The sequence below is a fragment of the Esox lucius genome, chromosome 12 (assembly GCF_011004845.1).
Source record: "Esox lucius isolate fEsoLuc1 chromosome 12, fEsoLuc1.pri, whole genome shotgun sequence".
NCBI lineage: Eukaryota > Metazoa > Chordata > Actinopteri > Esociformes > Esocidae > Esox > Esox lucius.
In genome coordinates this window covers 6,280,608-6,538,569 of record NC_047580.1, presented here as the reverse complement: position 1 = coordinate 6,538,569, position 257,962 = coordinate 6,280,608, and the positions used below count along the sequence as shown (strand labels likewise).

Sequence of the window (257,962 nt, the reverse complement as noted above, 5' to 3'; positions counted from 1 at the left end):
ACCCCATTCAAAACAATTAATTCTGGGAATTTTGAAGACACTTAATATGTCTATAAAACTATATTTATAACTATAGTTTTGTTTGGACAGTCAGACATTGTGTTACTTTCTGCTATGAAATGATGAGCAGCTTATTCTAAAAAGTGTGCTTATTCAGTTGAAGTCAGGGCTGCCCTTGAAGTCACCAGCCAATGTGGAGTTGATAAGCACATGCAGATTGGCCCAATGTCAGCAGACAGCATGGGGCTAATATGCTTGTTGGGTACACACTAAAAACCCACTGATATGGTATAGGCAAGTTTTGATTAAGTAAATATTTTCAAGATATCACAGCTTCCACAGATGAGGCTTCACCCTCCTGCCAAGCGATCCAAAAAAGGCTTTGCAAAATAATTGTATTTCAAGGTTGACATTTTCTGATCAACTCTTGTTTTCCAAAGCAATTGTTTATTTCGAGAAATTAGCAACCGTGTGTGGGTTTGCTTTCTGGGGCCACTCTTAATGATTTCCCCTGCCTTTAAACACAGGGAAGTCATCCCTATGAAATAACGTAGCGCAACCTGAAGTAAAATGAGTGGATATTGAAATTGAAAAGCATGAAATGAATATTTACATTGAGAAGGCAGGAGACAGGGATTTGCTCAGCGGCACAAATGAAGGGCTTTCTAGGGGAGATGGGAAATATGGAAATGTAGAGGTGGGTGGGTAGGGGTTGAGCACCTCTGAGCATAGCGAGGTCTACCATGCCACATGCTAAGGGACATAATTTCTGCTGCAGTCAGACTGGAGTGAGTGGAGAAATGGCAAAGGGGGTGGGCTTCAACAAAAGCCTTTTTTTTAACATTCTGTTTGCAGTTATGTTGCAGTTAGCAGTCATTTTTCAAAAAACAGAACCCTGCTGAAACATGTTAGTTCAAAACAACATGTTTCATTCTTGTTTGAAAACAATATTCAGTTATATCTCTCTACTGATACTCTTTGACTTTCTGTCTTCTGACAACAACACTGCAATATTCAATCAATCAATCAATCAAAATGTATTTATAAAGCGCTTTTTACAACAGCAGTTGTCACAAAGTGCTTTACAGAGACACCCGGCCTTAAACCCCAAGGAGCAAACAACAGTAGTGTTGAATTTCAGTGGCTAGGAAAAACTCCCTAAGAAGGTCGAATTTTAGGAAGAAACCTAGAGAGGACCCAGGCTCAGAGGGATGAGAATATTATTCTCATCAGTGGAGGTTTTCTTAGAGGAATGGATAAAAACACTTTCTCTTTTGTCCCCCCTGTCCGCAGCAGAATTAACATGCAAGAGGAAATTAATTATGCACTGGCATGATTACGTTTTTGCTTCTAATTACTACAATTTCAGGCTTGAGGAAGTTTAGATTGGCCAATTTGAGGGGAGGTTAATGGGTTCTTATTATGGACTAAATTTTTCATTGCTGTGGCGACTGTGACAACAACACTGTGAGGAACAGACAGACATCTTCTCTGGAGACAAAGACAAACTATTAAACAGAAAATCCCTCTGAAGATCATAGAATTATTTTCTTCAAAAATAATTCCAAAACTCAGTTCCAAAACTTGCAGCAGTGTTAAATGGACAAAATGATCCAACTAAAATGTTGTTGCCACAATCCTACTGTAGGATGTCTATACACTGGAGTCAGGACAAAACATAACCTGATAGAAAATATCATATTGGTAAGTAAATCTACAGTTCTTTATACAACATTACCAAGTATTATAAAATTATATTAATAAAAAAATTATAATAAATGCAATTAGTGTATGAACTCATCAAGTTGATTACTTCTTCTCGTTTGCCGGATGTCTACTTTTCCATTTCTACAAGCTTGGAAAGATGAGCTTACATTCAATAATATTAGTCAATATATGCTGTTCCGGAATAAAGTGTTTTTGTTTGTGTGCAAATGACTGTCCCAACACCACCCTGTGCAAAAAGGCCTTCAAATTCTCTTGGAACAAAGGGAATTTGAGGACCTTCATTGGAGCAAACATGGTGAAACAAAAGTATAGTAATTGTGCAATTCCAGTGATCACTGTGTTGTACTAAACAGCTATCACACACAAAGTTAATGTATGTCCATGTCAAAGTACTACACCAAGATAAACGCTGGCTCAGGGCTATTGCACTGATGAAGAAGGTGTCCTTCAGGCCAAGAACAGGAACCAAAGACTGAATACAACCCCTCTGGGTTTCCATGTCGGGGTAAGAGCTCCTTCGTTCTATTAGACAGAAGCCCTGTAGTGGTTTGATAGCTTAAGGTATGGTTAAAGACTTGCTGAATCTCATGGCTATCCACCCAGTTTCTGCAGGAGGCCTCCCAGCCAGGCAAAGCTCCAACATATGGTGAAACATAGAGGTCACCACTCCATGTCCGGACTTTCGGGACACCTACAAAGATTCTTAATGTGGATTTGTTCTGTGATAAAAGCCACATTTAATACATAACATATGCTGTTCAACTAGGTACTCATTGGTTAAGACATGTTGTGGGTACAGTACATAGGAAATACATCACTGGTAAGTAGATACAAGTCATGGTCTGATCCACTGTTAACAAAACTGACCTGTTCTGGCAGAGGATTTCTGTCTTATTTATTCATTTGCTGGCTTTGTTGAGTTTGGGGCTCACCAGAGCGCAAAATTGCTGTGCAAATATAAAATGTTTACAGCATGATAGAGTTATTGTCTCCATAGAAACTAGCCCACATTTTTGTTAGTTAATACAGTTATGAGACAAGGTCAAGAATAAAAGGAGATAGTTAGAAAGTGAAAAGGAGAGATGTGTTTAAACAGAGAAAGCATCTGCGTAAATGCGTGAAATTAAGAAAGGCAAAAAGATAGAAAGTGTGTGTGTGATAAAGGACAGTGCAAAACCTACTAGATCTGGGGGCTAGTCCAAAATGGCTAAGGGTTGTGTGTGTTTTTTTATTAAGCACAGGAGAAGGTAGTACATTTTTCCCTTATTTACACTAACTCTTTGGCAGGTTTAACTATATAATTTATTGCACTCAAGACATATTTCTACATCTACTTGCCTCTCCTATCAAGCGCTACACTTTGCATGCAGACTATACCACAGGTCAATACCGTCTAACAGTCAACTGTCTGCCCTCTATCCACATATTAATAATAGACTAGTGTAGGTGGATCGTTTGCTCAATTTGCAGTATATTAAATAACAATCATACCACACATAAAATAATTGTAGTCTGCATGAATTTTGCTTCCAAATGCACCAGAACATGGAGGAATGGCTGGTAAGCAGAAGTGATAAGCAGCAGAAAGACAAATGTGCATGAAAGAACAATGACGTGAGACACATAGTTAAAAAAATTCCATTTCAGTTTCAGAATGTTAAAATATTCTAAAATACATGTAAATCTGTTTAATTCCCATCTATTTAAATCTCTAAAATCACATAAAAGTATTTAAGTCAAAGCGTTCTCTAAGAAGTAAACCTCAACTGGAGTTGTGGAAAAGGGTTTTAAGGTTGGGACCAGGATGGTCACAAGTAATGACTTGTCCGATGTTGACTGCTATCTGATAATATGATCAGGTGTAGCAAAAAAAGATACAGCTGCAACTAGCTCAAAATAAGCAGCACGCCTTGTCCTTAACTACTCAAACAGTTATAGTTATAACAAGAAAAGCAACCAGGAAAGCCTAGTTCATCCGGCCCACTGAAAGGGATGAATGTTGTTGCCCTCACTGAATTCGAACCAGGAACTCCCATGTGACAGGCTTTGTCTTTAACAACTACGCCACTGAGCTATACCTGTGCCGACTGTTGGTATAGCGTCTCGAACATTAGATAATTTTTTCACGCATTAACAGCACGCCAAGTTTGGATGTTTAGCTAGACACCATTAAGCATTGTGTTAAACTGACTAACGTTTCTTATTAAGTTTACTTCCACCACAAATTGCATCTATGAACTGTATGGCTTTTAAAACTGGCCACAGCAAAAAACAGCTTAACAACTTATCAGCCAGTAACAGGCTTACTAGTATCTACTAACTTACCATTTGGAATAGTCATAAGAATTGAGCAATTGCAAGTGAGACTGAAGATGAATTTTGGACTGCCAAAACCATAAACAGTTTTATTTTAGGCTTACTATAACAAACCTAGTGAAGACTGTAGCCAGCGACGTTTTCGTCTATCCGGAAACAAATCCACATTTTTTGTGACTGTGGCAAGGCTCGAACAACAGGTCTCTTGCATGGCAGTCTGCATCTCTAACCGCTACGCTCTTTAACAAGAGGCAGTCAGTCAGTCAATCATTCATTCACTAAGAGACATTCTCTCTTCTTGGCCGGCTCCAGTTACGCGGTCCGGCAAATATTTACAAAAATAACATCTTGTACAGCGCCCATAGCATCCAAATATCGTCCAAATATCTTGTTGGTGTGGTGTTTGCATGTTGTTCTAGTTTTGGAGACCCAAAAAGTCTATGGTGAATTTGTTTACCTCTTGCACCATCCTGTTGTGAGGATCTGTTTTGTTTGGTTTTGCGTTTGTTCTTGAATGTAGCCTGTTCTGTTCGTTTGTCCTCCTTCCTTGTTTTTGAACTTAGCCTATCCTTTAGTCATTATTGTTTACACCTGTGTCTTGTTAGCTCCCTATATATTAGTTCTGTGTTTGCTTTTCTCCATTGTGAGGTATTGTTTGTTTACATTACGAAACATGTGACTACATGCTGAATAGAGTAACTTGTGTTTAGACCCTTTTGTCCTCCTTGATGACTGTTTACTTCCTTGAGTACTTTTGCCTACCTGATCTCGTTAGTATTTTTGTTCAGTAGCCTTTGCCGCTTTTGGGGGGAATTCTATGTTTTTGCCTTTGTTCCTGTCATGGTTCTCATTAAATCCACATTAGCTCTGCGACTGGGAACTGAAGACAATCATTACAGATTATCTCACCGAAAAGAATGGACCCAGCGAAATTACAACTACAGCTGGCAGAACAAGAGAGGTGTATTGATGAACTCTGCCACATTCTCCACCAAGCAGCTACTCCATTGTCTGCAGGTACGCCTCCTCCACCTTTACACCAGGCCACTTCCAGATATTTCCTGATTTTGTAATTAACCGGAAAAGCCCTAGAGTGGTCCACTTCCCTATGGTCAGCCAACCCCCATGAGCTAAACTCTGAATCTCTATTTACTGACCTGTTCAAGGAAGTCCCAGTGGGGGACTTCCTGTGTGAGATCCGTCAAGGAGACCGGTCTGCTGCGGACTATGTCCTAGAGTTCCGGACCCTCGCCACTGGTTGCAGTTGGAGTGAGGCAGCCATGCTGACCATATACTGCAGAGGTTTCAACCATGAACTCAGAGCAGAATTGGCCTGCAGGGGGGGATGTTTCAATCTTTCTGACTACAAGAACACTAACCCTCCATGCCTCCGAAGGGCCCTTCCTCCAGCTCCTTCTCCTGCTCCTCCCGTAGGACCAGTGCCCATGCACATTGGCCAAGCGCCCTTGTCCTATGCTAAAAAGGAATTACGTTATAGGCAACGCCTCTACTTCTACTGTACTGGTTGAGAACACTACATCAACCACTGCCCTGTTCGTCTTCCTCCCAGACCAAGACTGAGCCCCAGGCCCAGGTAGTAGTATCTGCCAACATTACCAAGAAAATTTTTTTATGGAAGATTCTTAAGATGTCATGTCAAACAGTGACAGAAAAGGCCTTATTGGATTTGGGGGCAGTTTCATGGATGGGAGCTGGCTAAGAAGCTGGGGGTAGTATAATTCCCTGTCATCCATCCCCTAAGGGTTAGCACTCTCATTGACCAACCTTTAGGCACTGGCTATGTGATCCATCAAACGGCCAAGACAACCCTCCAACTCGGGACACTCCATACCGAAATCATCCAATTCCTTGTTCTGCCTTTCCTTGAAAATCTTGTCATCCTTGGCTCGGCATGACCCAATGCTTTCCTGCCATCAAGGGGAACTTCTGCCATTCCAAGTGTATGGAGCTACCCTGTTGTGCCATTTTCATTGAAGAGTCTACCGCCTCTATGCCAGCCCAGATACTGCCTGACTAAACCCAATACCAGGAGGTCTTTAGCAAGGAGAAGGCCACACTGTTTCCACCCCAGTGGCCATGGGACTGCACCATCGACCTCCTACCAGGGGTGGTTCTGCCCAAGGGTAGAATATACCCTCTACCCCATTCCAACTGCCCTGGAACAAGTTGGAAAAGCTCAGATCTGTACAGAACTCAATCTTCGAAGCGCGTCCAATCTGATCTGCATCCGTAAGGGTGATGAGTGGGAAACTGCGTTCATCACTCCAAGAGGGCACTATGAGTACTTAGTTATGCCTTACGGTCTGACCCACACCCCCGCCGTTTTCCAGTCATTCATGACAGACATCTTCTGGGACTTGATTGATCGCTTCGTCCCGGTGTACATAGATGTAATCCAACAACCTCCAAGAGCATGTCCAAAAATCTGTCAAGTCCAGCAATGACTCCATGAAAACTGTTATGAACCCTGTGGCTCTAGCAGTTTAGGGTGGATGGTACAGAGACCCGTAACATAAAACCCACACTGATCTCTGTCTTATCCAGATTTACTCTTTTGGTAGCCATGGATAGATTCTCCAAAATGTGTCATTTAATCCTTCTGCCTAGTCTCCCCAGTGCCATGGAAATGGCAGAATGCCTGTTCAAACAAGTTTTCAGACTGTACAGAATCCCTAAGGACACTGTGTCCAACTGCAGGCCACAGTTCATCTCCTGCGTCTGGAAATCATTTTTGACCGCCTGGGTGTAACCCTCAGCCTGTCCTCTGGATACCACCCATATAGTAAAGCCCAGAATTCACATTCGCTCACCTGACACTTTTTCAATTTGTTTAAGCAACCAGCCTCTGCTGTTTTCCCGGGGAGGTGAACCTGGGACATCCGGTTTATTCTCCCCCACAAAAAGCTCAGCCCCAGGTACATTGGTCCATTTAAAATCATAAAACAAATCAATCCTGTAACCTACCATCTGCAAATGCCACCTCAATACCAGATCCATCCTACATTTCACATGTCCTTTCTCAAGTCTGTGCATTACATCCCTCTTCTTCCTCTCATCTCACTCTGCACTTCTCCTCCTCCGTTGGACATTGGTGGGGAGCCAGCATACACAGTGCAGAGCACGCTGGACTCCTGAAGCCTTAGGAGTTGTCTCCAGTACCTCATGGAGTGGGAAGGACATGGACCTGAAGAGATCCTGGCTCCCTGCCCAGGACATCCTGGACCCCGAACTGATCCAGTCTTTCAATTTGGACCAATCTGACTGTCCCAACTCCTCGCTCCTCAGGGCGACCACCTAAACAACTTTCTGCCCTGCCTGCCTCTTCAGCTAGTTTGGATACCCGAGGTAGACCCTAGAGGTTATTGTGTAGGCCGATTGCCATGCCGGTGCCCCTGCCAAGCCAGCGCAGTCCAGCTGCTCACGGGCGCTGCTGACCTGCTCTGCGGTTTTCTTCATTCAAGACATCCAAATATCTTGTTGGTGCTACCAGCGTATGTTGTTCTAAATTCTGTGGTGTATTTGTTTACTTCTTGAACCATCCTGCTGTGAGGTTCTGTTTTGTTGTGTTTTGCATTTAGTTCTAGAATGTAACCTGTTCTGTTTGGTTTTCTTCCTTTTGTTTTGAACGTAGCCTATTCTTTTACTATTATTGTTTACACCTGCAGATTTGTATGGGTCCAAAATATACTTGGGTTCAAACTTCACAGCTCCAGTTGTTTCAAACATACCTATTGCCCTGATAGTGAATCACTTTTTTGTATACAGCCATTGCCTTTATGAATCTTTTTTCCCAATTATGTGTTCTCTGATCTTCATCATGTTGATACAGTAGATGACTAAGGCAGATTGGCATGTGTCATCTCATATTTTACCCAAGTTCAAAAAGAAGTAACTTAACAATTAAGTGGTCATAAAAACTCAAGAGAAATAAAATATACAGTGCCTTTGAAAGTATTTAGTCCTCTGTACCTTTTCCAAATTCTGCTATAAAATGTATCTATAATTGAATACATTAACATTTTCACACCAATCTACACACGATACCCCATAATGACAAAATGAAAAAACATTTTCAGAATTTTTTATGATTTACTGAAAAAAAAAAAAAAATTTAAATATAAGCATTTAAACCCTTATGTATACCTTTTTAGATCTCAGAACTCTAGAGTTCCTTGGATTTGAGCTGTTATTTTTTTCATGGGCTTGCACTGTTATGTGCAGGCTCTCATAGAGACATGTGCCTTTCAAATCAAGTTCTAGATACATTTTAAGGATGATCGAAGGACCACCAATGAACCTGAGCTCAATTTCTAGCATCATATCAAAGGGTCTGAAGGTCCTGGAACCGGCCGGTCTTCTGTGGGGTGTTGGTGCAGTGCTGATTCAGTAGGCGAGGTGCATTCACAACACAACCTACAGTATGTACATTTCAGTTTTTATTTTCAATAAATTGGCTCAAATAAAAATAATAAAACACTTGTCATTACGGGTTATTTCGTGAAGATTGATGGCAAAATAAATGTTGAGGGTGCTGTTATGTGCCTTCTGAACGTTTTAAATGAATTGTTTTGTAAACATATGAAAATTTTTATACGTGTAAACACTTCAACATTTAGTTCCATTAATTCAATTTGTCTCAGTTGTTGCTTTACTGAACAGATTATCATGTCTTGAAAAGCAGCGCATTCTTACTTATATCTGTTGTGGATCCTCATTCTCCCAAATCATTGTATATAGTGACCACATAAGCCTATGCTCAGTTATTCAGGAGCGCTGATTGGGCATTCCTCTTCCTCTTCAAACCGAGCAGTTAATCCTTGATCTTGAACCTAAAATCTTAAAATTGGCTTAATTGTTTTTAACCGTATAATTGTTAAATTTTTATGTGTGGCATATACACAACCATTCACTAGGTTTTCATTTGATTAGTTTGGTTTGAGACTAATGTAGGCTACAGGTGCAAATTGGTCACAAAACTTACTGTATATTTCCAGCACATTTCCAGCCAATGAGCCAATGATTGATTGAAAGTTACAAAACCAAAATGACATATAAACATTATCATGCTAAACCATCAATACTGGGTACAAGTTGGGGAGGAATTTATCTTCGGGGCTAGTTTCATTGTGGTGTTGAAAGCCCAAACAATGATGTTGATGCGCACAAAGTAGGCCATTCATATGCAATGAGGCATTGCTTATAGGTTTTGTGATGCATTGGCACAGAAACCTTTCGCTGAAACCATTTGCATATTTCTATGTAATTATAAATGTATGCTTAAAAACGCCAAATATCTGATGAACTCCTACCTGATCATTGTCTGCGGGTGGCTGGTTGTAGTGTAACAAGCAGGGAGAATGGGCTCAATCACTTTGGTCAGCAAACCTACAGTCTTCAGGCTGCATAGCAATGCCCCTCAACTGTGCCAAAAAAACATGCTGAAGTGGGAAATTCTACATCTTTGTTTATAAAGACAGAGTTGTTACAGTTAGTGGTAGTCATGATTATCCTTTTCGAATGACCATCTTTGATCACTTTTTGATGTTTTATGAGGTGGGAGTGTATGCAAATAATGTTACCGTACAAAGAGAGGCTCAGAAAAATACATATTGTTTAATTATACCTCTAGTTGGTCTGGCAAGGACTGTTTATGTATCCACATCCACACCTGAACAAATAGAAAAGTATTACACCAATAAAGGATATTCAAAACATATGTGCACATCTTGCTAGAGCGAGAGAAACCAAAACAAATTATTCAGATGGGACAGATTTATGGATGTCTCTCTGCCTGGCCTGGTGGAGAATTTATATTGTATGATTCAGGCGCCAGACAGTTGAAATTCTAACTTCCAGTTATGTATATCTCTCCCTCAGGGAACAAAGGTTACATAATCTACATAACTGAAAGTTTGAATTTCACTGTCTGGAGCCTGAGTCAGACAAGATAATATGTCCACCCACTGAAAGGGAACAGTGCGAGCATGCACACGCTTAGAGGATTGTCTCTGAATCACTTTCACTCCTAGAAACCAATGGCAACCATAACACTGTAAGAATGTGCAGCAGTGGTAGTTAAACAATAGTAACCATTTCAATGCAGAGGTGTAGAGAGGGGAGTAAACCTCGCTGACTTATGTCAACACTTTATTCAAAGGTATCTTTTGTGGCGACACAGGAACCACCTCTGTAAAGTAGTGATGTGTGACATCTTAGGTATAGGTTGAATATCTGATTGGAAAGTTAGCAGGTTGGTCAGACGACTGAGTTTTAATTCAAATAGTTATCAGATGGTAATAAAAGCAAAGCTTGGTTTATATGCAGGTTGTGGTAATCATACTTTGTTCCTCTCTTACTTTCTCCTCACTCTTTCCCCCCCATCTCCCCCTCTCTGGCTTACTCTCTGTAACATAGATTTCTGATGTAGGGCCTTTTAGGCCATGCATATGTTAATTCTTGTTTAAAACTTTCCTCTGCAATATTAAGTGAAGCTATTTGAATAATAAGACCATTCACATACTTTTTGCTATGATAACATTTTCAGCTGTACTCCTTACCAGTGGTAGTCGGCACAACTAACTTTGTGCTGACTATCTAGTTTCCCAGGCAACAAAGAGGACTATTATAATTGGTTGAAACTAACTGGTTGAAAAATGGCTTGCTTCACAGTCGCACATTTTGCTGAATTGGCATGTACATGTTTAGATAGACTAGCCAGCCATCTAGCTGGGCACCAATAATAGCAATCATGGCTTAATACCTACTGAACAATAGGGGAACATACCTAGAGGCACTGATTTCTAAAGGACCTCCATGGATTTAGTTGCTAATTGTGAAACATAATATCACATTAAGTCTTTGCAAAATGTGCCATTGCAGAAAAACAGTTAGTATCTCATTGCCCATTGCAAAATGAGTATAATTTCTCTTTCCCCAATTGGCAAGAAGTGGACAAACTGCAGAACACGTTCTATAAAACTGCATAATTTTCACCATGCACCATGGCAACATAATGGGAATTCTTGGATATTAAAACGTTTTCTCTCAAGAATAGGGCCACTAAAATATTTTTCCAAGAGATTCGGCCACCAAAGAAATCTCACTTAAGGCCCGTCAAAAGTCTGGAGCTGGCCCTGCCATCATTTCACCTCACAAAGCACAATTGTACTCTTTGTTCTATACTCTTTTGTGCTTCGTTGACATCAGGGAACTACATATCTCCTGCTGGATTTTCAATTCTGATAATAAAGTCCCTTGAGGTAATGGCGCTGTAGAATAAATGGAGAGTCTAATACACACTGTTTGCTTGGCATCATAGGCATCAGGGAACAGAGCATCTCCCAGCATTCTCTTTGATTGGCCTGTGCAGTCAACAACATGGACATAACAGAGGAGGATTCGAAATGGCTAGGTGCTTTTCTTGCACAAGGGAGGATTTTGGTCTCATTGGTTTACCCGGATATTGAGATGGAACTGTCTACTCTACGGGCAAAGAACTTGCCTAACTATGGCTTTTGGGAGTGACTTTGGCTGTATGGAACCAAAAGTGGCCTTAGGGAGCCATGGCTTCTTTAGGTGTGTATGTGGGCTGCACATGGGATTACCAGACCATTATTGGGGATTTCAGGGATTTAAAAAGCAACAAATGTGGAGGTATAAAAAAATGTGGTGAAAGAAATGTATATGTTTTCTCTATGACTTGGCTTTGACATGACCATAATTTATTTTAATGTATTATACTTTGTATGTATCAACAGTGTAACTAAAAAAATGTCTATTACAAATTTAACAAACAATGTTTCTATATTAGAGGGGGACAAATTACATAAAATGCATTTAAAAGTTTAAATGTTACAGCATCTGATTAATCAATGATTAACACTTGAAAAATTTGAAAAATGTATATAATCCCAAATCCTCAGACATACAAGCAGAAGTTGTACAATGTCTTTATGATTTTCAAACCAATCAACATTGTCATTCTGTCTGTGAGAATATACATTTGATTGGTCTATGATATATGATGTCAGCCATGGCCTCTCTTCCAAAGAAAGGCAGAGGACTGGACAAGTCTAGTATTGTTTTTTACTAGACTTTTTTTTACTGTTTTTGAATCTCCCCACGTCACAGCCACAAACAACACAACTACCCTTATCCATCATTTGTTTTCTCAGCTCATTGCGCAGCATTATCTGTGCTGGTCCGTCTGGTAAGCTAAGCCTTAAAGTCACGATGAGCTTGCACGATACAGACATTTCATCTAGGACTATTTTTCCATTAATGTTCCAGTGATGAGACGAAGCCATCGTTATTCCCTTCTAGAAACCTAAGCTACTTTCACTGAAACACACTACTATACTCTGAAACAAACTACAAGACAATGAAATAAGCTGCAAAACAAATAGAAACAATACAAAACACTGAAACATGGGTTAGCAAATAGCTTAGGGGTTAGAGCCTCTGCCCAGTAACCAAAAGGTTCCTAGATCAAATCATTGAGCTACAATGTTAAAATTCCTACAGGTTAACCAAAATGCTCCTATAAGTAGCTCTGCACAGTGTCTTCTAAATGATACATAGGATGATGTAAACACACTGAAATGCATTGCCCATCACTGAAACCCACTGCTGAACTCTGAAACACAAAGAATAACACTGCAAATGCAGTTAAAGCAGCTTGAAGTGAAATCTGACTTCTTGGTTAAAGCAAACTTTTCAGGATCTGACATTTGAAAGCCGATTTTAAATGTCATGTTTGACCACTGAAATTATGACATTATTAAGCTGGAACTGCACTCCATTTACTGAAAATCAAGGAATCAGTCTGAATTGTATCATCTGAACTCAACGAGGACAACATCAACAGTATACTCACTGAGGACATCAAATTATTTCTTGGTACACTACTTTGCCTCTCTCTCTACATCTGACTTACTTCACCTTCCTTTCATCCCTTACCTTCGATCAGCCCCACTATTGTATTGTTTTATCTTTAATCTAACTCCATCTTTCATTTTCTCTATCTCCCTTCCTCTCTGCTAAGCCTGGATAAGCCTGCATGACGACCAGAGAAACAGAGGGAAAGGGTTTGAGGGACTAAGAAAGAAAGATCATAAAAAAAAATCAGCAGAGCCACTCAGAAAGCAAGAGAGAAAAAGAGAGAGCCATGATAGACCTAGAATTATGGTGAATGAGGGGCAGATATCTAAGTGAAAGACAGAGGAAAGGAGACAGGGAGGGAAATGTATCTGCTCACCAACCGTTCATTTTCCAATCCCTTCCCATCACATCGGCTCAATCTCCCTCCATTATGGCTCAGATGTCTCCCCCGGCCTGTGAAGCGCTTGTATCACACCGCCATCTCCACCCGCACAGCTCTCACACACCTTAGTCACAGCAGAATCTCAGGCAAATGACAGAAACCCGAGGTAAACAGAGAACTTTCTGTTCCATCAGCACTAACCACTGCGAAAATTGCCCTCTTCCCCTCGCCCATTCTCTGAAAATCAGGGTGATAATATTTATTTGATGCTCTGACTAACAGTTTCGATCACGACTGCCGAACTTTTGACCTCTGTGAATACAGAGATATCTCACTGGGGTAGACATTGCAATTCTGATGCATTCATGAATGTGCAGTGGAAGTGATATGCTGTGAACTGAAGACAGAGGTGATGAACATGTTAAGCTCTGGATGTGCAGGCCTTTGGTCTTGTGTTATGTGTGTGTCTACGTGTATTTCAGGGTTGGGGCTGGTATCATTATGGAATTTCGAGTAACAGTTATCATCAACTGTAATTTTTGATAAATATTTGAATCCAGTAATCATTTGTTCCCTCATGTGTCTAAAAAGTAAAGGTTTTGATCACTCCTGAAATGTTCATATTCTCCTAGATCTATCCACTGCCTTCAGCACTATGAACCATCAGATCCTACTCTCTACACATCTGAGTGTCCTGGGATCAGCACACTCTTGGATATCACACTCTTGGATATTAAACTCTTAGCTGCTGCTACCTGGTGACGTGGAGAAGATCTGTGTTTCCATTGCAGCTCCTTACTACTGTTGTTCCCTAAGGCTCGCTTCGAGGTTTCTCTCCTAAAATCTCTCTATACACAGTCACTTGGCTCTGTCATATCCTCACATGATCTCTCCTATCATTGCGATGCGAATGACACATAACTGTTCTTCTCCTTCCCCTCTTATCACTCCCAGGTGGTGACACAGATCTCTTTGTGCCTTGTTGACATATCTGCATGATTGTCAGCCCACCACCTCAAGCTCAACCCTGACAAAACAGGTTCCCACGGTTACTCTTTATTGGTGGGAAGGCCTGTCCACCCCAAAACATGTCTCTCACATGTGATTACTTCTCAGTGTCCCCCTCTCAGAGTGCAAAGAACCTTGGTGTGACCTTTGACAACACCTTTTCGCTGACATCAAGATAGTGACTCACTCCTGCAGATTCTTGTGCTACATTTGTAGAGCTTGACCTTCCCTAATACAAAAACAGGTACTAATCCAGATAGGATTTGTTTTAGGCCTCCTTGTTTAGAGCGTGAACCTGCAGGAGTTCATGCAACTTTTCTGAATTGCAGTGGCCCACCTGGTGTTTAAACTTATTATTATGCCATGTCAAAATGCTTCTGTCCTTGCACCCCAATAGTGTAAACAGCTTCCCCTTGAGGCTAGGATATATTCCAGAATCTCTGCCAATTTTCAGAAAACATCTGAAACCCTACCTCTTCAAAAGAGCACTTAAAATAACTACATCCATCCCTTCTGTTGTCTTTGTGAACTAACACTTGCTATGTTTATTAGTTGTGTTTTCTTCTTAGCAATGACGATAACAAATGAATTGAGTGTACACAACTTTTTATTTATTCTCAACAGTTGTGTGACACCACAATGAACAACCAAGGGCAAAGAAAATGTATTAACAAAGTAAAAAATCTAAACTGAGTTACACATTGACATGACTCACAAAATAGGAGATACAGAACACCGGAAATATGAATTTGAATGGGAAATGAACAGAGGCTATGTAGGGGGGTTGGGAGGGTGACAGTCAACAGGGGGTTGAGATGGGGGAAAGTTATAGATGGTGTAAATATTGTTACCCCTCCTCTGTTCAAATATTTCAGTGCACCCAATCAGTCTGTAAGAAAGAAGTTAATATTTAGTGCCCTTGCCAAGTATTAGATTCCACTCCTGTACTTTTGGAAGGTACAAGCTACATTCCCATCTGTTGATAAGAATTTTGCGAGCACAGACAACTTTGGCACTGAACTGTACAAGTAAAGTACAACAAAATGCAGTTAGTATCTAACCAGAAGTGCAGCGGATGGCCCAAAAAGTTTTTTACAAGTATTAAGTATATGTGTATTACAAGTGGATTGTATAGATGTGCAATGAAGGCAAATGCAGTACAAATGGCAATACTAAATGTGCAATTAAGGCAAACAGAGGAGGGCAAAAAATATTATTAAGTACAGTTGTGCTCCTAAGTTTGCATACCGGCAGAAATTGTGACATTTGTGAATTGATTTTGAAAATATGAAAATATCTCTGATCATGCAAAATGTCTTTTATTTAAATATAGTGATCATATGAATCCATTATTATCACATAGTTGTTTGGCTTTTAAAATCATAATGATAACAGAAATCACCAAAATGGCACTGATCAAAAGTTTACATACCCTTGAGTGTTTGGCTTGGTTACAGACACACAAGGTGACACACGGTTGAAAATGTCAATTAAAGGTTAATTTCCCACACCTGTGGCTTTTTAAATTGCAGTTAGTGTCTGTGTAAATAGTCAATGGGTTTGTTAGCTCTCACATGGATGCACTGAGCCATGGGTAGCAGAACTGTCAAAAGACCTGTGTAACAAGGTAATGGAACTTTATAAAGATGGAAAAGGATATAAGATATCAAAAGCCTTGCAAATGCCAGTCAGTAATGTTCAATCACTTATTAAGAAGTGGAAAATTCAGGGTTCTCTTGATGCCAAGGTCAAGTAGGCAAAGAAAGATTTCAGCCAAAACTGCTAGGCGTTTTGGCTGAAATCTATATGTAAATGCAGGCACGATGGCAAATGTGCAAAGAGGCAAATTGAATGTATAAGGTGCATGTGCAACAGAAATGCAGGGATTGCAATGGTGAGGTTCTTGAGGTTGACCTGTATCCTTAACAACTGAAAACTTCCATTATCAGGCTTTGCAAGGCAGCGTCAGAGTAGTACAAGGGAGTGGTGCAACAAGGTCCCTGAGAGGTGGGGTAGAGGTATGGTACGTGATGGGTCACAGAGTTCACAGGGTTCTCTGGGATGCAGAGTTATGCAGGGTTACAGTAGATGGGACAAAACTGTTCCTGAGCCTGCTGGTGTGAGATCAGAGACCAGTACCACCTGCCTGATGGTAGGAGGGTGTTACGAACCCTGTGGCTCTAGCAGTCTAGGGTGGATGGTACAGAGACCCGTAACATAACTCATGCATCTTGGTGTGGTGTAAAGGCCCAGTGAGAACAAACGACACCGACAACCAAAGCTATTGTCAAACATAAAGCATTTATTATAAACACACTGTAAAAGGGGTTAGGGAAAAGGAGCTGAGCTATATTATTTCAATAAATGAAATAATATAGTTCAAATACACCTAAACTGAGCTTGCCTGCCTAAAGAACCGCTTAGCTGACTACTAACCAATACAAAAATACAGAGGGTGGTCTGCTCAGTTTTAACTAGTGTTTTTAGGCAAAGTTTTCCTATGGGTTGTGTATGCCCAGGGGCAACTTGCTAAAAAAAACGTTTCCCTGGGACAAACAAAAACACCGGTTGAACAAGGACTAAACAGTGAAACTCACATGAAACAGGACAAGGTGAGATGTATGTGCTAAACAAAGTTATGTATGAATGAACAAAGTGTCTGTCTATCAAAAAGGGTATGTATCCCATGTGGGGTAAAGCAAATGTGTCTCTCTGGGAGAACCAACTGACTGGGTTTTTAAACCAGGGATGTGTGATATGATTGGGTAATGGAAAAAGGAACAAGTGGTGCAATTAGGAGGGGTGTCCACTGATTGGTCCATCTCAGCAGTCAGGCGATGCACTCATGACTGCCAGGTGGGAAACACCAATGAGCACAATCAGGAACATAAAAGACACCTTGGTAAACGGCAGGAGGGGAAAAACACAAACGCACATACAGGGTACCTGCATGCGTAACATAGGGCAAACAGTTTGTGGCATGGGGGTGAAGGGTCCCTGATGATCCTGGACAAACACTGCTTGTATTGGAAGTCTGTGATGTCAGGAAGCTGGGCACCAGTGATGTGCTGGACGGTTTTCACCACCCGTTGCAGGGCCTTCCGGTTGGCTACGGAGCAGCTGCTAAACCACACTGTGGCGCAGTTTGTCAGAATGCTCTCCATTGTGCAGCAGTAAAAGTTCACAAGGATCTGGGAGGACAGGCAGGCTTTCTTCAGCCTCCTCAAAAAGTACAGGTGCTGCTGTGCCTTTTTGACCTGAGCTGAGGTGTTGAGGGTCCAGGAGAGGACCTCTGAGATGTGGACACCCCAAAATTTGAAGCTGGACACGCTTCACCTCAGTGACATCAATGAGAACTGAGGCGTGACTGCAGTCTTTAGACTTCCTGTAATCCACAATGAGTTCCTTGGTTTTCTTTGCGCTGAGGGCCAGGTTGTTGTAAGTGCGCCATGCCGCCTGGCACTTTACCTCCTCCCTGTAGGCTGACTCGTCGTTGTCAGTGATCAGACCTACCACCGTGGTGTCGTCTGCAAACTTGACGATGGTGTTGGAACTGTGTACAGGAACACAGTCATGGAAGAAGAGGGAGTACAGGAGAGGGCTCAACACACAGCCTTGTGGAACACCAGTGTTCAGGATCAGGATGGAGAAGAAGTTGTCTAACCTGACAGACTGGGAGTCCAGTTGCAGAGAGAGGGGCTTATCCCCAGGTCATGGAGTTTGTTGACCAGCCTAGAGGGGATGAATGCTGAGCTAGCATTCTCACATAGTTGTTGGTTTTGTCTAGGTGGGTCGAGGCAGAGTGTAAAGCTGTGAAGATGGCATCCTCTGTATACCTGTTTGACCAGTAGGCAAACTGGTAAGGATACAATGTTTGGGGGAGGCAGGACTAGTCCTTCGAAGCACTTCAGGATTGTGGGGGTGAGTACAACCAGATGGAAGTCATTCACAATGGTCTTGAAGCAGGTTGGGACAACTGCCTGGGCCAGTGACAGGTTAAAAATGTTAGTAAAGACCTCGGCCAGCTCCCCACCACATGCTCTGAGCACATACCCGGGGACGCCATCAGGACCAGCAGCCGTGCGTGCATTCACCCTGTTCAGTGCAGACGTCACTTCTGCGGTGGATAGTCTGAGAGTGGGGGGACATCTTGGGGGAGTTCAGCTTTAATGGTTGGCTCTTTGTTGTCCCTGGCGAAGTGTGCATAGAACCTGTTTAACTTGTCGGTGAAGGAGACATTGGTGGATGTGGGGGTAGGTTTCTTTGGCCGGTAGTCAGTGATGGCTTGGATGCCCTGCCACATGCATCGGGATTCAAAGTTTTAGTTAAAGTGCTCCTCCATCTGCAGTTTGTGGTCATTTTTAGGCATCTTGATGCCCCTTTTCAGGTTGGCCCTGGATGAGCTGTAGGCCTCCGCATCATCGGATTTGAAAGCATGCCTTTAGCAGTTGTCGGACATCTCTGTTCATCAATGGGGCGGATGTTGGTGCAGATGTTGATGTAATTCAGAACGGAGGAAGCATATGTTTCAATGTCCGTGTGGAAGTCAAGGGTGGCGTGAGTGGCAAACAAACTTCAGTCTCTGTGTTGAAACTGGTGCTGTAAAAGTGAGTCTGACCCTTCTGGCCAGACTTTGAATGTCCTCACTGATGGTTTCACATTTTTAATGAGGGATAAATACGTCGGAAGTAGGAATAGTGAAAGATGGTCAGACTGTCCCAGGTGGGGGAGGAGAATGGCTTTGTAAGCCCCTGGAATCTTTGTGTACACATGGTCTTGTGTATTGTCTCCTCTGGTGGGGCAGGAGACATTTTGGTGGAATTTGGGAGAAACCGTTTTCAGATTTGAATGGTTGAAATCACCTGCATATAGTATATGTTACAGATGTTGCACACTCGCTTATGTCACTAACCATCATTCCACAAGCCTAGAGATGTGAATGAATCTAGATCAGTGGAGTAGTGTGATGACACAGGGCCGTGGTGCAACCTGCATCCACTGCCCTGGGTCCCTCAGAGACCAACTCCTTGTGCCAGAGGAGTTCTTCCATGGTCTAGCCCAAAGCTCTGCTTTGTCCTAGTTTGGTGGTGGATCATTCTGTCACGATCACAGGGCAGGACACGGGGCGCAGAACGAGTGTAGGAAAGCATCCTTTTATTATTAAGCACAAAAACAACAAAAGGAGAGGCAAACCATGAACTGAGGTACAACACAACTGGCATAAACAATTATCCACAATGCAAAGATCCAAAAGGGTCACTTAAATAGGGTCCCCAATTAGAGGCAATGCGGGACAGCTGCCTCTAATTGGGGACAATGAAAATGGTATCGCAGAGGCACCTCTGTGGCCATGCACCTCTGTGGCCATGCCCTGACTGTGGCCCCCAGGCGCATATTGATGTCCAGGGCCCCCAGCCAGGACCTGATACCAGGGAATTTATAACACGTATGGTACCTGCTGTAGCAACACCAGGTAGCCAGGCTCTTTAGATGGGAAGGTTGTTTTCTTCCCATTCTCAAAAAAGAAAGAGCCAGTTCTCACGTTTGTATTACATAAATGGTCTCAACGAATTCACACACATCCTTTTGGAACAGTGACAAAACAGAATATCACCCCTATCATCTCTGTTACACTGGCTTCCTATCTCCCAACACATTGGCTACAAGATCCTCCCAACGCATTGACTACTGACATATAAAGCCCTAAACAATACCGCCCCTGCCTACTTCTCCAACCTTCTTCTTCCATATCAACCTACACACACGATTCTGGAACTGCAGGCTACCTCATAACCCAAGTTAAAGCTCAAAGGCATTGGTGACAGGGCATTCACAAGGGTTGCTCACAGGCTTTGGAACTCCCTCCCCAAAACCATCTGCAACTCTGAGACTATCCCCATCTTCCCGCAACGCCTCGAGACTCATCTGTTCAAAATCGCCTACCCCTAGCCATGCCCAATGTCATTCTCTCAAATTCCTTTGTTTTCTCATGGCATTTTTTGGTTTGTTTCTGTTTCATGTCCATTTTGTAAAGCTTATTTTTTGGACGTTGAAAAGCACTACATAAACATAATGCATTATTATTACACAGTGTAGGATACAATAAAAAGTATAGCCATGTTTAATGAAAATGTGTAAATGATCCTACAGTAGGGAGAACAAGTATTTGATACACTGCCAATTTTGCAGGTTTTCCTTACAAAACCATGTAGAAGTCTGTAATTTTTATCATAGGTACTCTTCAAATGTGAGTTACGGAATCTAAAACAAAAATCCAGAAAATCACATTGTATGCTTTTTAAGTAATTCATTTGCATTTTATTGCATGACATAAGTATTTGATACATCAGAAAAGCAGAACTTAATATTTGCTACAGAAACCTCTGTTTGCGGTTGCAGAGATCAGACGTTTCCTGTAGTTCTTGACCAGGTTTGAACACACTGCAGCAGGGATTTTGGCCCACTCCTCCATACAGACATTTTCTAGATCCTTCAGGTTTTGGGGCTGTTGCTGGGCAATACGGACTTTCAGCTCCCTCCAAAGATTTTCTATTGGGTTCAGGTCAGGAAACTGGCTAGGCCACTCCAGGACCTTGAGATGCTTCTTACGGAGCCACTCCTTAGTTGCCCTGGCTGTGTGTTTTGGGTAATTGTCATGCTGGAAGACCCAACCACGACCCATCTTCAATGCTCTCACTGAGGGAAGGAGGTTGTTGGCCAAGATCTCACGATACATGGCCTCATCCATCCTCCCCTCAATACGGTGCAGTCATCCTGTCCCTTTTGCAGAAAAGCATCCCCAAAGAATGATGTTTCCACCTCCATGCTTCACGGTTGGAATGGTGTTCTTGGGGTTGTACTCATCCTTCTTCCTCCAAACACAGCGAGTGGAGTTTAGACCAAAAAGCTCTATTTTTGTCTCATCAGACCACATGACCTTCTCCCATTCCTCCTCTGGATCATCCAGATGGTCATTGGCAAACATCAGACGGCACTGGACATGCGCTGGCATGAGCAGGGGGACCTTGCGTGCGCTGCAGGATTTTTATCCATGACGGCGTAGTGTGTTACCAATGGTTTTCTTTGAGACTGTGGTCCCAGCTCTCTTCGGGTCATTGACCAGGTCCTGCCGTGTAGTTCTGGGCTGATCCCTCACCTTCCTCATGATCATTGATGCCCCACAAGGTGAGATCTTGCATGGAGCCCCAGACCAAGGGAGATTGACCGTCATCTTGAACTTCTTCCATTTTCTAAGAATTGCGCCAACAGTTGTTCCCTTCTCACCAAGCTGCTTGCCTATTGTCCTGTAGCCCATCCCAGCCTTGTGCAGGTCTACAATTTTATCCCTGATGTCCTTACACCGCTCTCTGGTCTTGGCCATTGTGGAGAGGTTGGAGTCTGTTTGATTGTATGTGTGGACAGGTGTCTTTTATACAGGTAACGAGTTCAAACAGGTGCAGTTAATACAGGTAATGAGTGGAGAACAGGAGGGATTCTTAAAGAAAAACTAACAGGTCTGTGAGAGCCAGAATTCTTAATGGTTGGTAGGTTATCAAATACTTATGTCATGCAATAAAATGCAAATTAATAATTAGAAAATCATACAATGCGATTTTCTGGATTTCTGTTTTAGATTTAGTGTACCTATGATAAAAATTACAGACCTCTACATGCTTTGTAAGTAGGAAAACCTGCAAAATCGGCAGTGTATCAAATACTTGTTCTCCCCACTGTGTAAAGCTGGGCAGTATTGATGGGTATTGCCATCATCCATATTTTCAACAGATATGTTTTTCTCTCACTTAGACAATGAATGCAGGTCTAGGATAGAACATATACTGTACAGACTTTAAAAAGACTGGTTGAACTCACACAAGGAACATGCTTCTAATTATCTATCAATGAAGGCAACCAGCGTATTTCCTTTCCTTTAAACACAGACTACAAAAAACATAAAGCTTTTGAAAAATGCTAAAACAGACTGACATGCAGAGTAGTTTGAAGGGGAGACAGAGGCAGCTTTGCAACCTGCCATTGACCAGGTTGTCATTAAAAATGAGAACAAATTCTCAATTGACTGACCTAGTTAAATAATGGTTAAATAAATAAAATATACAACAGGAGGCATATAAGGATACAATTTACAATAGAATACATTAGAATAATAGAAACAAAACACAAGCTATCACTAGCCTAATGGTTAGCCATTAATACATTTTAGTGAAACAATGTAAGGCAGATGCATCACTACAATTTTATAGAATTTGCACATATAAGAGAACATTATTTAATGGTCCAGAAATAAAAAATATATATAAATGCAATCCATGCAATTCTATTTCATTTACATGATTGCAGACATTAGCAGAATATTTAATAACACACAAATGAGTGCCTCTTTGACACTGACAACCTGAGATGAATATAAATGACCTTGTAGTGAATGCAGCCCTGGCAAATAAAAAAGAAGACCGCTACACAGATTGTAGGCAACATTTGATGGAGGGGCAAAGTTATTTTCACATTGTGAATATATTCATGTCCTTAGATCTATTTGATTACTTTATTTGAGAAAATACCTATTATTTCCCAAATTTGAAAATGTATTTGTATAAACGCAGTATAATCCATGGTTTGACTAAGCTAGCAATCGTAACTGAGGAAGGGGGGCAGGGCATACTGTTTGAGCGGACTGTAGGTTAAAAGCAACACAGCTTGACAAGACTCTTTCCAATCTTTGACTATCCTGAGCAAGCTGGAAGTTGCTGCATATGAGCTTATCAAAAACCCAAAATGGTTACCACACAATTAAGAAAAAAGGGCATAACTGTTAAAGAAAGTAAAAAAAGCTGATATCGCATCTCCAGACCATCACTTCATCTGCAAACACAGATATGGCACAGAAGTACTGTATGTTCTAAGAAATCACCAGAAATAACCATCACCAGGGGAGTTAATAATACAGTTCTTAGAATTTTACTATACGTACGTAATGTATACAATCAATAATTTATGAAAATCACTCTAGAGAAGAGCATTAAACTAATGACTAGAATTGAAATGTTGAATGCAAGCTAACAATTTCTATATTTATAAGGTGTAACAGGCAAAGACAGTATGCTTACAGGAAACTAAAATTATCATGTTTGAAAGGCAAAACAGCATCGCCTTCTCAGGGCAACTAAACATAAAGTGCATTCCCTTATTAGTCAGTCCTCCTTTGGTTTGTAGCCACAGAAACAAAAAATAATGATTGAAATGAGTCTAGCTAGCAAGCCCACATAAAACTAATGCAACATGCTAATCATCGTTACACTAAAGCTAGCACACCATGGTTAATATATGATAGAACTCACCAGAGAAAGAAAAATACTCCTTCCAATGTAATAATGATTGAGAAGATTATACTGTTACAATATCTTTCAATCTTATTTTGAATCGTTAATCATACACTTCTCTAGCTTTTTGCTGCTCCTGAACCTGCTCCTTAAATCACACTTCTCATATCATCATCACTATTCTGGAAAATTCCCAGCAGTTCAACTTATATACCCCAAAAGCGCCCCATATCGGTGACTACAAGGCATATTAACTCTTTACTAAAGAGTAATAAAATTAACAGCTGTAACGGTCCCTGCCTGAGGGGACCGTTCCGCTTCGTGTTTTCTGTTTGTCCTTGTCTTGTCCTTGTATGGTCTTTCCTGTTCTTGTTTCAGTTGATTGGTATATTCATTTCACCTGTGTTTAGCCCCCACCTGTTTCTGTTCTCCTCGTTTGTTTGTGTATTTAGTTCGGCCATTTTCTCCCTGTCAGTGTTGGTCATTGTGCTTGTTTGCCTGTTATGTTTGTGTGCTCCTGAACCACTGACCCATTGAGTATTTTTGCAGTGCCTGCCACTCTGTTTGGTTCTTAGTTTTTTGTTAAATAAAAAGAGGAAACACCTCCACCTTCTGCACCTGCCTCCGTCTCCTACTCTACAACGGGACAACAGCATTACACATGGAATATTCTAATGCCCATTAAAAGTACCTGAAAGGACATCAGAGCATCTGGATAGGAAAAAACTGTTATTGTGTCTGGAAGTGCATGCCCTGATGCTCCGGTAGTGTCTACCAGGTGAAGAGACCATAGCCTGTGAACAGAATGTGAACACACTATAGCCTGGGTGGCTGTGATCTTTGATGATGTTCCTTGCTTTCCAAAGGTACCTTGCATAGAGTGGAGATGGCAGCCGATGAAGCGCACCACAGACTTCACCACCCTCTGGAGGGACTTGCGGTCTGCAGTGGAGCAGCTGCAGTACCAGGCAGTAATGCAGCCTGAGAGGATGCATTCAATGTAGAAGTTGGTAAGAGTTTTTACAGATATGCCAAATTTCTTGAGTCTCCTCAGGAAGTATTTGTTTTTGGGCAGTTTTCACTGCGGATTTCGCTTGTCTTGACCATTTGAAATCCTCTTTGATGAACACATCGAGAAACTGGAATTTGGAGACTCCCTCCACTTCTTCCCCATCGATGTGTATGGGGGCGTGACCCCCCCTCCCCCCTCTGTCGCTTTCTGAAGTCCACGATCATCTTATTAGTCTTGCAGACATTGAAAAAGAGGTCCCTGGCACCATGTAGCCAGGTTCTTTACCTCCTCTCTGCAAGCAGTTTCATCGTTGTCGGAGACCCAGGATGGTAGTGTCGTCCACAAATTTGAGGATGATGTTGGAGCTATGTGTGGCCACGCATTCATGTGTGAATAGGGAGTATAGGAGGGGACTGAGCACTGGAGCCCCCCAGTTGCCCATTCCAACCGCTGGGGTCTGCCCATCAGGAAGTTCAGGATCTAGTTGCAAAGGGAGGTGTTAAGTCCCAGGGTTCGGATCTTAGGAACAAGCTTGATGGGCACAAAACTGTTGAATGCAGAGCTGTAGTCCACAAAGAGCAACCTCACAAGTGTTGCCATTTTCCAGGTGGGAGAGGGTGGTGTGTGTCGTCAGGGCGATGACATCATCTGTAGATTTATTAGGGCAGTATGCAAATTGAAAGCGGTACAAGGTGTCAGGAAGGGTGGAGCAGATGTGAGTTCTCACCAGCCGTTCAAAGCACTTCATGATGGTAGAGGTCAGTACTACAGGGCGGTAGTCATTCAGGCAGGTGATGGAAGGTTTCTTCGATACAATGAAAATGATGGTCTGTTTGAAGCAGGAGGGGACTACAAACAGAGATGGGGAGTTGAATGTGGAGGTGAAAACCTCCGCTAGTTGGTCAGCACACCCCCTGAGGACATGGCCTGGAATTCCATCTGGCTCTAGCGACTTCCGAGGGTTCACTTTTAAAACTCTCCTCACGTCAGCAGTGGTTAGGGACATCCTGTTCCTCAGCAAGCCTCCCTGAAGGAACTGTGTTGGTCTACTCAAACCGTCTATAGAAGGTGTGGAGCTCATCAGGGAGTGAGGCGGCGGGATGAGAATCAATGGTATTCCTCCCTTTGTGGTCTGTGATGTGTCGCAGTCCACACCACATGCATCTGAGGTTAGAGCTGTGGGAGTTAGACTCCAACTTATCCTTGTATTCACTTTTCCCATCACTGATAGCCTTCTGCAGGTCATATCTGGGTCTCCTCAAAGCCTCCTGGTCCCCGGAGCTATGGACAATGGATAGTCCTCGGAGCTTAGCACGGACATTACCATGAACCCAGGGCTTTTGGTTGGGGAAATTCCTTACACTGACCCTCGGGACAATGTCATCAATGCATTTGGAGATACATGCTGAGACAGAGTCTGTGTATTCATCAATGTTCCCATTAGCTGCATCACAGAACACCTGCCAATACGTTGTTTCAAAGCAGTCCTGTAGAGCAGTAATGGATTCCTCATTCCAGCATTGAACTTTCTGAGAAATCGGGTTTTCCTGTTTTAGGCATTGTCTATAGGATGGGAGAAGGAACATTTTCTGTGTGATTTTATGGGGATATAGACTACTGTGATGATAGCTCTGCTGAATTCCTGCAGAAAGTAAACAGGCCGTATCATTACAGACAGTAGCTCCAGGTCTGGTGAACAGTGTGTTGAAAGTACCGAAACATCCATTCCCCAGCAAGAGTTAACCATAATGCAGATCCCTCCGCCCTTATGTTTACCTGACTCAGACCTTCTGTCCTGCTGCTAGATAGAAAAAACAGCCAAGTCTGGCACCACCGCAGTTTGCAATGTCCCACTGAAAGTTAATTAATGTGTGTAGTTCGTCCATTTTATTGTCCAGGGATTGAACATTTGCGAGTAAAAGTCTCTGTCATGGCGGATTGCAGTATCTCTGACACATTGTGAAGTTTAAATTAGTTAAAGGAGCCATTTGTGAGATTTCCACTATACAACAGCTTCATCCCAATGATTTTCTCTTGTTTATTTTTTTCCATTCATTGTGCATTGGCAGTCTCAAAGAAATTAGGATAAAGCTTTAGAGACAACATTAATCAGCATCACTTTCAAGCAATGGTTGAATACACAAGCGGAAAATCAAGCTGTGGGACATATTTCTCCAGGTAAGTTTCCATCTGGCAAGTTACTAGTAGTAAGTTATGCACATATCTCTATGGCACCAGTAATATAAAACTGTCAGGTCTTAGCTGGGGGCCTCCAGGCATTTCTATGAGCCTGGGGGTCACTGCCAGGGCCTGCCGGCAGCGGTGCCTGCTGTTTGTGGTTGTCCCCAATTAAAGGCATCTGCCCCACATTGCCTCTAATTGGGGACCCTATTTAAGTAGCTCTTGTTCTCCTGAGTTTGTGGATCATTGTTTATGCGGTTGTGCCTCTCCTTTTGTTGTTTTGTTTTACTGAGAACATTAACACTAGTACCGCCAAATGCCAATGAGAATTGACTTTTTGCCGGCCACTCACCCCAAAACAGTCATTGTCCAATCACACATCATAGCAACCGTTACTATGTGAGCAGGTCCGACAAACATTGACTCCAAGCAAGATGGTGAAGCGGTGCGCCCACAGCGTTTGTAAATCGGACAATAGATACCCCGAGAGATTGTCTGGAGGAGTTGTGTTCTTTCCATTCCCAAAGCCGAAAACACAACGTGAGTGGTGCCTACTATGGATAAAACGGTGTGGACGGCCCCACTCCCAGTTAAATGTGTCGAACATTACGAAGCATAAATATGTCTGCTCAAAGGTAAGGCTAACAGCTAACTAGTTACTGTGTTGTCTAGATCTACTAACTAGAGGCAAGAACACAAATTGGACCAAAGTTATGATTACCATGGATATCATTGCCAGAATGTTAACCTACTCTCTAAGCTAAGTTTAACGAGCCCTTTAGCTTTAGCCAACATTAGTTAACATGTTAGCTAACGCTAGCTACAATAGCTGCTGTTGTGTTGGGTCTTTGAGCTCCCCAACTTTATTTTTCATCAGTTAACAACAAAGTGGAACATAGCGCCCCAAAAAGCAACTTCAAATAATTTAGTTTTTTATCTTTCATGTAGCATTTTATGAATGGAAAACGGCTATTCTCAAAACAACAGAGAAATGTTAGTTTGCTTTGAATGGCTTTGACGCACATGTAGGTTTAGCTAGCTAACATACCTTTGTATTTTAACAAAATAGCTACTCGCAATAGACAATAATAGACCATAACAGATGAAAGAGAACTTACCCGGCAGTGCAAGAGCATGACTGGTCCACAAGGCTGTGCTGGTTGCATTTGAGGTACAGGTCATGTGGTTTCTCAGATTTCGCTTGAGACCAGTAAGCATTAGCCTCGATAGTAGTCGTGTCTCCTTCATTGCGTATTTTTATATTTTGAATATATCCCTCCACTGCATACTGTAACACCTTTTGCCTCGATCTGGAGGATATCGTGGAGGTATTGCTCCAAAAAAGGTCACTGACACGCACAGGTATACCTCTTCCCGTCATGGCAATCTGTTGCGCTGGTCGTGTTTGACCATTTGTTTGAGCCCGGGCAGGGCTCGGCGAAAGGCTAATTGGCGTTTGAGTTTGTAATTAAAATAAGACATTTTGAAAGCTATACCCTCCTTCCATGACTTTTCCTAAATAGGCGTATATTACATTGTTCTGTTGTCAATTCTAAACTCACAATTGGAAAACTATTTACTATTTTTTTTTTTTTTTTTTTTACCCTTTTTCCCGACTTAATCGGCCAGCAGCCCACAGCGTTGGTACCCAGGCAGCCCACTAATGGTACCCAGGTGCTAATCACCCCTCACTTGTTAGGTTCTGGTTTTGTTATGTTTGGGTTTTGCCATTGCCTTTGAACGTAGCCTGTTCTGTTTGGTTTTTGTCCTTTGATTTTGAATGTTGCTTGCCCTCTGTATTATCCTTTTCACCTGTGTCTTGTTTGTCCCTCGTTTTGTCCTGCATCATGACATCACTGAATGCATGACATCAATGGATTAACGCGCAATACTCCCAGATGAAGGATAGTTTTGGCTGAATTTGAATGAACTTACAAATGAAATATAAGATGTCCATGACCATTCAACAATTAAATTAGGCTATTATGGAAAAATAATAAAAATGATATTGGCTACTTGACAATTCAAAAAATGTATCACGCTATTTCTTTAAATGTAAATCTAATGATTTTTTTTAAGAAACAAAATACCATACATTCTTTACCGTTCACCAATTCAACAAAGGTATTACATGTTGCTGTTTATCTTAGGAGAGAAAGAGAAACAAAATCACATACACATCTTATCTCTCTTGGAATTTTCTAGGCTTATTTCACTGAATATTGAGTACAAATGTATCATGCTAAATAATTATTCTCGAAACAAAATACTACCAATTATCTATACAAGAAATGTATAACTTCCCGCTGAAAGAGGCCAATGCCATCAGGGAATACCGTTGCCATGAAAGGGTACAACATTGCTCAGGTAGGTGATGCGTGTCAAAGTAACATCCACATGAATGGCAGAACATTGCCCAAAGCATCACACTGCCTCTGCCGGCTTGCCTCCTTCCCATAGTACATCCTGGTGCCATGTGTTCCCCCAGATAAACGACACACACGCACCCGGCCATCCACATGATGTAGAAGAAAATGTGATTCATCAGACCAGGCCACCTCCTTCCATTGCTCCGTGGTCCAGTTCTGATGCTCACATGCCCATTGTAGGCACTTTCGGCAGTGGACAGGGGTCAGCATGGGGACCCTGACTGGTCTGCGGCTACACAGCCCCAAATGCAACAAACTGCGGGTGTGTTCTCTTCATTAGCATACACATTCTCCTCCGCAGCATCACCATCAGCCAGAGCATCAGTTCATCTACTGGGTCGTCATCAAACTATATAGAATAGTCTAAAATATAATGAATTACAGAATTTGGTTAAAAATGGTTAATGAATTCGAAAAAATACAAGAATGTGTTTGTATTTAAGGTCTTATAATATGGAGAAAATGACAAAAAAAAGAATACATAGAAAGATTATTTCTAAGATCACAGGCTATAGCACTTTCATACGTTTATTAGGCCCTGCAAATGTACAGAAGGCAGCAACAATTCGATGGACATCACTAATGCTTATTTTAGGCAGGTCTTGGAGACATCTACTAAAAACTGAAATTTTGGGCGACGCGGGTGATCGCCTTAACTAAACCGGAAAATGATATGCCGACATCTGGCTAAAGCGGAAGTTCGTCCATACACTTGTGCACATAGCCTATAGAAAGTGTTGCCCCCTCAAGATTCAAACTCTGATCATGCATTTGGAAGGCTGTGTCATTAACCACTACACCACAGAAGTGTACTTATGTTTGGTGTCAGTATAGCCTCTTGTGTCTATCCTGAACAAATCCTCTTTTGCCACTGGCCATTTTAACAACTATTTGGCCATTTGTGAATGCTATTGATACGTTTCTCACTAAGTTTACCTCCACCACAAAGCGTTTATGCACTGTATGGCATTTGCCACTGGCCCTTTTAACAGCATGTTAGCCAATAATATCTACTAACTTTCTGGAATAGTCAGAAGAATTGAGCAATTACTAGCAAGTCTGCCAAAGCTATTTCATTTCATGGCATAAGAACATATTTTTTCCTTTCATGGCAAAACAACTTACTTTTTTCTTTCATTCGTGAATGACATTGATACAATAACTATCAATAAAGGTGATAACTAACTTTTTCAGTGAAAAGACAAGAGAATCGTGGAATCTACCAGAAATAGTCGCAATACTGTATAACCATAAACAGTTTTATTGCAGCCCACAAATAAAATGTATAAATGTCATTGCTCTCAATAGATTCAAACTTAGGTCCTCCATGTGATAAGCACTGTCTTTAACCACTACGCCACAGCATTACACGTTTCAGCAGTCGCTAGAAACCATTGAGCATTGTGTTAAACTGACTAACGTTTCTTATTAAGTTTACCTCCACCATAGCGTCTATGAACTGAATGGCTTTTGACACTGGCCGTTTTAACAGCTTATCAGCCAGGTTTATTACAATCTACTAACTTCCTAGGAATTATCATAAGAATTGAGCAATTGCTAGCGAGACTAAAGATGAACATTTCCATGCCAGAAAATCGTCACAATATAACCGTATACAGTTTTAGTTAAGGCTTAACAACAGAACTACTGTATGTTGTAGCCAGCAAATGTGTTTGTCTATCCTGACCAAAAACGCATGCATGGATGCATAAAATCTACCAGAAACAGTCGCAATATAAACGTAAACTGTTTTATTTCAGGCTAACTATAATGTAGATACTGAAGGTTTTAGCCAGCAAAGTTTTAGTCTATAATAATTCATAATGCATTCATCGCTTTTCCTGTGAGGAGATACGAACGCGGGACCTATAGTTTACAGGGCCACATCTCTAACCACTGTGCTATTTTATAGGGGGAGTCACTCACTCAGTAAGAGACATTTGCTCTTCTTGTGTGTTTGTTTGCTCAGTTATTATTATACCACAAGCAGGATAAGTCATTAAAAAGTGTAAATCCAAACCTGATTTTACAGCTAGATAGTTGTTGTATAGTACTAAGGCAATGTAGAATTGTAAATACATTCTTTCTGCTAATCCCATTGTAGACACTACAGAATGGAACTTGCCACTTTGTCTTTGAAAACACTTTTTAAAGTATACTTTTGTGATTTCAATGCCCTCATTTTTATAATTAAACTATTCAAGTCAGGTGGGCCTTTGTATCTGAAAGATTTTACTTCAAACATTTGATGTACAATGTACACCTTAAAAAGTAAGGTGTTCTTTCCTAAATGCCACGGACATTAAATAAATACAATAACAAATCGAATTAGTGACAATACAGAAATTGTCTGTTTTAGAACAGAATTGTTTTTTGTGAACACGTTTAGATTTTTTTGACCAGTGGAGTTCATAGGACTCATATTCAAAATAAAACTCTAATGAAGCGACAGACTGTATTGTGATTAATACCTTCGAAAATATTGTGTCTCATAATTGCATCCAAGAGTGAATTTGCAAAGATTATTATAAAGGTTAGTTAATTATCAAAGTGAGGTCTTGCTTGTATTTTGATAGACAATGTCACCAGTGTCTTGTATCAGTAGCAACAACTGGATACATAAGGTATTTTCTGATGGATACCGTAAAATAATTCTTACATCTGTAAAATAACCCAAGCATATACAATATGCTTTCCAAAATGTAATTAAAAATCTCTATCCTCACCTTGATACAGTATTTCAAACAATCAACACTTGAATTCATTTTAGAATTGCTCCATCACTTGAATTCATTTTAGAATTGCTCCATCACTTGAATTCATTTTTAATTGACCAGCTGTGGAGTTTATTCTTTGCCATGAACCAAACAGTCATTTAAAGGACATTTTATTAAGTCTTTAAATCATCAAAATTACAAAAATGGCAAATAAGAAATCACTTAAAGAATGCAGTTCTCAACAAGTTTCAGCCATGAGTTTCTTGAAAGCATGTGTTCACCCAAACCAGAGAGGATGGAGGGAAATGGGGATGGTGGTAGATGCTGAGCGGGTCAGACAAGGGGTCACTACAGTCTAAGACCAGACATGGGGAGATGCTTTTGGACTCGTCCTTTCAGCACTCAACAGCTCACCTATCAACTGAATCACACCTGCATGCTGCACATTTAGGTGGTTCTATGCAGTGAAGTATATATTTCAGTGTTTCTCACGAACACTGAAGTTTGCATAACACACGTGTGACATGGTTAAAAACAATTGGGGATGTCTTAGTCCAATGGAGAGCGTGTGAATTGGATGAAAGACAAAAGTGGGTGAGAAAAACCTAGTGGGGGAGGAAGCGATGCTGAGATTCTCTGATGATGTGGTTGTCACGCTGATAACAGCTGTGGCTTGTATGGCTTAGATTTCTATTATCTGTAGGATCTCATGTTGAAGAAGACAAGAGTGATGAGTTTCCTTCCAGGGAGTTGACCGTGTCTCCAAATAAAACGCTACACTGATGTATGACTGGGAGTCATGGGATGGAAGACTGAAGCAGGCAACTACATAGACAAACACACCCACTGCAATTGCATGCGCACACACACACACACACACACTCTTACACACAAAAACAAATACACCGTCATAAACATACAAATTAATGCAAGTGATAAAAAAAATGCTGGAAAGTGTTGATCGTTTGAAATACTGCATCCAGGTGTGAGAAGAGATTCTGAATTACATTTTGGAAAGCATATTGTATACCTTGGGCTATTATACAGTTATTAACTGTATACACAAAGAAACTATCTGCTTGAGTTACATAGGTGTTGTTTTACAGAATCCATTGGAAGGACTTTGGTAATGCTAACTGCTGACTCCAGTCCTAAACATCATCTATCAAAACACAAGCAAACACGTCAAAACCCACATGCACATACACATACTGAAGCACTTCATAATCTCCAACCTTAGGTTTGATCGGTAAAGGCTAGGATGGGGCCTCAGGAAAAGACCAAGTAAGAGAAAAACACATTTAACATTAATGTGGAGGTGCCTTATCTTGCACAAATACAAAGACACCCCCACACACCCACATGCAGAAAAGACTGTGGCAATACAGATGGGCAGAGGGTACAACAGAAAAAAGGATGAAACAGACCACAGTTTGAAAAGGACAAATTATTCCATTGATGATCTGCCTTTCCCCTTTAAGCAAACATTTCTGACATCTCAGCCAGAGACTTTATTGTCACAGACGTGATGCATTCTAAAGTAAATGTGGGCTTGGGTTTTATGCGCACCCACAAAGTAATCATATTCATAGTTGAAGAAAACCTATGAACAACCAAACCATTTGTTGATTGCCTTGGCAAACAACCATGGCATGTTTTAGAAATATACTTTTTGTGAAACTGTTGTGGTGAATAAAAACATTGGGCCTCATTCACCAACCGTACAAAAAAACACTTCCAGTTCCTCCTTAAAAACCACTTATGTAGTTTTGACATTCACCAATGTTTTCTTATTTGGGATTTGTTCTTAGGTAAGAGCAGAATCTATGCACCCTCGAGAGCACACTTATGCACATTTGAGTGCTGACATGTTTGTGCCAAAAAATGTGTTATTGCGTTTTCTTCAGTTCTGCAGATTTATAACAAAAGTTGGGACGCCTCATAAAATAAAAAAAGAATGCAATAATGTGCAAATCATTTAAACCCTATATTCCAAGGAAAACAGTACGAAGACAACATACCAAATGATGAAACTGAGAAATTGTTTCTTGAAAAATGTATGCCCACTATATGTAACATCTGCTCTGTGTAGCACAAGCTGCTCCCCTTCCTCTCCGACACTCCACCTCGCCAGTGTACTAACCACCGGCTGGAGAGTGATGGCAGCATCGCATCCTGAGGACGCACCTGTTTCCAATCATTGTTTAGTTGTTTGTATTCTGTTGTTCGCCCACCACACACCACAGATTATTGTTTGTCAGTTTGTGACCATGCTGGTGCGCTTGCTTACATTTACAAAAGATCTTATAAAGAAAACATTTGAATCGTTAGTTTTGTTTCTTTTTCCTTTTTACCTCTCTTTTATGCACTTGTTATACTCGCACCATCACAGAATAATCCATCCACCCCAAGGCACTTTTTCTTTGCGTTTTCTTTGGCTTTTCCCATTTTGCTTTTTCTGCTCACTGCACAAGCCAGGGCGGGCACAATGGAGAGTCCAGTCCCCCAGGGAAGGCACCGGAGGTTGGGGATAGACTCTGTGCCATGGAGGGACAGATTGCCGGGTTAGTAACAGCTTTCGGCGAGATGATGTCTCACCTGGCAGCACTGTCAGATGGGGAGAGCCCTGTTGAGCCTGCCAGGAGCAGCAGCGCCTCCTCTGGTCAGTCCTGTGTCTAGTCTAGTCATGTCCAGGAGAGGGAACTCAGAGCTTTGTCAGAGAAGTATGACGGCAATCCGAAGTGTTGTCCCTGTATGTAACATTACCAGCCCTTTTTGTTGTTCTATTGTGCTGTCTGGTGGTTTTCCCTGTCACCCCTCTACAGCATTGATTGACTCCAGATCTAATTGACTACGCAGATCTAAGCAGGGTGTTCTCCACCAAAAAGGCCAGGTGTCTCCCTCCTCACCGCTCCTGGGACTGTACCATTGATCTCCTGCCAGAGGCCGTACCCCCCAAGAACAAGATCTACCTGCTCTCTGTGGCCAAAACGGACGCTATGGAGACCAACATCAAGGAGAAGCTGAGCAGGGGCACATCTGCCATTCCACCTCCCCTACTTCAGACATCTTTTTATTTGTTAAAAAGAAGGATGGGGGGCTAAAGCCGTGTATCAACTACAAGGGACTAAACGCCATCACCACTAAATAGTGGTAAACGATGCCCTTCGTCCCATCGGCCATAGAGCAGCTGAGTGGGGGACGCGTCTTTACGAAGCTGGACCTCCGGAGTGCGTACAACCTTGGTTGTATCCAGGAGGGAGATGAGTGGAAGACAGCATTCAGCATGGGCTCGGGCCACTATGAGTATTTGGTGGTGCTGTACGGGCTAGCCAATGTATCTGCGGTATTACAGGCATTCCTAAATGAGGTGTTCCAGGATATGTTGGGGAGGTACATAGTGGTGTACATTGACAATATTTTGATCTAATCCCCCTAATTCCTGGACCACGTGGCCCACGTCCATGCAGTGTTAAAGCACCTTCAACAACACCACCTGTTCGCCAAAGGGGGTAAATGCACTTCCCACACCTCCACCATCTCCTTCCTAGGATACCTCATTGCACTGGAGGGTGTGTAAATGGAAGAGATGAAAATGGACGTAGTGAGGTCATGTCCAGTCCCGAAAACCATCAAGGAGCTACCAAGCTTCATCGGATTTGCCAAATTTACCACCGATTCATCAAAGGCTTCAGCACCACCACAGCGCCGCTCATGTCATTATTGAAAGGCCAACCTCAAAAGGACGCAGAGCTTCCAAAGGACGTTCCTATTCAACCAAACCCCTTAATGTGTTGTGGGTTCCTGTCTCCTGGAACATTGACAAGGACATTCAATGATCAGGGAGACGGGAGCCCGCACCAGCAACCTGCCCCCGACACAAGACCTATGTGTCTCGGGGTGTGCGGAGGGGGTTGGTGACCTTGGTGCATACCATGCCAGCTACAGGACATTCGGGAATCCATCGGACCCTGGAGGTGCAAAGGGTGAAACACTAGTGGCCTGGTATGGGGAGGACTGTGCAACACTAAGTCATGTCATGCTCTGTGTACACGCAGTGTAAGGCGCCGTGAGCAGCTCCAGCCGGGAAATGACATCCTCTCCCAGAGCCTCAGCGGCCTTGGTCACACCAGATGGGCTTTGTTACGGACTTTCCGCCAGCAGAGTGGAAGAACACCATTGCCGTGGTAGTGGACAGGTTCTTCAAGATACTGTAGTTAGGTTCATCCCACTGCTGTACAGGTCACTGAGGTCCTGTTCCAGCAGGTGTTCCGGCTGTATGGGCTTCCGGAGGACATCGTGACAGACCTCAGCCCCCAGTTTACATCCCGTGTCTGGAAAGACCGCCACCCCCAAACTGGGGGTGGTGGTCAGCCTCACATCTGTGTATCACCCGCAGGCTAAGGGGCAGGCGGCGTTCTTCCACAGGTCTGACCCCCTTCCAGGTTGTGCTCAGGTTCCAGCCTCCCCTGTGCCACTGGGAGGGGGGTTCCAGTGACATCCAGGCTGTGGAGGAGTGGTTCAGGAAGTCAGATGATGTCTGGTCTGCTGCCCACGTCTGCCTGCAGGGGGCAGTACAATGTCAGAAGGTGCAGGCGGACCAGGGGTGGAGCGATTCCCCGGAGTACCGCCCGGGGGACAAGGTATGGCTGTCCACCAGGGATCTTCCCCTCATCTGCCCTGCCGTAAGCTTGGGCCCTGGTATGTGGGGCTGTTTCGTGTCCTCTGAAAGGTAAACAACGTCTCATATACACTCCAGCTCACTCCACCATACACAAACATCTCACCCACTTTCCATGTTTCTCTCTTCAGGTCGGTGGTTCCTGGTCTGCTGGGTGGATCCGGTCCTGAAGGGGTGCCTCCACCCACAGTGTAACGTTAGCTCCGTGTGGCACCGTGGTTCTCCTTTCTCTCCAACATTCCACCTTGCCGATGTATTAACCACCGGCTGGAGAGTGATGGCAGCAGCACATCCTGAGGACACACCTGTTTCCAGTCACTGTTTAGTTGTTTATTTTCTGTTGTTCACACACTGCACCTCACGGATTATTGTTTGTCTATTTGTGACTGTGCTGGTGGACTTGCTAACATTTACAAAAAGAAAATAACTTATAAAGAAAACATTTGAATCGTTCATTTTGTTTCTTTTTCCTTTTTGCCTCTCTTTTACGCACTTGTTATACTCGCACCATCACACTATGATTTTGATGCCAGCAACACGTTTCAAAAAAGTTGGGACAGAGGCATCAAAAGACTGGAGAAGTTGTGTAATGCTAAAAAACTTGACCTTGTGGAATATCAGACAATGAATTAGGGCAATGGGCACAGGTCAGTATCATGATTGGGTATTAAAAGAACATTCCAGAGAGGGTGGGTCTGTCAGAAGTTGTTAGGGAAATTTCATAAACTGATGTATTCTTACTGATTAAAGGACTGAGTCCCCATGTTTAGATAAGTAGAGGAATGTGGGAGAGGGGGATCTGGTATTTGTCTAAGGGGTTCATCATTGACTGGTAGCAGCAGATTATAGGGTTAATCGTAAATCTGTATAACCCATTAGTGTCTTTCTGTAGTTTGTCCAGATGCTTTAAGTCCTCCTCAAGGGTTGAGAAGGTTACCCAGGGGGGGGGGGGGGGGGGGGGGGGGGGGGGGGGGGGGGACAGGTGCCTTGTGATATGTGAAAGAACGAGGGGAATTAGTTTTATTGACATAAGACAGATGGGTAGCAGCATCTTACCACACCCCTTTGCCTCCCTTAAATACTGACGGTTGTCCTTGTTAATATAGAGATTATTCATTGTTACTTTGTAACCTGTGTATTCTCTCCTTGCAAGAATAAACTGTTTATTGTGCATTTGAGTTTCCTCTGTCTTACCTACCATTTTCGTAAATTGTTTGGACTTTAGAAATTGCCATCACAGAGTGAGGATTGGGAAGGGTTCATCCCTCTGTGAAAGACTGCACGGACAAATAGAGCAACAATTTAAGAATAACATTTCTCAACGTAGAATTGCAGAGTTTGGGCATCTACAGTACATAAAATAATTAAAAGTCTGTATGCAAGGGACAAGGCCAAAAACCAATATTGGATGGCTGTGATCTTCAGGCTCTCAGGCTGCACTGCATTAAAAACAGACATGATTCTGTAGTGGAAATCACTGCATGAACTCACTGCATGAAACCACTGTCTGTGATCCAGAAATGTATATTAAAATTCTACCATGTTAAAAAGCAACCATATATTAAAGAAATCCAAAACCACTGACACCTTTTCTGGGCCAGAGCTCATTTAAGATGGAGAGAGGCGAATTGGAAAAGTACAAGAAGTACAATAAATGTAACTGAGATATTTGTAACATTCCTTTAAGGGGACGTTATGAATGTACTTGTAATGTCCCGAAAAGACTATGACATTCTGTACCTCCGAAAGACCTCAGGGGAATGTCATGAATGTACCCAGAACGTCCGGAACAGGCTGTGACCTTCAGTACCTCTGAAAGACCTTAAGGGAATGTTATGAATGTACCTGTAACGTCCCGAAAAGGCTGTGACATTCAGTACCTCTGAAAGACCTTAAGGGAACATTATGAATGTACCTGTAATGTCCCGAAGAGGCTGTGACATTCAGTACCTCCGAAAGACCTTAAGTGAATGTTATGAATGTACCTGTAATGTCCCGAAAAGGCTGTGACATTCAGTACCTCCGAAAGACCTTAGGGGAATGTCATGAATGTACCTGTAACGTCCCGAAAAGGCTGTGACATTCAGTACCTTTGAAAGACCTTAAGGGAACGTTATGAATGTACCTGTAACGTCCCAAAAAGGCTGTGACATTCAGTACCTCTGACAGACCTTAAGAGAATGTTATGAATGTACCTGTAATACCCCGAAAAGGCTGTGACATTCAGTACCTCCGAAAGGTGACTTGCACATGCTAAACAATATATACAGGTTTCGGAGCAACATATGCTGCTATCCAATGTATTTTTCAGGGTAGGCCTTGTATATTTCAGCAGGACAATGCCAAACCACATTCTGCATGTAATACAACAGCATACAAGAGTCTGGGTGCTAAACTGACCTGCCTACAGTCCAGATCTGTCACCCATTGAAAACATTTGCCACACTATTAAAAGAAAAATACGACAAAGGAGACCATGAATTGTTGAGGAGCTCAAATCCAATATCAAGCAAGAATGGGAAAACATTTCACTTTCAAAACTACAGCAATTGGTCTCCTCAGTTCCCAAGCGCTTACAGAGAATTGTTAAAAGAAGAAAGAAAACAATACAATTTCTCAGTATCAACATTTAATGCAGTCTTTGTACTATTTCCAATTAAAAATAAGGATAAATGATTTGCACATAAATGTATTTGGTTTTTATTAGCATTTTACGCAGTGTCCCAACGTTGTAGATGGGAATTAAATTATATATCATCATTAATAATATTTGTATTATAATAATTTACATTATTCTTCTGTGTTTGGCAATAATGTTTTGGCATCAGATTTGAGATGGAACCTTTTTTTTTACTTACCCAGTTGTGCTTCCTTCAGATACAATGTTCACTGAACGAGTAATTGCATCCCATACATCTTTTTTTGTTTTTATTCCATATCCACTACTGACGCTACTGAATATGACTGAATATTCAGATTTTGGTTTGGGCATTCTTGACTTCTCTATCAACTTTTCTTTTGAATATCTTTGTGTGATTTCTGTGCATGCACACGGCCCTGCAGTCTCATGCCCTTTTATGGAGATTGGTCGGGGGAATACATATGCTAATTAGGAACAACTGGCACTCTCTTTAAATTTACAAGCACAACGGGATTCATCATTATAAGAATGTAGGTGCGAACAATTCTGCGGTTTAAGAACACGTCATGAATCTGACACATACTTTTCTTAGGACCTTTCTCAAGAACAAATGTAAGAAAAAACTTAGGAAGATGTTGGTGAATGAGGCCCATTGGACTCAGGGGCTCAAAATGAGCCGTCTGGCCTGCCACCTAGGCAGCTCACTGATTCATAATGTTCTACAGAATTCCTCTCTTTCTTAGCTTGCCAGTCAAATTCACCTGAAGTCAGTGGTGTATGCCAATCTCATATGAAATAATTGGAAACTTGTAAAATTCTATGTTTTTTTAAGACAAACAGGTAATTATAGAAGACAAACATCACACAATAGTTTCTAGAACACCAACCTCTCAAGATAGAAACCAAAATCATACCCTTGCAAAAATATAGAGTCTCGGGAACTAGAGCGTGTCTATGGTTTTTAGACATGGCTTTCATGAGTCCTCAACATCAGAATTGGGGATCAAGTGGATGGAAATACAAACTAATAATCACCTCATTAAGCTCAGTGGGCTCACAGTAACAAACAAGTGTCAATGGTTTTGGTGTACAAAACATACAAGCTTCATAATCCATCTAAAGGGATGCTAAACTAGCACTGCTGCTGTAACAACACTGAACATGCAAATGGAAGACTACTTATTCCAGAAGTAGTTAAATATATCTATAAAAAAAACTAATTTATTTATTTTCTCATACTTTCTCAGATACAGGTAATAGGATTCACATCCAAAAACAACTCCTAAAATGATTCTTTATCATCAGTGGACCAGGTTTGTATGGGTTTTCAATGCATTTCTATGCACCAAAGTCATAAAGACCTACTTCACTGTAATTTCTAATAGTATTCCCACAAAATATCGTGTACAGGTTTAAAACAGCAAATAACATTTGTAAATGATTCATATTATTATAATCTGAAGAAAAAAAATCCAAGTTAGCTCAGTGGAATCCAATCAAGGGTTTAGCGTTTCCACTGATATCTGTCTGCATCGTGAGCATAGAATCCTTAGTCGTGTCTGATACCCAAGGTTCCCCGCAGTGACCAGCAAAAAATCAGCTGGCAGGTGAAATTAAAACATCCTTTCAACACTCAGGTCGGCTAACGGTTCAGAACAATTATATTGCTGACAATTATATCGCTGGCTCGGAGTTCAGAACAATTATGTTGCTGGTCGGAAACATTTCAAATCAAGAATTTTTTATAAATGACAACCCCATGAGCTTGTTGTATTGAATGGTGTTGCCAAATCCATTATGTGAGTGTTGAGGCAGACATACAGTAATAGGCTACCCTCGGCCTAGGCTACCAGCCACATACACAGCGGGAGAATGCAGCAGGGGTCGGTTTGTTATTTACATGGTGCAGAAGTACTTCTAGCTTGTCCATTAGGAGTGCATATTACCACGCGCAAAAGGTCTATGTTACCTTTTGACTCCTTGACTGCTAGCTTTCACAAAATGTAAAATTTAACTGGTTTGTATCTTTCACCATCATTGGGGACAAGGAGGACAACAAAAATTCAGGCAGGTATTTGAAATTATTCAGATAATTCAGAGAAACATTTAATTAATTTAGGCATTTATTCATATGCATTCTATGCCTGTGCACGCAACAGAGTTAAAACCTGCACATCATGTTTTACTAGTCAATAGCCGTAATAAGTGTCTGCAATTTGTGCAGCCCATAGCTTATTTGATTTGAAATGATTTGATGATCTAAAGAATATAGAATTTAGGGTGAATGTATTTTTTGTTAAGTTGACTTGAGGTTTTAATTAGCATGGCCCCTGCTCAAGGATTATGCTCATATCAGAAGCTTTCATTAGGTAGTTTGCTACATCACACTGTAAAAATAAAATTGGCTTTGCATTCTTTATTCATGGCATGAATTCCTCACATCCAAATATTTGAATTCATGCAGGAAAAGGAATATTAATATTAAACGGTCTACTAATATTAAAAATGAATTATTTAAATAAATTTGATTATTGGCAGGTCGTGGATCTGTTTTCAAAACAGTGGGTCAGGTTGCATATGCCAAGATTTTGTCCAAATGTCTGTTATTGGACAAGGTTCGGACTGCTTGTGATTGAGCTAGAAAAAACTGAGCTGTATAGCACTCTACATTATAGGAAGTAAACATTCATGAAATGACAAAGGCACACTCACTCCCTGGCAATGCCTGTTTAAAAAGTCAAACTAACATGTAAATCAAGGCTGTGCACACCCGCCTTTCTCCTGTTTTCTAATTTATTTAGCGTTTCACTTGGTTCTCTGAACAAATTATTTGGTTTCTTCTGTCTCCTTCGCTTCCTCTGCCAATGTTTTAGTTGCACAGTTTAGATAGGATGCATCCGGGTGGAGAGGTGAACAGACATTTTGACTTGTGCACCAAATGACCACACAAATCATTACCCACTTTCTAGTAACATCCAATAATGATAGCAGTTATTTTGGCCGATGCACGGCCAAGATGAAAAGCAATCCGGTGTTGACTAGGATTGACTTTGGGCCAAAGGAATATCTTCGAAAATGCCAACAGTAGCCCATTCTGCCCATGTGTGAGGGACAGCCTGGCTAACATCACACACCTTTATGCCTCAGCCAAGACACTGCAGCACCACAACAGTAAAGCTCAGATTCTCTTCAAAAGGTATTTTTAGACCTAGTGATGAGTGCTTGTCATTTTTGCACCCAGCAGCTGTAAAAAAAGGAAAGAAATAAGTCTGTCCTGCTCCACTGCACAGTCCCCTTACTTTCCACCAATCAGCAGGCTTTGATGTACAAGTGGAGACTGCTCCCGCCCACTCTAGCTCAAAGTTCTACAGACATCATAAGTAGAGGGAAAACATTTTGGCTGGAGACAGGTTGTTTACTCTAAGAACACTGTACAATCCATTAAAGGAAAAACAAGATTTGATTCATGATTGTAACCGATGATTGAGCATGTTTGTGTGTACATGTGGGAACCTTATGTCACCAGAAAGATAGCAAAACCTGATAATCCCACAAAACAAACACAAATCAGTTGCTTCAAAGAAAATGTGGGGTTACAGGGCCTTACACACCTCTTTCATTGCCCAGTAAACTAGTCTTACTCCAGGAAGTCTTAATGGTCAGGGACTGACTACACTATCACCGAGCCTGAGTCACTGCCATGGGAGCACCGGTTGCACCACATCTCTCCAGACCATCAGACTACCAGATCTCTCCAGACCAAAATACTTCTCCAGGCAACTACATCTTTCCAGACCACCAGACCTCTCCAGACCACAATACCTCTCTAGACCAGTGGTTCCCAACCTTTTTTCTTGGGGCCCCCCCTATGTACATATTCAACAATCCTTGGACCCCCCCCCCCAGCTATATATATATATATATATATTTATATATATATATATTTTTTTTTTAATGCTATGCACATAAAACACACACACACACACACACACACACTGTATATTTTATAAGTTTATGTTTTAATGACATTTTACATGAATACAGAGGAAATGTTTCTTCAATTTCAAATGTTTCCTTTTAGCCTAATATTTTAATTTTTACACAAAGTAAAACACAGTTGTTTCTTTTTTTTCCAATATTTTGTGTATAAACATGGAATACTGAATGTTATGAACGTAATGTTAAATATGAACGGTAGAATGCTGTACTTACATGCATGCATGCACAGATCCTTTTTTTACAAGGCTAATCATAACGTCAAAGGAAACTTTAGTGGCCTTCTGTAAATCACTACCTGCTCTTTCGAATACTTTTCTGATGTCTGTCGACCTTTTTGACAGAGCCATCTCTTTTTTTCTCACTAGGAATTCCTTATCTTTGCCGATTGTCTCTGGATGCTTCGTTTCCTGATGTCTTTTCATTTTGCTTGGTTTCATGCTGTTGTTTGCGAGTTTTTCACCACAGAAGACACATTCTGGTCGTGACTTGTCTTGGCCTTCAATAAAACCAAAATATATATAGGTTTCGTCATAGTGTTTAAACTTTTTCTTTGCCTCTGATGAAGAATCACTGCATTTACGTTTCTCTGCCATTTTTCTTCAGTTTTTGCCGTTACGATGACAAGCACATTGAGCAAGTGACGGTGTGTGCGTAAAATTTAAATAATTATTTTTTATTTGAGATACTTTTTTAACTGCCTTTTCTTGGCAATGTAAACATATGATTTTTTAAAAACTTTGAAAAATATTTTTTATATAAAATTATTAGTGGGACATTTTATGCATATTTATTCACCTCAAAGCAGATACGCTCCCGCGCACCCCCTGTGAACTCTGGCGCCCCCCCGAGGGGGGCGCGGACCCCAGGTTGGGAACCAGTGCTCTAGACCACCACATCCCTCCAAATTACCAGACCTCTCCAGAACCAAAAACTTCCCCAGGCCACTACATCTCTCCAGACCAACAGACCTCTCCAGACCACCACATCTCTCCAAACCACCAGATATATCCAGACCACCACATCACAACAAACCACCAGACCTCTCCAGACCACCACATCTCAACAAACCACCAGACCTCTCCAGACCACCACATCTCTCCAAACCACCAGATCTCACCAGACCACCACATCTCAAAAAACCACCAGATCTCTCCAGACCACCACATCTCTCCAAACCACAAGACTTCTCCAGGCCACCAGATCTCTCCAAACCACTAGACCTCTCAAGACCACCACATCTCTCCAAACAACCAGACCTCTCTAGGCCACCACATCTCTCCAAATTACCAGACCTCTCCAGACCAAAATACTTCTCCAGACCACTACATCTCTCCAGACCAGCAGACCTTTCCAGACCACCACATCTCACCAGACCACCAGACCTCACCAGACCCCCACACCTCTCCAGACCATCACTCCTGTCCACACCCCCAGAACTCCACACCTCTTCAGAACACCAGACCACCACACCTCTCCAGATTTTCACACCTGTACATACCCCAGACCACCACACCTCTCCAGGCCATCATACACCTCTCCAGACCATCATACAAACACCTCTGCAAACCATCAAATCTGTCCATACCCCCAGACCACCACACATCTCCAGACCAAAACACTTCTCTACTTACCAAGGTCTGCATCCCGCTAAGCCAGAGCTTTGATAAACCACAATAAAGGAGACTACTAGTCCTGTTGATGCCATGGTGCATGTTCTGGTTTCCTGTACAGAAATGAACTCTACTATTAAGGCAACCTCTCACTTGTCAAAAACGATGCTTGGTTACCCTGAAACTTTCAGCCACAAAGTCTCCTCCCTCTCCCTTGACCCAGAGCCCAAGCCAGTGGTGGATTATTTACCATATAGGGTGGAGCAATAACCTGCAGCTACTGCAGATCTCAAGCACAGTCTTGATGTTGAGGCCCTGTCAGGCACTGCCTGATGAGATCAAATCCTTCCTGCCACTGAAGTTCAGCTTGCGGCCATAGTGACTTCCTCCCATGGGCCCAGCAACTGCAGCCCCTACCTGGTCTGCCATATTGGTCTCGTGTCCGGGGTCCCAGCATGCTCGGCTGCTAACATCCCACTAGCTCCAGCCTTCAGGACGTCAATACATCCTGACAGCCAAGTTCCTGGCCTCAGAAGACTTTAGGACATCCCCTTGGGTGACCTAATGACTTACAGTAGAGTGGGGCACAAAAGTATTTAGTCAGCAACCAATTGTGCAAGTTCTCCCACTTAAAAAGATGAGAGAGGCCAGTAATTTTCATCATAGGTACACTTCAACTATGAGAGACAAAATGAGAAAAAAAATCCAGAAAATCACATTGTAGGATTTTTAATGAATGTACTGGTAGATTCCTCAGTAAAATAAATATTTGGTCACCTACAAACAAGCAAGATTTCTGGCTCTCACAGACCTGTAACTTCTTCTTTAAGAGGCTCCTCTGTCCTCCACTTGTTACCTGTATTAATGGCACCTGTTTGAACTTGTTATCAGTATAAAAGACACCTGTCCACAACCTCAAACAGTCACACTCCAAACTCCACTATGGCCAAGACCAAAGAGCTGTCAAAGGACACCAGAAACAAAATTGTAGACCTGCACCAAGCTGGGAAGACTGAATCTGCACTAGGCAAGCAGCTTGGTGTGAAGAAATCAACTGTGGGAGCAATTATAAGAAAATGGAAGACATACAAGACCACTGATAATCTCCCTCGATCCGGGGCTCCACGCAAGATCTCACCCCGTGGGGTCAAAATTATCACAAGAACAGGTGAGCAAATATCCCAGAACCACACGGGAGGACCTAGTGAATGACCTGCAGAGAGCTGGGACCAAAGTAACAAAGGCTACAATCAGTAACACACTATGCCGCCAGGGACTCAAATCCTGCAGTGCCAGACGTGTCCCCCTGCTTGATCCAGTACATGTCCAGGCCGTCTGAGGTTTGCTAGAGAGCATTAGGATGGTCCAGAAGAGGACTGGGAGAATGTCATGTGGTCAGATGAAACCAAAATAGAACTTTTTGGTCAAAACTCAACTCGTCTTGTTTGGAGGAGAAAGAATGTTGAGTTGCATCCAAAGAACACCATACCTACTGTGAAGCATGGGGTGGAAACATCATGCTTTGGGGCTGTTTTTCAGAAAATGGACCAGGACGACTGATCCATGTAAAGGAAAGAATGAATGGGGCCATGTATCATGAGATTTTGAGTGAAAACCTCCTTCCATCAGCAAGGTCATTGAAGATGAAACGTGGCTGGGTCTTTCAGCATGACAATGATCACAAACACACCGCCGGGCAACGAAGGAGTGGCTTCGTAAGGAGCATTTCAAGGTCCTGGAGTGGCCTAGCCAGTCACCAGATTTCAACACCATAGAAAATCTTTGGAGGGAGTTGAAAGTCTGTGTTACCCAGCGACAGCCTCAAAACATCACTGCTCTAGAGGAGATCTGCATGGAGGAATGGGCCAAAATACCTGCAACAGTGTGTGAAAACCTTACAGAAAACTTACAGAAAACGTTTGACCTCTTTCATTGCCAACAAGGGTATATAACAAAGTATTGAGATTAACTTTTGTTATTGACCAAATACTTATTTTCCACCATAATCTACCAAAACATTCATAAAAAATCCTACAATGTGATTTTCTGGAATTTTTCTTCTCATTTTGTCTCTCATAGTTGAAGTGTACATATGATGAAAATTACAGGCCTCTCTCATCTTTTTAAGTGGGAGAACTTGCACAATTGGTAGCTGACTAAAAACTTTTTTGCCCCACTGTATATGCCCAGTTCACTACCGCTGTTCCCTGCCAGCACGGTAGGACCACTGTTCTCAACCACTACAGTAGTATGTTATTTTTTCTACAGCACTTAGGAAAGGTAATTCTCTTACCCATTAAATTAGCTAGAGACCTTAAAAATTGAATAAGAAAGGGGGAAGAGCTAGTAATTGCAGTACAGAAGACAGCCCAGATAACTAAACAATCCACAAAAAAATTTGTACAGCTGTAAAAGTGAGCTCTCAAAAATTAAAACCAAACTCCTGATGCCCGAATGTGTTGCACCCTGAAAGCCATTACATTAACGGATGTGACAAAAATGTGCAATCAGAATGGAAATTATCCATGGGTTATCCAGGAGCATAACAGGTAATAGTACGTGAACACACCATTAAGCTTCATTCACATAGCCGGAGGCATTAGCAGACAGCCCTTTAATTGATACATTTTCATTTGATTATTATTTGAGTATTCTTTGAGTAGTTTCAAAAAGGGTTTCATGTAAATAGATCGTGGTTACACAAACATGCACAAGTATAGGAACTGCAAAGCAGTTAATTTCAACAACATTTGTGAAAATATTTGTTAAATACCAATTTTTTTGTGGCTGTTGACGAGACAATAACTAACTAAATAGATCCAGAAAGACAGAAACTGCATGAAAACTATTTTTCATTTTTAGCTGATAACAATTACACAAGATAAAATTATCTTTGTGATGTAAGTCTTGTAAAACTACAATAAATGGATAGGAGGACTTTGGAAAGAGAGCTTCTCAGTGGGGGGGTTTTGTCCAATCGAAAGCATGAATGGGCATTAGTAGAATATATTTTCTTCTTTCACATCTCAATGTTGCAATGCTATTATTTGTGGAAAACAGATGTCATGCCCAGGTCATTCCAAAGAAAACTCCCTGACTGTTCTCTAATCTGGCGGCTAAGGATTGTTTGGGTTCACTATAGCTGCTCTCCCAGTACAGGTAGAAAACAAGAAAAGGAACAAGACAAGCCTAGGTCAGCCAGCCCACAATTAGGAATTAATGTTGGTTTTTCTTTCTTTCATTTGTGAATGACATTGATACAATAACAATTCATCCAGCTGACGATAACTGTCTTTTTCATCTAGTGAATAGACAAAAGTATCGTGGAAACCCCTCCTCTTTAACTGCGCAAGGGGTTGTGGTCTATATTACCCCAAAAAGCATGCACGGCTGCGTAGTTACCACACTATAAACATATACAGTTTTATTTTAGGCTTACTATAACATAGCTACTGAAGCTTGAAGCCATCAAAGTTGTTGTCGATCCTGAACAAATCATAATTCATACTTTGTTCTGCCCGAGGCGAGGATCGTACACCATTCGCCGACATGGCAGTCCGCGTCTCTAACCATGGCGCTATTTAACAAGGCGTAGAAAGTCAGTCAGTCACTCACTCACTAAGTAAGAGAGTCACTCTTCTGGCCGACTCTGCTTATGAGGTCTGAAAAATACTATGAATATCAACAGATTGGCAAACGTCCCAGTATATTCGCACAGGTAAAGACTGTGGTGTTGTGCCTAGAGAAGTGGTTATACACAAGTTTTTTTTAAATCTTCTGTAAACTGACATTTGCATCTTTGTCAAATTAAACTGCTCGAACGATGACGCATGTACATTATGCATAATTTTATTTAAAAATTGCCATTTGCATTTTGATCAGGTGTTTTCTGTTGCATTGATGTTCACAAATAAATAAGGTGTGTATGTGTATTCTCAGTTCTATCCTTTTTTTTGCCTTTCGCGTCTGCATTCGTAGTCAGTAAGAATAATCCAACATTAAGAACAAGGAGCTGTCTATGAATGAAAAATAAGAATTGAATTAGAACCATAGCACAAAATTCGGGCCTAGCCAACTCAAGTTTAGAATGTCCTGAAAAAGAAATTAACTATTGGAGTCTTCAGCAACTAGCCACAACGAGGTCAGCCAAAGAAAAACAACAGCATTTGATAAGAGAAAACTAACCAGAGTTGTGAGAAACTACCCTAAAATAATTGTCAGTGAAATTAACAAAATTTTGTGAAACCTTTCATAATCTACTGTTCACAGAATACTTAGAAGGGCTATATTACAAGATGTAAACCTCTGTTCAGCACCAACAGAAAGGCCAGATGTTCGATTTGCTAAAACGTTCAGGGTTAGGGTTAATTCAGGGTTAGGGTTATCATCTGTGATGCATAGTGAAGAAAGTGTAATGTGATGGCCAGCTTTATTGCCTGTGAAAGAGGCTGACTCATCTTTATTGATGATATATCAAATGATGGCAGCAACAGAATGAATTCTGAAGTGTAATTGGTATTCAACATGCTACCAGACACATTTGGTGTTGTTTCACTATGCAACAGGACAATGCAAAAAGAAATGTCAACGAAACCAAGGGGGGAAAAGTGAAAGGTTTTAGGCCAAGTCTCTCCTGAAATAAATTCAATGCATTCCACTTGCTGAAGAGGAGACTGCAGTCAGAAACTCCACAAAACAAGCAACAGCTCAAAATGGCACATATGGCATGAATGGGTCATACACTCACTGATGGTTTTGCATGCAAGGGATTTGCAACAAAATACTAGCTTTTATACTGTATAATATACGTATACTTGTCCCAATACCGTTGCCAGCATAAAATGGGGGGATGGAAATCTGAAAGTGCTTTTACTCTTAGTTGGTAAAACATACACTACTGTTCAAAAGTTTGAGGCCACTTAGAAATGTCCTTGTATTCCATGAAAACATACATACAATGAGTTTAAATAGGAAACATAGCAACATTTATTGGAAATATAGTCACTGACATATATAATGATTTTTAACTAAAATAATAATAATAATTGTGTCCTACTAACCTTCCTTTTGTCAAAGAATCCTGCATTTGTTACAGCATTACAGACCTTTGGCATTCTAGTTGTAGATTTGTTGAGGTAATCTGTAGAGATTTCACCCCATGCGTCCTGAAGCACCTCCCACAAATTGGATTGGCTTGATGGGCATGTCTTTTGGTCAAGCTGCCCTCCACAACAGCTCAGTTGGGTTGAGGCATAGACAGAATACCAGCTGACTGCTTCATCCCTAAATAGTTCTTGCATAGTTTGGAGCTGTGCTTTGGGTCATTGTCCTACTGTGGGAGGAAAGTGGCTCCAATCAAGCGCCGTCCACACGGTATGGCATGGTGTTGCAAAATAGAGCGATAGCCTTCCATCTTCAAGAACCCTTTTATCCTTTACAAATTTCCCACGTTACCACCAACAAAGCACCCCCAGACCATCACATTGCCTCCACCATGCTTGACAGATGGTGTCAAGCACTCCTCAAGCATCTTTTCATTTGGTCTGCATCTCACAAATGTTCTTTGTGATCCAAACGCCTCAAATTTGTCTGTCCATAACACTTTTTTCCAGTCTTCCTCTGTCCAGCGTCTGTGTTCTATTGTCCATCTTAATAAAAAACAAATTTTGGCCAGTCTAAGATATGGCTTTGTCTTTGCCACCCTGCCTAGAATGCAAGCATCTCAGAGTCGTCTCTTCACTGCTGATGTTGAAATTGGTGTTTTGCAGATACTATTTAATGAAGCTGCTAGTTGAGGACCTGTGAGGCGTCTGTTTCTCAAACTAGACACTAATGTATTTGTCCTCTTGCTCAGTTGTGCATTGGGGCCTCCCACTTCTCTTTCCATTCTGGTTAGAGCCAGTTTGCACTGTTCTATGAAGTGAGTAGTACAAAGTGTTGCATAAGATCTTCAGTTTCTTGGGAATTTCTCACATGGAATAGGCTTCATTTCTCAGAACAAAAATAGACTGATTGTTTCTGGACATTTGAGCATGAAATCCACAATTGCTGATGCTCCAGATATTAAATGAGTAAAAAAAAAGCCAGTTTTATTGTTTCTTTAATCAGCACCATAGTTTTCAGCCGTGCTAATATCGTTGCAAAAGGGTTTGTTAATGATGAATTAGCCTTTTATTTAGAAATTAGAAAACACAACGTGCTGTTGTAACACAAGACTGATGTTGCGGATAATGGGCCTCTGTACACCTATGTAGACATTCCATAAAAAAAATCTACCATTTACAGCTACAATAATCATTTACAACATTAACAATGTCTACGCTATTTCTGATCAATTTTATGTTATTTTATAGGATAAAAAAATTGCTTTTCTTTCAAAAACAAGGATATTTCGAAGTGACTGCCAACCTTTGATGGGTAATGTAAATGCATTGAAAAAGTCTGAAATAAAAGGTGACATTCTGTAATTTTGTGTGATATTCATCCTATAATTTCGCGTTCATATGCCTTGAGTGAACAGCAAAAATAAAAATGTTGACTTTACTGTCCCAATTCTTATGGAGGGCACTGAATATGTTTATGTAAGGTCCTCTCACAACCATCGTCCTCACCCTGCACAGCCACGTCCCCCTGCCTGCAGGTCCATTGCATGCACATTCACAACCTCCCTCTCCTGAACAAAGCTCACAGCCCAGATCCCAATCACATGAGTATTAACACCTGTTCCCCATTTACACTCCCTATTTAGTGCTCCCCTTATCACTAGTTCCTTGTGAGGTATTGTTTTGTCACAGATACATACTCAGACGTTTTTCCTACTCTAGTTGGAATATCCTTTTTGGTTCTTTGAACGCCTCACGTTTGTCGACCAACATTTTGCCTGACCCTTGCCTGTGCTTTTGCCTTCTACCAGGGTTTTTTACCTGCTTGCCTGTTACCCCTGGATTACCTGTTTCGCCTGCTGTCCTATGCCTCTGCCCAGCCGCCCAGCCTGCCTGTGTATTGACCTGTGCCTTTTACCATTTTCCCTTTTTGCCTGTTCCCTGTGTTGTAAAATAAATTGCATGCTCCCATTTGATTCATCACAACCTGTCTTAAAAATTAAGGGAACATGTAATCATCACAGTATAACATCTGGTCAGTTAAACTTCAGGGATATCAATCTGTCCATTTAAGAAGCATAAGCGATTGTGAATCAATGTCACCTGTTTTGGTGCAAAGGAAATTAAAACAGGTGCACTGGGGAGGCAACAGCAAGACAACCCTCAAAAAGGGAGTGGTTTTAGATTAGATTTGATTCAATTTTATTGTCATTGAACAGTACAAGTACAGTACAACGAAATGCCGTTAGCCTCAAATCAGAAGTGCAAATAGAGCAGGGCAGAAATGTGTTTAGAAATATTAAATGTATGTATATTACCAGTGGAATGTTTAGATGTACAATGAGGAAAATGCAGTACAAATGGCAATGCTAACAAAGGTTTTGCCACCAAGTACTAAATCATGTTTTGCTGAGGGATCAAATACTTATTTCACTCATTAAAATGCAAATCAATTTATAAAATGTTTGACATGCATTTCTTTTGGATTTTTTCTGGATTTTTTTGTTGTTATTGAGTCTCTCAGTGTTCAAATAAACCTACCAATAAAATTATAGACTGATCATCCCTCACTGGCAATACTAAATGTACAATAGAGGGGGGCAGACATTTTACAGTATTAGGTACAGTATATGTTACACTGGGATAATAGTTTTTCGGGTGCAAATGGCAATTTCAAAATGGCTGTTCGGATTCTCACAGTTTTCAGATTTGAATCACTGAAATCCCCTACAATCACCAAAACACCATCTGGGTGTTCTGTCTGCTGTTTGCTAATGGCAGCCTGCAGTTCTTTTATTGCTAGCTTAGCATTAGCATCTGGGGGTATGTGGACTGCCATAACAACAATAGATGTAAACTCCCAAGGCAAGTAAAAAGGCCTGTGTCTAATCATCATGTATTCCAGATTGGTTGAGCAGTGTCTCCCGGTTAAGTTAGTGTTTGTACACCATATGTCGTTTACATGAATGCACAGTCCACCACGTCTAATCTTACCTGAATCCATTTCAGTCCGATCCGCTCTGAAGACGTTGGCCATCCAGCTCAATTACATTGTTGGGTATGTTGTTGTTAAGCCACGCTTCTGTGAAAATCCCTAATCCATTTTTGTAAGATGATTCTCACAAAAATGGATTATTGCAGGTGGTGACCACAGATAATTGCTTTCTCCTTTTCCTTCCTGACTGATTCTTCTCTAGTTTTGCGTTTTGCTAGTGTCCTTGTTACTACAGGTAGCATGAGGTGGTACCTGCAGCCCATTCAGGTTGCACTGGCAATCCAGCTCGTCCATATGTGCTGTCACAAGGTTTGCTGTGTCTCCCAGCACAGTCTCAACAACTTGGAGGAGATACCAGGAAATGGGCCGTTACACGAGGAGAGCTGTACAGGGCCGTAGAAGGGCATAAACCCAATCTGCTCCTTATTGCGAGGAGGAACAGGAGGAGTACTGCCAGAGCCCTACAACATTATCATCAGTGGGCTACTGGTGTACATGTTTCTGACCAAACTGTCAGAAACAGACTCCATGAGGGTGGCATGAGGGCTTGACGTCCTCTAGTGGGACCTGTACTGACGGCTCATCACCATGCAGCTTGATTGGCAATCCCCAAAGAACACCAGAATTGGCAGGTCAGCTATTGGCGCCCTCTTCTCTTCACAGATGAGAGCAGGTTCACACTGAGCACATGTGACAGACATGAAAGAGTCTGGAGACACTGTGGTGAACGTTATGGTGCCTGCAACATCATCCAGCAAGGTCATCAAGCAGGTCAGTGATGGTCTGGGGAGGCGTATCCTTAGAGGGTCGCACAGACCACCACATGCTAGCCAACGGTACCCTGACTGTTGTTAGGTACTGGGATTAAATCCTCAGACCCATCGTCAAACCTTACACTGGTGCAGTGGGCCTTGGGTTCCTCCTGGTGCAGGACAATACCCGACCTCATGTGCCCAGAGTTTGTAGGCAGTTCCTTGATGACGAAGGCATTGATGCCATTGACTGGCCCTCACCTTCCCCAGACCTGAATCAAATTGAGAACCTCTGGGATGTTATGTATCTGTGTACCCAACACGGCCAAGTAGTGCCACAGACTGTCCAGGGGCTCACTGATGCCCTGAGCCAGGTCTGGGAGGAAATGCCCCAGGATACCATCCACCGTCTCATCAGGAGCATGCCCAGACATTGTCGAGTGTGCATACAAGCACGTGGGGGCCATACACACTACTGAGTCACATTATGAGTTGCCATGATGAAATTCACACAAGTAGGAAGAGCTTGTAATTTCAATTGTTTACTTAGATTTTCGGTGTGAGTTTGAATGCAGCCCTCAATCGGTTGGTGATTTTGGTTACCACTGACTGTTCTTCCGTCATTTTGTTCTCAATGAATTACACAATGTACAGTAAAGATCTTGATCTTTAATATATTTTGTTCATCAAGACGCTGTGTGATTTAAATGTTTAAATAACAAAAAATATGAAGTTTAAACATTTGAATTGAATTTGTATACTTATTAAAGCAATGCAGAATCTACATAAACATACGGTATAAAAATAAAACAGGTACTGTAAATTCAACACTACTGTTGTTTGCTCCTTGGGGTTTAAGGCCGGGTGTCTCTGTAAAGCACTTTGTGACAACTGCTGTTGTAAAAAGGGCTTTATAAATAAATTTGATTGATTGATTGATACTGTGAACAAAGTGTGATATTCTTAAATTGTTCATTTTAGAGATTCATATTAGAGCAAAATGACAAAGAAGGAATAGTATCTCTTTACTGTTTTAAGAGCTAAAATTGTGAATAATTGTCATTATTCCATTTGCAGAGGGTGGTTGAGTGCATACGTAGACGTTTCAGTGTGGAATGACTGAGCATTAATACATTTTATCTCCTCACCACAATTATTGCTCTCATTCAAACTCAGCCACCGCTGCACTTACAAAAAGTTTTGCTTAATATATTATATTTCATAAGCAGCCGAGTGTCCAACAAAAGCATCCGCTCTTTTCCCTTTTTTCCAGAAGGAAAGGGTTTCTCTGATTTGGAGCAGAAAACAATGAGACTGCCCAATGAAAGGTCTCCATTGTTGCAGATAGGCAGACTGCGTGAACAGAATAGGAAAAGTCGCTACCGTTGCCTCTGATGTAAGAAAAGGTTAGTCTCTAACTCCTATTATTCATCTTATTAAAAGCAATGAATGACGGTTCTTTACTCCTCACTGCAAGCCCCACAAAGAAAGCTGATGTGAATGTGAGTCTTGAATTCATATTCATATTTCAGAATTCTGGAGGATTCGTGAGGACCCTTTCAACAATAGTCCCCTAATTACCAGTTTAAAGCTAAAGACCAAAAAGAAAACACTCAAAAGCTGCATGGCTCTATTTCCCAGAGTGATGATGCTCCCATGCAGTGCCTCTTCGCCAGTGTTAAGATTAGTTAAAGATGTTTTGCCTAACCACCATTGCATTAAATGAACATTTAAACGAATAGCCCGACACAGGCTGCACCTTCAAATTGGTAATAAGTGTAAAATAGAAAACACTGAACTTTAACTCGATTTTATTTCAGTTTAATAGCACATTATGTACGCTATGATCTCTATTTCTAAGTAAGATTATCTACACTGTTTACACCCATGTTTGAAAATCACAAATCATAACCGTAATTGCAATATTTGTCAAAAATATCACAATTCAATATTTTATCCAAATTCTGCAGCCCTAACTTCCTACAAGGAAAAGGAAAGAGTTATGTCACAGAACACAGAGTCATCCACGTCTTAATGACACTTTAAAGCAGGAAACAAAATATTTTGTGGAAATGTTCTCCCTACAACCTCCAATTTATCCATTGAATGAAGTGAACTGTAAGGATACTTTTGGGATGGTAAAGCAAAATCAACAAATGTGCAGAGATCAGGGAAATGGCCTAATAACAGTATAAGAACTTCTTGCATCTAATAAGTAATTTCAGGGCTCGATGACTTAACAGACATGTATCTTACTTTCTTTGAAGTATTGAAGGACAATGTGTGTATGTATACACTGCTCAAAAACATTAAGGGAACACTTAAGTCACACATCGGGTCTCGATGAATGAAATATATGAAAGAAAAAACCTTTACTGTACATTGTGTAATTCGTTGAGAACAAAATTACATAAAAATGCCCAATGGGAACCAAAATCACCAACCGATTGAGGGCTGGATTCAAACTCATGCTGAAAATCAAAGTAAACAATTGAATTCACAGCCTGTTCCAACGTGCGTGAATTTCATCATAGCAACTCATAATGTGACTCAGTAGTCTGTATGGCCCCCACGAGCCTGTATGCACTCCTGACAACTTCTGGGCATGGTCCTGATGAGACGGTGGATGGTGTCCTGGGGGATCTCCTCCCAGACATGGATCAGGGCATCAGTGAGCCCCTGGACAGTCTGTGATGCTACTTGGCGGTGTTGGATGCACCGATACTGTTTTGGTCTTATAGAATGTTCATACTATTCAGCTGGCCAGCCAGCTAGACACTCCAAATAACTATCAGAGGAGCAGGACCTCGTTTACAGATTTTAAATGAAATTGTAAATTCAAATAACAAGGACATACTTGTAAATATTACATATTCGCTAAATAACAGTGCAAAATAAAAGCTTAAATGCATATACTGTTCGCATAAGAATTGTGTCAAATGAGTTGCCATACAAATGAATAGATAACATTAGTACCTACCTAGCTAAACATTACCTATATATAATAGTTTAGCATTCATGCTACCAGTATTGACAAAGTATTAATCTAAATAATGCAATTTTCCAAAAATGAGTAGAAACTAGATCTGTATAGATAACAAAAACACTTAAAGATAAACAGATGAAGCTCACTAGAGACCTACACAGAAGAGGATGTGAATGGATGTTCACCCCACATTTCACACCTGCTTTTCTTGTCCATTAAATGAAAAACTTCCTGGAATCTCAATTATTGAAACAGGAAGTTGATCACTTAGTAGTACCAGTCACCGACATGTGGTGCAAAAATATATTGTGAGTCCAGAACAGATACATAACGCCCCAGAGGTTCTCAATTGGATTCAGGTCTGGGGAACATGAGGGCCAGTCAATGGCATCAATGCCTTCATCATCCAGGAACTGCCTACACACTCTCATTGTCCTGCACCAGGAGGAACCCAGGGCCCACTGCACCAGGGTAAGCCCTGATGATGGACCTGAGGATTTCAAGCACATTAGCAAAAAGCTAGAGAAGAATCAGTCTGGAAGTTTAAGGATAAAGCAATTGTCTGTAGCCACCACCTGCAAAACCATTCCCTTTTTGGGGGTTGTCTTGCTGTTGCCTCTCCAGTGCCCCTGTTGTCACTATCATTTGCACTAAAACAGGTGATATTGATTCACAATCGCTTATGCTTCTTAACTGGACAGATTGATAATTGACTTGGTGTTATACTGTGATGATTATGTGTTTCCTTAAGTTTGTGCAGTGTATGTTAAACAAAATAATAACACATTTATTAAAAACATTGTAGTTGGTGTACTTATTTTTATCATTACTTTCACATGTTATGGGGTATATTTATGCAAAACATCACAAGGGGATGTGGTTTATGGACATGAAAACCATGGCTAAGAGCTGTTTTTACACAAGACAGAAACACATGAGTATCTAAAGACTGCTCTTAGCCATAGTATTATTATTATTTACCAATTATTTGTCAGTGGGTGGGATATATTAGGCAGCAAGTGAACATTCTGTTCTCAAAGTTGATGTGTTAGAAGCAGGAAAAATGGGCAAGCATAAGGATCTGAGCAACTTTGACAAGGGCCAAATTGTGATGGCTAGACGACTGGGTCAGAGCATCTCCAAAACTGCAGCCCTTGTGGCGTGTTCCCAGTCTGCAGTAGTCAGTACCTATCAAAAGTGGTCCAAGGAAGGAAAAGCGGTGAACCGGCAACAGGGTACTGGGCGGCAGAGGCTCATTGATCCACATGGGGAGCGAAAGCTGGCCCATGTGGTCCGAACCTACAGATGATCTACTGTAGCTCAAATTGCTGAAAAAGTAATGTTGGTACTGATAAAAAGGTGTCAGAACACACAGTGCATCGTAGTTTGTTGCGTATGAGGCTGCGTAGCCGCAGACCAGTCAGGGTGCTCATGCTGATCCCTGTCTACTGCCGAAAGCGTCTACAATGGGAAGGTGAACATCAGAACTGGACCACGGTACAATGGAAGAAGGTGGCCTGGTCTGATGAATCACATTTCCTTTCACATGACGTGGATGGCCGGGTGCGTGTGCGTCACATACCTGGAGAACACATGGCACCAGGATGCACTACAGGAAGAAGGCAAGCTGGCGGAGGCACTGTGATGCTTTGGGCAATTTCCTGCTGGGGAACCTTGGGTCCTGCCATTCAAGTGGATGTTACTTTGACACAAACCATGGCATTGGCCTATTTCAGCAGGATAATGCTCCCTGCCACAAAGCAAAAACGGTTCAGGAATGGTTTGAGAAACACAATAACAAGTTCAAGGTATTGACTTGGCCTCCAAATTCCCCACAAACAGGTCTGATCCATGGAGGCCCCACCTCGCAACTTACAGGACTTAAAGGATCTGCTGCTAACGATGTGGTGCCAGATACCACAGCACACCTTCAGAGGTCTAGTGCTTTCAGAGGTCTATGCCTCGACAGGTCAGGGCTGTTTTGGCGGCAAAAGAGGGACCTACACAATATTAGGCAGGTGGTCATAATTTTATGGCTGATCGGTGTACATACTTTCTTAACATTTCTAATTATTTGTACCTGAAGCTCACAATACAGGTGCTGGTCATATAATTAGAATATCATCAACAAGTTGATTTATTTCAGTAATTCCATTCAAAAAGTGAAACTTGTATATTATATTCATTTATTACACACAGAATGATATATATATTTTTTTTTATTGTGATGATTATAACTGACAACTAATGAAAATCCCAAATTCAGTATCTCAGAAAATTTGAATATTACTTAAGACCAGTACAAAAAAATGATTTTTAGAAATGTTGGCCAACTAAAAAGTATGAACATGAAAAGTATGAGCATGTACAGCACTCAATACTTAGTTGGGGCTCCTTTTGCCTAAATGACTGCAGCAATGCGGTGTGGCATGGAGTCTATCAGTCTGTGGCACTGCTCAGGTGTTATGAGAGCCCAGGTTGCTCTGATAGTGGCCTTCAGCTCTTCTGCATTGTTGGGTCTGGCATATCGCATCTTCCTCTTCATAATACCCCATAGACTTTCTATAGGGTTAAGGTCAGGCGAGTTTGCTGGCCAATTAAGAACAGGGATACCATTGTCCTTAAACCAGGTACTGGTAGCTTTGGCACTGTGTGCAGGTGCCAAGTCCTGTTGGAAAATGAAATCTGCATCTCCATAAAGTTGGTCAGCAGCAGGAAGCATGAAGTGCTCTAAAACTTCCTGGTAGACGGCTGCGTTGACCTTGGACCTCAGAAAACACAGTGGACCAACACCAGCAGATGACATGGCACCCCAAACCATCACTGACTGTGGAGACTTTACACTGGTCTTCAAGCAAAGTGGATTCTGTGCCTCTCCTCTCTTCCTCCAGACTCTGGGACCTTGATTTCCAAAGGAAAAGCAAAATGTACTTTCATCAGAGAACATAACTCAGCAGCAGTCCAGTACTTTTTGTCTTTAGCCCAGACGAGACGCTTCTGACGCTGTCTTGTTCAAGAGCGGCTTGACACAAGGAATGCGACAGCTGAAACCCATGTCTTGCAAACGTCTGTGCATGGTGGTTCTTGAAGCACTGACTCCAGCTGCAGTCCACTCTTTGTGAATCTCCCCCACATTTTTGAATGGGTTTTGTTTCAAAATCCTCTCTAGGGTGCGGTTATCCCTATTGCTTGTACACTTTTTTCTACCACATCTTTTCCTTCACTTCGCCTCTCTATTAATGTGTTTGGATACAGAGCTCTGTGAACAGCCAGCCTCTTTAGCAATTACCTTTTGTGTCTTGCCCTCCTTGTGCAAGGTGTCAATGGTGGTCTTTTGGACAGCCGTCAAGTCAGCAGTCTTCCCCATGATTGTGTAGCCTACAAAACTAGACTGAGAGACCATTTAAAGGCCTTTGCAGGTGTTTTGGGTTAATTAGCACCAGGTGTCTTCAATATTGATCCTTTTCACAATATTCTAATTTTCTGACATACTGAATTTGGGGTTTTCATTAGATGTCAGTTACAATCATCAAAATTAAAATAAATAAACACTGGAAATATATCAGTCTGTGTGGAATGAATGTATACATTATACAAGTTTCACTTTTTGAATGGAATGACTGAAATAAATCAACTTTTTGATGATATTCTAATTATATGACCAGCCCCTGTATGTGTAAAAAAACATTAAAATAAAAATACATTATAAAACAAAAAAAGCTTATACATCAGTGATGATAATTACTTTTCAGGGATAATGTCAGGACCATAGATAATTGAATATTCCTTTATATCTATACTCAGGTAATATAGTATATAGAAAAATCTACCTCATAATTTCCTCTATTACTCACAGTAATATGAAACAGGTCTGAACAGTGCCAAAATCCTAGTCTACAGATCTAAATACTCATACTACCCACGGTTTAGAATATAATATACATATTACATTTTGAGGATAAATGACAACATAGGCGTAGACCTTGATCTTTATCAGCGCATTCCTGCACTTATGCTTTATGAATTCAGCACTAAGGTATTCAATTCTAAAATCAAAGATTTTGTAGAATTCTGCCTGCTTGCATGATGCCTTTCCATCGTGATGGCTGTAGCATTTTGAAGTAAAGCCAGGCAAATAGAAAAGTATTTTGTTTAATAAAATGTTTCTTTTAGTAAAGAGGGTCGCCTCAGGTCCATCTATGAGAGTGTTGCTCAGGGAAATTAAAGTTATTGCGGGTGTCCAGAGAGGAGACAGAGAAAGGGACAGGTAGTTGGCAAAGACAGTATACCTTTTTGACTTGCAGGGGGGTGCAAGGAAATGTTGAGTCCCAATCAATGTTGATTCAAATCATTTATGAGTTGGCTGCAACTCATGCCTTCAACTCATGACCTCATTTATTTCTGGGGTCCTATATCAGGCCTTGTGTAGATTCTAACCCCAATCATATTCTATCACAACAAGAGAGTTAATGTTAGCTAGCTCTGGATTGGCCATGTGGCAGTTTTTTAAGCTGGAAACTAGCTAGCTAGGTTTTTTACAAGGTTGCTAGCTAGTTTTTATTTTTATTCTATTTGTTGATTCATTCAACATGAAATAGCTTGTTTGGAGAGGGTGATGATAGGTGTGGGGGTAGCTGTAATTACAAACGTCAGCAACAGTGCTGAACATACAAATTAACTATTTAATGTTAGCTAACACTAGCTATGCACAACAGAACTACACGTGGGATGGAGGATAAAGTTCAATTCTCATTTCTAACCTTTAACCAGCACTATTAGGTACAACATTATTTTAATAATTGTGTTCAACTTTGTGCCATAACTTACATAGCTAGCTAACATTTGAAAAGTGACAAATCATGTAAGCAGCTAGCTTCCTAAAAGTTAGTTTCTCTACCCTTACTAAAGCGTTAAATGTGATACCCACATACCATGAATATGAATTTACAAGTGTCCTCTGCAGAAATAAAGTATCAGCATAACAGGATGTTAAATTGGAAATTCCATGATTTGTAAGCCAAAAAGGACCATGAAAATGTATATGTCATACTTGTGCCAATTGGTGCCCCATGTCATTAAAACCACCTGTTTTCAAAATTAATTGAGGTATGATAGTTATTTTACTCATGGATTATGCACATATAGACAATCAATAGTGAGTTATTAAAATATCTACAAATATAGCACATTTGAGTATGCTTGCTACAAAATCAATATAATATGCTAGCTAAATTTTCTACCAAAATGTGATAACTTAGAAAGTTGGAAGGTTACCGCGGACATGGTCTAGCCAATCCTTGCATTTAATGGTAGCTAGCAACGCTAACATCAAGAACATTTTACCTAAATCTGGATGGATTTAAAAAATATATCATTTCAGTCATCCCACAATCTAAGTGTGTGATCCTGTGTGATCCTAAATGCACCCAACCTGCCTCAGAATAAAAATATTAAACTCTTCCACCAACGTAGTGATACACTTACGAACATGAATGTATTACAGAAATATACTGCAATGAAACATTCTTTTTTCTGTCTCAGGCAGATAGGTAAAGTGTGGCATATTTTTTTACAAAGACACCCACACATAGAGAGACAATGGGTGTGCAGCACAGCTGTCAGGTTTCCCAAGATACTTACCATAGATATTTCTATACTGAGAATGGTGAAATAGCGTATTTCTCCAGATAACACATTCTTTAATAATTAATTTGTTCCTCCCTTCCCCACCTCTCTCTCTCATTACCAGTTCAGTTGAAAAAATAAATGTTTTGTAAAAATGTGTTTGGTGTCTATAATTTTCAACATACATAAATGTTTTTGTATTTGGCAGACGTAACATTTATGCTAAAGTGGAGTGTACAATTTACTGAATAGTACATTCAGATTTATCCTAAAATGGTTAAAGCTATATGCTTGCCGAAGTCCTTCTCACACTTCACATTTTCTGAAGTTTAACCTAACTTTCTTAATCTGTCGGGTTGATGATATTGTTCATATTCGTCAGGTTTGGTGGTATGTATTCTGTGACAGGAAATAAAAACTAATTGATCAGTACTGCTAAATTACACGTGTGCTTATTGGTTGTTATTATTGTGAACTCAAGCTTTCAGTGTTACAGGCTGATAATATGGCAGATATTGAAGACTAATTGAGCTAGCCAAGACATCTCAAAACCTAGGACTCAATCTGTCACTAATTTCATGTTGGACCTGTCAGAACGTCGGATGGGACTATAATTTCCATCTTTTGCTTTATATCTATGTCAAGTACATAAAAATGTGCTCAAATCAGGAAGCAATTATTTCACTGAATTAACCCAAGTGGAAAAGGAATTGACCACCACCCTGAGAAAAACAGTAGTGGCTGATTTTATCTATATCTAGGCCGGCTTTCAGAGAGTAAGAAGTCATGTACTAGTAATTTATGTATGTTTTTAAAGTATAAATCCCGCTTACTTCAGATTATGGGCTGCAAAATTCTTTATATATAATGATTAAATGATTTCGAAGGTTGTGCATATGTATGTCACCAACTGCGGTCAATACTTTAGTTGATTATTAATGTACATGTTTACATATATCTGTTAATTAATTATTGAATTATTATGTATCTCAACTACAATGGTATACAGATACCATTCATCACATAAATAGTAAAACCATTAATTAACCATAAATGTAATACTGTATTTTATAACTGATCAGTACAGTAATTACATTAGTATCTTCATACATATTACATAATTCATTGTAAATACTGGTTAAATTATTAAGAATATATATAGAAGTGCATGACTGACTATTTAGAGTTTGATTATAAAAATTTGCAAATGTAGGAACAACAATTAATACATGTTAAGTAAAGTCTTTGCAAAAAGTTTTTTTTTTATTATTATCTTACCACCAACCCAATCCAAAACATCTTGTTCACAACTTCACAAACCTGATTCCAAAAAAGTTGGGACACTGTACAAATTTTGAGTAAAAAAGGAATGGAATAATTTACTAATCTCATAAACGTATATTTAATTCACAATAGAATATAGATAACATATCGAATGTTGAAAGTGAGACATTTTGTAATGTCATGCCAAATATTGGCTCATTTTGGATTTCATGAGACCTACACATTCCAAAAAAGTTGGGACAGGTAGCAATAAGAGACCGGAAAAGTTAAATGTACAGATAAGGAACAGCTGGAGGACCAATTTGCAACTTATTATGTCAATTGGCAACATGATTGGGTATAAAAAGAGCCTCTCAGAGTGGCAGTGTCTCTCAGAAGTCAAGATGGGCAGAGGATCATCAATTCCCCCAATGCTATGGCGAAAAATAGTGGAGCAATATCAGAAAGGAGTTTCTCAGAGAAAAATTGCAAAGAGTTTGAAGTTATCACCATCTGTGCATAATATCATCCAAAGATTCAGAGAATCTGGAACAATCTCTGTGCGTAAGGGTCAAGGCCGGAAAACCATATTGGATGCCCGTGATCTTCGGGCCCTCAGACGGCACTGCATCACATATAGGAATGATACTGTAATGGAAATCACAACATGGGCTCAGGAATACTTCCAGAAAACATTGTCGGTGAACACAATCCACCGTGCCATTCGCCGTTGCCGGCTAAAACTCTATAGGTCAAAAAAGAAGTTGTATCTACACAGGATCCAGAAGCGCAGGCGTTTTCTCTGGGCCAAGGATCATTTAAAATGGACTGTGGCAAAGTGGAAAAGAGTTCTGTGGTCAGATGAATCAAAATTTTAAGTTCATTTTGGAAAACTGGGATGCCATGTCATCCGGACTAAAGAGGACAAAGACAACCCAAGTTGTTATCAGCGCTCAGTTCAGAAGCCTGCATCTCTGATGGTATGGGGTTGCATGAGTGCGTGTGGCATGGGCAGCCTACACATCTGGAAAGGCACCATCAATGCTGACAGTTATATCCAAGTTCTAGAACAACATATGCTCCCATCAAGACGTCGTCTCTTTCAGGGAAGACCTTGCATTTTCCAACATGACAATGGCTGCATAGAAGAAGGATCCGGGTACTGAAATGGCCAGCCTGCAGTCCAGTTGGCGCATCATAAAGAGGAAGGTGCGACAAAGAAGACCTAAGACAGAAGCCTGTATTAGACAAGAATGGGACAACATTCCTATTCATAAACTTGAGCAACTTGTCTCCTCAGTCCACAGAAGTTTGCAGTCTGTTATAAAAAGAAGAGGGGATGCCACACAGTGGTAAACATGGCCTTGTCCCAACTTTTTTGAGATGTGTTGATGCCATGAAATTCAAAATCAACTTATTTTTCCCTTAAAGTGATACATTTCCTCAGTTTAAACATTTGATGTCATCTATGTTGTATTCTGAATAAAATATTGATATTTGAAACTTCCACATCATTGCATTCTGTTTTTATTCACAATTGTACAGTGTCCCAACTTTTTTGGAATCGGGTTTGTATTCGGTAAAGGGTTTATGCCAATGTATTCACTGATGTATTCATGTAAGAATTTTTCCAGTACATTTGCACTACAGTCTGACCCCTCTGCCACACGAGATTGCCTTGCATTGATTGCACTTGTGAAATGTAGGCCAAGCAGTTGTGTTTTCAACCATTTACAAGACAATTAAATATAGGCCAACCATCCTGTAGCCTAGCGTCAAGCATCAAAATCAATTATTCCATGTATCCACTTTTGGCTTGATAGAAGGGCATTTCCATGTAGAAGGACCCATGAGCACAAACATGTGAAGATCACAAGCGCATGCCAAACTGGGTGTGAAATGAAAGCTAAGAGTCTGTTTTTGCCGGACCACATAAGCGGAGCCGGCTAAGAGGAGCGAATGTCACTGCCTGCCCCGTCAACCCACCCATTGTTAAATAGCGCAGTGGTTAGAGATGCAGTCTGCCACACAGAAACCGGGTTTCAAATCCAGCCAGGGACAAAACATGGACAAACTGCAATCAACATGTCTAACATCATAAATCACTTGAAGTGTTGGACTTGTGTCTGCTCTCTCAGCAGGTTAGAGTGGGGCAACAAAACAAATTGCTCTTTCCCAACTAATGTGCTTGATAGAACATTGTGAAGAAATACATTAATTATGTGAAAAACTAATAACATATAAAAATATATTATGTTGATTGACAAACAAGTAGGTCTAGTATACTCTAAGAACACCACCAATGTCATTATAGTTTAGGCTTCTGTATAGCTACTAGCTAGCCATTTACAGTAATCAGTTTTTAATTGAACGTGTTAAATATACATTTGATTCGCAAATGGCATTCCATACACTAGGTTTCAGATTAGCACAACAAGAGTATTGGCCACTTCTCATAACAAAGCTGGCACTGGCCCATAAATAGCTCCTCTTCAAACTCCCTCCCTTGGAAAAGGGCTCTTAAACGACATCAACCAGGAAATAAAGTCTTAAAAGGGTTGAGAAATACATCAAAACAAAGACAGTTTAGTAAGAAGATAGGCAGAAACTGCTTTTCCAAAAGAAATACAACATTACAGCTTAAAGAAATGTCATGGCAACATTAGAACCCATGTGCAAAATAGACTATGCATAATATGACAAGCCAAAATGCAAATGAGCAGGCAATCAAAATAGTTTAGACAAAAACTAAAATGTTTGTCACTTCATGTGGTTGTAGATACGACAATTTGAGACATTGTCTCAAATCTAGGTTTTTTAGTAACAACTAAAGACAATTTCCATCCCAGAGGTATTGCAATAATATCTCTCGGGTTATAAAGCCTCTGTGCCCATACATTAACTAACCCTGCCAACTAATAACATCACATTAGAGAAATTATGTTGTCATTTTCTGTTTAAGAAATATTGTTTTGCAACTTGAAATATTACTATCAAAAACACACATACCTTATATTTTCTAATAACCTTTGCCCATGAGGTAAACACGCCAATCTATTTTATAGATGTTATCCCAACATTGCTCCTAGCTGAATGTGTTTGCTGTTGCATGCTGATATATTGACTGAAATTCGTACATAAAGGAAACATTATTCAACTGCAATACTTCGAACTGTGGAACTTGATCAAAATTACACAGTAATAATTGATACAGTGTTCATGTTACAAAAACTGCATGGTAGCATGGCTTACTAAACATGATCTTTAGAGAACTTGTAGTGATTTGGAAAAAATCTGTTACATGTTGGGCCATCACTGTCTCTCAATGTGGCCTTCTCAAACCCCATTAGAAGAGCTGGTCAAGTGGGAGGGACCTATGGCTTTCTCCTCCAATAGGTTGTCTAATATGTTTTAGGTGATGAGAAGGGAAGAGAGGTGTCGAGGTGAAAAGCTTACCAGGTAAAATGTTTTAGGCTCTTTGTATCTGTATATCTAAAAAAAATAATGTTTTGATGCTGACCAGTAAACATGTCCTCTACCACTCAGATGCTGAAGCAGGTCAGTGAAATGTTTGGAAGATTGAATCGCTATTACAGTATTAAATCAGCAGATGGCGGAAAGTACCCTAATCTGACCTGAATCTGTTCTCGTTTCAGGTCCCGCAACATTATCTCAATTGGATTTAGGTCTAGACTTTCACTGGGCCATTCCCAAACTTTAAACGTGTTGCTTTTCAGCCACTATCTGATGTAGACTTGCTTGTGTGTTTTGGATCATTGTCCTGCTGCCTGACCCAGCTGCCCTTCAGCTTCAGCTCATGGATGGATGACCTGACATTCTCCTTAGGAATTCTCTGATACAGAACCGCTATTAGTCTGCTTTTTTGTCACCTCAGCTAGCAGGTTTAACCGGACCGGCTTTGACATACCTCGGCTATTACACAGTTGTGTGATTGGGTGTGGAAAATAATGACCAAAGCAGTTTGTCCGGGAAAGAGCAGATTGTATTGCACTTTGATGTGCACAGGCCAATGTCAATGTCATGCATGTCAGTCTCTCCTGGCTTAGAGTGGAGGAGAAACTGACTGCATCAGTGTTGGTCTTTGTGCAGGATGTGATGAAGGTTTCAAACTGTGTTCAGGCAGTATGCACACAGGTCGCTCATTCATCTATACAATGCAACGTATTTAACCAGAGGTCTCTGTATAGTCCCAAGGTCCAGAAAATAGATAGGGAAACAGACAGTATAAACAGAGCTGTGACAGTATGACGCTGCAGACAGATAAAAGAAAACCTCACAGCATGACAGGGATTGTGACAAGACAGACATTTGTATCTATTTGTATATATTCAGCACTGTATTTTACCGTATATTTTATTGTGTATGATTATAATCCAATGAGGAAACTTCAGATGTTTGTCTCACCTGGTTATCTTGAGAAGAATTCATTAGCTCTGGGTCACTTTGGAAGGCAGCTTCTTCTAAACGGCTAAATTGTCATGTTAATATACTGCTACATCCAATATGTAGGTTACATATTTTACTTACATAATGTTGAATCGTGATTTGATCCACATTCATTCCTAATGCTAATGTAAAGTTGTGCAAGTCCTGAGGCAACAAAGCTACCCCAAAAAATAACAAGTCCCATGTCATCCAAAAACTGTTTCCCTGAAAGAACCTATATCAACAAGACTCCTGGAAGAATGTTCAGTAAATAATGTGGTTAAGAATGATGGTGGTCAGACCTAGCAGAAGACAATGACCCACAGAAGGGATTTTCTTGATGGGCTATTAATATTTTCAAATATATGCATTAGATTTACATTTCAGTTATTACACAGACACTCTTATCCAGAGTGACTTACCGTAAGTACATACATTTTACAAGAGCTACGTGAAACAACCACACAGTTTAGTAGTCAGTCCATTCTAGCAAAAGTAATGTCTGAAAGAAGACCATACAAATAAACATAAGACATACTGTACTATTTAAAGCTTACAATAAGACAACAGAGAAATCTAATGGCGGCTAATCTATGAAAAGGGGAGCTTTCAGGTTTGTTTTCTGAAGATGGGCAGAAACTCTGCTATCCTAACCTCCAGGGAAAGCTAGTACCACCATTGGGGTTTTGACTGCGGTGATCGGGAACTGACCCAAAAGGGGTGGAATGGGCAAGAGCATTGGGGTACTGAAAAAAACAGAGCATGTGTAGGTAGGTAGGGTTTCTGCGTTATCTTAATGTATAGAGGAGAGTCTCCTCTTGTTGCTCCATAGGCAGGAACCATGGCCTTGTACCAGATGCAAGCTTCAACAGGAAGCCGGTGGAGTGCTTGAAGAAGCAGGGTTATTTGGGAGAACTTGGGAAGATTTAAAACTAGATGGGCCGCTGCATTCTGAATAAGTTGCAGGGGTTTGATTGCACACACCAGGAGCCCTACTAACAGTGAGTTGCAGTAATCCAAATGTGAGATGACATGTGCCTGGATGAGTTTATGGGCTGCTTCCTGCGTGAGGTAAGGTTGTACTCTGCAAATGTTGTAGAGCATGAACCTGCTGGTGAGAATCACAGCCGTGACATTAGCAGAGAACATTATTTCCTGAGTTCTTTGACCTCTGTGAGGACGACACTGAGCAGTCAACCATGATGGATATGTCCTACAGGGCATTCTGTAAATGAAGAGCAGCTCAGTCTTGTCAAGGTTAAGCTAGAAGTGGTTTCATCTGCATAACAGTTATATGTATGAATTAGCTGTGTAACCGTGTTCCTTTACACCTGATTAATTTCCCTCTTGCCATTAATTCAGCAAACAAATATTTGTTTTAGAGTAACAAAAGTGCGGGTCTGGGGTCTCAAAGCGGTTGACATGCAAAATATTTCTTATATCAAGGAAATGGAATGAAATGTGGCTGTACCTATCTTTTAATTGTAATTTAAATTTGTATGTAATCGTGTTGACTTTGCAGACCAAATCAAGCTGTTCCATAATGATTTATGTGACATTTAAAATATGAGCAAACTAGAGAGCAAAATTATTGAGCTCTGTTTCAGTCACATTTTCAACATATAATTTGACTACAACACAATTGTCAATGTGAAATGAGGCCCAGAAACAAGCAACCAATGTCATTGAGTTGATCAGTTCTGCACAGAACTGTGGGCTAAAACACATCAACAGTCGTTCGGCTGCTGTCATTCATGGCAGTTCTGGAGTGAAGTTCTGTTTTGACACAGGGGTATTGTGTGTTGCATCATTTTGGGTTTAGGTATTACACTGAACAAAATTATAAACACATGTGTTGGTCCCATGTTTCATGACATGAAATCCCTGAAATTCTCCACACGCTGAAAAGATTATCTCTCTTAAATGCTAAAATTTTTTGTGTTAGTGTCTCTCCTTTGCCAAGATATTGCCAGATCATTATACAGGTGGGGGACCACAAAAGGCCACTCTAAATGTGCAGTTTTGTCACACAACACAATGCTATAGATGTCTCAAGTTTTGAGTAAGCGTACATGTATGCTGACTGCAGGAATGTCCACCAGAGATTTCGCCAGAGAACTGAATATTCATGTCTCAACCGTAGGCATCCTCCCACTTCATTTTAGAGAATTTGGAAGGAAGCCCAACTGACCTTACAACACGCCAGGACCTTCACATCTGGCTTCTTCAACTTCGGTATCATCTGAGACCAGCCACCCAAACTGCTGTTGCTCTATGGGTATCCTACCCAAAGAATTTCTTCACAAACTGTGAAATACGGTCTCAGGAAACACATCTGCATGCTTGCCGTCCTCACCCCGTTGTTGACTGCAGTTCAACGTAGTAACCGACTTCAGTGGGCACGTTTTCACCTGACATGGCCACTGGCACTCTGGAGTTGTGTGCTCCTCATGGACCACTCATGATTTTAAACGTTCCAGGGAGTCAATCTTTGCAATTGATGCCTGTTGCATTTATATTGTTGTTCACTTTAATATTTCTTCACGCTTGTTCCCTTTATATAAAATGGCTTGGTTGAAGACAGGAGGGTGTCAAAAACGTGCAAACATAATATTGTTTTGCAAGGCCTCTGCCATATCAAAGACCCAAATAACAGTTGGGATTTGTAGGCATTGGCTTGTTAGTATGTTTCCTCTTGGAACAATAACTGTTATATGTAGTGTTAACATTTGACGAGTAATCCTACCCTGGATGAGAAAGAACTATTTCTGTCGATAGATAAACCCCAACTCTGACAGTTGAAAGCAAATGCTTGTGATGTGTTCAAATCAACAAGCTCCTTCTTAAAATGTAATTATCATTTGATTACAGCTCTCATGGCGCATCAGTGAACACAATGCCCCACTTACAGTGATATTACCGTCAGGCTCAGTGCCTCTTCAGAGCAAGGCTATAGCAGAGCCAGTCATCTGAACACCATTCAAATATACATCTTCTGGGTGTCAGTGAGGGTGCCATGCCATCACAACTTAAATAAAGTATTTACAATCAGTTGGCAGACTCTCAGGACAGGCAACTTCAGTGTGTGAAGTGAAGACAAGAAAACTTGTTTCAAAATGGACATAGAGAGAAAAGGGGAGGGGTGAGAGGGATTGTGTCATGGCTTTGATGGATGAAGAGAGAGAAAATGAAGAGAGTTGAGAAAGGGAAGGGGAGAAGGACAAAGATGAGGAAAATGAGATAGAGGCAAAGAAAGTCTGTTAAAAAAATCTATATTCTCAGCTGTTCTATCATTTAATCCATCCATCATCTACACAAAGCTGTTGTGAACCATCTTGATTCTCATTGCACTGTGTTGTCATTCACCCCGCCTTAAATTGAATTAGTAAACCAGAAAACCTTTATTCATCAGTCAGCCCAGCAGAAGCCTTACTTTCTCTGACTATTTTTGGTATTCAGCTTGCATGTCAGATGGACTATATAAGGCATGATCCAGGTCCATAATCTTTTACCTGGAACTATTCCAAGTATGTGGGGCTTACAGAACATATTTTCCTTGCACAGAATTGAAGAAACTGATCCAAACGGGTGTTGGCCAAGACTGGTTTCCTCACTCTCCTCACTCATCTCATAATTTCTCCTTTCCACCCTTTAAAACACTTGTCGTCAACACTCCTCACCCCCCCCCCCCCCCCCTCGTCCCCCCTCGTCCCCACTCACACCCTCATCTATGAACAATGTTTCGAGGGGTTCACTGAAGATCGCGTCGAAGCGGGAAGCCACTGTTGCGTACGACGCAGTGCAGCGCTTGTGGAAATGTGGCATTTGAAAACGACAAGCTCGCGTGTTAAAAGGAGTGTGAAGGGGGGGGAGCCGAAGAGCGACATGAAGTACGACGGCAAGCTGTCTGCCAAAAAAGCATCCACTGTCTCCTTCCGAGGAGCTGTGGCGGCGCGGCGGCAGAGTACAGGAGGGAGACGCGACCTGTCAGGGAGTGAAGGTGGCTGGCTGAATGACTCCACATCACCCTTTCAGCTCCAGCGACTTCCCATTTATATTGTAATGCAAATCCAACGCGTGTCCCAGATGGTGCTTTTCCAGCATCATGGGTGCATAGAAATATGATTATTTATCCCCAGCATTCTCAAGTCTTTACTCCACTCTCCCTCCCGCCCTCCTCTCCCCCTCGCTGAGACGGAGCTGCTCTGCGTTGTGTCTCATTAACAATACAGGTAGAGGGAAACATACTAGATGTGGATGGAGGGATAAAATGAAGCAGAAAAAGGAGCGGGAGATGTAGAAATAGAGACAAAATAGACAGAGGTGAGAGTGCCGGCATAGTACAAACACACAGGTAGCTCTGTTCTGTCTGCACGTTAGCCAGAGGAGCGTGAGCAATAACTCTCTCAACTGGTTGAAGTGCTCTTTTAATCATCTCCAGTGAGCGAACGCAGCTCCCTCCCCTGCACACTCCGCTGTTAAATGTCACCTTACTGACACAACACGGCGCCAATCTGGCTGGAATTATTCAGCCCTTATCTCCGGGTGTGAGATACGTCTCACCTGCAGCATGTCGGCTGGAATTACTCACAGGGCTTGTTGGTAGTGTTACATGCAATAACACACCTTGTCACGGTACCACCACAAAAGAGCCCCAATGGTTCTGTAATCGTTGCTTCATGCAAGAACAACAAGAACCGGAACTTTAACTAAAGACAGACGTTTTTCAACGTTTAAAGCCTTCGGTCAAGGTATTGAAAGAGTGACAGGATCTCACACGAAGCACAAAGCAGTGTACAGGGGGTAGTTTTGCTGTGAGAGTGAAGCATCATGGGGAATTGAGTCATCTTTAATGTGCTCTGTATGAGTGCCTGTTGTCATATTTGTGCTTTCATCACACAACCCTTAACAGATCAGCCTGTCTGTCTAGCTCTGAGCTCTTTCTAAACATGCCTTCAGTGCTGTCAGAGCTGAGTAATCAAATCCCATTTTGGTGTCAGAGCGACTGCTGCAACCTCCTTCACCTCCTTCAATTAGGAGTGTTGACAAGGTAACTTTCACTTGAACACCACTTACTTAAAGCATAATGTTTGATTTATGCTGCAGCAAGGGGAAAAAATTAGTAAATGCGGAATATGATGAGCAGTACAATCGGGATGTGGCTGACAATACTGTCAGGATGCCTGATGGGTAAGATCTCACTGTTAAAGGGGACCATTGTTTGGTTTAATAGTTCGTTCAGCTGTCTCAGCAACAACGCTAAGACGCTACTCGTGAGGAGGGACATTTCTTTTTCTATAAGGCAGAAGAGTATTCATATAAGCAGATCATGTAGGTCTGTCCATGAGAGAGGAAGATCATACTGTCATACAGTCTCTGTCTAATCCATCATTAACCCGCTACCTAACCCTCTGGTGTGTGTGCTCCTAAACACCATTATTCTGATCACTGCTAATTAGTAGCACAGCAAAGTCACCACTGCTGCTCTGCCTTCTAGCTACTGCTGACATTTAATGTTTCCACAGATGGGTGTTTTTTGTTAACATTACTTCCCTTTTGAAGATGTCCAGTGTTGCCAAAATGGAAATGAGAGACAACATAAAGAAACTCCACCCAGTAAATCAGCAATTAAGATAAGTAGTACCTCCTTATGTATCTCATATAAATCTCATATAAACCTCAGCTTCTCCAAGTTCCTTTAGGATTATGTCTCTAATGTGCATCTTTGTCTACACACTACAACCTTACCATCGTCCACCAATAGAGCAGATTCAAGGTAATCTAATTTAGAGCAATTTAAATGGTATAATGGAATCTATCTTCAGTAATTGCCCTACTCAGTCAAGCAGTCATTAATCGCAAGGCGAGTGGAGCTGGCTGCTGTCTGCTGTACTGGAGATACAGATAGATCTCTTCCTCTTGCGATGATTCTCTCTTTGTTGCTTTTGCTGTTTTGTGGTTGCTATTGTCAACAACACAGAGTGAATGACCTCTTCAGCACGGCGATGGAGAAAAGTTAACTTGCAGTTGAAAGATGATCATGAACTTTTGTCTTCCTGATGTCTCTCCCAGGCAATGTCTCACTGCTGTGGCCGAACAAGCTCAGACAATGAGCTGTGGATATTCATGGCTGCTATGACCCTTGGAGAAACTGCATTAATTGACCATCCCAAGCATAGAGATCACTCCTTAATAGGTTCAGTTGGATCTTCTCTTTTTTTCTGGCCTTAGATACGATTTGACGAGTGATACCACAAGCAAGCAAACGATAGCTTTCCTCTGAGCAGAATCATATTCAGAGTAATCAAGCTCATTTCAGCTCCATCCCTGACCAGCTTCAGTCAGAACTAAAACATTTCAATTTGCTTGTTTATTCCCTAATAGAAGTGGGCGTTTTTCTTTATCCGATAGTAAGATCAGAATATATCTCTGTGATAATAAAAAATGTTGTTCAGTCCTCCACAAAGGATTTAAGGTTTGATTGATATTGTATTCCTGATCTCTTGCTGGTTGCCGTAGTAGCGCCATTCTCCAAATCTACCTGCTTACACAGAGAGAGGCTAGCACGCTAGCGCTTGGCTGTGAGCCTGGGAAGTCCCTGTAGCTCACCATCTGTGCTCAAAGCAAACCTTCACAATGATCAACTGAGCCAGAGACAGAAAAGAGAGAAGAGTGTGAGGTTACAGGGAGGTGAGTGTCCATGGTCTCTGCTCAACGCCAAGCTGAACAGAAAGGAGAACGGATGTAAGGAAAGGGAGAGAAAAGGAGGAAGGAGAGAAGAGGCAGGAGAGCCAGAGGGAGAGTGATAGATTGAAGAGAGAAAACTTGCACAATTAATGAGTGAAGCAAAGATAAAAGAGGGATGAAAAGACAGAGAGAGAAAGAGCAGTGGGAAAGTAAAGAGAAAAGGTGAAAAGACACAGAGAGTTATAAGACATTGGTCAAGGCAAAAATAGATACAAACTGGCATTGTTGGTCATCGACTCCCTGAACCCGGCTGCACACATTAAACTTAATCCATATATGCCCCCTACCTGCAGCTTTTGACCACCCTGTTGTCCATAAACCCTTTCCTTTGGCTGCTTTGACTGAAAACCCTGCAGCCTGAACAATGAGGTTACCAGGATTTTTAGAAAGTGGAAGAGCACCACCACCATCTACAGGTCAGATCTGTAATTACAACTACAGGTGAAGTGGCAACAACCCTCCCTCCTTCCCCTTAGAAGTGTAGGAAAACTGAAGAAAAGAAAAAGAAGGGTGTAGTGGCAAATTCCACCCTCCGCTGGCCACTTCCAGCGAGTGTGCAATGATGCAGCCGTCTAACCCCAAGTAGAATCCCATAAGGCACTATGTTATTTTACTTTACAGAACTTCAAACTAATGAATCGAGAGGTATCCATATTTATATGAGACATGAATTTGCTTATGTCGGATTTCTAAACTAACCACGCAAAATATGAATTACCTCCTAATTAGTGGAACTGTTACGGGGCTTAATGATTTGTAAAACGACAGCAGGGATTTGTTCAATTGAATTCCATGCACATTATAATAAAAGTGGAACATGAATTGTATCCCGGGTCACTATTGTGTCTGGAACTTGATGGGTTTATTGATTTCCTCTCCAATCTGGAAGTCACCCACTGGAAATGTAGTCGGCAACACGTGTCAATGCCAGGCCCTCAGAGTGAGTTGGGGAGGGCAAGGGAGTGGCTTGGGATTTACAAAGCAGCTGCCTCCTTCACAGTGTCTGCTCACCCAACCAGCAGCTAGCCACACACACTGTGCCCACAAACACAGCTATCACAATCAATTACTCACACAGCGCAGGTCTCAGAACAGTTCATTAATGTTCAATTACCAGAAAATGTTCAATAGCGAGCCTATTACTGAGTAAAAGATTCAGCTCTTTCTCTGACAAGAAGGTATTAGAGTGAGTTTGCCACTCTAACTAAATAAATCTTATGAAACAGATGAATGTACCACAGTGAATGTGGAAGGCATGTACCATCAAACACAAAGAGTGTGTTACAACAACAAATGGCAAGCTGCATTCAAAATATGACTGCGGTATATCAAAATGCATTGTTGTATAATTATAAATAAAGTCTTGTATTGGCAAATGTCATTTCCATATCCAAGTTAATAATCCCCAGAAAATATGTGGGCCATCCAACATTTTAACTCTTGCTCAGCAAAACAAAATATTTTTTTGCAAATTTGTCTGAATAGGATGTTATTTACATATGAGCCGACTCACGTGAACACAATCATAGTGCTACCCGCAATTACCTCTCCCATGCATGTTTCTTTTCCCACTTTGTCGAAATAATTTATTACTGTGACTTCCCATTCGTTTCACTGAGATTTTGCTTGTGGTCTCAAACACAGCCATTTGCAGTGCAAGCACTTTGGCATTACACTAAACCTTACTGAATGAAACAAGGGACCAAACATTACCAACTCCTCGAATCCCACTAACCATACATCAATGGTGCATTTTTAGCAGAGGAAAATGTCCCTTGCTCTCTCCTAATTCGCCCAAACTGTGGATGTTGTTTTGCAGACAATGCTGGTTTGCAGAACATTAATTGTTTTTGTTTCTGCAATTTGTCTTGCATTTAGTTGTGTTTTTCCTGTTGTTGTGTTCTAAGATTAATCATCACTCTCCACATCCCCAGAGACCAGAGATTATCAGTCCCCGGAGAGGCCAGTCCTTGCACTCGAGTTTCATCAGATGAGATTTGACTAGGTGGGACATAAAAGGGTTTACTGAAATTAGAGCATATCAAAAAGATTTCAAAAAAGAAAATGCCTTAAGTGTTGACTGAAAGAATGTGCCCGTTGAAGTGTCGCTCTCTATCTTGAACTCTTCTGTCTGCTTCAGACGCTTTCAGAGTGGGAAAGTTTCATCCAACAAAAAAACCCTTCATTTGACACAAAAGTGAGCATTCTCTCAATGGGCATGAAGGACTACTTTTATAGGGATAGACTGACGCCAAGCCTACTTCTCCATTTTGTTAAGGACATTTAGAGGCGGGGTGGAACTGTGCTGTTGCCCCACAGACTGGGCTTAAACCACTACAATCAATTGATTTGCACCTGTCTGGCACCTTCGAGGAATAAGAGAAGTGAGCTATGAAAAATAAAAAAATAGATCACAGAACCACTCTTCCACACTGAGACCTTTCTAGATGGAGACAGCAAGCACCCAGTGGCCCCCACACCCATTAACCAGCTTCATCAAAGACGGGGGCGGGCTGAGAGGGAGGGAGAGACACAGCCTGTGAGATAGCGAGATCGAGTGGCAGTAGGTGTGTCCAGGTGAGCATGTGAAGCATTCATGTCTACTTAACTGAGACATGAAGAAACTCACGCAGGGTGCCATTTTAATGTGGAAATCAGTGAATAATACAGAGATATTCTAACACAGGGCTAACCACCTCCTGGTGAGTACACTTTGTCTATGTGTGGGATGGGCTTATCTGCTACAAATTGGTTATTCGCTAGATAGATCATCCACAGTATAAGTGGAATTGTATAATGCGTCATTAACCCAGCGAAACCCAGGCATGTATCTACATGAATGAAATCTGCATTACCCTTCAGAAATAGCTGTTAGTTCTCTGACTGTGAAAATTATGTTTTTCATTTATTTTGCAGAACAATTTGCAGGAGGCATTTTTTACTATCAAAACAATGTTTGTTAACTGGAAAATTCAGACCTTTTAATCTCCCTTTATTAACGTGTTGTTTAATGTGTAGGGTTAGGGTTACCAGGGTTATTTGGGAACCAGTCTCTACCTGCTTGCATTCCCAAACTAGAGACGAAACATCAACATTACTCCTGTCATTTTTAATCGTTCATCCTTTTTTCAATTGGTAATTTACTGTATAATTTCTAGTAAAACTAAAAAGAAGGAAAACTAACATATTTATCAATATATTAGGTCTGTGACTCAATGTCTCAGTTTGGCAAACATTTAAACCCAATGTTACATTTTACAACACTAGTTAAACTACCTCTAGCTCTGGTTCAGAAAATGTGTTTCTCAATAAATATTTTCCTACTTTATCACTGCATCATAGAAAAGGCAGGTCAAGTCACCTGAATACTTCCATGAATAGCTTCCAAATATGTAAGCATGAACAAATGACCTGAGCAGTGGCCTGTTACTCACTGGCAATGCACAGTCTTGAGAGTAAAGCACTTATAAAACAGATTCCAAAATTTGTGAAAAGAAAATGTAAATACTATTTTTAGATAAATAAGATATACATTTTACAGACGCCACCCCGTCGTTCATTCTTCATTCTGCAATGCTGGCTGTTAATGATTAGCCCTTGTGTTTGCTAGCCAACTACAACTACAACTAATAGTTTACGTTATTTTAAGTTATATTCATTTAAATATATACAGCTCCGGAAACAAATTTGAGACCACTGCACCTTTTTCTTTCCTTTCCAAAAAAGTCGAGAAGGAAGGTTTTGGGTGAAGAACAGAAGCGTTCAATTTGCAGTGGTCTCTTAATTTTAACCCTTCTGTTCTTCACTCAAAACCTTCCTTTTCAACATTTTTGGAAAGGAAAGAAAAAATTGCAGTGGTCTCTTAATTTTTTCCAGAGCTGTACATACATACATACACACACACATATATATATATATATATACAGTGGTGAGAACAAGTATTTGATACACTGCCGATTTTGCAGGTTTTCCTACTTACAAAGCATGTCTGTAATATTTATCATAGGTACACTTCAACTGTGAGAGACGGAATCTAAAACAAAAATCCAGAAAATTACATTGTATGATTTTATTGCATGACATAAGTATTTGATCACCTACCAACCAGTAAGAATTCTTGCTCTCACAGACCTGTTAGTTTTTCTTTAAGAAGCCCTCCTGTTCTCCACTCATTACCTGTATTAACTGCACCTGTTTGAACTCGTTACCTGTATAAAAGACACCTGTCCACACACTTAATCAAACAGACTCCAACATCTCCACAATGGCCAAGACCAGAGAGCTGTGTAAGGACATCAGGGATAAAATTGTAGACCTGCACAAGGCTGGGATGGGCTACAGGACAATAGGCAAGCCGCTTGGTGAGAAGGCAACAACTGTTGGTGCAATTCTTAGAAAATGGAAGAAGTTCAAGATTACGGTCAATCTCTCTTGGTCTGGGGCTCCATGCAAGATCTCACCTCGTGGGGCATCAATGATCATGAGGAAGGTGAGGGATCAGCCCAGAACTACACGGCAGGACCTGGTCAATGACCTGAAGAGAGCTGGGACCACAGTCTCAAAGAAAACCATTAGTAACACTACGCCGTCATGGATTAAAATCCTGCAGCGCACGCAAGGTCTAGCCAGCGCATGTCCAGGCCCGTCTGAAGTTTGCCAATGACCATCTGGGTGATCCAGAGGAGGAATGGGAGAAGGTCATGTGGTCTGATGAGACAAAAATAGAGCTTTTTGGTCTAAACTCCACTCGCAGGGTTTGAGGAAGAAGAAGGATGAGTACAACCCCAAGATCAGCATCCCAACCATGAAGCATGGAGGTGGAAACATCATTCTTTGGGGATGCCTTTCTACAAAGGGGACAGGACGACTGCACCGTATTGAGGGGAGGATGGATGGGACCATGTATCGCCAACAACCTCCTTCCCTCAGTGAGAGCATTGAAGATGGGTCGTGGCTGGGTCTTCCAGCATGACAACGACCCGAAACACACAGCCAAGGCAACTAAGGAGTGGCTCCATAAGAAGCATCTCAAGGTCCTGGAGTGGCCTAGCCATTCTGGAGAATGTCTGTATAGAGGAGTGCAAACAAAGGTTTCTGTACCAAATATTAAGTTCTGCTTTTCTGATGTATCAAATAATTATGTCATGCAATAAAATGTAAATGAATTACTTAAAAATCATACAATGTGATTTTCTGGATTTTTGTTAAAGATTCCGTCACTCACAGTTGAAGAGTACCTATGATCAAAATTACAGACTTCCACATGCTTTGTAAGTGGGAAAACCTGCAAAATCAGCAGTGTATCAAATACTTGTTCTCCCCACTGTGTGTATATATATATATATATATATATATATATAGTTAATCCCAAAAGTATTCATACCCATGCCAAATTGTTTGTCATAGTGAATTCTTATTTGACCAATAGGTTTTTTATAGCTATAAATGACATAAACACGGTAAAACATTGTGCTGGAGATACAAATGAATAACGTAATTATTCCTATATACACTGCTCCAAAAAAATAAGGGAACACGTAATCATCACAGTATAACACCAAGTCAATTGAACATCAGGGATATCAATCTGTTCCGTTAGGAAGCATAAGTGATTGTGTACTGGGCTTGTGAGCACAAGTCGCACTAGATAACGTCAGGCTCTTTTGCCACCCTCATGGAGTCTGTTTCTAACAGTTTGGTCAGAAACATGCACACCAGTAGCCCGCTAGAGGTCATTTTGTAGGGCTCTGGCAGTACTCCTCCTGTTCCTCCCCGCATAGAAGGGCATCAACCTGTTGCTGGGTTGATGCCCTTCTATGGCCCTGTGTAGCTCTCCTTGTGTAAAGGCCCGTCTCGTTGTTTCTCCTCCATGCTCTGGAGATTGTACTGGGAGACACAGCAAACCTTGTGACGGCACATACAGTGTGGATGTGCCATCCTTGAGGAGCTGGACTACCTGTGCAACCTGAATGGGCTGCAAGTGCCACCTCATGCTATCAGTAGTGACAAGGACACTAGCAAAATGCAAAACTAGAGAATAATCAGTCAGGAAGGATAAGGAGAAAGCAATTGTCTGTGGCCACCACCTGTAAAACCATTCCTATTTTGAGGGTTGTCTTGCTGTTGCCTCTCCAGTGCACCTGTTGTCACTTTCATTTGCACCAAAACAGGTGACATTGAGCTTATGCTTCCTAAGGTAGATTGATATCCCTGAAGTTTAATTCACATCAGATTATGCTGACCAATTACGTTTTTTAACAAGAATCTTGACACTCAGAAGTAATTCATATATGTTGAAGTTTTACTAGTTTTACTAGTTTACTAATTTCTCTAAATAATTATAATAAGTGCCTAAGGTTGTTCTATTCAAAATAATAATCAAAATGACACACTACTGCCCTTAAGTTATGTTAATTTCTTTTTTTCTTTTTATTAATATTTTATTTATTAAAATAATTATATTAAGTTGCTTGACATTTTTCTAAGAATATACTTTTCAGAATTGTACACTGCCATGGCCTTTGTGTTTACTGGTTAAATTGTCCTGAAGGTCAATACTTAATATTCAATTTAGAAGTTCTAAGTAATTTTAAATTGAGTGGTTCTTTTTTTTATGGGTTGCTCAAGGGGATTAGCTAAAGTTTGTCCTTTCAAGTATGTAGCCTAATATTATTTGAGGTTTTCTTTAGCACTTCAGTAAGTATCATGATTCATTTGTAACATTGTGATGAATCGTGATGTATTGAATCATAACATGTGTATCTTAATATATATCGAATTTGACTCATCAGAGAAGATGACCTTACTCCATTCCTCTACAGTCCAATCCTTATGGCCTTTTGCAAAAGTCAGGCTGGCTCTTCATTGATGAAGGGCTTTTCTCTGGCTTTGCACAACTTCAGCCCTGCCCCTAGGAGCCTGTTTCGAACCATCGCCGTGCACTTCACCCCAGCTACTGTTTGCCATTTGTTTTGTAGATCACTTGATGTCATCCTACGGTTGTTGAGTGACATTCAAATGAGCTGACGGTCATCTCGGTCAGTGGACAGTGGTTTTTTCCCTCTGCCAGTCTGTAGCTCTGTTGTCTCCAATGTCTGTTTGCTTGACCTTGTTCTTATGAACTGCTGTCTTTGACATTTTCAGGATAGAAGCAACCTGATGCTCACTGTATCCCTGATGCCAGTAAAGCCAGAATTGAACCCTTCTTTTCCTCCCTCAAAGCTTTTCTTTTCAAATCTTTTGTCATGCTGAATATTTTTTTCATTCAAGTTACCTTTGAGGTACTACTTGCACTGTTTTTGCCATCTAGCTGTTCCTATTGCAAGAGGACAGTGATGACAACAGCAGTGGTTTTTATACTTTTCCTCGTTAAATTCTATTTGGTTCAGGTTATCACCTAATCAGTACCTCGTTAAGTAAAATGAAGTGTGCCTTTGTTGGAATTTAACAGACACTGGAATGGAATGACTGCCATACATGTAGAGATGCTGATTTAAGAAAAATTAGGAGTGGTCTCTTAATTGTTTCCTGAGCTGTATATCGAATCATACTTGCCAATACCCACCCCTAAAAGGGATCTGCCCACAGCCATTACTGCATACAGGTAGCCAGTGGAGTAATACAGTGATCTTTGACGTAAGTTGTCTTTTGTCATAGAAAGGGTTCAGTACGCGCATCACATGTTTTATCTCCCTTTACTCCCTGTCCAGCACAGTTAATGATGTAGATTTATTATGAAGGGCTGATGGATATATCCATTCTATAATCAGAATGATGACTACTGTGGTGAGAGACGCTATTAGCCATCATTATTCCAGTGAAGAGACGGGTGACAGATCAAACTCATGATAAAGCTGGTATCAGTTCTATTAATGTCGCTATTATGTAAAAGCAATAATGGCTTTCATTTGTTAGACAAGATACAGCTTCAATACACCACTGCTGGGGAACTATATAATGCAACTATCACTTTGTGGATTCCTTTTCTTTCTCAGTAGTTTCCTTTATAAAACAGTCATATCTTTGTGAGACATCAAAATGAAAATGGAATGAATACATTATCACACTGAAAGCTATAAATCAAACAGCACATGATGATAGTGTCACAATGTTGGATTGTTTCTGAGAAACACTGTGCGTTTGATCACTCCCTTCTATCTGTCCTGAAAGATCGTTTCCCTCCCCACGTGGCTCCCTACAGAGAGTAGACATAGAGAGAAAAGAAAGAACGACAGAACTTGACTGGCAAGCATTTGTTTCCCCCCTCTGTCTATCCAAGTGCCCAGCCAAGATGGCCATATTGTGTTTCTAAACAAGCCCAGTCGCTGGCACACTGACGAGCCAGGCTCTGCGTGGCCAAGTGCCAGCGCGTCAGTTCTCCCCTATTCCCTGGTCAGCACATGCAGCAGGCGGCAGGGAGCTGTTCACGGCACAGTCATGCGACAACCATTTTGATTGATTTAGTCTTTATGGATTGGGGGCAAAGGCACGTTTAGGGAAGAGTTCAAGAAACACACGAAACACTTAGTCTTGTATCTACGACCGTATGGCAATTATACATTGTGGCTGGTGGACCAACTGGGGTTGCACAGGTGTAGATTTGTGTTTTCCTTTTGGTTTTAGTAACAATTGCAGGCTAGCTAAATCTACATAGGAATGTAGCGTTCGTCCCCCATAACTGAGGAAGACCGTTATCCGTGAGAGGAAAAAATGAGCATTCATAATCCTGTTTACTGACTGGAAAGCGTTCAATCCATGGGGGCGCCATTACATTGAAGTCTTGATGTACACAGACCATGAAAATACATGCAGACACACACACACACACACATACACACACACACACAGTGGTCTAAAGCTGTTATAGCATCCCGTGGTCTGTCAGATCAACAGACGGATGCAAAAAGCCTTTTGCCATGGGAACAGAGATGGTTACTGGTCCTTGTGTCTATGCTGGAAAGAAGCACACAAACAAACACACACACACACACCACAGACACTGAGTGCATGCATGTGCAAACATACACTCACTGATTAAACACACTTCCCCACAGACAAATGCCGTAAACACACTCTCACACACGCGCGCGCGTACGCACATACACACCAACGCCCTGTGAACCCCCACACGCATAACACAATAGACCCACACTCAGACACAAATCCATTACAGTCTCAGTTACGAAAGCCCTTTACAGACAAATAAAGGGTATTAGTATCGTGGTTTAAAACCTGTCACACCTCCGGTTATGCGTGTCAGACAGTCAAAGCCCCCAAGCACTGTCCAGAGAGGATGAAGAAATCGATAAAGAAAAGAGGGAGAGAGATTAGCCATGTGGCACAGAGCACTCAGTGGAACCATAGCAGCCTAATTGCTTGGAGACCAACGTGAGGAGCAGTGATGGAGGGATGGAGGAGAAGACAGTAGCGCAAAATCGATTGCTGGAACTATGCTGGTTTTGTCTGTTGGGTCCGTCTTTCTACTGCTCTCACCAGGTGTGTGTGTGTGTCTCGTGTGCGCATGCATGCGTGTAGTCTGTATGACTCGCCGTTTGTGTTTATGTGTATGGGGGAATGTGTCTGTGCATCGTGTGTATCTGTCTCCCTGTGTGTGTGTGTGTGTCACACAGGTCAACAGTCTCAGACAAGGCTCACATTCCACTGGATCAATAGTAGGAAACAAGCCGAAGAGGAGGAAGAAGAGGATGGAGAGGATTTTGAGATCATCAAAGTGGACAGTCTTCAGACACGAAGGCGGAGCAGTGTCCGCTCTTGGAACCATTGAGACAGGCCGGATTTAGACAACATCAACTCGGAGGACCCCAAGGAGCACGGGCATACAGAGCAGAGCAGCCTACATCTCATTGGTCAGTTTTGTCAGCTTTGACAGACAGCTCTCAGGTAGTTATTGTCTCCTGCCTACTAGTGGCCAATGTTTTAATGCAGGGAACAGTATTTTTTATATTTAAGTCAAAATCAAAACAAAAACGTGACACCTCATACTACATGCCATGCTTGGAAAGAATAAAGACAAGACTTGAGTACTTACAGATGGGTAAAACATGGTAACTAAGGAATAAGGCACAGAAATTAACAGAGTAATGCTGAAAACTACCAAATGTTCTACTAAAGACAGAATCAAAGAGTGGATGCGAAACTACCAGCGGTGACAGAATACAAGATATAATAGAGCCTGTGTGGCTGACTGGTTCAACATTGCAGATTCAGACACTGGCAAGCACCTAAAACAGAACTCAGCAGCTGTAAATTATGTCAGGCTTTATGCTTCAAGGACCAGTAGGGATTTCACTGAAAGCCACTCTGAATCGGAGCACAGCGCGTGAAAATATGGTGCCACCTTCCCGCTCGCTAACTGGACGACATTTTCTAAAGGTTTTGTTGTATGAGAGGGCGGATTGCTGTAAATAATAGGATTCGGTACATCTTGAAAGAAGAGCATTATAATAAACACACCACTGATGTCATGCAGGCCAGTCAAACGCCTGTGAATCCATATGCCTACAATACAAATCACTGGTCACAGATTAAAAGTTAATGATCACTGTGTTTGTCGTACATTTACCAGATGTCATGGCGTCACACCCTGGGACGTTCTTAACAGAATTAGGCTGTTAGTCTATTGTGGGGAAAACGTGCAGCGGAACACGCATTTGATTTGCACTCAAGAAACCTTTTCATGCGCACAAATATTATCTGTTTAGAAGAATTGCCTTGTTAAAGCCTGACACTTTGAGCTTGTGTTTTATAACTTGGCTAGTCACGTTGGCAGTAGAACAAGCTTTCAAATGATGCTCACCTAACCCGTATTGTGATTTATAATGGGCCGTTTTGGGGTACAGCGTAAACAACAGCAGTAATTGTGTAATGGCGTGGATGCAGATCTGTGTTCCAAACAAAACAAAGTGTGTTGGCTCTAGTTTCTACACGGCACAGCTAGAAGAGAGAGAGAAAAAAACACTTTAAATGTAGACGGAAGACTTTTCTTCGTCATTAAAGAGTGTTTAACGTAATCATTGAATTGGCTCCTTTTTAATTGCTGCCATTAAACCCCTCACACTGCTTTTCATAGTTCTTCAGTGGGACACATTTCAAATGACCCCTTTACATACAGGCCAACTTGCATGAGCGTAAGGGGTCAAAAGATTAAAAGACAGTTTTCTCTCCGCCTTCAAAGAGCCGTTAGAATGTTGTGCTGTGACTGCCTAACCGAAAACTAGCAATGCCGCGTTTCCACTGGTGCTTTACTCCGGTACCAGGGCTAGACCAGTGATGTATGCTAATGTTGGCTCCAGACTTTTCTGTTTCCACTACACATTTGGTACCAAGGACTTAAGGAGGGGCTCACGTGGTGAGGGAGTAAACTATCAACAACTTTATCAGTAACTATTCTAGATTGGCCCTTTAAAGGTGCTGTCTGTTAATCCATTATATTGGGGCAGATTACGTAACAGGCTTGACCGGCCCTAGTGGTCAATTCTTATTATCTCTTAAGTCATTCGGAATTGGCATGATAGAACTAAAAGTTATTTTCACAATGTAATTTGTTTTTAGGTACTAATTGTACATCTTCGGACCAGGGTGCAGTGGTGCACCTGGTCTTTTATTTACACCACCCAGAGACAGGACACCGTATCTCTGGTACAGGAGCACGTGGATCATAGACTGTAGCACCAGCACCCTGGTGTCTACAGTCATCAGAGACGACTGTGGACTGGTGAATGAGGCCTTTGTTTCCTCTCCCTTCTCCTGTTCCCACTTGCTCTCAGGGCCCTCTTTGGCCTGTGGTTGGATAATGACCTCGTCCGCAAGAGTTATGACTCACTGACAGTGACTTGTTGTCCTTGTCTGAAGACGTCCTCATCAACAACCATGAGGTTTGGGCAGTTTTCTCAAGGCAGTTTACTAGGGACTACTGCTAATGTTAACACACAAGCACTGTGGAAGTGGTTTGAATTGGAACAGATTGTACCTCTCATCTGAGGATCCCAAAGTGATTTAATTCATCCTTCACCTGGTTATTGTCCATTACAAAGAGATAAGCCCCTGACTCGCCTAAAACATCTTGAGGTAACAAGGGAAACAGGAATAGACTTATACTGTCCTCTGGTGGGTAATATAACTGGTGGTAATACTGACTCATTCTCACCAGTCTTGTGTGAAATGCCAGCATCAGAATGTGGATATTTTGATTATTCCAGAAGTTTCTGCTGACAGTTAAACAATTGAGAGTACAATGTTCGATAAGCCGCTGAATGTTCACTCTTAATCAATAACAAACAATCGCAAAAGTCCCCTGGTGATAGTTGGTTTATGCCGCTAGAGGGCGCTCTAATCACAGATATATTTTATGTTTTGATTCTCTTTGTTACGGGAGCGAACCCAGAAACAGTAGAGAAACAGAGACACCCACTCAGTACCGCGGGGGTGGTGCCCTAAAACAATAATTTCAGGTGGGGTGGGGGTGCTGATGGGTCCTGGTGGGAATTGGGTTGACATTGTGTGAGATGTCTCACTCACTCCAATAAGCAGACAATAAGAGTGAGGCAATGGCTCTATGTGACTCAATTTCTCTACTGTTTCTGGCAAACTCGTTGCCAAGGGGATTATCTGTTGCCCTGATATAGAGAATCAAAGATTATTCAAAGATCAGGTGACCCCATGAGAAAGGTTTTTCTGTTACAACTGATTGGTCGTCCATGTGCCTTCTTCCAGCCATCCAGAACAGATGGCAATGCATTTCAAATCACCATTCCACACTCTGTTCATTTTCCATTTATATATAAAGTAACATTTTAATTGATCAGCAGATGGGAAGATATTATTACTTTGGGATTTTAAGTATTCTGGTCTGGTTCCAGAGTAGCTGAAGAAAATAGCTCTGAGCAGAAGAAGCATCATGCTAGCCCCTGAAGCAGGCCAAATGCCAGTACTGTGGGATTTTTAGGCCTAAACATAATTCCATCACTGCAGTAATCAACTGCATAGAACAAAAGTTGTAAAGGCAATACACAGGGCCGTCTTTCTAAAAAGCCAACTGAAAGCCCTTATAATCTCTTGTTGATACATTGCGTGAATATAAGTATTACCATTTAACTTTGCTTAAATAATGGTAGTTCGCATTAGAGCGGCAATAGATATGGTGCTTTGGACATTCACAATTTGGCCTGTGTTAGCATTTGGCCCATAGGGAACATTTGGTCCATAGATTTGCTTGTAATTTTCCAGAAGAGAGGAGGGTTTATATCTTTTTCAGTGCCCGACTCTTCTTTTCACACATATGCACCAATTACGCAAGACTATAGTTCCGTGTTAACAGAGATTAAGGCCACTGTCTTACTGAAATCCCTTACTAAGATCTCTTTCTGAGAGTCTTCCCTTTTAGTGTACTCTATGAAATCTGAGAATTAATTGCATGATCTGGTCATTGACTTTGTGCACAGTCTCTTATCCAGCACTAAGTGTTTTATCCAACACAGATGGAAAATCTATGGAAAATACATTGCCTTGTAAGTCACATCTAAATGTGCTTTACGTGCCATAATTAACTAGTCTACATTACATTGTTCGATAATTTGTGTGTGTGTGTGTTGAGATTTAACTACAGTCATGGGGACCAAATGTCCTAATGAGTATAGTAAAACCAGAAGAAATTGGACTCATGGGGACCTTTTGCCGGTCCCCATGAGGCAAAAGTCAATTTCCGGCTCAGGGTTTAGGTTTAGGGTCAAACTTACAATTCATTTTAGAGTTAGAATTTGGGTTTCTTTAAGGTCCAGGCATTGTTGTTTAATTTTAGGGTTAAGGTTAGGCGTAACATCTAGGTAAAGTTTAGGCATAAATGTTACTTTATTGAGGTCAAGGTTGGGGTTAGGGTTAGATTAGGGTTAAGATTAGGGTAAGGGAGCATGCAATTTCTGGTCCCCATGAGGATAGCCATACAAACTTGTGTGTGTGTACACTACTACGCAGGTTAAACCAGGGCTGTTTTAGCATCTGCTTACCTATTGGCATTTACTGCAGAGTGATTAGCAGGACCACCTGTAGCATGCTCTCAACAGCTGGGCTTCCAGGAGGGAGGGAAACAATAACATCCAGGAAATAGTAGAACGTTTCTAGCCCTATACCGTTTGTATTATATTAAACATGGAATTATGTAATGAGAAGACTCAAGAGGAATGTTGTGACCCAAAGATGGTCAAAACAAACAGACTGACAGCAACTGAAATATTCACTGCTCAAAACAATTAAGGGAACATGTAATCATCACAGTATAACACCAAGTCAAAGGTAAACCCCAAAAAGGGAATGGTTTTGCAGGTGGTGGCCACCAACTATTGCTCTCTCCTTATCCTTCCTGACTGATTCTCATGTAGTTTTGCCTTTTGCTAGTGTCCATGTCACATCTGGTAGCATGAGGCGGTACCTGAACCCCATTCAGGTTGCACAGGTAGTCCAGCTCCTCCAGGATGGCACATCAATATGTGCCATCGCAAGAAGGTTTGCTGTGTCTCCCAGATCAGTCTCAAGAGCATGGAGGAGACACCAGGAGACGGGCTGTTACACGAAGAGAGCTGGACAAGGCCGTAGACGGGCATCAACCCAGCAGAAGGACCAGTATCTGCTCTTATGTGTGAGGAGGAGTACTGTCAGAGCCCTACAAAATGACCTCCAGTGGGCTACTGGCGTTTGGTTTCCGTTGACTGTTGTTACATCATTTTGTTGTAACAGTAAAGATTTTAATCTTTAATATATTTCATTTATCGAGTCCCAGTGTGTGATTTCAGTGTTGGAGCAGAGTGGTGTGTGGTATAATGAGGGTTCCATCCTCATCTCAACAGTTTCTCTGTCATCAGTCTCCTCACAAACTTCTAATCTGTTTAAATAAAGCAGAATGCCAAAAAAGGATTTTAGTGTATGCATGAATATACACCAGGCAAATTGCTTCAGTGTCGGTTCTAGGAGAATGTTGTCTCCTTGTGATTACAGACAGCTAATTATAATAATTCATAATTTATTGAATGGCGTTTTCACAGAATTTTTAAGCATTCAAAGAGCAAAAAACTAACAACCAATTTATAAAGACAGGTGAACCAATAGAGACCAAGTCTTCGAATACCAACTCCTCCCCATTATACAGTATTATACAGCTATGCCATAAGACAGGTGACTGAGGCATTTGGCCTTTAAGACTGGAGGTACAACATTTTGTATTATAAGCACTGTTTTTATTTGTTAATGGTCCCCTCACCTCTTCAATATATTGTCAAAATCAGGACAGGGCATTGGTAGGTTGAGACCAAACCATATTCAAATTGCAATGAAAGCTGTGATAAAAGCAACATTTGTCTCATCAACTATAAAAAGAACATGGATTAAAGGCTTCTAGAACATGGAAATAGTCCTACAGATCTGAAAGGTCTTGCTACATACAGTATCAGGCTACATCCATTAAATGAATTAATACATAACACACATCTCAGTACCTGGAGGATGCATTGGAGCAGGGAAATGTATGCCGTTTTTTCTTTTAACATCTTCCTATAGGGACAAGTAATATTGCTATCGTAAGGTCTTCTCTGACATGACCATTTGCTTATACACTCCCTCCCAGGATAATGTTTCACAGTAACGATGACCTTCCGGATCCGGATGTCAAAATCCCCCAAAATCTGTCGCTGGCTCCCATTATTTAGACTTAAGGTTCATTTATTTAATCTGGTTTTAATCAAACAAAATACCATTACCATGTTTTCATGAGCTAGGAATGTTGTTTAAAAAGATTGAAACAACATTATTTAGTGTTATTGTTATCAACCTACTGCATACTGCATTAAAAAGGGAAAGGTGTGCTATTAACATGATAACCCTCATTACAACAAACAGGTGGAATGGCTAGTTGAAATAATGGTACTGTATCGATGTGTGTTCGTTGAACTTGACATCTTGCTTTCAGATGGCGAATAATTGCTTCTGTACCCATTCATCAGCTAGAGAGAATTGCGTTGAAAACCTACTTTTGCCACGTGGATCTTGTGTCCGTCTCATTGAAACATTATTTAATTAAAGGCATGCAATAGAGGGTACCTTCCCCATAATGAGCAGCCCCCAACATGCTGAGGACTTGACTCATTCAGTGTGTGTCTGTTTTTGTGAGTCTGTGTGTGTGTCTGTGTGGGTGTATTTGTGTGTGTTTTTACTTGTGTGTGGATATGTATCAGCAACTTTAAATAAACATTCATAACACCCCAAAATCCTTACATTTGCATCAATTTTATCACAATCCTTTTCATAATCTACTTATTAAATGTGCGTAGTTTTCCCCATGCATATCCGCACTAATTTGTTTCTTGTGTTTTTAAGAAAATGTAATGGTCACGAACTATCCAAGAAGAAAAGATATTAAGGAATAAAGAAATGACTCAAAGATTATTACAGTAGGTGAATTGATTAAGAAGATGAATCTCTGGCGGAAATAACTTAAATTCATCCTTGCAATAAATACTGCATGGTTATCCTTATAAAGGGGGAAAGAGGTTCTGAAATTCCTGTGATAAAACAGATTTCCTTGTCTCTGCCAATAGCGCTTCTATTGTGTGCTACAACATCTTGTCTCTGTAGTGTATTCAAAATAAATGTATGAAATATTGTATGAATCAGACCTCCACAAATAGACCCTGTCCCACGTGGTGCTACACTGACTTGGTCCGGGAACGGGGGTACTCCTTAAAGCTGTGCCTGAGTGAGAGCGTGCTCCCTGGGGACGAGAGTTCTGTGTTGTCCATGGGGCTGGGGGAGCGGCCCTGGATCCTGTAGGAAATGGAGTTGTAGTAGACAGAGTTAATGTGGCACTCCGGGTTCTCGCTGCAGGAAGGCAGAGGGCTGTCAGTCACCCCGAGACGGTAACACATACAGGAACACAGGGAGCCCAGGCAGGACTCGGGCCTTGGTCTGCCTGTGCCATGCAGCTGTAAGTGCAGCCTCTGCCTGCAGGGTGTGGCCCTGTCCCTTTCCTCCTGCTCCTCCGCAGGGGAGGCGATAAGGTTGGTGCGGCTGGTGCCCTCTTCCATGGGCAGGAAAAGTTTGCTGTGACTGCGGCTTTGTCCCAACCTGTCCTCCCCTCTTTCCCTGCTCCCAAGCCCTCCTCTGCTCTGCCCTGGTTCTCCTCCTCCCCCAGGGAGCCCTATTGTCAGCAGGCCCCTCTCTCTCTTGATAGAGGCCCTCTCCTGGGCGTCCCTCCTCTCATCCTCTGTGTTCATGGTGAGGAACCGCAGCACCACCAGATTGAGGAAGGCTCCGATCACTGTCAGCCCCACCAGGATGTACATGAAGCTGAAAGCCACGTAGGGTGTCTTCTCCTGGAGGTCTTCCTTCTTCTGTAGGGCCACAAAGTCCCCAAATCCGATGGTGGTGAGCGTGATGAAGCAGTAGTAGTAGGCGTGGAAGAAGGTCCAACCCTCGTAGTGGGAGAAGGCTGCTGCCCCGACACAAAGGGTGCTAATGCAGGACAGGAAGCCCACCAAGACCATGTTCTCCATGGACACCTCAGTCCTCCTCAACCCTAGGCACTGCTTGGCCCTGCGCAGGAGGTAGCGGACAAACGTGTTCATCCTCTCACCCAGGCTCTGGAACATGACCAGGGTGAGAGGGATGCCTAGCAAGGCATAGAACATGCAAAATACCTTCCCTGCATCTGTTCCTGGAGCTGCATGGCCATAACCTGTGAAGATAGATGGTCACCCAGAGGAACACTTAGTTACTGTTTTCTGTTGGTTACTGTAGAGAAATGTTCATGCATTTGAAGAGAATGGTAAAGAAATGCAGAAAATAAGGAATTAGATTTAAACACAAATCGTTAAATAGGCTTTAAAACCGGCAAATGGCTAACTGAAGTGCATTGAAAACCCTAAGCCATCTGTACAGTAGCCTATTTACCGATGCAGAACACGGCAGAGAAACTATTTTCACCAAACAATTTACTGATACGTTAACACACTCAGCCTTCACAAAAGTAAGCTTGTGAAACTTGCCAATGGTGGTGATGACCGTGATGGCAAAGTAAAAAGACCCAGCGAATTTCCACTGTCTCCCGGCGCGGTGGGGCTCCGCTTGCAGCACCACCCGCTCGATCTCCCGGTAATCGTCCTCCGAGAAGCGGTACTTCTTCTTCATCTCAGTGCGCTTCAGCTCCAATATGCGTCGGCGGGAGCTCTCGGTCTCAGATTCCAACGCGTCGAACACCGCGGCGCCCACCAGCAGGTAGGAAAACATACAGAGGATGAGAGACAGGGTCCGCACATTCTGCTTCTTCATCTTCAAGCCCTCTGAGCAAAAAAACTCAGCCGGAGCTTTGAAAGGCAGACGCCCCCTTACAGGTGGTGGTGGTTCTCACTCTGGTCCACCTACTTCCGCTTTGGCGTAGAATCCTACCACAGGTGTGGTGTGGAAGAGAAAGTGCGTGGACTGTACTTCGTGTTCTTTTATCCTTAAAAGCATGCGTTCCTGGGGGTAATTGGGTTCAATGTGGATATTAACAGACATCAATTACAAAAATGACAACAAAAAAATACACTTTCCAGCACAGTTTGTTCATTTTTCAATCAGTAGCCTATTTTTCTTCCTTGTATATTCTGGAACATATAAAGAGCTACTGTCCGCGATAGTAATGCGTGGTTTTTAACGTTAATCAACCTTTGGTTATTATAGCATGGTATATATTTATACTGTGCATACATACATAAAGTAGGCCTATCTACATATAGATTTGTTTTTGTTTTTAAGGTGGGGGGGATTCCAAACCTGGCCATATCCAACAACTTTATCTGTGTTCACACACAACCCTAGAACCCTAGAAACCCACACATGAGAAATGGTTACATAAATCCCTGAGCGCCCACGGAAAGCGAAAAGGCGACCACTTGACGATTCTCTCTCTCTCTCACTCAATATTGACTGAGTGCTGAATCTCCAACCTCAGAATGAAAACATACAGCACCGTGGACAGCGACCAGCGGAGACCGCGCATTAGCGATTTGTTGGTGGGTACGAGTTGTAACCTCTGATTTATCAGTCGATAGTCTTATCCAAAGTCGATAGGTTTTCGATAACCTCCCAAATAACACATTTCATAATATAATTTATAAACACCTATATGATACCCGCTTTCAAATGACTTCCTTTCAAATCTCAACAAATGAAAATGACTTCTATTTATTTTAGGGCAGCTAGGACACAACTATGAACCGCTTGTATTGCCTACATATATCGCCGACCGCTTCTATCAGACAGTTAAATTAATCTGTTTGGTTATAGTGGTCTAAGATATGCGTGTTAAAGTCACACGTTTTCTTGCAAACGCATATAACACCCCCCCCCCCCCCCCCCCCCCCCAAATAAGTGACCTTAATCCGTTTTGAAATGAGATTAGTACACTGAAATGTAATCTGACACACCAACGAGCTTTTTATATGTCACATTTTGCAGCTCGGCATACTTATTAGTCCAAAACACTCCTGTTTTATCCATAACATATAGATCTACACCTATAAATGCCTCACGCATAAATGAATATACGACTCTCATCTCCTGGAGATAAAGAGAGTCGCCAGAGAGGAAACAGGTGGATTTTCCGGTTGCGCTGCATTCATTGCCTTAATTGCTATGTGAAGCGTGTGCGCGCGAGAGACTGACGGGCTTCTCCGATAATGTATTATTCCAAGTGATGAACAGCGGCGCTGGCATAGATGACTCTTAACGAGGTGCACTTAATGGCCTACCACCAGGTTGATCGATGCGACGCCCGCGCTCTCTAGGAGGGAGCACTCCTCCGTACCCGCAGCTTATTACCAAGGCCCTAAATGAACTATAGCAGTCTGTAAACCAAAGGCTGTGGCCATTGTCCCACGCAGGAGGACATTGGTTAAATCCGAATGAAATGAGAATGTAGCCTTTGGTCTCTCGTTCCTGTTAGTAATGACGGTTCTATTTTTAGTCAACTCCACTAGGCCTATTAATCAAAATAGTGAAGGCTTACATGCTATTGAAGTAGGATAACTTGCTTGCTGTTGGCTATGTGGACAACTGTGTGTCTTACTTTTCTGCAGGCTCTCTATAGCTCTGCTACTGTAAAAACCTACTAAAAACCAATAGGTCTATATTGAGTATTCAGTTCAGTCAGCAGTCACCAGGGCAACAGAATGAACATCCCTGTAAGGTTCTGATCCATCCCCTCCTACGCACACCGCCCCAGTAGAGTTAAATTAAAACACATGCTGTGTTTATTCCGGGGAAAAGAAATCGTCCAAAAGGCAGGATGCTTTATCAGTTTCTAACAGGCAGCATGCTGGGTCTGTTATTGCAGTCAGAACATGCAATTTACAGAAAGGTTTAATTCCATGAGTTTAATAGGCAGTAGGCCTATAGGCCTACAGGTGACTAGCCTTTTAATTAATCGGGCTCAGTTGTTGTGGTTATGATTTTGTATAGACATGAAAAGGGGTGACTCATTATCTCATTTTGATTAAGGGTTTATTTGTCTAGAGGACATAATAAATGACAGTTTAGAGAGTCAAAGTGTTCTGCCAAACTGAAGCATGGTCAACACCACTGTCGAAATCCCTAACAAAGCCAGCCAATCATCGATTAACGACCACGTAGTAATTTCTCTCTTCTCTGTAGCTACAGGTTTCCATTCAATTGGCAATAGATTTTCATCCGTGTAGGCCTATTCTTAGATCCGCATGAACACATTTTCTGCTTTACCCACCAGTTGCGAGTTTCTATCAAACGCCTTAACCATACCATTATGGTAACAGAACCTAACAGTTCTTAAATTTTCATATTAGATTTGTTCTTATACATTTTTTCCAGGAGCCAACCCGATCGAATTGTTTTGGGCCTTTTCCTGTATGATTTTTGTAGGAACACACAATGACTGTTACCCCAGTCAAATGATCCTCTCAGATTCCAACAGAAAAGTCATTTTGTATTTTCTATCTTTTCTTGGATGTGACCTACAGATGATCGCGGTTGCTATAGTTACTATAGGAAAGACCAGCACTACAAGCTCAGGATGATGAAACTGCTGACTTGGACGTCTACAGAAAAAAAAAAAAAAATCTCCCATTTGGATGGATGTGTAATATGTTGCTAATATTGTATGAGCATATTTAATATCTTACCTCAGTTAACCATGAAATTACAAGTTTGAATGCAAATGTTTTTGATGACATGGGCACATTTTGGCATTGGCATGACATAGAGCACAATTTTACAAGATGGCTTTGGCTGGAGAGCACCACTTTTACAACCAAAGGCCAAAAATCCCAGAATGCATCTATAAGTGCAATGATCCTGACCTTTATTTATAAAGGCAACAATGATGTAATCTGACCCACAGAGCATCATAACTAGTTGAACTGCACATACATTCTTTCCCCTTGCAAAGTATTGCATTTTTCAAGGAAAAACAATATAATTATAGTAAATTGGGGAACAATTTCATGGAAGGTTCAAGTTAAAACGTTGTTTACTTAAATGGTCAAAAGGATTTGTTCTGTTTTGTGTTTGCTGCTGTTCAATGTTCTGTTTGCTGTCTGTGTTGCGTTATGTTACTCTCTGTCAGTTGTAGAAAAGGATTCAACTGCTTCTGTGCCACCACATAGTGTTCATTCTAAGCCTGCACAGTCCTTGCCCCTTGATAAAATTGTTTCTGGAAATAAATGCTGTTGGCCTGCTCAACCAATGTAGCTTTTACAGCAAACTGACACTTTCCAATGGTTTTTCCCACTAGGGGATGAGTCAGAATCATCCCAACTCAATTTCTGGTTGTTTTTTATCCCCTGCTAGAAGATAGAATTTTGTAAATAAGATGCTCTATATCTTGGATCAAAAAGGAGTCAAGACTGACCTGCTGAATAGTGCTAGACTCCATCTAAACTGGAAGGGGGCTTTTCTTCTGCTACTCTAGTAGGCGCACCATTAGATATAAGGTGTGGTCCAGAAAACAGTCTGTAACACAGCCTTCAGTTTTTTCCATTGAGAGTGTGACTGACACTTGATTTAGGTTGAACTAAGATAAAATTGGTTGTGTTCATCTTACTTGAATAGACACCTCCCCCATTTCTGTTGTTAATTAAAAATACAATTATAATACCTTACAGCTCAAAATCCTAAATTTAGGGTGATGTGGAATACATTTGGATAACCTTTTTGGCTCATGTGCCCCACTTTCACAACTACTTGTCAAAATTATACAGCAACTGAAAACTTCTCCTTAAATGTTATATCCTTTAAATTTACATTTCATTTTTGCATGTTTGACTAAATGTTCCAATTGTACTGCTGTTGCATTATCCAGACAGTTGTTTGTGAGGTTCTGATTTGTTCCGTTTTGTTTTTGCCATTGTCCCTGAATGTAGCCTGTTCTGTCTGGATTTTGTCCTTTGTTCTTGAATGTGCCTTGTCCTTCTGCCATTATTGTTTACACCCGTGTCTTGTTAGCACCCTATTTATTCAGTTCATTTTGTCAGTTTCATTGTGAGATATTGTTTGTATATTACTATTCTACTAAGCCTGGTTCTCTGTGACACCTTTGGATAGCCCTTACAGAGTTTTCTAGCCTATTTTTCCTGCCAACGATTCTGAGTATCGTCCCTGCCTGTACTTTTGCTTGATCTACTTCCCGGTTAATGACCTTGCCCTTTACTGACCATGAGTTTTTGCCTTTTCTTGTTCCTGTGAATAAACCTACACGCTCCGCACTCTGCCTGTGTTGTATTTCTTACAGTTTAGGTCAACGTTCAGGCATGTCAATGCAAAAACAAGTAGACATTTTACAATCTGTGATACTTCCTGCTTTGTTCTCATTTCTGAACAAATTTCACACTTCCAAATTGCTGGCATCAAATTCAAAATGGGCGTGTATTTTTCCTAAAACTAACATTCCTCAGTTTCAACATGTCATATGTTGTCTTTGTACTATTTTCAATTACTTTAGGGATAAATGATTTGCACATCATTGCATTCAGTTTTATTAGCATTTAATGCAGCTTTTTTGGAAATGGGGTTGTAGACCTACTTTGGTAAACATATGCTTTGGTGAAGTGGAAGTGTCTAGGAGCAACAACAGTGCAGCCACAAGTAATTTGTCTTGTTCCATTGGCAGATTATTTAGCTTATTTCAAGCAAATATCTCCTGATAAATAGTTACAAAACCATGAGCTTCATAGTATTCATCATGGTTTTGGAATGGGATGTCCAACAAGCTCATATAGGTGTGATGGACAGGTATCTATATAGTTTTGGTCATATAGTGTGCATTTTATGTGCTAAATGAAGCCACTCTTCTTGGTTATTATAATGGTGACAATTCTTATGTTAGTGATCATACAGCTGCTGGTCATAATATTTGAATATAATCAAAAAGTTTATTTATTTCAGTAATTCCATTCAAAAAGTGAAACTTGTATATTATATTTATTCATTACACACAGACTGATATTTCAAATGTTTATTTTTTTTTTATTCACTAATGAAAATCCCAAATTCAGTATCCCCGAAAATTAGAATATTACCAATACAAAGATTTTTAGAAATGTTGGCCAACTGAAAAGTATGAGCATGAACAGCACTCAATACTTAGTTGGGGCTCCTTTTGCCTGAATTACTGCAGCAATGCAGCGTGGCATGGAGTCGGTCTGTCTGTTGCACTGCTCAGGTGTTATGAGAGTCCAGGTTGCTCTGATAGTGGCCTTCAGCTCTTCTGCATTGTTGGGTCTGGCGTATCGCATCTTCCTCTTCACAATACCCCAAAGATTTTTCATAGGGTTAAGGTTAAGGTCAGGCGAGTTTGCTGGCCAATTAAGAACAGGGATACCATTGTCCTTAAACCAGGCACTGGTAGCTTTGGCACTGTGTGCAGGTGCCAAGTCCTGTTGGAAAATGAAATCTGCATCTCCATAAAGTTGGTCAGCAGCAGGAAGCATGAAGTGCTCTAAAACTTCCTGGTAGACGGCTGTGTTGGCCTTGGACCTCAGAAAACACAGTGGATCAACACTAGCAAATGACATGGCACCCCAAACCATCACTGACTGTGGAAACTTTACACTGGGCTTCAAGCAACATGGATTCTGTGCCTCTCCTCTCTTCCTCCAGACTCTGGGACCTTGATTTCCAAAAGAAATGCAAAATATACTTTCATCAGAGAACATCACTCAGCAGCAGTCCAGTCCTTTTTGTCTTTAGCCCAGGCGAGACGCTTCTGATGCTGTGTCTTGTTCAAGAGTGGCTTGACACAAGGAATGCGACAGCTAAAACCCATGTCTTGCATACGTCTGTGCATGGTGGTTCTTGAAGCACTGACTCCAGCTGCAGTCCACTCTTTGTGAATCTCCCCCACATTTTTGAATAGGTTTTGTTTCAAAATCCTCTCCAGGGTGCGTTTATCCCTATTGCTTGTACAGTTTTTTCTACCACATCTTTTCCTTCCCTTCGCCTCTCTATTTATGTGTTTGGACACAGAGCTCTGTGAAGAGCCAGCCTCTTTAGCAATGACCTTTTGCGTCTTGCCCTCCTTGTGCAAGGTGTCAATGGTTGTCTTTTGGACAGCCGTCAAGTCAGCAGTCTTCCCCATGATTGTGTAGCCTACAGAACTAGACTGAGAGACCATTTAAAGGCCTTTGCAGGTGTTTTGGGTTAATTAGCTGATTAGAGTGTGGCACCAGGTCTTCAATATTGAACCTTTTCACAATATTCTAATTTTCTGAGATATTGAATTTGGGGTTTTTATTAGTTGTCAGTTATAATCATTAAAATTTAAAGAAATAAACACTTGAAATATATCAGTCTGTGTGGAATGAATGTATACATTATACAAGTTTCCCTTTTTGAATGGTATTACTGAAATAAATCAACTTTTTGATGATATTCAAATATTATGACCAGCACCTGTATTGTCACTCTGTCTCACTTTGTACTGTACTTGATGGGCTTGCATCACTAAACACAACACAAATACAACACAAATCTGCTATATGTAAAACAAATTGCCCTGAAACAAGCTTCCAAACTCGACCAATACAGCAATGCTAGTTTTATGTCCCAAGAAATTAAAATGACTGCTGTCAGATCAGAAAGCTACCCTCCTGCGTTTGACTCTTTCTACGACGGACTGTGACAGAATAACCCACCTTAAACTGATGGAGTCAGCAGGGACACCCGAGCTCACCGCTGTCACGGGACGAGTGAAGGAACACAGGGACATGCTAGAGAGCCTAGGAACAGCAATGGACCCGGTCCTCTAAGTGGTCATCCGCCTCTACCGGGCCCAGCACAGCTAGGAGTCTGCCCAGAGTACCGCAACCGCGCCCTCACCTGCTGCTCGTCCCCTGGATGGACCCGGGGGTTTTCGTCTTGCCCTCCCACAAGTTTACGAGGGGGCCGTGTCCCGTTGCCAGGGGTTCTTGCTGCAACTGAACCTGTATTTCACCACCACCGCTCCCACGGCAACAGGGCACGAGAGAGTATCGGCTCTCATTTCCTGCTTCTCCAGCTGGGCCCTGGAATGGGCAAATTCCGTTTGACAAGGCAACTCCTCCCTCGTCGAGGAGGATGAGGCATACACCTACCTGTTCGACCATCAACCAGAGGGCAGGGACGCGGGGGAATGCCAGTTCACCTCCGGCAGGGCACCCTGACGGCGAGGGAATTTGCCCTGGAGTTCCCCACCCTGGCGGCGGGGTCGGGATGGAACGAGTATGCGCTCATAGACCACTTCCGGTGCAGCCTGCGGGAGGATGTCAGGCGGGAGCTGGTGACACTAGGCTTGGTTTCGACCAGCTGGTGGACATGGCCATCCGGCTGGACAGCCTCCTGCAGGCGAGAGGACACCCTGGGAGTGCCGCGCTCATTCCATCCCCCCCGCCAGTTGGGGTTGCGCCCATGGAAGTGTGCGGTACAGCAGTCCGGGAGACCGAGAGGGGACCTGGGAGACGTTGCAAGCAATGCACCTTCTGCCTATTGCCACCTGCGCCTCTTGGGTTAGGGTAGCAGCAGCACAGGCACTCATGAACCATCCCAGGTACAGTCCTCAACGCCTCTGTCTACCTTGCAATTGTTCATCACCATAGTTTTCCCTGGGTTTCCAGCTCCACCCCGCTTAAGGCCCTCATAGACTCTGGGGCAGCTGGGAATTTCATAGACGAGACTCTGGCACATGCATTATGAATACCCATTGCCACAACCCCTGCCCGTTTGCGCTTTGAACGGTGGACCCTGGGGTCCGGGTTAGTGCGTCTGGCCACCATCCCTGTTGCCATGACCACCCAACACACATACACAGAGCAGATCTCCCTTTATGTCATGTCCATTCCATCTAGCCACATAGTGTTAGGGCTCCACTGGTTGTCCCTGCATAACCCTTCTGTGTCTTGGTCCCGCAGGTCCATTGAGGGGTGGTCGCATGAGTGTCTGGGAAGGTGTGTTCCGGTTTCGCTGAGTGCCACCACGGTGCCAGTGCCTCCGACATTCCTATTCCTATTGAATATTCGGACCTGTCACGTGCCTTTTCCAAATCTAAGGCCACTAAATGGCCACCCCATCGGCCATGGAATTGTGCCATAGACCTCCTACCGGGTTCCGTGCTACCCAGGGGTTATGTGTATGCGGAGACCGAAGCTTCGGTCTCCCCTGCTGTATGCGGAGACCGAAGCTATGGAAACATATGTTTCGGAATCCCTACGTCAGGGGTACATACGCCCTTCCGTTTCACCTGCCTTTTTTGTGAAGAAGAAGGACGGTGGTCTGTGCCCATGCATAGATTACCATGCCCTCAAAAAAAATCACCGTCCACTATACCTATCCCCTCCCTGTCATTGCCATTGGTGGAGTCTATGCTTGGTGCTTCCTCACGAAACTGGATCTCAGGAATGCCTACATTCTTGTGCATAACCGAGATGGAGACAAGCATAAGACAGTGTTTAGCACAACGACTGACCACTGTGAGTACCTGGTCATGCCGTATGGTCTTATGAATGCTCCATCAGTCTTCCAAGTATTTGTTAACAAGACCTTCAGAGACATGATCGGTCGTAGTGTTGTAGTATATATCGACGACATCTTGGTGTACACGGCCACGTGCGATCAGCATGTACTCTGGTCCGTCGGTTCTTGAACAGCTGCTGGAGCATGACTTATACGTCAAAGCTGAGAAGTGTCTTTTCTTCCAGCAGTCCATTTCCTTTCTGGGATACTGCGTTTCCACATCTGGGGTGGAAATGGAGGAGGACCGCATTGATGCCATGCGTAATTGACCGACCCCGACCACGGTAAAGGCAGTACAGCGATTCCTAGGTTTTGCCAATTTTTACCGGAGGTTCATTCGTGGTTTGGGCAAGGTCGCGGCTCCGATCACCTCCCTGGTTAAAGGGGGGCTGTCCAGGCTGCGTTGGACACCCAAGGAGGACAGGGCGTGCATCTCACAGAACGCCCTGTTCTCCTAAGTGCTTGTGTTGGCGCACCCTGACCCGACATTACCGTTCATGGTGGAGGTGGATGCCTCCAAGAACGGGGTGGCACTCTGGCCAAGCTCCGCTCCTGCGCATTCTTTTCGGAAAAACTGACACCTGCCGAACGCAACTACGACGTTGTTGATCGCGAGCTGTTGGCTGTCGTCAAGGCCCTTATGGGGGCAAAACACCCTTTTCTCGTTTGGACTGACCACTGTAACCTGGAGTACATTCAGTCGGCGAGGAGACTGAACCCTCGCCAGGCGAGGTGGTCCCTGTTCCTTGCCAGGTTCTCCTTAACCCTGTCGTATATCCCAGACACTAAGAACGTGAAGGCCGATGCTTTATCCCGCCAGCATGACACAGGGGAGAGGCCAGTGGAGCACGGCCCCATAATACCGGAGGCCTGCATCGTGGCATCGATAGTGTGGGACCTCGACACCCAGTTTTGGCAGGCGCTGCAAACGGTCGCCAGTATGTGCTAGTCTCCTTGCCGGACAGACTGCTGTGCTGGGCTCACTCCTCCCCCTCCTCTGGTCATCCCGCACAATCCACTGTCTGGAGGGCAGGTACTAGTGGCCGACCTTGGCTAAGGACGTGAGGGTTTACGTCTCCTCCTGCTCGGTGTGCACCTAGTGTAAAGCGCAGAGGCACCTTCCTGCAGGGAAATTAATGCCTCTCCTGGTTCCACAACGGAGCACGGCCCCATAATACCGGAGGCCTGCATCGTGGCAGTGATAGTGTGGGAACTCTACAATTTTGTTACCGATCTCCCTCCCTCCAAGGGGAATACTGCGATCTTGGTCGTTGTGGACCGGTTCTCGAAGTCTTGCCGCTTCCTACCTCTCCCTGGTACTCCCACAGCCCTACAGACCACGGAGGCCCCGTTTACCCACGTCTTCCGGCACTGTGGCATCCCGGAGGATATTGTTTCTGACCGGGGCCCCCAATTCACCTCCTACATGTGGAGGGCCTTTATGGAGATGCTGGGGGTCACGGTGAGTCTCACCTCTGGGAACCACCCTGAACCCACCTCCTGTCACAGCTCCATCTCCTTTGGCTCCCCCTGCTGGTGCGCCTGGGCTCCAGTGGTCGGTGTCACCGGCACCTGTTTCTTGTTATGGTATTAGTGTAGGGGTTATATCTGTCTGTCAGTTAGGTTGGGGTTTTGTGGGTTATTGTTTGTCATCAACGTTCTGTATATGTTCAGGACTACTTCATGCCAGTCCGTTGCCTTGCTAATTTGTCCTATTCTACAAGCCTGTTGAGTTCTAGCTGGGATCTCTGTTTGCCCAGTGTTTTTGTGTTTTGCCTGCTTGGCCCTTCTGAGCCTGCTAGAACTACATATAGAAAGAAAGCTACCTTCCTGCGTTTGACTCCGGTCTCTCTACGACGGACTGTGACAGCAACATTGAAGGTCCACAAGAACTTGATTCCTAAATGGAAGAGCCTTGGTCGGGGAGGTGACCAAGTACTTAATGGCCACCCTGACAGAGTTCCTTTGTGGAGATGGTAAAACCTTCCAGAAGAAGAACTATCTATGCAGCACTCCACCAATCCTTTATGAAGCAGCCAGAAGGAAGCCACAGCTCAGTAAAAGACACACATGACAGTCCACTTGGAGTTTGCAGAAAGGCACTTTCCGGCACTCCCGGATCATGAGAAAGGCACCTAGAGGACTCCCGGATTATGAGAAAGGCACCTAGAGGACTCCCGGATCATGAGAAAGGCACCTAGAGGACTCCCGGATCATGAGAAAGGCACCTAGAGGACTCCTGGATCATGAGATAGGCACCTAGAGGACTCCCGGATCATTAAAAAAGGCACCTAGAGGACTCCCGGATCATCAGAAATCACATTTTATGGTCTGACGATACCAGGAATAAACTATTTGGCCTGAATGTCAAGCGTCACGTCTGGAGGAAACAAGGCACCGTTCATCACCTTGTGAGGCATGGTGGTGGCACCATGAACAGAGCAAAGTACTGAAAGGTCTGTGATGAAAACCTGCTCCAAAGCACTCAGGAACTCAGAGTGGGGCAAAGGTGAGAGAATGACCCTGTGTACACAGCCATGACAATGCAGGAGTGTCTTCAGGAATAGTCGGGGACTGTCCTTGAGGCAGGAATTTAATCCAATCGAACATCTCTGGAGAGACCTGCAAATGGCTGAGACCTGCAAAATGGATTCCCATCCAACCTAACAGAGTTTGAAAGGATCTGCAGAAAATAATGGGAGAAGGTCTCCAAATACAAGTATGCTAAGCTTGCAGAGTCATACCATGGAAGACTCAAGGCTGTGAACATTGGCAAAGGTGCTTCAACAGAGAGGTAATTGAAGGGGTCTGAATAGTTACGGAAATGTGATATTTCTCCAAAATAGTTTTTTACTTTGTCATTTTGGTATTCCATGTAGAATGATGAGGGGGAAATTATTTAATACATTTTAAAATAAGACTGTCATGTAACAAGATGTGAAAAAAGTCAAAAGGTTAGAATACTTTCCGAATTCACTGTATAGGATAGATCTAGTTTTCAGGCCAGATTGTCTTAAGGCGTGGTCCAAGGACTCAAATCCACTTGAAATTTAACAGGACACCAGAGAAATTAAAGGGAGCATTTCTTAGATCCAAAAGGATACCTTAGAATATAATTCAGACTGACCCTAGTCCCCCAGCACATAAACTAGGAACTGAGATGAGGGATCTGGACACACAGTGACCCTGAACAGGGCTAATGATGAAAAACATAGCTCCACTCACTTTGCCAAGCACCAGAACTACAAAGAGGCACCAGCCAATCACAAAACCCACAGACTATAACCCACAGAGTTAATTCACATTGCACAGCTTTTACGTTACAGGGAGCCAGGTTTTCCGATGTCTACCCGTCTAACGCCTTGGCTGTGCTCAAAGAGATTGTATTATGTCAAGGTTTTCTAAGGCCTGTATCATTAATCATGGGAATATAGTTTGCCAGGGTGTAACATTAATTTAGAGCCAAATAGCACTGCATTTTGTTTTGTGTTTCCCAATACATACTTTGTATTCTGAATGTTCTTGGCCTAGGGCTTCAGGGTGTTAGTAGAACCTATTTGTGATCTAAGCCTCAGGACCAGTTGGATGAAGGGACTCTCTGCTCAACTATTGGAACTTCACAATAACATGAGAGGGGGTCACTTCATTACATTTGTTTCCAAAATACGCTATTTCTTTAGTTTTTATTAGTGGATATCCATTTCAGCTTTTTTCAAACCTAAAGACGTTTGTCCAGTAGTGTATAATCTATCTTGTATCAATTGATTACTTTGGTCTTATTCCCTAAAATATAAATCTAACCTGGGAAAGTCCTATTTAGTGTCATTTTGTGGTTTACTCCAGGGCCCAGATCTGTCTGTACTGCTCTAGCAGGTCCAGGCTGTGCAGTTGGCCACATGCTCAGACAGCAGACATAATCCTCTGCAAAGAGCAGGCATTTTAACTTTGAATTGTAAAAATGCCTGCTCCTCAGGCGCTGAGGATTTTTCAAGAATCTTGGCCAATTTATTGAAATAAATATTAAAGAGCACAAGGCTAAGATGGCAACCCTGGCGTAGACAGAATTACCAGTGTATTTCTACCCCCTACTCTACTTTCAATAATTGTAGAGCAATATTGCTATTGCTTTTACTACTGGATATATTATTACAGTTAGAAACAGTGTGGCCTGTTATATACAGTACATGTCCCATCATGTGCTATTACTACTGGATATATTATTACAGTTAGAAACAGTGTGGCCTGTTATATACAGTACTTGTCCCATCATGTGCTATTACTACTGGATATATTATTACAGTTAGAAACAGTGTGGCCTGTTATATACAGTACATGTCCCATCATGTGCTATTACTACTGGATATATTATTACAGTTAGAAACAGTGTGGCCTGTTATATACAGTACTTGTCCCATCATGTGCTATTACTACTGGATATATTATTACAGTTAGAAACAGTGTGGCCTGTTATATACAGTACTTGTCCCATCATGTGCTATTACTACTGGATATATTATTACAGTTAGAAACAGTGTGGCCTGTTATATACAGTACTTGTCCCATCATGTGCTATTACTACTGGATATATTATTACAGTTAGAAACAGTGTGGCCTGTTATATACAGTACTTGTCCCATCATGTGCTATTACTACTGGATATATTATTACAGTTAGAAACAGTGTGGCCTGTTATATACAGTACTTGTCCCATCATGTGCTATTACTACTGGATATATTATTACAGTTAGAAACAGTGTGGCCTGTTATATACAGTACTTGTCCCATCATGTGCTATTACTACTGGATATATTATTACAGTTAGTAACAGTGTGGCCTGTTACATTATATACCGTGTCCCTGTCCCTTTCCAGTTGGCAGTTCAAAAACCATTGATTATGTGAAAATGTTGATGATATTAATGAACAATCTGGCCTAAGTCTGGCCACATACTAGTATAATCTCCACCAGGCACAGACAATAAACAGACTGAGCACCCTGTCTCTTCTCTAGGTTTCTTCCTAGGTTCCAACACTAACAGGGAGTTTTTATTGCCACTGTTAAACGTCTTAAACGTCTGCATTTCTTTCTCATTGAGGTTTTAAGCTAGGTATCTGTATGTGCACTAGGTGACAACTGCTGAAGTTGTCACCTAGTGTATTTTAAATACATTTGATACATCGATTGTGTTGTCTATTTGGACCAAGCAGTGCATTCTCCTCTCAGAGAGATCCTGTGCTCTGTGTTAAGTGGTTAATGCGGAGCACTGAAGTCCCAGTTGTTGTGATTCAAAGCAGCTCACACTAAATCAATTACATCTCCAGTGATAACTGATGCACCTGCAGAACTAACAGCCACCCATCAATTCTTTTTGCCTTTCTGTATCCTTCTCTACTGCTGCAGGCGTCAGGGAGGAAGGGAGTCAGTGATTTAATCTATTCACATGGGGGCTACTGAGTACATGGTATTGAGTCTATGGGATCAAAGTGTCGTCAGAAAAAGAGAGGCTCTGTCTGGGGGAAAAAACATCTGAAACAAACTGTGAAATATATTCTCTCTAAATATTTTAGTGATACACTCCAGGCATCAAGTGTGAGTTGAGTAAGAACCCAGACAGTGTTTCATACATTTTGTAAATATCACAGCATGTATTATTATTTTTTTAAGTGCTTTAAAATTAGTGTTTCATCCTTCCGTCCAGTCAAGACTAATCTCCCTGTTGAATTTATTTCACACCTGACAACTGGAACCTAGTATCCCATAAATGTGTAGAGTATGTCACCCTCTTTTTATTTGTTCTCCCACACATCCATTAAAGACATAATCATCTGTTCCAGCGAGCTGTCTAGTGATGTGTAGGTCCACTGATTGAAATACCTTGCTTATTTTACAATGTTTTTTTGCGGCTTCCCACTTCCCACCCTCGCTGACATGTGGGGCTGTGTTATTTTTCAGGGGGCACTCTAGTCAGGATATCAGGCTCTCTATATGCTTTTATTGGAACCTCTGCAAGATTCCCTTACAACTGCAAACAAGAACCTGCTGGGTTTAAACCAATTTTCTTTAATTAGTTGACTGAAGCTCAAAAAAATACTTTTTGAGATACCTAGAGATTAAAGGCCATGTTAGAAAACATCCTTAGAAATGGCTAAAACTTCGACGTTTCATCAAGCAAATGTATATCTTGTCTACATGACACATATCAGTCCATCAATGGCGGCCATCACAGCAAAATGGGAGGAGGAACTTGGAGGGGGGGATTCATGCATTTCAAAGGTGGCACCTAAAATTATTTCTTCCACGTCTCGTTTTACTCTCTGATCTGTCCTCCATGCCGCTTCAGACAAATGTCTTGTACATCACACCTCGTTCAAGATAAGAGGAGGAGGCATCCGTCAGTGAAAAGAAGACTGGGAGCCTGCAGGCACTCCTCCCAGCAAAGCTGATTCAACACCAGCTCCTGGGGAGAGATGTAAATGTAACACGCAGAGAACAGCTTAGAAAACGAAGCTCCTAGGAAGAAGTCAAACTTTAGGAAATAAATCAACGTCTGGGGAGTGGAGCAGAGAGAGCTGTACCACATAGGGAAACAGGAGGAACAACACACAAGTAAGAGAGATGAATGGCTTTTTGAGTGAAAGAACGTGTAGGGAGACAAGTCCACGTAGACAACGCAACATACGACAACCAGCAGGGACATTATAACATCTAACAACCAGAAAGGCAAAACGCTGAAGTGGGGGCTTTTAAGCCACGCTACTTCAGCAGCCCCCAGACTCATGACTGGTAATTGCTACACCGTGATTATGAAGATAGTGAGGGGCTTTCCAGGTGACTCGAGCCTACTTATCCTCTGAGCTGACGTGAGGGAGAGAGTGGCAGGGAGAGGGAAAAAGTGTCCCCTCCTTCAGTGTCTTGAGAGGTGCACACGACAACCAGGCTGTGAGTCAGGACACGCAACCACAGAACTCTGTAGTATTAGCATCCTTTTGGACGATGCAGAAAGGGCCCTGTCGCTAAGGGAGATGAGGAGGAGGACTGGAGGGCTAGTGGGTCCCTCAAGTGTCTTCCTGGCACTGATGATAACACATCTATATTCATAGAGTTTAGACACACACCCTGGTACAGACAGAGAAACAGAGAGACTGAAACAGTGACAGCAGGGGTAGGAAGGACGTGAAACATTTGGTGTGGAGTGGGTTAGACCAGAGACTGATACCCTCTTAATGCTGCATGCTCAGCTTCAATCTCAAACGTAATCCTCAATTTGTTCTCCATTCACAACATGGTGGATGAATTTAAAAGTAATTGCTCTCAGGGGATTTTGTTCTTTGCTAACCTCATTCATCTCCTCATCATCTTTTTTCAAAGCTGGGATTTATTCTTTGGAAGAGCTGTGTACAAAGCATTGAGTTGAATCCTGAAATGCCTGCACTAAGTTCTTGAAAGGTATTGAAAATAATGACCAAAGTGTCACAAATTTGTGACAGAGGCATACCAACTGCTTCATGTAGAAGTGGACTTTATTCAGGCACACCGCACACCCTGACGTTTTTACAGTATGTCTGTCACAGTTTAGATGAAACACTTTGAAAGAATGGAAGAAATTCTTACTTGCTTTGACCTTGACTTTAGATAGAACACATGAGAATGATCCAGTGATGACTGTACAAGGACAATTTGAAAAAAGAGGATGTGTGTGTTTTCTGTTGGTATGAGGTCATTTATGAAGTGATAACAGCTGTCCTAGGTTCTCAGATCCCCAGACCCAAGCCTGGCCTCATTCACATTGGCTTAGACTGACCTCTCCTTTGATCACACATCTACTAATGACCATTCTGTTGAACCTGACGTTTTGCACTGACGTCATTGATTAGGTTCCCTGGCTAATATGAGTGTGACGTAACTACATCTCTGTAGCTGTGTGACTTCTTAGAGTAATAAAGATACGGCTACATTGTCAAAACACCAGACTATCCACACTCAGCACACACACATATGAAGACGTACACACAAATACACACAAACGCAGCTGTGTGGCGATTGTTCTACCGGTTCTTTGATGTGACACACACTGTACCATGGACAGACACCTCAAAGGGACACTGTGGGTGTTTTAAAAAAAGCCTCACAAACATATCAGCTGTCATCTAACATTGGGTAATTATTTCCTTTCCTGTCAACCTTCTCATAATGGAGTAATGTTTATCTACATAGTGTGAGAATGTTTTCTATATAAACTGTAAAAAAAAAAAAAACAAAGATATGGATTCAATGTATACTTGTGAAGCAACCGCCTGAGATAACGCATCCTTCTGATGCAGCTCTACACCTTGGCCAGACCAGACACTTCGAAAAAACAAATTCACTGGACACTGGACACAAAAGAAATTGTACAAATGCTGTACATGTTAGTCAATAATTTTATACAAACTGGTTATGTGTGTCAACAAGCATATGACTTGGCAGGCAGAATAATAGAACCGTGGGTCTATTTCAGACAATCAACACTGCTTTTGGTATTTTGCCGTGTCAGGAAAGTGTCTGGTGGGGACATACAAAATGAACGTGTTCACAATGACACACGCAGTTGCACTCCTGTGGCCCTGAACGGGTAAAGTGCTACAATAGTAAGCTGAACAAAACTCAACGCCATTTTGTAGAGAAAATGAGTAATCTGACAATCCTATTGCAGCCGGTTGGCTGATTATATATACTGCATAGTTAAATTAACCTCAATGCTGGCTTGCAAAGTGAGCTGTAAATTCCTCTTGGAACCCAGCCATTGAGAATGACTGTTGTGGTAGAGAAGATTGATTATGAGACTACCTAAATCATATCAACTGGAACTGCCATCTCAGTAACAGATTGATAATTGAGACTACATAAATCATATCAACTGGAACAGACGTCTTGGTAATAGGTCCAAAAAGTACAAACAGTACAAACGCTAAGTGTGTGTGTGTATGTGTGTGTTAGACTAAAGCAGAAAGGATTTTCCCTAATCCAAAAATGTGTTTAGGAACATTAAGTGAATATTCATATGAAGCAACTATTTACACAGTACAGAAATTACTATATTGACTGTTCTTTAAGAAATATACATTGGCTTTAATCAATGTGTGCAGGGTGCTTCGGAGACCAGGAGATTTATAGGTGTACAACCTCATGTAAATACTGTGCAAACTGTAGATAAACTAGTGGTTTATGAGAGTGATTCACCAACCATACTGAACACAAATGATCAGGTGACAGGTTTTAATTCCTCATCAGACACATCAGTCACTTACTCTTCTTTTTTTTATTCTGCCATAAACACTTTTTTTTTTTGCCAATTTAAATGCAAATAGTACCCACAGGATATCATATATAGTAAAATACCTAGAAGGGTGCCTATGTTGGCAAAATAAACATCTTAAATGAAGGGGGAAAAGCAGGCGCTTTATAAAAGCCTAAAGCCTTATACGTGCCTCACCACAAAGCAGCTCAAACACATAAGTACATTACTGTCTGGCATGTTAGTCAAACAGTTACACTGAACAGGGCTTGTACAAATGTATGCTCTTAAACTCAAGTACTGAGGGCTAAGTATACTGAGATAAAGGGTTTATGTTTGGATGTGTGTGTCTATGCATAAACGCATCAGTGTGCGTGGGGACGCTTGATAAGAGCCAGTGACACGCTACGGTGTCGTGTGTCTTCACACCACAGATTGTCGAGAGACACTGGCGTGACACATAGATTCTAACAGTACCCGTAGTGGTGAAAACATCTGAATGGAGCACCTCAACACACTCTTCCATGCTGTCCCCGTTCTCCATCACAGCACTCACTGGGTGACAGGTGAGGCCAGTGGTCTGATGACACACCCTTAAAATCAGAAAAACACATTTTCTGAAATGTAAAGGCCAACCAATGTATACACAAACTTGTCAGCTTTATGATTTTCACTCTATATTGTACCCACATACTTAAAAAATTACATTTGTATCTTTTTTATACATTACCCAAATGCCACCGTAATTCAACAATGACAGTGTAGCAACTGAACAGTGGATACTTACAGTACAGTGCCGGTTTCTAACCAAATCCAAACTGAATCCATTCAATATGACCCAACTGAATCCAAACTGAAACCATGCAATATGACCCAACTAAATCCAAACTGAAACCATGCAATATGACCCAACTGAATCCAAACTGAATCCATACAATATGACCCAACTAAATCCAAACTGAAACCATGCAATATGACCCAACTAAATCCAAACTGAATCCAGGCAATATGACCCAACCAAATCCAAAGGGAATCCATGCAATATGACCCAACAAAATCCAAACTGAATCCATGCAATATGACCCAACTAAATTCAAACTGAAACCATGCAATATGACCCAACCAAATCTAAACTGAATCCATGCAATATGACCCAACTGCAGCAGCAACTGTGAAATTAACACCAAATCCTAGAAGCTGGAATAGCACTGCAGTTTCCACAGTAACTGGAACCAAAAATAGCACCCAAGCTAGTGGCCATTCTACACAGAATACCCCCTTGATAGCACATGATGCTATTTATATCCTATAATGGTTTGATATCTATGTGGGAAAAGCATGAGCTTTCATCGGCTTGCTGTCCAATTACTGTCAAAAAGATAAGCAGACCACAGTCATCACAAATCCAATTACATGATCACATTAACATCACCTCTGTGCACAATCGATCCTCATGTTTGGAGCAGCACTTCGCAGATACATACCAACTATGCTAACTAGCGTATTCAACATAGCCTAAGATGTGATAACATTAATAATCTGCTTTTATAGAAATGACATTAGTCAGAATTTCATGATTGAGTGTATCTTTGTGTGTCAGTGTTACAGACTTGCTCCCGCCCTTGTCCCAGTGCCCACACCAGGTTTCAACTGGTGGTCCGGGGAACACATAGTTGCGCGCACGCTTCAATGCATGTGCGCGCATGTGTATGCGTTTACGTGTGTGTGTGTTTGTGTGCATGTGTTGAGAGAGATGTACTGTTAACAGGACTTACTGTTTCACCATAGTAACTCTGGCATTCACTACTGCAGGCAGTGTGTAAGGATAAGAAAGAAGAAATCCTGGATTAACTGGAAAAATACAGAGATTACATAGAGTTGGACTGGACCAAACGATAATCACTGTCAAAATCTAAATTGATTGCTGTTCATTACCAGGTTTTACTTGTTGAATCCAGTATATAAGTATGTAATGTCTAAATTGCATGTACGGTTTGTTATCGTCCCCTTCACCTCTCTGCAGACAACAGTGTATACTCCTTTTAATGCTATTAATTGTGATAATGGATGGATGTTGGATAGATTTGTGCATCTATTGTCAATTAAAAATGCCTGTGTCTTGCAGAATGTCCTGCAGATGGCACTGTGGGACTATTTGCCAATGTGTGTGTTTTTTTTTAGTTAGTGCCACATAGTCTCGCTCTCCCCTCTCACGTGACAGTTCTTTTCCTTCTATTAAAACCAATCAGACTCTCCGCATTCACCTCACACTCTCTCCAAGCGCTGATAATGTACTCTGTGTTTGGTCAGATGCTGCTAGCTAGCCATGCTTTGGCCAGATAAGTATGTTGTTCACATTCTTCTTGTTAGTGCCCAGCTCTCTGGTTGTTAATCTTTTTCACTGCCCTCTGACCATAAACTGACTTCTGATTGGTTGTAGGCTGGCCACTATGATCCTTAACAGTCATACCTAACCAATTAGCTGTAGGTCATTTCTTGATTTGGACCAGATTAGGCTGCTTGGTCCTCCAGCAGTCACCAGCTGCAAGAAATGTGTCTGTTCCTGCACCTCTGTGCTGCTTAATTCTCCTCTGGACCTCTCCTGTTCTTCTCCTGTTCTTCTCCCGTTCTTCTCCTGTTCTTTAACTAACACATCTGGACACCTGTCTTGGTAAAATATCTGGACAACATTAGTGTTTGCGCATCAGTTTCCACAATGCCACATCTATCAAATAAACTGCATCATCAGTATATCCCATTCACCTTTAATGCAGGTATGGCGCTGAGGTTGAGGTTGGCTACAACAATGTGTTCTTGAGCCCTGTCTCCAGCTGAGTTGTCTCCCTTTAACCTGGGATCTGGGGCTGTTCTTCAACTGTTACTTGCAACTTCATGGATCAACCTCTTAACTGCTGTTTCAGGAACATGACAAGTATGAACTATGTACCCTGACCACCTGTGAACTAAATACAGGTTATATGCTATCACGACCTGTTCCTGCAAGAGAGGTTTGATGCCCTGGAGATATTTTCCACCAAGTGTCTCTTGCAAGAGACTGGACTGTTGCCAAGCGACATTTGCCGTTGTCTTTGGACCAGAACAGATGGGCGTAAGAGAGCCAGATAACTGGAGGATCACTCGGTCTGCCATTATATTCTGGTTAATGGTGGCCTCCTTCAGCCTGGCCTGCATCCCTACATCCTTCATTCCATTCAGTGCAGCATTCTTGAAGAACTTGGTCGCCAGAGCAGTTCATTAGCCACATATACCCCAGCATGCTGACTGGCCAACCAGCACTCCTTCCAGTCATCAGGGCTAAAGATTTCCAGTCAGCCATGCCATCACCAGATTTGCAGCAAGCCCATTCAAGCCAGCTCCAAACCAAAAAGCAGAATGGTGTCCTGAACTAAATCCAACTAAGCGACCTCTAATGCTGCAGCTAGCCTGGCACTCACCAATGTTCAAGTACATCCAGTCATTGCCATCCATAACAATGTCAGCATGCCCAATGCCTCAGCCAATGGCAGAAACATTACAGCCTCCATGGCTCCAGTTGCCAGAGATTGAGGCAGCCCTGCAGTGGTCAGAGTTACACTCAGCCACGCAGTTCCCGGTGCTCCAGTCAACCAAGTGAACGGCAGAAATATAGCCTTACAATTGACCACCAGAGCTCAAGCTGCCAACAGAGCCAGAGAGTGTCCAGCATCCAGGCTCTCTTTGCAATGCGACCCTCAGAGTCACAGCCCTGTAGTTCCAGAAGTGCATCACAGCAAGTGATCCCCAGAGCTCCAGTCTGCTTGTCTAAAGTATACAACACTACAGCCAACAGGCACTCCCAGCCTGATCATCAGTTGGTAACTTGCCACTCTGTCTGGTGTCCACCACCCACCACTGGACTCACCTCTATCACAGAAACCAGTGGCACAACATCTGGCAGACCAACCTGGGCTTACCTTCTGATTCAGTACCCGGGCCTGGTAAACTGTCAGTGCGTTCATCACTGATCCCTCTGTCAGGGAACCGGTGTACCTACCCCTGACATCCAGTGAAGGTAGATTTATTGATATATTTGTTTCTCCATAGGTGCCCTGTCTGAGTGTTCCAATGTCTGCATCCTGGGTCTGGTTCCTACCAGTTCGCATGGTTCCTATCCTGCTTGTAATCCCTCAGTTCTAAATCTCCCTGGGTCTACACTGCTTTCTGAATGGATTGATCTTTTAGTTCAATGGTCAACACATGTTGTAACTCGGAGAGCCACCACCAATGCACCTAATCTCCTCTGCCACCACTGCTAATAGGGCCTGCCATGTTTTTATTAATAAGGCTTGCCTTGATCCAGGGACCTCCTCCAACTTTCAGTTGTGCTCCCCGGCTGGCTTGGAAAAACCATGACTGAGCTCAGCCATTTCTACATGTGCCCTCCTGCAGTTATTCGGCTTAGGCAGCCATGTAAGTTGTTTTTGTGTAATGAAACATTTGACATCTTTGAAAAAGCTGATCAACATGATCAAATAGAGTGGAAACATCTAGGGCATGTTTTCTAAGCACAAACAATAGGATGAAACAGTATATAGTTGGCATCCTCAGGTAATTAACTAGATGCTAATATCCTCAATCAACGAACCTAATCAAAACACATTTTAGTTTTCACTGACCAGAAAAAAAGGATTTGCAACAACAAAACAGAGTTGTATTCAAAGATCTAAACATGTAGAAAAGTCCCAATATTATGAAACAAAAAATTATATAGATACATATTTTGCACATGCTCAACTGAGGTTGCCAAAGTGAGTGTGCCCTCAGATATATTGACCGGAGTGACTTCTTGGTTGTTAGAACAGTGTGAAGAAAAAATATGGTTTTGTAGTGATGTCAATAAGGGAAACTGGCTGCAATATGGAACTCTTTTGAATCTGTTGGGAGTTATTGAGTTACACCAGGCTGTAGACGCAACTGGATATGCTGAAACTGGGGAAGAGAAAAAAGGGTCAAAATGCTTTTGCTTTCATTTAAACAAACATTTAGTTTGACTGAAAGCTAAAATAGAGGCTAGCAAATAGTTGACCTCATAAGGAAGGCAGAATACACTTCAACAGGGGTTGACTCTGGAAACCTATGCTAAGCTGAAGACAAACCAGATACAGACAACTTTGGATCTAGAGAACCACTCCAGAATGGTACAAATCCTATTGTGTAAGATCTACTGAGGTGTCTAAGAAGAACTATGGTAGGAAGCCTATTGTGTAACATCTACTGAGGTTTTAAAGAAGAACTATGGTAGGAAGCCTATTGTGCATCATCAACTGAGGTTTTAAAGAAGAACTATGGTAGGAAGCCTATTGTGTAACATCTACTGAGGTTTTAAAGAACTATGGTAGGAAGCCAATTGTTTATTATGGCACGAAGATTGTGCTGCGGTACGTAGCCTAAACCTACTTTCTATGTTCTATAGCTATGCTATTTTTCTAACTTGACTACTGTGCATCATGAAGCTCATCAAGGAACTGGTGTTCTGTGACTATTTTACAGCCAAGCCTCCTTATCTTTACAGTGGGAAACACATAAAGCTTATCTGCAGCTTAGCATTCCATGCATCCAGAAGGAAACAAAGTGTTTACACAACGTGTAGGCTACCACACCCTTTTTCACATTTTAGAAGTTACTGCTTCACAGTTAGCAACGTCAAGGCAAGGTCAGGATTAAAATCTTGCCTGTGGATTAAACTAAGGGTCCCACAAAGGGTGGCGGAATTGGCCGGCGCCATCCGAGTTTGGTGGGTTGGTCATTGAATATGGTTTCCAAGTAAAGTCATGCTGTAAAAACTCCTTCATTCCAGCTCATTCTGGTAAGACTTCCATCTTGAGTGCACAGTATGATAAGAACCAAAAAGGCATCGCAAGACACATATCCCAACATCAACTGTGCTGAGTCCTTCGGGAGCTGCTGCAATAAAGCAGTATCTTAAAAATAAGCAAGTATCTTATTCAGAAACTGGATATCATGAAATTGGGAGAGAAACATGTTTCAAAGCAAAATAATAATAATAATTTCTTTCACTTTTACAAAACTAAATCATGATTAATCCAGAAACATATGACACAGTTTCCATCAAACTGTCAACATACAGTATATGCTTATTGGACACTGAAATGAGTCTATTTTACTGTGTTTATTAGCTAAGACAGTTTGTAAACACGTTTTGCATTGGAAGGCCATTTATTTGTCCTTGGGACACTTAAATATGAACAAATATGAGTCATCTTTAATGTTTAGACTGGTTTTTCTATAACATTAATAATAAATATATTGTAGGTATTGACACTTTTCCTGAATTAAATGGGGGGACTTTTATTCAGAAATAGTTTTACCTGGAAGTACTTTTTCCATTGTTGCTGACAAAACAAAAGTGTTCAAACCAGCCTGCTTTCCACCAGTTCTATCTACCTCTATTCCATTTGAATGACAAACCCTAACCAGAGGAAAGGTTTAGAGGAAAATGTCTATCCAAAGGTCTGGAGGGAAGCCAACTTAATGGCTCAATCTGTGCTAACAGTGAATAGCTGTCTTTCTGAGAGTAAATTATATTCAACCAAATACAATGTCTGGCTTGTTTTATTTTGCACCTGGACTAATGCCCAGTTGCCTAGAGCTGCAGAGGACATAGGTAATTGGTCCTGGAGAATAACACTTGTAGGAATTACAGTAGATGTACCATACATGAACACAGAATGTCAATAATATACATGTCAGTCTTTACTGGGTTACTGTTCTTTGTGAAGGGTGTAGATGTATTAATGTTTCTGAGATGTCTGTTTATGCGGTGCCACACAGTTAAGACATACATCAGTGTTACAATTTGGAAAGTGACATTACGAATGTCTGAAATCACCTGATTGACACATGATTTCACTGTCTATTCACAGTCCCCAAGTTTAGAAAAAAACTAGTCGCACTGTAGTAAATATTGCCATGACCAGATGGAACTTAAGTAAAGTCTGTTTTAAGTGCTTTAATAGCTACATGTTTCCTGTACCAATTACAATAATAAATTAAAAATAAAATAAAAATTATATTTAAAAAAATCTGCTCACAGATTACTTCAACTGGCCAGCACCACCTGATTTTGATAGGTTAATAATGAAATGGCTGTCCTGCCTCATTGCCATTCTAGAGTACTGTATATGTTTAAAGCGAGGTAGCATTCCAATTTGTGGCAAAAATGTTTGGTTTTTCATGTTTTGGTTGATTCAGTTTTGCTTTGTCTGTGGGGTCTGCTTGTGTTTGTTTGTGAACAGAACTCTCGGTCACTCCAGATAATTCAAGCAAATAATAAGAGATTTTGTCAAATTAATTACAAAAATATAAAATAACCCATTGTTGTATGTTAGGGACTGTGATATGCAATATTTACAGTACGTATTGTATTATTGTGTTTATGTTGGCATGCTTAGATATGTATATGATTATGTATTTGTTCCTTTGTAACTGTCCTGAATTAGTCAGCAGATTGACAGAAGAGAAGTACAGACAAGTTCAATTTTTATAGATTTGACTGATGTATTTTTGTGCAGTGTTATATATCTTGGATATGGGTCTCAAGGGCAAGTTGTTTTGTATACTACGGACTGTACCGAGTAGATGTGTCCTTAACAATTCAAAAATGTAATTTAGGCTATAAAAATAAACAAAAACATCCCGTAGTGTAAATACTTCTAGTTATTCTTTACTATTATAAATGCATAAATAACTGTGCAAATTTTCCATAATTTCCGACCTAATTCGGGACCTTTATTTTAGAGGATTTGAAAAATACATGACCCGGAAGTGATGAGCTTTTATTTTCCACTATCTATACGAAACGCAGCGATGGATTTTGCTCATCCGGAGGAGGGATGGTTGGTAGTTGTTAGTCCTCAGATTTGGGACTAGAAGTTCAACGCATGCCTTATGATCGTGGTTGGCGTTTGATTTCTCTTTTAGTCTTTCCTAAGATTATATTCTGACATTGTGTTTTTAATGATGGAGGACGATTTAGTGTGCGAGTATGATTCTACTTGGGACACGGAGAGTGAAGGAGACGAGCAAGTAGAGAGCCAAACGCGTCTCTGCCAGGACAAAACTAAATTACTTTGGACGCCTGGTTTTGTACGTTGCTTTTCGATCTTCTATAATTGTCTATGAGGAGGTTCGCGCTATTAATTATAACGAGTTTGCAGAAAACCAACCCTAGCCTAGGCCTATAGCTGCCTTGCTAACGTGAGCTAGCTGGAACTCATTTGGCTAACTTACACGATGAAAAATTACATTTAGCCGGCACTGCACTATCAAGCGTTACTTTCTACACTTTATCTGCTATGATAATGTAGTCGTTTAAAACCAGTGGTTAGCTAAAGGTATACTTCACGAAAGTTTTGTTATTTCATTATATTAGTACGTTTATACTGGTTTGTGAATGTTGACGCTCTCTATATATAGCCGGCTGGCTAATGTAACTGAGCCGAGGCTCTGTACAGTACTAGCCAGGCTATTTTAACGAGATTAAGAAAAATACGGTATACTGTCTCTAACCGCTATACTACAAAATACCAGTTGGTACGCCAGTAAGCTGCAAACTTGCGTGTATGGGCAGTTCATTTCTAAATTACTAACGGTAGCAATCGCTATTTTAACTGGTGAACTAGCTAATTGTCTACTACTGGCTTGCTGCATAGGCAGTACAGTAGTAGGCACCTGATTAGCTGTCTAATAGTAGCAAAGGATGGTTAACCAAACCACATGTTTCACACGATTTTCAATGAGAAGGTTAAGCGCTGCTGGCAAAGGCAATTAAGAGAACCTCGAATGAATGAAGTGCTAAAGAGACTGCTAGCTCGTTAACCACCGCTCTGTTAACATTGTGCTATATCAAATCCGACATAGCATCATTATAAATTTAATTCACAGAGAAACTAGTTTCAGTATGCATTCACCAAACCAGACTCCGACAATTTGCTTGCTGTCTAATCGTTCCGGCGCCTGATAGTTACCACGACAGTTTGACGTACACACAGACACATATGTCAAAATATGGAAATGGAACGATAATCCTTTCAGTGAAATACAGAACGGCTGGCAACCCTAATTGATGCAACGTTGCATCATATGAAATAATTGTAACATTCGGGCAATTTGTGGGGTATTTGTTTTGTGAGGAGGAAATGGTCTTCATAAGACCATAAGCTAATTGAACTAGTAATATCAACCATGTGTAGCTAACTAGTGGTTATGTGATTACTGATTGTTTTCTGGAAGATTTTCCAGAAAAACAAACATTTCACGCTAGCTAGCAACTTACCCAGACGAAGTCATTTTAATGCGGCAACGCGTGACAGGTGGTCAGGTTGCCACGCAGTTTCCTTGTTGTAGATTGATATTTCATTGTAACGTGTGTCCCCCCCAAAAAAAAGTATAGGTCACATTCAGCATAAGACAACACGAAGTGTTTTGAAAACCTCAAGTAGGCTCAAATTAATCGGCCAGGTCCATCAATCGAACCACCTTTAGTTGCCACTATACTATCATCTATACAAAAAACAGGGAAACTGGGGTGAAACATCTACCTTTGGTTCAGTTGAATTTTCATCCTGGAAAGAGCTTAGTAATGCCTAATTGATTTCTGCCAAATGTTTAATCCAATATTCTTATCATACCATATCTTTTAGTTTTCAATCGCCTCTTCCAGAAACATGAGGGCTGCAAAGGACATGCAGAACTACAGAAGAGGATATCCTGTAAGTCTGAAGTCCTTTGATATTACATGTTAATAGGGACAAAAATTCTTGTATGACTGTTTCCTGACCAATTATGACGTCACTGTTGTTAGGAGACAATGTCATCTAGACATTTCACTGTGTTTTGTGTTTCTTCACAGAATCTAACAGATGATGACGTCTCCGATGAGAAAATGATCAATTTAAACTTCTATCTAAATAAATTCCCCTCCTCCCCTGATGGTAGGTTTTTGCTAATCTTCCAAGTTTTCTAGAGGCTGGTTAATATATGTAATGACAAGTAATTGTGTATATGTAATGCTTTTTATTTATATTTAGAAATATATATTGAATCATTTCATAAAGAATGGAAGACCGACTACAAAAGGTTGGAAAGAGTTCATTCCTACATTCAATGGTAAGTAGCGTGGTGGTTCTACATGTTTCAATTCTCTTATCGGTATTGTTCAGGTGTAGTTGTATGTATTGGTTGCTAATGTATCCCAGTGGACCCCTGAAACAGCCAAATGGATAACCAGAATTTGATGTACAGTAACACAAATGTAATTCTAAAGCTAATAGATATTCCAGTTTCATGTAGTATAGTTGTACTTTATAAAGCATTATATATATATATATATACAGTATATTTATATTTTTTAGGTTGTCTTTCATTTGCCTCGCACGGGGATGACTGTAGGGAAACCTTTAATAGTTATAAACGCAGAGGCATTTTGCGATAATGCGATACTACCTTTAACGCTATGGTTAAATATAGAAACGTCAGTTACGCTATTGCAATATTCTGTTATTGATATGCAGCCATCTAAAATTGTACTCCACTGTTAATCTCAGGTTGTTTCCTCTGCGGGAGCCAGGGGTGAACTACATGGCCTCTGAGCTCACCAAGAAGGAGATCCTGGTGAGTGCTTCACATTGTGCTTGATTCTTATAGTGTTGAGAGCAGATTACAGCACTGTGAAAGGCCCTTTTCACTTTGAGGGTTACTATTAATTGAAATGTTAAAGAAAGACTTGTCAATGTAGCAAACAAAACATTGTTTTAAGTGGAGCTTCTCATCTGTTGATGTGTTGTGGGTGGTAAGGTCTTATCTCTGTTTTGTTGGCCCACTGTGGCTGTGACTTCAGGCTTTCAGGGAGAGTGAAGAAGCCAAGAAGAGGCTGGTGGAGTCCTATGAGCTGATGCTGGGGTTCTATGGCATCCAACTAGTAAACAAAGAAACAGGCGAAGTGAAACGCGCTGATAACTGGAGAGAACGTTTTGCCAACCTTGAAAAGTGAGTCACTAGTAGTTAGGCTTAATTTTTTTTTGCGGTGATTACTTATTTGAAGTGCATCAGGAAGCACATAAGGAACTCATAAAATCAATCACTGGAATACACTCACCAAAAGGATTATTAGGAACACCTGTTCAATTTCTCATTAATGCAATTGTCTAATCAACCAATCACATGGCAGTTGCTTCAATGCATTTAGGGGTGTGGTCCTGGTCAAGACAATCTCCTGAACTCCTAACTGAATGTCAGAATGGGAAAGAAAGGTGATTTAAGCAATTTTGAGCGTGGCATGGTTGTTGGTGCCAGACGGGCCGGTCTGAGTATTTCACAATCTGCTCAGTTACTGGGATTTTCACGCACAACCATTTCTAGGGTTTACAAAGAATGGTGTGAAAAGGGAAAAACATCCAGTATGCGGCAGTTCTGTGGGCCAAAATGCCTTGTTGATGCTAGAGGTCAGAGGAGAATGGGCCGACTGATTGAAGCTGATAGAAGAGCAACTTTGACTGAAATAACCACTTGTTACAACCGAGGTATGCGGCAAAGCATTTGTGAAGCCACAACACGCGCAACCTTGAGGCGGATGGGCTATAACAGCAGAAGACCCCACCGGGTACCACACATCTCCACTACAAATAGGAAAAAGAGGCTACAATTGGCACGAGCTCACCAAAATTGGACAGTTGAAGACTGAAAGATTGTTGCCTGGTCTGATGAGTCTCGATTTCTGTTGAGACATTCAGATGGTAGAGTCAGAATTTGGCATAAACAGAATGAGAACATGGATCCATCATGCCTTGTTACCACTGTGCAGGCTGGTGGTGGTGGTGTAATGGTGTGGGGGATGTTTTCTTGGCACACTTTAGGCCCCTTAGTGCCAATTGGGCATCGTTTAAATGCCACGGCCTACCTGAGCATTGTTTCTGACCATGTCCATCCCTTTATGACCACCATGTACCCATCCTCTGATGGCTACTTCCAGCAGGATAATACCCCATGTCACAAAGCTCGAATCATTTCAAATAGGTTTCTTGAACATGACAATGAGTTCACTGTACTGAAATGGCCCCCACAGTCACCAGATCTCAACCCAATAGAGCATCTTTGGGATGTGGTGGAACGGGAGCTTCGTGCCCTGGATGTGCATCCCACAAATCTCCATCAACTGCAAGATGCTATCCTATCAATATAGGCCAACATTTCTAAAGAATGCTTTCAGCACCTTGTTGAATCAATGCCACGTAGAATTAAGGCAGTTCTGAAGGCGAAAGGGAGTCAAACACAGTATTAGTATGGTGTTCCTAATAAACCTTTAGGTGAGTGTATGTTAACCTGACATTTCCTTCATTAAATGTCCTTTGTCGAGTTATAAGCTCTCCTACTTCAATATATTCCTCCAGTGATTTAATTTCTCCAGTGATTTAGTAATGATTTAAGTTTAACACTTCTGCGTGTTTCCTGACAAGTCAATCGACAGGTCTTCAGAATAGTCAATTGTGGTAAAACCACATCAAATCTTTTTTGAGAACAGCATATGTTCTTATCAGACACAACTAATTAAAAAGTAAATTGACAAAATTCTCGCACTCCTCTTGGACCTGAGATTGTACTCCATGAGGTTTATCTATGGTTTCTTTCTTAACCAATGCATGGAGCCCTACGTTCCAATGCTTGTAGCCTGGTCATAGCTGTGAAGGACATCAGTCCCATCATAATGTCTAATCAATTACTGAATTAACCTTGGTGAATAAACTAATATGCTACATGTTTTACTAAAATGTATGTATTATTGTGTCAATTTTGTGGTGGGGGGACCAAATCGTGCTGGTGCCACCAACTGAGAGACTCAGCACCACTTGTTGATTATGTTTGGAGCGCTGGCAAGTGCCATATTGTCATTCAGAAGGCCTGTAGAAGTGGTTGCTTTTGACATATACATTTTTGTGATGAAACAATACAATATACAATGTTGGACCTTAAATGTCTAAGTATTTGAGAATGTCCTTGTATTTGATTTGCCAATGTCCATATGAACCCTGCTGTCTGATTAGGATTTAGCCATCTAAATATTGTTTGTTTTCCATCTTGTTTCTCTCAGAAACATGCATAACAACCTTCGCATCACCCGCATCCTGAAGAGCTTGGGGGAGCTGGGTTTTGAGCACTATCAGAGCCCACTGGTGCACTTCTTCCTGGAGGAGACGCTGGTCAAAAGGACCCTGAGCAGCGTCAAGCGCAGCGTGCTCGACTATTTCCTTTTTGCTGTGCGTGACAAGAAGGATCGCCGAGGGCTTCTTCGCTACGCCTTCCAACACTTTGAGCCTAAGGACAAGTTTGTATGGTGCCCCAGGAAAATGCTTAAACAGCTGGCGAAACCGGAGAAGGCGAACGGAGAGGGATCGGAAGATGTCCGCCCCATACTGGCCAAGGCTAGAGAAGAAGAGCCAGCGGGAACCCAGAAAGAAAAGACGCCGGACAGTGATGAGCATGCAGAGGGCTCCACTGTTGGGCCGGTGGACTCTGAGCAACCCAAGAATGGCAATGCTAACGATACTGATGTAGACATGGACGATTCAGGCAAAAGAGATCCGAGTGCAGAGGAAGGTCTCCAACAGGACAGTCAAGCCAACAACAACAGCGTCAGTGACACAGTCGAAGCTGGGACCAATGTGTCTGAAATGGAGAGGCCAACAACCAAGAAAACAGTTGACCGGGAGGTGCCTGGCGGCGCTCCGGCAGCAGGGAAGGACACCGTCGTTTCCAACAACAGCCCATCCAAACAGACGAGCCCATCGGCAACGACGTCTAGCAAGTCAAAGGCAGACGATCCCAAAAAGATTTCACACAAGAAGGATTTGTCCAAGAAGGGCTTACCACCGGACACTGTAGAACGAGCAGAGAAATTCCCGCGGACTGAGTATAGCAATGTGGACAAGGGTGGGGAGAAAGGTGTGGAGAGAACTAGAGAAGAGCAGATGGATGTGGGATCCACCCAGCCAAGTTCAGATTAAGACATGGGGTCATGCTGAATATGTGGCGGTGAGGAACCAAGGGCAGACTGAAACGAAAACTGGTGTACACATGGCCAATCCCAAATTGACCCCTAGCCACTTAATGCCTGTCTGAAAGGATTAGATTGCATGTGCATAAGTTATATGGTGATAGCTATTCCCTGCTGACTGATTCTTTTGGTTAGATTGAAGGCTTGCCATATTATTTACACCTGTCCAATCGTCCCAGAATGCCATGAATTCTGACTTAAGTTAGGGGGCTTTGTGGGCAGAGCCTTAAAAAATGGGCTAATTTGAGTTTTAAGGCCTTACTGTACCTACATGTACTGTCCTCCATGTTCACATTAGTGTGGGTATGTTGTTTATGTTGGATGTATGTGTTGCTGAATGTATTTGTTTACATCTGAAAGTGTTGGGGAAGGGTTTCTGGTTATGGCCTGAGTCCGTTCTCACTGGTGGATCCTGCAATTACTAGTTGGGAGCTTTAAAGTTAGAAGATTAATAGGGATAGTATATCATTTAAGTTAACAATGTATGTTTTTTGTTTGAATGCTATGGAAATATTCCTGCTTGTTACATCCTTTTGTTTATTTACCACTCCATTTAAAAACTGTGAATAAGGTTGTTTTGCACTGGAATTAAAACGTTTTGAAGTATCTAGCTCAATGTGTCCATGTTCAGACTACATTTTGTAGTATATTTCCCTGAATGTCACCAAAATGAAATGAGAGTTCGTTTAATTTAAGAAAATTGTTACTTATTTTAGGTTTCAATGACAATCTATAGATGATGAAATTAAAGATAAAATAAAAAGAGCATTTGAATGCTTAATTGCATTGTGCATTCACAGTATTGGCACAAAATGTGATGTCGTTTTTTGGTTTGATTAGATTTACTTATTTTTGTTTTGATGTTTTTGGGTGAAATTTGTGATCAATAGAATGTGGGTGTTCTTTCCTTAGGTTGTGAGCAGGGAGGAGCATAGTTATTTATTGATTGAAGTCTTTTTTTTTTTTAATGGTTACTCAAACACCCCATCTTCTAATTTATTGTAACACAAGTCTCAGGAAAAATCCTGTGGGAAATGGTCAACCATGGTCAGCTCTGAGGTTCTCTGGGTCATCTTTGTGTTTTTACCCGCGGGGATGTTGTCACGCTGTTTAAATTTTTTTTGCCGATTAACGACTATAAATTATACATGTTTTAAAAGGATTGTAAATTGATATAGGCTATTCCACTTTTTGGTGGGGTGATGAACTGAATTAGAAAACCTTTTGTTCACGCAACCTTCGAACGCAGACCTTTTAAATGACAATAAAATTAAGATTGTGCAAGCTATGTTAAAAATGTGAACTGTTTCTTTAATTACGACAATTCGTCAGATTCCAACACGCTTGTGTGAATGTATCCTAAGATTGGAGTCGTGCAGTGGCATGGATAGTGTCTTAAAGTTAGCCTATCTTGTTATCAAACTAGACAACCGATTCGCTACCTATCAGAATGCTCCAATCTGAGTTTCAGTTACAGGTGGGTGCAAGGGGAACTGGATCAAGAAAGCGTCCTCCCAGAAGTCTCCGATTTTTTCTCACTGGAAACCGATCTTTTTCGCCATATTGATGTGCCCTAACATATCGTAAAATATTATATGTGGTATAATCTGCACAACACAGATGTTAGACGGTAGAGGTCGGTTTCGGATTGTGCAGTAGTGTCCCCCTTGATTTTAAATTAAGTTATAGCTCAGCCCACTTTCACTGGAAACGAAGTCGTGCCCCTGTACCTCGCCTTCTGCATCAATTTTGCCCCTCGCCCAAACCACCCCCTCCATCCCTCTACACAGAACGTTTGAGCTCAGCCCCTTCGGCTGGAGGCTCGGGTTTATCTGGAATCAACGTGAAAGCCATTCAGGAGCCCCGCGCTGTAAGGTGAAGAAGCGGTCCGTCTCGAAACCCGGGGGAGAGCGTGCAATAAGGACTGGGAACGGGGTTTGACGTTTTCCGCGTAAACTCGGATTTGAGGGGATAACGGGGAGCCATGGCTATGTTCTCAGCTCTCGGGCTGCTCTTGCTGTGCCAGCTTTTGACATCATCTACGGCCCAGGTAAGCGATGGCTTTATTGCGTGCGTTATTCATCCATTCCACTTGTTTCATCTGCTGCCCTGTGCTCAGAGTTGTCGTTAACTTGTAAAAGCTGCCTAGATGATTTGTGGGAACTAAAATACTCGTCTGAAGTTCTCAATTAATTCCTAAATTCGGCGTTACTATGTCTTCTGTTCGTGCATATGACTGTTTTAACCTATAAAGGGCCGATTAGTTAAAATATTCGTGGATGGGTTTTAAAGCTATGGGGAGAAATGGCAGAAATTATGCCTAGTCCTTTTTTATTTAATTACACATCCTCAGGTGTCCGCGAAGGACTGTGTTCTTTTCACTTAAACATTTTTTCCGTGAAGGCCTAGATGAAGTGAGCATTGTTTTTCCTGAGGCTTTGGAATGCAGAGCCTGGAGATCAGTGGCCTAGCGCACAATGACATCTTTGTTAGTCTATCGGCAACACCTTCATGTATTCAAGTCTAAACATAAATTACGTTTATTTGTGTAAATATTAGTGACATTTCCATCCTTTATTGTACTTACATTATTCGTTTATGACCCTGGTCATTATTTGCACTGCCTGTGCGTAATTTGGTTAATTTCGGCGCCTATGCGCTCTGTTGTATGGTCATAACTTTGGCACCATACGTTTCCTGATGCGTTTGATGGGCACCATATGTTTCCTGATGCGTTAGAATTAATTTTTGTATCTTTTAGGAGATTGAATGTGTTGTATTGTTTCCTGTTGAAGCCTACTAATATGGCCACTGCTCTTTTGTCAACAGAAATGATGCACAAACAAATCACACCATTTTAAGTCCACTCTCATCTTTTAGCATTTATCATTTTATATATTGTTTTCTAAGGTACACGGATTATCCTGTCTTTTCGTTCTTTTATGTCCAAATGGACAGCAGCTTGGACAAAATCCAGCTTGATTTTTATGAATCGTTTTTAGGGATTTAGCACTTGATTTTGCAGATGTTTCTATAAACTTTTGACTTGGTGTTGTAGAGACCCGGCCCCCGTGGACCTGTTGGGCCGCCAGGACCCCCAGGAGCCCCCGGAAGGGATGGTACTGACGTAAGTTAGCCAGACCGCTTACATGAGGAGTTCATTGGTTTTGAGACCAAGCTAGTGTAGTTGAGGAATCTACTGCTGTGTTTTGCTGTCCGATTATTGAATTAAGTTTGAAAGTAACTTTTTAGCACTTGTCAAAACAAACTGTAAGATTTACTTATGTGGACCTACATTAGGGTTGTTGCAATCTTTTTTAATAGTCTTCAAAAAAAATTATCTCTGGTTTAACCCATAAGACAACCAATAATATATAGAACCATTTTGGGTTTCATGTAGATTCCTCAGTGTAAATTATTCTTCATAGAACCCAAAAAGGTTATTCTTAGAACCAAAACAGTTGTACCTGAAACTAACAGGGTTCTACTTGATAGATTGGAAATCCTGATGTGACTGTTTTAATATATATTTGCCAATATCGATGGGTGTTCCTTCTGTATCGTTCTTGCAGTCAAATTATGGTCTAATGGATTCTAGTTTTTCAGTATATTACAGATTGACTCCTCCCCTGAGAGTCAAAGCCCCGCCTGATTGTTATTTGTTCATCATAAACACTCTGCTTACAGGCCTTCTATTGGCCAAAAGGCAGATGATGACACAATCAGATGCCAATCTTGATGGATATGGGAAGTGTGCTGCAATAAAAACAACTCAGAAGTGGAAAATAAAATGATTTAAATTGTGATGTCAGTGATCTTTATGTCAGAAAGTCAGAGCTGTAAAATATTGCTAGAGTTTACAACTTGGAATTTCAAATTGGATGATCATTGAAAATGAAGCTTATTCCCAGTTGTCTTGAAGTACGTAAGTCATAGGTCAGATATTTTTATGTTACCTCTTCTGAGTTTTGAACAAGGCATTTAGCTAATCATCAAGCATAGATGCAGTATAGAGGTCAATGCATCTTGACCAAAACAATTAATAGGCCATGGAAGCACATGATGGAAAGATGCGATGAGCGTAAAGATCCCAAATCTCTCTAATGCTCTCCAGGAAAGTACCCCGCTGTAGAAACACTTGATCCTCATTAACAGTCCTACCTAGTGGATTAAGAGTCAGTGTTTGCATTTCACGTTGGAAGCCTGGTTTGTTCCTCGTCCCCTACAATCGTTACGTTAGTGTCAGAAGTGGGATGGTGGCTATAACGCCATCGCTACGATCTGCCCTGGCATGTGAGGGTCATGGGGTTAGTCAAAGCCGGTGACTTCCTAAAAGTGTGCACTTACTGCTAAATTAATAAAATGTGAAAAGTTCTGAAGAAAAAGAGTAGTAAGTGACTAAAAAACGACTTTGTGTAAGGGAAGTAGCATTTAGCAGTCACTAAACCAGAAAGGACAACTTCTCAATGTTATGCAAGGATTCAATGTCGGCAAGTCACAATAAAAAACGGATTTGACAAATTTCCAAAAAAGGCAGTCGATTGTCTTGTACCTTCATGTTAATGTACACCAAACCAAGCCTTATAAACTTTACTGCTCTCAGAACAGAATTTCAATAAATCTAATATGCACACCTTTATCATATCAAACCTGGCGTATCTGAAGTGCCTGCTGGAAAAATTAAATAATTAATTCAATTGAATTGTCTATCATGTCAGTCAATTGAAATGTCTGTCATACATTTTGAATTGGATGGTTGAAATATATGTTGCTGTAGTGAAGTCTGTTCAACTTGGAAGTCCAGCAAGCTGTACAGAGGACCCATTCATACATGCATTCCCCAACCCCGCGAGAGCATCTGAAGTTACCCCTCACACCTCCTCCCCCTCCCCTCCCCTCCCCCCCTGTCCAAACCGACCTGAGATTTCATCATGTCAGCTTCATTTTATCAATGTTTATTTTTCCCCATTGCCTACCGGGAGATTTAGGGCAGAGGGCAACTACAAGCTCCTGTTTGTTGAAGCAGTTCATACAGCCAGTCAGTCTGTAACTTGTACCCATTCATTATATAGCTGTAGATTTGTTTAACATCAGTCAGGAGTTTGTTCAACTTTAACTTTAAACGTGTCCTTTTGGAATCTTATATTGTTTCATTTGATTAACAGGGAAAAGATGGCCCTCCTGGACTTTCTGGGAAACCTGTGAGTATACAAACCGAACCAATCCTTCTTACGAGAACCAATCACCATTGCAGTCTAACACAGACCTGTCACATTGTTCTAGGGACCCAAGGGGAAAGCAGGGTTACCAGGAGCATCAGGGACCCCAGGCCTGCCCGGCCTTCCAGGAGTGGATGTAAGTGGCCCATGGGAATTTTATTTCTCACACACACACACACATACTCGTTATTGATACATAACATGTTGTTTGAATTGCTGTCATAGAGGACTCAGCATGTACCCATGAGATATATTGTTGCTTACGGCTGTTGATCTCAAGCTGTGGACCATGACATCAGGTCAGAAGCAGTACTCAATGTATGTCATGGGACTGAACAGACATGCAAAGGGGGTAACCTGGTTAACTTACTCACAAAGTAGCTAGCTACTATTTTCCCCTAAGGACATTATATGTCAACCATTAATTTAAAGTGTCATATTTAGATGTAAGAAATGGCCTGGTATAATGTCTCCTAATGTGCCCATTATGTTGTGATACTTCCTCAGGGATTGACAGGTCCTGACGGCCCTGCTGGGAAGGACGGTCCCCCGGGAGAGATGGTAAGTCAAGTCCCCAAGTCTCTAAGGGTTCCTGGCTGTTGGTCTTCGGATGGGCCCCAATAACTTCAATTACACTTCCACTAAAATCTGCTGCCTTTGCCTTCATCAATGAGTCTCTAAAACACACATGGGGGACACACAGGTGTTCATACTTTATGCACACAAACACAAACAAACTTACAGTATGTACAAAGGGATAAAGGCAGGATTTGTTTGAGAAACCGTTTGAAAACGAACACATAAAACTGGTTTTGCTACCATAGCGTGACCTGAGCTGAGGTAGGTACCAACCAGTCCTCTGTGTATCTAACGCTGGACTAACGCTAGTACCTACTCAAGCCTCTGTTTTCTCCCTGTCTTGGCGGATTTGTCGAGCTGGCTTTAGCCCTTTGTGAGAACATTTTTAATGAGGGACTGGGTGATTTTGAGTGGGATTTATCAAATGCTGGCCGCTGCTTTCCTAATCCCGCCTGGAATGTGCACAGCTTCCCACCATGGGGCTTGGACTTCAGGAATTAGATGGATCTACACCTTAGATGTAAAAGGAAATGAATAGTCTTCCTTGGAGGAAGAGGAAACTGTGAGAATCTGAAGGACGGGGTGGTAAGATGTTAAAGCACTAGCGTAGGACTTCTGACGATGTTATCTAGCAGCACAGAACCGAATGCGGCATTTTGGGAGCAGTGCAGTAAATCTGAGTTACAACAGGATGTTAAAAGGGTCATGTGATGACACGGCTGTAAATGGGTCCACTGTTAAGACCAAGGCAGCCCCCTGAATATTAACAAATTCGTCACACTAATCAGGAAGTGAGTGTGTACCTGGCTGCCTAGTTACGTACCTTGATTCAATGTGCCCTTCTGCAACTTAAAACCTGTCTGATATTTCCTGGCTAACAGCCACAGGGGAATGAACGTTCCTTCCGCCCCCCACACCAGCCGAGGAAGGAATTTAGGCTATTTTCAGAGCAAAACAAAACATAGACTTTTCCATGAGAAAGACATATCAACCACCTCCATGAAATAGTCTGGATTTACAGTTGTGCTCAAAAGTTTGCTTACCCTTGGTGAATTGGTAATATATATGTGCCATTTGTTAAGAACTTGAGTGAACAGTCAAAACACGTCTTTTATTTCTTATGGGATTCACATTAAACTGTAGTTCATAATAGAATGGCACAATCATAAAACAAAACATGGCTTGATCCTCATAAAAATTGATATTTTTTTTACTGACCCCTGTTCAAAAGACTTCATATCCTTAGTTCTTAATACTGTGTATTGACCCCTTTAACATCAATGACAGCGTGCAGTTGGCTATGAGGCCCCAAATTCTTGCAGGTGGTATAGCTGCCCATTTGTCTGGGCAAAATGCTTCCATGTCTTGCAAAGTCTTTGGTTGTCTTGCATGAACCGCACGTTTGAGATCTCCCCAGAGTGGCTTGATGATATTAAGGTCAGGATACTGTGATGGCCACTCCAGAACCTTCAACGTTTTCTGCTGTATCCACTGGAGGGTCAACTTGGCCTTGTGCTTAGGGTATCGTCGTATTTTGCTCCTTTTAAACAACCACACTGTCTTTTTCCAGCAGCATGTATTTCTCCTGAGGTTACCTGTGGGTTTTTCTTTGTATTTCGAACAATTCTTCTGGCACCTTTGGCTGAAATCTTAGTCTTAATAAGTGATTGAACAATACTGACTGGCATTTGCAAGGCTTTGGATCTCTTTTTATATCCTTTTCCATCTTTATAAAGTTCCATTACCTTGTTATGCAGGTCTTTTGACAGTTCTTTTCTGCTCCCCATGGCTCAGTATCTAACCTGCTCAGTGCATCCATGTGAGAGCTAACAAACTCATTCACTATTTATACAGAGACACTAATTGCAATTTGATTTCTGTTATCATTATGTTTTAAAAAGGAGCCATACAACTATGTAATAATAAATGCCTTCATATGATCACTATCCTTAAATGAAAGACATCCTTAAATGACTGATTTGCATGATCAGTCATATTTTCAAAATCGATTTCTGCCAGGGTATGCAAACCTATGAGCACAACTGTATGCTGGATGAGGGTCTTTAACCCCCATACACAGATTCTTTACTGTTTAATAGAGTGAGTTCTGTTCTAGCCATGAAGACCTTGATCTTTCAAGAGTTAGTAGTTTCAGTTAAGTCAAGCAGGGAACAGTAGATATACTTTGAATACCGCCAGAGAGATGAACAGGGAAATCAAACCACCACACATTGCAGACATATGATAGGAAGAGAAAGTGTGTTGATTTGTGTCTGCGTGTGTATCTTTGTGTGTGTGCATATATGTTTTGAATAGGTGCTGTCAGGCAGATGCATGCGTGTGTAAGTACTTTGTATGTTTTTGCATGCATTTATGTGCATGAGTGCTCGCAAATGACTCTGCATATGTACGTAATGTGTGTGTGTGTGTGTCTTAATGTGTGTGTATTATGGACCGGTCTAGTCTGCACTCATCCAATGTAGTTGACATAGTGAGGAATGCAGTGCAGGTTGCCGTGACACCAGTCTGTTAGGTTTGATTGTGAGTCTTTTTCTTCCTCACACCACACAGCCACTCCAAACACAGCTGGGATAGGAAGGGGTGGGGTTGGGAATGGGGATAAAGGACAGGGAAGGAGCGATTGAACATGGGGGGTGTGGCCAGGGAAATAAAAACGAAAAAAGAAGAGCATCAAATCTCTGTCTGGTTGACACATTATTGGTCATATCAGGTCACAGGAGTGCTTTTCATAGTAGGAAAATATATTTGTTGTATTTTATAATAACATTTTCTTTTGCATCTAATCCGTCCAAAGCAGTGCAGGTTTAACTACCCATTTCACTATGTTACATTTTGCACAAGCTTGATAATAACTTAATCAAAATCAAGGAATTGTTTCCAGTGGTTAATAAATGTTTGTTTCCCCATTTCATGGTGTGGCAACACTACATTAAATATAGGAGTTATCTTTTCTTGCATCAGACTTGTTTATTTCTCAATTGAAGCATAATTTTTATGTTCATCAGGACTAAATTACCCATTTGTTAACATAATGAATGTGAAGTGTTCTGTTCTTGTGATCTGTAGTCTGTGATATTTCAGATTTACATATTATACAGTTATATATTATTATCATTTTCCATTTTGTTTTTCTTAACGGTTATTGAAATGTAGCTAATCTCTTCCAGGATTGCACACACTATCGCTGCGCAAAGTTCTCCATTTTATGCACAAGAACATCAAGATTTTTTTTAGCTTTGTTTCTGGCTGTTCTATTGTTCCAGTGTATCTGTTGAAGTGTAAGAGTTTGTTTGTCTTTTTTTCCGCAGGGTGATCCTGGACCATCTGGGCCGGGTGGTCCTCCTGTAAGTACTGTCACATTTCCCACCTCTATTACATGCAAATACATATCAATTTAGCCTATATCACCTATGATATAAGCTCTGTCACAAGGCAATAGATATCAATGTATCCTTTATCAGCTGTAATATAACCTCTGTCACAAGTCAATAGATATCAACACATCCTTTATCACCTGTAATATAACCTCTGTTACAAGTCAATAGATATCAACATAGCCTCTGTCACCTGTGATATAACCTCTGTTGCATGCCAATGGATATAAACGTTTCTTATTTAACCTTTTATACAACCTCCGTTACAGGTCAATAGATTTCAACATAGCCTATATCACTTGTAATACAACCTCTGTTACATGCCAGTAGATATCACTGTAGGCTATGTCACCTTTAATACACCTAATAGGTATCACTAGCTTTTATTACCTGTAATTGTACCTCTGTCACACACACCCACCAGTCTACTGCTAAACCTACAAATAGGGCCTACGGGATTTCCTGCACAGGTCACATGGTCAAGGAAAACTATGTGCCCTACACACAGATGCTTCCAAATATAACACACACACACACACATGGAACCACCACTTTTAGCTTGGTAGCCTAGTGAGTAGAGCGAGAGGCCAGTTACCAAAAGATTGCAAACCTCAGAGCTGTTTAGGTGAAAACTCTCCCCCATGAACAAGGCACAAAACCCACATATCCCCAGGGTCAGCGTCAATAGCCTCAGGTTCTGACTTAACACTCAGAGTGATATGCAATAAAACATTTCCACTTTGCAACACTTGTACACTTTTGAAACGTATACAGTCCATGTACGATCTTTGACCCCACCCTTGCCTCACACACTCAACTCACACAAACACACACATATATCTGTCTATAACAGCCTTACCGTGTACATACTGTCAGGTGTCTTCCACTACTTCCTATACATTTCAACTAGCATCAGTTCATTGTGTGACCGTGGTTAGTCCTTTGGAGGGTCTTAATATGCCTTCCCCTGTCTCCGTAGGGCAGAGGGAGACCAGGAGCTCCAGTGAGTACACACCGTCACACGTTCTCACATTTACAGTTTGCTTGTGTGTGTCTGTGTTTGCTTGTGTGTGTGCCTGTGTGTGTGCCTGTGTGTGTGTCTGTGTGTGTGTCTGTGTGTGTGTCTGTGTGTGTGTCTGTGTGTGTGCCTGTGTGTGTGCCTGTGTGTGTGTCTGTGTGTGTGCCTGTGTGTGTGTCTGTGTGTGTGTCTGTGTGTGTGCATAGGCATTTTTTGCATGTTTCCTCTTTTAATTGTGTGTGTTTGTCTTTGTCCGTCTGTCTTTGTGCTTTCACCCAACCTATATCTGTTGTTTCTAGGGACCTCCAGGAGTCAATGGACCCCCGGGTAGAATGGGACCACAGGGGACTCCAGTGAGTGTTGAGACCAAATGGTTAATGAATGGTTAATGAATTATGAAAACACCTGTTTAGTTATTTTATGCCACTACCGGACGGCGAGTGGTTGTGCATGTAAGTCAGGGTGACATCATCGCGTTTAACTGTTTCACCACTGAATGATGACCAAACTGTACAGTACTAGAAGCAGTCTTTAAATGTAATTGTATTGATCACATACAAAGTTAGCAGATGCTATTTTAGGTCTTGAGAAATGCTTTGATTCCTAACTCCAAATCTTGTATATATTTTTAATAGCAGTATAATATTTTATATTATTGCATATAATACAACCACAATGATCAATAAAACAATACGCAAATAACCAAGGTCAACAAATAATAATATATGAAAAGCAGAACACAAGAAAAAAATTATTTGTTTATTTAAGAAATAAGGCACAAAGGGGTGTGGTGTAGGTCCAGTATGACATGGCTAAGAGCTGTTCTTAGGCACGTCCATCTCAAAGTTCCTGGATACAGCACTTATCTATGGTAATCAAGGCTTCATTACTATTATAAGCCTGTTACCAATGCAACTATGATAGTTTTTTTTATTAGTGGGATATGGTGTCCGTGGCTTTCAGCCAATCAGCATTAAGGACTAATTAAGGATTAAGCATTAAGTTAACATGTTAAGGTACGGGCGACCTATCGATGCAGTACTTTCGGTTCTGTTTCTACTGAATTCATGTTGATGATTGCCTCTCTCCTAGGGCCCTGAGGGTCTAGCTGGATTGTCTGGACCTCCTGGCCCTGATGGACCCCCAGTAAGTCCAGACATAAACAACAGTTTTGATTCAGTGTCATGGTTATATTGTTGCCATCAAGCAGTGTCACAGAGAATGTCATAAAGTTGACTACATTGGCATTTTAGCATGAGTAGTGCAATCAGGGCTGCCTCCATTTCTAATCCATTTAACAGGGTGTGAGTTCCAACTTCATTGGCTGATTCCCCTGATGACCATGTTGGAGTCCTGTCCTATTTGGTCATCAGGAGGACCAAATGGAGTGGTCATTTTGTCCTGAGCTCAGTGACACCGTAACCTGAACAGCTGTTAGGTACAATATAGATGTATATAGACGCATTCTCTTTTTTTCTTTTTGAATGTATCTTTTTACTGCCATCTAGCGGACCCTTGGAGCATCACCACAGTGCTCACAGGGAAGAAGACGCATGGCCTCACAATCGTGGTGTGAAGAAATGCTTTGAGATAGGAAAATGTTGCACATTCATTTACATGTCAATCTAAACCTCTCTTAGGGTCTCCCTGGGGCTCTTCCTGAAGGCAGCGGAGATCTGTTGGTAAGTGTCCCAATATTTTCAGACATAACAGTGTACAGTGAGAAATGATATTACCTATATGACTTAATGTAGTCCGGGAGGTTACCCTGATTGTACCAGGGAAGTTGACTTGATGCATTCTCATGTTCTAATACAGTGTTGTCTGTCCCCTTTGTAGTGTCCCGCCATCTGTCCTCCTGGTCCCTCCGGCCCTCCTGGAATGCCTGGGTTCAAGGTGTGTACAGGACGTTGTCGCTCTACATCAAGGCCACTCAGCCACACAGGATTTTGCTTTTTAAATATCCCTGGGATTATGAGGGCGAAACAAGCGTTGTGTCTTTTCTCATGACTCCCACCCTGTCTAAATACCATACACATCCCTTGTTTCTCCTGGATTTCTCTGACTCTCTGTCTCTCTGTCTTAATTCAGGGTCACACGGGACACAAAGGAGATAAGGGGGAGGTTGGAAAAGATGGCGAGAAGGTGAGAGGGCCGAGGAAAAAGAGTGACATTCCGGACACGGAAACCTTTGTTGGTCAAAATTTTCCGTCCACGTGTCAAACAAGACGTCTGCTAGCGTCGATCTGAACTTTAAATCCCTTTTGTCCCCTGTGTCCTGTTCTCTCTCCCAGGGTGATCCCGGCCCTCCTGGTCCTCCAGGTATTCCCGGCACTGTGGGCCTGCAGGTGAGTGCCGTGACCCAGACTGGCTCAACACACAGACGCTGGCTGTTTACACATTCATGACTTCCTCTGTCCTGATGGGTCAATGCTATGCAGTGTTGACTGGTTCTTATGGTGGTTGCGATTGATTCTGATTGGTCCTTGACTGTGCCATGTCTTGTTTCCCAGGGTCCCCGTGGTTTGAGGGGACTTCAAGGTCCGATGGGGGCAGTAGGAGACAGGGTGAGTAACTCGTCTACAGGGGAAATCAGATGGGCTGTCATTCTTCGTATTCCCATGTATTGATTGTTGCTATGTTTTTGTCTAATGTCATTTAAGGGTTTCCCTGGTTTCCGAGGCAAACCTGGTATTACTGGCGTGATTGGCAAGACAGTGAGTCTCTCCTTGTTGCTTCTGTCTGACGTTGTTACTTAGTGGGGTTTGTGTCATTGTTTTAAGTGTCTGCAATTGGTCCCATCAATAAAAAGCTCTTTGTGTGTCATTTGACAATCCCAGGGTGATGCTGGAGAGAAAGGACCAGAAGGATTTAGAGGGCCAAAGGGAGAGATTGTGAGTAGATAATAAACATGTATTTTTGACTGGATATTTTTTCTGACAGAACATCCTCTTCACGTCCAACTCTAATACTTCATATGGTAGACCAGGATTTAGTTTTGCTGCGCTTCAAACAGATCACTGACAATACTGCAACGCTGTTTCGTTTCATTTCTCATCAGGGCAAAATTGGTCCAAAAGGTGTTCCTGGCGGTGCAGGACCTAAAGGGGAACCGGTAAGTGTTGAACCACAGGTCTCTGTTGAAAACAGGTCTGTCACATCAGACTGCTGACCAGCAGAGCGTCTCTTTTCTCTCCGCAGGGCATCCCGGGCAGAGATGGGAAAGATGGCACCCAGGGACTCGACGGCGAGAAGGTAAAGTGCAGCCCCTTTCTCCCAACATGCTTGCCTGCTCTGCTGACGTAGCGAGCACATGTCATAGCGGGCGCGTTTCTCTGTGTTGCCAGGGTGACGCTGGACGGAATGGTGTGCCCGGTGAGAAAGGACCAAACGGCCTTCCTGTGAGTATCAAACCTAGTGTGTCAGCCTCAGTGGCCTTGACTGCTGAGCAAAGCATGGACAGTGACCCCCTCGGGTCAATCTGTTGTCCTATTCTATATGCTCGGTCTCTATGACGTGATGTGTCATTCGCCCAAGTTAAATTCCAATTTGTGTCTGCAGTATTGCAAACTAGGAATAATCAGTTGGAGTAATAAAGTTCCCCCCTAAGGCCAATCGGAATCATTTTCTAAATGCCAGATCTCAATGAAAGGATGATTACTCACCCAAGATTCTTTAAAATAGGGCCATTGGTGTCTAAGATGTTTTCTGTGAGAGACATGCTTATGTAATAACTAAGAGAGATCCATAGTCTCCCTGATGATATCATTGTGAGGAACATTCCCTTTGGACACCACAGTTGATTCATGTTTCCATGTCTGTGTTTCAGGGTCTACAAGGGAAGGCTGGCACAAAGGGAGCCAAAGGAGGAGTGGTGAGTATGACAAAACCATCATTAAGTCATGAAGACAGTGATTTCACAAACAATGATGCTATATAGAAAAGTATGTCTCAGAGTGAATATGTCCCAGTCCGCTGTCACAACCAGTGAATGGCCTAATAATGTCCATTATGTATCACAGGATTGTCAAATACTTGTTTCTGATTGGCCCGAAGTGAGTTCTAGAATGCACATTAATCCAATATACAGGACCGTTGGATATATATACGGGACACCTAATCAAGATGTAAACGGCCACAAAATCATTCAATGTAGAAAGCAACAGACTGGATTATTTTATGGCAGAGTTTGTCCTGTTGATACCAAAGGTTCCAATGAACAAAAACATAATCAAACATGTTCATGTAGAAAGGTTTTTCGTTTACATTTATATGTTTTGTTAGTGAATGTATGATTTTTAATGCTTTGGTTGCTACAGACACGAAATAGTCATTAGTTTAATAAGTTCTCTATTTATTGATGCTATCCAGTGCTTCATTCAGCCACTATCCAGGCCAGTGACGTTCTTGTCTTACATTCTTGTCTCTGCATTTTACATTTAAATGGCATCATTTAATCGATTTGTAGGCTTAAAAGTGACTAACAACAACATAAACGTACATTTACTAATATAAACAAGTTGTTTTTATTCATATGTACATGTTCATTAGTGATTTAGCTTTTTTGTGTTTTGGTTGCTACTGACAGGACCAAATTGTTCATTCCATTAAATTGTATCTGTATTTTTTTTATATAAAATGTTGAACCAATCGTAAGAACCAGTAGGTTGTGTTTGTATAAACCATGACAACCATGAGAAAGCATCAGTTTCTACCAGTAAATGTTTGCTGATGTTGTTTGTATGCTGTGGTATAAGTGGAATAAACACCTCCATTCTGTACATTATCTTGGAGAAATGAACTTTGCAAAGGAGTTGCATACTTGTTTCCAAGGTAATGTACAGAACGTTGGTGTTTATTCCTTACATAATCACATGCTGACAGCATCATCTTAATCAACCATTACTCACAGTCATTACAGATTATCTGTTATCATGGAAGCGTCCATATTCATTTAGGAAGGTTCAGAAACATTTTATCCACAGTCAAATGAACACATTTACACAATACATGACTGCCATGTTTCCAATGAACATTTCAAAGTAATGCACAATCTAAGGTTTAATTCCTCTGCTCTGATGACTCATGCATTAACAAATGTTGTATTCAACATCATCAACTGTTATGTCGAGAATCAGGTGGCTATAATTAGAACCATACAAACGGTGATGTTACAAATGACATTCTATAATTGGGGAACCACTGAGCCAATAGCAGTATAGATAAGCCTCCACAAACCATTCTTTTAAACCATCCTAGGGCGACCCAGGAGAGATGGGAGAGGCCGGGCCGTCTGGAGAGCCAGGTATTCCTGTATGTATCTGATGGGCTTCTGGGGCATTTGTGGGGTATTTTGGGGGTGGCTGTATTTTGGATTGCAGTGGGGTATTTTGGGGGTGTCTATGTTGTGGGTTGTTTAATTACATCTCTATCAGCTCCTCTCATCTGCCTGCACCATCATGTGACTCCTCCCACAGGGTGACATCGGCATCCCAGGAGAGAGGGGCGAGCCAGGACCCAGAGGAGTGGCTGTAAGTAGTCTAGAGCTAGGCCATAGTTCAATATTGTATCCATGGAAACGTGGCAGCATCCACTTATCATGAGTGCAGTCTTGTAAGCCTACCAATCATAATAAAGTCTGCATAGCAGAAGACTGTGTTCTTCCTGACCACTAGAAAATGGTTTGAACAGTGTGTCCTGGCATGAACAATCTGTTGTTTTATGTCTTCATGTTGCCAGACGTCCTTTTCTGTGTGAGAGAGAAATAGACCGGACACAAACAGTCTCATCCTTCTGACTTACAGATATTAGCACATTTTAGATGTGCTAACACTGTTGCTCTCTCATCCTCTTCCATTATGCTGACAAAAAGACTGAAATATATTACAATAAAAGTATGTCAACTGCCAACAAAAATGGTCTTCTCCAAAGTTCAGATCAGAAATATCTCAAAAAATATATTATAAGTTATTACTGCACTGATTATTTCTATTGTATTCATGTTGGCATCAGCAACAAAAAATAAGAAAGTGGTATAAGCTGTATACAACCTTGGTTTAAAGCCACGTGGAACATCAACAATTAGTCTTGTGCTTTTGTCATCATACAACCCCAATAACATATAAAACACATTTCATACTTTATTGGAGTCTCTTTTAAAGGCGAGGTTCAAATATCATTCAGTTTACTTATGGATAAAGGTCTAGGGGCTGTATGGGTCAAAGATCAAGCTGAGGTGTACATGCTAACATCGTGTTTTGTGTTAACCAGGGGGGCATCGGACCAGTTGGCAACATTGGCATTCAGGGCAGCAAAGGCTTCCAGGTCAGTGGCATGATGGGGAAAGATTGTCCTCAAATGAAATTGTCATGTGCCCCACCTAATATCTGTTTAGTTATTGAGGATTATAGTAATCTGATGGTGTTTATGTTGTGTTTAACAGGGAGTAAAGGGGGCTCTGGGGGACCCCGGCCTTCCGGGACCAACTGGAATCCGTGGTGAATTTGGTGAGAGGGTGAGTGTGCCAAAGACCCTGTCTGAAGTGACCATCTGCTTCCAAGCGTCCTTATCCAATACCCTGGTGGACTTGAATAAACACTGTCTCTAATTTGTGCATTTGTGCCAATATTGGATAATAAGTCCATCATTTTGGTCAATGAAAGACCCTTCCACCCTAGCTGTCCAACACTGCTCACGCAACACAAACACACACACACAGCTCCTCCCAACACACCATTTATTAAAGCACTATATGCTACACAACCTGGGCAGTGTGGGCTCTCCTGGTCCAGTCCCTCTGGTGTGGATTCCTACTTTACCCAGGAAAGAGGTAACAAAGGAGCCCCCTGTTCAGGATCCGAGGGCAGAACAAAGCCAAGCTTTATCCAGCTCCTGGGCTGGCCTGCTCCACAACCCACCACAACATCATCCCTCCCTCCATCTTACTCAGAGGGACACAGCCTGTCATCTATGGAGCCCGGCTTCCGGTCTTCATGATCACTGGCCATATTTTATTCAACAGTTTACTATTCTCTCTCCTCTTTCTCGTCTGGTTCTTTTTCTCTCACAGGGTCCAGTCGGAGCGTCAGGCCCAAAAGGAGAAATGGTAAAAACACATTCATGCTAGACTTGCAGGCCCACGTGATGAGGGTCAAAGGTCAAATTAATCACACAATTCTGTCTCCGTCTTAGTCCCTATTTAATTTTGGCATTCAGTTGTTCTGTTTTTGAAGAGATCAGGAATAAATGGGTAATTGGGAAGGTTACGGGGGGGGGGTATATTGGTTTATTAAAGAAAATATGGAGGTATTTTCGACTTATGTAGACATATAACAATCCTTGGAGATGAAATTATCTTTGGAAGGCCCAAACAACCTTGTTATTCAAAGAGTGACTCAATGTTCTTGCATTTTTTGTTCAGGGCGTGGCAGGAAGTGATGGTTTGCCCGGGGAGAACGGAGAACCTGTGAGTTCTTCAAAATGTTACTCTCAATCCAATTATAACATCCAATCAATGTCATCCCATTTCTTGTGACTTATTTGTCAATGTATTTATTGATTTTCAGGGTCCATTTGGTCCAGTTGGCCAAAAAGGAGAGGTGAGTCATGGCTTCTTCTTAACTCTGTGGTGAATCCTTGTAAAAAAGGGAGGTGAGTCATGGCTTCTTCTTAACTCTGTGGTGAATCCTTGTAAAAAGGAGAGGTGAGTCATGGCTTCATCTTAACTCTGTGGTGAATCCTTGTAAAAAGGACAGGTGAGTCATGGCTTCATCTTAACTCTGTGGTGAATCCTTGTAAAAAGGACAGGTGAGTCATGGCTTCATCTTAACTCTGTGGTGAATCCTTGTAAAAAGGAGAGGTGAGTCATGGCTTCATCTTAACTCTGTGGTGAATCCCTGTAATTGCTAAGTGTCCAACTATCATTCAATCTGTAGGTCTTAGCGCGCAATTAATTGGCACCTGCTTTATGGACAGATTTTTCCCTCTGATATAGTAAATAACAATCAAAACAAGTATAATCATATTTACTGGGGTTAAAGTACAAAACCTTATTTAGTTGGGCTTAGAAACCAGTGTATTGCTGTACCTTTTCCACTATTAAGACACAACATCTTCAGCTTTTCTCTCCCTTATTATAGTACATTTTCTTTTGATCTTTCCTCTGGTGTGTTGCCACAGACCCGAGGTTGCCACTAAGTGTTTATTCCCAGGCCAGACAGCCCTCGCTAACTAATTGTGCAGTATCCCAGTTCACATTCCAAGTTTAACTGGATTAATTAGCCTGCTGTATGGTAGCTTTAGTGTTATTAGCCTGCTCTTTCTGCCCTACCCACAGGGGAGAAGGGAGCCGCGCTAAGCTGCTGCACAGTTTGACTCACAATTAATGTGATTAGAGCCAAGGCGCTGATGTGGCTCAGAAGCTCTCCTTGGTGCCAGTGTGGCCGTCATTATATTTGGTAAATCTGAGTTTGCCAGTGTTTACCCTTTCAGGAGCTGTTGTCGTGTTTTATCAAGCAAGACAGCACCATATGTACACTCCCACACCACACACTCCACACTCTGGCGTTCTTGTCACACTCCCATCCTCCCGTCATGGTTTGGTGAGCATCGGGAATACTACAAAGTGGCTGGCTAAGCTATCAAACCAGACAGTGTTGTCAGACATGGGGTTATTGAGTGACTGACTTTACACGTGTGGTCTGCGAAGAGGAAGAGGCAGTGCTGCTTCCACACCGATGTTCTCGAGGGAGTGCGCAGTGTTAGCGGTCGTTGTGGTGGAAAAAGGTTGCCAGGCCTACAGTGTTTCCTTTTCAAAAGCCCTTTGATGTGGCAGTTGGTTTCTTATTCCGGGTCACCTCAAAATATTGACGGGCCAGAAACGACTGTCTGATTCCCTCAAATACAGAACATTTTCTTTTTTGCCAGCATGTGCAATAGATCTATGTTTTTCTATTTACAGTCTGGGAAACGTGGAGAGCTGGGACCAAAGGGTGTGGTGGGACCACAGGGAGAGCTTGGAGCCAGAGGGGTTCCTGGAAAACCAGGCCTTATGGGCTTCCAGGGTGAACAGGGTCTGCCTGGCATCGCTGGCAAGATTGGTGTTCCTGTGAGTAACCTCTTTAAGTAACTACAGATAAAGCTGTGGTAGTGAGCTTAGAAAGTTGGCATCTCTGCACCGAAAATGCCTCAGGTTGACTGAATCTTCATTGACGACACCTGCTGAATGAAATATCCGTCTTGTCTTTCCCTTTTGTCAGGGTAAACTGGCAAGCGAACAGCACATCAGAGAATTGTGTGGATCTATGATTGATGGTGAGGATTTTGCAGATCAAAATGGCTGTAGAGTGTCTGTTAATGACTAAAAAGCAACATTTTTCAAGAACCTGTTGCAAATATCTCTTTTTCTGTCCTCCCTTTTTCAGATCAGATTGCACAGCTGTCTGCCAACCTCAGAAGGCCCCTGTCCCCTGGCCAAGTTGGTCGCCCAGGCCCTGCCGGACCTCCAGGGAAGCCAGGGGAAATAGGGTCTATCGGCCACCCTGGAACCCGTGGACCTCCTGGCTACAGAGGGCTGCCTGGTGACCTGGGAGACCCTGGTCCCAGAGGTACGTAACAGGAGATAAGAGCTAAAATGGTCAGCCAGTCTGATCAGAAGTAATCAATGGACTTATCAATAGCAAGTTTGCAGTCTCCAGAAAAGTCTCTGAAAGTCTCAGAAAAAGTGTAGAAGAACAATATGTTGTGCATGTTGCAGTTCTCCTACCAGCACCCAGACATTTTGTATAACATTAATTTGTGTTTCTTACACAGGTGATCTTGGTGAACAGGGTGATAAGGGACCCATTGGAAAGGCTATCGACGGGCCCACTGGAGACCAAGGATACCAAGGTATGACAGTCTGTACACTGTGCATGCAAAGGGCAGGTTTTCCCTTTGTTTGGATCACGGTGTCCTTGTTGCATGGTTCATTCCATTTCTGTGCCCATAGGTATCCCAGGAGTGCATGGAATCGTCAAAGACGGGCGCGATGGATCCCCAGGAGATCCAGGTGAGCCCGGAGAGCCAGGTAGGACAGGTAGGACCGGGCATTCGGGCTCCCCAGGAATCTGTGACACTACAGCCTGCCAGGGGGCTAATGTCCATGGGAAAACATCCAATCCCAAGAATCATTAAACATTACTTCACTCATCCGGAACATGCCACCCTCCGGGAGATGTAAAAAGGAGGAAGAGGAGAGATACAGGTCACATTATTTCCTCTTCAATGTATTTAAAACGAGATGGGAACAGTGACAACAGAGATTTATTTTGAGAGGAAAACAAGAACATCCCATCAGTGTTAAAAGAAGGAAAACAGCAGTTTGGGTGAACAGCGAAGAGACAAACTGAGAGACAAAAAATTGAGACTCGATCCATTTATGATATGGACAAAGCTGAGTAAACATTTCACAAGAGCACTAAAGAACACCTGCATTGCTCCACGTACCATCTAATGTGAATAACAATTTAATTACAAAAAACAACTGGAAACAAACTTTACTGGAAAAGTGCTTATAGGCAATTATTTTTGAAAACCATGTGTACAAATGTGTGCTTGTTTCACCCCTTACCAAGTTACTTCATGTACCCCCTCTGTAATATAACTCTCTAAAACACCACAACTGTGACTGTCTGTGCAGCAAATGTGCATTTGTAAGGTCCTTTCTGCTTAGACCGCAGGTGTAACCTCACAAGACATGCTTACAAAATGTAAAATATGATTTGTGTCACTGAGCAAAATGAAGTCTCTGCCAAGGAACTTTGCATGTACTGCAACAGGCAATGAAGAAACCTAAGTGCCCAGATATTTTGTATATTGATGCAACCACCGTATTTTCTGTCACTTGCTACACGTTTCTTTTTTTAAAGCAGCTTGTTAAGTATTTTGGGTGCCAGATTTTTTTCTTTTTATCTTTTCATGAATACATGTTTAATTTTAAAACCTCCCCTTCCAATAACTTTTGAAAATAAAAACATGTAGTGGATGCATCAGATATTGTAATAGAGTAACTCAATAACAATTTGTGTGCTTTATCTTTTTTACTTTGCAATTCCCACATCCACTATGTACTGGTGCTGTAACTATTAAATATACATGACTTTAAATACTATTTATTATTTGTGGGTGACTGTTGTATGTACAGTAAGATGCTACAGCACCATGTTGTAAGAAATAACAAATAAAGCCACTTTTCAGTAAAACATTACTCTTTTCTACAAGTTAACTAACTGAATGTTCATGCAATAACAAAATTAGGAGATAAAACACTAACCCAAATTAAATTTTAATTAAGTCAGATTTATTTTCAAATATCCAGTATAATCAGGGTAATATGATAAACAATCACAATATGAGAACTGAACTTTTTCAAGAGTTGTATATACAGAGTAGAGCAACGCTGAACAATATTCACATGGTAAATAACATAGTAAAAGTAAATAAATCTGTATAGAACACAAAATAAATTGCAATTTAGACACATATGATTAAAAATAGAACTATATTACATCTGTTAATTAAACTGAAATTTGTGAATCTGTGAAAACTGCTAAACTAAAGAAACAGTGCCATCTGTGCACGGCTTTCGGTAAAACACAAAAATATTTATTTTTTGCAAAATGCTTTGCGGCTCAGAATCTATTATACATAACTGTATAAAATAAAACATCTCTCCTACTTACTCATATTCAGTACCCTGATCAACAGGAGCCACTGAGTAGTTTAACTTGCAATGTACAACCCAGACCCTCCAAACCATGTTGGAATGTTACCAACAGGGTCTGAAACCATGTAATAATTTAGCTAATATAAAATATTGGTCCTTTGATTTGAGTATCCAGACACTTTTTTGTGGGTTATGGTTATGTGTTAGATCTGATAAATGATAAGGACCAAACCGATAAAGATAGAAAAAAACGTGTGACTACATGGCCTGCAAAGGGGGGTAATAATCACATTGAGGGGATTTATTTATAATTGAGATAAACTGAGATAAAGGAACGTACAGACCTTCTATATCCTTGTTCTTGCCCCTAAAAAAACAATTGCCTCTTTAGCAATACTTGATGCGTTTGTGACAGATAACATTCCCAAGGCAAACCTGATGGTGTAGAGCTACTATGGAGGGTAAAATCAATTAATAAATAGAATAATTATTAACTAGGTGTAGTATATTTAAGTCGTTGTTTCACTGCTCTGATGCTTGTGGGGTGCTTAATGACTCTGCTGTGTCCGGGAGAACCATGACATGGCTTGAGGCACTGCTAGGCTTGATCCGCTGACCAGTCTTACCACAGAATGTGCTCTGGAAATCCTGAAGAAAGAAGACTCAATCATCACAGGACACTACAGCAACATGGCAAATGTCTGTTGAAATCATACCATATGTTAATTTCTTTGTTTATTTCTACCCAATTCCGCCTAGTTTTTTGTCCCCAAATTCAGTTTTCCTTATTTTGTTATGGAGACCTACATATATAGTACTGTGCTAAAGTCACCTGAAATTCCAAACGAAAGCCATTTCTTTGGGTAGAGTTTTTTCAGCTGCCTGAGACATCTGCACACTACTGTAGGCAAGAACAACTTAGGCTTGGCCATCACCTGTTTTATGGAGTCCCCATACACCTCTCTGATGTACTTGAGGAAGGCTGTGGTCCATTGCAGGGTGGTTGCTTTGTCTGTCTCCTGGTTGCAGAACGGTGCCAGGACATTCAGCTCATCACAGCAGAAGCGAATCCTCCTCCTAAAAAGGAACATTTATCACTAACAGGGTTTTCTCTTCAACCGTGCACTAGGTGACGCTAAAAGGTTAGGCTTGCTGTGCTGATAAATGCACTTAGGGACAAGATAATTAACAGAGCCCATGGGTACAAAATAAGCAACAGTTTGTGTCTGACAGGCTGCGTAGGCACAAGTGTGTGACTGATTACCTGCGGTCCCGCTCCTTGCTGTTGTGCCTCTCTCGGCGCAGGCTGCTTTCCACAGACGCCACTCCTCTCTTCCTGGCGACCGCTCCTCGAGCTGTTCTTCCTGCCGCTGCGTCAGGGAGACCTCTGGGGACGGCCTTGACACCACGGGTCCTGCCCCGTTTGGCAGGGTATGCTGGCCTCATCACAGCTTCATCTGAAACCGATAGAGGGTTTGGATGTAAGTTTTTTTTTTTTTTTTACCAGTACTACAATAAACAACACCTGGAAAAGGTAAACCATTGAAACAAACCGTGACTGAGAGTGTATGGTACATGCAGTTTTGTAAGCGGTGCCCTAAAAATCTAAAGCTAAACAGTAACAAAGATTAACACACATACCTTCCACTTTTACCCAAACTGTCTCCTCTGCTGGATTGAGGCAGCATGGCACTTTGTCAGTCATCTTTTCTTGCCGGTAGCTGAATGTGAAGTTTTTCGGAATGACCAACGCTTGATGCTTACTGGGTTCAAGGGTATGAGGGAGATTTCCAAACCCCTAGGAATAAAGTCCTTGTTAATGCATAGAATTTCCTCAAAACCATAGAAAACTATTACATTTAGTAATTTAGTACATGAGTGACATCAGCTCAGCCCTGCAAATGACAATAGCAGTAATTGCACATTTGGTCATAAATGATTTATTTAAACATTGTATACATTAAAAACATGCTAAATATCCAGCAAACACTGTTTTATGCTAAGAGATTACTTAATTTTTTTGTAGACTTGGTAATAAAGAAAATTTATTCTCAGAACTTTGCTATAATGCCAAGAAATTATTTGTTGGCCTGGTTTTGCCCATTCCAGCAGTGCTTAACTATAATACTTCAACATTATTTCAGTGTTGTATATTACTCTTTTCATTTTATGGTTATATTTCATTGAAGTCAGCTCACATTAGCAGCCAGACCATTGGCCATACAGTAGCGTCATTCTTTTTATTCACTAGATGCAAAATGCTAGAGCAAAGATCTATGTGGCAGATCTGTCTGACTAAATCATTTTTGTATCTTTAGAAATGTTTACAGTCCATTGCACACCATGTATCATGGTAAATATGCAATTAAATGGAACAAAACAAAACTGAACTGACAGATAACAGCAACTGCAATAATAATGCAAGCCTACAGTTCATTTTGCTGAAAAAATAATATATAATAATATAATATATATGTTGTGATTTCTCAGATTGACTCTACGGGTTCATACTTGACGGGCACCAGCTATGGGGTTAAACATGCTTCCATATGGGTATGACAACTCAACTGGGTTGCCCCGATCCGACCTCAGACACTTCTGTGGTTGTGTATGTGTTCCTGATTCTTGCGCCTCATTGGAGTGATGAAGCATTGTCAAAAAACTGTAACAGAAAGAAAAAACGTAACCCAATAAGAAGGCACTTTGGGAAAGAATGTCAGGTTTCTTCACTCACAATATAGGAATAAAACATACTTGCTGAGAGCTGCTGATTGTGCATCCTGTTGTCTGGGGATGTCAAAGGGGGTGCAGTTGAATCTCTTCTCCAAACGAACTCGAGCAGGTGGGTTGGGCCGGGCCTGCAGCTGGGCAGAACTGGTGTCATATGTTTCCAAGCCGTGCTCCCTGGTCATATCCACTGCCTTTCTGACTTTAGCCAACACAGAACTGGGGACTTCACCACAAGTGGTGGGGGTCCTTTCTCCAGACATAACATTCCCTTCACTGACAAGTACCATTTTAAATTCCTGGAAGTCAACCTGTCCTTGGTTCGAGTCTCCAAGTGTGAGCTGCTGCTCGTCAGTTGATGTGGCATCAGCTGGGGTGTCCTTGGGTGACTTAGTTTGAAATTCGGCCTCACAGGTTGTGGCTGCTTGTTGGGGAGCAGGGCTGCAGACTGTGAATATGGTATTGTTGAACCGCGCATCTCCAGAATCCTCTGTTCCACCCGCCTGTGTCTCAATGTGTGACTGGATGATGTGCTGAAGATGGGTATACTCCACTTCTGTCATCTCCATAAGGTTGAATTCTGTGCCCAAAATCTGACCTTGGTCGTTTGGAACCAAATCATTTTGGCTCACGATCATTTCGACAGTGGCAGGGTTGTACAGACCCGCTGCAGGTGACATATGAATGGTTTTACAAGCCAAAGACATTGACATCCTGAGGAGAAAAACAGGTTAGATATTGTCAGGCTAAAACACAACTAGTTTCAAGTTCAGCATAGCTAGCTATTGTTGCTTAGGATGTCTCTAACAACACATTGGCCAGAAAATTGCTATAGCTTCGCTAGCAAGCTACCTTTCCCGCTCTGATCGATCCATTCACCTCGCGCATCTGTCCCACTTACTGTTACAGTAGCTAACGGCTAGCTGTGAGCAATGTTGTCATACTTCGTATGAACTTCCAGAAGAGACGAATATACAGCTACTACCGGGCTTGAAAGGTACATTAATGAATTGTGTAATATAAATAAATAAATAGCGAGCTAGTACACATTTGACTATTAGTCAACTTCCTGCTAGAAAACCTTCAAGTGCGGTACAGTAACGATAGCTAGAAGTTAGCCAGAAACGTATCCATCTTTCACTCCCTGAAAAATATCACCACCCATAAGTGTCTGAATTAAACAACTGACAACTACCTGAATATATATGGATAGACGTGTATTTAAAAAGTATTCAGTTATAACTGTAATAAATAAACAAAACAGATGTGTATAGAACAGCTGCTACCAACCGACTTTAGCAGACCAGACAACGACCGTGATCAGAAAAGACTGGGGGTGGCAACTGACGTCAGGCATTTTCATTGGCCCAAAAACAGAGGCGATACAGTGCACTCACCTTGTTCGGTACACTCACAGTTCTCCGTATAGGTAGCTTGTTTTACGTCAATAAAAACATAAATTCTACCAAGTTTAATATGATTTAAATACCACAATAAAGTAGAATTTCTGCTCTTTCCAACTAAATAATTGTGGAGACATTCGCAGTTTCACTCGCTATAAGATTTAAGAACGGAGGTACACCGATTTCTTTGCAAAAATGGCAGAGGGGAAGGAAAGGCTATGGTGCGATGTGGGAAGGGAGACGTTGTGTGGGAAAACCTATATTTTCACCAGATTTGTTTTAATTATGAGCTATTAAATGGAAATAAAATACTATAAAACCATTTCAAGATTGTCAAATATATATAAAACCATGCTGACCAAAACGTTTTCCCCACAGGATTTCATAAATACTGCTTGTTGTCGTGCTGTCAAACTGCAGTGTAGGCCACTACCTACATTTGTACTTGGTAGGCACAGATTTTGCTGTTAGGGGCCCTGTTCACTAAATTATTTGTATAATATGAGAATAAATAAGGTTTTGTGTAAGTTTTGTGGTCAAATGTGTCTTAATTCACGAGATCCCAAATCACGGGCGAAAAAACGCTGTCCGGAACACCGTGAATTACATGAGATATTACAAGCGCTATACCGCACATTGTGACATCTCACGGTATACCATACAGCGTCAGAGGGGCCAGTTTTTCCGGTTAAAAGCCCGGATTTTGATGCTAACACATTTGCTATAGTTGGTTGGTTGTCATTTTAAGCCTCGTTTGAACGCAGCAGTTGGGGTAAACTGTACGGAACACCAGAAGTTTACTGTAGATGTTGTAAATCCAAAATAATCTGCTCCCATTAAAAAAATCACTGGGTCATTTAAAATATTGTATCCTTGTTAACAAATATCAAGAACAAATATGAAGGGAAGCCTTTCCCTAACGTTTTTTTAGTTGCTATTTCAAATTATATAACTAAACTTCAAAATATGGAAGTTAACATCGATAGGATATTCAATAATCCATGTATGTCTACTATAATAAAATGTAGAGTTACTATCTCAACACCTAGAAATAATACAATATGCATAAATTGTATAGATTGAATACAGCATTCCAATATATGCCGCACAGCAAATAACCTCAAGATACACTGCCAAGGTAGATTGGCCCTTTTGATTATTATGAGAAAAGGGTCTATGATATCAGATTGATCCTACATTCTAAACATTAGAGAAAAGTAACCTTTAATTTAGGTCAAATTGAATTGTTGAAAAGAAAGAACACATGCCACTCTGTCATCTATCAACATGGGGAAGGTCAGAGAACATACAAATCAAGTGTTTAAACTGGAGGTTGCCCTGTTTCCAAAACTACAATTACAGAGCACCGACATGCCAACAAACCATTTGTAAGCAAGTCAAAATAACTTATTGGCATTGATGTGATGTCTTATTGTACAACCCCATTTACAAAAAAGTTGGGATGGTGCGTAAATTGCACATAAAAACAGAATGCAATGATGTGCAAATAATTTATCTCTGTATTTAATAGTACAAAGACAGCATATCAAATGATGAAAAATGTAGTTTAATTGTTAAAATTGTAACTGTACAGATGAGGACATCCACTTTGGTTGGTTATTACATAATGAACCGTATTATTACATTTTCATAAAAATAATTGTCTAACTCCCACATTTTGTAATAATCACAGCATGATGTAATAATTTATTACAAAATGCAGGGACATTTATTATGTATTGCCTTCAAGCTGTTTATTACAAAATGCAGCTGTTATTACTCAATGGTGTGAAAATGTATTACATTTTGTTGGCATCACCAACCCCAAAGTTGCACTTATAAACCAGTTACTAACTCCAAAAAAGTGATCCATGCTTGAATCTAGCACATACTTACTTTAATCTTTTATTTAATCAAAAGGTGGTTTTAACTAATATTAATATGTAGGTGTTGAATATTTAACATTGGTTTTTTTCCCTCACAAATATAAAACCAATGTCACAGTACAATAATTGACTCTGATTCTAAGTGTTTTAAAATAAAAATACCATACAGAATATAATGTCAGTTTACAAAAATGGAAGAATCCATCAGAGGTTTGAAATTCGCAAATGTTTTGTGGCATGATAGCTATACTACAATAATTCAAATAAGAAATACATTTTCAGGTATGCAGTTTTACATTGAAATAATATTTCAAACATGCAAAACATAACTTATCTCATGGTAGGGCGAAGTGAACCATTGGTTCAACTTACCACAGAGCATTTGGCTAATTTTGCCCACAACCACAACAAAGTGCCTAGCTTAGCAATTGAGGGCAAATTTTTGTACAGTAGCAATTCACCAACATGTATGACATGTATTTTTAGACCTGGAAAAATGTGCTTTGATTTAACAGAAACCTGACATATACAAATGTACTTTGACAATTAAAAAGGTTTTCCCCATGCACCTTTCATCACTTGGAAAGCCAGTTGGAAATTATGGGTTCTTCCTGAATATATGGTCAATTGTCAAAAATTGTGTACGGTTTCTGGTGGTGAGTCAACTTACCCATTGGCTCATCTTACCCCACCTTCCCTTATGCTACAAAACTTTGAGGAGCCTCATTTTTATTAGAAACCAGTTTTGTAATTAGAATAATAATAAGTATTTTTTCATACCAGTGGATGTACAATCATAAATACCACAGGTGGCACACAAATTCAGTCCTTCTTTTCTTGATTGACTGCTGTAGCAATATGATTATACTTTTGAACTGTGAATGGTTTTCCATATACACTTACTTATTGCCTTGTATGACATGACTTTACCATCCCTGTTTACAATGACAGCATTTCTCAAAACTTGTCAATTGGGTGACAATTGGGTGTAGACATAAACACCAACCCAGTGAAACAAATGTCAGCAATATAACATTCATCTTTTGACTGTAATGTATTGACAATAATGTCAGCACTGTATACATATTTTTCCACTAACGAAATTCATTTGGGGAAGTAGGCCTCAAAAGAAGTGCCTCATTGCTAAAATCCCATATTCAATTAATTTTCATTACAACAAAAACAACCGCAAGTGTAATAATTTCTCAACTGGTTTTTATTGGCCTACGTTCAACAAATGAAAAAAATATCAGTTTTCATTTATTCTCTAAACGATGAGGCTATTCAACATGAATGCTTTCTAATCAGTGACCATGACAGCAGTATGGCTCAACAGGTTTGTACTATTAAAATAGAACACTATGAAATAATATAGAAATCTGGAAACACAATTTACATATAGCCTATGTTTGACTTACATACATTTTAAACTTAAAAATTAAAAAACATTTAATTTGTACCATTTTAAAACTAAAATGAATGAAACAAGGTAAGTTAGGTCATGACATTAAAAAATGTTTGTTGTATGATTTAGTGAGAGACTACATAGTACATTATGAACTGAACCAATTTCAAACTTTGTGGAGTTATGAAATAATAGCACTAACAAATTTTAGATGTTTAGATACATTAACATGACAAAACCTATGATCCATTCCATTAATACTGCATAATCACTTTTCTTACCACAGATTTTCTTATTGTATTCACAGGATACATCAATGTGTAGTGAAAATGGCTTAACAGACAACAAAACTGTCCATACATTTCTGGTAACCGTAGTCTCCACTCAAACAGGACCTTTGCTCTCCTGGGGGGTATCTGTCTGGGGGGCATCTTTTGAATCCACCTCGTCCACATTTCCTCCCATTTTGTCTTCTTTCTTTCCACTTCCATCTTTTAATCGGTCTCTGTCACTGTCTTTTGAAAGTGAACTTTTGCGATAACTAGGGTCTTTGTTTGCATCTCCATGCCCACTTGTGGCTCTGCCCATGTCTTTGTCCTTTTCTGTGGCTGTCTTTTGCTTTTCACCCTCCACCTCTCTGGGCCTGTTTAATTCCCTCCCTCTAACCGCTTCTCTATCCCGACTCACAGGCCTACCTGTCCCTCTGTCCCACTGCCTTCCTTGACTTCTATCCCGGTCTCTTCTGTTCTCAGGCAATAGCCTCTCCTGGGACAAGTAGGGTGCTGAGCCTTGGAAGTTCCCCCTGTTTCTGGGATTACCGCAATGGCCACGGTCCTCAGAGTGGCTTTTTCTGTCTCCATAGTGTCTTATTTCACAGTCCTCTCTAGGTTGGCTTGTTCTCCTTATTTCAGGCGAGTGACAATTCTGCCACTGGTCTTCTCTAAATGCATCTGGGCCGTTGTTCGGCAAACTAATGAGACCCTCTGGAGGAGTAGGAAGTAAACCTGCTTTATGCCTCAATGGTCTAACCCCTGGCTGTGGACTGTCAAATCGTGGCTGGCCCCTGTCTGCACAATGCCCTGAAGATGAGCCTCTGGGCTGGTTGGACCTTAAGGGGCGAGGACCTCTAAGGCCTTGAAAACGAGGACTAAATACTCCCCTCTGTCCTGCAAAAGTATTTGATGTGAAGTGGTCTCCTCTTATAGCTGGACCTATGTCTTGATCACAGCCTTGCATTTCTAGAACCATTTCTGGGTCCAAACCTGTCATGTCTGGCCCTGGACCCCTCATCTCCGGGCTTGGACCCCTCATGCCTGGCCCTGGACCCCTCATGTCCTGTCTTGGACCCCTCATGTCTGGCCCTGGACCCCTCATGTCTGGCCCTGGACCCCTCATGTCTGGCCCTGGACCTCTCCTGTCTGGCCCTGGACCTCTCCTGTCTGGCCCTGGACCTCTCCTGTCTGGCCCTGGACCTCTTCTGTCTGGCCCTGGACCTCTCCTGTCTGGCCCTGGACCTCTCCTGTCTGGCCCTGGACCTCTCCTGTCTGGCCCTGGACCTCTCCTATCATCCCACATATCGGGACCTGGGCCTCTCATTTCTGGACCTCCAATGTCTGGTTCTGGCCCCCATAGGTCTGACCCTGGGCCTCTTCTATTATCCCACATGTCTGGCCCTGGATCTATCATATCTGACCCCCTACTCTCATCCCACATGTCTGGTCCTGGAGCCCTCCTATCATCCCTCATATCTGGTCCTGGTCCCCTTTTATCATCCCTTATGTCTGGTCCTGGACCCCTCCTTTCATCCCACATGTTTGGCACTGGACCTCTCCTACGACCCCTTGTATCTGGTCCTGAATCTCTCATGTTTCGACCTGGCCCTCTCCTATCACCCATTGTGTCTGGTCCTAGACCTGGGCCTCTATTGTCCAGCCCTGGACCCCTCATGTCTCGCCCCGGTCCTCTCAATTCTAACCCTTTACTCTCATCCCAAATATCTGGCCTTGGTCCTTGTATTTCTGGCCCTGACCCTCTTCTATCATCCCACATGTCTGGTCCTGGACCCCTTCTATCACCCTTTGTGTCTTGCCCTGGACCTCTCCAATCATCCCACATGTCTTCCTCTAGACCGCTCTCATTACCCCTTAAGTCTGGCCCGAGACCTGGCCCTCTGTTGTCTGGCCCTGGCCCTCTCCAAACACCCCTTGCATCTGGTCCCGGACCCCTAATATCTGATCCTGGCTCTCTCATGTCTTGCATTTGACCTCTTCTATTACCCCTTAAGTCTGGTCCTAGACCTGGCCCTCTGTTGTCTGGCCCTCCCCAATCACTCCTTGGGTCTGGTCCCGGACCCCTCATATCTGATCCTGGCTCTCGCATGTCTGGCCCTTGACCTCTCCTATCAACCCTTGTGTCTGGCCCTAGACCTGGCCCTCTGTTGTCTGTCCATGGACCCCACACGTCTGGCCCTGGTCGTCTCCAATCACCCCTTTGGTCTGGTCCCGGACCTCTAAAATCTGATCCTGGCTCTCTCATGTCTGGTCCTTGACCTCTCCTATCACTCCTTGTGTCTGGCCCTAGACCTGGCCCTCGGTTATCTGAAGCTAGACCACTCAGGACTGGCCCTGACACTCTCCTATCACCTCTTGTGTCTGGTCCGAGGCCCCTAATATCTGGTCCTGGCCCACCCATGTTAGGCCCTCTCCGATCACTCCTCGTGGCTGGCTCTAGACCAGGCCCTCTGTTGTTAGGTCCTGGATCTCTCATGTCTGGCCCTGGACCTCTTCTATCACCCCTCATATCTGGTCCTGCCTCTCTCATGTCTGGCCCTTGACCTCTTCTATCACACCTTGTGTCTGGCCCTAGACCCCTCATATCTGCCCCCGGCCCTCTTCTATCACCCCTCATATCTGGTCCTGCTTCTCTCATGTCTGGCCCTTGACCTCTTCTATCACCCCTTAAGTCTGGTCCCGGAACCCTCATATCTGGTCCTGCTTCTCTCATGTCTGGCCCTTGACCTCTTCTATCACCCCTTGTGTCTGGCCCTAGACCCCTCATATCTGCCCCTGGCCCTCTCCTATCACCCCTTATGTCTGGTCCCAGACACCTCATATCTGGTCCTGCCTCTCTCATGTCTGGCCCTGGACCTCTTCTGTCACTCCTTGTGTCTGGCCCTAGACCCCTCATGTCTGCCCCCGGTCCTCTCCTATCAACCCTTCCATCTGGTCCCAGACCCCTCATATCTGGTCCTGCCTCTCTCATGTCTGCTCCTTGACCTCTTCTATCACCCCTTGTGTCTGGCCCTAGACTTGGCCCTCTGTGTCCTGGCCCTGGATCTCCCATGTCTGACCCTTGCCCACCCATGTTTGGCTCTCTCCTTCCACCCCTGTCTGCCCCTAGATCTGTTCCTCTAAGATCTGGCCTTGGGCCATTCATGTCTGGACCTTTCCTATCTCCCCCTATGATGTTTGGCTCTGCAACTCTTGTGTCTTGCCCTGGCCCTCTCCTATCACCCCTTGTCTCTGGTCCTAGACCTGGCCCTCTCTTGTTAATTCTTGGGTCTGGCCCTTTCTTATCACCCCTTGTGTCTGGTCCAAGATCTGGTCCTCTAAGGTCTGACCTTGGACCACTTGTATCTGGAACTGCCCCTCTCCTATTACCCCTTGTGTCTAGTTCTCTGCTGTCTGAACCTGGAGTCCTTATGTCTGGCCCTGGCTCATTCCTATCCCCCTTTTTGTCCAGCCCTGGTCCTATGATGTTTGGCTCAGCATCTGTGTCTTGCCCTGGCCCTCTCCTATCCCTGATTGTATCTGGTCCTTGACCCGGCCCTCTATCACCCCTTGTGTCTGGTCCTAAATCTTGTACTCTGATGTCTGGTCCTGGCCTTGTTCTATCCCCCCTTGTGTCTGTCCCTCTGATGTTTGTCTCTGGAGCTATAGAGTCTGGTCCTGGCCCTTTCCTATCACCCCTTGTATCTGTTCCTGGTCCACTGTTTGGCCCTCTCCTGTCACCCCTTGTGTCAGGCCCTGGTCCTCTGTTATCTTGCCCTGGACCCCGCATATCTGGCCCTGGCCCTCTCCTATCACCCCTTGTGTCAGGTCCTGGTCCTCTGATGTTTGGTTCTGGATCTATTGTGTCTGGTCCTTTCCTATCACCCCTTGTGCCTGGTCCTTGGTTGTCTAGCCCTGGACCCCTCATGTCTTGTCCTGGCCTTCTCCTATCACCCCTAGTGTCTTGTACTGGCCCTTTGAAGTTTTGCTCTGGATCTTTTGTGCCTGGCACAGGCCCTCTCCTATCATCTCTTGTGTCTAGACCTGGTCCCCTACGGTCTAGCTCTGGGCCCATTGTGCCTAGCCCTGGCCCCCTCCTAATACCCCTTATGTTTGGACCTTGACCCCTAATATCTGGCCCGCTCCTATTACCCCTCATGTCTGGACCTTGCCCTCTATTTTTATCTCCCTCATCTGGTCCCATACTATCAGGACCTATTATATCTAGCCCTGGGTTTCTCATTCCTTCCATCATTTCAGATTCTCTCCTCTCCAAACTGATGGATCTCTCACCCAGGCGATTTGGAGAGGCCATGTGCAGAGGGCCTTGTGAGTGTATCTGGGTATCCTTTAGAATATCAGATGGGCTCTGTATAACATGCTCCCTTGATTTGACCAGCAGAGCATGAGCAGCTGTTCCCACTGAATGTGGACCATCAAAACGGAACCGTGGCTGCCCCATGTTGTCTGCAAAATTCCCTGGGGATAAGCCTCTGAGTTGGTTGAACCTTGAGGGACGAGGACCCCTGGGGCCATTAAAACCAGGACGTTGTGCTCCCCTTTGATCCTCAAAATGTCCTCTTTGCAAAGGTGTGGACATCCTCAGACTGTTTACATTTGGTGTTGGAGGCTGATGTTCACCAATGTAAGCGGTTGGTGTGAAGTGGTCTCCTGTGACATCCAAACCACTCATGTCTGGATCTGGGCCAGACATTTCTATATCTTTCATGTCTGAACTATTAATGTTTCGTCTCCCATTGTCAGGTCCTGTATCCCTCATATCTGGGTGTCTCCGTTCCTTTCTCATATCTGGACTTCTCATGTCTGGTCTTGGGCCTCTTCTATTATCCCAAATGTCTTCTCCTGGACCCCTCATGTCATGCCCTGGACCCCTCATGTCGGGCCCTGGACCCCTCCTGTCAGGCCCTGGACCCCTCCTGTCGGGCCCTGGGCCTCTTCTATCATCCCACATTTCTGGTCCTGGACCCCTCATGTCGGGCCCTGGACCCCTCATGTCGGACCCTGGACCCCTCATGTCGGGCCCTGGGCCTCTTCTATCATCCCACATTTCTGGCCGTAGACCTCTCATATCTGGCCCTGGGCCCCTCATGTCGGGCCCCGGGCCTCTTCTATCATCCCACATTTCTGGCCCCGGACCCCGCACATCTGGCCCTGGACCCCGCATGTCTGGCCCCGGACCCCGCATGTCTGGCCCCGGACCCCGCATGTCTGGCCCCGGACCCCGCATGTCTGGCCCCGGACCCCGCATGTCTGGCCCCGGACCCCGCATGTCTGGCCCCGGACCCTGCATGTCTGGCCCTGGGCCTCTTTTATCATCCCACATTTCTGTCCCTGGACCGTTAATGTCTGGTCCTGGGCCTCTTCTATCATGCCACATTTCGGTCCCAGGACCCCTCCTTTCCGACATCGGACCCCTCATGTCTGGCCCTGGGCCTCTTCCATCATCCCAGATTTCTGGCCTGTCACCCCTCATCTCTGATCCTGGGCCCCGCAAGTCTGGCCCCGGGCCCCGCAAGTCTGGCCCCGGGCCCCGCAAGTCTGGCCCCGGGCCCCGCAAGTCTGGCCCCGGGCCCCGCAAGTCTGGCCCCGGGCCCCGCAAGTCTGGCCCCGGGCCCCGCAAGTCTGGCCCTGGGCCTCTTCTATCATCCCAGATTTCTGGCCCTTGACCCTGCATCTCATGCCCTGGGCCCCGAATATCTGGCCTTCGATCTCTCAAGTCTGGACCTGGACCCTGCATGTCTGGTCCTGGACGTCTTATGTCTGGCTCTAGGCCCCTCATGTCTAGTCCTTTCCTATCACCCTTTGTGTCTGGTCTGAGACCTGACCCTCTGATCTCTTGCCCTGGACCTCTCATGTCTGGTCCTGGAACTCGTCTTTCGCCCCTCATGTCTCGACCTCTAATATCTAGACCTGAGTTTCTTCTTCCCTCACTCATATCAGGATCTCCCCTCTCTAAACTGATGGGCCTCTCATTCTGGTTGTTTGGAGTGGCCATGTAACAAGGGCCTTGTGAGGAAAACTGTTTCTCTCTCATAATGTCTGATGGACTCTGAACAATGTGCTGCTCCATTGTTTCTCTGCCTTCGCTGTCATGATGGTTGTTAGCACCTCTTATTGTTCCTAAAAGCCCTTGAGGTTTTGCTACTGGCTGATCATGTGGACCATCAAACTGGGATCGTGGTGGCCCTGGTTTGTCTGGGAAATGCCCTGGAGACAAGCCTCTAGGCTGGTTGAACCTTGAGGCAGAGGGACCCCTAGGTCCATGAAAACTAGGGCAATGTGCACCCCTTTGATCCTCCACATTTCCTCTTGGAAAGGATAATGGCATCCTTGGACTACTGAAATGGGGCGATGGGGATCTCTGTCCTCCAATATTAGTTAATGAGAAGTGGTCCCCTCTCAAATCTGGACTTCTCATGTCTGATTCTGGAACTTTCAAATTTGGACCTGGATGTTTTATTTGCAGCCCTCTCCTTTCATCCATAATATCTGGTCCTGGAGCTTGTCTTTCAACCCTTGTGTCTGGTCCTGATCCACTTATCTCTGTACCTCTAATATCTAGCCCTGGGTTTCTCCTTCCCTCCCTTATATCAAGTTCTCTCCTCTCTGAACCAATAGACCTCTCAACCTGGGGGCTTGGAGAAGCCATGTGGGATGGGCCTAGTGTTGAAAACTGTTTCTCTCTCATAATGTCCGATGGGCTCTGAACGCAGTGATGTGCTAGTATTTCCAGTTGGGAGGGCCTATCCCTATAGTCTTCTTGTTGGATGTTGGGGTCCTGCATGTTGTTGGGGCCTGTTGGTGGGGATCCTAGCAAGCTTTGAGTAGATAGTTCACCCACAGGTTGCAGTGGAGTGGGATTTTCACTGGATATTTGATGGTGTGTGTCGTCAACCTTTTCCTGTGGTGGACCTCCTGACTCAGAGTGATCAGACAGCGTTTCGTCAATGGTCTGAGGAGGATGAGGTGAATCATTAGCCTCCAAGCCCAGTTCTGGAGCTGGAGTAGCAGCATCCATGTCTTCAATAGCCTCTGGGCCTTTGGAGTCCTCTGAAACTGTATTAGAATTCTCCCGCTGACCCTTTGAGTGTCCCCTTGAGGCAGAATCTCGTTTTTTTCTTGGTGTAGACGGGGATCTTCTATGGCTGCCAGAACTGCGTCTAGAAGCACGTTCTTTATGAGCTAGATGGCGGCCTGGGCGATCAGAGTGGTCACGATCCCTGTGATATGGTCGGCTCCTCTCACCACGTCTATGCCTGTCCCGTCGTCTATCAGAGCGTCCAGGGGATCGCCGGCCAGTTCTACGAGAAGGGCTTTCGTGTCGGTCCTTTAATTTACGGTCCCGTCTTTTTGGCGAGTGAGTATCTGTTTGGCTGCTACGCTTACGCCTCCTATCTGAAGTGTCAGTGCGTGATGTGCCACGACATGAGCTGGACACTGAGGAGTCACGAGAACGCTCAGAACGCCTGGCTGAATCTGATCGAGTAGAGGTTTTCGTCTTCTCTCCATTTTTGTCTTGGAGCTCATCAAATATAGTATCATCCTCTGGGTCATAAGCTACATCAGAGTCCTGAATCTCACCAGCTTCAGGGTCTGAATTGTCTGTTGCTTGAGGAGTTTCTTTTTTGATATCATTTACCTGTTTTGGTGATCCATCTGGCATTGCCACATTTACTGACTCTGAAAGAGGTCCAGCCTTGATCTCTCCATTAATGTCTTGTTTTATTGGTACTTCTTTTTCCTCTGTTTTCAAGAGACCTTTTAAAGTTCTTTGACTGGCTGAAGGATTTGTCTCAGTTTGCCCTTCAGTATGTTGTGTTTGGAACTGAGATACCCCAGATTTAGGAGGTGGAGACATTAAGGCATCGGAAACAGAGAAGTGGGCCATGAACATCCCCACTGCCTCTCTCTGCTGACGCAGTGCCTCCTCCTGCTCCTTTAACTGCTTTTTCTGCTCCTCAATCTGCCTATTGAGATCCTCAAGCATTCGCTGTTGTTCAGTCAGTGTAGCGGCTGAGACAATCACAGCACCAGTACTGGGGAGGTTTAAAGGGGCTGAGGACGGAGTGGCCGCTGGGACGGAGGCTTGTGCAGGGGATGGGACTGGGGTAGGAGCCAGAGTTGGTTCCAAAGTCGGAACTGGAATTGGGGCTTTCATTACACTAACCCTATCGTATCCATGAATATCCTCAAAGATAGTATCATCCTCAGGGTCATATGCTACGTCATCTTCTGCACATGTAGCCTGAATGGCAGCTTTTGCTTTAAGCATTGTATCCACACTAATTGGGGTAACCATACCATAGCCAATTGCTGGATCATACTCTTCCTCTGGGTCGTATGGCCGATCAAATTCATTTTCCTCCTCCTCAACCTCTTTGACTTTGGATTTCTGCCCATACTGCTGCACTATTGGATCTACCATTGGTGGGGGAGGCAGAGTGGATGGAGGGGACACTGCTGCAACTGCTGGGACTGCAGGAGAGTCTTTCCCAAAAAGGGACTTCAGTATAGTCTGCAGGGGAGTGGCAGAGGTGCTGCTAGGGGCAGTGTCTGAGCTAGTAATGGGAGGAGGGGCTGAAAAAGGGGGAGCAGCTTTAATAGAAGACAGAAGTGACGGGACAGTCAATGACCCAGAGGAGTCTGACGGGGATCCAGTGGAAGGAGGCGAGCCAGGAGGAGTTGACATGATGGGCATTGCTGGGTCGTAAGGCAGGAATTCCTCCATTCTAGGGTCAGAGCCGTAAAGTGTGGGGGGTCTAGGGAGGCCAGTATCTCTGGGATCTTTGGACATGTGGATCTTGAGTCTCTTCTCTTCAATTTCTTGTGGACAGTTTCCCATACGTTTGAGTTTCTGACAAATAACCAGTCCCAGAAGAAGATTGGGGCGATTTTTCTCAAAGCCTGTTAGATAAAACGGTTAGATATTTATTTTATCTTTTAAAATAATCTATCAATAAATCAATCAAATGTATTTATAAAGCCCTTTTTACAACAGCAGTTGTCACAAAGTGCTTTTACAGAGACACCCGGCCTTAAACCCCAAGGAGCAAACAACAATAGTGTTCAATTTCAAATAATGCTAATGATCTCATAAGCCTCTTAAATACACTTCCTTCAAACAGAATCAATGTGATATCTGTGATGTCATCTACATTTTCTGACCTGATCCTTCAAATGGTTGAAGTTTTAAGGGGATAGATTCCTTTGCACTGAGTGGAATGAGGTAGATGTCCTTGATGCTGCGGCTGTTGTTGGCCACCACCCCAAAGCGCCGTCTGCTGCTGAAGTAGGAAAACAGAGACACATAGGCCACCTCCTCCTCGTCTGTTGCTGGGTGAAACCGGATTACACACAGCTCCTGTCAAAACAATAAAATAAATTAACACTGAAATCAAAACACATATACAGACCCTATCCAAAAGTGTAAAGGTTTTTCAATAATGACAGAGACTTACCTTTGTAAAAGAGGTTTTCATCCTCCCAATATAGTCCCATACAATTTGAGGCATGATTCTTCCACCAATCTGGATTGTATCAGGCAGATCCTGAATGAAAAAAATGTGCGTGTTAATTATAACACCCATGTAACTATCTTTAAACATGTTCTCTTGCAGTCACTTTGGCAATTTTTATATTCAGTTATGTCTCTTACCTCTTTGAGATATTCAGATGGTCCTGAGACCAGGTAGCCTTTGGTCACAAACTTAGCCACGCTGACCATGTTAAGGAAACCCTTCCACACAACTTCCTGTTTGGCCAGGAACTGGGTCGTCTCCCCATCTGGAGGGGAGTGGGAGTTCACAGCCCTACAAATGTAACACAAGATAACAATAAGGATTCACTTCTGCCCATTCACTCAGCTAAAAGCAAATGTAAATCATAGGAGGAAACAAAATATTAATGGAATACATTGACAGAAATTAAATGACTAGTTGTCTTAAAAACAATATCTTATCCAAGGTTTACATGCAAGCTGAGTGGAGGGACCTCGAAGAGTACCTTGAAGAGGACGCAGAGGATCCAGATGAACCATAGAACGATGAGGAAGATGGCTTCATCAGGATGGATTTGGGCAATGCTGGCGGTGGTGGCAGGGATGGGGGTGGTGGTAGGGGCATGCATGGCTTGCTTAGAGTAACAGTGTGTCTTGGAGGGGCATAGGAGACTGGTGGTGGGGGGCCTGTAGACGTGATGACACTTGACTTGGCAGGAGTACGGAGGGCAGCTGTGCGGGGGTCACCAGGCAAAGAACGGTTGCCAGGAGTACGAGGGTCACGTCTTGTTATGGTTACAGTAGAAACAGCTGGTATCATGACCGGAGTATACACTCTGGATGCTGTCTTGGCTTTACAGTTTTCCGGTGTGGGGGAGGAGGGAGAATCCATAACAGGGGAGGTGGGGGATTCTAAAATGGGGGAGGTGGGAGATTCCATAGGTGGAGAAGCTGGAGATTCTGTTGTGGGAGAAATGGGGGATTCCATGATGACTAGGGCAGAGTCATCCTCCATCACAGGGGAGGCAGGAGAATCCATGGTCGGGGAGTCAGGGGGTGCAAGAAGAGGCGATTCATCTCCTGCTGGAGTTCTCCATCCTCTGTCCTCTGTTCTGGGATCTGTTCTAGCGTACATCCAGGGTGGACGAGACGGCATGTCTCTCCACTGGTCTGGTTTACTGGAGGACGACGATGACCCAGATAGTTTAGTCTTCTTGTACACAGGCTCCTCCTCATCTTCGACTGACATCTGACCTAAGGGGCAGGAAAGAGACATCAGCCCACACAAAACAGCAGTAAGCAGCATCATTACCCTGTGCAGAATACAGCGCAGTAAATAAATGATTTTACATTAGGTATGATTATGGCTGATATCAACCCTGGGGCCGACCCCGTAGCTCTGCATTAATAAAGTTTGATACAGCGCAAAGGTGAAAATTATTTTATGTTGTCTGCTGGATGTTGTTGTTTCTCTTTTTTCTATTTACCTGTGCAGATCTTGCATTTGAGGTCAAAAAGGTGAGCTCTGTGCTCAGCGGTTGTGTCTTTCAGCATGCAGCTGAGGATGTCTGGCTCTGTGCAGCTCTGGCTCAACTGGTTAGGTCTGGCTTTAATGGCTGCAGGGAGAGGACTCTTTTGTTCCTGAGGAAAGCAGTGAACACAATCAGAGACACAGATGCCTGACAAGACATTCATACACATATATACCTGAAGATGAAGTAATTCCAAGATGTTTCAAGGTGATTAGACAAAACGTCGGATAACACTAAGAAGGTATTAGAGTCACGCAAGGGCCAGAGGTTATAGATACCATGTGTCTATTCGCTCTGGAGGGAAGACTGGGTAAATCAACCTTCACTGGCTCAGGCGCAGGATTTCGCAGCACACATGGAGCTTTGGGACCAGACTCTGAGACCTGCAAGACACAGGGAACACTAGGGAATTAGAAAAGAGCTTCTCAAACAATTGGCCAAGTTGTGGAGGATAAATACATTTTTATTGCATTCTGAAGAAGAGTCTTCTTTAGTCAATAAATAAAGCATTGGGTTGTATAATTATATAGGATGACTGGAACTAGGCTTCTGCATGAGTCTGCTGGGTAAAGTAAAATAAAGCTAACATAATTATACTGTACCTCTGATGTGTCCTTTTTGCTGGGCTCAGACACCTTTGTGGCCTGCATATCCCTCTGGCTCATCCTGGCCAGTCTGAAGGGACTGACCTCACCACGGATGACGCTGTACAACAAACCCTGCAGATCCACCCATAAGAGTCATTATTACAACATAAATAATAATTGTACTGGATGAAAAAGCGGGACATTTGGTACACTCAACTGTAGATTCAACAAAAAAAATGATAAGCCATAACTCACTGTATACTCAAGGTGAGATTGTTAAGACATATAACTTTTTTTGTGCTTTTTTGACATTTGAAAACCAACCTTATTTTTGGGATCTTTAAGGTTGAACATGATGGTTCGGTACTTGTTCATGTACTTGCTGTCTGTATTGTTAAATATTGTAAACATCTCAGTCTCGATGTTGGTGACCAGCTTCACCACTTCACTCTCAGACTTTTCCAAGTCTTCACAGTCGCACACCCTTACCAAACCAAAACAAAGTTAGTAACCGTTAGACAACACAAGTGCTCAAGCAATTTTGCTTTGTCAATCAATGTAATCCAGTGTTGGTGTTGGTGTGTGTGTGTGTGAGAGAGAATGACATGGAGAGAGAACTGTTACTTTTATATCCACCTCCATATGCTTGTATATTTCTATATTCACCTCTTGTACAGGATGTTGGTAAGAGAACGTTGGATGCTCTGCCTGACCTGGTGGTTGGCTGGCTGGGGGGGTCTGGAAGAAGGGGCGATTGGGGCTGGGGACACAGGTAGGTTCCTGGTTTCATTCAGTGGGACTGGGGGTGACGGTAAGGGTGGAGTGGGGGTAATGGGGGGTTCAGGCTGCTTCTTAGGGATGGTGAAGGAGGTCTTGCTGATCCTCAGAGCCCCAGTTTCATGATGTCTGGAGACTGAGGTGCTTAGGGTCTCGGAGGTCGGAAAAGGGCAAGACTTGTGGGAGTTGGATGGTTTTGTAAGGGACTTATCCTCTGAGAGTTTCTTGGAGACAATGTCACTGTTTGCCGGAGAACCACCAAGAGGAGCAGAGAACTCAGTGATGTTGACTGACGCAGTGTGAGAATGTGTCAGAGGAGCCATTGGCTCTATCTCACTGGCTACTGGCTCACTGTCCTTTTTCTCTGTAAGACAATAGAATAACGGAATCAGCGCTAAGAAGTAAATCTGACATCTGTTAGCTATAAAAAGAATCAACAACAAATGCTAAAGTCAGTGTAATAAGCTATTGTAGCAATTTTTTGGGTGTGGTCTGTGATATTAGGGTTGGCTTTAAAGTTGTCCATCAGTCAAGACACCTTAAAGCTAAAGTTAATTTGCATGTAGAAAACTACAAAACATAAAAATGAATAAATTAACAATAATATAATATATTGTATGATGGCATATAAGAAATCTCAAATGTGTAGAAACTGCAAATTGAAGACGATGTTCACTAGTGAATCACAGATTCATCTGGCACCAAAGAACACTCTGCAACTGTGAGTCTTACAAGAAATGCCCTTCTTTGACAGACCTGCAAAACTGTTACTTTTCAGCAAATGAATGACCCCAAACACAGATATGATGGTTATTATTGTTTTGACGCTAGATGCACCAGACTTGTGGCTACATCTGTGTCGGAAATACATCATTTTATTGTGTAAACGGGTGGAAATCTTAATTGTCATGCTACCTTCCAGAGGCTGATGTTGTGGTTGGGAAGAAACAAAAAGAACAATCTCCCACTGTCATCTCAAAAATTCTACTATCACCAGCAACATCACTTGTTCAAGGCCAAGCGCAATGTTTGTCACCAGTTAAGCAACATAGACAGTGAGACCTGACACCTTCCGGGACAGAAGGCTAGGTACAGCACTGTGTGGATTGGTTGAACCTGACAGCATAGCTCTGGCTCAGTGAGAGTTTTTCATTATATACTTTTTCATTACATATTGTGTAAATGTTATTTAAATTAATTTGTCACCAGGTCAACTCTAAACATGCTCTAAGACTAACTTCAGACTGGAAGTCAGCAGATGGAAAAATATTTGATCAGAATCGGAGTCAGGCGGACTGAGAAAATAAACAGCCGCCAAAGTCAAAATGAGACATTAAACATTAAAGATAATACATTGGATCATGAATTAACAACCCAGACTCTTTTAAGATACAGTTTTTCCTTCTGAACTGCGCAGCAGCATTCATCAGGATGTCATCATTCGGTTTTTTGTTCCATCAACCTTGACCAGGCAAAACTAAGTAGCACTATGCCTTCTAATTTCAGTTGATGTAATTTTAACATGAAAGAGAACTATCTTCTTGTGATAAAAATAGCAACATCAGCAGCTGGGTTTCAGACACTATTATCAGCTAAAGGTTATCTTAATGTACAAACAGACAACACAGTGTCTGTACCACCAGGCAGAAATTATAGTAGCAGTGTTAACTCCCAGCACAGTCCTAGTAGACAGGTACCTTTCTTATAGTTATTGGAAAGAACTGCTGTCAATATGCCAAATCTGAGTTGCTCTTGGAGCACACAAAAACTTTCAACCGGTTTTCCCTATTAGATAATGAGTCAGAATCAGCAGCCCTAAAAACTAATAACCCTACCCATTAGTGACTCCATTACCCACAATATCACTGTGAGGAGTCAACAAGCAATCATACATACACTGTTAACCAGGGGACAGAGCTAGCGACAAAGGCCCATCTCGGGTTGGTGCTGGTGAAGTCTAAAACCAGCAAGTATTGAGAGTATAGATTTGTCATCCATGTTGATTCTAACAATGTTTGGATGAAAGTATCATAAGTTAAAAAGCAGAAAATAGCTTCAGAGTGTAAACTAGCTATAAAGATGTGACATCAACTAATTGTCAATGGCCCCCTGTTAGGGGTAGTGATAAGATCTTCAGCAGACTCACACAACTCTTTTCACTGGCAGAAAACAGAGTTTTCAGATTACTGGTCCCCTTTGTGGGACCCATAAAAAGAGCTATGCCTAACCTGGTGAACAGTGACCAGAGTGGTGCTCTTTAGAGCAAATAATGTCAAACAGATAATGATCTCACTTTTGGATACTCCAGTTGTTATAGTAAATAAATATTTTAACAATCTAACCCATTTTCAAGATTTAACTCTGCGTAATACCACAGATACAGTCACACCACTAAAAATGAAACAAAAATGCAAGGAGAAACTTGCTCCCTAGTACACAGACAATACCAGCATTGAGACTTGCCTGTGTGCAGTGCACAGACAATACCAGCATTGAGACTTGCCTGTGTGCAGTGCAATATCAATAAGCACTCATCTGCACAATCATCCTACTTTTTCAACCTGATTAAGGAGAACAACAAAATACAAAAGTGTTTCTGACACAGTTGCAAAGCTAACTAAAAAGCAGCATTCTAAAAGTAGAGTTGTCTCCTTCAAGGAAAATATCTTGATCATTAGAAAATAACATGACTATGTTAAACAATTGCTCCCTATCTTCCGGATGTGTATCAAACTAAATAAAACTGATAGTAATAAAGCCTCTTAAAAAAATCAAACCTTAATCTGAATAAATTAAATAACTAATTATCACATACCTACCGTTCCTCTCAAATATCTTTATTAGAAAAAGCTGTTTCTCAGCAGCTCATGGCCTTCCTGGAGGCAAATAACATTTAGGAAATGCTCCAGACCACCTGTCTTCATGCTTCTTGACATTAGTAATGCCTTTGACACAAAGGATCACACCCTTCTTTTGGAGACTGGAAACACTAATCTATGAATTTGTATTACTTTATCTCTAATTTCAACAGAATGGTCCTTGATCTTCCTTTTCCTTTCAATTCAAAGCCTGACCAATAATCCCTCAACACTGGGCTTCAATCTAGAAAATATTGAAGCAACTTTAACGATGTGGAGGCCAATGGTACAACAACGGTGTTCTCCTTAGGGATATTTCATCTGTGTAAAGTGGGAGCTTCCCCAGCACAGGAGTTCAATACATATGCAAGCACTGACACTCAATACAGTTTTGACTTAAATCTGTTTTAAACTCTGTGGCAAGAGTATTGTATTGTACAATCCAGGTGTGTAAACCTTTATAGACTTCCCCAATAAGACGCATCTACAGGGCACTACACCAATCAGCCAAAACAATATGACCACATGCCTAATATTGTGTAGGTCCTCTTTTGCCGACAAAACAGGCCTGACCCGTCAGGGCATGGACTCCACTAGACCTCTGAAGGTGTGCTGTGTTATGTGGCACCAAGAAATTAGTAGCAGATCCATTAAGTCCTGTAAGTTGCGTGGTGGGGCATCCATGGATCAGACCTGTTTGTCCAGCACATCCCACAGATGCTCGATTGGATTGAGATCTGGGGAATTTGGAGGCCAAGTCAATACTATGAACTCGTTATTGTGTTTCTCAAACCATTCCTGAACCATTTTTGATTTGTGGCAGGGTGCATTATTCTACTGAAATAGGCCAATGCCATCAGGGAATACCGTTGCCATGATAGGCTGCACATGGTCTGCAACAATGCTCAGGTAGGTGGTACGTGTCAAAGTAACATCCACATGAATGGCAGGACCCAAGGTTTCCCAGCAGAACATTGCCCAAAGCATCACACTGCCTCCGCCAGCTTGCCTTCTCCCCATAGTGCATCCTGGTGCCATTTGTTCTCCAGGTAAGCACCCAGCCATCCATGTGATGTAAAAGAAAATGTGATTCATTAGACCAGGCCACCTTTTCCATTACTCCGTGGTCCAGTTCTGATTCTCACGTGCCCATTGTAGGCGCTTTCGGCAGTGGACAGCATTGTCACCCTGGTCTGCGGCTACACAGCCCCATATGCAACAAACTGCAATGCACTGTGTGTTCTGACACCTTTCTATCAATACCAGCATTAACTTTTTCAGCAATTTGAGCTACAGTAGCTCGTCTGTAGGATCGGACCACACGTGCATTACTGAGCCTTGGCTTCCCATGACCCTGTCGTCTGTTCACTGCTTTTCCTTCCTTGGACCACTTTTGATAGGACCTGATCACTGCTGACCGGGAAGATCCCACACAGGCTGCAGTTCTGGCGATGCAGTGACCCAGTTGTCTAGCCATCGCAATTTGGCCCTTGTCGAAGTCGCTCAGATCCTTACGCTTGCCCATTTTTCCTGCTTCTAACACATTAACTTTGAGGACAGAATTTTCACTTGCTGCTTAATATATTCCACCCACTGACAGGTGTCATGATAACGAGATTATCAGTGTTATTCACTTCACCTGTCAGAGGTCATAATGTTATGGCTGATCGGTGTATCTACTTCAATTATAATAATGTAATATTTTTTCATTTTATATATTTTATTGAATTAATACATCTTTAAATTTCACATCACTAAATATTTTGCTAAAATGTTTTGATAAAAAAAAAATCTATTAACTCACTTTTAACAACACTTTGCAGCCAACTGTAAAGTAAATTCACCTACAAGGTAGATTATATAATATTTAACTTTAAAACAATATATTTTGTATAATAATTAATAAGATTACTTGTTATACATTTATATTTCTTTTAAATATAGTCCTTTCAAAAGTGAACTCAGGAACAAATAAAAACGTTAAGTAGGTTCTCATTGTATTCAAACTGCCCTTGAATTCGCAACGACTCAGCTCTTTTCAAAGTTCACTGAGTTCAAAAATTCACATCTTAGGAAGAAAAAACATTTTCAATATTCTTAAATTGTACTGGGGGTCACGGGTAACACAACATATGACAGATTAGTCACAACCTGCAGATTATCTTTATTTTGTGGCACTTAAGTGAGGGTTAAGGCACACAAAAACATGTATCATTACCAAGTTCTCCTGTGGCAATAACAATAACTGGTGATTATTTTTGGGGTAAGTGATCATGATAAGCGTTGTGTTCACATTGCACTAAAACAAAGAAACCAACCAGATGCTAGCTCTCGAGATCTTAGTTAGATCTGGTAGGTTCAGGGTCTCTTTCTTGGAGACCAACCAACATTTTGTGTCAAGTTTGCATTTGGGAACATCAACTAACAGCAATCTTTTTCATTGGACTTGAGTCCAGGCTCTGACTTGAGCCACTCAGGAACATTTACCTTTTTATTTCTTAGTCACTTAACTTTCGCTTTGACTGTGCATTGGACCATTGTCAGGCTGAAAGGTCAACTTTCATCCCATTTCCACGGCAGCAGATTTTCATCAAGGACTTTTCTGTACATTGTTCCACTTACATTCTTATATATCCTAACAACTGCCCCATTCCCGGATGATGAGAAACATTCCCATCACATGATGAAGCCACCACCATGCTGTGCTGCATGCTTAAAAGAAGGTATGGTGAGTTTAGGTTGATGTGAGGTGTTGGGTTTGCGCCAAATGTAATGTGTTTCTCAACCCAGCTCCTGGACGCCCCCCTGCCCTGCATATTTTAGATCTCTCCCTGCCCCAACATACCTGATGTAGCTCATGAAGGACTTGATAATTAGCTGATTATTTGTGACACATCTAAAACATGCAGGGCAGGGGGGCGCCCAGGAGCAGGATTGATAAACACTGTTTTAGGCCAAAAAGTTTTATCAGAATATAAACATTGTGCTACATTGCCACAAAATCTCCTTGTATCTGGCGTACTGTAAATATTCTTGAGTAATGGCTTCCTTCTTGCCACCCCTACCATAACCGACAGAACTGTGGAGGTAAAGAGATGTTGTTGTAACATGTACAGTCAACCAGGATGGCCATAAACATTAGCAGATCTGTTAAAGCTGTCATTGGCCTCTTCATAGCCTTGCTGATCAGACTCTTCCTTGCTGTCATCCAGTTTAGATATGACAGGGATGGCCTGAACTACGGGTCTTATTGGTGCAATATACCTTCCTATTAATCATTTGTACCAGGCTTTAAGGGTTATTCACAGCCTTTTACCTTTTTTTATACATATCATCATATGACCTGGTCAGGCCAATGTCACGTGAACAGTTCTTTAGAAAGATTCTTGGTTGAGTGTTTGCTTTACAATTCACTACCCAACGGAGCAAACCTACAGAAACAGTAGAATGTATCAGGATATCATGTGAGTCATTACAATTTAACAAAGGTGGTGGCCATTGAACTGGGTGAGATTTTGAATAGTTAATTTTTAAAATAGTAGAAAAATCCCATTAAAAGTGTGGAGTAGGGTTGTAGATAAGTGGTTAAAAAAATATGTAATGCACAATACTCTGAGGAACAGATAAGACGACGTTAAAAATGTAGACATTCTACTATACTGTATTAGGGTCTATTCTGCCTGTTTCTGGGGCAGAGTTGAACTTTTGTGTCATCTGACCATAGCACCAGTATCAAAAGAGCAAGTTTCCTTTATTAAACTCCAAATGTTGCCATTTTATACATACATTTCCTTTCTATGTGTTGTTGTTCTTCCTATGTAATGCTTGAATGTACTGCTTGAATGTTTTGCATTAAATTCAAAACTAATTGTAAAAATCATCCAGACATGGGGAGGTTACTAGTGTTAAATAACAGGGGTGCCAATAATTTTGACTAGAATGTTGCATGTTATTATAATGACTTACTACTTTGAAAAATAGTACTAACACCAAAAAAGATAAGATTTATCTGAGCCTAAAATATTGCTGTTTTTTTGTTATTTCTTTTATATAGCATGTTTTGCAAATTTTTACAGAGACAGACAATAACTGCAGGTTTGGTTTGGTCTTAACTGTAGGGTGTATGGTAAAACAAGACCTATCCAAAGCCTTCAGAAGAAAGATTATTAATGCCTGTGAGTCTGGTAAGTCTGGGAACAATTAAAAAGCAATTTCCAAGCAATTTAAATTACCATATCATTCCACTATCTGACAGATTCCATACAATGGCAATCTACTAGGCTACTTGGTCATCCAAACCAATTTAGGGCAAGAGTTGACCAAAAGATGGTCATAGAAGTCTCTAAAAAAAACCCAGGATAACATCAAGGGATCGACAGGTCTCTCCTGACATTTAAAATTGAAGTGCATAGGTCAACTGTCAAAAAAGACAGCAGAATGCCTGGGTAAAGACTGAAATGGCTAGAACAATGTGCTCTGGACAAATTAGTCAAAGGTGGAGTTGTTTGGCTGCAATGCCAGACTCCATGTTGTTGGTAAATTCAAAACACTGCCTTTGAACAATAACCTCATGCCAACCTGAAAGCATGGAAACAATGACATTATGGTTTGGGCTGCTTTGCTATCATGGCCAACTGGCTATCATTGAATCAGCCATGAATTCCATATTGTAACAGAGCATTCTTAAGGAGAATGTGAGGCCATCTGTCAAATAGCTGAAGCTGAACTTAACATGGATCTTGCAACAGGACAAAGATCCAAAACACACAAGCAAAGCTACAACAGAATAGCTGAAAAATAAATGGAGGGTTATGGAGTGGCTGAGTCATAGCACAATCCTATTGAAATGCTGTGGGGGGACTTGAAGCGGAACCTTGCATGCAAGAAAGCCCCTGAAGATGACACTGTTGAAACAGCACAGTAAAGAATAGTGGGCAAAAATATGAAGTTGAAATAAGAGAAAGACTGACAATTACAACAAAAGGCTACACAAAGTTATTTCTGCAAAAAGGAGCAATGCCACTATTGAAGCTTGGGGTGTACTTACCTTTTCTACAGAAACAGCATTTCAGTAGATTTGTGAATAATGAATATTTATATGAATAAATGATTGTAAAGTGTAATCATTCAGTGTCATTTGTTGTATTAGGTTACTTTTTTTGTCAGTTGTGTTAAAGTTAAGATAAAATATCTTAATCTTAATAACTTCCCAGTGGGTGAACATTTTTAAACATACATTGCACTATTAATAGTATTTTTGTATGTAGCAAATTAGCCATCTAAAATATATCTGATTCAGTAAAAAATAGGAGGGGGGAAGACACCTGGCTTACAGACCAGACTGAAATATATCTGATTCAGTAAAAAATAGGATGGGGGAAAACACCTGGCTTACAGACCAGACTGAAATATATCTGATTCAGTAAAAAATAGGATGGGGGAAAACACCTGGCTTACAGACCAGACTGAAATATATCTGATTCAGTAAAAAATAGGATGGGGGAAGACACCTGGCTTACAGAACAGACTGAAATATATCTGATTCAGTAAAAAATAGGATGGGGGAAGACACCTGGCTTACAGACCAGACTGAAATATATCTGATTCAGTTAAAAATAGGATGGGGGAAGACACCTGAATTATAATCAATATTTTCTAGTATTAAATCCAGTTAACATTGGCCCTTTCTAACTGAAATTGTCTTGTTTGTATTGTAAGCACAGCATTTCTCCAGTTTTGGAAGGAGAGATAAAAATGATTCAAAAGCTTCTTAGGCTGCATTGACACATGCTGTCCAATGACTATTTTCCTTCACTAACTATGTATTTTGACCAAAGAATCAAGCTGCCTGGTTAAATGTAGCCGTCTCCTCAAAAAGAAAGGTTAAGGGGTCAGCGCCAGATGGAACCAGGGAGGGACTTCAAACAGCTGATGCCTCCATAACAATAGACCGTGGACCCCTAAGAAACAGTACATGCTCCCAGATTACCCCTGTATGTAGACCAAGCTTCCCTCCATGTAGTCCTAAGAAACAGTACATGCTCCCAGATTACCCCTGTATGTAGACCAAGCTTCCCTCCATGTAGTCCTAAGAAACAGTACATGCTCCCAGATTACCCCTGTATGTAGACCAAGCTTCCCTCCATGTAGTCCTAAGAAACAGTACATGCTCCCAGATTACCCCTGTATGTAGACCAAGCTTCCCTCCATGTAGTCCTAAGAAACAGTACATGCTCCCAGATTACCCCTGTATGTAGACCAAGCTTCCCTCCATGTAGTCCTAAGAAACAGTACATGCTCCCAGATTACCCCTGTATGTAGACCAAGCTTCCCTCCATGTAGTCCTAAGAAACAGTACATGCTCCCAGATTACCCCTGTATGTAGACCAAGCTTCCCTCCATGTAGTCCTAAGAAACAGTACATGCTCCCAGATTACCCCTGTATGTAGACCAAGCTTCCCTCCATGTAGTCCTAAGAAACAGTACATGCTCCCAGATTACCCCTGTATGTAGACCAAGCTTCCCTCCATGTAGTCCTAAGAAACAGTACATGCTCCCAGATTACCCCTGTATGAAGACCAAGCTTTCCTCCATGTAGCCCTATGAAACAGTACATGCTCCCAGATTAGCCCTGTACGAAGACCAAGCTTCCCTCCATGTAGCCGTATGAAACAGTACATGCTCCCAGATTACCCCTGTATGAAGACCAAGCTTCCCTCCACGTAGCCTTAAGAAACAGTACATGCTCCCAGATTAGCCCTGTACGAAGACCAAGCTTCCCTCCATGTAGCCCTAAGAAACAGTACATGCTCCCAGATTACCCCTGTACGAAGACCAAGCTTCCCTCCATGTAGCCCTAAGAAACAGTACATGCTCCTTACAGAATAAAAACAAACTTCCTAACTAATTTGTGGGTCCTGTGTGGCTAAATTGGCAGAGCATGGAGCTTGCATAGAAGGTTAGTAGGTTCTACTGCCGCAGGGGACAGGCACAAAAGCAAAATGTACACACATTCAAATGTATATCAACGGGTATGACCGTCTGCTAAATGACTATGATGCAAAATGTTGTCTTTTGTCATTAAAAGCTTGATTAGAGCTTGATGGATTATGGTGGATGGATGCTAATTGATAAGTTTGAGTGGACTGGAGGACCAGGGTGGTAGACTCCTGTCTCGCAGAGATATGAGGGACTCAATACTGCTTCAGCCATATTGCTTCTTTGAAATCACTGTTTATATATAGGATGGTATTTATTATGGCACAGGTGTTTGTGCAGATGAATTAATGTCCAATAGCAGCGATTGATGGTTCCTGTTTTAGCTGTTCCCACTTCAAATAATTAATTGATAGAAGCACTGAAATGACCCCTGTATTATTTGTTTATCTGTGTCTTTTGTTAAATTGTTCCTCTATTTTTAGCAGGGTGGTTGTGTGTATGCAGAACACTCATGTCAGTGGCAAAAACAGAAGAGCCTCCATGTATATCAGTACTCCATAAAATCTGCTACAACTGTGTTTAAAGTAATCCAATGAACACAAAACAGATTTTCTTTTTATACCCGTTCTTATTTTCAAAAGTTACCCAAACCAGATTTATGCATTCAGTGATGTAGGCTCTGAAGCAGCACAAGATGCAAGGCTGACATCCTGTCTCTGCTCCTTTTAAAGAGGAAGTTCCCCCCCTTTTGCATGTGCCCCCCACCCCCACACTCTTTATGCTTGTAGTTGATCTCGCAAACAGGTCATAAAAACACTCCAAACTAGTTCATATTACATCAAAATCTTAGTGACATATTTTGATTGTAAGCAGCATTATTTAAACATGGATTAATTGTATTGTGGCCTATGTATGCCAACCCAGGACTTTTTAATGGCTAAACCACATTACTTAAGTAATTTCTGTGGGCATCATTTAACATTTGCCACAAGGGTGTCTTATTAAACCTATTCTATTCCACTAAATGAAATATCATTACTGTTTGCTCAGTAGCTGGAAATGTTGTTTGAAATACAAAATACATGCGTGCAGGGTCTGCGAATAGCTTGCTAATTGTCTTCAAGACAAATCTGTAAAATAGTTAGCACAGCTAGCCATTGCTAACATTTACTGGTTAAAGCTGAAGAGTGATGAAGTTGATTGGTGACAATTACATGAAGATATATCTAGACAGGAGCTATAGTATATATTTAAGTTAAATATTAAGCATCATTATTACTTGCAATCAGGCTGCATTGCTTTCAATAGGGAATGATTGCTTTTGTACACCAGTTGGACATGTTAGAGTGAATTCCTCTGATAAGGATACTTTGCCTTCAGGACCTACATCAGGCAGAACTAATGAAGAGTCCTGAAATGTTTAACTAATGAACTGGGTGGGATGTCCTCACGATTAAGGACAAAGAACAATATGGATCACTCCATCAGGAGGAATCAGCCAAGGAATTATACCTCTGAGCATAGGTTTCAGCTATGCAATTATGAAGATGAAATAAGAATACATTTCCAATTCTAATCACATCAGAGCTTTAAAACTGAGCTGACAGACCCAAAGACAAATTAGTGGGGACAAATCAGAATTGGGCTTCCCGCGTAGCCTAGTTGGCAAAAGTTCTGAACAGAGGTCTGGATTGTTTTGGTCTGAAAGTCTTGTTCAATAAGCACAGGATTTATGCTTAATTTTCTATTCTGAGATGGAATCTGATAAAATGACTACACCTGCAGAATCCATTATAACCAATGTTGATGAAGGCCATAATGAAGATTAATAACAGATTTAAATGTAACTAGTTCTTTAGATATTCATACCGTATGATATGATTGAGGTTTGTTTGTCAAGTGTGCATGTAAAATAAGTATGTTCTTTCTAATTCAGGTCCAGCATCCTCAGCAAATAAATGAAACTGCAATCCTTGCAGTTTCATTAAAGTGATTTGTATATGCAGGCCATATGACAAGACAAAGGCATGACAGACTGTTTAGTTTCTCTAGATATGAGCATCTGCTAAATTACTAAATGTCAAATGTAATTGTAAAAGATAAACATCTTCTTTTGGTGTTACTGGAAAAATTGTATTGATAAAGATGATTAAATGACACTTGCTCAGGTGTATGTGAATGTGATAGACCGTCAGCACGCCACGCCAGCTTGCACTAAAGAAGAGTTCATCCAAAGTCTAGCCAGTAGAGGGAGCTTGTGTTTAACAATTGGCTGATCAAGACTAGAAGCTAAAATGGCAGAACAGTTGAACAGAAAGCAGGCGAGAAAAAAAAAAAAGACCCATAATGCTTACACCTATCCAGTTATTTCAGATCAGCAATACTTAGAAATAGCTCTTTCCCTTACAATTGGAGCCCGGAGACTGCTGAGATACGTTAGTGCTCGTCCAAAGCAACAACGTGCACCTCCAGGAGACTCAATGAAAGGACTAAGAACCATGTTAAGGAATGGGAATGACTCCACACCTATTAAAAGATCTTCCTTGCTTGTTACTAAATAGTGTGTGAGGTCTTGGCCAGGGGCCTGGTGTCTCAGTGTGTCCAGCCATAGGGTTTGTAACCACTCGTCTTCTGTAATAAGTCGGTCATTCCCTTCACAATACCATTTATCATTTGATTAACCCATAAGTGAGTCTGGTGTGTCTGATCGATGTTCAAAATTCATCTCGTCAACAAAACACCAATTATATCCCGACTGTAGAACGAGGAAGCATGTCCTTTTGTGAATGATCTCATATCTTAACGGGATAAAGCAGGTCATGTTCCCAAAATAAATCATTGGAAAGGGCATTGTGCAACTCCTGCTGATGTATCGGCTATTGCAGCATTGATCATGTCAGTGGCATTGGCCAGCGTCGTACTTCAGTCTTCATTGAAATTATTCAATGGATCTGCTATTCACTGTCAAGCTCTTGGAGGGAGTCCTCCCTGGCATCTGTACATCCTCAGAGGGCCTCCACGCTGCAGCTGTAAATCCGCTCTTCAATCCCTGTTTGAAGAGTCCCTGTTTGAATGGAATCCTTTTCCCCCTCTGGTCTGAGTGTCCAAAGGCCCTGAATGTGTGTTGATGGGTGTGTGTGTTGGTGTGTAGGTGTATGTGTTGGTGCGTGTGCGTGTTGGTGTTGGTGTGCATGTTGGTGTGCTGCATGTATAACACCTCAGGTTGAAGGTACACATCTCTTCATTACATAAATGGAGTAAGCGGCAGTGCTGCAACCACCCAGAAAGTTTTGATCATATGCCAGCACTTTCCCCTTCTACCGACCGATAAATAAAAGTACTTTTCACCTGTTTGACGTTATTAGGCTGAGCAGTGGGGACGGGTGATCCACACGGGCCAAATGAAGGTTCCCAAAGTGATTTGGACTGTCATATTATCCAGTATGATCTATCTTGTGTGCTTTATGTACAAAGATCTGAACACGCATCCATTCCTGGCGAGTGCGGGTAGTCAGAATTGACTGGTTATAGAACTGATAGACCCCAACTGTTGAAGACTAGTGCTATTAATCTACTAGCATCATGAGTGGGCAAGGCAGACCCAGGTGCTTCTGAACATGAGCACCACCTTTGTTGCACTCAATTACTGCCATTACCGGTGGAGTTTCACTCCCAAATCCAGATGCTGGCCTGCAGTCCCGTCCCCTCCCTTTTTGCTTGAGCTTAACTCCTTGGAGCCACACACTATTGGTCTGTCCCAAACTAAGAATAGGCCCCAGAACTTTGAATTCTATGAACTATCAGGCCAAAATCTCCTGCATTGAGTGACTGCATTCTTTGAAAATACAACAGTGTAACTTCAACCTGTTCCATCCAGAGGATGTCTGGTCGGGTTCCTGTCATTACTTAGTACTTTTTCCCTTGTCACTGCGGTTCTGTTGTCCTTTGGGCCAGGTAACTGTCAAGCACTTAACATAAAAACTGCTCTCTGGGAATACAGCAAAATCTTGCCTACAATTGTAGCTTTTTTTTTCTTCAACTGCACGAAAAAACGCTAAGCTACATGTATCCTTATGAACAGATACTTCCGGAAACCTGTCCCATGTCTGGAAAGTAAGTTATATGATGCTCTGGAGAATATCAACCTTATTGGCTTCATAGCAATGCATTGTAGCTGAAGAAAGTAGTTATGTTGGAATGAACTCTATCCAGTATGTGGAAGTACCAGGGATGCACAACAAATGCCTAGAATGGCTTCCTCCCTCGTCGTCACATCTTCTGCACGAGTACTGTTCTGAATGTAGTCTGTGTTGATGCCCGGTGTGTGTGTGTGTGTGTGTCTGTGGGAGTGACACTGCAGCTGGTTGAAGATTCTAAATTGGTCATTCCAAAATGTTCCAGTGTGGGAGTGTTCTCCTTGTCCACTCTCCCTCACGAACACTGATATGAAGACATGGGTACCGTGAAAGACATTTTGGGGATGCCTACCAGGAAGTGTTTCAACAGCTCCGATTAAGAGAAAATGGAAGACTTTTGCATTGCGGCCTTAATCTAACCGAACTAGCTATAGATGAGTCTACCCAAAATGAGCAGGTTTTGAGAAAGTGGCAGCTTGAAGTCTTACCCAGGGATTCAAAACAAACCAAAGCAAATGCCAGTATGTGATACATTGCAAATTACTGGTCGAATCATAGGCATGATGATTTAATATCTAATTTTCTATCCCCAGTCTCAGTTGGAAATCTACTGCACAAATATTTCAAACCAGTTCCTTCAAAAGGTCAAGTGTTCTGGTTTGTGTCTTTCATTCTGCTATTTTAGGCAGAAGATGTACCATTGTCCGCATTGAAACGGTTTGTTCCATCCAGTGTTGGACTAGTCAGATTGTCATACCAGGCACTACTGGAGGACGTGAGGCCTTGTGTTTGAACCAAAGTTAGTGAGCATTCATTTTCATGGATTCAGAGGTAATGTTTGTTTTCTAATGGCTGAGAATTATTCATGTATCAGAGTGAATTGTTAAGCGCTTTCCATCAATTTGGGAGTTCTACCTGAACCTATGTATCCTATTTATGTTATTATTTTATACATCCAATGAATATCCTGCAAAAACTGAGCATGCGTAATCATGTGAATGTGTAATTCCTAGTATTTTTATGGCTAACTCACCTTTAACTTTTTAGAATTATTTGGTTGCCTTTGAAGGCTGTTAATCTGCTAATGTACTGGTTTTCTTATTTGTTGAAAAACATTAGCAACTACTATTCGACTGTAAAACCTTTCTTGGAATTGAAGAAGTGTCACTGAACCGATCTATTCTTAACATTCCTGTCCTATTTGGGAATGGAGGACATTTTATTTGAATGGTTTCTTTTAGAATGTTTCCTAATCCAAGCTGAAGGAAAACATTTTATAACAAAAGTTGCCAAAATGTGTACACTTACCCATTGCTGCTGACCCCTGCAAATAACCTTGTCTCCCTACACCTGAAGTGTGTGGCGGTCGAGGTGCCGTTACAGCTAGTGTGTGATGAATACCAACTGAGTAGACAGTGGAGGGTTCAGTATGTGTTGGATATGTGTGTGCTGTGAGTGATACATACTGGACTGGTATAACATGGAGGACTCTACGGGTGCAGCCTGTACTGCAGTGAGACTAGGGGCGCAGGGTAAGGGAGGTGTAGACGAGTCCGCTCCCTTGTCCTCAACTGCTTCGGCATCCTTCTCTTCATCACCCTGCTCTTCTTCGGGACATTCCATCGACTCCTTCCGGAGAATCCTAGCCGACCTCTGACCCTGAGGTCGAAATATTCACACAGGTCAACGTCGGCTCATTTTGGGCTCAATTAACTAATACTATTATGTGAGTGTATCAAAGTGTCAGGTTAATCAGTTTCAAAGGTAAACCTCAGCATACGTACACCAACAAAAGCAAATGTTAAACAACAAGGACAACATGCAGAAAAGAAACAAGAAAAAAGCAATTACCAAAAAAGAAAACACCCATGCACAGTAGAACCAGAACAACCCATCTTGAGCCATTGGTTACCTTAGAGACAGATTTAGCTGCTACTTTCTTCTGCGGGCGTTGCTTCGTTTTGGCTTCTTTGGAGTCTGAGAGGGTCTTCATAGTGACAGCCGCATGCTGAAGGATGCAGTCTGTACCACAGTAAACAGAGTCGGGCAGGGCATGCTTACTGCAACCTGGGCCGATGCACTGGGGCAGAGAACTTTCCGTCTCCTTCACAGCAACCACCTCAGGCACCACAACTTCCTAGGACCAGACTCAAGCAAGTCAGCCTAGAACATCTTAAACACGCATCTAAAACATCCTGGTAAAATGTTATCCATTTGAGTCGTATAAACCATATAATACCCCAAACTAGAATTTTCAAGCATGCTTATTCGCAAAACTACTTTTTTTCTCCTTCCTGTTCTCACCTCACTGGCCTGCTCCTCATGGACTCTCTCCACCTGCCCAGAGGAAGGCAGTGTTAGACAGTCAGGTTGGCTCGGCTCGGGGTCCGCCTGACTCTGGCTGTTGTTAGGACAGTTGGGACAGATCCAGTCCCGTCCGCTCCTCTCTAGCTTGCGTCCCTGCATCTCGCTGACACCGACACAGTCGCCATGGAACCACTCCTGACAACTGTCACAGGAGATCATGAACCTGGAGAGGCAATCAGAGGAGCAACATAATGTCAACAAAAGAACAACAAATCTACAATCACAGACAAAACAGAGAAATTGATGGCTGTGGCAGAGGGAATGAACTGAGATGTGGTGATGGCGTACTGACAACACCCGGCCTGCTTGTAGAGGCACCCCTGGCACTGCTGGATACATACCTCTTGTTGTGTCTCTGCCGACAGATGCAGTAAAGAGCATGAGGGTTGTAGCCTTCACTGTCTGATATACTAGAATACTCAGACTTTTCTTCCTCGATCCTCTCCTCCGGGATTTCGTCCTTCTCCTCCTCTACCACTTCGTCATTCTCTATCTCGGTTATGCGATCATGACTGTTTGGGTTGGGTTTTTCTTCTGTTGGCTCTGGCTCTGGATCGGACTCCAGAGGAGGCATTGAGTCTGTGCTGGAATGTTGAGAAGGAGAGGGGCTTTGAGGCTCCACCTGAACCTCCTCAGGACTCCTCTCCCTCTCTGTGAGCACCTGCGGCAGTTCCAACTCATTCACAAAAATCACCTCTTCTTCATCAGCAGTGCTTGACTCAGGGTCTACTCCCCTCCCCCTCCCACGCCCCCTACCTCTCCCTCGTCCTCTACCTCTCCCTCGTCCCCTCCCCCTAGCCCTGCCCCGCCCTCTGACCCCTTTGCCTCGGGCCTCTCCCCTACCCTTAGAGATCAGCCGCTCCTGGAGCTGCTTCAGGGTCAACTCATCACTGTCCTCCTCCACACTAGAGAGAGATTCCACTGCCCCACTAACCTCACAGCTAGTGGGAGGAGCCGATATAGGTTGGGCAGGGGCGGGCATAGTTTGGGCGTGCGTGGTTTGAGCAGGTGTGGTTTGGTCAGGTGTGATTTGGTCAGGCGTGGTATGGTCAGACATGATTTGGACAGGGGCGGGCATAAATTGGGCATGGGTGGGCATAGTTTGAACAGGGGTAGGCATGGGCATATCATCGTCCTTCTCCCCAAGTAAAGAAAACGCGGTGCCAAATGCAGAGCCGAAGTCCTGCCAAGAGGTGGGGTCTAGTTTGACACCTGGGCAGGATTCTACAGCTCCTGAAGAAGGCTCTGTGTCCACAGGAGTAGATGACGCCATCTCTGAGTTCTCCAGCTCAGAAGGGCCACTTCTTCTCCCTCCACGGCCACGTCTTGAATAGGTCTTGGTTGGTCGGCCTCTGCCCCGACGTGTAGGTAGGGGCGGAGATTCTGGATATTCAATCTCATCTAATCCCACAAACTCTCTTCTGGCAACCGTGGTACGCCTGAAGCCCCAGGTCTTTTTGAACTCGTTGATGGTTGGCCTAGCACTCCTCTCTGCTCCTTCCACATGCTGCTCTACCTCATCATCATCAACACCTCCTCTCTGCTCCTCTACACCAGGAAGAGCATGGACAGAAAAAAGGTTTAATGATAGAAAACATAACACCTACCACTGTTTGGACAGCTAATGGTTAAACGATTCCAATAGTACTAAAATGAACAGTCATACCTGAATCAGTGCCGGTGAGATCCAGGATCTCATTGATATCCAAAAAGCCCTCCATAGTAAACTGTCAAAACAAATGAAACGGATGTCAAATCTTATGCAATTTACAGAGCAGGGAAAATGTACTGATCGAATTTCAGTTTTTTTTTTAAACATGCCACTAATTATTTTCAGATATGTAACCACCTACTGAAAAGTAACCGGAGTGAAAAAACACTGGACTTGCAGAATGACTGCAACTAAACTACACTACTTCAGTTTCTCACATCCCTGACGAAGGATTATATGCCACTCAGTCACTCAACAACATTTTTGTTGCATGAACTACTCCCTTTAAGTCTTGCTAAAACCTTTCTATTAGCTTCATGTTAGGCCATTGACTAGGTACTTCCAAACCTTAACAGGCTGGTTTCGTAGATACAGATTAAGCCCCGTCCCAGAGTAAAAAAAAGTGGGCGAGGAGGGAGAAGAGCCCCTTTTGAGTTGGAGCATGGCATCACCTACTCCAATGGACACCGGGCCTCTAGAGTCCTGCCTAGGAATCAAACCAGACACCACTAATTGGCAGTCACTGGGAATGTATTCCAATTAACACGTAAGCATTTTTAAGTTAATTTGTGACAATTCTTTCCTTCTTAATGCGTTATGCTGGGTATACAGAGGGTGACAAGGTAGGAAGTCCATCGTTATTTATGTACTCTAGCAGTCCATATGATGCATAAACAGCCAAGAGAAATTACAGTTCATCATCCCTTTAAAAGTTTTTCTCAACCCTGCTCTTGGATGCCCCCCTGCCCTGCATGTTTTACATCTCTCCCTGCCCCAACATACCTGATGTACAGTGGGGAGAACAAGTATTTGTTACAGTGCCGATTTTGCAGGTTTTCCTACTTACAAAGCATGTAGAGGTCTGTAATCATAGGTACACTTCCACTGTGAGAGACAGAATCGAAAACAAAAATCCAGAAATCACATTGGCAGGTTGAGCAGAACACTTTCCAGCAAAATTAAAAACTGCAAAATACAGATTTTACTAAAGGGGCAGGCTACTTACAGTGGGGAGAACAAGTATTTGATAACCTGCCGATTTTGCAGGTTTTCCCACTTACAAAGCATGTAGAAGTCTGTCATTTTTATCATAGGTACTGTTCAACTCTGAGTGACGGAATCTAAAACAGAAATCCAGAAAATCTCATTGTATGATTTTTTTATAATTAATTTGCATTCTGCTCAAGCCAGTGCATGTCCAGGCCCGTCTGAAGTGTGCCAATGACCATCTGAATGATCCAGAGGAGGAATGGGAGAAGGTCATGTGGTCTGATGAGACAAAAATAGAGCTTTTTGGTCTAAACTCCACTCGCCGTGTTTGGAGGAAGAAGAAGGATGTGTACAACCCTCAGAACACCATCCCATGGAGGTGGAAACATGGAAGTGGACACATAATGCTTTTCTGCAAAGGGGACAGGACGACTGCACCGTATTGAGGGGAGGATGGATGGGGCCATGTATCGCGAGATCTTGGCCAACAACCTCCTTCCCTCAGTAATAGCATTGAAGATGGGTGGTGGCTGGGTCTTCCAGTATGACAACAACCTGAAACACACAGCCAGGGCATCTAAGGAGTGGCGCCGTAAGAAGCATCTCAAGGTCCTGGAGTGGCCTAGCCAGTCTCCAGGCCTGAACCCAATAGAAAATCTTTGGAGGGAGCTGAAAGTCCGTATTGCCCAGCGACAGCCCCGAAACCTGAAGGATCTGGAGAAGGTCTGTATGGAGGAGTGGGCCAAAATCCCTGCTGCAGTGTGTGCAAACCTGGTCAAGAACTACAGGAAACGTATGATCTCTGTAATTGCAAACAAAGGTTTCTGTACCAAATATTAAGTTCTGCTTTTCTGATGTATCAAATACCTGTCATCTAATAAAATGTAAATTAATTACTTAAAAATTAGATTTTCTGGATTTTTGTTTTGAAGAGTACCTATGATATAAATACATGCTTTGTAAGTGGGAAAACCGGCAGTGTATCAAATACTTTTCTCCCCACTGTAGCTCATGAAGGACTTGATCATGAGCTGATCATTTGAATCAGGTGTGGTAGAGCAGGGAGAGATCTAAAACATGCAGGGCAGGGGGGTGCCCAAGGCAGGGTTGAGAAACACTGCTTTAAATCATAAAACTTTGAAAAGTGCAATTGCAAAAACCCTAAGGCACGATGGTGAAACTTTCTCTCATGAAAACCACCACAGGAATGAATTCAAATGTACATTTCAGTCAGATTCTCAAACCCTTTTATTTAGCGCAGTGTTTCCCAATCCTGGTCTTGGGACCCGAAGGGGTGCACGTTTTTGTTTTTGCCCTAGCACTCACACACCTGGGTCTCCAGGACCAGGATTGGGAAACACTGATCAGGAAACACCTAGAGTGAATAATGATGCTCATATCTAGAGCGACTACTTGCAAAAACTGAATTCTGTTGAACCCAAAATGATGTTCCCTAATGTTAATACGTTTATTTGTATATTTCATTTGTAAAAGAAAATGTACGGAAGCCTTCTTGGTGGATATGAAATGGATCTTGCACAACTGCATCATCTACAATGAAGACATCAAATCACTGTCTGTAATGTTTAGTCCATACTATGACAAGAACAGTTCAAATAACCAAAGAGGAACGACAGTCCATCATTACTTTGAGACGTGTCAATCTGGAACATTTCTCCAAGTGCATTCACAAAAATTGCTCTAATGAGGACTGCCAGAGGAAAGGAAACACCAGAATTACCTCTGATGCAGAGGATAAGTTCATTAGAGTCATCAGCTTCTGCAATTAACTGCAGCCCAAATAAATACTTCAGAGTGAAGTAAGACACATCTCAACATCTACTGTTCAGAGGAGACAGGGTTAATCACTCCTTTATGGTCAATTTGCTGCAAAGAAAGCACTACACCAATAAGAGACTTGCATGGCTGCAGACATAGAAGAAATGGAAATTACACCGATAGAAATCTGTCCTTTGGTCTGACAAGTCCAAAATAGAGATTTTTTGTTCCAACCACTGTCTTTGTGAGATGCAGTGGGTGAACAGATGATTTCTGCATGTGTGGTTTCCACCCTGAAGCATAGCTGAGGTGTGATGGTGCTTTGGTGGTGACAGTCTGTGATTTATTTAGAATTCAAGGCACACTCAACAAGCATGGCTACCAGAGAATTCTGCAGCAATACGCCAACCCATCTGGTTTGTGCTTAATGGGACTATCAACAGGTCAATGATGCAAAACATACCTCCAGGCTGTACAAGGGGTATTTGACCAAGGAGAGTGATGGAGTGCTCCACTGGATGACTTGTTCTACACAAACACCTGACCTCAACCCAATAGAGATGATTTTGAATGAGTTCAACCGCAGAGTGGAAGAAAAGCTGGCCACAAATGCAAAGCATATGTGGGATGTCTTATAAGACTTTTGGAAAAGCATTCCAGGTGACTACTTCATGAAGCTGGTTGAGAGAATATTAAGTGTGCAAAACTGTCATCAAGGCATTTGGTGGCTACCTTTGATGAACAAACTCTTATTTCTACTGGTAAATCCATGTTAATGTTCACGTTTCTGCCAACTGCAAATTGGCTCGTCAAAATGAAGACTATGAACTGAAGCGGTAATTCCAATTGGTTAATGTGTGTTTGATGTTATTGATTGTTGGTATAGTGTATAAGTGGGTTAACTGCAAACATGGTGTTTACCAGTGAGATCTGTTGTAGTTACTTATGGTTGCATTACTGGCAATAAGCAAACAAAATGAAGAGCACCTTTCTTCGTTTGCTTGTAATTAATATAGTCATGCACAGTACACCACATGGGCATGATCAAATGATGGCGTTTAAATATATATATATATTGTTTAAGTGTCTTTTTCATCTTCTATAAATTATTGTATTCTCAGATCACCATTTTGGAAGGGAGGAGGTATCTACATTTGCTATGAATTCTGAAATGTGTGATATTTTATGAAAAGACCAACAGAGGACGTTGATTATACTGGAATTTAAAATAAAATATGCTTGTCAAGATTGTGTTGAGGACATCTTGTGTTTTTATGGCACAAATGTATCATTGCTAACATTAGTAACTAGTACACCAAGTAGCTGTGCTATGGTGAATAGCCCCTTAAAAGGTTCTACATTACTCTGCCCCCTACAACCTCTCAGTTCCTACAGCCCCCTTGCTAGGTCCGCTCCCTACATATCCACAAACTGGTTTCTAACATGTGCAACAGGGCCTTTGCTATCCCTCACATTTGGGGTGTTGCTGATCTACATGGCAAACATTTTAAATCAGGTCCCACTTGTTGAGAGGCTTTTGAAGTGTATGTATTATGCTGTACATTATTCTCTAGCCTTCTGCATTTTTTGTGTTCTGTGATTTGCTCTTCATTTTGTTACTTTGGTCTTTGGAACATTGCGAAGGGAAATGCATTATTGTAAAAGCCACCATGTTTTAAAGACGATGCAGGATTATTTTATTCAAAACACAGGGTTTTTCTTTTCATGCCTTGATATGAAACCACTCCACTGTTGTCTGTCGAAAGGACATTGTTCCAGTTGTCTTTTTCTTCAATATTAACATTAAATGTCGGTGTGCTCCTTTTGGAAATTTGCACGCAAAAAAATTAAGACTGATATATTTCCCGCAAGACATAAGGACGTTTCATGTTATAAATCTGATCTGTTGAAAATGAATGTGTGAAGAAACTTGTAAACTTAGAGCCCTGACAATAAGGAATAGGGTCGGAGACTGGTTTTAGGAAAGAAAGTCACAGTTCTGCTGATAGTTTATCAGAGATTAAATTAGAAACCAAAAATTTACACACCTTATTCTCCCAAACAATAACAGATCGTGAACACTCCCTGGACAATTTAACTTAATATAGAAGATTTACATTTATAACTACAATACTGTGTACAGGGAGTGAAATATAAGCAATAAAATAAGGTACTCAGGCTACCCCAAAGGCTCTTCCCCAATAAAGGCTGAATGAATTAAGGTTGTCTCAAAGTAATACTGCCCTGTTCACAACTGTTGCATTTCAGCAGTAAAATGCAGTTCATATTGTCCTACTAGAGTCAACATTTAAATTGAGGTGATACAATACAATGCATTACAGGTCATAGTTTGTGTAAACACACAGGCTTGCAAAGAAAGATTACGACCAAATTACTAGCCTAAGCTGTTCATTAAATTGTTTTTGTAATTCAATATAAAATATATTAGTTATATTCCAACAGAAAATGGCACATCATGATGGCCGGTGTTGCCTAAATGGAATGCATACTTCAATAGCAGCAGTGTGAAGTTGTAATGTATATACATATTACTGGCCAGAGGAATCGACCTGTCTATTCTAACAGTCTCCATGTCTCCGACACACAGCATGCCTAGACACCTGCGAATGGGGTGTATCAATGGCAGTGGAGAACCATCAAGACATTCTAGCTCTTCAGAAGGCTTAAAGATTAATATAAATACATTTCCAGGTTATAATTTCTCATCTTTAACTTATATTTAAGCTTTTCAATCATTTTAATGATCTTATTCCGTCTTAGTTGGAAAGAAAAGGAATTCTACTGGGTAGTAAAATCAAGGCATTTCAGCCGGCAGTGGACCAGACATTTGAAATATGGAGAGTAGGCATATACCATTAAAACATATCAGAAGCAGTTCTCAAACCACTCCTGTGGACCCAACGGTCTGCTCACATAGTCTCTGAATTAGCTCACCTGAAAAAAGCAGCAGAGAAATGTTTTGTCGACAATTTGATTTAGGTGCGCTAGCTCTGGGATACATCAAAAACATGGAACATATGGGGGGTGACCAGGAGAGGTTTTACAACTACTGTATTAGAGTAGCATTTTGGAACGACAGTATAATCAACAAATTACATTTTGTATTGGAACAGAATGGATTGTTTTCTGGGAAAAGTGACACAATAAGGACATCTAAAAGGAAGACACCACTGAGTGATTAGCTAGCAGTTTTGTAGTTCTTCCATGATTTCTGAGCTCACTGACTGTAGCAGCAATGCCAGCAGGTGTTATTAAAGGACAATATGTTGGTTCATTTGTTGACACTGTTCTTTCAAGTATCACATGCCTTGTCCACAAGGCAAACTACACAATTAAATTCTTCACCACAGATTCTTGCCCAAAAAATAAATGTCTAAAAACTGCCATTGAAAAGTGTGATCATGCGCAACATAAAGACCACTGATCGCTGTATGCTGAATTTGACAAAAGTTTTCAAGACCCTAGCTTTCACATCCTTAAGTAATGTTGAACCAAAAGTTGCTCTGCGAAGGGTGGTTGTTGCTGCGGGTCACACTATTTTTTGTAGTACACGACTGCGGTCTCTGAGTGCGGCCACCCAAAGCTCAGGGCAGAGTTAGTGAGCAGAGGTGAGTGGTTGAAATTCCCACAGAGGTCTTGCGCACCTCTCTCGGAGACCAAACATCCATTTTCACACTCTGCTACAATTTGCCCCATATATTATTAAGTGCATGTTGTTGGAAGAAATGCTAACAGAGCACCACCAAGGCTCATGGATTCACATTACCAGAGTGAAATTGAAGCGGGAAAGATTAATGCTACTTTAACATTTCCATGCACCCCACATTCCACTCAAGCTGTGTTCCATTGTGCCCACATATACACACTGGCCCTCATTTATCAAAAGTGCGCATACCAAATTTCCAGCGTACACCTGGCGTACACCCAAAACCACGGTGACTTTGAGATTTATCAATATGGACGTTGGCGTACGGCACTCTCAAATCATACGCCAGCTCAGGAGGTGGTGTACGCACGTTTTGAGTTAGTGCGGAAATGCGCAGGAAAATAAATCCTAACGCACTGACAAACTAAAAGATATGATATATTATGACACACTGTAAAAAAACAATAACATAATAATTACAAACTTCAGTGTTTATTTTTGTGCAACATGGACTTCGATGTTTATTTGTGTGACTTTACCAAAGCATTTGATTTATATGTATTCCTTCAGATGCGAGCCTGTGCGCTTTACATGACGTTTCAGGGTTAGGCCCGGCAGTTGCGCACGGACTGGGTTCAGTAATAAAAGGCTTTTAATGACCAAAATATAATTAAGACTGACAAAATAATAAAAATGACATTCTTCTTCTTTTAAATAATAATAGAAATAATAATAATAACGACATTCTTCTTCTAAATAACAATAAACGTAATTAATAATAAATATCATAAACTAATAAGACGAATATTACAAATTGTCATGCAATTATTTATGTGAATGAATGGTACTCCACATCACATCATCATCTTTTATTCCGCTTTTTAAACTGCCAAATGAAACAATTTTATTTCTTTCTATCTCCCTGGTGATCGTCTCAATCTCCACGTCAGAGAAGTTTCTCTTTTTTGCCGTCTTCCGTGTGTCCATGGCGTAAAATGAGGGCGTGGGGGAAGCGGAGACTTGAATATATAGGGGCATGTTATTCTAACGACGATCGTTTTCAGCCGCGGCATTTATAAAGGGCAGGTATTGCGTACACCTGGATTTTAAAGGTACGCACAGTTTCATAAATCAGGCGATGAGAGGAGTGTAAGCAAAATCTTACGCCAACATATACGCCCGTTTCTACGCAAGAATGATAAATGAGGGCCACTGTCTTTTTTTTTTTTAAAGCCTTGATTCTCTTGTATTAGAGCTAGATGTGGGATGCACAAAGTAAATGAGTGGTGATTGGACTGTAATTTATCTTGATTATTCAGTTTGATACCCTTTGGCAGGCCTAGGTTCAATATGCAGTTTGTTACTGAGTGAATGACATTCCTAGGCTTTTCAGAGAGACTGTTTACATAAGAGGCAGGTCATTCGGCTCTTACGCATATAATTTGTAAAATGTAACGTGCTAATATACCATGACATCACATTATAAAATTAATGCAAAAATGGGCTACACTTTAAATCATTAGTGAGGTTGAAGAAAATGCAATAAGTATTTGTCTAGTGTTATTTCTGTTTAACTACATGTTTATTTCATATAGACTACCTAAAGTAGCCTATATGAAAGACGTTGACATTGAAAGTAGGCTATTAAAAAGACAGACAGTTGCTGTGCACACATCTCTTAATTCCAGTCCACAATCCTCTCTCAGTACATCTATGGGCACATGCCAATGTAAACTGTAAATTATGTGGCCCCTTTCAAATGTGCTTTGGATGATTCTGTAGCCGAATTGCGTATTCCGAATTAAGTATTTCTATAAGTTCACAAGGCACTGCTGTCATTTAGCAACTGCCAACAAAAAATTGCACATACCATAGAAAATGCCAATTTGGGATTTAGTAGATAGTAGCTGGGAGCTTGCAGTGCCCAATACTGTTGAGATTTGTTTATAACAGTGTGTGGTGGAAAACTAAAAACACAATGTACCCTCAGAATTATTTTGTGAGCTAGTCATGAATAGGCTGTTACCTAGAGTAGCTTGAAATTGAGCTGTTGGAGAACCCTGGTTCTAAAGTTTGTGGGGTAGAGAAAACAGACAGGTCAAGTATTTTTATCTTTTAAATGCCAACTTTGCGTGCAAACACAATGGATAGGACTCCTGGTGTTGTCTAACAAACTTCTCCTGAGCGGGTAAATATTTTTTTGTCGTTGAGAGCAGATGCTTCTTCATTCCTGACCTTTTTAAAGTTGCTGTGACAGCTGACCAATGTACATAGTCGGTGAGAGTAGTATCCCTTGATGTTACCCTGGGTATGTTAAGAGACTTTGGTCCACTCTCGCATTTTCTTCATTGTAGATTATCTGGTCAGACAATGGAATTCTATGGAATTGGTTCTGTTAGCCCTTCAGACTCATGGGTATTGGGCATTGAAAAACATTGCAGAGCTCTTCTGTTCTTTACCAAATGTATCCCAAACTTATAACTAAACCAAGATTGTCCCAAAGCCGTTGTTTCTAATAGGTGGCTAGTTAGTCCAAGTGAGAAGAACGTAGAAAAGGTCGTCAGCTAAGCCAAGCACACACTACGTATCTGCTGGCCAGCCACTGTGCTTCCTCTCCCCATGAAGTGCACATGACAACCTGATGCTTGAGATTTACACATAGTGTAATATTACACTATGTCAGTTGGTGAATGTATGGTTAAGACCAAACCAAGTTTCTGATCTTATGTAAGACTGAACCCTCAAAGTTACAAGTTGCTTTAATAAGTTTCTAATAATTTGCCTGTTTGTTTAAAGGGCATAATAACTATGTTTTGATCAAACTATATTACTTTATCATTTGGGTGTTAAAATTAAGATCAAATACCAATATAATAGAAATTTAATTAAATTAGAGCTTCAAACAGAATATCAAAGCAACTGAAGAACCAAACAAGAAATATAACGACAGGTCAGCCAATTAAAATCTACAACTATTTAAAAACAACATTTCCGTGGGGTGCATTTCTTGCTGCACTGCATCTAAGGGAATGCATTATCACAAAGAATTCCCAAACAAGGCTCTGTTCTAGACCCACCTCTGCTCTGCTTGTAAAAATATTTCCTACATATCCAGAAAAGGCACTTCTGCTGGACTTTGACACATGTATTTTTTAATCTAGCTTGCAAGCAGACCCTCCCTGTAAAATGGTGTTTTTTTCTTTTTAAATAACATGGACCTAACCGTGTTGCCATTTCACCATTACTTTAGGTAACAAAAATAAAACCAATCAGAAATGCTGACAAATATCATGAATAGACTAATAGATTGTTTTTAGATTCAACAGTATGGAAGAGAATTTTATAAACTTACTGAAGTTCAAAGTTTCACAACTGTACTGATACCCGTTGTCAGCAGAACCGACCTTGCGTTGTTGCAAACATCTGCATTGAGTTCAGCAAGTACAGTACCATATTCCTGATCAGGATGAGGTGCTAGATGGCATGGAAAACAATGTTGCATTGATTCAGAAATTAGTCCATGTCACAATGCACCCATTATCCCAAATGCTGCATTGGAACTTTTTTTGAATTACAAACCAAGTTTTGAATTCCACAAACCGGCCACTTTATTAAATAAATCGGCTCATTAAAGCAAAAATCTAAACAGCGACTTATATAGCTGCAACTGATTAAAAAATGCAGACACGGTCAAGAGGTTTAGCTGTTGTTCAACTAAACATTAGAACAATGAAGACAAATTATTTAAGCGACTTTGACTGTGGTATGATTGTTGGTGCCAGACGTGATGGTTACAGCATTTTAGAAACAGCTGACCGCCTGGGATTTTCACAAACGAGTTAACAGATAGATAAAAAAACATCCAGTGAGCAGTTCTGTGGGCCAAAATACCTCAACAAGAGGTCAGAGGAAAATTGCCACTCTTCAAGCTAACAGAAAAGCTTCAAATAATCAACCACTCAGTGGTATGCAGATGGGCATCTCCGGACACCTAGTACAACCTTGAAGAAAATGGAGGCAAAGGGTAGTTCCACCTAAAACTAAATAGGTGAACCTAAAGTGGCCGGTGAGCATATACCTCCTTTTTTGTCTCATGCTAGTTAGCTAAGCCACAGTAGCCAAACAACAAATTATAGTCAACAATAAGGTCTTGTTTATTTTAAGTGATGCCTTGCTAAATAGATGCTTTTGCATAAAGACTTCTAAAAGTTTCGAGTACAAACGCATATTTCGCATTTGGGAATACTCGGAAAATGTGAACTACAGTTACATAATTTTTCCGGAATTAACGTTTTCAAGTCAACCGCGTTTCTGACGGGCAAGGCTGGATGACCTCTATGGAGATGTTTACAGCCAGTGAAATACAGGACACGGCGTATAAGTTACCTGTCAGTCACACAGACCATTATTGGACAATCATTACCACGTTTCTCATAAAATGGTTTTAAAACATTATACAGTATGTTAATCTATATCCAAATGCAATCTATTTTAACTGGTTAAAATGTAAATTGTTTGCCATTAACAAAGGCGTAACGTTTCAACTACAGTACGGCATAGCAGTTACTGTGGTGTGGGATTACCCATTGGCGTCACTAAAATATCCAACAGGCATCCTAACTGACGTGATAGACTAATTAAACGAAAGTATGCACTCTAAAACAAAACGAGACACCCCTCCCCCTAACGAGTTATTACCAATATTGCTAGCTCGTGGGATGTTAATGCATAACGCATTAACTACAGGATGTAGCTAACTTTGCAAACCAGCTAGCTAGCTACTGGGTAGCTACTAGAAAACAGCCAAGCGGCATATACAATGGTGCTACGTTATTTAGCTAGTTAGTGAACGTTAGCGGCATAACAAAAAAAACTAGCAAGTGTATAGGGAAAAAAGTAAACGAGCAGATTGTACCCAGCTTTCATACCATCCAGCATTCCCAATACAAAAGTAACACTGCAACACACTATCGATTACAACGTAATGCTAGCTGGGTAAGCTAACTATGTAGCTATTGGCCTAGATACACTGGCTAGTACCAGCATAGGCCAGGGTGATCAAGGAGCCTTACCCCTCGTGCCAATTTCCCTTCTGTAGCTAAAATCTTTTGGCTAGACTGACTCTAAATAATTGCTGTTGTAGGATATACGTTAATTTCACGAGTTAATCGAACTTAAATCTTTGAAAACAATATCTTACGGGTTATCCAGTTGTGTCCTAACGCAAGAAGACGAAATCTAAACAACCTTCCATTTTCTCTTCTCCTTTGCGTGAGAGTACATTGTGAAGCTAACTACATTAGGGTCACAGGACCATGCGATGTATTTTCTAAATAAAAGTCCCCTTTAATATAACAATGTAAAAGTGTTCTCAATTATTAACATACAAGTACTAAAACATAAACTATATTTTGTTTAATTTAATTATAAAGGGTCAGTGTATACCTTTTTCTAAATCACATTACGTTTTTGTTACAATCCCCTTAATTAAAAGCTAAACCCTAAAGATTAATCTCTAGGTGGAGAGATAGAGGTGCTTACTGAAGTTCAGAACTTCAAAAGTAAATACTGAATGCTTCACACAAAACAAAAATAAGAAACGTGGCATCTCAATTTAAAAGAAGGGCTTGAGTGTGTGAATCCTCTGCTATTGTTAACCAATGGAAACATATGAACTTTGTGATATGGGTGTGTGTTTATAAGTCATGTCTTGTAGACTACTGTGTGGAGCAAAAGATGATGTCTGGAAATTATGTATGAACATATGTTGGCCGATGCAGATTGTTCCTTATAGATGCAAATAGAAAATAAATATTGTTGCATTCTTAATGCCTTTACTCCCATGAAATAGTGTCTGTGTACACTAGTATTTCTTGTGATAAATATACTGTTAGTGTAGTCCTAGGGACCAGAACTTGTGTATAAATATGGGCATAGTTTAGATACAGGAAGGAGATTATTTGTGTTAAATCCCCTATGTAACTTGTGTTTCAACCAGTTTCAACATTCTCGTCCAAGCATTGCAGTGACTCCTTTTACACTTTTCCCTCCGGTCTAAAGACAAAAACCTAGACTGTGAGTGGGACCTTGCCCTGTGTCGAGTAATATAATTTGTACTGAATGTTTAACACTGTTCTGGTATTAAATGTATACTATCCATCATGTGCAGTATGTCACTCTGGACAGGATTATAGTTAAAATGACCAATGGAGAAACTATTAGTTTGAAGGTACTTTCCGGAATTGGAATAGTTAATTCGGCGGTTGTAAAGATTCGTGAAGACTGAGTGATTAGGCTCTCGCGATATAGAGATCTGCTTTGAACTATACGCTGATGTCGCAGGTTTTTATATATCGTTCGAGGCTTTCTTTCCTGTTAATATCTATAAATTTAAATGTAATCACTACCAAAAAAAAATCATTAGTAGTGCCGTTTTCCACTTAGCTAAGCCATTGTTCCCTAGTAGGGGATGATAAATTCCAAGAAAATGCTTTCAATAGACATATTGGTCAGACTTGTTTTATTTTTCTTAAAGACATTAACAATCCATTTACTGTATGTACAATATGTAAACAAGAACATGTGATACAAAAAAAGGGGAAATAAACATGCTCAGAAGTAATATACAGTCACTTTTGCTGTTTCCTTGATCCTCCAACATTATCATATTCCTAAGCAATTTTGGAGTAGACTTCCATTGTCATTGAATAACCACAATGAAGGTTGATGAGACAAATAGTTCAGTGAGTCTGAGCAGAAGGTCCAGGTGACATTCATATAAAGTCTTACAATGCATTTTCAAATAAAACCGATTTCCAGAGACAGCTGTTTCAAGACATTTGTAAAAGTGATTTTCATTTACAAACCGTACAATAAAAAGAGAATCTCATATGCTTTTCATAGCACTATAAATATTGTCCATGTGTCTTCTTACAAAAACTTTGTACAGTTAACCTTTTTATAGTTTTAATACATCACAGTTCGTTAAATTCTATGTATACACTGAATACCTATGATAGACAATAAGTATGAACCAATAACGTACACCCATGGGGAGTAATGCTATCCCTTGAATGAAATGGTGTCTGTGTATACTGGTCACACATTTTCAAATACATCCTCTCAACCTCTGACAAAAACCTTTTAAATTTGCATTGTAGAATCATTTACATTTTAGAATGAAGAATCATTGACATTTTAGATAATTGGATGTCCACAAAATGTCTGGCACTAGAATATGATGTTTGACATCTGGTGGCAAGTAACTATGAAGATGTGTGGTATATTTTAACAAGCAGCATCACAGGTTTCAAGTTTAAGATTGTTGTCAGAATATATAAAAAAATGATGTCTGGTATTTTGATGGACCTGTCGATACCTGTAGCATTTGGGTAGAGTGAAAGAGGAATACAGAAAGGATGAAAGGAGAAAATGGGAACAAAAATGTATACAGATATTTCATCCAGATTAACAGTCACAGGGAAAATGTAAATGGATCCTCCCATCTAACAGACTTTCTGAGGAGGATGAAGAATGGCTTGAAACATCAGATCACATAGTGGACAAACAAAACCAGAGACAGGTCAGCTGAATCACAAAGGAGCTGTCTGTCATACATTTTAAAGCCTTAACCCAGGCTAGGAAAGGGTATGGGTGTCTGGTGTTTTTCTTTAATGCCCCTTTCATAATGAGATTTGCAAGACATTTCCAGATGAGTTGGGTGGCAAAAAAGGCTTGGTCTATTTGACAAAGCCACTAGTCCCTTTGCAACTGACACATTTTACAGACTGCATGATTGTAGAGTAAAAATGGTTGTGCAGTGTAGTGGTTAGGACACAGTAACACTGCCACTGTCCTTGCTCTTGTCCACACTGCAGGTAGGAGAAGGGCCTTTGTCTGTTGGGGCAGGTCCTGACCCAGAGAGGGGCTGAGCACTGGAGGAGTGACCTGGGGGTTTGGCTGAAGGATCTGAGGTAGACTCTGCCTCTGGTTCCTGCTGAGAAGCTGTTGCTGTGAGACATGAACATGTGTTTAGTTAGTAAAATATAGAGAGGGAGCTAAAGAGGGGGTGTAATGTGTACATTATTAATGCATGAGTTGTAAGGCTTGTCAGAATTTCTGCTGCACGGACACTTCATTTTTGTGTGTGTGGGTGTAATACCTGACTGTGTGCAAGACTTCATGTGTTCTGGCCAGTGGGCCTGCTGGCAGGGGTAGTCACAGTAGCTGGTGTTCCAGCAGCAGTAGAAGATGGCTTCCTTCCTGCAGTTGGCACACCACTGCTTCTTCTTGGTCTCATCTACTGCCTGCTGTTTCTCCACCTCCATCTGCTTCTTTACCTCAGCCACCAGTCGCTCCCTCTCCTGCTCCAAACTTTGTCTCATCTCCGCCATAGTCAGTTCTACATAACAGACATACCAGATATTTAATACACCCCAATTCAATCAAATTAACATCAAATACAGTACAATCAATTATTGAATTAATATAAATACTATCATTATATACTAAAACAATTAATAGCATTCAGGTCTTACGTTTAAGATTCTTTAAATGAGGATATTCCATACACACGGCCATAATGCACACATTTGCATTATAGTTATCAGAATACAAGTCTCACATACAAATTGTCTGACATATTTTCATTCACAGTTTAATGCACACCATGCTGTGTATATTAAAAAAAATGTTACAACGGGTATGATTGAAACAGGATGTGGCAGTAAAATATTTATCTTGCCAATTTTTGGATTTGTCTTGGTGGGATCACTAATTGTCTATAAACGTATTCATTTGAGAGCAATCAATGTGCCAAATGCTTCTGGCACCTTTTGCAAATTGTAAGGTTTTAACATTGTGGCCCAAATCCTCCCCAATTCTGGTATGAACATACAAGAATCGGAAATGTGTCTCTACGTACCTTTAACTTGATTTGAACATATTGGAAATGTTAATTTTGGTACCATGACATTAATTGTATTTGTTCCCTAAATGCCACAAAGTCTTACTACCAATTTTATTCTTTACATGTTATGTTCAAATATATTACAAGCATCTTGGTTGAGCTTCACAATTCATTGTAGACAATTCTGGATGATCACTTGCATTGCTTTGTCATTACAAACAGCTTTTTGTTCCCAAAGTCAGTTTGGTAGTTATACACCACTAATAGAAAAACATGCAGATTTTCTTTAAGAATATTTGCATGACTTACATTCACATTGTATATGTTTGCTATAGACTAACATGTTCAATGACACCAACCTAACAGATTGCATATATTTAATTAATTATATTTAATTAATAGGAAACAGAGAGCAGAACAAACCAAGATTGTGCTTCATCTCCGACAGCTCTTGCTGATGTAGCCACTGAAGCTTTTCGATCTCTATTCTCAGCCGCCGGATCTAGCCAAAAACATTAAACAGTTATAAAATGCAATGAGACAGGAGAGACAAGTTAAAGCCTAAATCCAATCCAAAAAATAGGTCTATAAGCATTGCTGTTGCCTGAATAGGCTATTTCTTATTCAGGCAGCAGCATCTACCATGAATGGGATCTCCATGAACACAAGAACATGGCTTTGAAGCTGCAATGCCTTTAACTTACTTTTGGATTGATTCCAGCAATTCATTTTAAATGGAACCAACCAAAATTCTATTCACTGTAACATTCACCTCAGCAATTGTGTTTCCTGAAGTGCTTTTAGAAAGGTCATTGTAGATCTCGGTCATTGTCCCTTTGATGGTGTCCATCATCTAAAAAGATACAGTGAGATTATTATAAGTCACAGACTGCAATATGTTTTGTGTGTGTGTGTGTTTGGGGAGGGGGCTCAAATCTGTCTCGTGTAAAGGTATGGTAGGGGATCTTTTCTGTTAAAAGTTTTCGGTAGTTTTTCTTTTTACATGTTTTTGTCTAATTGCATAACAGAAGCGGGGGGGGACAAAGCCACCTTATCCTGCACTGGTTGATTGTTTGTGTTGCAGAATCAGTGTTAATGTAAAAACATTTCCGTGGGCATCATACTGAACTTACTTTGTTGGTGTACTTTGCGATGTCAGCTGCCACGTCGGCTGAAGCTGTGGGGATCTGCAAGTCTCCTGCCAGGTAGGAGGATGAAGACGAGGAAGTGGTGACCAGGGTGACTGATGACGTGGAGGTCTGAGGGCCGTCTTTCTGCTGCACAGCTGAAGACCACAGGACAACATGAGCAACCAAAACAAACCAGATGAGATGTGTTTGTGTTTAGTGAACGTTGGGCTTCTATGTACCTTTTGCTGCCTGTCTGGTCTGGTAGCGTGTACTGGAGGACGCCTGCGAATGCTGCTGTGACTGGAGCTGCTGTGGGCTTCGTGTCTGTGCCTGCGTTGGAGCCTGGACCGGAACCGGTACTGGTGTTTGGGCAGGCGTGGCCGGCTGCTCTTCCTGCTGCTGCCGCTGAACCTTCTGCATGTGCCACTTCTGGGACGACGTCTGGAACTTGTTGGCCGGGTTCCACACCACAGCGCGCTGCACTGCCTGAGCAGTCTCTTTTGGCAGCAGGGGGCGCTGTTTCTTCACTGCCGACTGGGCCGAGGCAGCCGAGGAGGAGAGGGTGGGGGTGGAGGCGGGGGCCGGAGAAGGGGCGGCAGTGGTGAGGGCCGAGCTGGGCTGGCTGCAGCCCGTGCCGGAGGACTGGTTTAGTGGGGGGTTGATGATGGGAACACTGGGCTCTTTGAGGTTGGATGACGTGGCTGAACCTGGAGAAGGGGCCACCACAGAAGAGAACTTGCCTGTTTGGATGAAAAAACATTAAAAAGTAATGAATTACATACAATACAGAACAATCAGTATTTTCCTCCTTTCTGGAGAGGCTTTAGGCCTCAGTTATATAGAGTACATCAATCACATTAAACACTAACGGAGCCCTTACCTTCCAGCTTGGTGCTAATGGGCTCCTTTGTAGCTTTAGCGGCTGAAGCTCCTGGCTCCCTCCTGGCCCTCTTACGGTCACGACTCCCCTGCTCATCACCCAGGTCAATCACCAGCTCCCTCTCCGAGTCAGAGTCCTGGTCAGGGCCAGCCGGAGCTCGGGGTGCGCTGGCCCTTCCCTCCTCTGGGGCCTTGGGTCTGTCTGTTGGGGGCTGAGTCTGGGGGGTCCTGGGCTTCTCTTGGGAGTCTCTCTCTGGAGCAACGCTGCCTTGTCTGTCCTTTAGCAGGGCTTCAGAAGCTTTTTTCTCCCTGGGGCCTGTTACGGCCTCCTTATCGTCTCCTTGGGCACTCACCTTGGGCCTCTTTTTGGACTCCCTCTCCGCTTTGTCCTTATCGTCATTGGCGACGCTCTTTGGTCTGTGCTCCTCGTCACTGAGGTACTCGCTGTCGCTGGAGTCAGATTTTTCGGAATCCTCTGAGTCGCTATGTTCCACGCCCTTATACACGTCTTCCGAGATCTCGTCAATGCCTGCGCGGGAACAAAGGCAACTCGTCAATCAGCGTTACCATACATGATCAACGTGAGCCCGGCATTAGTAGTGCCTCAAATGTGTCACTCACAGATAGACGCATTTCATGAATAGTGTGCATACCTAGCTGGGCCTTGCAACTCTCAATGGTCTTGTCCAGGCTCCTGATGGGTCTCTTGGGTGTGTTGAGAAGGGATGATCCCTGCTGCTGTTGTTGCAGCTGTTGCTGCTGTACCGACTCGCTGAGCTCCTTCAGGTCCATCTCAGCCTTCACACGATCTGTGACGAAAATGACACTCAACACACAACCGAGATGCAGTCCCTAACCCGGCAGGCAGGCAGCAAGGGTCTTCAGAAGTAGAGGGTGGATGGGACTCACCCAGGTTGAGGTTGAGGATGCTGCCAGTACCAGGGGCCCTCTCCTGTTTGGGCACCAGAGTGGGGGTGAAGGGTTTGGGGCTCCCCGTCACGCTGCCTGCATGGCCCATCTTCACGGAGACAGGGGACTCTGTGGACACATGAACACTATAACCTCTACAAACCGTGTAGGTCCTGATCCAAACCTGTGTGTAGACAGTGACTACGCTGACGCCCTGCTGGTCAGTCGTGTGTTAGTCAGGAGCAGGTTATTACCGGTGTAGTCCATGGACTCCTCCCCAGCGCTGTACTGGAACGGGGGGTTCCTGGGCCCTCTCTCCATCCCGTCCTGCTCCACATCAGACCCTGTGTGCACCGAGGAGTTGGTGCTCATGGGAGACCGAGGCATGTCCGTCACAGAAATCCTCCGCCCTATCCCGCTCGACAGGGAGCTCTTGCCCAGGAGCATCTTGGGAGATGCAGTCATGTCAAAGTTGAAGCGCATCTTGTCGGGTTTCTCTGACTTCACAGCCCCCGCGCTGGGGTTGGCCGGATCCAACAGCATCTGGAGCTGGTTGTTTGGCGTGAATGGGGTGCGAAAGGGGGCGTAGTTGAACACCCCAAACTTCTTGCGGATGTTCTCCACGTAGACCTCCATCTCCTGCATGGCACTGTTGAAGATGCTCTTAGTCTTCTTGACAGAGAAAGGAATCTCCTTGGACATTAGGTAGCAGTTATTAATAGGAACCCATGCCCTTGGGGGAATAAACAAAAACGATGATTAAAAGTAGGATAAGCACATGAATCGTGTCAGAGTAAGAGAAACACAAGCAGTGCTAAAGGTAAAATGATAACAGGTCCATTCCATCTGCCACCTCACCTGTCATGCTGTCCGAAGAAGCGTGCATCTACTTGTCCGTCTTTCTCCCGCAGTGCTTTGGCTGGCCAGAAGGGGAAGCCCTTCAGCTTGGCCCACACCAGTGGGTGTGGGTGGCCCTGAAGGTAAGGGGGGCAGAGAACAACACGTCACCTATGATCTAAAGACAGTTTGTGGCCTCTCAGGCTAACCTACATTTGTCTTTAGGAAACAAACCACATTTTGAAAAGAGATGGACAGAGAGCTTTGCTGTGAGAAATAGCATTCCAGCACAGATAGTCATTTGATGATTTTTCCTGTTGGAAATCCCACCCAGTTGACTGCATTAAAATGATTAAAGCCCTCACGTATAGGGATGTGTCCTCTTGGTAACTTGCCCAAGTCAAATAGTAAAGAGAACGACCTATATGTATTTAAATATTAGGGGTAAACATTTATCTTACACACGGCTCGCAGAACCAGTTGTCCCTCTTTTGGCACGACGATAGATAGCACTCAGGACAAACCTCGATTTCATTCATCTGAAAAAGACAAGATTCCACATCACTGAAACAGACAACCTGGAAGAGACAACAAGTAAAAACAATCTTCCGTCTGGCATTTCCCTCATCGTGTAAAAATGGTACTCACTTCATGTTCACAGATCTTCACAACGACCTTTGCTGTTGCTGTTAGTTTGTGATTAGCTAAAAAAAACAAAAAAAACAGAATAAAGTGTTTGAAAAGCTGAGTAGATGTACAACAGCATGAAAAGGTTGACACCTACTCATTCAAGGATGTTTCTTCTACTATTTTCCACATAGTTTTGATGTCTTCACTACTATTCCACTATGAAATAACACACATGGAATCATGTAGTAACCAAAAAAGTGTTAAACAAATATATATATTTATATTTTGGATTATTCAAAGTAGCCACCATTTGCGTTGAGAATAGCTTTGCATCTCTTGGCATTCTCTCAACCAGCTTAATGAGGGAGTCACCTGGAATGCTTTTCTAACAATGTTGAAGGAGACTGATGGAAAAACTAATTATAGTTCTACTAAGCACAAACCAGATGGGATGGCATATCACTGTAGAATGCTGCAATAGCTATACTGGTTGAGTGTACCTTGAATTCAACATAAATCATGGACAGTGTCACCAGCAAAGCACCCCCACACCATCACACCTTCTCCTCCATCCTTCATAATGGGCACCATACATGCAGAGATCATCCGTTCATATACTATATGTCTCACAAAAACACAGCGGCAAGAACCAAAAATCTAAAATGTTGACTAATCAGACCATAAGACAGATTTCTACCCATCTAATGTCAATTTTTTGTGTTTCTTGGCCCAAGCAAGTCTTTTCTTATTGGTGTCCTTCTGTAGTGGTTTTTTTTATACTAATTCAACCATAAAGACATGATTCACGCAATCTCCCCTGAAGAGTTGATGTTGAGATGTGTTTGTTACATAAACTCTGTGAAGTAGAGGTGCAGTTAATTGCTGATTGCAGAGACTGATAACTCTAATTAACTTATCCTCTGCATCAGAGGTAACTTTGGCATTTCCTTTCCTCTGGCAGTCCTCATTAGAGCAATTTTTGTGACTGCACTTTGAGAAATTTTCAATATTCTATGTCTTAAAGTAATGATGGACTCTCGTTCCTCTTTGGTTATTTGAACTGTTCTTGTCATATTATGGACTAAACATGACATTAATTTGATGTCTTCACTATTATACTCCAATGTAGAAAATTGTAGAAATAACGAAATACCCTTGAATGAGTAGATGTGTCAAAAATGTTGACTGGTACTGTACATAAACTGGTAAGCAGGTGTTTTTGCGACCCACCTCCATTGTAGATGATGCAGTTGTGCAAGATCCATTTCATATCCGCCAAGAAGGCTTCCGTGCAGCCGTACATTTTCTTTTTCATATTCTACAAATAAACGTATTAACATTAGGGAACATTATTTTAGCTTCAACGGAATTCAGTTATTGCAAGTAGTCGCTCTAGATATGAGCGTTATTGATCGCTCTAGATTGGTGTTTCCAAATCCTGGTCCTGGGGACCCAGGTGTGTGAGTGCTAGGGCAAAAACAAAAACGTGCACCCCTTCGGGTCCCAAAGACCAGGATTGGGAAACACTGCGCTAAATAAAAGGGTTTGCGAATCTGACTGAAATGTAAATATGAAAGTCATGGTACCTTCTCCAGTGTTGCGAGATCCATGGGGTGGAAGATGTACTCTGCGTAGTCAGGGTGCTGTTCCAGAGACACAGGCTTCCAGAAGGGCTCAGTCTGCTCAGGAAGGAAACAGGCAAACGTGAATTACCCAACTGCCAACTCTGGCTGGACTGTGGGGCTCTGGAGGTTGTCAACTCACCCCTGGCTGCTTCATCTTCTGGAGGGCAAATTTGAGCAGGTAAGACAGCTGATCTATGGTCAGCATTGTCATGGCTTTGCTCTGCGTCTCTATGCACTCTGCTACTGTAATTTTCTGGAAAATGAATGAAGAAGACAATGTACCATGGGCAGCTAGTAGCTGGTCAAAATGGGCCAGAATACCAAGCACAGGGCCTGGGTTAACACACCCATTCAAAATACAACTGCCAGGCTGCTGTTAGCTGTGCATCTGTTCATAACTCATTGGAGACTGTGGTGATGGCCCTCATAGCGGCAAAATCATAGGTTTAGATCGACATCGCATCATTGTATTGTCATTATGTGAAAGCATGAGCAATGCCATTGAAGTTTTTTCTACTACTACGCTTAGGACAACTGAAAAGTTTGAGCAGGTATAATGCTATTGTGAGGATTTACTGCTCACAACTCATTGGCTGATCCCTCCTAATGACCCGGATGGAATAATTTGATCCTCACTTAACCTAAAGGAAGTCCCACCCAGTTCACCCTGTTGATTGTGAAATGAGGAAAGTCAACAATGGAGCAGCTCATGCTCAAACAAGCTTTTGGGTCCAAAGATCTCTACATGCAAATGAAAAATACAGATCCCCTTAATGTCGGTCCCTTATACACAGTCAAAACAGATTTAGTCAAAACGGTAGCGCAGCGGTCTGCGGCACAAACACGTCATGCAAGGCAGCTGGCAACAGTACATTTATACCATAAACAAGTCATTTATTAGACACCTTCAATGACGGCGGATTTTGGAGAATTTGACGTACGAGAATGTTCACAATATCAAATTAAAATGGTGAGTTATTGATACCGATCTTGCCTCCAACCCCAACACCCAGAGAGCAGGCGATGTTAAGCTAGTGGTCAAGCAAATATGTCTGGCGAGCGCACATTTATACACCTACACACGCACAACAAACACACAAGCGAGTACCTCACACTCGGGACAGAACCAGTCCCCCTCGGGCTCTGCGGGCAGTTTGAGGCACTTGGCGTGGTACACCCTCGGGCAGAGCTCACAGCAGAGCACCTGGCCCTCGCGGTGGCACAGCCAGCAGTAGAAGTCATTCCTGCTGTCCTGCGGTACAACATCAACAGGGTCTGTGGTGAGTGATGGCTGCTTCACATAGTAAAAGGGACCATGTCTTAGCTCTGACTGAAATGCAGGCAAGAGAAACAGGGGGGCGGGTTTCAAAACACACGCAGAAAATAAACACAAAGGTGTAGTGCAACAGGACAAACACAAGGAATGGCACAGTGACAGGTAAGGCAGGGTAAGAAGCAATATGTAAGACAAAATAAGGCACCAAACACCAGACTGTTTCGTTTGGTCTTGACAGTACCAGAGCAGGCATGTCTGTAACGTGTGGTTCAACATCTATACCATCATTCTGTGTTTTTAGCATGTTATAGCGTTAGTTCGACTGGAGACTTGAAGGACCAATAGTCAGTCTTGTGTTGGGTATCATGGTTGACACCTCATCAACCCACTTATCATCCAATCAGAAAACAAGACAATGCTAATCAGCACATATCTATGTGACTGGTCAGAACATGTGACTTGTGTATTTATCAGTGGGACTGAACTCAAGAGGTTTCACCTTGGGGTTTATTGTGTCATCCATGTAAAACAAAGCATTCACAACAAATGGGAGTAAATTAGCAACATAAATATATTATATAAAGCCAGCATTCATGCATTACTATCTTGTTCTTTCAAAAAAAGATATTTTAGGTTTGAAAAAATATGTATAAGCTGTCTCACTTAAAGAAACACTTACGATTATCAGAGCATCCATTTTTATGTCATCATCAATACATGATACACAAACATTTATTGTTTTTATTTGAACAAATGTATCTGTATAACAGGCAGGAGTACTTTTCATTTAAACCTAGAGGCAAGTTAAGTCACCCACCCACACACACACACACACACACACACACACACACACACACACACACACACACACACACACACACACACACACACACACACACACACACACACACACACAAACACAAACACACACAAACACACACAAACACACACAAACACACACAAACACACACTCACTCACTCACTCACTCCCCCTGGTCTACCTGGTCTTTGTTGTTGCTATAGACGGCTCCTGGTTTTTTCTTCTTCTTCAGGGGGCTGGGGGAGGTATCTGAGGGAGAGTGGCCGTTGGAGGAGTGGGTGGGGCTAGGCACCTTCCTCTTCTGAGTCACTGGCGGCCGCTCTGCTGACCCTGGGTCAGACACTAGTGGGCAGAGCAGAGGGGAGGGGAGGCCAGGTCAACATACATGCAACATGGCAGCTTATGAGGGCTTAGAAGGAGGAGACTAGAAACCTAGCGTGAAAGACTAGCGTCATTCTATACACATCGTCTTCAGCACCACTCAACTCCTCAAGCAGGGATAAGAGCCATTGTAAAGGTTGAAGGCAGTGTAAAGCCTTGAGCCTTTTTTTTGTTAGCAGAACCCCTCAATTGGACAACTTAATAGACCAGGGGTCTCTGATGGCTGCTGAATACGACCAGATAAGACCTTTTGGGTGCATAACCGTGCTGATGGTTTTCCAGACCTGGCAACACATTTTAAATGATACATTAACATCTTCCTTGGTATGCCGACATGGCAACTGCATTTCAACATGAAGTGTGAGCTAGCACAGTGATTGCATTTGAAGGATGCCCCCTAAATACTAATTATCATCCACGGCGTGATGGCAAGATTGAACCTGTGTTACAACCACAACTGAGGCAGATACAGAGTACATTTCACTGATATGACAGGAACTCAATGTTACATCGCTTGCCGTCTAGCGCCATTAGATCACAGCAGACACGTCTCCTGAAGACAAAACCAACTCGTTCACATCCGTGTCCGTGTGCAACAACGTGTTCTTACCTTTGGTTCGCACGGACGCGTCCATCCCCTCTACAACATCTGCCTCCGTCTTTACCTCCTCCTCAGCCAGACTGCACAGCACAGAACGAGGGCAGAGAGAAAGAAAAGAAAAAGAGAGTCACAAACGGCACCCACAAAACATCCTGACACCCGGTAAACAAGTGGAACAGCACCTAAGGCGGGCTGGGCCCCAGAGGACCAAGTCACCAGAGTTTCAGCAGGTTTCCATGGATGTTACCTCAGGCCGTTTGGTTGAGAAACCTCAATAGGTTAACCATATTTCGTTACCAAATCTGAGGTGTAACCGAAGTGGCGTACAATTGACTTGCACCTCAGCCATCACATTTAAAGTGACTTCCTCCGCGCGGTTTATAATTGTCGGTAATCGCAGTCAGACATACTTCAGGTGTTGGGGGTTGCTGTTCAATTGGGTGCCACTGGAGAGAATCTCCATAGCGATAGGTCCTCTTTATTCAGCTGGGCACAACGTGTGCACCACAAATAAGGACACTTAATAAAGTAGGAAATGTGCTTGCTGTCCTTAAGGAAACAATGGAGAGACAACGGGTCCTGATGAGGCCATTTATTTTACGTTTTTCGCGGCCCACTTTGCTCAACTAACTACACCCAAAAAGCTTTTTCTGAACAATTTATCTCGAAAGCAGAATTCATGTTTGGGGTTTTAAATAAATCTTTGAGACCCTAACAACTGGTTACGCTTGCGTGCAAACTCAAGTTGGGAGTTTATTTTAGACCACACAAGTATTGCCTCAGAGTGCAGAGAGACTGTGCATCTTGGAAGCCACTTTGAACAACAGGTCTCCCCAAAGGCTGTTTGGCCTATTTCATGAAGCCCACAGCAACAGACCACTTTAGAAACCTCGCAACAATCAACCTTGGTTTGACTAGCACGATACAGGATATACCTGTGGGTATATTACCTAATAGTGATGTTGGTTTGGTCAATAAGTGATACTACTTAATGATACAGCAAATACATTTAGATAAAATCACAATATTATTTTACACTAGTTGGCTATACCTGCACAAAAACTAGTATTTCCGCTTCATGGCTAGTTATCAATCATGAATAAGAAATGTGATTTCAGTGCTTCAATCTCCATGACTGAACAAAAAAACATTTAATGGCTTACTCTCGTCCTGCGGCAGACATCAAATGGCTATAAAATAACATTTATAGAATCCCAATACAGAATCGCAATACATAGTCTATCATACTACACCAAAGTATCACAGTAGTATTGGATTGTGAGGTGGAAACATCCAGCCCTACTAACAAACCCAAATGTCATTTCTGAACAGCCCAAACAATAATCAGATTTCCACAGCAACAACTGTGCACAGAATGAGAAAAAAACTAAATTCAAAGAAATGTCCAAATCAAAGCCAGCAGCTTTTTGTGTCTCTGGATTCGCCCTTATCTCATTTCCTCTCAAGAAGAAAAGGGACTGGAAGAAAAGGGGGGATACTTGGTGATGAATGGGGTTTTTTGAGAGTTCAGCCCCTCCTTTGTAAGGGCCACTGAGGGCCTCATTCCAAGGATGTAGTCCCATTCATCATTTGCTTAAAGAAAACCCTCCTCAGGATTTACCACAGGTCACGCGCTGAACCAGTTCAGAACTAGTTAGCCCTGCCCTGGGTGCTGCTGACAGGACAGGAGATGTGTCAGGGGAAGATCAAATGACACGTACAGGTAGCCTAATAGGCACGTATCCACTGCTAGAGAGAGACAGAGACAGCCTTTGACACAAGGTTCAAGACGTTGTCAGGTGGGAATGGTGTTCTCTGAATATTGCAGACAACACTTGGAATGAGATTAGTGTTGATCTATTCTTAAGGTCATTGATCTATAAGGAACAAGGAGAGATTAGAGTCAGGAGAGAGCCCAATGCTCCAGAGACAGAGCTGTGGAGCCATTGAAGCACCCATGCGTGAACACCACTCTAAAAGAGGCCATTAACTAAATCAACCCAACCAATAACGCCAACCCCCATTAACACACAGTGTAAACCCTGATGTCCTACTCAAACACACTGATCCCTCACAGACTCCGAGCAGCCCTAGTCGACACATCCACGAAGCAGAAGCCCCATGATCAGAAGGATAAATCTCCATTATCAAAAAGACTGTAGCACAAAGTAGTCCGCACTGTTCTCTGGGCCAGAGAAAGGAAGAAAAATCCCAAAGTATCCAACATAGGAGTCTTGCCTTGTGTAGACATTCTGCTGACGTGCTAACCCCCTTCAGGGCCTTCATGTTCCGGACACACGAGAACAAACCAACGAGGCACATGTGAAAGACGGAGAACGTCTGCCAACTCTCTGTGGTGCATGTGCTAGCAGAGAGTGAGAGAAAGCACTGGGAGATGACTGGGTGCCGCGGTTCACACTCTTTATTCCCTCAGAAACAGGCCTGCGGAGAAGCCAGAGTGCCACACTGATCCTGCAGCTTCTGGCCAGGCAGACAGGATAACCAGTCGAGAGACAATCTGTGTTCATCCAGAGGCCATTTCAGAAAAGACGCATCATTCCAAAAAAACCTACCAGAATCACACAAGAAAAAATATCTCCAGGATCTGGGAATATTCCATAGGAACCAAATGTGGGATAACATTGATAGACTACACAGACTACACCCACCCAGCTAGGAGGAATGCCTGACAGAAGACGAAAACACACACACACACACACACACACACACACAAACTGACTGTGCCTCGAGATTCAACCGGCTCCTCACAGAAACAGGCGATCAGAGACAGAGCAGGGTTTTCTCGTCACAGAAAATGGAGGGCACAGCCGGCTCCCCTCCCCCCTCTCCCCCATCCCCCACAACGACCGAGGCTCCACTGGAACACACTCACAGACCAGGAGATCCGTGGAGATTACAGTTCAACATCCAAACACCAAAACACAGTTAAGCCGAACCACTGACGCTGCCTACTAAAGAGAGGGAGGCAGAGAAGAGGGATGGCGACCGAGCCAGGGACAAATCCTGCCGATTGGAGATATTCTCCATTTTACCTCCGTCTTCAGTCTCTTTGCGCGTTTCGGTCAAAGAATAATTTGGTTTAATAACGGGGAGGGGGGGGGGGTGTACACGCTGTATGACAGCAAAGACAGACCTCACAAACCTACACTATCTGTGAGGAGGAGACACTGGTTTGTTCTCATGTGACACAGCTGTGTATCGTACATTTTCTGCTGGGTTCCTGATTAGAAACCTGCTATCCTGCTCTGTAAGTGGTGCCATAAAAGCAGGCTTGTGCTGTTGAATGCTTTGTGTTGGTAATTTGTCCTTGAATCCACTGAGGATCAGTACTGTTGATGGAGAAAACAACCTGGTGCCCTCGTCACCATGCAGCCTCTGACGTTGACAGAGAACACGGTCTCCGAGAGACAGAAGACTGTCAACGCCACATTTACTGTCCACTCAAGACACCGCAAAAGCACTCATATAAGGTACAGCTGTGCCGAAAGAGGAGTCAGGCTTTTGCCTGCCTCTTCACGCTGTAATCACTGCAAAAAGATAAGATTCATTATACACATGATTCAATTTCGCCTGCAATTCTAACCTAAGAAACTTTCCATAACAGAGATAATTGAAGTGTGGTAGCGTACCTTGTCTTACAGCACAGAACATGTAAGAAAATCCTTCAGCCTGTTTTTTTTTTTTACATTGGGCTGGAAGGGGATGAAACAAAGATGGCTGTGGAATTTTCCAGAAGGCCCCTGCTCTCCCTGTGCTGCCGCTCTCACAGCAATTGTCAATCTTTAACCTTGGCTGCTGCTGTAATTGGCTGAAAGGTTTGCATGGCAGGACATGATTGGTTGGCTGTGCTATCCCACACTGCTCCCTGTGTGCAGGCTTCCCTCTTCCTTAAAAACATTTTCTGCTGCAATGCAGAAATTCCCCTGCATTAAACAGTGTAATTTCCCCTCAGTTTAAAAGGTTGTCTGTTGAGAGTGACTAAATGAATGGTAAGAGGTTATAGAATAGGTTGTTCTTTGTGGCTGTAAGGCAGTAAATAACAAGCTTGCCAAGAGGACTCTTTGAAAGCCTGGTTTTGAATTTACAAGTAATGTTGCCTCAGCGTACCCCAGAAGATCTCCTAAAGTTAACATGTCGCCATATTACTAACATTCCCATGTATGTATGTAATACATATCCATATTACTAACATTCCCATGTATGTATGTAATACATATCCATATTACTAACATTCCCATGTATGTATGTAATACATATCCATATTACTAACATTCCCATGTATGTATGTAATACATATCCATATTACTAACATTCCCATGTATGTATGTAATACATATCCATATTACTAACATTCCCATGTATGTATGTAATACATATCCATATTACTAACATTCCCATGTATGTATGTAATACATATGGAACACAACATGAATATATATACATGTTCAAGCTGATTTAGTCAAAGGCTCTATAAAATGAATTGGGTTACTTGTTTCTGGTTTTGTCAATAGTTAATTAACATGAATCCCCAAAAAAGCACAGCGTTATATAATGGATGTTGATATGCCGTTCATATAATGATGTTTACAACCAAGCGAAGACGGTTAAGAGTGACGAACATAACCCCCCCCGATACATATTACAATACAAATCGCAAACAAGTCTTATCTAGGTTTGCCACCATCTAATCTAGGTTTCTGCTCATCATTTTGCATGGAGAAAATATTCATTATTGAAGTATTGTATGTACTAATTTGGAAACAAGGGAGTAAGTTAATTGTGTTGACCCATAAAATAAATTAATATTAAACATGAGTGGAAACCGTACTACAACCTAATTTGCAACCAAATTCATGTTTTTATGAATTGAGAGCCACAGATGTAGATTTTATACATACCAATAGGATCACTGGTATGTTTCCTACAAATAATGTAATGTTTATCTAAACCCCTTTTAAACAGCCCCCTATTTACCATTAATGTGTAACACTTTTCAACATATCACTGGGTAACTGGTACATGGGGAGGAGAGGGTGTTGTTATACCATGGAGGATGTTTGTAGTTACAAATAACAGAGGTGTTATAAATAACAGAGGCAATGGAAGTGTTAATGAAGGTAACGGTAAAACAACAACCAATGACACAGACTTTATATCCATATATTTGTTACAGGGATCTTGACTAGGGTCCTATTTATATTTGTTACAGGGATCTTGACTAGGGTCCTATTTATATTTGTTACAGGGATCTTGACTAGGGTCCTATTTATATTTGTTACATGGATCATGACTAGGGTCCTATTTATATTTGTTACATGGATCATGACTAGGGTCCTATTTATATTTGTTACAGGGATCATGACTAGGGTCCTATTTATATTTGTTACAGGGATCATGACTAGGGTCCTATTCATATTTACTAAAGATTTATGGGCGAAATGTGAAGAAAATGCACATAGCATGAGCTCAGATAGAACTAGAATGGTCACAGTAGCTAGTAGCCAGGGCATAACGTTACAGAGTATTCAACTACTGATGTAGACTTCTGAGTGACTTTTCATCTTAACCATATTACATGTTTGAGTAATGGAAGTTAATAAACAGTATAGGACTCTTGAACAATGCAACAATTCACAAGCATGTGCAGACAACTAAAGGGTTTAATTCATCATCTTTAACAGATTTCATTACATGCTGGCAACGAAGGAAACACTACAGTTGCTATGAGCACTTCAAGTAAGTTAAGCATTTAACTTACTTGAAGATTGGCCCTCCTATGTAAAGTCCCACCTTACAACATTCCAACAAACCAGGTTTACATTTTTATTAAAACCAAGAGCAGGTTGCAACTGGAAATGTGAGAAGTGAATTCAATGTCTGTTACAAGCTATTTTATATGGAAGCCTTTCCAGACCGCAAAAAGATCAAAATGATAAAGTTCTTAACTTCTGCACTTCTGCTTGTCTGATTAACTGTAGTCTACTGATAACAAACAGAAAACTAAAATGATAAATGTAATTAATTGATAGTTTCCAAAACATTGCTGTGCTATTTACATCTACACCGCAGGAGTGTTAGCTGAACAAGACAAATCTGTTTACATAGCCCTACTTTGAGGGAGGAAACACTCAGGACAGTATCTGTAGGTAGCACACGAGATGTAGCAAGTTCCCAAGTTAACATTAAAATAAAAGGTCTATCTGAAGATATTTTCACAAAAACTAAAGGTAGTCTAATTGATCATGGTTGTAAGAGGCTCTATATTATAGCGTGGCTTATATTATTCGGGGTTCTCCCCGACCCCTTTCAAACAGTAAAGCTGGTGCACACATTTTTGTCTGTGTGAAATTACTTACAAAGGGGAAACGATACTCTTGGCCAAAGTGTTTATGAAACACCAAATCATGCTTTCAAATGAATCAGCATTTCATGGGGTTTTTGCCACTACAGCTATAAATAGTTGAGAGAGGATTGAGTACTGCCAGTGTAGGTGGGGTGTCAAGAATACAAGCACACAAATACACACAAATATGAGTCAGGCTGAAGGCAAACACACAAAGGCTCCAAAATACGCAGTCGTCAACATGTACAGTGTGTCTCAGTGGCAGTTGGATTCATGAAGACACAAGCAGAGCTTTACCCAGAGGGGAATTCGATTACGAACACAAAATGGCAGCTGTGTGAGGCACAGAGCAGATGAAACAGCTTTACAAGGGCAAGCACTACAGAGCAAAAGTAGCACTGCCCTGTAAACTGGAGGCCTAGGAACCTAAACTGACACCCCGTATCCTGTGAGCTTCAATGCAACAATACCACACTGGTCGACTAATGTACAGAGAGGAAAAAAAGAAGAAAAAAAACATAATATGAAATTCAAGACCCCTTAAGACAACTGGTTTGTGTTGGGACAGATGAATGGACTCTGAGGCTTCCACATGGGTCAGGCTGGACTGGAGACACAAATGTGTGTCACAGCCAGAGGAAAATCCTTCCATTCCCTCACATTCTCAATGTACATTTACTACCTCACCTCTGTGAGTACTGTTCAGTTACACCCCCCCCACCCCCACCCACAAGAACCGCGTCAGGCCTGGCATGACATGAAATCGAAACAGTGGAAGACAATCTGCCAAGTACTTACAAAAGATGTCCGACACCCTCATCCCATCCCACTAGCACTCCTCTGATGCCCCCCCAGTCCCCTCTGGCTATGACGCGCTACCAAGCTGGCGCCGTGGAGAGGGGATAAGACACTGTCCGTTTGGACCTCACTCTCATTAGAAAAACCAGGACTTGGTCCACTTAGCTGTCCGGTATGGGGCAGCCAGGATATCTGGGGCACGCATGTGACCCTGCTCCACAGAGAGACACAGAGCAGGGGGTGAGAGTCCTTTCCCCACCCCCACCCTCAACTCTCTTTGGAGCAGTGGGCCTTGCAAGGCCTCCCCCGCGCACTACCCCCCCTTACCCCCACTCCTTTGGAAAAGCTATCAGTGATTTTTCCAGTTGTACACATTTAGATTTGCACAGCAACAGTCACACAAAAGAGAGAAAGGAATGTTGTAATTGCAGTTGAGATAAAGAGACAGGGCTTACCTCTGTGGATGCATGGCTGCCTGACACACTGTTATGTCAACACTTATAAAACATGGAGGACACCCTCAGCCCTCAGCCGGGGAAGGCTCCGCTGTTCATGCAAGGCGATCAGGCCTGTGTGATAGTAGCCGGGCCCTGACTGGCCCCTTTCTCACAGACGGGATGTAAGACCGCATCCGATTGGCCAGAGCGTTTCCTGAGTAATTATCTTTGTTCAGCGCAGCCAGGAACAGCTCTGAGTGCGGGAGAGACAGGGAGAGAAAAAAAGAGAGAAAGAACTAGGCCCAAATCACAAAATAACACATTTAACCACATTTCTGTGACCTAAAGAACACACACAACAATGTTATACTGTTACCTAAGGCTGCATCGGGTGCGAGTTGTGTTATTTTAACGGATTATAAAGAAGAAATTGCAGCATGTAGAAAATGAAAAAAGGACAGCAGGGCTGCTCTGCTGTAGCCTCCATTTTGGTAAAGAAGGCCTTTGTCTAAACCCCTCCCCTCCTTCTCAACAGTCTTTAGGGCAAAGAGAGGGAGAGAGAGCATAGCTCTTTACCAAAACAACTACAAGAGTGACTGTACACCACAAATAAAATGATGCGGCAATACAAATTAATTTAATACAAAAGCCAATGCTATTCATAGGCTTGTTCCTAAGTAAAAATATAGCTATTAAGTGTGCAGTTTAATTAGGTGAGATTCAGCTAAGAGCTTATGTAAAACATTGATAATCATAATTATTTATCATCAGGCCAAAGATAACTTGAAAGTAGAGACCTAATAAAGAAAGAGAGACTAGAAGAGTAGGAAAGTAGGCCAACTTGAAACAAAATGGCCAATAATGTTTTTGCTTAAATTAAGTTATAGAAATTAAGATAATACTACAAACATTATTTTGTAATTGCTCATTTTGGGGCACTGTGTGTTTGTGTATGTTCAGGACAGTCACAGTAATGGAATAGTTTCTTCTGTGAACGGTTCTTGTTGTGGAGCATTATTTAATGTCTAGGGAAACAGACGTAGGGCAGTTTGAATATCAAGGAAATGGTGCTTAACACATTAGAATGTTTGGGGAAGAAGGGCTTTTGTAATGCAGACCAGAGCAGGTTCCAGTGTGTTGACATGTTCCAAGCAAACTCCCACTTGCGTCAGGTGCTTTGTAAAACCCATAAATAATTCACCCAGGTAACAGCAGCTGTCTGTTATTGTTAGCTATCTCAGACAGGACAGTACATCGATGTCAATTGGAGTAGCGTTTAAACAGCCAACCAGGCCACGCGCCTGCCTCAGAAGTGAATGGCTATGTGATTCGAAAAGTTACAAGGAAATACTGTTGTAACTTGTGAGCACACATGCTGTGTGCTTAGTAGAGAAGTTGGACTTGACGAAAATGGAATTGGTTTCATTATCCACACATGTGCAATGCTGCCCTCTATTGAATTAAAAAAGGATAACATCAGTCAGGTTATTAAACAAAGATTCTGGCACCCCTCACTGTTTCCACTACTGGCTTATAACAACTGCCCAGTGTTTGCCAATTCCGACTGGTCATCCCAACCAGGTTTCATTAGACATTTCTAAGTACAAAATCTGAAATCCACACCTAACCTACATGGAAAACCTTATCTTATCTCAGCAACAGTATGTGTGCCATCTTTCCAAAAAGGATATTTGTTGCAATGGCTACACACAATATATATTTTACATTATCTTCTTATTAATCTTCTTATGTATTGTTCAGGAGCTGAAACACAAGCAAGTACTAACTGTACTTAAATGTGTAAATAATCATTTGAAACAAACACACAGAGCCTTTTCACCTTTTGCTCGTAGTGGGGATCTAGGACCAGTATCAGCAAGTGAATTGTTTGAGTTTGAAATGTAAATGGCAAATGTTGTTTAAACGGATGCTAGGACTATATTGATTTATTTTTAGCTTTCACTCCTAGTCCCTGGATCATTGTGTAGTGTTCTTGGAATTGTTAATTTAGCAAAGATTTAAAAAACAATAAGTACAGAAAAATTTACCCATCAATGCACATTTCTTACAGAGGGACATGAAGACACTTGAACATATTTTACAAGTTTTCCACTAATGTTGTCCATAAGAGGTAAACCAAAACAAAATATCCACAGGGTATTGTTTGGCTTTTAACCAACCTTTAAATTATGTTAGCTAGTCTGTATATGGTTCTGCTCTATTTATTTCTGGTTTGTATTTTCAAAACAATCGCAGAGCAAAACTAACCTTGAAACATGTGTGATTTGCACATTGTACATCAGGCCAGGAGAAAACAAACAAGATGAGTTAATACTTCTTTGCTGTGGACACTTCCTTCCAACCAAATTCAAAACAGGACCAACACCCGTTAAAGAATGTTAAAATAGAATTAACATTCCAGCTTATGACTAGTTATTTTCTCGGGTGACATGTTTCAGACTGTTAATCCATAGTAAGTCTGATGTTTAGGCAACTTGAAGTTGTATTGAAGGAACAGTCTTCCCTCTAGTCTTAAGGTCAAACCCTTATGCTCCATGATAGTTACAGTATCATCGCAGTGCGTAGGCTTCTGCCTTTTGGATAGGATGTAAAAGAGTTGTCCTGACTCTCTATCTCTCAATGGATAATAAAAATCCAAAGTGTATTGGTATTAACTCCAGTGTCATGCTTAAATTCCCTACTGGTCATATAGGCTGATCATTCCCGTTATTCCAAATACATCATATTACTCCTCACTTCTCCACTTTATAATGTTAGTAATTCTGGCACAAATGGATTGCCCTGCATCACTAAGGGTTTTACAAATTGAGAAAGTACTGAGTGCCCCCCCTCATGTAAAGCACCTTGAGTGTTTAGAGAAGCACTAGAAATAAAATAAATTATTATAAATGTACACATTGAGATGATTAAGCAAAATCATGTCAAAACACATATCTTATAGATATTGTTTGACAACCAATACCATAATGAATATGATGTTTTATAATGTGAAGAGGCTGAGGTCAGGAGGTCAGGCATGGCTGAATGAGTGACAGGCCAGAGTGAAAAATGGCAGTCAGTGGTGAGGGTGAACCTCATTTCTATGTAGCTAGTTTCCTTATCATTAGAAAGTTACTTACATAGTCGTATATGTACATTTTACAATGGCATACTGTTGCTAGCTACAATATAACAAATGTGTTCGGTAATACAAAATATATTGATACTATCGCATTTTTCTGCATTCAACTGGCTTTGCTGTTGACCAGCTAGCCTAGCCTAGCCAAGCCTAAAAGTCGCTGTATACAGTACTACCTAATAATATAATGACAAGGTATAGTACAGTAGTATCTAACCGCTTACCTAACAGTTTCCGTATTCACATTGAAAAGAATGCCAGTTCAACATAATGTATTTTACTGAAATTGAAATGATAAAATTGTCTTCCACGTAAAACAATGAATACTTACCCGAAAATGAAGAAAATGACTGGAAGGAACGAATAATGTTTTGGATATAACGTAGTAGACGAACGCGCCATCCCCTACGTTTCTTCCCAACGCCTCCACCAAAGATTCCCTTGCGCGTGATTTGTTCAGCCAGTGTCAATCATTAGTTCAACGAGGCGGGATTTTCTCGCTACGTCAATGGGCGGTGCGTTAGTGTAGGAATCACTGGGAGGGGACATTTGACTCTGAAGTGTGTGCGTGGTGTTGTGTTTGGTGCATCGCCTTGTCCTTTCTTCTACACGTGAATTGCAATTTACACAGTGTATTGTCAGTTGTGGTGGCAGCAAAAGAGGAGAGTTTGCATCTGAGTGTAGGGACAGTGAGTGTCTGAAGTGCTTCAGGGAGGGAGACCTGAATTGGTCAACCATGGGTTTCCGAAAGAAGAACAAGAGCCCACCGGTGCTGAGCCACGAGTTCGTTATCCAGAATCACGCAGATATGGTTTCGTGTGTGGCTATGATCATTCTTCTCGGCCTGATGTTCGAGGTACAGTGTTAAAGCCTGGAATGTATGCTTTACAACGATTTAGCTTAGCTACTTTGCTAAAGAAAACGTTTCGTCTGAACTATGATGACAATAGTAAGCAGCACTCACAGCACAGCTGAGCGTCTCCCTTCTCATGTGTCACACCGATTTCCAAGGAAGAGGAAAGGCCCACTGTGTTAGCTAGTTGCTGGTCAACATTTCACAGCAACTTATTAAGTAGATATAATATTACCAAGTGGGTAGCTATCCAGGTAGCTAGTCAGTGAAATCCATGCATGTGACAGCAGAAGAGGGGCGTCGTTTAGTTAGCTGCTGCTACAGTATTCAGCTACCTTACAAGTCTGTAAACACGTCATCACATGAGTGCTTAATGTGGTCAACTGAGCTTGCTAGCAGTAAGCATGCTAGCCAACTTGTTCTCTGAAATGAAACTCGATAGCTTGTTATCTAACTACAGTACTGTAGCAAGCCAGTTTCCAGTTTGTCAGACAGTCTCATGCCTTGCTAGCAAACGTTAATAATGTAAATGTCAGCAGCCACTGCCTTGTTAGGCAATGTCTAACACATTTTTCTGGGGTTGACTCCAATACATCTCTGCAATGCATCAAGAACCACCCTTGCAGAGTGCCATAGCAAGACCTTTGCTACAACAGGCGAATTGCATGCAAACCATTGCTTCCCATCTGATGTCTTTTCTTTATTGCAGGTGACAGCAAAGTTTGCCATCATGTTCATCACTGTCCAATACAATGTTACTCAAAATCTTGGTAAGATGATGTCTTTGTTGTATCTATTTAAAAAAACACAACATTTAGTACTTGTATCCAGTACCTTGTGTTTGAAGCCATTGGCCTTGTTTTTTTCCTTTTCCGGTTTTATCAGAAGAGGCGATTGAGCCAGTGAATCTCTACCAGTACGGTCCTAAAGACATAGCCACGGTGTTCTTCTATCTGCTCATCGCTGTCATTCTCCACGCCTTGATACAGGAATACATTCTCGATGTGAGTCTCGGCACACTGACCCATGCATACGGCGTGTATGCTTGTTCAGGCTTCCACGTCTGTGACAGAGAGAAGGGGGACCACTGTATAGAGATAGTTACTCTACAGATAACATAATTTACGTCACCGTGCGTGTGAGTGTTGGCCTCCTCAATTTTTCTCGTTGCCCAATTCTGAGTCATAACACAACTTGCTAATCAGTCTTACCCTCCTCAGCATTTTAGCCATTTAAGTACCATCCACTTCTTTTTAAGCTGCCCATAAAATATGATATAGCTGTTAACTGACACATTTCCCAGCATCAGTATGCATGTCTCATGTTCTGTTCTCCCTGATTTCAGAAAATGAATCGGCGGTTGCACCTGTCAAAAACCAAACACAGCAAGTTCAATGAATCGGGACAGCTTGCTGCATTCTACTTATTCTCCTTCATCTGGGGCTGCAGCATCTTAACAGCGGTAAAGTCAATGAATCGCTGCCAGGAGCCAGGGAACATTATGTGAAGATGAGACCAGCACTCAGTCCCATCGTGTTTGCACTTTGGCTTATGCCTCCTCTCTTTTTTTTTTTTATCTGTTAGGAGGAATTTGCAACAAATCCTACTTTTTTATGGGAGGGCTACCCACACAGCCACATGGTGTAAGTAAGGATTTATGAATTCATTTCATGCCTTCAGCTCACTCATTCAATTTTTCATCAATATGTCAGAGGAAGGTTTAGTACTCCTATGTTCTGTGAGTTCTTGTTTAGAGTTCCCAAGCATTATTGATGGCAAGAATTCTGGGAAAGCGCAACTGTTGGAGTTGGTCTCCCAGCATGCATTGCATCCCCAGAATTGAGCGTGGGAGTAAACGCTCCTGCTGTACCAGGCATCAAACCCCATGTTAGATGCTAGGTTAACCTAAAATATTTATGTAGAATGTGATATTTTACTCAAGCTAGACAGTGTCAAGTCTCTTCCCAACTTCCCCTCATTTGATATTGTATAGCAAGACCACTTGTTCTTATCAATTTTCTTAGATTTAAATGACTAGGCCTGATTTCAAGATTTAGGTGGTTTTTAGTTTATACAGTCAGTCATTATGCAGTAAAGTAGTTAATCTAATTTTTTTCAGTGCAATTTCTGGACGTTTTCTAGCACAGGGTCTTCCAATTTAGTAGCCTGCACCTCACAAAAGCACTGAAGTAGACCTAACTAACCCAAAGTTTGGTAGTTTATCATCATTTATCATCTTACATAGCTAGACATACTAATTAAAATTTTTATTGTACTGATAAAAAACATGATTCTATCCATTTCTTCATTCCTTCCCAATTGTACATAGAAATGGCAACATATCTCTCAGTGGTTCTTCTGCTGCTTTCACAGATAGCTGTCAGTACAGCTCTATATGATAATGAGGAAAGAATGAGGAAGTGGAAAGAGTATTCTTATGATTAAAAGTACAATCAGCACATTGCTAAACATATAACTTTGTAAGAGTACAAATTACTCTCAACACAACTTTGGAAATAGTGCTGCTTTTGTGAAGAGCAGTCTGTGTGTAACAGGATCTAAATCTTCCACTTCCTTCCTAAATAGATAGATTGGATGAATCTGTCTGTCTGTCTGTCTGTTTGCCTGCAACCTGTCCTCTCTGTAGCTTTCAGGTGAAGTTCTTCTATATTTGCCAAATTGCCTACTGGCTCCACGCCCTTCCTGAGCTGTACTTCCAGAAAGTGCGAAAGGTAAGAGTCTAACAGTTCTCTAACCCCTGGCTACTTTTATGTCCAGTCCCGATAAGAAATCACTCATGCCCTGCTGTGTGCTCATTTTAACACACATAAAACAGAAATAACTTCCTTCTTTAGCTGCACATCTCTGTTGAAAAGTGCCCTCCCCACTTCCCTGCACTTTGCTTTGTGTTTCCATAGCAACGTCTCCGTTTTGAATTGCTCTCGATAAAAGTGCTGTTTGCTTGCGTTAGCTAGCAAATTCATTGATTTATTTTTTATTTATAATAAGTGAATACTATAGAAAGTAATTGTTTCTGTTGGTAGAAGAGGAATGCCCAAAACTTTTAGAGTGATGTCTTCCTAAAACAGCTTATAAGCAAGCAAGTTTATTTATATAGCACAATTCATACACAGAAGCAATTCAATGTGCTTTACAAAGAAAAAGAAAAAATATTAAAATACAATAGCATAAAAACATCAAAACAACATTTTTATAATAAAACATAGAAAAAGAAAATAGAATTAGAATAAAAATGGGATTAAAAACATAGGAAGCTATAAAAGCTGTAATGCTAAACAGTGCGGTTAAGTTTAAGTGCTCACAAAACAAGTTTATCCAGTCCCTAACTTGGCTCTAGAATTTAATGCCTGATCCTGCACCCGCAAGACCCCTGTTTGCATGTTAACCTATAGCTTGAACTACTTTAAAACAATGAAGAAAGCTAACTGCCTCTGTCAATTAACAAATAGAATTATTCAACTATGAGATTTCTTAATGTGTTTTCTTTCATAAAGACACATCCGACATGTTGAAATTAAAGGCCAGGACTCAGGAGATCTTTTAGACATCTCCATTCTCAAATCCCAGACCATCCAAACAACCCTGGGAAAGCAGAAAAATAGGCATGGGTCAGAACTTACAATATAACATTTATTACACTATGTACACTACCATTTGGGTCATGTAGAAATGTCCATGTTTTCCAAGAAACCATATGTTACAATAGTTTGAATAGGAAATATAGCAAAAATAATTGACAAGGTTAGAAATTAGGATTTCTTTATTGAAATAATAATTGTGTCCTTCAAACTTTGCTTTTGTCAAAGAATCCTCCATTTGCAGCAATTACAGCCTTGCAGACCTTTGGCATTCTGGTTGTCGATTTGTTGAGGTAATCTGAAGTGATTTCACCCCATGCTTCCTGAAGCACCTCCCACAAGTTGGATTGGCTTGATGGGTACTTCTTACGAACCATATGGTTAAGTGGCCGCCACTCCATTATAGACAGAATACCAGCTGACTCCTCCTTCCCTAAATAGTTATTGCATAGTTTGAGGCTGTGCTTTGGGTCATTGTCCTGTTCTAGGAGGAAAGTGGCTCCATCAAGCATCATCCATAGCGTATGGCATGGAGTGATAGCCTTATTCAAGATTCCTTTTACCCTATATAAACATCCCACTTTACCACCACCAAAGCACCCCCAGACCATCATATTGCCTCCACAATGCTTTACAGATGGCGTCAACCACTCCTCCAGCATCTTATCATTTTGTCTGCATCTCACGGACGCTCTTCTTTAATGGACAAAAAAATAGCTTTTCTTTTAGAAAACAAGGACATTTCTAAGTGACGCCAAACCATTGAACCTTTGGTAGTGTAGGTATAATTTAGTTTATTGCAGTGCATCAGGGGCAATATTCACAAAACATCTTAAGGCCTAAAAGTAACTCATATCTTTCTGATTTAGGAGTATTTCCTAAATTGGGTGTGTCAGTCCCAACTTTAGGACTTCTTAATTTTTTGATCTAAGAGTATTTCAGAAAGTGTTTTATTCCTGCTGGAAATTGTGTTTTATTAATTTGTGGTGAGCTTGTTGAGAAAACACTCAGACCCTCCAAACACTGCTGCAGATGACTTTTTTTTCTTTTGGGAAAAAAAGACAATCTGTGTTTCTTTAGTGTAATTCCCCCAAGTCTAGAAATTGTTCTGTTCTGGCACTGCACATTTCATGTCCCTGCAATACCTAACTGAAATTATTTATTTCAACCAATGCTCAATACAACAAGACAAATACCAGATATTATTTGTTTTTACTTTTAAAGCATTTATGGCTAAACCAGGGTCTGACAATGTCAGTGTTGTATTGATTAGATTAAAAACAGGTGAGGTTTGTTTTTCACAGTTTGGGGTAGAACAAATAAAAAACTAAATTGTTTTCTGAGCTCCAACTAATACAATACAACTAATTGGGCAGAAAGCTACTGGTAGCTCGCGACCCACCTGTTGGAGGCCTATGATGTAAAAGTAATGTGGCACAGTTGCTATTGTGGCGCACAACTACAATGCAGTCGTTAATAAAGGTTCTACATTTCCTCTTATGTTTTCAGGAGGATATACCCCGCCAGCTGTATTACATTTGCCTTTACGTCTTCCACATCACTGGTGCCTACATCTTAAAGTGAGTGTGTCTTCTCGTTGAACGGATTACATAAGATAATATACATAAGAATTGCAATGGCCATTCAGAAATGTTCTCTGCACACACTTTAATCTGTGGACCTAGTGAGCCTGAATTTGTCTAAAGTAACTCATTCCAAATAACAGAAACTCTTCTTTTTATTTTGTGAAGACCGGCTGGCTCCCATGGAATAAGAATGAACTGTGTGTGTTTTTGTTTGCAGTACTTGAGTGTACAGCACCAGTCAAAAGTTTGGACATATGGAATCAAAACCAAAATACATTCATATTTAAAGTCTTCAAAGTAGCCACGCTTTGCCTTGATAACAACTTTGAACACTCTTTCCTCTTTGAACACTATTTCATAGTTTTGTCTTTGCTATTCTATAATGTGGAAAATATGAAACAAGCCTAGTTCGGCCGGCCCACAATTAGAAGGTATGAATGTTGTTGCCCTCACTGGATTCGAATTGGGGTCTCCTATGTGACAGGCTGTGTTTTTTACCACTACACCACTAATGGTGCTTTTCCACTGCATGGTACCGGCTCAACTCTACTCACCTCGGTTCTACCAGGGGAGCTTTTCAACCGCTATGTACTGGCTTGACTCGGCTCTACACGCCTTGCCTCGGGTTGCTTCCCACTGCAGATAGTGCACTGTACCTGCCCATAGTGACATCACAGGAAAACTGCCGTGACGCCACCTCCAACGCAACACACTTGGTGAATAACAATGGAGGATATCGTACAACTACACCTGATACTACCAAAAAGCCGGCAACTAACGTAAACCCTGCAGTAAACAGAAAAATCAATTGAATGAACTCCATCAATTTTCTTTTAAATTGACAATGTAAAATTGGCAAATCAAAAGTAAACTAAATCTGGACAATATGGTCACAGGCCCTGTTTGAAAAACAGTGGAAAAAGTATATGAATAGAATTATCGCCCTGCAGTATAGTTGATGACATAACTGCAATGTTCTGTTAGATTTAAGTGTATACACTTAACAACTGAACTCCAACACATTTACAACAACCTACATAACCCCTCCATCTCGATTAAAAGGTATACATAATTGCCTTAAGTGCCGGCTATAATACCATGCGACAAGGCAGCGTTTATACTGGTAGTAGCGATGAAGCACGCGTGAGTAGTTACATTGCAGACTGCAAAAAATTTTAGAAAGCTTGGTAGGCTGCTTCTATTTGACTTGACATTACTACTTTGACCAGTGCAACGTATGCCAGTTAGCCTATAGAAAAACCCAGAGGAGGAAAAAGACGAGGTCCTTTTGACTAACAAAAAGACAGCTCTCTCATGGGGGTGACAAGTTGATTTCAATGCCAGTGCATAGGTCCGAACCGAGAGGAGTTTTGGGAAAATACGATTGCTTAAATTACAAGTCTGTTCCTATGTGCTGGCACTGAAATTAACCCATTTCAGTGATAGGACTCCTGGGACAGACCGCCGTTCTTGTCTCAAAACCATTCTCTGACACTGGACGACTAACAGCAGAACAGCTTGTTTTGCTTTGCTGCACGCTTTGAGTCCCTCTTTTACAATCAGAAGTCTTCTGTATTTTCACGTCACCTTTTGGTATCGCCTCAGCTCGCTTGGAACCTCGACGGAGCAGATACTAACAAAAGTATCTGGTACCAGGTACTATCACAACTTTTGGCCAGTGGAAAAGCAGATTAGGCGAGGCGAGTAGAGCTGAGTCGAGCTGGTACATAGCGGTGGAAAAGCTTCCAAAGTGGGTAGAGTTGAGGCGAGTAGAGTTGAGCTGGTACCATGCAGTGGAAAAGGGCCTAAGCTATACATGTGCAGAGTGTTCTGCATTGTTAAACCAATTAGTTGAAACTCTACAGTTCTTGAAACTATTGCCCTACATTAGCTAATATCCAAACTAACAACAGGTATAACAGGGTTGATACACTACATTCAATGCATTAAATTAGAAAGAGATTACTGTGGGGACCGATTGGGACATAAAATTGCATCTCGACATTAGATAATTTTGTCACACTTTAACATTGTAACGCCAACTTTTAATATTTTTCTAGACACCGTTAAGCATTGTGTTAAACTGACTAATCTTTTTTTATTATGTTTACTTCCACCACAAACAGCATCTATGAACTGTATGGCTTTTGCCACTGGCCATTTTAATAGCTTATTAGCCAGTAATAGGCCTACTAGAATCTACTTACTACTTGGAATAGTCATAAGAATTGAGCAATTGCTAGCGAGACTGAAGATTAACTTTATACTGCCAAAGCTATTTTATTTCATGGCATAACATTCATTTTTCTTTCATTCATGAATGACATTGATACAGTTACTATCCATATAGGTGACGATAAATACATCTAGTGATACATTTTTCATCTAGTGAAAAGACAAGAGAATCATGGAAACTCCTCCTTCCTCTTTTACTGCACAAGCGGTTGTGGTCTATATTACCCCAGAAAGCATGCACGGATGCATACTTTGAAAATCCACCAGAAATAGTCACAATATAACCTAAATAGTTTTAATTTTGTCTTACTATAACTTAGCTACTGTAGCATGTAGCCAGCATGCTTGACTTTCCTGAAACAAATCGTAATACATGCTTTGTTCCGTGAGAGGCAAGGATTGAACACCAGTCACCCACTTGGCAGTCCACGTCTCTAACCACTACACTATATAACAGTGGGTAGTCATTCAGGCAGACACATTCGCTCTTCTTGGCCAGCTCCGCGTATGTCATCAGGACAAAAATAATACCCTTGAATGAGTAGGTGTCCAAACTTTTGACTGGTTCTCTATGTGCACAGCCTTATATATATTCTATGAGAAACTTTTGACTGTATATGTCAGGTGCTGACCTGTCCTGGTGACCTATGCCAGAGGGATATTGCACCGCAGTTCAAACCAGGGGTAAATTAAGAACTCAAAGGGTCCATTTATATAAATTATATTGCAAAATATTTTTTTACTCTAAAATGTGATGTTTTTTTGTATTCTGCCTCTTGGGCCAGTACAACCTTAACGGCCTGCTACTAGTTTGGTCCCAGGGGCTTCAGCCATTGTAAGCCCCTGCATTTATCAGGGCTAAAGTAACCATGTTATAGGAGGCACCCGAGTGGCCTGGCAGTCTGGTATACTACCTGGCAGTTCAGCTGCATCATTGTGACCATGTTTTTAGTGCACAATCCATAAATATGTGGACAGAGACACAAGAAATATTGTTTTTGTCTCTGAACTTTTCTCGGAACACTGGAAGTTAAACAATGACTAAGATGTTGAATTGCAGATTGTCAGCTTTAATGGGAAGGTATTTACATCGATAAACCGTGATCAGTGTAGGAATTATCTCTTATGTAGTCTCCCTCATTTTAGGGGACAAAATGTAATTGGGCTAATTAACATAATCATCATTAAATTTGCCATATTTAATACTTTGTTACAAATTCTTTGCATTTGATAACTGCCTGAATGCTGCAACCCATTAGACATCACCTGATTCTTGGTATCTTCCCCACATTAGTGTGTTAATGTTGTTGTATGTTGGCAACTGCGGTATTAGCGGGATAAATGCCTCTGTTCTGTGCATTACCTTGGAGATATGAACTCCACAAAGCCAAAGTATTGTACAGAATGTTGGTGTTTGTCCTTTACTAATAGTAGTAGTAATTGGAGGCGTAAGACTGTAGTAACATCGTATTACAGCAGTAGCTTGATTAGTATTAAGGTGGTGGTGGTATAAGCAGCAGTAGGAGTAATGGCAGGAGAATCTCTAACTCATTTAGCTGAACTCTTGAACCTCCTTGACCCAGCCAATACTATTTAATCTCCCCTTTCCTGTCCTTTAAGACCCCTGGTCTAGAAGATGGGTGAAGCCAGCACAGGGCTTTAATTACATTTGACTGCTTCACACATCGCTTCCTGATCACTGAGCATGACAGACAAGGGTCTAGGGAAGTCAAGCTACTTGCAAATTTGTGTTGTTCTGTTCTCCTGCTGATGTTGGGAGATTATTCCTTTTCCCGGTTTCCTCTTATTAGGCTGTTGTGTTTGGGTACATCTTTAGTGCATGCACAAGAGAGCTGTCAATATCTAGTCTTGATTGTAGGTTTGCATTTACATTTGGCACAGTTGCTGATGTCTTCAAAACAAGGATAAAAGTGTCAATGCAAGTCAAGCTGGGCATCATGATACAGAACTACAGAGGCTTCACTGCAAGTTGAAAAAAAAGTAGTTGTCTTCAGTTATTGTTTGTTCGTGGGTCTTTCTGCCTTAATGTTTGTCTTCTTCAGCAAGTGAAATGCATGCTCGATCTGGTTGAGAACAGTTGATTGACTTGGCCATTGCAGAATATTCCACTTCTTTGCCTTAAAAAACTCCTGGGTTGCACATTACATCTTGGGTCTGTAAAGTGATGCGCCGTCCAATCAACTTCGCTGAATTTGGCTGAATCTGAGCAGACAAGACAGTGGGGAGAACAAGTATTTGATACACTGTCGATTTTGCAGGTTTTCCCACTTACAAAGCATGTAGAAGTCTGTAATTTTTATCATAGGTATTCTTCAACTGTGAGTGACAGAATCTAAAACAAAAATCCAGAAAATCACATTGTATGAATTTTATGTAATTAATTAGCATTTTATTGCATGACATAATTATTTGATACATCAGAAAAGCAGAACTTATTTTCTACAGAAACCTTTGTTTGTAATTACAGAGATCATACGTTTCCTGTACTTCTTGACCAGGTTTGCACACACTGCAGCAGGGATTTTGGCCCACTCCTCCATACAGACCTTCTCCAGATGCTTCAGGTTTCGGGGCTGTCGCTGGGCAATACAGACTTTCAGCTCCATCCAAAAATGTTCTATTGGGTTCAGGTCTGGAGACTGGCTAGGCCACTCCGGGACCTTGAGATGCTTCTTACGGAGCCACTTCTTAGTTGCCCTGGCAATGTGTATCGGGTCATTGTCTTGCTGGAAGACCCAGCCACGATCCATCTTCAATGCTCTTACCCCATCCATCCTCCCCTCCATACGGTGCAATCGTCCTGTCCCCTTTGCAGAAAAACATCCCCAAAGAAAGATGTTTCCACCTCCATGCTTCACGGTTGGGATGGTGTTCTTGGGGTTGTACTCATCCTTCTTCTTCCTCCAAACACGGCGAGTGGAGTTTAGACCGAAAATATCTATTTTTGTCTCATTTGACCACATGACCTTTTTCAATTCCTCCTCTGGATCATCCAGATGGTCAGACAGGCCTGAATATGCGCTGGCATGAGCAGGGGGACCTTGCGTGCGCTGCAGGATTTTAATCCATGACGGCATAGTGTGTTACTAATGGTTTTCTTTGAGACTGTGGTCCCAGCTCTCTTCAGGTCATTGACCAGGTCCTGCCGTGTAGTTCTGGGCTGATCCCTCACCTTCCTCATGATCATTGATGCCCCACGAGGTGAGATCTTGCATGGAGCCTCAGACCGAGGGAAATTGACCATCATCTTGAACTTCTTCCATTTTCTAATAATTGCGCCAACAGTTGTTGCCTTCTCACCAAGCTGCTTGCCTATTGTCCTGTAGCCCATCCCAGCCTTGTTCAGGTCTACAGTTTTATCCCTGATGTCCCTACACAGCTCTCTGGTCTTGGCCAGTGTGGAGAGGTTGGAGTCTGAGTGTGTGGACACGTCTTTTATACAGGTATGGAGTTCAAACAGGTGCAGTTAATACAGGTAATGAGTGGAGAACAAGAGGGCTTCTTATAGAAAAACTAACAGGTCTGTGAGAGCTGGAATTCTTACTATTTGGTAGGTGATCAAATTCTTGTTCTCCCGACTGTATATCCCTATACACTTAAGACAGAAACAGGGTTTTGCTATGGTTTTTTGTGTTAAGTGGCAAATCCCTTGCATGCAATACCATTATTTTATCTGTGTAGAATTGTATGAATGCATGCTTGTTATGTTTAGATCACAACTGAATATCTATTTATCCGTACACAGGAGGTCACATTCAGGCAAAGTGTAACTGTAATCAGCCAATGAGCTCACTGTACGGTGTTGTTTATTCTGGATTGTGATGTCTGTAATGTAGAAGATGGCCAGACGTTTCTTTGTGATTGAGTTTATAAGACTGGTTTTGTAAGATCGAGTCTGTAACATCATGAACAATAGACTATCTAATGCTGCAATAAATAATTGAATTACTCTCTCCCTTGACGACCGGGTACGCGATCATTATTTCACCACTATACGAATGGCTGGTTTTTAACGTCTGTGACGCATTGACATCACCAAATGGTTGGTATCATCCTTTGAGATGCTTTACCAAGCCTTTACGGCAGCCATTTTGAGCAAATGCTAGTTTTTGGTAGTTTCTGACTGACAGTCTCTTGAGAAAGTGAAATGCATGTTCAATAAGATTTAAATCAGGACATGGACTTGGCCAGTGTAAAGTCTTTAACTTTCCCCCCCGATGAACTCCTTGGTTGCATTGGCAGTGTGTTTTGGGTCGTTGTCCGGTTGCATTGTGAAGCACTGCCCAATGAGTCTGGTGGCATTTTCTTGTACATTAAATGCAAAGATGCTTCTGTACACTTCTGAATTCATTCTGCTGCTGCCCTCATTTGTTCATCAATAAAGATGTGTGCCCATTTTTCTGTCATCAACTCTTGTTTTCCTTGGCTGGCCTGGTCGTTGCCAATTGCTGAAGACACCTGTAGTTTCTTTTTTAGGACCTTCCAAATGGTTGATTTAGTTATGCCCAACTTTTGTGCTATAGTTCTAATCGAGTTCCTCTTGTCTTTTAGCATAAACTTTTTTTTTTGTTACACAACTCTCTAATATTCATGGGGGTATATGCCTATTCACACCAAACACAAACTCCAAAGGCAAAAGCACTGTATGGGACTGAGACTACACATTCACAGTTTTATGTGTGAATAATCAATGCAACAGGAAATACCTGAACAATTAGAAACACCTGTGAGTCAAATGTCCCAATACTTATGCTCACATAAAATGGGGAGATGGAACTCCTGTGTTATTACTAATTGGTATAATGTACGTGTTAAAATGGGACAGAAATTAAAGGTGACATTCTTTGCCTGATCTTGTTATCATCTTTTTATATTTTTTGATTGTATAACAAAATAGCAATTTTGTCTTTACTGTCCTCGCTATGAATTGCGCTGTATGGTTTGGTTGTGTACAGCTTCCTCTGGAACTTTCTCACTTGTCTTCATTGATGATGTAACTGCTGACAGCAGCTGTAGGTTGAATTCTGAAGTGTATTGGAAAAAGTTGTGTGCCCAGATGCAACCCAATGCCTGTAAAAAACTAATTTGATGGCACTTTCCTTGCAGAAGTAGAAAGACCCCAAACGTACTGCTGAAGCAATCAAGGATTATTATTTTTTTGTTCTATACTGGGCAAGTCAATCACCCAACCTGAATCAAATTGAGCATGTGTTTCACCAATTTGAAAGTAAAAATTTCCAGAAACAATTACGACATGAAGATGGCTACAGAACAAGTTTTATGAAGCATTACCAGGGAAGATACTTAGTGTTTGTTAATGTCTATTGGTTGCAGAATTCAGGCAGTCATTGAATGCCGAATTTGCAACCAAGTACTGAATATGATAGATTTGTCCAATTACTTCTGGTCCCCTAAAATCGGGGTAGGATGGTGCTATGTATATTATGGGCTGTGATTCCTGCGCATTCATGGTTTGTGAATGCAACTACCCTCAAATTAAAGCTGCATTTTAATATCTTAGTCATTGTTTGATATTAAATCCAGTGTCTGTCTGTGTCTGTGTGTGTGTGTGTGTGTGTCTGTCTGTGTGTCTGTGTGTGTGTCTGTCTGTGTGTCTGTGTGTGTGTGTGTCTGTGTGTGTGTGTCTGTGTGTGTCTGTGTGTGTCTGTGTGTCTGTGTGTGTGTCTGTGTGTGTGTGTGTGTCTGTGTGTGTGTCTGTGTGTGTGTGTGTCTGTGTGTCTGTGTGTCTGTGTGTCTGTGTGTCTGTGTGTGTCTGTGTGTGTGTGTCTGTGTGTGTGTGTGTGTCTGTGTGTGTGTGTCTGTGTGTCTGTGTGTGTCTGTGTGTCTGTGTGTCTGTGTGTCTGTGTGTCTGTGTGTCTGTGTGTGTCTGTGTGTGTCTGTGTGTGTGTGTGTGTGTCTGTGTCTGTGTGTGTGTGTGTCTGTGTCTGTGTGTGTGTCTGTGTCTGTGTGTGTGTGTCTGTGTGTGTTTCTGTGTGTTTCTGTGTGTTTCTGTGTGTGTCTGTGTGTGTCTGTGTGTGTCTGTGTGTGTCTGTGTGTGTCTGTGTGTGTCTGTGTCTGTGTCTGTGTCTGTGTCTGTGTCTGTGTCTGTGTGTGTGTGTGTGTGTGTGTGTGTGTGTGTGTGTGTGTGTGTGTGTGTGTGTGTGTGTGTGTGTGTGTGTGTGTGTGTGTGTGTGTGTAAAGCAGAGATATGGACCGAAAATGTTGTCTGATAATTCTGATATAATCACTTTTCCGCTATGCTGACTTCCTGTTGTCCATGTGTTCAGCCTCCACCGTCTAGGCCTAGTGCTGCTGGTGCCTCACTCCCTGGTGGAGCTCCTCTTCCACGCCTCACGGCTCTTCTACTTCAGTGACGAGAACAAGCAGAAGGGGTATGTATGGATTCTACCAGGGTGGGAAATTTAGATGCCCACATTTTACCAGCCACTCAACATTTTTACCAGCTACATTTTCACCTCCAAATAAATTACAAATGACAGAAAACAGTCACATGGATGTGTTTCACAATCTTGAAACAACATGTATTGAACATGTATTTCAAAGGACAACAAACATGACAAAGATTTTTCTAAATATTCGCATTCATCGGACAAACGGCATACAAATCCATTTATTATGCTAACTTGAATAAGTCTGCTGTTTGTCTGATGAATGATGGCGACAGCGGTAAACTACATTGGCCCAATCCTATTGTCCCCCCTAAACCCTAAGCCCTGAACCCTCATAGACTTTACTGACATCATCTGGTAAGTGAGTGCTATAAATAGTAATGGGACAGCACTTTGCTGCTTTTTATGGTTACCTTGACAACGCGGAAATGTTGCACACTATTGTGGGTTTGGGACTTTTTATTTTACGTGTTTTAATTTCTTTGCGGCCAAGGCACTTAATAGACTGACTGCCTTATTTATGTCTTGCAGGCTCTTGCCCTGCAGAGTGGACAAGAGAGAATTGTCAATAACAATATATATTTGTCAATAATCAATGTACTATTTTTGTTCAAAATAGCATTGTTAAGCAAAAACTAAAATAAATAGATGAATACACTAGGTGTGTAATAAGTTGATTACATTCCTCTGATTTCATGTGTTCTAATAGCCTTCTTAAATCATTGGTAATGTAGTGCAGTTTACCGTTCTTCTCTTATAAAGTGGGTTTGCCAGAAGTTTTCTCTCGCATCTGGGCTTCCCCTGGTAACCCCTGTGTTTCACATCACAGCTATGAACTGTGGGCAATTCCCTCAAAGAAAGTCTGCAGAAATGCGGACTTACGAACAGGGTGCATGAAGGGCTCAACATGTCTGCGAAAGAGCCCTTGCGCACTTGACGATTTGACAATGGGACAGCCCTAAGCCCTCACATATTCCGTGAGTGTGGACATTGGGATTGGGCCATTTTCTGTTTGTTCGTCATACACTAGCCAATCACATACCTTTCTGGTGTCATCCTATCACCACTTCTCAGAAAATGTATTGGATTTATAGGGTTAGTTTTCTGTCCGATGTTACTTTTATCGCTACTGGCCTTTTTATCCAGCAATATGCCGCCACATTTCTGCTTTCAAGCTAGATAGAAAGTAAAATGTTTATCTTCCCCGTAGCTATAACCACTCGCCGGAACACCACTTATTTTGCGCCGATAGATTTTAACACAACGCTCTTGCCAACCCACCACGTGGTGCGCCCATGATATATGGTGCGTTCCATTTACATCGGAAGTTGGAACTCAGAACTGGGAATGACGTCACACCCGAGGTGATCGTGTTCCAATCTCCAAAGTCAGAAAACAAGATGGACACTCCCATTAAATCCTTTGTTGTGCTTGCCCTTTCGGAATATATATAATGTTTTTCATTGTATTTCATTGTGTGGAAAAAATTTTTGCGCGCTTTTTATTCGGCCATTCCGTAACAAGAAGCCTAACCTGTAACTTGGACAGGCGAGTGCTCCTCAGAGTATTGTAACGTTAACTATAAACGTCACTTTCCTATATAATTTATAATACTAGTCTGCTAAATGGCATATGTATAATGTAAGTTTTTCTGTTGATACAAGGTGCTGCCCTCTTGGATTATGAACTCAGGGCTAGTGGTGTTCTTCTGACTTTCCGAGTTGGAATTCCTTGAGGGGGTGTTCCAGTCGGAAATTCCAACCTCTGAGTGTAAATGGAAAGCACCAATAGTTGATTTGTGTTTTTTAGGTTTAACACTTTTTGTTTTCAGAATTATCTTTTTGGCTAATGTCTACCCGCCACAGTGGCAGGTAGTTTTTTGCAAATCTATGCACCAATGCAAAACGTTTCCTACCCTGGATTCTTCACTGGACACCATCTCCATACCAGTCATTATGTTAACAATGAAACCTGCATACAGAGTGCTTTAAAATGGAGTTACCTTAAACAACTCACTTCAGTGATTGATGGGAAGCATTACCGCCCATATCAGAGTACGGCGTTTGGTTTGAATAACCGATTCTTATAGTGTCCTTCGTGAGCCCGTGGAAAATGTCACTGCTGTTGCCATGGTGATTATAACCCCCCTCCGATTCTTGTTCTTTTCCAGTTTCACTCTGTGGGCGCTACTTTTCGTCATCGCTCGCCTCCTCACCCTCACCCTTTCTGTCCTGACTTTCGGCTTCGGACTGCCCCGGGTACAGAACCAGGGATTCTCCCTGGCAGAGGGCAACTTCAATGTGCTCACTGTTAGGTAAGTCATGTTTCTTAAGACCTTCATTTTAGGGTTAACCCTTTTTATTTTACTGGTTGATTGGCCATTTAACTTCTTTATGGAGAACAAGATGCCTTATTTGATTCATGCCTGTCTCAGGACTAATCCATTGCCTATTTGAAAATGTTTTCAGTCAATTTGAAAATGTAGGTTTAGACTAGGCCTATTGAACATGACATTCAAAATGTTTATGTTTAAATAGACTGCAATCATCTCCAACCACGCCCCTCCCACCCCCCACCCTATTGGCCTGTCTGCAGCAGTGCGGGGAGGTGTGGTGCTAGTCATCCAGAACAGGCTCTCATAAGTTGACATTAGAATCCAACATCTATCCGCAGGTGAATGAGGAAAGAGGACATTTGTGTATTTTTCTTTAACAGAAACATCTTAGTCATGGTATAGTTGTATATACCGTGAAACTAAAACCAAAACAAATCTGTTGTGGCATTGGTTGCAACATGATAGAAACCACTCCTAGGATAGACTGCACTTGATCTGTTTTGAATAACCAGACGTTTGAAAGCTATTGCGAACCGTGAATTTTTTTTTAAGAACGTAGGGTGTGTCAATATACGATCAAATGCATATTTGACAGATGTGAGGGAAAAATATATCCAAAGAAGAGTCCACTTTTTCTTTTGTCTGGGACAGCCCTTCTGTATTTGCCATATTTCCCTCTATGATAATAAATCCTACAGTTCCTCCTGGCTAATCCTTGTGTTGTTTCTTTCCCTTCCTCTCAGGATGACATGCCTCGCTGCCATTTGCCTCACGCAGGCCTGGATGATGTGGAAATTCATCAACTTCCAGCTAAAGAAGTGGAGGGAGCACAGCCAGAGTCAGGCCACCAAGAAGAAGGCTGTTAGCCCAAAGAGCAAGCCCCACAAGAAGGATCCAACACGGGGTAAGTTCCGCCACTACCCCCACTTAAACACCCTCCTGGACAGTGCCGGTCTGTGATGCAGAGAGGTTTCTGACTTGTTATTCATGTCCCTGTTTTTTGTTAGGAGGTTCTGCCAACGGTGTGTTGAAGTCTGACGACAAGACATCCCCCCGTGCCAGAAAAACCTTGTAGAGATGGAGGGATGGAGCAGAGAACTGAGGGGGCTTCTTTCAATGTGACATTCTGTCTTTTCACCACATTAATCATGTTTTTTCCCAAAACAACCACTTAAAGCGCACGAGGAAACCTTAACTGTGAGGTTAGAACATTTCTTCATGTCTTAGTTGGTTTTGATGACCTGGTGTGTTTGTGTTCAGTTGTTATTTTTGTGAGTGGGATGTAGACAAACTAGGGGTTGGTTAAATGCTTTAAGTCAAGGGTTCCCAAATTTGGTGACCCACCAGTTGAGGTGAATTTTTAAACATTAGCCACAAAAAATATTTTGAAGGTAAAAAAAGATATACACCAACCAAAGAATAAGTAAAAGTAAATAGTGTCGTCTTCAAAACATAGATTTGGGGGTGGCATATTTTAAGAGCAAACTGATTTATTAGTAAAAAATAATAATTGATTGACTATTAAATTATTTGTGAAAATAGCATTCAGTGGTAGGGCTGTTTTCAATGGGTTGAATTTAGTTTGTGCCCTGGGCAAAAACATTTTACACCTTCATCATATAAAAAAATATGTTATCAGTTTTTGAGCAGATTTCCTATAATTCTATGAATTTTTGCAGCTAATGCTGTGGTCTTATGCTCAAACGATATAGAAAAATCAATGGCAGTTTAATTTTTTTTGTGTTTGTAAATTCTTAAAGATTATACATTATATTTAAAGGGTAGCTGAATTGAAAAACGAAACTTCTCTTCTTGAACTGGCTATATGGCGGTGTTACGGAGTCCGAAGCATGTTTTCTAGTATAAACATTTACTACAAAGTGTAAATAGGATTTTAGTCTTGAAATAATTTTTGTCTTGAAATCAGTCCTGTCCAAAACTGAATTTTGTAACACTTGTAATGGAATTCACATCACAATGTATATGAGGGTTGGGTTTTGTTTTCAGTAATGTGCATTTACCCAATAACATGGGACGAACAGCTACAATGAGCTGGTCACTGGCACAGTGAGATACCTGCCTAGCACCCTGAACTTTAACATAAGTTGCAAATGTTTCTACTTAAGAAATACTGCACCAAACACCTTACCTTATGACAACCTGATATCCTCTGCACTATTCGTTCAAAATTTTAGTCTGTGACTCCTTCCATTTGCAGTTGTTTAGGTGATGTCAAAATCAGGGATGTTGTATGAAACAAAAGTTATCAACAATTAGATCATCTTGAAGTAATCAGTATTGAAGCCAATGCTGAAGTTTCTGAAAATATTGCTTTACCCACATTAGTTCTGCCATTGGTCCAACCAATTGGTTTTTGGGACCAATTAGACAACCTGTTGTTTCTTCAACCAATCAGAGTTTTTTGCAAGTGGTTTTTGCAGCTTATATCTTCCCTCTGGGATGTTTGAGATTTATTTTGTTTATTTTGAAGAAACGTTAGTGACTTCCTGAATATGAGGACTCATATTAAGGAAGTCATGAATAAAGACACAACTGCCTTTTTAAACTCATGTTTTTCTTTAATGAATAAAGAAAAACATACATAATCGGTGCCATCAATCGCTTTAAAAAATATATACTCTAAGTCAATAGATCCTTTTTTGCATACTTTGTTTGGTTTTAGCAATGTTACTTTTACATGCTTCCTTTCCAAAAATGTATTTAAGTATGTACAAACCAAAAGGAACCCTGCCAAAGTTTGGGAACCCAAGGTTTAACTGGATGATCATTTGTCAAAGTGTCTATCTTGGATAGGAATTTTCTGTACCCAGTTTGTCAGTGTCTGTTCAGTCAAACCTGGTTTTATGAAGAAGTCCAATTTGCACAACAAGTGTGCATTTCAGGATTCATGTTCTCGTCAAAAGCCTTTTTCTTAGTTTTTGTTTTTGGTTGAATAGGGTTTCTGTTTCTGTTTTATTGTATGTATTGTTACCTACCTTTGCCTTATGAAATCTGTGCTATACAGGGGTTGAGGGCATTGTTAGTTGTTAGTCATTAGTAGCCCTGTCTCACATCAGATTTATCAACTCACCATGAGACATCATGTGACTCAACCGGTCCTTGTCCAAAAGTCTTAACTTCAACGGGAGATGGTCTTTATCCATGCAGTTATATATTTAGATATAGCAAATAATGCATTGAAGTTGAGAATTTGTGCAGGATTTCAGGTGAAATTTGTGTTTCAGTTCAGGATTTCAATCCCCAATTTGATTATCTTCATTTATTAACAATGCTAATAATTTATACATTGGTGTTATAGAGTTGAGCCTAAAAGGTCATGGTTTGATTTTAGGTTTGCATCTGCTAAAAGCATTCAGTGGCCTTTTTTCACATCCGCTCAAAGAGTTTTGAGTTCTTTATTTCAATCTCTTTTTTTAATCATACATTGGCAACTCTATAACCAGCAAAGACAAGAGGTACAAAGCGAAGCGCTTTCAGTCTCAACCCAAACGATACAATCCTCCTTTAAGTGTCCTTATAATGTCAGTGGCACAAGCCATGAAATTCTCCTCGGGTTTCCTTTTTTGTTTATGTTTACCTTTTTTATATTGGGGTGTATGGATGCAGACAGCTGCCTCCAAAGACACTCCCTTATTATACTGTACATCCCATTCTCAGATGGGAGAGGTGGGGTTGTGTGTGTGTGTGCATGTTTGAACCAGTGTGTTTGAGCGTGCGTGTTTGTACCAGTGTGTTTGAGCGTGCGTGTTTGTACCAGTGTGTTTGAGCGTGCGTGTTTGTACCAGTGTGTTTGAGCGTGCGTGTTTGTACCAGTGTGTTTGAGCGTGCATGTTTGTACCAGTGTGTTTGAGCGTGCGTGTTTGTACCAGTGTGTTTGAGCGTGCGTGTTTGTACCAGTGTGTTTGAGCGTGCGTGTTTGTACCAGTGTGTTTGAGCGTGCGTGTTTGTACCAGTGTGTTTGAGCGTGCGTGTTTGTTCTAACCAGTGTGTAGTTATTCCTGTGATCATACCTACTGTGTGCGTTTATAAGGGAGTGAAAGCTCTGCATCAGTCATGCTTTATCGTCGTTGTTTTGTTTATGGTCAGGGTGATTCCATGTGGCATTATGGAATTCAACAGAACAAGTTTATTGATTTCCCTTGTTTCATTTTTTAAAACTTTCTTTGTGAAATTAATTTTAAAAGGCTTTTGTAATGAAGACAATGAGTGGTAACTGATTATATTTTATATAAATTCTTAGTTACTCAATGCTTTCAGCCCCTGACCTTTTCTTAAGTCCTGTCCTGTGTGAAAGAGATTCTGTGACTTCTGTTTGCCAAATCTGGGGTTACGGATGTCGTCTTGCTCCACCTTTCCAGTGATTTGGACATTGCCATTGGACAGATGTTTACGCTGTTTTCCCAGATGGGACAGGTTACCAGTGTGAATATGTATGGAGAGATTCCAGGAGTCTCTTGGTAGCCTGATCTCAGATGGTTTTTTGCTTTGCCACATGACTTTCATTAAATTTGGCTGAAGCAAATACTGATCTGAAAACAGGCTACATGTTTGGTAGGTTGAGTGGAATCATTTGGCAGGAAGTATTTGAGGAATCACAACTTAAGTTCAGTCCTTGTGCTGCTCTGTCTGAAACTTAAGTCGAAAGCGTGCAGGACTTCAGTTCTGTTTTTAATCTGTTAGATGGCCCTGTCTTAGGAGGAGAAGAGGAGCACTTTTATACCAGCCTGTAACTTTACTGTGTCTCATGGTGTTTAAAAGAAAGACTATATGAATCTAATGCTACACTGTTCTCAAAATACTTGTCAGATTTTTAAGCTATTTTTATAGAGTTTAAAAACACAAAATATTCAGTAATATTCAGCACACATAAATGAGTATTATTTTGCATCTGTATTGGTATGAGTTGTTTTTATACATGAAAAGATAAAGCTTGCTTCCCTTTAAGTCAGAGTGCACATTTCAGTGCAAGTGAACTAGTCATAGTTCCACTATTGCATAGTCTGTTTCTATTACCGTGAAAGGACCTACATTGTAACAGTAAAAATCTTTCTGCTGTAGGTCGATACACTGAAGGCATTCGACTAACTTGGCAACGGTTGTAATTACAGTGAAAAAGGAACACTGTAAAATGATCTGCTATTCATGTCTCTAGGTAGCTACGCTAATGTTTGGTCAGCGAGTATCCAGTTATGTTTCTTTGTTTTAATTGTTCTAAGGTGTATCCTGCAAGGTCATCCTACTCTCACCGTAGCCTGGTCCCAGATCTGCATGTCTGCTTTAGCTAACTCCTCCAGCAAGCTTGACCACTTTCGTCAGTGGAGTTGATAAAAAAAATTTTTTAAATCAAAATAAGATCGGATCAGGGACCAGGCTATTTTTGCTCTCTTTACACAATGTTCTGGTGAAGTAATAATTCTGATTAAGGATTGATAAGCATTTTCCCTTCATGCTTTAGTAACTAATTTGATATGATGATTTGTTATGATACACTGTGCTAGGAGGGCCTTATGTTGTCATCCTCCTTCATCCAGTTGGGGACACGTGCTCTCCCATCGGACTGGTACTCTTACTGCCTCCACTATTGAGATGTGCACTGTAGTGAAGCATGACAATGTATCCCACTCGATGGACTGTCAGCATTTCCGGTTGTAGCACTGATTTCTATAACCAAGCATGAACCTGGACTGCGATTATTGTTTGGGTTGTAGCACTAATTTCTGTAACCTAGCACGTGTCTTGACTGCAATGAGCATTTAATCTCCAGTAAGGTTGCAGTGTGCTGACACAAAATGCAAAGAACCATGCTAATAGTTTAGCAATATTGGTTGATATTTATGATTACGATTATTCTGAATTTACAACCTTTAGATGGTAACTACCATTAATACATTGAATGAGATGCATACAAGCTTCATAACAGCCAGGTGTTTCATATGTGCACTGTCCTTGGTTAGGTTATTTCTGTGCTTGTGTCTAGATATTGCGATGTGTTCATTTTATGAACTGTCTCTGAAATGCTCTGGACTGTATGTATTTATGCAAAACCTTGTGATTTCTGTTTCATTTTTCTTTTCAGTATTTTTTTATTTATTTCCTGTTTGAGTAAATCCTTTGTTTATTATCCAGAGTGATGCCCTTTGCCGTCTGTGTGTGTGAACTTTTTTTGCTTAAGAGTTAAATATAAACCATTTATCTGGGGGGGGGTATTTTTAACATACACTTATTGCAATCTTAGAATAGTTGTTCTTCACTACAAATATCAGAGTAAATGTATTCAGTCATACAGCAGGGAGTTATGCAACACCTTTCAACTGATGTTATAAAGGCTGTGACGGCCCTTGTGCTGATTTCTCATGTTCAACTTCAGAGTTAAGTACTCTCACACTCTTGCTCAATTTTCACAACATAATCCTTATTTATTTTCACGTTTGTTCATGAAAACAGCCGACAAGATGCTCAACGTAACACTCAAGTTTGAGGAGGCAATATAACTTCTTAAAAGCATTTCCTTGATTGTCCTCATTCGCTACTCGCCACTTCTTCAGAACATCAAAGGGAAACGTGGCTTTGTTCACGTGATTTCTATGAATATCTCCATCACAAAATTCAGAGAATGTTTAGCTATTATTGTAAACCAATAATAGCTAAACACTTCTAATTTAATATTTTTAATATATAATTTCAAGTAACAAAAAATATATTTACTTTATTTGGCAGTCGTCCTAGGACATTGACCAAAGTTGGCAAGACCTGCAAGATCTTGCCAACCTGATGGGAATAGTTTAGTGCAAACATGATACGCATCTTTTACCATTGACTGGATGTCTTTTACACTTTTCCCACCAGAGGGCAGTGATGAGTCTTGCCTGAGGGACAGTGGCAGCATGCAGGATGGCAACAGGGAATCTAAACCTGCATTCATAAATCATCTCTCTGAGAGAAACATACACACAGTTAACCACATGCACACAGTTACCGATGTGTTCACACAAAGTCAACCACAAAATACACAGAAATACAAATGTTTATTTTGTGAACATATTCAATGTGGTTAGTTAAAACACCACTAAGGAGCTGTAATTAGTTAAAACGGATAGAGAGGGAGGGTGGTGTATCAAGAAAAGAGAATGAGTGAGAAGACCGACCAGAAACACCTCTGCTGAAACCTGTCAGTATGATGCAGTGTCTCTGTGAAGGGGAGTTTTCTTGGTGTATCAGACAACGTGAATGATCAGTGGGAACTTGAGAATTAGACCGGCGCGCCATAAGGTCGCCAGGAGGACAACAATTCACACACACACTTTCAAATCCATACACCGAGCAGCACATACACAGCTTAAACCAGTTGCGTGTATGAGTGCGTGCCTGTCTGCATGCCTGTGAACTCCTTGTATATATATTTTCTTGTCCAAAATGACAGAAAAAGAAAACAATTTAAAAAATGGCCCTCTTTTTCTCTAATTCCTCCCCTTTCATCCTATGAGGATGAATCTCTTTCTGAATCATGTGTATTATATGTGTAATTTCCATATAAATTAGCTTCATTAAAATGGAAGAACTTTCTTATTTAAAGAGGCTCATTTGGAATTCTGTATTTAATAAGACATGTAATCCCAGACTCGCAGACTAATAACCAAAGATTAGCAGTGTTGGAATATCACTGATGTACATGTTCTCACTCTGTTGATTTCTGGAGTGAGGCGGTTGTCTGACCCCACCTGGTCATGTAGCATCTGTTATCTCTGGGTTTTTCTAAAGTACAATGCTTGCAGATTACATCATCACCAGAGAATCATTCTGAAGTGGAGGAGATGGAGCAGGTGGAGAAAGATGAAAGACTCAGTGGGAGAGGAAGAACGGAGTTCTAGAAAGGATGGACCGTGAGAGATCAACAGACAGAGTAGAAAGAATGAGATGGGGGGCAGGGTGAGGGGAGAGGTGGGATGAGGGGTTGGGGTGACTGGCAGCAGGAGACAGAGAATTCTTAAACAGGGGGATTAGTTTCTGCATAAATCTCAAACTTTTGAAACTGTTGGCATTTGACAACTGCTCTGTATTTCTCTGCCTCAATTTTCTGTCTGTCGTTCTGTCTTTTGGTCATTCTGTCTGTCTCTGCGATAGTGCTGATTAATGAGTATGGATGAGAGGGAGATAAATGAAATTCTAGGACTCTGCAAAAACAGAGCTGATTGAGCAACTCCCTTAAATCTATATACACCGATCAGCCATAACATTATGACCACTGACAGGTGAAGTGAATAACACTGATGATCTCGTTATCATGGCACATGTCAGTGGGTGGGATATATTAGGCAGCAAGTGAACATTCTGGAAATATGGGCAAGAGTAAAGATCTGAGTGAGTAATTGTGATGGCTAGACAACTAGGTCACAGCATCTCCAAAACTGCAGCCCATGTGGGGTGTTCCTGGTCTGCAGTGGTCAGTACCTATCAAAGTGGTCCAAGGATGGAAAAGCAGTGAACCGGCAACAGGGTCATGGGCGGCCAAGGCTCACTGATGCACGTGGGGAGCAAAGTCTGGCCTGTGTGGTCCAATCCAACAGACACTGTAGCTCAAATTGCTGAAAATGTTTATGCTGGTACTGATTGAAAGGTGTCAGAACACACAATGCATTGCAGTTTGTTGTGTATGGGGCTGCGTAGCCACAGAAAAGTCAGGGTGCCCATGTTGACCCCTGTCCACTGCCAAAAGTGCCTACAATGGGCACGTGAGCATCAGAACTGGACCACGGAACAATGGAAGAAGGTGGCTGGGTGTGATGAATCACATTTCCTATTACATCACGTGGATGGCTGGGTGTGTGTGCTTCAGTTACCTGGAGAACACATGGCACCAGGATGCACTATGGGAAGAAGGCAAGCCGGCAGAGGCAGTGTGATGCTTTGGGCAATGTCCTGCTGGGAAACCTTGGGTCCTGCCATTCATGTGGATGTTACCTTGACACGTACCACCTACCTGAGCATTGTTGCAGACCATGTGCACCCTTTCATGGCAACGGTATTCCCTGATGGCATTGGCCTCTTTCAGAGGGATAATGCTCCCTGCCACAAAGCAAAAATGGTTCAGGAATGATTTGAGGAACACAACAATGAGTTCAAGGTGTTGACTTGGCTTCCAAATTCCACAGATCTCAATCCAATCGAGCATCTGTAGGATGTGCTGAAAAACAGGTCTGATCCATGGAGGCCCCACCTTACAACTTACAGGACTTAAAGGATCTGCTTGCTAACGTCTTGGTGCCAGATACCACAGCACACCTTCAGAGGTCTAGTGGAGTCCATGCCTCGACGGGTCAGGGCTGTTTTGGCAGCAAAAGGGGGACCCACACAATATTAGGCAGGTGGTCATAATGTTATGGCTGATCAGTGTAGACATCTGAGTGTAACCACCTCTGTTTGTGCTGGTGTATAAATGTTTGTCCCGGCCGATGGCAGTTATACAATGTTAGTAGACAGAACCGATGGCCCACTGGACCCATGCACAGCTAGCATTGGGGTGATGACGACTAATCTGAACCTTGAACCACGGCTGTTGTCGAGAGACTTCTCAAACACACATGGCACAGACTAGTGTCCCTCAAACCAATGAGGTAGAGGGGCAAAAATAGCAGATTATACCACCTGTGAGAGTGCTATTTACCACAAAATGGTATATATGTGTGTGTGTATGTGTGTGTGTGTGTGTGTGTATGAGTGTGTCATGTCCTTGCAGCTGGGCTCCAACAAGCTGTGCATCTGGCATAGAGAATATTTAGACAAACACACATAACATGGCGGTTGCCAGCTGTATTGGCAGCTGACAGAACTACTAGGGTCCCATGTGTTTGTTTAGACCAGTCTCACCCCCGATATGTCACTATGTGTTCAGCTCTTGATTTTGTCCCGTTGATTTTGACCCACAAAAACCCATGAACTAATCTCCTGTGAAAAACAAATTAAAACCATTGACAATGAGGAACTTTCAATCCACATCAGCCCCTAGAGGGGGTATGTGAGGATGATCGGTGAGCGCCAGACATCTGGTTTGTCTCATATAACCTACGTACAGTACATCCTCGTGTCCTGTAGGTGCGGTGTCACAGTTGTGCTGTTTTCATGGGAGCTCCACAGGCTGCAGTGGGACGCTAGCTGAGGCTATGAAGAGACTGGCGACAGAGAGGTGGTCAGCCTTCTTCATTATCTCTCCCCCTCCATCCATCTTTTTGTCTCTGCTGTCAGTCCCTCTCTATCTTTCCCTCCCCTCCCCCCTTCTCTCCCCCTCTGTCTCTCTGTTCCCCCCCTCCCCCTCATTCTTCTCTACTTCTCTCCCTCTCTTTCTGTCTCTACTTAAGTCGTATGTGCCCATTCCCTTTTCCGTCTCTCTCTCCCATCCCCCAGTTGCCGCTCTTCATCCCTCCATCTTCCTTCATTCTCATTCCCTTCCTCCAAATGCTGTTTGATACACCTGAGTGCCGATGACAATCTCTCTCCCCCCCGTGCGCGCACACTCTCTCTCGCTCTCGCTACCTCTACCAGACCCTCTTTCAAATGACTCCCCACCCCTCCCCACTCTGTGGATGTTTCCAAACCTGGTCCCCTGTCTCCGCTCCCCCTCTGTCTCCCACTGAGCCCGTATGCGTTACACCTGTGTCTGCCAGTGACTGCTCTGCTGCTCCTCAATTCTCTCTACCTGTTTGGAATGTTAAGCAGCCTCCCTCTCCTCTCTCCCTCCCGCTCTCACTTTCACTGTCACTGCAGAACTGAAAACTTCCCGGTTTGCGTCTCAGTAACGTCCGTTAAATATCACATAACGGCTGGCCGATTACTGCTATTTGGCAAATTGGACTCACACAGGACCATGTGAATGTTTGCCAGGCTCTCGGTTCAGTGTGTTGTGCTTCCGTGACTGTATTGTTTTTTTGGTTGTTAGCCACAATGTGAATCCCTTTGTAGCAACTGGTGCTTTATGAGATCTGTTTTAATGAATGACTGATTCATTGATCAGTGTGATTTGAATAATTCTGTCCGTACGCCTGTTGCTCCCGTTTGGAGAAAGGAGGCATTTTTTCATGTTCTCTCAGACATCCTCTTCTTCACGATAGGTTCCTCATTTTTCACCTCTCTTCTTTTCATCCTTCCACTCTGTGTCCCCGCTCTCTTTAACCAGGGAGTAGGGGGACAAAAGCATTCATAGTGGTTTGGTTCTATGCATTGTTAGGTGTGTGGGGGCGGGGGAGAGATGGACTCGGCCCCACAGACCCCCCCACCCCCACACACACTTCTATAGAGATCAGGGAGAAGAGGTCACAAACAGTAATACACTTAAACAGACAAGAAAGCGATCAATGCAAGTCCAACCAAAGACACTTGAATGTTTAAAAAGGTTGCCAAATAACTTTGCACTATTCACATCATTGCATTGATTCGTATGCAGATGAACTCAATCGAGAAGGTCAGTGAACAGAATTAAGACATTTGTTGCAACACAACATCACAAATGCTGGGAAGTTATCGAGAAGTCTGTGCTGACACTGATCCCAAATAAAGAACTATCATAATAGAAGGTCTTTCTCCTGTGTTATAAATAGTGTGTGTCTTGTTTGTTAAGACTGTTAAAATGTACTGCCTGCTCAGCCTGCTGCTACTGTTACCAGATCTGCACTTCTCCCTTCCTACGTTAACTCACCATTGGTGTAGTGGTTGGTTAAATCAAAGGGTTTGGGTTACACTATACACTATACTTTCAGTGCATTCTTTCACAGTAGCCGTGTATACTGTTTTGCAAACACTACCTAACCCTCCAAGCATTTCCCCTCTACTACAGGACTGTTCTACACCCAGACTTGACATAACTTCTGCAGTGTCACACGCCTTCTCCTTATCCCTCTTGCTACCAAACATCTTAGAAGGACACCTGATCCAAGCAGGGTTGTAAATCAGGACATAGACTTCTCTCTGTTTCTCCAGTCTTCTTCCCTTACTGGGGTGGATTCCTTGTTCCCTTACTGGGGTGGATTCCTTGTTCCCTTACTGGGGTGGATTCCTTGTTCCCTTACTGGGGTGGATTCCTTCTTCCCTTACTGGGGTGGATTCCTTGTTCCCTTACTGGGGTGGATTCCTTGTTCCCTTACTGGGGTGGATTCCTTGTTCCCTTACTGGGGTGGATTCCTTGTTCCCTTACTGGGGTGGATTCCTTGTTCCCTTACTGGGGTGGATTCCTTCTTCCCTTACTGGGGTGGATTCCTTATTCCTAGGACAGGTTAATTGCAAAGTCCTGTTCTCTTCATTCTTACCCTTTTCCCTTCGGTCACCACTCTCATCTCTTTACTTCAGTACTCTTTGTCTCTTTCCTTTATTCTCTTATTCTTCTTCTCTCTCCTGGTTATTCTCTCACTGGCTCTAAGTAATGTTCTCGTTTTTTTTCAAAGATGAGTTGACGAGTCTTTTTGACATACTTCAGTGACAGACAGAATAGAAACAGTGAAAGACTGTTGAACAGTAGACACATTTGGAAGTGAGCACACAGGGATTAAACTCGTTCCATCATTCTCTCCTCCCTCATCTTCACTAACCCCCCCAATCTTCACTCTCTCCCTCCTCATCTTCACTAACTCCCTTCTCCTCATCTTCACTAACTCTGATAATTCACATCATTCAACTCCCTTCTCTCTCATCTTCCTTCTCGCCCTTTCGTCTGTGTATCTGCTAGGTTGCAGCCTCTTCTCTCATGCTCACTATATCAATGCATCTGTTGTTCCTTTTTACCTGTATCCTCTAGCCTTTCTGTCTCTTCATCGCTCCCTTTATGATCATGTTCCTCTCTACCTGATTTTCACTTTTTCTCTCCCTCCCTTAACCTCGACCCCTCACAGGTACAACTGAAACTCTACTCTCTACTCCACTTGTGTGTGTGTGTGTGTGTGTGTGTGTCTGTGTGTTTGTGCACGCCTACATGCCTGTCTGTCTGGAATCACCATGGTGACGGGTTGGTGCTATCTTACCCTGTCTTTTCTTGGCAGGGTTACAGGTTCTGGGCCGACTGTGCAGACTCTGGCCCAGTCCCCAGGCCACTATGCTCTGACGCCACCGGTTCACACTGACCCTGCCAGCCCCACCATATGGAGCCCACATATGGGTCTCATCTATAAGACATACATGCCGGACTGTTCTACAGATACTGAAGCAAACAGCCCTCTCCGGGTCCAAAAACATTGCATTACAACTAGTAATTCAGTTTTCACAATCATTTTACTAGTAAACCAAAGCTTAGTCAATGGTTTTCTTCATAGTTAAATGTGGTTCAATTAAACACATATATTCAGTGGAATTCATCAAGAATTTAATGTTATTTTTTTGTTAAAATACATCTTCCTAATCACCAACTATACCAGGCTACTGGAGACGATATATAAGATTTACATACTGAATAGCTTACACTTGAACCCTATACATTTTATAAGTTTACATGCTGATCAAGCCACACCCCTTCTTTAAACCATCATTACAATGTTAGATCAGATGATAATTTAACAGCCTATAAAAGATATAACAAACATTTGCCAACAACAAGTCAGTGTTTGCTTTTCAAGTGCTCCTCATGTTAACTAAAAATAAACACCGTGGCATTTTTCTGCTCTAATATCGTCGCTGTCAACCGTCTACACCGGAGCTCGATTGCTCCTCTTGGGGCATATATGTAGTTGTAGTCCATATCCGGGAGGCCTGTCATAGATTAAATAATAGTGTTTGAGGTAAATAACTACCCTACCCAGAAACCCCATCGCTCAGCCACAAGCTGGCTTCTTGCGCTTCGGGAGTGTTTCCCATTTAAACAAACACAGTGCTGAAGATGGCGGAGAGTTAATAGGGAAAAGAAGATATTGGTACGCTTGCAGAGACACTTTTATTTGGTGAGTTGACTACGTTTTCCTTACATTCAACCAAGCTCGGTTTTAAGCACGATGGCATTGTCCCTCGTTTGTTCCGAGGGAAATGCCCCGACTTCGTTTTCCAGTGATGTGTAGTAGGACTCTATACACTCGTCGTAACACAATTTAAGCTACGGTGCACGGACACTGTACATGCCCGTTTATTTTGACAGCAAATAATAAGTATTAGTTGTTTGTAGAAGCGCTACAAGCCAAGATCATGTAGGTATGTAATAGCACTTCAGGTAATATATCGGATTTAATTATATTGTCACACTACTGGAGGAATTAAAGGCTGCTTTGTTTTGGATCTCGAAGTTTTAGGGACCGTTTTTCTAAACTCACGAAGATGACATGGGTTTTAAAAGTGTTTGTCTGTCTGCCAGGCACGCTTCATGTACACAGCATACAACATATTATTGTATTTTTCCTACTTGTATGGTTAACTTCTTTAACCTGGTACATGTTGCTTTCATTCACTATAAGTTCATGTCGCCCGGCTGAGCGGGGGTAAAGTCTAACCAAGTCAGATTTAAATAGCCTACCCCGCCCCTCTCTCTCGCTCTCTCCCACACACACCTCTACCGTTTCCTACAGCGAAATACATTTGAATTTGTTCAGCAAAGCCTTGTTATGTGTTGATCCAGTATAATATCTGCATGCCTGTTGTAGCTTGGTTCGTTTATCGATATGTTCTTAGCATAATGTTATTAGCCGAGCCTACAATTGATACATTGTTTCCAGCTGAATATTGATTGTATGTGGTAGCGTTTGATACAGTGAGAGGGGTTAATGTGTATATATATTTTTACCCGTTAAGTATGCTAAATACAGATTCTTATTTACAGCAATTAGCAATTAAGGTAAACTGCAATGTTCAGGGACAGAAAGACAGGGGTTTCCACCTTGCCTTGGGGATTAGAAATGCGACCTTTCCTTTAGCCCAACGCTCTTGACCAATAGGCTACTTGTAGACATTTTGTAGGATTTCGGGATTGCCCCCGAAATCACTGTATGGGTGTGTGTGTGTGTGTGTGGGGGGGGGGGGGGGGGGGGGTATAGACTAAAGGTATATAGTGACCTGTACATGGATTGCGTACATGGCAAGTGCAGTGTGTAAATCACAGTGCTCTTTCACAATACAGTGTTATGTGCAGACAGTCTTGACACTTCCCTGACCACACACAGTTAAATCAGGTATATGTCATTTTAGATGTTGCAATTTGCTCAGTGTGCTTGTGTGAAAATGGTTAATGATCTACTCTGTTTACAGAAGGTATGAAAGGTGCAGGAAAATGTTTATGTGCTCAGCAAAATTACACACATTGACCTCAGAATTCTAGTCTAGGTGAGTTGGTAAATGAACGCTCCAATTTTGACCAAACGTTCTGTGTATAATGTGATTAGGTGGAGGTGTTCTAACCTCAGCTCTGCATAACTGAAACCAAAACAAAACATGATGCACTGTGAAGGTTCTCAACAACCTCTTACTAAGCAGCAAACTCTGGTAAAAACTGAGGCAAGTCACTGGTTAAGCCATCTTCATGCCCTAGCATGCGGACAGCCTACTTATCTTACATCGCAAATGGTTCTCCCCAGTGCCTGTTTTTTTGGTTTATATTGACAGACCTGAACAAACATAGAATTTTTGTCTGGGAAACCTTTGTAATGTTCCTGATTAACTACCTCATACGACAATGCAGTACATGGTCAATAAATGATAATAACAGTACAGTAAAGCAAAAAGTTACAGGTGAATAGAATGTCTTTTTCTGACTACATTCCCGGACAGAGCAGATAATGGAGTTGGAAAAAGACAAAATCAGGAGGACAGAAAAAGGTCTAATAGATCTGAGTGGTGTTATGCAGGAGCAGATAGCAAGCTGTATTTACTTTCTACACATTAAGATTTAGTGGGTAACTCATAGTATGTAGCAGAACAGCAGAGGGACTTCTGTCTGTGTGTGTGGATCTATGTATGTGTATGTTTCTGTGTCTCCATGTGTGTACTTTTAAAACCTCTATTATCTGTTGTACTCTGTTGCCTGTGAGTGGTATGTTTGCCCATAATGGGAAAAAAATTATCTGATTGGTTTAAACACCAATTAGTGAATTAAATATTAGGACTGGGCTGCTGAGAACAGCCTGTGAGGTGTGTTGCAGGCCGGGCCAGCGCTATGAGGTTGGGTTAATGTTAAAAGCCACAGTTTAAATTTAGCCTGTGTATCTGGCTTTGTACCCAGATGACCTGGCTGTTGGACTGTGTGTTGCCCAAGTAGAGGGTGTGGCGGACGGGCTGAAAGAGTCTAGTTGCCCAGCGCCCCCTTGGCAGTTTTACTTTCAAGCCTCTTTGTGGCCAAACCTTCAATTACCACACGCCCACACCCTAGCAGAAACATTTAACCCATGATTTCAGCATGGTTTGTCCCTCTGATTGCATGATTCCCGATTGCAATGCCATGTCTGTGTATTATGACGTTTTGTGGCAAGTGGGATGGTTTCATTCTTCTGTTTCGGTGTTCGTGTACAACATTTGTCTGAGACCTTTTATTGTGATTGGTCAACTTCGGCAACAAATGGCAACGACGTGAGCTTCCTCCTCTTGGTAAAGGCGTACATGTCTATTACCAGCTCCTTCGCCCTCTACTCTCCCAGATTAATATTGACTCTCTTCCCCCCTTGTTTGAGTTTTTTAAGTGAACACCCTTTGAGGGAGTATGAGAGCAAACACTGGTTTTCATACACATCAGGGCTGCACAATATATCGTTTCAGCATCGACATGGCAATGTACGCATCCGCAATAGTCACATCGCAGAACGTGCGATTTAGTAAGGTAAACATTTATCAGTCTACGATATATATTTTTTTCAAATGGAAAACCAGCATTATATCGGTCTGATATAAGGTAATTTACTCTGATTTATGGGTTATTGGATACACAATTTATTATTATTATTATGATTATTATTATTTTAAACACGATTCGTTGCTGCACTTAGTTGACATGCAGGCTGAACATGGTGAAGGCTGCACCTGAACAAGTGGACCAGATTACAGTGCTTTGGCCACAGACTGCATCTTGCAGTTGGTAAGTTATGCCCAATTGCGCATTCTATTTCACTACTGTTGCTATTACTATACTATTACATATTATTACCTAGCAACCTGTTCTGAAATATAACAATTTTTATGAGTTTCATACATTTTAATTGTAGAGGATGGGGCTCGGGAAGAATGAAGGATATATACTGTCAGGTTGATAGCCAAAGCTCTTTCTGAAGAAAAATAAAATATTGCAATGTCAGTTATTTCCAATATCGTGCAACCCTAATACAGAAGCAACCAAAACGAAGAAGCATAAACTCGCTTTAACCCCCTTCTCCCCTCCAAGCTGGCTCCCACCGGCTCCTAAATCGAAGGGGAACAGTGGGAATGGACGTGAGCAGGCTGCTGGGCCTCGGGCCCCCACGTGGGGGTCAGGGAGGGTTTGAAGAATAGAGGGCCGAATTAATGGATGAATGAGGAGGAGGGTGACGTTGATGCATGGTGCTTGCTGAACTGAAGCACAGGGCTGTCGAGGGCAGAGGGGACGTTGGTGACTGGGTCAGGCACTGTGGGTGGAGGGGTGAGGGGAGGGAGAGGGTGGGAAGTGCTAAGCAGAGGGGGAGTGGGGACCTCACACGTGAGGGAAATGTGTGTGTTGGTCGGAGGTGACAGGGTGTATTTGGAGAGCCTCAGGGGAAAGGCTCAGCTTGAGCTCCCTGTTGGAATTTTTCTTAATTATTTTTCATTTTTGTGCTATGTTTTGCAGTTCTTTGATGCAAGCTCGTTCACCACATCTCTTTTCCTTCTGCTTGTATGTTTCAGGGGGTGGGGGTGGTAGTTGCAAGGCAAATACTGAGGTTTCACTCTTATCCCGCCCTTCTGAATGTTTTTTTCACGTTCAGTGCTTAACCAATAGCCAATGCTTGCATATTAAATCATTGTTGACGGTCGGCCTTTGTCTTCCTTGTTTGATATGCTGCATTTAGAGCTCGCTGTATGTTGGAAAACTCTTTTCTGGGGAAAAGAATAACATGACATAGCTAAAACTGCTTGTTGTGGGTTGCCTATGCAGTAGATTACTGTTACAACAGACAAAGAGCTGTTTCTTCACACTTGTCTTTCATGTACAAGCAGCATTGGAGTCACAGAGTGAGCGAGCACAGAGCAAAAGGGACTCTGAAGGGGTCGCAGTAGCAGATCCAAGAAAATATCTGTATCTTTAGCCACAAAACATTGGGTTCAAGAAAATCTGGACTGGCGGCCAATGCACACTTTTATTTTTATTTATTTTTACAGGCATTGTGCCCTCCTCTCCCTAAGGCAAGGGTTTTGGGTCATCCTGTCACCTGGGCCTCTCATCTCCAATACAACTTAGACTGGGCTGCACCACACACACACACACACACACACACAGTGACCTTTGCAGCTGACTATCTAGCCCAGAGAAGCAAAGATTGCTTCACATACTTGGTCACTCACTTCCTATGTGACTAACAAAACTTGTGGTTGCCATTCTTTTGTGTACTACAGCCATTATCAGCTGGCATTCCCGAGTTTGAGGATGGCTTGGTATGGGCTAGACCTCTATGGGTAATTTCTAAGACAACTGCCTCTAGAATCTTGAGTACTATCACAATGAAGAGACTCCTTGCCTTGTTGAGTATTTCTTTCCAATTCATTGGTTGTGGTATGTGTGCTAATGGCTTACAATAACACTGGGTGTCAAATTGCCCACAAAGGTGTGTGTGTGTGTGTGTGTGTGTGTGTGTGTGTGTGTGTGTGTGTGTGTGCGTGCATGCATGTGTGTGTGTTTAAAGTCTGTTACTGGAAGTAGGTTTAGAATGCTTGCGGAATGCAAGCACCTCTGAGAGACCTTTTAATTATTTGTTAAGGGGATGGGAACAAGAACTAGTCTATCTTTACCAACCTGTACTTACTGATTACCAAAAAGGTGACCAACCAAGACCTGTGCTGTTTCTTTGCTATTTAAAGTGTTTTGTTATCAAGAAGCCACTTCTAGGGAGGGAGGTAATGAAGGGTAGAGAAAAGAGTGATGGTGGTGAGGAAGGTATGCAACAGTGAGCGAAATGAGACAGAAATAGGTGGATCAAGCAGGAGAGGAGGTGAAGAGGTCATTCATTGAGAGGCTGTAGTATGTGATTCCCTCCTCCCAGCCAGTGCCTCAGTACATCTCATATCCTCAGGTTTCTGCTCTTCACTGAGCTGTCTGTATCCCCTGTGAGAGGAATGCAAAGTGTCTTCCTTTGTCTCCAGCAGTATGACGTACATTTGTATGCAGAATCTCAACTTTTAAGGGCTCGTTCCCATTTAATTCAAGCACACCATGTCATTCATTTCAATGGAGACCATCCACAACGGAGTGGAATCGGAAAAGCCGTAGAGGTTAAGTTTCCGTTGCAAAGCGTAAAATGTAAGTGTCCAAAACTCGATGATTGGAATGTTTCATTGAACTGTGTTTCAGGTGCCGCATGCGTTCAATATGATCAACTCTTAAAAATAGTAAATTTTGCAACATGTAAACATTGCACAAACATTGTTTTACAAGCACAGTGTGGGTACCACGTTTGTTGTAATAGCTGGGAGATGGACATTGGTTACATTGCTGGAGCAACAAAGAAAATGCTGAAACCTTCTGTTCTCTACCACAGAGAACAGGCGCATATCTGCGGCAGAGTTTAGCTATACTTTTTTTGATGGCCAATATGGCCGTTAAAATCCCAGAATTCCGGCCATGTTGAACGGTACCGAACATATGTTTTAAATAGCCATATAATTGCCAACATTTAAACAGCAAAAAACAAACACTATGATCCAACAAATGTTTTTATCTAAATTATTCAGCAGAATGAGCTGTCGTAATTATTACATAATTGGTTGATTTGAGCCAGATCGCAATTATTATTATTATTATTATCTTTTTGCTAATATTTATTCCAATACTATATTGATTCCAAAGTCATGTTTCCAATCTGAATAAGGGATTTGAAAGCCAATGTTAAAAACGTCCCAACACGTACCATGCGAATTATGTCAGTTTCCATAGGATGTCTAGGCCATGGGTGCAGAAGAGCGTTTGCGTAAAGTTATAAGCGCAGATAATTTACTGAGTTTGCTTCTAAATTTCACTACGTTTAAACCTAGTTTAGAATTGTTTTGCAGTGCACCATAATGTAGCCAAATTTCACAACATTATTATTCAATAGACAAACGCATTTCAGTTGTATATTAGTCGCATCAACTCTGGTCGGCAAAAGAAAAAAAACTCAAGCGTGTGTAAATTTTTTTACTAGTATTCTACGTAAGGTAGGCTATTTAAAATAAGGCAGATGCTATTTGCGCCCAGGTGTCCGTAGCCAACAATGATATTTGCACCCGGGTGGAATCAAAGGCAGATGATATTTGCACCCAGGT

General features: G+C 41.9%; 8 protein-coding genes across 26 annotated transcripts in view; 4 read left to right on the top strand and 4 right to left on the bottom strand.

The window, feature by feature from the left end:
* Positions 1-89,905: 89,905 nt before the first annotated feature.
* Positions 89,906-93,426, bottom strand: kcnk15 (potassium channel, subfamily K, member 15). Its single transcript, XM_010875951.3, has 2 exons — positions 92,907-93,426; positions 89,906-92,596 (listed from the first exon to the last, which is right to left on the bottom strand). The coding sequence occupies exons 1-2, from the start codon at positions 93,187-93,189 to the stop codon at positions 91,569-91,571; spliced, it is 1,311 nt and encodes a 436-aa protein (XP_010874253.1). The 5' UTR covers positions 93,190-93,426; the 3' UTR covers positions 89,906-91,568.
* Positions 93,427-119,042: 25,616 nt separating this feature from the next.
* ogfr (opioid growth factor receptor) lies at positions 119,043-126,585 on the top strand. 3 transcript variants are annotated; one of them, XM_020051376.3, is made up of 7 exons: positions 119,043-119,335; positions 120,892-120,960; positions 121,101-121,182; positions 121,279-121,357; positions 121,795-121,861; positions 122,088-122,236; positions 124,335-126,585. In XM_020051376.3, exons 1-7 carry the CDS (start codon positions 119,207-119,209, stop codon positions 125,245-125,247), a joined length of 1,488 nt encoding a protein of 495 aa, XP_019906935.2. In that variant the 5' UTR covers positions 119,043-119,206; the 3' UTR covers positions 125,248-126,585. The 3 variants fall into 3 exon arrangements, with proteins under 3 accessions (XP_019906935.2, XP_019906936.2, XP_019906937.2); XM_020051377.3 differs by lacking the exon at positions 119,043-119,335 and adding an exon at positions 119,389-119,583; XM_020051378.3 differs by lacking the exon at positions 119,043-119,335 and adding an exon at positions 119,872-120,776.
* A 220-nt stretch (positions 126,586-126,805) lies between these two features.
* Positions 126,806-146,657, top strand: col9a3 (collagen, type IX, alpha 3). The gene is made up of 32 exons (XM_010875927.4): positions 126,806-127,347; positions 128,356-128,424; positions 130,463-130,498; positions 130,581-130,652; positions 131,024-131,077; positions 134,425-134,460; positions 135,470-135,493; positions 135,808-135,861; positions 136,601-136,654; positions 137,149-137,190; positions 137,348-137,404; positions 137,600-137,653; positions 137,803-137,856; positions 138,022-138,075; positions 138,172-138,225; positions 138,349-138,402; positions 138,570-138,623; positions 138,710-138,763; positions 138,856-138,909; positions 139,338-139,382; positions 140,768-140,821; positions 140,986-141,039; positions 141,779-141,832; positions 141,951-142,022; positions 142,578-142,613; positions 142,929-142,973; positions 143,074-143,106; positions 144,468-144,614; positions 144,766-144,820; positions 144,931-145,113; positions 145,319-145,396; positions 145,497-146,657. Exons 1-32 carry the CDS (start codon positions 127,282-127,284, stop codon positions 145,679-145,681), a joined length of 2,037 nt encoding a protein of 678 aa, XP_010874229.2. The 5' UTR covers positions 126,806-127,281; the 3' UTR covers positions 145,682-146,657.
* A 252-nt stretch (positions 146,658-146,909) lies between these two features.
* On the bottom strand, positions 146,910-151,287 carry LOC105013998 (transcription factor-like 5 protein). 5 transcript variants are annotated; one of them, XM_020051589.3, is made up of 7 exons: positions 151,230-151,287; positions 149,967-150,653; positions 149,781-149,874; positions 148,854-149,010; positions 148,477-148,669; positions 148,148-148,289; positions 146,910-147,860 (listed from the first exon to the last, which is right to left on the bottom strand). In XM_020051589.3, exons 2-7 carry the CDS (start codon positions 150,650-150,652, stop codon positions 147,735-147,737), a joined length of 1,398 nt encoding a protein of 465 aa, XP_019907148.3. In that variant the 5' UTR covers position 150,653; positions 151,230-151,287; the 3' UTR covers positions 146,910-147,734. The 5 variants fall into 5 exon arrangements, with proteins under 5 accessions (XP_019907148.3, XP_019907150.3, XP_019907147.3 ...); XM_020051591.3 differs by having other exon boundaries at positions 149,967-150,606; positions 151,230-151,259; XM_020051588.3 differs by lacking the exon at positions 151,230-151,287 and adding an exon at positions 150,792-151,223.
* A 3,139-nt stretch (positions 151,288-154,426) lies between these two features.
* Positions 154,427-197,050, bottom strand: LOC105014012 (death-inducer obliterator 1). 6 transcript variants are annotated; one of them, XM_013136559.4, is made up of 18 exons: positions 196,963-197,050; positions 185,282-185,342; positions 183,957-185,163; positions 183,553-183,778; positions 183,161-183,385; positions 182,715-182,907; positions 167,205-167,679; positions 166,863-167,022; positions 166,554-166,670; positions 166,230-166,334; positions 165,907-166,060; positions 164,926-165,673; positions 164,579-164,732; positions 164,382-164,471; positions 164,089-164,284; positions 157,618-163,827; positions 157,501-157,542; positions 154,427-157,215 (listed from the first exon to the last, which is right to left on the bottom strand). In XM_013136559.4, the coding sequence occupies exons 2-18, from the start codon at positions 185,334-185,336 to the stop codon at positions 155,018-155,020; spliced, it is 12,555 nt and encodes a 4,184-aa protein (XP_012992013.3). In that variant the 5' UTR covers positions 185,337-185,342; positions 196,963-197,050; the 3' UTR covers positions 154,427-155,017. The 6 variants fall into 6 exon arrangements, with proteins under 6 accessions (XP_012992013.3, XP_034151992.1, XP_034151993.1 ...); XM_034296101.1 differs by having other exon boundaries at positions 154,427-159,951; positions 160,006-163,827; XM_034296102.1 differs by having other exon boundaries at positions 154,427-159,951; positions 160,336-163,827.
* A 1,215-nt stretch (positions 197,051-198,265) lies between these two features.
* Positions 198,266-220,914, bottom strand: LOC105013999 (protein kinase C-binding protein 1-like). 6 transcript variants are annotated; one of them, XM_010875930.4, is made up of 21 exons: positions 220,828-220,914; positions 217,376-217,610; positions 209,768-209,838; positions 208,958-209,118; positions 207,789-208,010; positions 206,820-206,933; positions 206,642-206,734; positions 206,286-206,373; positions 205,074-205,129; positions 204,887-204,964; positions 204,447-204,562; positions 203,843-204,321; positions 203,589-203,717; positions 203,333-203,488; positions 202,681-203,208; positions 202,040-202,540; positions 201,804-201,955; positions 201,443-201,523; positions 201,094-201,172; positions 199,924-200,163; positions 198,266-199,772 (listed from the first exon to the last, which is right to left on the bottom strand). In XM_010875930.4, exons 2-21 carry the CDS (start codon positions 217,387-217,389, stop codon positions 199,591-199,593), a joined length of 3,540 nt encoding a protein of 1,179 aa, XP_010874232.2. In that variant the 5' UTR covers positions 217,390-217,610; positions 220,828-220,914; the 3' UTR covers positions 198,266-199,590. The 6 variants fall into 6 exon arrangements, with proteins under 6 accessions (XP_010874232.2, XP_010874231.2, XP_010874235.2 ...); XM_010875929.4 differs by lacking the exon at positions 220,828-220,914 and adding an exon at positions 217,734-218,064; XM_010875933.4 differs by lacking the exon at positions 220,828-220,914 and adding an exon at positions 217,734-218,064 and having other exon boundaries at positions 207,789-207,932.
* Positions 220,915-221,033: 119 nt separating this feature from the next.
* Positions 221,034-243,679, top strand: zgc:113278 (TRAM1 and TRAM_LAG1_CLN8 domain-containing protein). Of its 2 annotated transcripts, none has more exons than XM_034296100.1 (11): positions 221,034-221,352; positions 222,059-222,119; positions 222,238-222,353; positions 222,695-222,811; positions 222,934-222,992; positions 223,997-224,081; positions 226,458-226,528; positions 235,078-235,182; positions 237,371-237,514; positions 238,279-238,439; positions 238,543-243,679. In XM_034296100.1, the coding sequence occupies exons 1-11, from the start codon at positions 221,233-221,235 to the stop codon at positions 238,608-238,610; spliced, it is 1,107 nt and encodes a 368-aa protein (XP_034151991.1). In that variant the 5' UTR covers positions 221,034-221,232; the 3' UTR covers positions 238,611-243,679. The 2 variants fall into 2 exon arrangements, with proteins under 2 accessions (XP_034151991.1, XP_010874238.2); XM_010875936.4 differs by having other exon boundaries at positions 222,235-222,353.
* Positions 243,680-251,367: 7,688 nt separating this feature from the next.
* LOC105014003 (nuclear receptor coactivator 3) overlaps positions 251,368-257,962 on the top strand; it is an 81,448-nt gene continuing 74,853 nt past the window's right edge. For both annotated transcript variants that reach the window (XM_013136568.4, XM_013136567.4), the window contains exon 1: positions 251,368-251,466. The gene's annotated coding sequence lies outside the window, so the exon portion shown is untranslated. The remainder of the gene's footprint in view (positions 251,467-257,962) is intronic.

What these genes read in the sequence shown, in the direction of transcription:
- col9a3 (XM_010875927.4), top strand. Translation starts at nt 127,282, where the DNA reads ATGGCTATGTTCTCAGCTCTCGGGCTGCTCTTGCTGTGCCAGCTTTTG. An exon ending in CAGGACCTAAAGGGGAACCG is followed by an intron (nt 138,624 to 138,709) that starts GTAAGTGTTGAA and finishes TTCTCTCCGCAG; the next exon opens with GGCATCCCGGGCAGAGATGG. An exon ending in CCGGGGAGAACGGAGAACCT is followed by an intron (nt 142,974 to 143,073) that starts GTGAGTTCTTCA and finishes ATTGATTTTCAG; the next exon opens with GGTCCATTTGGTCCAGTTGG.
- ogfr (XM_020051376.3), top strand. Translation starts at nt 119,207, where the DNA reads ATGATGGAGGACGATTTAGTGTGCGAGTATGATTCTACTTGGGACACG. An exon ending in GTTCATTCCTACATTCAATG is followed by an intron (nt 121,358 to 121,794) that starts GTAAGTAGCGTG and finishes TGTTAATCTCAG; the next exon opens with GTTGTTTCCTCTGCGGGAGC. An exon ending in TCACCAAGAAGGAGATCCTG is followed by an intron (nt 121,862 to 122,087) that starts GTGAGTGCTTCA and finishes CTGTGACTTCAG; the next exon opens with GCTTTCAGGGAGAGTGAAGA.
- kcnk15 (XM_010875951.3), bottom strand. Translation starts at nt 93,189, where the DNA reads ATGAAGAAGCAGAATGTGCGGACCCTGTCTCTCATCCTCTGTATGTTT. An exon ending in CACGGTCATCACCACCATTG is followed by an intron (nt 92,597 to 92,906) that starts GCAAGTTTCACA and finishes CTATCTTCACAG; the next exon opens with GTTATGGCCATGCAGCTCCA.
- zgc:113278 (XM_010875936.4), top strand. Translation starts at nt 221,233, where the DNA reads ATGGGTTTCCGAAAGAAGAACAAGAGCCCACCGGTGCTGAGCCACGAG. An exon ending in ACTTCCAGAAAGTGCGAAAG is followed by an intron (nt 224,082 to 226,457) that starts GTAAGAGTCTAA and finishes TTATGTTTTCAG; the next exon opens with GAGGATATACCCCGCCAGCT. An exon ending in CAAGAAGGATCCAACACGGG is followed by an intron (nt 238,440 to 238,542) that starts GTAAGTTCCGCC and finishes GTTTTTTGTTAG; the next exon opens with GAGGTTCTGCCAACGGTGTG.
- LOC105013998 (XM_020051588.3), bottom strand. Translation starts at nt 150,814, where the DNA reads ATGGATCGATCAGAGCGGGAAAG. An exon ending in CAATCAGCAGCTCTCAGCAA is followed by an intron (nt 149,875 to 149,966) that starts GTATGTTTTATT and finishes TTTCTGTTACAG; the next exon opens with TTTTTTGACAATGCTTCATC. An exon ending in AGCAAGGAGCGGGACCGCAG is followed by an intron (nt 148,290 to 148,476) that starts GTAATCAGTCAC and finishes GTTCCTTTTTAG; the next exon opens with GAGGAGGATTCGCTTCTGCT.
- LOC105014012 (XM_013136555.4), bottom strand. Translation starts at nt 185,336, where the DNA reads ATGGAGGGCTTTTTGGATATCAATGAGATCCTGGATCTCACCGGCACT. An exon ending in ATGAGGAGCAGGCCAGTGAG is followed by an intron (nt 183,386 to 183,552) that starts GTGAGAACAGGA and finishes GTCTGGTCCTAG; the next exon opens with GAAGTTGTGGTGCCTGAGGT. An exon ending in CCAGAGCGAATAGACACATG is followed by an intron (nt 166,061 to 166,229) that starts GTATCTATAACC and finishes TGCTTTCCTCAG; the next exon opens with GAACAAAAGAGTCCTCTCCC.
- LOC105013999 (XM_010875930.4), bottom strand. An exon ending in CGCGTCCGTGCGAACCAAAG is followed by an intron (nt 209,119 to 209,767) that starts GTAAGAACACGT and finishes TCTGCCCACTAG; the next exon opens with TGTCTGACCCAGGGTCAGCA. An exon ending in TCGCAAAGTACACCAACAAA is followed by an intron (nt 201,524 to 201,803) that starts GTAAGTTCAGTA and finishes GTATCTTTTTAG; the next exon opens with ATGATGGACACCATCAAAGG.